The sequence below is a fragment of the Lygodium microphyllum genome, chromosome 20 (genome assembly GCF_053477565.2).
Source record: "Lygodium microphyllum isolate KBCC chromosome 20, Lygodium_microphyllum_v1.1.10, whole genome shotgun sequence".
In the NCBI taxonomy this organism is placed as follows: domain Eukaryota; kingdom Viridiplantae; phylum Streptophyta; class Polypodiopsida; order Schizaeales; family Lygodiaceae; genus Lygodium; species Lygodium microphyllum.
This window is the reverse complement of record NC_141154.1, coordinates 120,961,491-121,249,848: the sequence shown is the minus strand read 5'-3', so window position 1 is coordinate 121,249,848 and position 288,358 is coordinate 120,961,491. Positions and strand designations below refer to the sequence as shown.

The 288,358-nt window shown below is 40.4% G+C and overlaps 2 pseudogenes; one reads left to right on the top strand and one right to left on the bottom strand.

Moving 5' to 3' along the window:
• The first annotated feature begins 242,941 nt into the window (after positions 1-242,941).
• Positions 242,942-243,372, top strand: LOC148019324 (large ribosomal subunit protein eL28y pseudogene; annotated as a pseudogene).
• A 21,185-nt stretch (positions 243,373-264,557) lies between these two features.
• LOC148019323 (omega-6 fatty acid desaturase, chloroplastic pseudogene) lies at positions 264,558-265,274 on the bottom strand (annotated as a pseudogene).
• Between the last annotated feature and the right edge of the window lie 23,084 nt (positions 265,275-288,358).

Below are 288,358 nucleotides of genomic sequence, written 5' to 3'. Positions count from 1 at the left end.
CGGCTACTTGGGATGATGTATTCATGTATTTGGATGATGCCACATTGATGTTTGATGCTCCAGAATCACTTTGAGCTGTGATTTAGAGCTCGATTTATGATTTCACTATCATTTTTTATTTGCACATGACAGTCACTTGAGTTCACTAGTACCCATCACTTGAGTGATGCTTGTACGACCCGTTAGGGAATGATGTCTGTAGTGGATGCTTTTGGGTCTGGCTACAGGATGGCAGATGTTTTGGCTTCATCTTGACTTTCATCGAGTATTCCATTGAGCAGTTTGACATTTGGTTGGCTTATTCCATATGCAGTTTCGATGCTATCTGGCCTTGGTGCTTCGATGTATGGATCCTGATGTTTGGATTTTTTGTGGGTTCTTTGGTTGACTAGTGGACTTATTGATAGTGCTTGGGCTTTGCAGTCATTATGGCTTTTACGCTTCTCTGTTGCCTATCCTCTATGCCAGTTGGGTTGCTTTTGCCCATGTAGATCAGGGAGCAGATGCTATGTATGCTTGCCTGTCTATGCACATGATCTGTTATCATATACCTTACAGATCCGCTTATATGGATGTTATTGTACATGTACTTGGGCTTCTCTTGGAGCTTGACCATTGCAGGATCTTATGCCACTTATCGGTCTTGCATTGACTTGGATACTACTATGTGGTTTGATCTACTACAGAGTCATGCTTGCACATATGGTTATGGGTTGATTTCTTGGCTGAAATTGATATGCTCTTATGACAGATGTCTTGGCTTTTACACTGTTGTGGTTGGCTATGTCATGCAGTTACCTACGAGGCTTGTTCATGTGGGAGCTTCTGCATCTTTGCTTGATACATCTATGTTCCCTTTTCCATTACGAATGGATGAATCCTTGCAAGAAGCAGCATGCTTCTACCACTGATGCACTTGCAGACGGTTGTCTTGATGAGTAGGTTTCCTTTGTTGGGGCAGCCCTACACTCCTTGAGCTCTTCAGATGCTTCGGATAGTCCTACTGATGAGGCTTCATTTGCTTCATCTTCTTCTTCTCCTGCAGATGTATGCTTCCATTGTGGGAAGCTTGGGCATGTTAAAAAGAAATGTTTAAGATGGATTAGAGAGCAGTAGAGATAGAGACGGACTCGATATGAGCAGAGAGTTAGAAATACAACAGATGCAGTAGGTGATACCACTGCTACTAGTAGTGAGGTACATGTTACCCATGATGTTGTAGTTGAGCATGTACTCCTGTCATCTAGTTTCCCTACATCTTACTTGCTTAGTGATCAAGCCTATGCCTATGCCTATGCTTGGCTTTTGGATTGTTTGGCATCTCGTCATGTTACTCCTCATAGAGCATGGTTCTCTTCTTACAGGGAGGTTGATGGATGTATTGATCTGGGCCTTGAGCAGACTTATGCTATTGTTGGTACAAGGAACATACACCTAGCTTTGCCTAATGGGACTTCTCTTATGCTCAACGATGTTTTACATGTTCCCATGCTCAATAAGAGCCTGATTTTTGTCAGTCAGTTGCATGATGCAGGTTACTCTATTTCTCTTCAGGATAGGTCATGGAAGATCTATCATGGTTTCTTGGTTTTGGCAAGAGGTTCTCGAGTTGGTTCTCATTACCCAGTGCATGTCTCTCATGTGAGAGATTCTATGGTTGCAGTTATCCGGATACCACATGCATTGTTATGGCATTATTGCCTAGGCCATATGCACCATAAAGAGATGGAGATCTTGTCTCGTTCAGACTCATTGCTGCCTCCTATGTCACTATAGATCTTGACGCTTGCCATGATTGTACTCTTGGTCCTTGCAGAGCCCCCTTGGCTTATGGCGATCGTATGAGGCATGCTCCTCTAGATCTTGTCGATTGTGCAGTATATGGACCTATGCCTTCCTAGTCACTTGGTGGAGCTTCAAACTTTGTGACCTTTGTTGATCATGCTATCCATCATGTTTGGGCTTTTCCCTTGGTGCAGATTGAGGATGCTGCAGTTATGCTTGACAGGTTTATGGATTCTGCTGGTAGCAAGCCTAGGTGCTTGCAGATGGATTATGAGAGTCATGCTCTCTCTCCCAGCTTTTGGACCTCTTGTCAGCAATATGGCATTGATTTCTTGTGCCCACGGTATTATGGGATTTCTCAAGGCATGTGTCTGACCTTACAGGTAAAGGTTCTATGCTTACCACAGTTGGGTTGTCTTATGGCTTTTGGGCTGAGGCCCTTATGACAACGGTCTATTTGGTTAACAGGACGCTGTGCTTGACCTTGGATGGTATTACACCCCATGAGGCATGAAGTGGCATGCAACCCTCCTATGATTACTTGAGGATTTTTGGGTGCCAAGCATCTATACGTATGCCACATGAGCTTATGTCATGTAGATGTATGCTCCTTGGTTATGGAGATGGTGACTTTAAGGCCTACAGATTGTGGGATTTGGATGCCCAACAGGTCATACTCTGCCGTCATGCTGTCTTCTATGAGATGCAGACACCTCTTAGCCCTCTTGATGAGCATTCAGTACGCTTTATGGTTGATTTTATAGCAGCTACAGTGCCATTATAGCAAGTTGTTTATGCTGAAATGAGGCACTTATTGGCCCAGATGATGTAGCTATGCATAGCAGTCAGGGTCAGGATGTTGGTGGTCACTTGCTAGACCCCTTGCAAGCTCATGAGAGCCGTTTTCTTGTAGTTTTGCAGGCTAGACAGCCAGCCATATGTCAGTCTTCAGCTTCGCTGAGGCCACATGTAGTCTTGAGACCCCATTGGACGAGTGTCCGGGATGTTGGCCCTCTTTCAATGAATGACTCTGGAGAGTTTGACTGCTCTCCATTGTCTTATATGTGCCACACTGATGCTATGCACGACTCTGATGCTTTACAGCCGTGCATTGATGAGTTGTGCTTGCTTCATGAGAAGCATTCTTGGATTGCTCCGTTGTATGGAGCTGCGGGATCACTTATCTCTTGGATGTCATGGACTCGGGGATGCTTGACTCTTCTTCTGCAGAGGGTCACGACACTTCTTGCATGGCTCGCTTTTTGATTAGGCATTGGGTGAGATGTTATGATTTCTCACCTTGTCTTTTTTTTTCTTTTCTTTGTTTTCACTTCCTAGCCACATTGGCCTTTTAGTGGGAGGTTGATGGGGTAAAAGGCCTCTGGGCCTACCCGTGTATACTGTGACCGCCCATTCTTTATTTATATATAATATGATAGTGCAATAAGACTGTTAGTTCAATTGGAGAGCACCTACATTATGTGTGCTCTTTTCTCCCGCATCTTCCTCTTCTCCTTGTCCATTGCCATTGCATCCCCTTCAACCGGACGTACGAAACATGTGGTTTATGTGGGGGATAAGCGGAAAGTGTCTAATAACTTTTTGAGGGATGGTTTGCCCTTGCAAGTCCTGTCGATACTTGTGAGCACCACACTTTGGACATGTCTCCATAGTCTCTTATTCTCCTCTAAATAGTATGCAATCGTTGATGCATGCATGGATGCTGTTGTAGTCCATGTCAAGCTGTCGTAAAACATGTCGTGCATCATCACGAGACTCAGGCATGGTATTTTCAAATGGTAATATATGATATTTCAGTAACCTGAAAAAAATCATAAAACACCTTGAAAAAGCACAAATGTTTTTAATGATAGTGTGGAAAAGAAATCAACGAAGCGTACGTACAAGGTACCTGAATAACTTAGTCACACTCGCATCGCTCCACCCGTATTTTGCTTGCATACTTAGTAGTGCAAGTAGTGTCTTCAGGCGAGATACTCGGCACCCATCATATAATGGTATAGATGCTTCCTCTCTAAGTGGATCAGAAGTCTTGATATCCATGGGAATCAATGCATCGATCATTGCCTCCATCTCAAGCTCCAAGATTGTAGGTAGGTCTAGAAGACTCCTCTCTCTCTCATTTGTTTATCTCTCCTCTCCCTCTCTCATTTCCTTTTCTCTCTTTCTCTCCCTCTCTCATTTCCTCTCCCTCCCTCACCCTCACCCTCTCTTTCTCTTTCCCTATCAGGTTAATGTTTTTTCTCTCTTTTTCTCTCTCCTCCCCCTCCCCCTCCCTCATTCTCTCCCTCTCTTTCTCTCTTTTCCTATTACGTTTAATGTTTTTTCTCTCTCCTCTCCCTCTCTCATTTCCTTTTCTCTTTTCCTCTCCCTCTCTCATTTCCTCTCCTCCCTCACACTCTCCCTCTCTTTCTCTCTTTCCCTATTAGGTTTAATGTTTTTTCTCTATTTTTCTCTCTCCTCTCCTTTTCTCATTTTTTTCTCTCTCCTCTCCCTCTCTCATTTCCTTTTGCTCTCTTTCTCTCCCTCTCTCATTTCTTCTCTCTCCCTCAACCTCTCCCTCTCTTTCTCTCTTTCCCTATTATGTTTAATGTTTTTTCTCTCTCCTCTCCCTCTCTCATTTCCTTTTCTCTCTTTCTCTTCCTCTCTCATTTCCTCTCCCTCTCTTTCTCTCTTTCCCTATTATGTTTAATGTTTTTTCTCTCTTTTTTCTCTCTCCTCTCCCTCTCTCATTTCTTTTTCTCTCTACTCTCACTCTCTCATTTCCTCTCCCTTCCTCATTTCTTCTTTCTCCCTCACCCTCTCCCTCCCTTTCTCTCTTTCCGTATTATGTTTAATGTTTTTCTCTCTCCTCTCCCTCTCTCATTTCCTTTTCTCTCTTCCTCTCCCTCCCTATCCCTCTCCCTCTCTTTCTCTCTTTCCCTATTATGTTTAATGTTTTTTCCTTCCTCTCCCTCTCTCATTTCCTCTCCTTCCCTTTCTCTCTTTCCCTATTATGTTTAATGTTTTTTCTCTATTCCTCTCCCTCTCTCTTTCTCTATTATGTTGAATGTTTCCCTCTCTTTCCTCTCCCTCCTTCCTATCCCTCCCTCTCCTTCTCCCTCTCTTTCTCTTTCTCCCTTTCCCTATTATGTTTAATGTTTTTTCTCTCTTCCTCTCCCTCTCCCTCTCCCTCTCTTTCTCTCTTTCCCTATTATGTTTAATGTTTCCCTCTCTCCCTCTCCCTCTCCCTCCCTCTCCCTCTCTCATTTCCTCTCCCTCCCCCTCCCCCTCTCCCTCGCTCTCTCTTTCTCTCTCCCTCCCTCTCCCTCTCCCTCCCTTTCCCTCTCCCTCTCCCCCTCCCTCTTCCTCTCCCTCGCTCATTTCCTCTCCCTCTCTCAAAAAAACAAATAAGAGAGAGAGAGAAAACACAAAAGCATAGCAAGAATGGACAATGCACTCACCGTAAAGGCTCGAAAAAGGATTTGGCGGCTTCTCTTCTCCCTCCGTACATCTCCTCCTCTTCTTCACGAATGGCAGCGGTGGCAGTGAGAGCCTTCTTTCTCCCTCTTTCTCTCTTTCTCTCCCTCTCAAATGCAAGATGTTCACTTTCCGTCTCACTTTCTCTCTCTCTTTCGTGAATGCACGCAAAATAACGTGCTCGGGTTTTGGCCCGCATTTTTTTTGTCTGAGTACCGTCGCTGTTTGCGACGCTAATAGCGATGCAAATAGCGACGCCGCTATTTCTCATCGCAAAACGCCGTCGCTATACCCTCATATCCTTCTAGTGATATGTGTGGAAGCTCTATCAAAATCCATCAAGCTTTTTCTCTCTTCTCCATGATCACATAAAAGCTTTGCAAAAATCTATCAAGGTTTTTCCCTCTGATTTATAATTACATACCTTTTTCTCCCTCTTCCACAATTGTGCGGATGCTGTATCAAACAATGGCCTCTAAGAGACATTTTGAAGAAAAGGAGGTTGATGGAGCAAGGAAGACACTTTAGTGATAGACTTAGAGGATGCCATTGAGGCTATAGACAATATCATTTTAAGTCACCAGAATATTTATTTCATGTTTAGTTGAAGGAATGCTTTTCACCTAATCAGAGTTCTTCTAGCTACCCTTAAGCTCTTCATCTATCATATGTATGGATCTCCATCTAAGCTTCATAGTGGAAGGGCATGGGTGGATAGAGCCATCTTTGTATCTGTTCAATTGATAAGCAATCTTTGTATTTGGTACATGTTCTCTACTCCTCACTTAGATCTCACTCAGATTCTGTCCCCTGTGCCATATAATTTCTACATGGTACCAGAGCCTAGGGGGCTCTAAGGAGTAAAGAGTATGCGAGAGGCAAGGGCTTCAAGAGCGAAGAGGAGAAATATCATTTGTTGCATTAAGTAGCATTGCTAGCACATCAAGTAGTGCTGCTACTCTACCGGCAATTCAAACACTAAGAATTTATCCACTAACCTTTAATGAAGGCAAGTTAGATTGTACAAAATACACTTTATTGAAGTTTAAAATCACAACTATCCTTGATTCTTATGAGCTTTTGGAGATGGTGCTAGGGACTAACCAAGAATAACCACAACCCACCCCCCTCCCTCTGAACTATCAAATTCGAGTGTTATGATTGTTCCAAATGCAGATCATCTACAAGCTTGGAAATAAAGGAATGCACGTGTGTTGTGTGCCTTAGTTACGAGTTATGCGAAAGCAAATAAGGATTCAAAACTTGGATCAAGAATTTGCACGACTACATGGCTACCGTTGGGATATAAAAGACTACTAAGAAGCTAGATTGGAGGTGTCTTTAGATTTATCGACCAAATTTTGATGGATTTGTAACTACCCTAGACATTCAGGTGAGACCCTAAGCTTTGATGTTTGAGGGATTAGGTGCATTGCTAATGGAGAAGGAGTTACAACTTAGAGCTCGAGAAGGTAGCAGCAGTGAAGACGTTGCATTCTCCACCAATGTGAAAGGCAAAGGTGGTTCCTCTACCAATGGTAACAAAAAGAAGAAGGAAGATAAGAAAAAGTTTCAAGGAGAATGCTTCTATTGCAAGAAGAAAGGGCATGTAATTGCAGACTGTCGTGTCAAGAAGGCAATGAAAATAATGGCATCATGAAGACTAAAGGAAAGGAGATAGCCAATATGGCTATGAAGTAGAGTTGGAGCTATTCATGGCAACCAGTGAGGAAGTGTGTTCCTTGACATAAGAAAAATTTACCATTGACTTATAGATAATGGATAATGGAGCCTCTTTTCACATGACCAACAAGAAAGGTCTATATAGTTCTATGAAGCCTTTGCAAGAACCCATCATTGTGATGGTCGGGATGTTGGGGGTAAAGATGTTTGTGCTTAGCTGCCAGTGTATTACTACATTGATAGTATTCATATACTTGTACATTGCACATGGTGGGTGCCCATCATTGTCACTTCATTCTTTATTCTTTTAGTGACATTTAAATAAAGGGAGGCTGGTCACACATTGTGACTATTGGAGTTCCCATATCTTGTGTATATATCTCTCTCTTGCTCTTGCTCCTTCCATCATAGCCCTTGCTTCTGCTGTGCCCGCATGCTTCTACTCTAGGCTCACTCCCTTCAACTGGTATTAGATCCATGTTCTCAGAGAACTCAAGTTTGCAACTCGACATTACTTTAGTTTCCATTCAAATACCTATAGTTCACAGGTTTCATGGCAACCATGGCTTCAACTTGGAGAGGTAACCATTGATGCTCCTCTTCTTTTAGGCTTCTTGCACCTAAGTTAGGGTCTTCCTTAAAATTGTTTGAGCATTGTAGAGTGCCTTTGGAGCTTCATTGCAATTGGAAAACCTAGTAGCAATAGTGTGAATTGTTTTTTCTACTTCTGTCTACCTCTTGACCCTATTTGACATCTCCTCTAGCTCTTGTGAGATTTAGGTCACCTTAGCCTTCTTCCCCTAGCTCTCCAACATTAGCATTGTGCATCTTGGACATCCTTTGGAGCTTCCAATCTCATTTATTTTTGTGTATGAATAGTAGACCTATCGTAACAAATTTAAAATAGTACCTACTCAATGATTATGGCTCCCATATTGTTCTACTAATGCCCATTTGATGCTAGTACATTAGTGGATGATATGTCATTGAAGTGAAATGCTATTGGGATGATTTGAGCACATAGTAAAGAAGACATATAACCTGCGTGCAAGGAATTCTAAAAAAACCCCTATTTATAAAGCTTGTAAGATTAATATATCCCCTTATTTAAGCTTATAAGATATTTACATGTATGACTTTTTATGTATCCCCTTAATTCTTAAATGTAAGTCTTCATAGAACATATACTAACTTTCTTTTTTAAATTTGGAATTATCCTAAGCAATTAAAAGTATCAAAATGGTCATATCACAAAGTGATTTATGTAGTGGCACTTGGATACCATCGAAGTATGTGTCGTAATGTTTGTGAGTGCCTGTGCCCCCTTACCACATGAGGAGAGAGAGTAGGGGAATCAAACCCCTTTATACTTAAAGTGACTACACCAAGCTCTCTTTGGAAGAAGGGGAGTTTAATCTCTCTACCAAAACCATGGGAGAGTGCCAACTTCCCCCCTCCCACACTATGATTAATTCAATAACCCTACTATGTGAGGGTTTGGGGTCTTAACCTTACTTTTAAAGGTCTCTTGTATGCCATGGAGAAACCAATCTATGGAGAGAGGTGATCAAATGCATCCCCCCCTTCTTTTTTCCCTCTATCCCCTTCTTAAAGTTAAGTTCAATATAGGAAGTTAAGAGGGGTCTACCTCTAATGTATACTCTTAACTGTCCCCTTCCAAAAACCCCCCTCCCTTAGACTCACATGATACCATACAACATCAATTGTGAACACCTTGGGCCAAATTGGTAGCTAAGGGTTTCAAGTAGAAACATGGTATTGACTTTTCTCCTGTTGTCAAAATGATGACCCTATGCTTGATGCTAATATTGGTTGCTTAGCTAGATCTATACCTTTATTAGATGGATGTAAAGATGGATTTTCTACATGGAGACTTGCTTAATGAGATCTCCAAAAATTCCTTGAGCAATTTCATATGCAAGATGGTAAGCCTATTGGCTATCCTCTACCTTCTCATGTGAAGGTTATTTAGGCCGATTGTCCATAGTCAAATGAGCAAAAGGTAGAGATGGCCAAGTTTCCTTATGCATCTATCATGGATAGTTTGATGTATGCCATGATACTACTAGTCATCTTGACATAGCATTTGCAGTGGGAGTTATGACACACTATATGGATACACACCTAGCAAATGACATTGGGATGCTGTCAAGGGGGGCACAACAACTATGTGCATATGTTATGGTGGCTAGGATATAAGAGGCATGGGATATACTAACTCTAATTATGTAGGATATATAGATAGTAGAAGGTCCACCTCTGGATATGTCTTCACCTTTGCTAGAGGCATTATTTCTTGGATGCCCAGGGTGCAAAAGTCACAATCCTCTACTATCAAGGCCAAGTATGTTACAATCACTTAGGCTTGTAAGTCTAGGTATGTCTGGTGGTAGATATTGTAATACTGATGTGGTTCATGCACTACATTCAAATTTTATGAGTATTATCTAGTTAGCCAAGAATCTAGTCTTCCATGTGAAGACGAAACACATTGAGGTGCATTACCAATTCATCAAAGAGATCATTGAGGATAGGTTTGTTGACCTCGTCAAAATCTCAATTAACCAAGATCCTATAGATCTTCTCACGAAAAGTCCCTCAGCAGGGGAATAGTTTACCTTTCTTAGAAAGTTGATGGGCGTTGGATGAGATGACATCTTTCCTTATTCTATTGTACTTATGTACATTTGTACTTTGTCACTTTTTTTTTCTCATTCTCTCCTCATTAGGGACATATTCACCTTTAAGTGGGAGGTTGTTGGGGGTAAAGATACATGTGCCTAGCCACCCATGTATTACTAAACTTATAGTACCATCACACATGTTTATTGCAGGAGGCAGGTGTCCATTATTGTCACTTCATTATTTATTTTTTCAATGACGTTTGAATAAAGGGAAGGCCGGCCATAAATTGTAACTATTGGAGTTCCCACACACACACACACACACACACACACACACTCTCTCTCTCTCTCTCTCTCTCTCTCTCTCTCTCTCTCTCTCTCTCTCTACCATAGCTCTTGCTTCCGCTCGTATACTTTCACTCCAAGCTCACTCTCTCACGAGGAACTTTTAATCATTCCCTACATAGGAAAAAAAAGGAAATTTCCTAGTTAAAAACACACATAAGTAGGGGAAGTAAATAACAGGGAAAATGGATATGATTCCATATTTTCTCTAACTAAGAAATGTTCCATTTTCCCTGAATTTGCTTTCCCTACTTATGTGTATTTTTAACTAGGGAATTGATTGGGGATTCCTTATTTTTTCTTTCCTATGTGGGAAAATTTCCGTGGTTCTTATGTTTCCCTACATAGAAAAATATCCCTACATATGATACTTTTCCTATATAGGAAATTTCCTATGTGATTCTCATTTTTCTCTAACTTGAAAATATTATGTTTTTTCTAGTTTTCATATTCCTAGTTATGTGAATTTCTAATTAGGAAATTATATAGCAAATTTTCAACTAGAAATTTATATAGAGATTGTTTTACACAACAAGAGGCTTCACCCCATCAAGTTGGGAATATTGAAGCAAAAATGTTCTAGCTCTTATTGCACCTCCAAATGCATATGAGAGTTGAAAAATGCATACCCAAACCACAAAATAAATTGTGATTCTTGTCTCATTCCTCTTGTTCTAGAGTTGACAAGTAGTTGCTTTTCTCTAGTGATCTATAGTGGTAATCACCAACTATGTCATTTGGAGTAGCTTTAGGAGATTGCTGTTGACCTTTAAAATGGAAACATGCATGACATCTTGAATGTCTTCATCTTTTAATCTAGTTTTTTGCACTCATGGGCATACTTCATATCCATGTGCTCTAAGTAGAGTGCTCAATAAAGGGCATTCATAAAGGCTAGTTGTACTATAGTCTTATTGATTATGCGAACATCACTCAGAGAAACTTTGCTACAATGAATGGGCATACAATCTACATCACATGGGAAATACAAAAAAGAAAGAGAATGTATTGTTGCTAGGAGATTTCTATCATAATTTGTTATAGCTACAAAAATCAGTTCTTTAGTGCAACCAATGTCTCCAATAGAGGCCCATAGGTATTGCGTCTAGTCTTTCACCATATGTCTATTGGTCCTTCCATGAATCAAAGCCATCAAACACTAAGATCAAAGCCATCAAAGGCATACTCCTTATCTAGTCTTTATACAAGCTCCCTATGGAAAGTGACTCAGCTACATTAACAAATATGGCTTGTTGCAACAATTGTGTTTAAGGGCCTACCTCTTGTTACCTTTTGAGGAAATGGTCCTATACATCATTGGATCCTTTGCTTTGGCCTTTGTATATGAATCTCTACATTTGTGGCTTCTTGGCTTATAACCTTTGCAATTTTGTGCCCTTGTCTATAGCTCCAATATCTCCACAACCTTTCAAGACACAAAGAGACTTCCAAGGACAAAGTAAGATAGCAATATGTAATGATCCAACTAAAAACACAACAAGAGTAACATTTTTACTATTTCTTATTGTGCAAAAGGCAAGGTCAAACAAGATAGAAACATGGCAAATCTAGATACCACACTATAATGCACTATAGCCAAGGAACTTGGACAACATATAGATTGCATTGGGGATAGAACAGGTGCATCCGAGGAAAATAATCTAGTCTTCAACATGGTCAAAATAGATACTTTAATACTGTAAAAGATTGCACCTCTTGGAAATGCACTAATGCCCAGTGGTCTCCTTATTATAGTGCACTAAAGAAATTATTGTGAGACCTAGCTGAATCTCCCAGACTAGTGGTGTAAAGTCCTAAGCCATAATTAGTTACACTTCAAGCTAGCAACTCCCACATCATTATTTGCTATTAAAAAAGAATCAAGATGCTTGTTTTGTTCACTTGAAAGGAGAAAAAACCGGTGCTCATAAAGAGAATGTTGGCCCAACTCAAACATTGGCATTGTCAACCACCACAAAGCTCTTCCCTAGCATATATAGGAGGCCAACCGGCACAACCATGGGTATATTGAAATCCCCTTGGTCATGTTGAAAAAACAACTTGAGCAAGTAAATCTAGCATTGAAATATTATCCTATGCTATCATCAAGTGTGACACATGAAATGCAAGATACTCACATAGTTTCTCAAGGTTATATGATGCAGCAAACCTATGTGGTTTCATCTAGAAAATATATCCTTGTAACACACCCTCCTTTAAAGTTATTGTGTTACAAGAAGAGACAATAGTTTTAGGAAAGAGAGAAGGGAATAAAGGCAACCAGAAAGTGGAGGGAACATGACATCATTTTTTTGTGCGCTACCTACTTTTGGCTTCTGCAGGCTGATGTCATGAGATACATGTTAGATATGATCAATGCCCCACCCTCATTAGGTACTACCAATGATCCATGGTGCTCAAAATTGTAAGGCCCCCATTATGAGGAGAAGCCAAGTGTGAGCCCGGACATTGGTGGAGTCCTGACTTGTATATCAGATGAGGTCTATGTGACCGGATGGCAAAAAGGTGACCATTGTGGGTCTAATCTTTGGGTTAGACAGAGTGGTTAAGCTGGTAGCAACTCGAGGCACATTGCATTGAGTTGCGTAGTAAGGGAGTTAAAAGGGGCCCCTATTGTGGGGTCCGGGGGCCGCGGAAGCGGCCCCTGGCTGGGGGGTCCTAGGGGGACCAGCGGCCCCCCTGGCGGGGGTCTGGGGGTAGCGCCCCCGGCCCGATGGTAAAGGGAATATTCCCTGGCCGACTAGTGGAGGCTCATATGGTAGGTCGGTCAGCAGGCCGACCTAATGACCTTCGCGGGCTATAAAAGCTAAACCCCTTCGTAGCCATCTTACACTCATCTTTCACCCAGTCAGAGTTGTTGTTCCAGCTAGCCTTAAGCTCTTCACCTATCTTCTGTCTAGATCGCCATCTAAGCTTCATTTAGTGGAAGCGCACGGGTGGACAGAGCCATCTTTGTATCAGTTGTTTGGAGTTAAAGAATTTTATTGATTCTCCTCTTATCTGTTGTGTACTCTCTATCTCTTTCTCAGATTCTGTTCGCTGCGCCGTGTAATATTTTACAATACAATAGTCTTTATCCCTTAGCCTATTGTACATTTTGCCTTCTTGATACATACAAGCTACCAACTCCTTGCTACAACCATTCTTATCCTATTTTTGATAGTCATCTTCATCCACAAGTTCTATTATTTTATTTTTGCTCTATTGTCCACTCTATAGCATGTTGCCAACATTCTCATGGAGCTACCAATATTTTTAAAGCTAGAAACTGGGAACAATCATTAGTACATGTGCTTAAACATTACTTCTACTCTAAGATTTTACAAGATACTCAAAGAAACTTTAAAACTTGCTCTACTATTGTTCCACTCGCATATTGTTCATTTATTGCCTCAATTCCATTTCAAAAAGGATGTTGTCCATGGCCCTTTTTATTCAACACTCTCCTTGAATACATCTATGATAGTAGTTCTACATGCAACTGTGCTTGGATCCAATCAACCCATTGATCCTCCTTTCAAACCACCCTACCAATTCCATTCTTCACTGTTCTCCTCACCTAATGCAACCTCCAAACATAGAGGAATGGCCACCTCTATATCATCTACATCAACCCTCTCTTTCTAGTAGCCTTCTCTCATTATGGAGCCCCCCTTCTATAAGTTAGCCTATTGTACTTGCTTGAAACCAACCCTTCTTGCAACATCCAACCAATAAATATGGGCAGGTTTTTGTAGTAATGCCTCACCTAAATAGCTTACTTTCTCCACAATAAAAGTAAAACAGCTTATTCAAATGAAAATAAAAACATAATAGGTGTATGATGTAGATTTGAAGTAGCCGATCTCATTCTTGTAAGATGAACACCCTTTGGCGTAGTTGAAGCGGTCTTTGATGCCACATAGAATAATTGTAGCCAAAATCACTATGAATGCCATTCACATCTAGTACATAATCAAGACCCACTGTTTAGTATCAAGTGCTCCTGTTGATGAAAAGTGATCTATCTTTGTGCACATAATAGATAAACCTCAAACCTACTACCCAAATAGTTTCTAATAATGCACACTTCTCATGTTAATGGTAGATCTAAGGATGACAACAATCTTTAAAACCCATGGATCTTAAAGTGGTTTTTTCCCACAATTCTTATGTAGTGATGGATCTCATCATATTGACATTTTTAACCAAGTGTGTATCCTAATGCAACTCTATGATTTGAAAATATAGAAACATGATGTTTTAAAACCCATCATGTCATAAAATATTCTGAGAAGACATGAGTAGCATATTGCCTTATCTTTGTTGCTGCTCCCCTATTTTCAAATGACTATACCCATTATCAAGTCAAGTTTTGTGGGTATGGCTCTAGCAAATAAGTGATTGATGGCTCTAGCACTTTCTTTTGATGATACATCATGCTTCCTTGAGCACACAATACTCAATCATGATGTACTCCACCTCTTTGAGAAATTTCTTTGACAAGTAATGTCCATCCTCAATTAGACCACACTCTAAAAACGAACAACAGCTCCATTTACCTATTGTAGCTATCCATGGCATCTCTCTACCCCTCGTGTTTTCCATGACAACAACTTCCTCCTCCTCTCTGGAGCAGCACCTCTGGAGAAGCTAGAGTCATCCCCTTTCATCTCCCTCTCGCAAGCCTCCCCTTTAGTAGATTTCAAAACCAAGCCCTCTTGTCTACTCTTACAAACTTTCCTCCTTATTTATTCTCTTTTTACTTTCCACACTACATGCTACTTCACAAATCTTCCATGGTAGTGTGGAAAGTAAAAAGAGAATATATAAGGAGGAAAGTTGGAAAGAGTAGACAAGAGGGCTTGGTTTTGAAAGATTGCACTCTCTAGAGAAGATTTCACTCTCTAGAGAAAAAAGAACCCAAATTGCAACCATGGTAGCCTTGCTCAAATCATGAAGATGCCCTCAAGGAAGATATTGAACCATTAAAGCCATCTGTAATGGCATGCATCTAACTATCCTGAAGTTTTAGTGCATCGTGAAATTAAAACATTCTAATACTTGAAGTCTAATTGCTGCTGCAATACTTTGTGATCTTTGAAACTAGCAGTTACTTCGCCTTAGCCTCTTCTCCAAATACATTGGTGTTTACAATAGTTCCCTTAACAAACCTTGTGAACTTCTCTTGATGACACTCAAAAGAAGCATAAAAACAATGCACAAAAATGTCCATGCATATATTATAATTTCATCTTTTGTAAAAAAGATAACAAGTACATTGTTTCAAAATCACTAAAACACATACTTACATGAGGGGGCCACATCCAAATCTATCATAAATAAATGGTATACACAAAAGTGTTACGTGCATGCATTTGTGAAAGGTAGGAATACTCAAAATTAAAGGCTAAAGGTCTTATAATATCAAATGTATGAGAGTGGAATTTTGGTGCCGGGAATTGCTTAAAAATAGCTAAAAATTATGAATATCAAGGGAAAAATATCCAATGTCAAAGGCAGCGGCTCGATCTAGGACAATTTTAAGCGTCAAAGTGCTCTAAGGACGCCCGGGCAACACTTGCGAATTTTTACTAATTTTTCCATGCGCCTGTGCTGGTCAGTGGAGCTGTCAATCAGTGCGGGATGCCGAGACGAGCTCACAAAAATTTTCAGAATTGGATTCGGACACCGTATGCGAGAGAGGCCGGGAAAAGGGCCAAAAGGCCGGTCAAAATTGGGGAGGTGCCCAAAAAGGAGAAGGGAAGGGGTGCCTTTGTGAAGGGGCACCCCCCTTTCATTAAAAAAAAAAAGATTTAGGAGGGGGGCGGCGGCTGCATAGAGCCGTCGCGAAAAAAACACCCCCCTCCCCCCCCCGCCCCCTCCCCCTCAATGCAAGATTTTGTTGAAGAGCAAGCCATGAAACAAATCACAGCAGGCAATTACATGGATTCTCCGCTCCGTATCTCTCCGTCCCGCGCAAACAATGGCAGCCTGTAGAGAGAGAGAGAAAATCATTCTTTCTCTCTCCTCCCTCTCTCTCCTCTAAGGGGGGATTCATGTGGGAAGAGAAAGGAAGAAGAAAGAATGGTGGAGGCTTGTCCGGCATCGATCGGATCGCTTCACGGGCTGGAGATGGTGACGTGTGATCGTCATGAGCATGAAGTGCTGTTGATTTTCAGATTTGCAGCCATGGACATGAAACTCGAAACACGCAAATAAGCGGTAATTCAATTTTTTCAAAGGAAAATTGAGATTTCATGGCTTTTGATTGATAAAATGTTGTTCATGTGGGCTAAAAATTGTTTATGTTCCTGTTTTCCATGAATAATTGTTGATCATAATCAGAAAATCAGAAAAACATGCATCTTGTGGCCCAAAATAATACACTAAAATACGTAAAATATGGAAAATCAAGGGAAAATGATGGTTTTGAGCATAAAAATAGAAGAATAAATAGGAACACCAACTAAATTTTCATTTTTGTTGCAAGAAGGAACTAAGGGCCACAACCCATAACCTATTTTGAATTTTCATTGATTAAATAATGCAAAAAATAAGGGAAAATACAATGAAAATAGAGAAAAACTACAAAAAAATAGGGGAAAAATGCATTTTGGGTGCGGAAAAATAATGAAAATTAAGAACAATGTTCGTGAATGTTTGTGGGGACTGAAGCATGAGGGTTTGCCTCAGTTCAGCCCCACCTTCTTGTTCTAGAGTGTTTTTCTTGCTTTTCACACATAAAATGATGGCCAAATGTCTTATAAATCTATGCAACAATGCAACATTTGATCGATGGGAGGGTAGAGTGGTTAAAATGTGTCTAAATGTGGAGTAAAATGATGAAAACTTGTTGGTTTTTGTTTGCATGTCATATAGGTCGGTGAATAATTATAAAATAAGAGCCTAGTAGCACGAGGGTTTCCTCGGTGCTAGGTTCGTGCAACACCGCATAAGAACGGTAGTTGAAAATCATTAAAATGATGTTTTCCACATGTGCACAGTATTGATTTTATAATTTTTTGAGCACTTAGCATCCACAATATGCGTAAATCATGGAAATATTTAAAGGTATCAGAAATCCTGGATGCACAGCAATTGCTTCCATTAGGACCTTGACCCACGTTGAGTGAGAGACAGGACACCCTAAGCCATAGGCTAGGCATGGGGTCTAGGGGAAAGAGAAGTAAGGACAATGGTACATTCCTGTATACGATTAAATGGTACCTTGAGTGGATTTTTAGCAAAATGTTTATATGTTGAGCGACACACCGAGGGGCCAATCCCCAAGGTGTAGGAGAGTCGCAGAGGGGTGGCGGCACTCAGCCATTGGAGGACCCCTTATGTTTGTGCTTCGTGCCATTAGGCAATGTGTAAGGGATTCCCTCTGAGGAGTAGTGGGTGAGAGAAGAGTGGATTACAAACGATGTAATACAAACACAAGATATTTAGGAAGGCAATGTATGTGTCATCAATGCTCCTGGCCGTGAGGACGTGGGGTTGTTGAGCGCGTGAGATAGAGGTCCGGCTAGTGCACGAGCCAGTGCCAACCCGTTCTAGGTTCCATCATTGGTACATTTGCCGGGAGCCGCTTAAAAGTGGCGGTCTTGGAATCCTGGTTGTCTAGGGACCAACTAGTAGTTTATGCCAAAGGATACTGTGATTGATTCGTTATTTATCGATAAGCATCGCCTAGCAGAAATCCAAAAGCAAGAGAGAGACGAAAGAGCTAGGCGACATGCTGAAATTTTTAGGAGATATTCCCCTAAGCGTAGCGGTGCTGAACCCTTACGAGGGAGTGGATCTCTTGGTCTTGGTGCCACAAGCAGTAAGTTAGGAGAAGGTGGAAGCTCTAGTGCTCCCCTTTCTTCCATAAGCCAGTCTACATCAAGTGCGGGAGGTGTAACCCCACCGTCCCCTATTCCTAGTGTAAATCCAATCCTCGTCATGGCGCAGCCTATTGCAATTCCAGCAGGAACGACGGATTTTCCGGCTCTAGGTTACCCGTTACCCATTTTTAATGGGTTAGTTGAGGAAGATGCGGAACTCCACATTAGGGAGCTTCAAAAGCTGATGTTTAATTGTCGCATCCAAGAAGAAGGACATTTAATGATGTTCTTCAATATGACTCTCAAAGGAAGAGCCGCTATATGGTATCATGGTTTAGAAGCGGGAACCATATTGAATATTGATTTATTTTATGGAGCTTTTCGAAGGGAGTTTGCCCCTGAAAGGGGTGGGCAATATTGGTTGTGTGTACTCAACGTGACCCGCCAAGAACCACACGAGGATATTCGTGCTTATGCGAAGAAAATAAAAGAGGTTTTCCGTAAGTTGGACACCTCTATTCCTATCCCCGCAGCTGCCCAATTGCAATATTTCCTACATGGTTTGGACTTTAACATCCAATTGCAGTTGAGTAGTGTCCCCTTGGGGGATATAGATATTGCCATTACACGAGCACAAGAGGTGGAATCCCGACTACAAGCAGCCTATGCTTCTCGGGGTAATTCGAATATGGGTTTAGTATTGGGAAACAATATGGTGATGGCCAATGGTAGTAGTGGCCAAGGGATAGCGATGGCTAATCCTAATGGGAGAGGGAACATGATGCAGAATGTCCCTTTATTACCAGCTCCCCCTAGCATGTCGATGCCTACGGGCAGTCAAATGGCTCCAAATGGTGGAGGCCAGGCGGTCAATTCTAATACCATGCCTGTGGCTCAACACCCAGTGCCTAATCGAATTTTTAGGCCGATGGAACGACATGGTAATGACCAAGGGTATGAGTCAAGCGCTTCGAATGTTCTTGGCAAGGTTAGGGACATGATGAAGCATTATACCGACATGATTATGGAGCAGTATCGGCAAATAGCCGTTGATGTCAACTTCCTTAAAAAACAACAAAATTTGATAGGAAGTAGATACCTAGATGAGGGTGCACCTTCGAGGTTTAGCTGCAAATGGTGTGGTGGGCAGTACTATCCAAGAAATTGCCCAAATGTTAAGTGCGACATCTGTGGAAAATCCGGCCATTTAGCAGCTAGTTGCTGGAGTAAGATCAGTTCCCTCCAGCGTGGTAGTCGGTAACCAGGACCTGTTAATCATCGTGTGCAAGGAAATGATTCCCAACGAGAAGACAGGCCTAAACAAATACTTCAACGACCAAAGACTACAGTGAAGGAGCTACCCAGTGGTAGTGGGGTTAGTTTGATTGAGGCTGTACGCGTTAATGATGCTGAAACCTCTAATCTGTGAGTTGTTCTTACAAGAGGTCAAAAGGGTAGAGAAGCTGACAAGGATAAGCCTGTCGACGGAAACCCTAAACAAGGCGACAAAGGAACGCAAGTTTTGGATCCTGCCATGGAAGGGGGACCTTTGAAGCCCGTGGCAAGTAAAGCCGATAAGGAACCACCAAAGAAGAAGGTGAAAGTTAAGAAAGAGGCAATAAAGCCGGTTCAGCGACCTAAAGAGCGGATGGTTTGGCGTGAAAAGCGAACTCTATCGAAGTATCATGAATTCGATTTGGCGAGCTCTCTTTGCGAAGTCAAGCCGAATGTGAATCTTTTATAGCTTATTAAGCTTTCCCCAGGAGTATGCAAGGAATTTAGAAAGATCCTACGTACCAGGTATATCGTAGAACCTTTGGGTATTGCGCGAGTTGGTGATGACTAGTTCGAGCATGCTGAGAAGCATTGCCCAAGGGTTGTAGCCTATGTCGATGGGATATTAGTAGATTATGCCATTGTCAACACAGGATCATCTGTTAACATTATGAGTTCTGAACTGATGGAAAGGTTGGGTCTTGCGATCCAGAAAGATACCTCCACAATTCTCAGAATGGCAGATGATACTTTGAGGCAGCCGAAAGGCTGCATTACTAAGGTCCATGTCACTGTTGCAAATCTAGAATGCATGTTGGACTTTAGGGTGATTCGTTTTGCAGGCCGTCCAAGTTACCAAGTATTACTCGCACGACCTTGGATCTTGCAAGCAGACTGCTAAGTAGATATACCCGCCGGTCGACTAATATTCGGTAGAGGTGCCCAGCGTGTGGTGGTTGATGCTTATCCTGAGTCCCCGCAGAGTGAGAGAGCTCCTCTATCTTCTACAGAATTGGAGACATTAGAAGATTTATCTGCCAGTGAGACATCATTGACTGATGAGTCCAAAGAGGGATCCACCACGGAAGACATCTATCAGATCACTTTGAACGAGCCGATAGAGGGCCAAGATCGTATAATAGATGCAGATGTTATTGAGCTAGACCTTGGTACGCCTGATAATTCACGGCCAATCAAATTAGGTTCTATGCTCATCACAGCAGAAAGGGAGGACTATGTGGCCTTGATTCAGGAATTCCTTGATATCTTTGCCTGGAGTTATGATGAGCTGAGAGGCATTCCTTCTAGTCTTGATGTTCATACAATTCCGTTGAAAGAGGGCAGTCGTCCTGTACGACAGAAAGTAAGGCGTATGCCTTTCGAACTGAGGGACGGGCTGTTTGAAGAGTTACAGAAGCTTCGGAAAGCAGGTTTGATTTTTCCTATGCAACACACGGAATGGTGTTCGCCAGTTGTGATCAGAAAAAAGAAAAATAATCAAATTCGATTATGTGTAGACTTTAGGGAGTTGAATAAGCAGATAGTTAAGGACTACTACCCGTTGCCATTTATTGACCAGATTTTGGATCAATTAGCGGGTAGGGAAATATATTCGTTTATGGATTGCTTTGCAGGATATAACCAGATGGCAATTGCAGAAGAGGACAAGTTGAAAACAACTTTTATTACTGTATTTGGTACTTTTACGTACCATGTGATGGCCTTTGGTTTATGCAATGCGCCTGGTTCGTGGCAACGAACAGCAGATAAGACATTCGGTGACATATCCCCTGAAGAGTTGAAGGTATTTATTGATGACTTAGGGGCTGCCACCGTGAGAGGAAGGTAGTTGATCATTTTAAGAAAATGCTTTGAGCACTGTAGACAGTTTTGTATCGCCCTAAACCCATGGAAGTGTGTTTTTGGAGTACCTTATGGGCTATTGCTGGGTCATGTGGTCAGTTCGGTAGGAATTGTGACAGACCCCGAGAAGGTCAAAGTTATAGTTGCCATGGGTCCACCACGCACTCCGAAAGAAGTTCATAGCTTTCTGTCTTCGAATTGGTTATTACCATAGATTCATAAACGCCTTGGCAGAAAGAATGTTGCCGCTTACAAATTTATTGTCCTTTAGCTGTTTGTTTGTATGGGGTGACCCTTGTAAGGTAGCATTCGAGGATGTGAAACAAGAGCTAGCAAGAGCTCCTGTTTTAAAAGCACCTAAAAGAGGTGAGGTGTTCTATATATTCTCAGCAGCCACCATGTATAGTATCAACTGCTGCTATTTAGCCTAAATTTGGGAAGAGAAGTGGTATCGTCCGATAGCCTTTGCTAGTCGGAAATTGGGCATTTTAGAGATCAATTATACCTACATGGAGAAGTTGTGTCTAGCAATGGTCTTTGGGACCAAGAAATTCACACATTATATTCTCTATGAGAGAGTCGTTCTTTATACGAAGGCAGAGGGGCTTCGACTATTGATGAATAAGCTATAGCCGCCTGATCGTCTAGCGAAGTGGTTAATCACTTTGCAGGAATTTGATTATGAAATCCATAGTAAGCCACCAAGGTTGCAAGGCATCATGGAATGTCTTGTGGACTTTGGAGAGCCGAAAGAATATGTGGCTGAAGGTAGTGACATGGAGTTGTTATTTAAAATAGATACGGCATCTATTCCCTCATGGTATGCTGCAATAACGCATTATTTATCGACGGGAGAGGCGGGATCCGAATTATCTAAAGCTGAGAGAAGGAAAATTAGGCAGCAAGCGTTAAAGTTCGCCTTGATCGCAGGTACATCATATCGGCAAGGGGTTGATGACATCTATCGCCGATGTGTGATGCCTGACGAGGTGCCATTCATTTTGGAAGAGTGCCATGATTCTGCTTGCGGCGGCCATTTTGCTGGACGGCTTACAACACAAAAGGCTTTAAGAGCAGGTTATTGGTGGCCTGCCATCTTCCAGGATGCATTTGCGTATGTTAAGAGATGCGATATTTGTCAACGACATGATAGTCGAGAGAATAGGAAACGACCACTCACCCCTATTATGGCGATACTTCCATTTGAGAAGTGGGGAATAGACTTTGTGGGTCCGATTACTCCGTCGTCGACTGCGCAAAAGAGGTATATCATTGTAGCAACTGACTACTTCACAAAGTGGTCAGAAGCACGTGCAACAAGGAAAGATGATGCTAAAGAAACTACTAGTTTCCTTTTAGATCAGATAATATGCTGTTTTGGTCCGCCGAAAGAATTAGTGTCGGACCGCGAAACCCATTTCCTGAATAAGGTGATCAAAAGCTTGACAGAGACTTGGCAAATCAAGCATAACAAGACAAGCCCATATAACCCGCAAGCCAATGGGCAAGTTGAAAGCACCAACAAGCAGCTTGTGGGCATCCTGTCCAAAATTGTGTCAGAAAAGAAACGGGATTGGGATAAAAAGTTATACGTGGCAGTGTGGGCTTGTAATACGACCTTCAAACGAGCCACTGGCCATACCCCGTTCAAGTTAGTATATGGGGAGGAGTGTGTCTTGCCTTTAGAGATTGAGCTGTCGACTATTCGGTTTGCCATCAATCATTCTTTGAGTGATGAAGACGCACTTTTTGAGCGCTTGACGACACTGGCACATTTAGATGAGCTTAAGCTACAAAGATTATTGCACCAAGAAGTGGCGAAGCACCGAATGAAGCAGTTACACGACCTCAAAGCCAAGAAATACACCTTCAAGAAAGGACAGGTTGTTCTGTATTATGATGCACGACGTGAATTATTTCCAGGCAAGCCAGAGCCCAAATGGGACGGGCCCTATAGGATCGTTAGAATATGAAAGAATAAATCCACAGTCTTATTAGCTGACCTTGAGGGGATAGAATTTAAAAATAAGGTTAATCTTAATAAGATTAAACCTTATTATTTCTGATTGCACTAATACTATGTTTACCTTGTAGGTCTAGGCGAGATCGATCAAACATCTGCAAGGAAATCGTGATAGAGGTTGATGGGTCGTCTGATCCCTTATTTAGAACACCCATATTTAGAACAGAGGTATCATCAGGGAAAGCTCATTTGGTGGAGCAAAGGATACAAGGTGACTGAGCAAGAAGGCAGGACATTTATTTGGGAGATCAAGGTCTTTTGCCATCACTGCCTACAAATTTTGACGAGCATCCCTGTTGAATTCAATGATGATGGAGGGATGGAGCCTATAGTCCACCCATTGAATATGCTGAATTTTGATTACCATAATTACGAGTAGAGTTCCGGATGGTGGGATATGTAAACCCTTTATGGACGTACACCTTGTACTTTGATGGGGCGTCCAGGGGTACATGCAAAAAAGGAAGTGTAGGAGTTGTCATCCGAGACCCCCGACGATGCATTGTCATGAGGTTAGCTGCTTATCTCGGGGTGAATTTTACCAATAGTATGGTAGAATACAAAGCCTTGATTATGGGTTTGAATATTGCAAAGAAGGGTGGTATCCGTCAGTTATTGGTGAAAGGGGACTCTCAGTTGGTTTTAAATCAACTCAATGGGACGTACATGGTACGAAACCCCATCCTTTGCATGTACCATCATACTGCCATAGCCCTGCTAGACGAATTTGATAGTGTCTTTTCAGCTGATTCCACGAAATTGGAATCAGTTTACCGATTCATTGGCTAATTTTGTGTATGAAGAAGACCTCTTCTTTAATTGTGGCCCTTGTCCCGATATATCTATTGACGATGAGATAGGACCTGGTTGTTTGTGGGGTATGCTTTCTGAACATGCCCTCTTTGGCAGATGATGGTTGATCTGGGTGATGCAGAGGGTAGGCGAGACTCATCTGCCTTTATTATCTTGGACCCACAGACTGATTAGACAACATGTGATGCAAACACCTCTTGCGATATATGCAGGAGGGATGGGTCATAATTTAATATACCTAGTTTAGGGCTACGAGCCTCTATTCCCTTGGGAATTTATGCTTTGATGTCTATCATAGTTGTTTCCAGGAGGATGTTATGCGGTCATGTTTTATTTCATTAGGCCAAGAGGGCCATTTCCCTACCTAGTGCAGGTGCGATTAATCGGGTTTTTGTTTTAAGTGTTGTGCTGGACAGGTTTTGTGGTTCGTGGAATTTGGTGGAGCTTGGAGGAGCCTTTGCTACGATGGAAGCTTCTTGTGGTCAATCCAGGTGATACCTTTCCTTTACGAGTACCTTTCTTTCCTGTTATAGGTATATTTGTACTTGTTGAGGGGATATATTTTTGTTGGGGACCGGCAACCAAGGCATGAAGTCCCAGGTTTAGGCTAAGTATGTTTGAGGGAGGTCGAAGTAGTCGGTACCTCCTATTAGGGCATTGCCAGGCATTGAAAGACCTGTTTTAGAAGGACGTCCTAGTGACCCTGTTCTGCTAAGCTTGCTAGGCAGCCATTCTAGGAGTTCTTGTTAGTAGTGAGGCAGTTAGAGAAGCCTACCAGAAGATAATAATGATGATGCCAAGAAACCCTGAATATCCCAAAAGATGAATATAAATACGAAGGTGTGTAAAAAGGGGCTCTAACCACTATCAAAGAAAAGAAAAGGAATGAAAATGTATAAGCAGTTGATCATCGCCTTGCGAAGGCCTGGTAGGTTCCTGGGGACGAGTCAGACCCGGGGCCGATATCTTGTCTTCCTAGGGGTGGCTTCTTGCTGGAAAAGAAAAAAAAAACAAGGAAGGTTGGAGCGAAAATAAAAGTGAGCGTTAGAAAAGGATTAAGTGTCGCCTTGTGAGGGCTTGGTAGGTTCTTGGGTGCCGAGACAGGTCCTGAGGCCGATGCCCTGTTCTCCTTGGGTCACTACGCTCAGCTCCCTCCTTTTTACATGCCCAAGTATGTTAATAAAATAAAAACCCTAAAAGAAAAAATGTACTGAAAGAAAATACTTCTTGATTAGGCTATAGGAGTCCTCGCCTTGTAGGAGCTCCTAGTTGTGTTGTCTTTAGTTGGTAAGTAGTTCAGACTACCACTTAGGGCAACCTCTTTGATAGGGTTTTTTTAGTTTGGTTGTGTTGGAGCAGTTGGTTAGTGACTCGCTTCGGATCTTCTATTAGATGATGCTAGGCCTACTCCTTGTGGATGTCATGTCTTGGTTCTGTCAGAGGGTAGGGAGAGCATTGTGTTGTGTTTAGTATATATCTACTTTGTATTAGCTTGATGCTTCTTTGGTTGTTTATGTGCAAATATGTTCGTGGATTCGACGGGCTAAGTCGCCCTATCCCGTGGTCGCCAATGAGAGCGGAATTTTGGTGCTGGGAATTACTTAAAAATAGCTAAAATTTATGAATATCAAGGGAAAAATATCCAATGTCAAAGGCGGCGGCTCGACCTAGGACGATTTTAAGTGTCAAAGTGCTCTAAGGACGCCCGTGCAACACTTGTGGATTTTTAGTAATTTCTCCATGCGCCTGTGCCAGTTAGTGGAGCTGTTAGTCAGTGCGAGATGCCGAGACGAGCTCATAGAAATTTTCAGAACTGGATTCGGACACTGTATGCGAGAGAGGCGAGGAAAAGGGCCAAAAGGCCGGTCAAAATTGGGGAGGTGCCCAAAAAGGAGAAGGGAAGGGGTGCCTTTGTGAAGGGGCACCCCCCCTTCATTAAAAAAAAAACGATTTAGGAGGGGGGCGGCGGCTGCACAGAGCCGTCACGAAAAAAACGGCCCCCCCCTCAATGCAAGATTTTGTTGAAGAGCAAGCCATGAAACAAATCATAGCAGGCAATTACATGGATTCTCCGCTCTGTATCGCTTCGTCCCGCGCAGACAATGGCAGCCTGTAGAGAGAGAGAGAGAAAATCATTCTTTCTCTCTCCTCCCTCTCTCTCCTCTAAGGGGGAATTCATGTGGGAAGAGAAAGTAAGAAGAAAGAATGGTGGAGGCTTGTCCGCATCGATCGGATCGCTTCACGGGCTGGAGATGGTGACGTGTGATCGTCATGAGCATGAAGTGCTACTGATTTTCAGATTTGCAACCATGGACATGAAACCCGAAACACGCAAATAAGCGGTAATTCAATTTTTTCAAAGGAAATGATTTCATGGCTTTTGATTGATAAAATGTTGTTCATGTGGGCTAAAAATTGTTTATGTTGCTGTTTTCCATGAGTACTTGTTAATCATAATCAAAAAATCAGAACAACATGCATCTTGTGGCCCAAAATAATACACTAAAACACGTAAAATATGGAAAATCAAGGAAAAATGATGGTTTTGAGCATAAAAATGGAAGAATAAATAGGAACACCAACTAAATTTTCATTTTTGTTGCAAGAAGGAACTAAGGGCCATAGCCCATAACCTATTTTGAATTTTCAGTGATTAAATAATGCAGAAACTAAGGAAAATCGAGAAAAACTACAAAAAAATAGGGGAAAAATGCATTTTGGGTGCGGAAAATTAATGAAAATTAAGAACAATGTTTGTGAATGTTTGTAGGGACTGAAGCATGAGGGTTTGCCTCAGTTCAGCCCCACCTTCTTGTTCTAGTGTGTTTTTCTCGCTTTTTACACATAAAATGATGGCCAAATGCCTTATAAATCTATGCAACAATGCAACATTTGATCGATGGGAGGGTAGAGTGGTTAAAATGTGTCTAAATGTGGAGTAAAATGATGAAAACTTGCTGGTTTTTGTTTGCATGCCATATAGGTCGGTGAATAATTATAAAATAAGAGCCTAGTAGCACGAGGGTTTCCTTGGTGCTAGGTTCGTGCAACGCCGCATAAGAACGGTAGTTGAAAATCATTAAAATGATGTTTTCCACATGTGCACAGTATTGATTTTATAATTTTTTGAGCACTTAGCATCCACAATATGCGTAAATCATGGAAATATTTAAAGGTATCAGAAATCTTGGATGCTTATTGAGCGTATTTAAAGGTAAACACAAGATATTTAGGAAGGCAATGTATGTGTCATCAATGCTCCAGGCCACGAGGCCGTGGGGTTGTTGAGCGCGTGAGATAGAGGTCCAGCTAGTGCACGAGCTAGTGCCGGCCCGTTCCAGGTTCCATTAATGTATTAAAGTTTCAAAGAAATAATAAAAATACGAAGGGGTGTGCTTTTTGGGGAAGAGATGGGGTGGAGTGCACGAGTGGTTATGTGCCTCTTTCCCTTCCCTCTTTTCTCCAATCGCATATTCTCCTTTTTGGTGGTGCAAAAAGTTGTTCTCTCTCCTCTCTCCTCCGTCTTTTGTGTAGAAAGTCCTCTTTTCTCTTTTCTTCTTGCATAATGATTGAAGCTATGGATGAAGATGACAAATTGGTTCATTATTTAAGAAGAGATTTATGGTTTCTTTTCAATTTTTGAGATTAATGGCAAAGCCATACATATAGATTTTGTGTGCTTTGTCCCTGGTTTTGTGGTTTATTTTGTTCATGTGGGAGGGTTGCTGTCATTTTGGTGCGAAGCCGGGGAACAAAGCTGATCTCAAGTCTTGATTGAGGCTATTCATGGTACATGCTGCTAAAGCGAGAAGGTCAGAAGGATGCATTTTCAAGAGGTTGCAATTTGGTAAAGAAGAAAATGATGGTGGAGAAAGAAGACATCATGGGAAGATTTTTTTTTCTTCTTCTCCTCGGGCATATGTTTCATTTCATCTTGATTTGCAACATGTCCCTATTCCTCTTTCTTATCCTCACAAAAACAATCCAAGGAGGTATTGCATGTACAGAGGATATGCGTTGCAAAAAGAGGTTAGAGAGAAAGAGAAGAAGAACCAAAAGATCTATGGTGGTGAGGTATTTGTTTAGTGTTGAGAATTCATGGTGGAGCAATATCCATTTTTGGCGATCCATAAAAAGAGGACAACAAGATCTCGTATCTATGCTAGCACTTCTGGTTTCACAGGGGGAGAGGCCCTAGAGCATAATGGAAGAGAGAATAGGAAGCGAAACACAAAACTTTATGCCCGCCCCTCCTCCTAGAACGTCTCGCATCCCTCTCATACTACTAAAACCAATGCCCTGCTATAGCATGTCAGACCCACCCCCATCCTAAATGCAAATGACATCCAGAATCCTTAGTCGCAGTGAGAAGAAGAAAGGGTGAAGTGGATCATGTTTCTATGCAAGCTTTGAGAACAGGTGTTCACTCGCATGACATAGCCAGAGGTTCCACGATGAATGCTTGACAAATGACTGCAATCCAACACCATGTGCCCTCATTGTGAGGCACGACTCGATCTTTGTCAATGGCAGCATGTAGTCCACAAGGAATTTGTTGATATTGACAAAGAATATGTAAAGAAGAAGACGAAGAGAAAGAACGAGATGCTACGAAGGAGGGCTGCTTCATCATCAACTTGTCCTTCTCCCAAAAGTCATAAACCCTCTCCTTTTGTTAAACAAGTGCACCTGCATCGCACAAAAGCACCGTCTTTATCACCTCAATCCAATAGTTGAAGAAGAAGCAAAAGAAGAATCGTTTCTTCAGCAGTTGCACCCTGCTCTTCCATCTTTCGAACCTTGCAAGTCGCTATCCACCCTAGAAAGAAATTCTACCTCTTCGTCATTGGAAATATCCTCCTATCACACATGGATACTAAGTTTGATGGTTTCATCTCCTATCCCAAATGCAATAGCATTAATAGCAGGAGAAGAAATGAGAGGAAAACCAGCAAAGTGACGAACTTGACAAAGTAGAAAAAAGCAGATTGGTTATAGCGCTGCAATGGATAGCAGGAGTGCAAGCACTTGAGGAGTCAGTGCGAGAGGACAGGGTCATTGAGACGAGTTCAGTCACCATATGCTCAAGAGCATCAGGCTATGGAACCTCCTACAAGGAACAAATAAGAACAAGGCCGGTTCCCCCTGGTAGCTTGCTCTTCTCCACCGGCACCCCACTTATGTACCTCCCTATCCAACACATGCAAACATATCCCATAATATATTCTTTTTCCTCAACCCTAATGAAGCACAAAATACCCTAACCCTTAACTTTTAATGAAAAAAATAAATAACATATTTAATTTACTAAAACACCTTTAAAAGAAAAAACAAATGCCTTGTACTATTCTATATTGCCTCTCAAATGAATCTCTAAGCTCAAGCCCTTTGAGACCCCTTGAAAGTACCTCCATGTGCTTTCATAGTCCCTTCATCCCCCTCCCTTAGCCTTAGCAATACCACACTATCTCTCTCCACCATGGCACCATCTTCATCCTCCTCTATGGTGGCCTTTCCCTACTCTTCACCTCTCCATCCTTGCCAATATCTTCCTCCCCATTGCTATCTTTCTCTCCTTTAAGAGACACACATCATCTTCCCTTCCCTTTCTCCTATGACACCCTCTCAGACCTATCATCCTATTGTTAAGGGTCTCATAGCTTAAATAAATCTAATGTCATCTAACAACAACCTTTAACAACACAAAAGTTAAAGCCTCACTCAAGTTACACAACCTAAGACAAATAAGCTCTTGAAAGACACAAAAAACAAAACCCTAAAGGGAAATCATAAGGTTTAACAACTCTTAATATCTATCATTAGCATTCCTTTAGAAAAATAAATAAATAACTTTTTGCAAAGGTAAATCTCTAATGGGGTTTACTTCCTAGCTATCAATGCTAGTAAACCCCTACATCCGAAGATACATAGAGATGTGGCTACAATCAAATGCTAGTAAACCCCTACATCCGAAGATACATAAATATGTGGCTACAATCAAATGGTGTTCCCTCAAGTGCCTTTGGAGCTACATGATGGAGTTTTATTTCTTTCTCCATTGAAATGTAGGAGTTGTACTTGTGATTCCTTATTGAAGATACAACCCTATCTTTTGAGGACTATACAAGTTTTTCAGTGTGGGAGTATTTGAGGTAGGAGCTCCCTTACTCTGGTGGTCATAGATTTGGAGTCCCATACCCTACCATGGCTAAGCCTTGTGATCAAAGTTGTTTTACTTACAGTTTTGGAAGTTGTTTATGTTAGACAATGGTTCTTCTTTGACAAGGTTTGCGAGGACGCTTCACGTTTCAATGTGGGAGGAATATGATGACACTCAAAATAAGCATAAAAACAAGGCACAAAAATGTCCATGCATATATTATAATTTAATCTTTTGTAAAAAAGCAAAATCACTAAAATACACACTTACATGAGGGGGCCACATCCACATCTATCATAAATAAATGGTATACACAAAAGTATTACGTGCATACATTTGTGAAGGGTAGGAATACTCAAAATTAAAGGCTAAAGGTCTTATCATATCAAGTGTATCAAAGTTTCAAAGAAATAATAAAAATACGAAGGGGTGTGCTTTTTGGGGAAGAGGTGGGGTGGAGTGCACGAGTGGTTATGTGCCTCTTTCCCTTCCCTCTTTTCTCCAATCGCATATTCTCCTTTTTGGTGGTGCAAAAAGTTGTTCTCTCTCCTCTCTCTTCTGTCTTTTGTGTAGAAATTCCTCTTTTCCCTTTTTTTATTGCATAATCATTGAAGCTATGGATGAAGATGACAAATTGGTTCATTATAAAAAAAGAGATTTATGGTTTCTTTTCAGTTTTTGAGATTAATGGTAGAGCCATACACATAGATTTTTTGTGCTTTGTGTCCCTGGTTTTGTGATTGATTATGTTCGTGAGAGGGTTGCTGTCATCTCTTTAGACTTTGTTTTTGCAATCACGTGCTAATTCTAGGCTTGTCAATGTTGCAAGTCACCCTCTTCACACACCCCTTCTTCTTGTTGATCATATTGATATTGTTAACCCAACTACTCCTGAACAGCTCTCTTGCTGCTCTTCCAAAGTATCCAGCTCCTCATTGGTTTGTAAAACCCTTTAGAAGCTGCTATCCTTCTTTTGAAATGCACCCCTAACTCCTCCACACACTAGCCAACCTAAGCTACATCAATAGGCACTACTCTCTACTCATCAAAGTCAATGAACTCCATCCTCTTCACCAATCTATTGTTCAAACACATTAGAACAAACACTTCTAAGTGGCACAAACTATTCTAGGAAAAGTCTAACATGAATGGAACTTGCTGCCATCAATGGATCTGCACTTGCCTATTCCATGACCATCTGACCCTACTTGTTATACATTCATTCCACCATTCTAGTTTCAAGCTCTATTTGCAATATCACAGTTTTGAGATCCATCCCGAATTAGAAATAATGAGCTTACTCTAGCAAAAACCTCAAAATGCCCTTTGTATGTCACAACACCACTAAAAAATGCAAGCATTTTGTAAGGTAGGATTTGAAATAGCACCATTTACCAAATATATGCAGAGTGTCTAGGGCCTCTGGCTTGAGAATGGCTTGTCCACTCCAGCTGGCATACCCCCCTTTTTGCATACCCTCCTCCTTTCTTTCTTTGGCTTTGATATAAGGCTCTTTTAAAACCCCTATACACACATAAAGCCACCCATTAGGCACAAATAAACACATTCTACACATGCACAAACACAAAATAATCATAACCACACATATATAAATGCATTTTTATATCGACATACATTTCCACAATCCATACTAGTTCCTCATGCAAGTATGAGCATTCATACTACACAAACATGCCACAAGCAACTCACAAAAAAGAGGTTGTAAACACATAACATCACCTCATGATGATAATATTATCCCTCTCTTGTCCTGTTTAAAATGGAAAATAAACTTTTTTCACCCAATGCCCTTTGCTCACCATCTCTCAATGTATAATGTTGGAAGAACAAAACCCAAACCTTGCACTAAGGCCCATTGCATAGGCACCTACATGATTCTTATGCGTCCTAAGAAACAACATGCTTTTGCAATTTGGATACCAAATGCCTAGGAACTGATGCTTTGAAGAGAAATGCAAGCTGAAAATATGATCTACATATCAAAGCACCCATTGCCCATCTGCTACTCTTCAAGCTCTTACTAAAACCTTAGATCAGTCCCATGTGCTATTGTTTGCCCTAGACACATAATAGGTCTACCCCATGCTCAGAATGTGCTCTTCTTAGTAGTTTCATTTGTCATAGAAGTCATTGGAATGACTTTCTCATTAAGCAAGCATTTGATCTGGACTTCTTCAATTACTTCTCTAAGGATGAATGTTGAATAATGAGCACAATTTGCACTAAAGTAGTTGTTCATATATTGGAAGATGATGAGTGCTGAAGATATTGATGAGATCGGAAGCTTTGAGAAGGATTCGTAGAATAGGTTCACATGTTGACAAATGAAGACATTGTTGAGCTAGAGTATGTAGAATATGATGGCCTTTGAGGTGAACTGTTTACATATGGAATGCCTCTATTCCTATGAGAGTCTAGGTAATTGTGGAAGCCCCCTCTAGATCAATGGTGGAAGTTGCCTTTGGTTTAGAATCAGACTTGTTGTCTACTCACAATAGCTGTAAGCATAAAATTGCATGAACTACCTTTGGATTTTGTAGACTTTTAGAACTCTAATTCATTTATGTTCATTGAATCTAGATATGCACTCATGGTATCATGCAATAAATCCTTATTCAACCACGCTTCACATGTTCTGGAACTTTTCTTTTTTGGGGGGAACAATGTCATAATCCTCTAGGTCATATCATGCATCCTCCTTCATCTTCTTTGAATCAACTTTCTTAGCCTCAATATTAGAATGACCTCTATTGATTCCTCTACATAGTAGCCTCCATTTCACATGCTCTTGAACTTATCTTTTTTGGGGGAAACAATGTCATAATCCTCCAGGTCATATCATGCATCCTCCTTCATCTTCTTTGACTCAACTTTCTTAGCCTCAATATTAGAATGATCTCTTCCGATTCCTCTACATAGTAGCCTCCATTTCCTAGCATAACCATCTCACTTGTGTGGCTGCAATCAGTTGTTCTTTAGTGATGTGTCAGTATTCCACTCTTGCTAAGCAACAATAAGTGAATACCTTGACCTCATAGTACAACTCCAGGTATGCATAGGCCAGATTAGTAGCATTGAATGCCCTCTCTCTCTCTCTCTCTCTCTCTCTCTCAAAGTGCACATGCATAGTACAAGTCTGGTTCTCCCTCTTCGTCCTCCCCCCTCTCTCTCTCTCTCCCATTACCACTTGCTATTTTGGTGCCAAGTTGAAGTTTCCTAAACCTAGCCATTGAAATAATGTTCTTTTTACCAGTTACTTTTTCTAACCATAGAATGATGCATAGTAGAGTAGAAAACAAAGGTGCATCATCAATAGCATGTACTACACTAGATGTGTGTGTCGGTAGTAAAGCACCATCAATAGTATGTATTACAAATAGTCACTAATTTAGTAAAAAGTTTGAACATAGAATGTTTCAATTGATAGGTTAGAATGTAGGCTACCTTAATTGTGGGCTCAAGTAAGTTACTCATGAATATATATGTGCATCATGTGGGTTCAAAATAAGGTATTTTTAAAATACCATTTTTATACATTTTATACATACTTCTAGGTATATTATAAAGGGGTTATTTACAGGTTGAATAGAAAAGGGTTATCTTTTATCCAAGAAAATTTTATAGAGATAAGGATATTTATAAATAGGCCTTGAATGCACATGATGTAGAGAATATACATATAGTGACTTTCCCAAGATTGTGGGCTCAAAATACCAACCTCTTTCAAGAACCAAGAGCATGGGCACTAAATTGGGTTCATGAGGATAAAAATCTACATTGTGGCTCCAATAAGCATAAGGTTAGGGATCATCCCCAACATAATAAAAGGCCTCAAGATTTCAATGAAAATAAGAAACCCCTAGGTCTAACAACAATGGGTAACCCCTCAAAAGCGATCATGTAATCTCATTTAACAAGGAGGGCGAAAACTATTATATAGCTTCAAGATTTCAAACTAAGGAAAGGACCAATGGAGCAGTTCATTTCACCCAAGATAGACCCTCAAGAGGAAGGCCCAAATAGGTAACTTGTGTGAGGTTGGTGGTCAAAAGATTATTTCCATTGGACACTCTCACTCAAAAAGGAGAGATCCAAATCAACTCGAGCTTGTGCCCATAACTGGTAATTATCCATGCTCATGATTAGGTAGGTGCAAATGATTGTACCTATTGAAATGGAAAGTTTATCTAGCCATGATGATGCTAGAAAGAAAGTATTGTTTGATAGCTAGTGAAAGTTCCAAAGGAGTTGCTATGTGGACCAAGTTACAAATGTGTACATACATGGTAAATTCAAAAATGGGGCATTTTGATATTTCTACCAAGTAGACTTTGTTATAAACAAAATGTTCACAAAAGACTAAAATCAAGAGTTTAATAAATTGATACTCAAGGATACATAGTTTCAAGGTATCACAAAATCCAAAATATAAAAATATTTTCATGGCTTAATTGCTTGACTCATATTAAGCATATATGTAACTCATTAGAATTTATATCATAGCTTTGAGGTGCTAAAAAAGATATGTCTTTTTTGCAAAGCTATCACTGAATTGGGATGGGGTATGTTATGCTTTTGAGGGGCTTTCTAGATCTCATAGATCAATATCATCCTCCAACTCTACCTCTTCTATTCCATGAAGCAAGCAAGTATATACGTGCAAGGGGGTCAAAGCATTACACACACACACACACACACACACACACACACACACACACACACACACACACACACACACACACACACACACACACACACACACACACACACACACACACATGAAATGTTGTGCTATGTTATCATCAAGTGTGATACTTAAAATAGAATTGCAAGCTATTTGATGTAGTTGCAAAAGGGTTGAAATAAAGGGCTATTTCATTAGATCATACCAAGAATGTGCAAAGGAGGAGAAACTTGCTAGAGTAGATGTTCTTCACATACAGACACACATTTACACACAATCACAAAGAATGTGAGATTTGAGCCTACAGAATGGTGATTGAGGCTGAAAATTAGTACCTTTCCATTAAATATATAACATCCTTGAGGAATTCTTTCTAATTGGTACTTCTCAAGTGTATATTTGTTTCAGTTAAATTCATGAAGTTAGTTGCATGTTCTTAGGGATGGAGCCCCGAGAGGAACACCAAGGAAAAGGGAATTCTCTTGCAAGAAAATCTATCTTGTAACATCAACAAGCTTGTTTATCATGTTTCATATGATCACAATGAAGAAAAGAACACCAGGCACAACAAATCTTCATGCAGCATCATGTAAATCTCCCACGGTTTTTAATAGAATCAACCATATTCTTCAACATCCTCATAAAATCCATCAATATCACAAAGAAAGCAAAGAAGTACACCATCTTTGAATGGAAATACATCACATAGTATTCATCTTCAATATCTTCATAGTCTTTCTCTCAATTCTCTCATATACAATCACTCTGTTTTAGTAGAATTGGCTATCTCTGACTCTCTCTCACACACTCCATCAATAATACATCATATCCTCACTACAATCTCTCAAAATTACTCTCAATAATCACTCTTAGGTCGTGGATACCCCTCCCAAGAGGTATGTCTGATATGAAAGGTCACCAGAGCCACTACAGTGTCTCTTCACAGCTCACTACTGTCACTTCACTCTAGTCTTCTCTTGAGTCTTCAGCAGCTACTTCTTCCACTTCTTTCAGCTCTTTTGCACTTGTATTCACCTCTTTCCAAGGCTAGAAAACTTTCCCAAAATCACACATACATTCCACAGAACACTTACAGAACAATCTACAGAACAGTACCAGAACAGTTACAGTACAGAAACAGAACAGAAGCAGAAGCTCTACAGAAGCAGAACAGAAGCAGAAGCTCTACAGAAGACCTACAGAAGGTTACAGAAGGTCATCAGAACTTCATAACTCACTCTCAAACCATTTCAAAACTCTCACAAAACATTCACTAAGCTTTCACAATATCTCATTCTTCATCAATCAATACTCCTTCCCTCCTTACAGAAGACAATCAGAACAAAAACAGACCAAAACATAACAAAACAGAAGGTATACAGAACCATTCAGAACCTATCAGAACATCACAGAACCATCAACAAACATCATGATCTTCCAAAACACAATCAATATCATCCAAAACACTCTCAAACCACTTCCAAACCAATCAATCATCCCATAGAATCAACCATTCAGCTCTCAAAAACAACAAAAATCAGCCAAAAAACAAGTCATTTCAACACTCAACATATCCCCACACTTAATAAGGAAGCGTCCTCGCGACCCAGGAAAAAGGGAATACAAGTTCATAGAAAAGCTTCACTTTGATCTTCAATATCTTCTTACAAAGAATCCATCCACCACGACCCCATCTTATAACCTGTTTCTGATATAAAAATACAAAGAAAGGAAAACCCTTTATACATTAACACTTCTGATCAAACTAAAAATCACAACAAATTTATAAAGGATATAAGAGTTTGCTTCTTCTTCTTCTGCATCAGCTTCAACTCTCCAACCACGACCCCATCTCGACAAATCTCCAAAACATAGCTCGTACACAAGATCCAATAGGAAACCACCACGTTCGTTTGACATAAATGAACTCACAACACTAATACACAACACAACCATCTGAATGACTTCTTCAAAAAGAAGAGTTTGGCATTAAAAAGCTTGCACCATACATTGGAAAGGCATCAATGAAGATGATCCCTCTTAAAAGATTGATGTTGTCTGAATCGATCCATAGATAAGGATTCATCTACAAAGTTTTTAGGAGGATTTTGAAAAAATTGGAGACAGCACATCCTTTCCAACAGGACTAGGTATCTGCTAGGCAAACAGAGGGCATGAAAATACAGTATCTCCAACTGTTGAGAATCAATGCTAACATTGACATTCAGGCACAGTTTTGGGATAGGCTTTGAATCAGTATGAGAGTGCCTATGCATATACGCCAGATACCAAGCAAAGTGAGCAGTTAATCTCACTTAGGGATCTGCAGACTGTGAATATTGTTGGGCAAAATGAACATAGTTTTGATAAGCTTGACTTGAAACTGTCCATTCCCCTGGAATTATTGGCCAATTAATCTGCGGTCCCGTAAGGCAATCATCCGAACTCCATCCCCTTCTTCTGGAAATCTGAGTATCAAAACCGGCACAGTCACTAACCAACTGAGGTGGTTGAGATATGGAAGTGCTAGGAGAGGGTAATGGAATAAGAGAAAGTGGATGTAGGGAAGGATAGGAAAAATCATAAAAGGAAGAAAAGGTTAAAGAAGGAGTGGCAGAAATTTGTAAGGAATCACTAAGGAATGGTGTTAACTGATAAATAGGAAATGTGGAGGGTACATTTATGAGGGGTGAAGGACAGGGTGGAGAAGGGGAAAATACCCTATCCTCAATAAAGGAACAATAGGTGAAAATAGGAATTTGAGGGGAATTGGAAGGTTGGAAAAGAAGTGGTAAAATTACTGTGGAATTTGTTTGACAAAGGGAAAAATATAGAGCATAACGGTGAGCCAATTGTTGGTAATAAAGGAGGGTAGGAACAGAAGGTCCCAAGAGAGATCGTCTCTGATAGGCATCAAAGAAAGTAGCATCAAATGGATTATGTTTGGAAAGATAGGTTAAGAGATCCATCCTCAGTTGGTTAGTACTCTGTACAAAGGTAGGAGCTGTGTTTTGTCTTTGATTTAGGACCACTGACTCAATCATGGGATGCCACGAATTATCCTGACAATCAGCCATTTTGGAGGAATAACTCTGAAACATTTCGGCTATGCGCAACTCCAAATGATTGACATAGAGAACAGCCTGTAAGACCACATCCCCCACATACCATGCCAAATCTACTTCATCTGGAATTAACAAATCTCCTCGGAGATACATGTATGACATCAGCATGGTGTCTGGCGTGACAGAATCTTCAAAGAGCATTCTGACTACCTCTGTCAACAACTCAGCAGACCAAGCCCCACTCCAGCCATCCTCTGGAAAAGGTAAATCCATCGTGGAAAGCTTCATATAGAAGACCAGCTTCTGTAAATGGTAGTGGACAAAGAAAGAATGGTCAGGTAAGACATATTCCTGAAACTGTTCAAAGGTAGACCATAATAAGTCCATTCTGGACTGCAATCTTTCCACTTTGTCTTGGAATAAAGGGCACAAAGTAGCCTGTCTCTGTAATGCAGCCAAGTCCTGCTGTGAAAGAGAGGGAATTAATGGAACAGGAGGGCTTGGAGGAACAGAGCGGGACTTTGCAAGCTGATCTTGCAACTGCTGGATTTGGGAGGCTTGGTTGGCCACTGTGTCATTAGCCATTTGTAAAGCTGAAAGCTTGTCATCTAATTGAACTTGGAATTCTTTCGCTTCGGTGGACATCCGCTCCTTCTCTGCTGAAAGGCTAGTAACCTGTGACTGAGCCTCGAATAACTGGGTCTTCAATGAAGAAATCTCATCACTTTGGGTGGCAACCAGTTGGGTTTGCTGTTCCATTTGCTTGAATAGATCTGCTAGGGTATCCTTAGTAGAAGCTAATTCAGATGTTGCCTTATGCAACTGGTCTTTGGACTGCATGAGCTCCTCATAGAAAGATGCGTACAGCTGTTGAACACAGGCTGTCACTGACAACTCAATGGAACTTTGAATATCCTTGCAGAGGAAAGGAATGGCATCTCCTGAAACGAGACTGTTCAGGGAAGGAACTGAGATCTCCAAGGATCCTTCTCTATGTGCCCTGAATAGGTTATTGCAAGTGAGAAACCCAGGGAGGTCACTACCAGAAGTAGCAGGGATAGGCACTGAGGGAAGTACAACAGGGGCTTTGTCCACTACCCTCTTCAAGCGTTTGCGCTGGATGACCAGGGGAGGCGGAGAATCATCATCCTCAATGTCAATAGGTGCTGACTCTTCGGAAGGTGGAGGAGGAGGTACTGGATCTGATGGAGGAGGTGGAGGTACAGTCTTCTGTAAACCTGAATAGGTCAAGAAGGCTGACAAATAGGATCCATAGGTAACATTGGTAACATTACCCCTCGTGACTTTAACGAAATGCTGATCCATCTTAGTAAGGAGGTATGTGCTCCAATCAATGGCAACTCCTTTTAGCACCATCCTGGAAGCTGTGAAAAGCTCTTTGGACAAATAATGGGATGGCGTTTTGGCAGGCATGAACCTGTCCTGAAGGAACTGGCACATCGTCTTCCAGACGGGATCAGTAATCATAGAAAACGAAACTCCTGAAGAGTTTATCACTTTCTTAACATCAAGGACCTCCCGTGTCTGCTTCTGCAACAGTTTGAGAATCTCTTCATTAGAGAAGAGCTGTCGAGTGGTCACGAAAGGTTCCCCTTTGGAGGGTAAGGACAAAGCCTTCCCTAAGCCTCGAGATGTCAATGTCATAGACATGCCTTGGACTACTCCTGTCTTCTTGCTGTAAGAGGCCAGGAACTCATCACAGACGGACGGATCCTCTGGAAGTAATGGAAAAGGAGTGGCCACAAAAGCAGCAAGTCCTGCCTTCGTGAGGGGCTCAAAAGTAAGTAGGGACGAGTAATCCCTACTAACTAGTGGGACGTACTGGATAGGGGGAGGAGCATGAGAAGGCGCCATTCAGATGGTTACACACACACCACAAACACAGACAATCAAGGTGAATGCCTGCAAAGCAACAGACAAAAACCAAGGATAAGAGGATTACCAAATAAAACGTGACCCGACCTACTAACCCCAAGCAAACCACATCCTAGAAAAAATTTGACATGACCTCGAGACAAATGCGACCGAAAGCTTCATGCGATGCATCAAACAAACACCCTGAACCCCGTATCAGGCAATAAAAGAAAAAAAAAACTACATACCGTACCCGTAATCGTAACTAAGACAGGAAACCAAAACCATACCATATCCGACACATATCAATATGACATCTGTGATAGAACCAAGACTGGACCATCGAAAACATCACTAAGAACTGCGTATACCCATCCCACGAAACGTTTCATTAAAAAGGGAATTAAGTGCAGTGAGGGGGAATTTAATTTAATGAAGGGTTCATTTGAATCAATTATTAAAAATGGGTGAATTTTTATTAGGTGATAAACCTTAATAAGAAAACGGCGGTTCCTTATTATAAATTATTTTACCAATTATTAGGTTAAACCGGTGCTTTTATACGATTCCCGGACTTCGATTCCCGACTGGGTCTCTAAATGCACTTCATTGATTATAATTTAAGGTGATGTGGAGCGCTTTTTTGCCAGCGCGTGCTCATGTGACGGCTGGTTAATTTTAATTAAAAAGTAAAGTGCCTCTTTAGCGCACGTAGCGCGTGCTAAGTGAACGGCTGGTTGATTTTAATTAAAAAAAATGTGTGTTGAGCGCGAATGCGCGTGGAAATGGTGGGTGGATTAAAGGGTTTATTTTAACAATTAATTCGTGATTAAGGGGGAAAAATAAATAAATAAATAACAGAAAATAAATACCTGGCAGGGTGTGTATGAAATGCAGGAATGCGCACGGAAGAGTCCCAGGAGAGGAAAAGCAAAAAGCACTGATGAAACAACAAATAACACCTTAGCAGATGTGTTAATTTGATTTATGTTGGGTTTTTATTTTTATTTATTTAATTTGATTTTTAGTTGTGATTTTTTTATGTTGGAATAAATAAAAAATGAGCAAGGGAGGTGAGGGAAATTTTTTAGAATGTTTTTAGAAATTTTTAGAATTTTTTACAATTTTTAAATGATTTTTCCATATTTTTTGGCAATTTAGGGGTAATTTAGGAAAGATGGATTTTTCTAAAATTATAGGAAAGGCAATTCCTAGCAGACAAAGGTCCAAAAATTGGCAAAAGACAGAAGGAATTTTTAGAAATTTTTTTGAAATTTTTTTAATGAAAAAATGAAGGTTGTGATTAAGTAAGTCACATTGATCACATAAATCACATAAGTCACAAGTCACTTAAGTCCCTTAAGTCACGTAAGTTACTTAAGTTACTTAAGTTAGGTTAGTCATGTTAGTCAGGGAAATCAACCTAGGTTAGTTCTAACTAAGTCAGGTAAGTTAGTATTAACTAAGTCAGTTAGAATTAACTAGGGGAGTTAGGATTGAACTAGGTTAGTTACTAACTAGGTTAGTTACTAACTAGGTTAGTTGTAACTACCTGGGAGGGAGGTAGTGGAGGAGGTGGAGGTGGGAGGTGGAGGAGAAGGGGGAGAGGTGGCGTTGGCGTACGATGGAGGTCAGCGGCGACCAGGCGGGGCGACGGGCGCTGTCGGCGGCGACCAAGCGGGGCGGCGGGCGAGGGAAGAAGACTGCGGCGACGGGGGGCGCTGGACGGCGGCGACCAAGCGGGGCGGCGGGCGAGGGAAGAAGACTGCGGCGACGGCGACGGATTCGACGGCGACTGCGGCGGCGGGCCAGGTGGTGGCGGCGCACGATGGCGGTCGCTGCGGGCGGCGATGAAGGAGGGGGAGGGAGTCTGGGGCGGGAGGGGTGGAGGAGGCTGCTGGAGAAGGCGAGGGTGGGGGAAGAGCAGGAGGGCGGGGAGGAGCAGGGAGGAGGACGCAGGAGGAGTGGAGGACGCAGAAGGAGTGGAGAAGAAGTGGAGAGAGGAGAAGGCGTGGGGAGAGTGGAAGAAGGAAGGGAGAGGGAGGGAGAAGGAAGAGGAAGAAGAGGAGAGGGAGGTGGAGCAATGGAGGGAAAAGAAGGGGAAGGAGGAGTAGGAGGAGGGGGGAATGCAGGAGGAGGAGGGAGTGGGGGGAGAAAGGAGAAGCACTGCGGGGGGCAGGGAGAAGAGGCAAGAAGAGAGAGAGAAAGAACGCCCAGAGAGAGAGAGAGAGAGAGAAGAGAACGGGAGAAGAGAGAGAAGAGGACGGTTGGGGGAAAGGGGTGGGCAGTTGGGGGGGAAGAGGTGGGGGGGGGGCCCATGGGGGGGCCATGGGGTGGGGACAAAGGCGCGTACCCCCGTCCCGCGCTCATGCGCGGGGCGGGGTAAAAAAATTTGCCGTGACGGGATTGAAATGGCGCGGGGAAGACGGTACGGGTTTCGCGGACACGACTGGGGCGCGTGGAGACACGTTAAATCGAAAAAGGGCGCGTTCACGCGCAAAACGAGCGCAAGAAAAAACGGAAAAATAAAGAAAAATTAATAACTCCCAATCCGGATGTCAAAACGAAATAACGTAAAAACGAAAAGTGGGCAGGACGACAGGGGGGAAACAGGAAAAATACGGGACGGGGGTTCCGGGAGGGGTAAAGGGCGTTCACGTGCAAAAAACACAAAAAATAAACCAAAAACGCAATTAAAAATTAATATCGGAAGATCCGTGCATCGGAATGAGGTGCAGCAAAAAGGAAAACGGTGCAAAAAGATGTGCCCGACAATCCTATCCTATCAAAACAGAATTCCGACTGAAATAAGAGGCGTTCACATGGGGAAAACCCAAAAAACAAACCCGAAAATGGGATCGGAAATTAATATCGGACGAACCGTTTACCGGAATGACATGCAATAAGAAGGAAAAATGTCCGCAGGAAGGAGTGGCACAGGGTGATCACGTTAAAACGTCGTTCCGGCGGAAATAGGAGGGGTTCACATGTGAAAAACTCCAAAAATACTCCCGAAAAGTCATTTAAAAATTAATAAGTAAAAATCGAGAAGTCAAAAAAGGGTGGAGGAAAAGGGGAAAAGGTAAGGGAAGGCACAGTGGACACGGCTGTCAAATCAAATTGGAATTCCGATGCCAATAGGGCAAGTTCACATAGAAAAATGTCAAAAATACGCACGAAAAAGGCTTAAAAACCCGGAAAATTAATAACGGACAAACCGTGTATCAGAATGATGTGGAATAAAAAGAAAAAATGTCAGGGGAAAAGCGTTGGTCAGGGCTATGATGTCAGATCATGGTTTCGAAGCAAGAAAAGGGCGTTCACATGGAAAACCGTCTAAATTGCGTAAAATGCTTCAAAAATTAATAACTCAAAAACCGTGCACCGGAACAGGGGTAGGTAAAAAGGAAAAATGGTCCGTTCAAAGAGAGGAACAGGGCTATAAGGTTGGATTTGGATTTAAGTGAACGTAGGGTGCATTCACATGGAAAAACCTCAAAATCAGGGAATGAAGGAAAACTGCAAGGAAACAGCCCCAAGGGTGAGTGAAACATAACCGGGCGGGTGGGAAGGGACCCCAGGAGGGTAAAAGCAAGTCATGGTATACATGCATGAGCAAGATAAGGCATATGCAAATGGGTAGGCAATGTAGACGCGCAGGGACGCGTCCCCACACTTAAGACCTTAACGGATAGGGTTAACCGAGCATTAGGGACCCAGGACCATGCCACAGACCATCCACTAACTTCCCCACACTTAAAACATGACCATCACTAAGAAACAGAAGTTGTAGGGTTAGAAAAACTTGGCCCGTTTCGTCAAGAATCAAGGTTGAGTGTCAACGGCACGTCCAGTGTGGTTGTCGGCGCTGGAGGGACCAAGGCATCTTCTCGGCACACGTTCGTCATGGCAGGGACCACGCAGCAGCACCCAGGGAGGTAGCTGATGGAAGGAATCGCAAGAAATCCGTCGATGATGAGGGATATTGCACTCAACTCACAGTCACTTAAACGAAATGAAAGAACAGTCACTCGCCCCATGACTAATATCACACGAGAAAGAATGATTAAAACCCATAACTCATACCCGGTTGAGGAATCAACAAAGGGGGAAATGGTGCAGAAGGAGTATGCCAAGGTGCACAGTTGATGGTGCATTAGTGCGTCCAACCCATCTGGCATAAGTGCAAGGAGGAAGGCAAGGGAGCCTTATGGTGCAGTGCACAGAACAGGGTGATGTGTCTTGTGTTGATGGTAAAGACCCATCCCGTGGGTGCATAGGGAAACGGGAACATACCTGACTCCAAGTGTCGTAACGTCCCTCAATCTCACCTCTCGGTAATTGATTGAAGAAACTCCAGTCACACTCAACCCACCCTCTGTCTCACTCTCTGTTGATAGATACAGGAGGGCAGCCTTTTCCTGAAACCCATTGATGTAATCCTCACAATCACTTGTGCAAAGGGTGTATGCCTTGTGCGCAGTTGATGGTGCAACTGTGCATCCCGCCCTGTGCCGGCATACGGTGCAAGAAGGAAGGCCAGGGAGCCTTATGGTGCAGTGCACAGGGACAAATTGTGCTTTGTGCGTTGAGAGGCCCATCCCGTGCGTGCAACACTTCATTCATACTTCTCACCTCTTATTTGATTTGAAGGGAAAAGACTGGTCTCTCGCCCCACCCTCTGTCTCACTCTCTATTGATAGATAGAGAGGGCAACCATACTCACTTCCCCATCCGGTTAGGATGAAAGCTCACAGCACTTAAGGGGTTGTCGATGAAGATCGCGTCAGCAGCTGTGGAAGAGGCGTACCCAGGGAGGTAGCCATCAAATCGAATATTGTGGTGAATAGAACATGTCATCTGCTAGAGGACAATTAGTCACTTTGCAGAAAAATCCAGGACCCAGCGTACCAAGGGAGGCAGCTTCGGAATTGGATCCGAGGGATATCAATTAATGAATCCACTTTCTGGACTGCTGGGTGTTACCACCTTTTCCACAGCCAGCTTCTCGCCCAAGGGTGTTTATCACCTTTTCTTGGAACGAGGCCTGCTATGACAGGGAATTGCTTCCTTTTCTCTCATAACAGATTTGTTTTTTTGTTTTTTTCTTTTTCTTTTTCTTCTTTGTTTTTTTCTTTTTCTTCTTTTTTTTTTTCTATCCCCGAGGGTGTTTCCACCTTTTCTCGAAGAATAGGTCGGCATGACAGGGACCTAAGTCCTTTTCTCCCATGACCGATATATTTTGTTTTTTTCTTTTTTCTTTTTTTTTTTCAAAGTGAGCAAGGGAATGGTAGAAAGACCATGTGTCAGAACCATCCTCTGTACTGTCGCTGGTGGAAAATAGAAGATAAGAGATCATGGCTGAAAGGAGGTTTGGAGGGAACAGAGGGTTGCATCCACTTCAGCAGGAGTGATTGAAGAACGGCTATCAGAAGTAACATCATAAGAAGTACAATGCCGCGCCAACGAGGGAAAAGATCAAGTGTCCGTAATTGTCAAGATCCCCAAGGAGGAAAGTACTTCTTCAGGCGATATCCATTGATCAGAAAGGGATCATCAGAGGCATCAACGGTCTGCACTTGGACAGAACCATTAGGGTTGACGGCAAGTACCTTATAGGGGCCCATCCACCGCTGTTGGAGCTTGCCAGGAAACTTGCCAAATCGTGAATCATAGGCTAGGACCAAATCACCTTCTTTGAACTCCTTGTGCTTGATGAAGCTGTCATGGTAAACCTTACGTCGAGCTTGCGTGGCTTCCATGCACTGTAGAGCCATCCTACGAATTTCGTCCAAACATTCCAAGTGCAGGAGACGGCGTTGCAGTGAATCGTCATCCCCCAAACGCTCTTTGATAGCCACTCTCAAAGAGGGTAGTTCCAGTTCAACAGGAAAAACTGCTTCTGTACCATACACCAGCTGGAAAGGTGTCTGTCCCGTTGCTGCTTTATGGGAGGTTCTATACGCCCAGAGGGCCTCTGTAAGTCGATCATCCCAATCACAACGATGTGCAGCAATTGTTCTTGTCAGAATCGAGCAGAGGATGCGATTGGTGACTTCGACTTGGCCGTTAGCTCTGGGGTAATAAGGAGTGGACTTGCGATGGCGGATCTTATACAACTCTGTCAACTCGTCCATGACTTTGTTAAGGAAATGAGTGCCTCTGTCACTTACCAGCTCTAAGGGACTGCCAAAACGGGTGATGATATTCTCGTACATGAACAGGGCCACGCTGTTACCATCGTCCCGCTTTAGGGCTTTAGCTTCACACCACTTTGTGACATAATCTGTACATACGAGGATGTATCTGTTCTGTTTCCTTCTGGTAGGAGGGTCGATCGGACCTACGAAGTCGATGCCCCACTTCTCAAACGGCTTCAAGGGAAGGATAGGTTGCAGTGGCATGGCACTTGTCTTCGTGGGTTTCCCCATTCTTTGACAAGCATCACATCTTTTACAGTAATCATAGGAATCTTTGTGAATGGTAGGCCACCAATATCCTGCTAGCAGAGCCTTCCTGGCTGTAGCTTCTCCTGCAAAGTGACCTCCACATGGCTCGTCGTGGCAAGCCTTCAGAACAATCCCAATCTCATCCCCGGCAACACATCTTCGGAGCACTTCATCTTTGCCTTTCTTGTACAGTGCACCACCTAGCAAGGTGTATGGGGCTGATTCTAGCATGAGCTTCTTCCTTTCCCGACTAGAGATACCAGGAGGGTACTGTTGGGTTGCCAGCAGATTGGCAATGTCTGCATACCAGGGAGTTACAGTTTCTACCAAGAATAGGGAAGCATCAGGGAGGTCTGGATCATCTCGTTCCTCGTCTGCAGTTTGTGGGATACGCGACAGATGATCAGCCAGGACATGGGAACGACCAGGCTTAGTAATCACCTCAAAGTCGAACTCCTGGAATAAAAGGAGCCATCTCATCATTCGTCCTTTCACATCTGCTTTGTTCATCAAGAAGGACAGGGCCTCATGATCCACATAAAATTTAAAGTGGGTGGATAGGAGGTAATGGCGAAACTTCTCCAGGGCAAACACCATGGCCAAGCACTCCAGCTCTGTCACTGTATAGTTCCGTTCCCTATCAGTGACTTTTCGGCTTGCATAATAGATCGGTTGATCCAACTTTGAGGAGCCCTTTTGGCAGAGGACAGCACCTAAGCCTTCAATTGATGCATCAGTGTGTACGTGGAACTCTTTCGTCCAATCAGGAGGTTGCAGGATGGGTGCCTCTATCAGACACTGCTTCAGAGTGTGGAAGGCTTTGTCACATTCTTCTGTCCAAGTAAACTCTGCATCTTTCCTCAGAAGCTTGTGCAAGGAAGTTGCCTTTGTCGCAAAATGGGCTATGAACCTTCTGTAGTAACCCACATGGCCTAGGAATCCCCTCAACTGTTTGAGGTTGGTGGGTGCTGTCAGAGCTGCGATCTTTTCGATCTTTGCAGGGTCTGTTGATATCCCTTGTGCAGAGACAATGTGGCCCAACAGGACTCCAGAAGAGACCCCAAAGATGCATTTGTCGGGGTTGAGGGAAATCCCATACTCCCGGCATCGGTCAAAGCATTGTTCCAGGTGGTCCCAGTGTTCACTGATCAAACTATAGACACAGAAGTCATCCAAATATACCTCAATAAAGTCGTGCAGATGATTTTGAAATGCAGCCATCATGACGCGTTGGAAAGTAGCAGGGGCATTGCAGAGCCCAAATGGCATCACTCGGTAAGCGTAGGTCCCCCATTCTGTGGTGAAGGTTGTTTTGGACTGGTCTTCTTCTGCGATCTGGACTTGGTTGTATCCGCTAAATCCATCAAGAAGGGAATAAATCTCATGTCCTGCCACTGTGTCCAACAGTTGGTCTGTAAAAGGGATAGGAAAGTGATCCTTCTTCGTCTTGGAATTAAGCTTTCGGAAATCCACACATATGCGCAATTTGCCATTCTTCTTGGGTACAACCACGATGGGTGAAACCCATTCACTGTTTGCCACTGGATAAATGAACTCGGCTTCCAGAAGCTTCAGCAACTCCGCTTTCACCAATGTGGAATAATTCGGGTTCATTCGCCTTTGTCGTTGCCGTACTGGCTTGGCATCAGGATCCAAGTCAATATGATGCTGACATATTGTGGGATCAATCCCCTTTAGGTCTTTGTAAGACCATGCAAACACGTCCAAATTCTCTTTCAACAAATTGTACAAAGTTGACAACTCCTCTTCTGGGAGACTGCTACCCACCTTCAAGTGGCGTTCAGTGCCTTCTAAATCCACAAAGGTTAACTGCCTTTCACCTTCTACTTCACGGATGAAGGTCCCGCGGACTGCTTCTGGATACAGATCCGACTCCTTCAAGGGAGTGATGTCCTCTTCTGATGTCCCACTAGAACCAACTTCCTCTTTTGGTGGAGACTTAGGTTGCTCCTTAAGACGTTGGAATGGGATTAGAGCCGTTTCGGGTTTGGTTTCAAAATTAATTACCTCGTGGCTTGAAGATTCATCTTCTGATGATACATCCAGGAACGTCACATAACAGGGACCCTCTGATGCTTGTTGGGTTGATGGGACTGGTGCTTGTTGGCACGGTGCATCATCATCATCTTTCTTTGGCAAGGATGGGTTAGGACGGCAGGAGCCACACTTGAAAGACGGCTTGTTCTTCTTCATCCATTTCTTATAAAGGTTTTGCATATGAGAAGATCCATTTACCAGACCAAATGGTACCATCGCCATTCTGTCCCATAGCATGAGCTCATCGGCTTCTGATGCTTCTGGAACTTCTTCCCCAAATGTATCCTCTTCAGGTGGGATAGACCCCTCTGGCTCGCTTTCATCATTCTCTTCGTCCATATCATATTCATCCTCTTCTGTCTCTGTCTCTGCTTCTGCGTCTGCTTCTGCTTCTGCTTCTGTCTCTGTAGGAGCTCTGTAACAGAAGAACAGATTCTCTGGTTCCTCTCCTGCCGCTGTCTCTGCTTCTGCTTCTGCTTCTGCTGTGACCATGTAACAGGGAGAGCAGTACATCCATGCTTCTATCTCACTGTCAGAAGTGATTTCAGAAGACATTCCTAGTTCAGGCAAGAAGTATTCACCCATTGATAATGGCTTTGCATCTTTTGGAAGTCGGCTTACAGTATCCACTGTTAAAGAATGTGCCACTGTTTTCTTAGGAAGGATCTGTTTGACAGTATCTTCGTCTGCTGACGTTCCATCTGTAGCCTCGTTAGGGGAATCAGAAGATAATTCCAAGGAGGTGGAGCCATGTCCTTTTTGAGAACCATACAGTTTCAGCACCACTTTGTTGGGTCCTCGACCCAAGGTCAAAGTTCCTTTAAACCAATCCGTCCTTGCTCTGGCTTCAAAAAGCCATGGTCTGCCCAGTAACAGAGGAAAGGATGTACCATAAGAGTTTGGCTTCACCACCAGATAGGTTAGCCAATAATCTTTTCCAGCCACTGTAGTCTTCACATATGGAAGAATGCCCAAAGGCTTGATTCTACTCTGATCCGCCAGTCTGATGAGCCATTGGGTTGGTTGCACACCTTGTAGGCCTAGATCCTTCATCGTCACATCCGTCATAATGTTCACTGATGAACCACCATCAATCAGTGCATTTGCAATGAAGCAGCCTTCTATCCACACGCCAGTCTCTGGAGTACCCGGATCTAGGAAAGCATTAGCCACATCCACTTCTTTTACAGGCTCTGGAGCCTTGTTGGACTTTGTTGCTATTGAGGGAGCAATCCTTAAACCACGTCTTTTTGTCAGTATACTTTTGAATCTTTTCCGGCAACTGGGAGACAACATCAATAATTGTCGGAATGTGAGGTTTGGTTTAAAGGTATCTAGATCTCTAACCAGATCGTATTCCTTAATAGGATCCACTGGCTTCTCTAACCGGTTAGGAAATGGGGCAACACCCATTTTCATTTTCCCTCTTTCTTCCAACAGAGGCATTACAGAAACTTCTTCTACCACTTCTGGCACTTCCTCCTCTTCTGTATCCTGGACCTCTGGTCCTGTCTCTGTAACTGTCTCTGTAACTCTCTGTGGCTTTGTAGGGCTCTGTACGACACTGTTAGGCTCTGTTCTGTTCTGTTCTTCTGGTGGAAGACTGAACTTCACTGTTCTGGCAGGAGGGTTATTTTCTTTCTGGGTAGGTGGTTCCTTCTGCTTTGCACGCGTGATGGCAGCAACTTCCAATTCTACCAAATTGGAGGTAGGCTCTTGGGCCTTGGACGGACTATCAGTAGCACTGTTTTTCACTGGGGCTGGGCTTGGACAGTCTTTTGCAGTGTGGCCTTCTCCTTTGCATCGACTGCATAAGGGCTTGTAATCCACTGACCTTCGAGGATTTGGACAATTTGGTGAGATGTGGCCCTTTTCTCCGCATCTGTAACACTCCACTTCTGACCTCTGACCACCGCCAGACTGTCTTCCTCTGTAACTTTGAGAAGGAAATCTTCTGGGTCCGAAATTAGGACCAAACTCTCTAGGCTTGGGTCCAATATCTTGTGTTGTCATTTTGGATTCCAGCAAGTTAAATCTTGCGTCTTCTTCCTTTCTTCTCCTATCATGCATCTCTTTTAGGGAGCAAATGTCCTCTGTATGGTTCTTCCGCAAACAATAGGAACAGAAGGCTCCAGGGATAGTTGGTTTCCGTGTACATTCAGTGGCTAAATGGCCTGCTTGATGACACTTACCACACCAAGTATTTGACCGCATCACATCTCTTCCTGCTCATGCAACGTTGGATATGCTCGCTGTGTTCACTTTCAGCGTCTGTAGTTGCTCTGTAATCACATCCATCAACTCTTTTTTTATGTTTGCAACGGAGTTGGATAAATAATCCTTCAAGCTTTCTCCTCCAGACGTACTGACAGGAGGGTTTTGAGGAGTCTCTGTAATCACTGCATAAACGGGTTGGGCTGGTACAGAGGGGTCTCTGTTCTGGTTCTGATTCAGAGCTCCTGTTTGAACTGTTGGCTGTTGACTCCAGTTGGTAGGGTTCCACTGTTGCTGCTGATTTGGCATTGAGGAAATTGGTTGGGACCATGGTTGTTGTGGTGGTTGGGCCATCATTTGAGGCATGGATTGTGGCCACTGTGGATTTGGTGCACTGTACTGTGAGACCGGGGGCATCTGTTGGTATGGATAAGGAACAGTCCCTGGGACTGCATTTGGTGGGTACATCATTCCTGGCGCCAGAGGAGGTAAGACTCCTCTTCCTGTATTCATTGCTAATCTAGCTTCCACTTCATCGTACAGTCTTGCACCTTCTGTTGCAGCTTGCAGGGTGGCTGGTCTTTGTAGCTCCACAAACTTACGGACTTCTGGTTGTAATCCTCTGAGAAATACCCCCTTTTGAATGCCATCATCTAGATTATGGTTAGTCCATCTTTTCAGGATGGATTCCATTCGTGAGACATAGGCTTCCACTCTTTCTCCAGAGGACTGACTTAGGTTCATAAATTCCTCTCTCATCCGCTCTTCAAAACCTTCACGCCTGAATTTAGTGAGGAAGGCCAACTTCAGGTCGTCCCATGTGCCAAAAGTTCCTGCTGCTTGTCTCTCATACCACTGAAACGCCGCGCCCTTGAAAGTGGCGGGGAATATTGCTAACCAATGCTCAGGGGTTCTGGCATTGTTAGCCACACATGCTACCATAAACTCTGCTACATGAAGATCGGGGTCTTCATTGTACTCTCCCTTAAAAACTGGCAATGGGACTACATTCGCTGGTCTGTCATCAATATTTCCAGGACGGATCTGGCTTGGAAGTGGACCTCCAGCAGGAGGAGGAAGGGCTTGATGTGCCATTGGGACTTCTGTAAAGAGTTCCGCAAGGGCGTCAAAGGCGGCTTCTGCTGCGAGCTCGCTCTCGGCTCTGATTCTTGCTTTCTCTCTTCTCACGTACCTCTGGACTCGTTCTAACGCTTGCCTTTTTATTGCGTCATTCATCAGGGGGTTGGCTCCACTATGTTGTTAGTGCTCCACAGAGGGTTAACAGAAGGCTTCAGTCTCTGGAGGACTCTCTCGCCAACATTTCTTCTACTTCTTTCCTCTCAACGTCCCTAAATTCTGCTTTCATGCCACTGCACAGGGGAAGGTATTCGGTTCTGAAGGTGTCAAAATGCATACGTCTGAGCATGGTGGTGGTGCCATCATCATAGTAATGCCAGCTTCTGATGGTTTCAATAGTGTATGTTGTGAAAAACACTCTGTCTACCAACTTCCAGTGGGTTGCTAATTGAACAAACAGAAGATTATCAGTACACCAAGCATCCCATGTATCTTGCTGTTGAGCATCTACGAACAAATTCCAACTCTTTTCCTTCTTGTCTCTGTGAACCTCTACAGACCAAGACTCCTGTAGCTTCTTCACAATCTCCCACTTGATGATGTCTGGAAACTTTTCAATGAATGTCAAATCTTCCATGGATGGTCATTCTCTCTGTTTCTGCTCTTCAGTTTGTTCCCAAACAGTTTGCCACCAAGATGCAAGTTTCTGCTGCTTCAATAGGAAGAGGAAACTGTCCACTACATAGAGCATGCATCATGATGGTGATGTGTTTCCGCCATTGTGGGATGAACTTCTTGTGAAAAGTGGCTTTGATTATGAGGAATTCCAACTCTTCAGTGGAAGAAGGAACTTTACAAACATCCATTGAATTCTTCTCTTCTTGGCAATGCCATTTCCTTCATTTTCAGCCTCTTTTGGTGCTTGTTGATGGCAAGTTTCCCCGGCTGCGCACCAAAAACATGGAGCCCCGAGAGGAACACCAAGGAAAAGGGAATTCTCTTGCAAGAAAATCTATCTTGTAACATCAACAAGCTTGTTTATCATGTTTCATATGATCACAATGAAGAAAAGAACACCAGGCACAACAAATCTTCATGCAGCATCATGTAAATCTCCCACGGTTTTTAATAGAATCAACCATATTCTTCAACATCCTCATAAAATCCATCAATATCACAAATAAAGCAAAGAAGTACACCATCTTTGAATGGAAATACATCACATAGTATTCATCTTCAATATCTTCATAGTCTTTCTCTCAATTCTCTCATATACAATCACTCTGTTTTAGTAGAATTGGCTATCTCTGACTCTCTCTCACACACTCCATCAATAATACATCATATCCTCACTACAATCTCTCAAAATTACTCTCAATAATCACTCTTAGGTCGTGGATACCCCTCCCAAGAGGTATGTCTGATATGAAAGGTCACCAGAGCCACTACAGTGTCTCTTCACAGCTCACTACTGTCACTTCACTCTAGTCTTCTCTTGAGTCTTCAGCAGCTACTTCTTCCACTTCTTTCAGCTCTTTTGCACTTGTATTCACCTCTTTCCAAGGCTAGAAAACTTTCCCAAAATCACACATACATTCCACAGAACACTTACAGAACAATCTACAGAACAGTACCAGAACAGTTACAGTACAGAAACAGAACAGAAGCAGAAGCTCTACAGAAGTAGAACAGAAGCAGAAGCTCTACAGAAGACCTACAGAAGGTTACAGAAGGTCATCAGAACTTCATAACTCACTCTCAAACCATTTCAGAACTCTCACAAAACATTCACTAAGCTTTCACAATATCTCATTCTTCATCAATCAATACTCCTTCCCTCCTTACAGAAGACAATCAGAACAAAAACAGACCAAAACAGAACAAAACAGAAGGTATACAGAACCATTCAGAACCTATCAGAACATCACAGAACCATCAACAAACATCATGATCTTCCAAAACACAATCAATATCATCCAAAACACTCTCAAACCACTTCCAAACCAATCAATCATCCCATAGAATCAACCATTCAGCTCTCAAAAACAACAAAAATCAGCCAAAAAACAAGTCATTTCAACACTCAACAAGGGATGACTCATGAGTCTAGTCCTTACTATGATCAATAGCTTGGGGCTTGAATCTTCTTTGACATTATGTGTCCTTCCAAATGCTTCATATGGTTGAAATAGTCCTCTTGGAGCTTTGAGAATCTCTCACCTAGAACATCTTGAACATTTGTGGGCTACCACATGTACAAAGTTTTTTTCTTATCCCACACTTCATACTTGACGAGCCTTCTTTGTGTTGTTTTCGAGACATGTCTTATCTATATGCAAGACTTGAGCATATAGGGACTTGTTTTCTTATCCCATGCTTTATACTCAACAAGTCTTATGTGTGTTGTCTTTGAGGCACATCTTATCTATATGCTAGGCTTGAACATTCATGGTTCTAGCATCTTATTGGTTCCTTTGTCCCATTGTAATCACTTCTTACTATAGCATTTATTGAGAATTAAGAGGGGTGATTGTTAATTAAAACAAGTGCAACAAGCTTACATATGTGAGCAAAATGAAAAATTTTAACCTTACCAACATGAAATTCCACATATTTCTATAATTTTAATATGTTTCTTTGGAGACTAGTTATGTTGAAGCTTTTCAAAGGTACACTTAGTATGTTGATGCTTATTTTAGGACATATACCTTATGAGAAAGTGGATCATTTTCATCTCTTTTTGTAATGCACATGCATTAGAAATGTGTGAAAGAATATGCACAAATGGCACACTACAATTGGTTCCTAATTTCCATAAGCTTTGAGCTAGGTCACATGGTGCTCAACATTAAATTATTGATCAATGTAGTCACCTTTATAGGGCTTGGTTGTAAGATGCCTGCCCATCGGTTGTCTAGGCACGCTTTTAGCAGTCTATTGAGAAATGAATCTAAGCGTCGCTGCTTGGCACTCCCATGGAATATTTCGGGTTTTGTCGCCCAGGGTTTCCCGAATCTGCCTCGCAACAAAATGTTCATGGCCAAACCCACTAGAATCGACCTAAAATTTGGGGTCCTAGTGGCCAAGGTCTCCTAACATCATTCTAGCATCAGATCTTGGACATCCTACTTTACATAGAGATACCCAAGCCGAAGCAGACCCATGCCACACTTGGTTCAAAGAGAATGGGAAACGAGAGGGATGCACTGCTCAACCTCTCTACCCATATAGGGCATAGTCCCATTCCGGTCCCCTAAAACGGTATGAATCATGGTTCTAATCTAACAACTCCTAAGGGTTGTTGGGCATTGCTAAAACCTTGTGAGAAGCCTCCTAGTTCTCTAGGACAACCCTGCCGTAGGACAAACCCGTCGGGGGTCTACCCACCCACTTCCCTTGATAGTTTAGTTTTTTAATTAGTTCCTACCACATTTATGTGCGATACTTAAAATTAGCTTCATTAATTAAGCCTTTAAGGAAACAGGGTTCGTTCACATAACTTATAGCACAAACACAAAAAGAGAGCAAGCAATCTATTGAGAAACAAGTTCCTTAAATTATCTTCAAGTTAATCTTTGTCTCCCGCCCATACAGGAGAAATTATGTATCCCTTTTGTCCAATAGAAGGATCCCTTTGGCCTTGTAGAAGTAACTAGTCCAAATCTCATGGCACTACAAACTCAATCCTTTATCTAGAATAGGATCTCTCAACATGCCTAGATGTTGGGGGCCACAGAGGTCTTCAACTCCATTCTAGACCTAGCAACGGGTGTCCATAGCTCCAACTGACCCACAAGCTCTCTAGGAGCAACATCATTCCCGTGGTCGGCCTTTTCACCACTTGACCTTCAGCCCATGAATTGAGCAGTGCCCTTTTCGGGTTAATCTGCAGTGCGATCATGCAAGTAATCCACCCATGAAAAATATCATTTCTTAATTAAATCCTTTAAGAATCAAGCACAAACAAGGCATTCAGTCCTAATATCATTTTCCAAGAAAACATTCCTTTATTCCCATGGCGACTTGTCATCATAGACCCTTGCCATGTGTTTACCATAAATCACAAGCACTTGGAATAATAATCCAAACAACAAATAACAACCAGCTAAATGTAAAAGCATTTAGGATGTTGTTCAATCAACCAACAAAACCAATTGCATTCTTCCCAAACAATGCAAGAATAGTCGCGATAACATTTCCATCGCATATCTGCTCTCCCCCTTAGGATCAACGAGCGATTCTAAATCAAATTTACTTAACACTTGTATGCACAATTTTTAATGTCATGATTATGCCATTCATAACCCTTGACCAATTCTTCCTTGTAATTTCTCTATCAACGAATAAGCCACATGCAACTAGGTGTAATTAACTTTCCTTGATATATACACTTCACAAGCTCCATCTTACTAATATGTGAGATGAAATGATCTATACTTGTATATCATAGTATGGACCTAACGTATCTCATACGAGAATCAAAACAAGTATCTATTAATTTGGAAATACATTACTTATGACTGGTACCGCAGTTGGATTGATAGTGACGCATTCGCCCGAAGCTTCATTGTTGGATATGGGATTGCCATCCACACGTGACATTCTTTGCTTGGGGGCCATTGTCTGCAAGTAGACTCAAGGGATTAAGAAGGCGGAATAGATTCAAGATGGAAGAGCATACGAGAAGGTGGCTAAGTCAAGGTCGAGATAGAGGGAATTGAGCTAACTCTCTCTCTCTCTCTCTCTCTCTCTCTCTCTCTCTCTCTCTCTCAAGCTCTCTCTCACAATATCTTGGAGGGGTATCCTTCTCTGTACCTCTCTCTCGTAGCCTCTTGGGGTCTACTCATGCTCCTTGTGCCTCCCTATGCCATATTTATAGTGGATTAGAGAAGAGGGCTTGTGGCTAAGAAGTGGAGCTCTTTGTGGAGGGGGATCTTGGAAAGATCAGTGATCTGATGCTCAGATCATAAATCTGATGGTTCCATTGGCTCTGAAAGGGGGGGTAAAACCACAAGACACTTGATTATACAACTCTTAGTTCACTCCTTCTTCTTTTCTCTATTTCGAAGTGTTGTCTACTACCTGTAGATTGCGATCACGGTGCGCACAATTTCACAAATCCTCTCTTTTTTTTTTCCTTTTTATTAAATCTCCAATTTACTAAAACATCACTTGCCTTTTCTTTTTAAATAACATCCAATTCTAGAAATCTCCATATCTTTTTTTGGATAATATCTAAAATATCTAAAATATACTAGTTTTGCCCAAAATCTAATATTTTTGGATCATCCAAACTATACACATTAATACTAGTGATTAATATAGCTCATAAGTCTCGTTCACGTTGTAACTTATGTGAAAGGTGGCTTATGACTCTCGATCTTTTTTTCACATATTTTTAATTGAATAAAAATCCTTAATTATTAACATTAGTTAGTTTTTTACTTTAGTTAGTAATCTTACTAACTTATTAATTGACTAACTAACTTTCAAACTAACCAACTAACTTTTATTGTGTGAAAATTTTACATCCTCCTCCCCTTAGAGAAATCAAGATGTCTTCATCTCAAGAGAAACCAGGGGCATCATTATGGAACCTGTGGGTTATGGGCCCACCATGCTTTTGATGCACTACTATGATCACTCGTAGGCATGCGGTCTTTTGAAACAACCTATTGTATTTGATATATCCGAGTCTGATTACAAGAGAAAATTTATTGTAGTTACATCTCATGGATATCTTCTAGGTTTTTCCTAAGCACCTGGTATATTCTAGACCACTGGAGCTTGTACAACTTCATTTCTTGTAAGCTCAAGCTCAAGTTCTCTTCGACTTTTATTGGGACAATTGATGTAGTTATGTCCTATGTTGTGGCACTCGGAGCATCGGTGTTTAGGGTGCTTTGGACATTTCCTTTTGAAATGACCTAACTCCCTGCAATAGAAACATCACAGAACTTTTTCACTTGTGGTCACAAGATTCTTGGTTGTCCTTGGTAGGATTTTCTCCTTTAGACCAAATTGTCCTAGGATTCTTTTATCAGATTGGAGTGGTCCTTTATCTTGGAAACCACGTTCCCAAATTTTCCTCTTCTTAGATTTTCTCCTTTAGACCAAATTGCCACTAATGGACAATTGGCTTTGCTTGTAATACTAAAGAATACTTCCAAGATTCAACATTCTGGTAAGACCCAATCTATATTAGTTGAGAAGAAACAACTTAAGATAAATTCATTGCACGTTATAACTATTATTCCTTGCCAGAGTATCTCTAATCATTTGCAAGTTCTAGGCTCAAAATAGATGCAACTCATATTACTCATGTTAACTGTAATTACAAGAGTAAGGTTTATTCCAATACAAGTTGTATTTCATGCCGATAAAATTTCTTGGATTTCTAGTCATCCTGAAAAGGTGTTGTCGGTTCTAGGTCTTTGTCTTCATCTGATTCCTCTATATATCCGAAGACTGCACTTGTGTAGCTTTGTTTTCTTAGAGGTTTAATGTCTTTCGGACCTAAGTCAGGGCAGTCTACTTGGACATGCCCTAGCTCATTGCAATGGAAGCATTGATGGTAGAAACATCTCCTACGGATGTGCCCTATCTCTCCGCATGTGTGGCATCTCTTACCTAGATCTTGGGAATCATCTTTGCTACAATTTCCCAATTTAAGTTCTTAGACGATTAGATTTGCTCGGAGTAATGCATCTTGCAAGTCCGTTGGATGCATTGCTTCAAGACGGTGGTTCAAAGGAGTGTTTGGGCCATGGAAAATCTTGGATACTTGCTGCCAATATCCATTAGTGGCACATATTTTAGTAGGGTTATAAACCTTGAGTAGTAAGCTTCCAAGTTTAATTCCAGCTGCTTGAGCTTGAAAATTTCATTCATCCTTAAAGTCTGGTAGGTCGGCGGAAGGTATCGTCTGCGTACAGCATCTTTCAGCTGAACCCATGTGACAGCGGCTTCAAAAATACCTTGATCCTTGCACCATTGCTTCCACCATAACCGAGCCTGGCCAACTAACTTCAATTTGCCAATCATTGCTTGATTCATGGAGGCAGTTCCTGAAGCAGATAAATAATCATCCATTGACTCAATCCATATCTCCGCCTCTGGTGTGACGTCTATTCCTTCTCCATCAAACTTGGGTGTCATAATTTGCTTAAGAAGAAATTTCTTCTCTTGCATGTCAGCATTTGTGGGTGCAGGAGGTGCCTAGCAATCAAGTCATACCATTTAGGTTATTCTAGTTAGGATATGTCTATGACCATACACTAATCAATCATGCACATCATTACGAAGTTTGGCTCTGATACCAACTGTAAGGTGCCCACCCATCAGCTGTCTAGGCACACTTTTAGCGGTCTATTGAGAAGTGAATCTAAGCGTCACTGCTTGGCACTCCCATGGAATATTCAGGGTTTTATCACCTAGGGTTTTGCAAATCGCCTCACAACAGAAGCAATCTTAAAAGCTTTCCTTCAAAGCTCTTTTTTTTGGTTTTTTCAATTTTTATGCTATTCATGAGCTGTCCGGTGAAACGCGAAAATAAGGTACTTCAAGCAGGTTTCCTGGCTTAAATTCGCGTTTCACTGGACACAATGGACAACAAGTCCGGTGAAACGCGAAAAGAAGTAGCTGCAAGGAGGCACCTTGCTTGACACTCGCGTTTCACTAGACAGCTCGAGAAAAATTGAGCTGATACGAGAAAATGCCATGCAGCATAGATAACTCTTGTCTGGGACTCGCGTTTTGCTTTACATGTTGGAGAAGAAGTAACATATGTTTTTTTGGCAGATGGCTAGGACTAAGGCAACAGCAAGAAAAGAGAAGATTGATCCTAGGGATTTAGCATCAAAGATTCATCAGTCTTCAAAGCCTCAAAAGCTCTCTAGAAAATCAAAGCCAAGGAGAAGGTTTTCTCAAAATGTCAGGTGTCTAAGGGAGATTAGGAAGGTAGTAAATGCTCTTGACAATGCAATTCCAAAGTTGTCTTTTCAGAGGCTTTTCAGGAAAATTTGTGACAGATATAGTTTGGATAGTTTCAGATGGACAAGAACAGCTCTTAATTGTATACAAGAAGCCACAGAGGATTTTCTAATTGAGTTTTTCCAAGATGCCTACATTTGTGCTGCTCATGCTCATAAGCTCACACTCATGGACAAGGACATGGTAATTCTTAGGAGGCTAAGATATAGATTTTCAAAGGTCCTTGAGCCAATTCTCCTCACTGATATGAAAACATTTAATATCCTTAATGTGCCCCCAGCTAGAAGAAAGAAAGATGATTCTGGTGTCAGGGTTGAGGATGTCACCCATGAGAAGGATACAAGGCAACATGAAAAAGAGGAGAAGGCTAAAGAGGAACAAGCAGATAAATGGAGAGAGCATAGGAGGCAAAGGGTTTAAGAAAGGGAAATAGAGCAACTAGAGTCCTTTGAAAATGAGCTAGCCACCCTTCTTGAAGCAGCTAATCCAAAAGGATTCAGTGTGTTTTGTTTCTTACCTAGTGACTTAGGCAAAAGAACTGAGATTATCTCCTTTGATGCTACATGTGTTCAGATTCTTAAGGATAAAAGAAGAGAAGTAAATGACAGTCTTATTCTTACTGGCCTAAGGTATGTCCATCCATAATTACTTATACTTTTTGATATTTTTTTAGCAATAAGATTTTTCTTGTTTATACTCACTATTTCTATGCCTTTTCTAGGTGTATAATGCATGAGTTTCCTTTGGATATACAACAAAAAATTGAGGTTTTTGATCCATCTATCTCATTCTTTATGAGGAATGAGCTTGATGCAAGTTTTATTGAGCACTGGCTCAATTTGATTGACTTCGATACTTTGGAGCTGCTTATAATTCCATATAATGAAAAGTAAGTGATTCAATATTCTATTAGAGTTTTTGAGATTTTATCCTACTAATTTGTTGATATATGATTGCTTTTAGTTCTCATTGGAGCTTGATTGCAATAGACCTTGTGGATAAGTAATGCTTTTTAATCAACTCTATGAAAGGAAGCCATGGAAATGCTAAATTGTAAGTTATATTATCCAAGGGCTCCTTGATATTTCAATTCTTTTTTTTGTAAGTACTCTAAATTTCAACATATTTTATATATAGAGTTGCCAAAAGATTAATTGAAGAGCTAGAGAAAAGACCCCCTATGGCTGATTTGCTTGCAACAATGCAATATAGACAAGTTGCAGTAAGTTATTCATTAAAATAATTGAAACATGAGTTTATTCTATGAACTACCATTCGTCCTCTTTATAGTTTTACTTTGTGTTGGTGGTTGCAGTGTCCCCATCAAGATGATAGCCATTCTTGTGGCTGGAGGGTGATTGCAAATGCTAGAAGAATGGTTAACTTTGTTTATCTTAATGATGATAAACATGTAAAGGTAATATGAAAGATGCTAAACTTTAAGATAGATATTAATTGCAAATAGTCCATTGATGATAAAAATATAGTCTATTGTAAAAACAATAATGAACTAAAACTCTTTTTTCTATAAATGTGTGACAGTTTTCGAAGGATTGCTATACATCTGAGCATATTTGGTACATCAGAGCAAAGCTCTTGAAGTATATGATGGTCAATTGTATACAACCAACAACAGAGATTGGTGGGGATTTGCACCATGAAGGAGATGCGGTGCCTATAACCACAGAAGGCAAATCCACAACTTCAACACCTTCTATACCCAAGACATCAAAGAAAGGCAAAAGGACTCCTAGAAAGGATAGTTCTCCAAAAAAGAAATAGCTTTGCCATATCGCCTTGTAGGCCTTCAAATATAGAAATTTGCCCTTCAGTCCTTGTATATCTCATAGAGATGGCAGATAGACATTTGCTACAAAATTTGTACATGTATTTTATATTGATAGCAAAGATATCTTTTCTTGAATGTCATTGCAGTGTATTTTATTTTCTCTCCTTTTCGATATCTGCAAAAAATAAATTACAAATGTTTGTTAGTTAGAAAGTGAGATCTTGATATACATCTAAGTACATATAATATGATGTGAAAACTTACTCGTTTCTTGTCAAGTTGGAATACAAAGGAGCATGGTAGTTCAATGTCTTCATTTTGTAAATCCATCCTCACTTGATGTAGCGTACATGATTTTCTGATCTTTAAGATTGCAATAATATCCTCGTTGAACCAAATATCAAGATCCACAATAGGATCCTTGCTGAAATCATTAAGATTCTGGTCTAAAGCAACTAGACTACTACCAACAAAATGCCATCGACTATAGTAAAAGCTAAGGATAAAATTTTGAGTAGCAATCATATATTTACAAGCTATAGAGTCTTGATCTATCTTACATATAATTTTTCCTTCTGTCCTTGTATCCTTCATCAACAAATTATATGATATGATCATATGTTAGTCTCTTCACTGAAAGCATGGTTTTGTTATTCTTATCTCCATATTAGAGAAGAAATCAATAAATATATTAATAGGCATAAATAAAGTAACTTTGCTTAGCCTACTTGAGATATTAGATTTTAGTGCTTTCTAGATCTCAGAAAATATCTTACATCTATAGCCCTCACTAGTAGCTGGACTTGGCAAAGGCCACTCAAAGCTTGAAAAATCTAGCAAAGGAAGGAGTTTTATTGATCCCCATTGGCAATGCCGCATAGGAATAACATAAGAATGGTCATAAAAGAATATTCCATTCTCTGCAAGCTCTGTCTTCTTTCTACCTCTATACATTTCTTCTCCAATTGAACCATGTATAACATCAATAACATCAATAATAGATTCCACTGGTTGCCATTCCTCAAGATTAGAGGGATAGACATCTACAAGACAAACAAATATTATAATGGAAAAACCTAAACCATGTTTAAGAAATGAAAAACTTTAAGAATCAAATTCTTACAATTTGGTCTATGCATTGGAAGCTTTGAAGATCCAGGTTTCAAACATAGCTCTCTATGCATGAACACATGTTGCACTAGTACCTCTTTGATACTATTCTTATTTGCTCCAAGCTTAAAATCTCGAATTCTGCCCTTCCAAGCAGAGATAAACGAGCTCTCATGTCTTTGCCTTTTTCCACGTTTTGCTTGTTGCATGGTGATCCAACTACCTTTGCTAATGATAGTAGGAATCCATCTTCCATCAGTTTGGAATGAGTTAAACACTGATATGGATGTGATTTGGGAGCTTGACGCCTTGTTGAAGGTCGAATTTCTATATCCATGGTAGAAGAGAGAGATACATGCAGAGAGCGAGAGAGAGAAGAGAGAGAGAGGACTAGGCTATCATAACGGAGGGAAAAACAATAGAGGAATAAAAGAAAGGAGGGAAAAAACTGAGCGCCATGCTTTTCACCAATTTGAATTTCGATTACATCAGCCATTATCATTAATCTAGAAACATCATTAAATAAAAGTAGCCGAGACTCTATGCCATTAATGCAAAAGATGTCATAATCACGAATATAAGAGACTAAAAATACATAATAAAAATACAAATTCATAATATTATCATATTTATATATTTTTGTAAAATGATTTTTTAATTTTTTTTAAATAGAAGTTCCATTACGGAGGCTTTGCTCTTATTGGTCTAGAGCACTCTCTCTCCACATCCTAAAAGGCATTTTCGAGACCTCAAAACTCCCCTAATGAGACAGAGGCAGAAGATGAAACAGAGAACCTGTTCTTCTCTTACAGAGCTCCTATAAAGACAGAGACAGAGACAGAGACAGAAGCAGAGACAGAGATAGAGGCAGAGACAGAAGAGGATGGATATGATATGGACGAAGAAGGTTATGAAAGCGATACAGAAGAGTCTATTCCACCCGAAGAGAATACATATGAAGAAGAAATTCCAGAAGCATCAGAAGCAGACGAGCTCATGCTATGGGATAAAATGACGATGGTACCATTGGGTCTAGTAAATGGATCTTCTCATATGCAAAATCTTTATATGAAATGGATTAAGAAGAATAAGCCATCTTTCAGCAGTGGCTCTTGCCGCCCTCACCACCTTTGCCAAGAAAAGATGATGATGATGCACCGTGCCAACAAGCACCAGTCTCACAAACCCAACAGAAATCAGAGGGTCCCTGTTATGTGACATTCTTGGATGTGTCATCAGAAGATGAGGCTTCAATCCAAGAGGTAATTAATCGTGAAACCAAACCCGAAACGGCTCTAATCCCATTTCAACATCTCAAGGAGCAACCTCAGTCTTCACCAAAAGAAGAAGTTGATTCTAGTGGGACATCAGAAGAGGATACCACTCCCTTGAAGGAGTTGGAACTGTATCCAGAAGCAGTCCGCGGGACCTTCATCCATGAAGTAGAAGGTAAAAGGCAGTTAACTTTTGTGGATGCAGATGGCACTGAACGCACTTGAAGGTGGGTAGCAGCCTCCCAGAAGAGGAGTTGTCAACCTTGTATAACTTGTTGAAAGAAAATCTGGACGTATTTGTGTGGTCCTACAAAGACCTAAAGGGGATTGATCCCACAATATGTCAGCATCATATTGACTTGGAGCCTGATGCCAAGCCAGTACGGCAACGATAGAGGCGAATGAACCCGAATTATTCCACATTGGTGAAAGCAGAGCTGCTGAAGCTTCTGGAAGCCGAGTTCATTTATCCAGTGGCAAATAGTGAATGGGTCTCACCCATCGTGGTTGTACCCAAGAAGAATGGCAAATTGCGAATATGTGTTGACTTCCGAAAGCTCAATTCCAAGACGAAGAAGGATCACTTTCCTATCCCTTTCACAGACCAACTGTTGGACACAGTGGCAGGACATGAGCTTTATTCCCTTCTGGATGGATTCAGTGGATACAACCAAGTGCAGATAGTAGAAGAAGACCAATCCAAAACAACATTCACCACAGAATGGGGGACCTACGCTTACCGAGTGATGCCGTTTGGGCTCTGCAATGCCCCTGCTACTTTCCAACGGGTCATGATGGCCGCATTCCAAAATCATATGTACGACTTTATTGAGGTATATTTGGATGACTTCTGTGTCTATAGTTTGATCCGTGAACACTGGGGACACCTGGAACAATGCTTTGACCGATGCCGGGAATATGAGATTTCCCTCAACTCCAACAAATGCATCTTTGGGGTCTCTTCTGGAGTTCTATCGGGCCACATTGTCTCTGCACAAGGGATATCAACAGACCCTGCAAAGATCGAAAAGATTGCAGCTCTGACAGCACCCAACAACCTCAAACAGTTGAGGGGATTCCTAGGCCATGTGGGTTACTACAGAAGGTTCGTAGCCCATTTTGCAACAAAGGCAACCTCCTTGCATAAGCTTCTGAGGAAAGATGCAGAGTTTACTTGGACGGAAGAATGTGACAAAGCCTTCACCACTCTGAAGCAGTGTCTAATTGAGGCACCCATTCTGCAACCTCCTGATTGGACGAAGGAGTTCCATGTACACACTGATGCATCAATTGAAGGTTTAGGCGTAGTTCTCTGCCAGAAGGGTTCCTCAAAGCTGGATCAACCAATCTATTACGCAAGCCGAAAAGTCACTGATCGGGAACGGAACTATATAGTGACAGAGCTTGAGTGCTTGGCAATGGTGTTTGCCCTAGAAAAGTTTCGCCACTATCTACTATCTACCCACTTTAAGTTTTATGTGGATCATGAGGCCCTGTCCTTCCTGATGAACAAAGCGGATGTGAAAGGACGAATGATGAGATGGCTCCTTCTATTTTAGGAGTTCGACTTCGAGGTGATTACTAAACCTTGTTGTTCCCATATTCTGGCTGATCATCTGTCGCGTATCCCACAAACTGCAGACAAGGAGCAAGATGATCTAGACCTCCCTGATGCTTTCCTATTCCTGGTAGAAACTGTAATCCCTTGGTATGCAGACATTGCCAATCTGCTGGCAACCCAACAGTACCCTCCTGGTATCTCTAGTCGGGAGAGGAAGAAGCTTATGCTAGAATCAGCCCCCTACACCCTGCTAGGCGGTGCACTGTACAAGAAAGGCAAAGATGAAGTGCTCAGAAGATGTGTTGCAGGAGATGAGATTGGGATTGTTCTGAAGGCTTGCCATGACGAGCCATGTGGAGGTCACTTTGCAGGAGAAGCTACAGCCAAGAAGGCTCTGCTAGCAGGATACTGGTGGCCTACCATTCATAAGGATGCCTATGATTACTGTAAAAGATGTGATGCTTGTCAGCGAATGGGGAAACCCACCAAGACAAGTGCCATGCCACTGCAACCTATCCTTCCCCTAAAGCCATTTGAGAAGTGGGGAATCGACTTCGTAGGTCCAATCGATCCTCCTACCCGAAGGAAGCAGAACCGATACATCCTCGTATGTACGGATTATGTCACAAAGTAGTGTGAAGCTAAAGCCCTAAAGCGGGATGATGGTAACAGTGTGGCCCTGTTCATGTACGAGAATATCATCACCCGTTTTGGCAGTCCCTTAGAGCTAGTAAGTGACCGAGGTACTCATTTCCTTAACAAAGTCATGGTAGAGTTGACAGAGTTGTATAAGATCCGCCATCACAAATCCACTCCTTATTACCCCAGAGCCAACAGCCAAGTCAAAGTCACCAATCGCATCCTTTGCTTGATCCCGACAAGAACGATTGCCGCACATCGTCGTGATTGGGACGATCGACTTATAGAGGCCCTCTGGGCGTACAGAACCTCTCATAAAGCAGCAACAAGACAAACACCCTTCCAGCTGATGTATGGTACAGAATCTGTTTTCCCTGTTGAACTGGAATTACCCTCTTTGAGAGTGGCTATCAAAGAGCGTTTGGAGGACGATGATTCACTACAACGCCGTCTCCTGCACCTGTAATGTTTGGACGAAATTCACAGGATGGCTCTACAGTGCATGGAAGCCACGCAAGCTCGATGTAAGGCTTACCATGACAGCTTCATCAAGCACAAGGAGTTCAAAGAAGGTGATTTGGTCCTAGCTTATGATTCACGATTTGGCAGGTTTCCTGGCAAGCTCCAACAGCGGTGGATGGGCCCCTATAAGGTACTTGCCGTCAACCCTAATGGCTCTGTCCAAGTGCAGACCATTGATGCCTTTGATGATCCCTTTCTGATCAATGGATATCGCCTGAAGAAGTACTTCCCTCCTTGGGGATCCTGACAATCATGGTTACTTGATCCTTTCCCTAATTGGCGCGGCACTGTACTTCTTATGATGTTACTTCTAATAGCCGTTCTTCAGCCACTCCTAATGAGGCGGACACAACCCTCTGTCCCCTCAATCCCACCTTCCAGCCGTGATCTCTTATCCTCTATTTTCCACCAGCGACAGTGGCGAGGTGGGTTCTGACAAATGGTATTTCTACCATTCCCTTGCTTAATTCGAAAAAGAAAAAATATATATATATATCGGTCATGGGAGAAAAGGACTTAGGTCCCTGTCATGTCGACCTATTCTTCGAGAAAAGGTGGAAACACCCTCGAGAATAGGGGAAAACGGAAAAAAAAAACAAAAGAAGAAAAAAAAAGAGAAAAGAGAAAAAATTTGTTATGGGAGAAAAGGAAGCAATTCCCTGTCATAGCAGGCCTCGTTCCAAGAAAAGGTAGCAAACACCCTTGGGCGGGAAGCTGGCTATGGAAAAAATGGCAACCCCAGCAGTCCAGAAAGTGGATTCATCAATTGATATCCCCAGGATCCAATTCCAAAGCTGCCTCCCTTGGTACGCTGTGTCCTGGATCTCTTTGCAGAGTGTCTAACTGTCCTCTAGCAGACGACATGTCCTATCCAACACAATGTTCGATTTGATGGCTACCTCCCTGGGTACGCCTCTTCAGCAAAACTGATGACGCGATCTTCATCGACAAACAATCGAGTGACGTGAGCTTTCATCCTAACCGGATGGGGAAGTGAGTGTGGGTTGCCCTTGTAACTATCAACAGAGAGTGAGATAGAGGGTGGGTTGAGAGACCAGCCTTTTCCCTTGAAATCAAATGAGAGGTGAGTAGTGTGAATGAAGTGTTGCACGCACGGGATGGGCCTCTCAATGCACAAAGCACAAATTTGTTTCTGTGCACTGCACCATAAGGCTCCCTGGCCTTCCTTCTCGCACCGTATGCTAGCACAGGGCGGGATGCACAGTTGCACCATCGAATGCGCACAAGGCATACAACCCTTGCACAAGTGACTGTGAGGATTACATCAATGGGTTTCAAGAAAGGGCTGCCCTCCTGTATCTATCAACAGAGCGTGAGACAGAGGGTGGACTGAGTGTGACTAGAGTTTCTTCAATCAATTACCGAGAGGTGAGATTGAGGGACGTTACGACACTTGGAGTTAGGTATGTTCCCGTTTCCCTATGCACGCATGGGATGGGTCTCTGTCATCAACACAAGACACATCACCCTATTCTGTACACTGCACTCTAAGGCTCCCTTGCCTCCCTCCTTGCACTTATGCCAGACGGGTTGGATGCACTAATGCACCATCAACTGTGGACCTTAGCATACTCCCTCTGCACCATCCCCTTGTTGATTCCTAAACCGGGTACGATATATGGGTTTCAATCATTCTTCCTCGAGTGCTATTAGTCATGGGGCGAGTGACTGTTTTTTCATTCCATTTGAGTGATTGTGAGTTGAGTGTCATATCCCTCATCATCGACGAATTTCCTGTGATTCCTTCAACCAGCTACCTTCCTGGGTGCTGCCGCGTGGTCCCTACCATGAAGGACGTGTGTCGAGAAGATGCCTTGGTACCTCCAGTAGCCAACAACGATACAGGAAGTGACATCGACACTCAACCTTGATTCTTGACAAAATGGGCCAAGTTTTTCTAAACCTACAACTTCTGTTTCTCAGTGACTTTCATGTTTTAAGTGTGGGGACGTTAGTGGATGGTCTATGGCGTGGTCCTAGGTCCCTATTGCTCGGTTAACCCTATCTGTTAAGGTTTTAAGTGTGGGGACGCGTCTCTGCGCGTCTACATTGCATACCCTTCTGCATATGCCTCAACCTGCTAATGCCTCTATGCCATGCCTTGCTGTTACCCTAATGGGGTCCCTTCCCACCCAACCGTTCATTTTCCACCCACCCTTGGGGCTGCCCCTTGCAGTTTTCCTTCATTCCCTGATTCTATTGTCCTGCCATGTGAATGCACCCTAATTTCACCGAAGTCCAAATCCAACCTTATAGCCCTATTCCTCCCTCTAAAATGACAATTTTTCCTTTTTACCTACCCCTATTCTGGTGCACGGTTTTTGAGTTATTAATTTTTGAAGCATTTTGCGTAAATTGACCGATTTTCCATGTGAACGCGCTTTTCTTGCTTCGGACCGTGATCTGACATCATAGCCCTGACAACCACTTTCTCCTTGATATTTTTCCTTTTTACTCCGAGTCATTCCGATGCACGGTTTGTCGAGTATTAATTTTCCAGTTTTTTAAGACTTTTTCGTGTGTCTTTTTGACATTTTTCCATGTGAACCTGCCCTGTTTGCATCGGAATTCCAATTTGATTTGATAGCCGTGTTCCTGTGCCTTCCCCCACCTTTTTCCTTTTTTCTCCCCCCTATTCTGCCTTTTGAATTTTTTAATATTAATTTTTAAATGCATTTTCGGGTGTATTTTTGGTGTTTTTCGCATGTGAACCCCTCCTACTTCCACCGGAACTGTGGTTTAACATGACAACCCTGCGCCACTCCTTCCTGCGGAGATTTTTCCTTCTTATTGCATGTCATTCCGGCGAACAGTTCGTCCAATATTAATTTCCGATCCCATTTTCGGGTTTTTTTGGGTTTTTCCCATGTGAATGCATCTTATCTCAGTCGGAACTATGTTTTGATGTGATAGGATTGTCGGGCACATCTTTCTGCACATTTTTCCTTTTTCCTGCACCTCGTTCCGATGCAGGGATTTTTTGATATTAATTTTTAATTGCATTTTTTGACCCGTTTTTTGTGTTTTTTTGCACATGACCGTCCTTTACCCCCCCCGAATCTCGGTTGCATATTTTCATTGTCTTCCCCCTGCCGTCCTGCCCACTTTTTATTTTTACATCATTTCGTTTTGACGTCCGGATTGGGAGTTATTAATTTTTCTTTATTTTTATGTGTTTTTACGCACCCCGTCCCGCGCGTGAACGCGCCCTTTTTCAATTTTACATATGTTAACGCGCCCTGTTGCATCTGCGTGCCTCGTCCCTGTATCCGGGCACCCTTTCAATCCCGTCACGGCAAATTTTTTTACCCCCGCCCCATGCACGCGCGCGGGACGAGGGGGTGCGCCTCCTTTGAGGGCATCCTGCCCACTAACCCTCACCCCCATCCCCCTATGGGCACCCCCCATGGGCCCTGCCCTTCCCTATGCCCCCCCTTCCCATGGACCCCTGCCCATTTCCACCCCCATCCCCCTATGGGCACCCCCCATGGGCCCTGCCCTTCCCTATGCCCCCCCTTCCCATGGACCCCTGCCCATTTCCACCCCCATCCCCCTATGGGCACCCCCCCTGGGCCCTGCCCTTTCCCAACCTTCCCTATCCCTTTACCCTCCCCACCTTCTCTCTCCCCGACTCCTCCCTACCCTAACTGCCTTCCCTCCCTCTCTCCCTCTCCCACTCCTTCTGTGTGCCCCCCCCCCCCCCCCCCCCCCCCCCCTACCTCCATCTCCATCTCTCTCCATCTCCCTCCCTCCCTCCATCTCCTTCTCTCCCCTCCTCCTCTTCTCCTCCTTCTTTCCTCCTTCCTCTCCCTCTTGCCCTCGTTGCCCTGCAGCTCCTCCCCTCTCCTTCCCCTCCTTCCTCTCCTTCCTGCCCTCGTCGCCCCGCAGCACCCACAGCGCTCGCGCCTGCCTCGCCCTTAAGTCGCCCGACAGCCCGCGCCCGCCTCGCAGCGCCCACAGCGCTCGCGCCCGCCTCGCCCTCCAGTCGCCTCTGTGGCCTGGCCCGCCATCGCCCGCCTCGCCCCCCACGCCACCGTGCCGCCTGTGTGCCCGCCTTTTGTCGCCTTCCGCTTCTCCCCGCCACCTCCCGCCTTCACTTCCCGTTCAAACTCCCTTTTCCCTCCACCCCCCCACTAACCCCCCTTCCCACCCCCATAATCCACCCCCCCACTAACCCCCCTTCCCACCCCCATAATCTACCCCCCCACTAACCCCCCTTCACACCCTCACCCCCCTTCACACCCTCATAACCCACCCCACCTAAACCCCTATTCCCCCAGCTAACACACTTCAACACCCACCCCCCTACCCTTCTGTAAGCCCCTAGCAGCCCCGCAGCACCTGACCCCTCCTTAACCCCCCGTCACGCAGCAACTCGCAAACAACCCCATCCAAACCCCGATTTTCCCTCGAGACGTCGACACACGCGCAGGTGTGTACGCGCGAGTGCGTGATTGAGATTGCTTGTGCATGTTCGTGTGCGGGCTCGTGAGCAGGAGATCATTCGTCGGCAGCTGACACGCAGCTTCTTTCTGGGTATTTTCCCAAATTTTTAATTCACAAAACCGCAAACCCTTTTCAAATAAATTTAAAAGAAAACAAAAAACAAAAACATTAAAAAATACAAACAAATCATTAAAAAAGTACTTTAAATTCTGAAAAATTTACATAAAAATCTAGGAAACTTTCTTACTATTTCTGCAACCCATGGCTATATTTTTCTCAATTTATAAATTTTAGAAAAAATATTTTTGCCCATTTTAAAATTCCAAAATCTTTTAAAATACCCCACAAAATATGAAAAAAATTCATTAAAAATGCTAAAAAATTCTAAATTAATTTTTTGAAAATTTCTAACACTTCCATTAAAATTTTTATTTATTTTTGGCATATTTTTCTAAGCTGTCATAATCTTTCATTTCACACCTAAATTCCTTCACAATAAAAAACACAAATCAATAAAATAACAAAAAATCTTTTTTTATCCAACATGAACTAAACATCTCGAAAAAAAAATCCAGATATTTTTGGATTGAGGAGGGCGCATTCTTTGCATTTCCATACACCCACTACCAGGTATTTTTCCCTTTTATTTGTTATTTTTCAGCTCCCCCAAAACCCACGGTTAATATAACAATAAAAAACAAACAAGAAACAAAAACAAAATAAACAAATACTAAAAATAATGAACCCTGAACACCATCATGGCACGCGCATTCGTGCTAAACACACCATTTTTTTAATTAAAATAAATCCACCGTTCACTTAGCACGTGCTAAGTGTGCTAAAGAGGCACTTTAATAATTTTTAATTAAAATGAACCAGCTGTCACAAGAGCACGCGCTGGCAAAAAAACGCTCCACATCACCTTAATTTGTAATCAATGAACTTGCATTTAGAGACCCAGTCTAGGTATCGAAGTCCGGGATTCGAATTAAAGCACCGTTTTCACCTAATAATTGGTAATTCAATTTTTAAGAAAGAAACGCCGTTTTCTTGTTAAGGTTTATCACTTAATAAAACTTCACCCATTCTTAATAATTTATTAGGATAAACCCTTTATTAAATTAATTTCCCCCTCACTGCACTTAATTCCCCTTTTTAACGAACCCGTTTCGTGGGATGGGTATGCGCAGTCATTGGAGTTCTTTCCATAGTCACACACTGGTTTATCTACGATGTAGTCTTGATGTGTGTTGGTTGTGGTGATGTTTTGGTTTAGTGTCTTTGTTACGGTTAAGGGTACGGTGTGTAGTTTTTTCTTTTATTGCCTGATACGGGGTTCTGGGTGTTTGTATGATGCATTGCATGAAGCTTTCGGTCGCATATGTCTCAAGGTCATGTCGAATTTTTTCTAGGCTGTGGTTTGCTTGGGGTTAGTTGGTCGAGTCACGTTTTATTTTTTTGGTTGTTCTCTTATCCTTGGTTTTTTGTCTGTTGCTTTGCAGGCATTCTCCTTGATTGTCTGTGTTTGTGGTGTGTGTGTAACCATCTGAATGGCGCCTTCTCACGCTCCTCCTCCTATCCAGTATGTCCCATTAGTTAGTAGGGATTACTCTTCCCTACCCACTTTTGAGCCTCTCACGAAGGCGGGACTTGCTGCTTTTGTGGCTACTTCATTTCCATTTCTTCCCGAGGATCCGTCGTTATGTGATGAGTTTCTGGCCTCCTACAGCAAGAAGTCAGGACTAGTCCAGGGAATTTCTATGACTTTGATACCTCGCGGTCTAGGGAAGGCTATGTCTCTTCCCTCCAAAGGAGAACCTTTTGTTACCACTCGTCAACTTTTCTCTAATGAAGAGATTCTAAAGCTGTTACAAAAACATACAAGGAAAATGCTAGATGTTAAGAAGGTGATAAACTCTTCAGGAGTTTCCTTTTCTATGATCACTGATCCCGTATGGAAGATGGTCTGTCCGTTTCTCCAGGACAGGTTTATGCCTGCCAAAATGCCATCCCAGTACTTGTCCAAAGAGCTTTTCACAGCTTCCAGGATGGTGTTGAAAGGAGTTGCTATTGATTGGAGCACTTACCTCCTCACTAAAATGGATCAACATTTCGTCAAAGTCACCAGGGGTAATGCTACCAATGTCCTATATGTATTTACGAGGAGACTTGTTAATTCCAGATGAGGTGGATATGGCATGGTATGTGGGAGACGTGGTTCTACAAGCTGTTTTGTATGTCAACCATTTGGAGTTGCGCATAGCTGACATGTTTCAGAGTTACTCCTCCAAAGTGGCTAATTGTCATGATAATTCCTGGCATACCATGATTGATTTTGTGGTCCTGAATCAAAGACAGAACACAGCTCCTACCTATGCCCAGAGTACTAATCAACTGAGGATGGATCTCTTAGCCTATCTTTCAAAACATAATCCGTTTGATTCTACCTTCTTTGATGCCTATCATAGAAGATCTCTCTTAGGACCTTCTGTTCCTACCCTCCTATATTACCAACAAATGGCTCATCAATATAATCTATATCTTTCCCTTTGTCAATCTAATTCCACCACTATTTTACCCGTTCTTTTCCAACCTTCATCTTTCCCTCAAATTCCCATTTTTACATATTGTTCCTTTATTGAGGATAGAGTATTTTCCCCTTCTCCACCCTGTCCTTCTCCATCCATTCATGTACCTTTCACATTTCCTATTTATCAGTTAACACCCTTTTTAAGTGATTCCCTTCAAATTTCTGCCACTCCTTCTTTAAACTTTTCTTCCTTTTATGATTTTGCATATCCCTCACTTCATACACTTTTCCTTATTCCACTTCCCTCACCTAACACTTCTATATCTCAACCACCTCATTTGGTTAGTGACTATGACGGGTTTGATCATTAGATTTCTAGAAGAAGGGGATGGAGCTCGAATGATTCCCTTACAGGACCTCAGATCAATTGGCCAATAATTCCAGGAGAATGGATAGCTGCCAGTCAAGCTTATCAGAACTATATTCATTTTGCTCAGTAGTATTCACAGTCTGCAGATCCTTCAGTGAGATTAACTGCTCACTTTGCTTGGTACTTGGCGTATATGCATAGGCACTCTCATAATGATTCCAAGCCTATTCCAAAGTTGTGCATGAATGTCAATGTGAGCATTGATTCCCAGCAGTTGGATATATTGTATTTTCATGCCCTTTGTTTGCCTAGCAGATACCTGGTCCTGTTGGAAACGATGTGCTAGCTTCAGTTTTTTCAGAATCCTCCCAAAACATTTGTAGATGAATCCTTGTCTATGGATCGTTTCCGAAATCATCAATCTTTCAAGAGGGATCATCTTCATTGATACCTTTCCAATGTATGGTGGATGCTTTTTAATGAAAATCTCTCTTTTTAGAGGAGTCATTCAGATGGTTGTGTTATGTGTAGTGTTTGTGTTGTGAGTTAATGTAAAAAGAACGTAGTGGTTGCCTATTGGATTGGATTTTGTGTGTGAGCTACATTTTGGAGAATTGTGGTGATGAGGTTGTGGTTGGAGAGTTGAAGTTGATGCTGATGAAGAAGAAGAAAACTCTTATATCCTTTACAAGTATGTTGTGATTTTCTAGTTTGATAAGAAGTGTTAATGTATAAAGGGTTTTCCTTTCGTTGTATTTTTATATCAGATACAGGTGATAAGTTCAGGTCGTGGTGTGATGGACTATTTTTGAAGCGATATTGAATATCAAAGTTGCGATTTTAAATGAACTTGTATTCTCTTTTTCCTGGGTCGCAAGGATGCTTCCTTATTAAGTGTGGGGATATGTTGAGTGTTGAACTGATTTGTTTTTTGGCTGATTTTTGTTGTTTTTAAGAGCTGAATGGTTGATTTTATGAGATGATTGATTGGTTTGGAAGTGGTTTGAGAGTTTTTTGGATGATATTGATTGTGTTTTGGAAGTTCATGATGATGTTTATTAGTAGATATATGAGGTTTTGTGATATTCTGATAGGTTCTGATTGGTTCTGTATACCTTTTGTATAGCTTCTGTTTTGTTCTGTTTTGTTCTGATTGTCTTCTGTAAGGAGGGATGGAGTATTGATTGATGAAGATTGAGATCTTGTAAAAGCTTATTGAATAGTTTTTGAGAGTTTGGAATGGTTTGAGTATGAGTTATGAGGTTTTGATGACCTTCTGCAACCTTCTGTAGGTCTTCTGTAGAGCTTCTGTTTCTGTTCCGTTCTATACTGTAGCTGTTCTAGTACTGTTCTGTAGACTGTTCTGTATGCTTTTGTATGTGTTTTGTTGGATGAGAGTGTAGCTTGGGAAAGTTTTCTAGCCTTGGAAAGAGATGAATACAAGTGCAAAAGAGCTGAAAGAAGTGGAAGAAGTAGCTGTTGAAGACTCAAGTGAAGACTAGAGTAAAGTGACAATAGTGAGCTATGAAAGGACACTGTAGCGGCTCTGGTGACTCTTCATATCAAACATACCTCTTGGGAGGGGTATCCACGACCTAAGAGGGATTATTGAGAGTGATTTTGAGAGATTGTAGTGAGGATATGATGTATTATTGATTGAGAGAGAGAGAGAGAGAGAGAGTCAGAGATAGTCAATTCTACTAAAACAGAGTGATTGTATGTGAGAGATTGAGAGAGAAGACTATGAAGATATTGAAGATAAATATTGTGTGATGTATTTTTATTCAAAGATGGTGTATTCCTTTGCTTTCTTTGTTATATTGATGGATTTTGTGAAGATATTGAAGAATATGGTTGATTCTATCAAATCCGTGGGAGATCTACATGATGCTGCATGAAGATTTGTTGTGCATGGTGTTCTTTTCTTCATTGTGATCATATGAAACCTAATAAACAAGCTTGTTGATGTTACAAGATAGATTTTCTTGCAAGAGAATTCCCTTTTCCTTGGTGTTCCTCTTGGGGCTCCAGCACCAGGATGGAATTTCTCAAATGAAATAATCAAAAGTTATGTGCAAGGGCAACCTCTTTCCTTTTATATGGATCCCTAATTCTCTAAGGTTATTGTAAAATCTCTCAATAACTAATGCTAAATATTTCTTTATGACACTTGATATGGTTTACACTGCGAAGAAGTTCTACCATTACATGCTAACCATCCCCTTTACTTTACTTATAGACCAATAAGCTTTTTCTTATTCAGTAAAAAGCCATGTACCATAGGCCATAACACTAAATGTCTCCTAATACTCCTTGAATTGAACTTCAACATAGGCCATAACACTAGATGTCTCCTAATACTCCTTGAATTGAACTTCAACATGGTTATGAAATGGCATGAAGCATTCAACATAGCTTTTTCACTAACTCTATGAAATTAGGGTTAAGTATAAAATGTAGGAAATTAGCATTATGCACATCTTTAACACATCATTTTTTCCTCTCCTATGTTGAGGATCTCTCTTCCACCTCCTACCTTACATCACGGTGAATTCTCATGTCCACCTAGCATGATGGTGTATTCTCATGCAAGAGTTATGGCTTCTTCAAGTTCCTAAGTCATTTGTATGGTATCCTCTTTGATCTTTACCATATGGAGTCATAGTGCCATGTGCATTTCATCAATACATGGCATGGCTATGGTTTCATTATTTATTTCATGGTTGTGAATTATGATTCTTTATCATACTTAGTTAGTATTTTGCTAGAATTTATGGTTTAGTTTTGGTTAGAATCATGCTACATTTCAACGATATTGGAGCTTAACATTTAGAAGCACATCTAGAGCTAGTTTCAGTAAAAAAATGTCACATAGTTTGGTTACATCCACATTCTTGTAGTTAGTATGCATTCTATAGTTAACAATGGTTTTACAGATCTAGGTGAAAAGTGGTGGAAGGATGACATATTTGGAATCAAGTCACTATTTTCCAAGCAATTTTGAAGGCCATTTTAAAAAAATGGGGGCTACGTGACTTTGAGATAACCAATTTTAATGCTACTTTTTGAAGAGAGGCTTCTTTCTCCTCTTCTTCAAGATTGCTTCACCCTCCATGGATGAAAACAAATTCTATCTCTTGATCTCTTGATCCAAGGAATCAAAGATCATTACAATGACTCACTAGCCATCAACTGATTTTTGTCAAGCACCGCTTTGCAGAATATTATCCTTTGAGGAAACATCAATTATTGCAATTTGCATTACATTTTCACTAATGGTAAGCTCCATCTTTAGCAAGATATACATTCGTTACTCCATGCCTATATGTTAGAAACAACAAATGCCATTCTTCTTGATATGATGAAGCTTCCATGTTTCTTATATTAAGCATTTATCCTCTCCGCCGAAACCTAACGAAAGTAGGATAATAAACTTGAGAAAGTAGGATCATTTCTCCTCTCCCAAACCTTGATAAAGTTAGGACAACAAACCTAAGAAAGTAGGAGAACATACATAAAATCTGTTTGAAGATCTATTCTTCATCAAGCTCAATATCAAGGCATTTTTCCTTCAAATGGTAGCCCATTGGACATACATTTGAGCCCCTTTCTCTTGATTTGAGCATTCTGCTTCTATAAAACCTAAAAAGCTTTGAGAGAGCTCCAAGATTCTTAATGAAGTCTTTACTATTTGACTACAAGGCTTCTCATCAATACATCAAGTATTATTGAAGGAATCAATAAGAAGGACAGATAATTGAAGATCCATCTTTCAAGCATAGAACTTAGAATTTTGGGAAAAGTGTCAAATCAGCCCTTATCGATTGGTTACTCACTTTTCAAGTAGTGGCAACCCACTCCTTTAGTTAGAAGGAGTGGGTTGCCATCACTTTCAATTGCTCAATCATTATTCTTCTCATCTGTCGATACTTTCCATTGATTGTTAAGCACTTTCATATGGGTAAATGGCTAGTTTAAAACAAAAATCTACACTCTTTATTGAGATTTTGTATTTGAACAGTATTATAAAGTGGTCATTGTGCAATTTAGGGCTCAAAAATCACTATTTTTGAATATCATCCCTTACCATTTATTGACCTTTTGGAAGTTTTACCCACCTCTTTGTACCATCAATATCACTTTTAAGTAGTGTGATTTTTCTTTTAATGTTGCCATATCAACCTCTTGTGGTGCCAAACCACTTGGTAGTACTATTGGAATAATTTTTAGTGGGTCCTCCTTACTATTCATGGTGTATTAGTTTATAAGCAAAACATTTCTAAAGGATGTAGTTCTTAGAGGTGCTGAGTTCTTTTAATTGGTGATCTAGAAGTGACTATTGCTACTCATTACCAATAGTATTGTACTTGTATATTTATTGCACATTACACTTTATGTTAGATTCAAGGCATAGTATGCATATATCTAGATTTTTGAATATTTTTTTGAGTCTTTGAAACAATTCTTTGTCCAAAAATTGAGGGATTGCTACATGCGCTACTATATTATGTATATACGTATGATTTTTCTTAAAGAGGTTGTAAATCAATGATGGCCCTCTAAGAAGCCCCTAGATAAATAGGCAAGATGACTATATGTGAAGTCATTGTGTTAACTAAGATTGGAAGTGGAGTTGTACACTCTCTTTATCCCCAAATTATCACTACAAAAGATATTCTATCTTTCCCTTACGCAGTCCAACTATCAGCTCATCCAACAGTCCCCTTTAAGTTACTCGTCGCGGTCTTTCAAATACTCCTAATTAATCCTTATTTTGAACTACAACTCCTAACATATCAAACCCATTTTATTCAACATTTAAATCAGAGAAATAAATTATCCAAAAAATCCTAATTCACCATTAACATCTATTGATACTTAGTAAAACCACTAATATACACTAATCATTACTTCTTCCTCGAAAAATATTTTACAAAGGAAGTACTTGCAAATGGATTCCATTAGCAATGAAATTTTAACAACAAGCTCTGAATATAAAATAAACTATAGTCTCTTTTCATTCGTTTCACTACTTTTTTCATTATCAAGACTTATTAATTTTTTTATGTTTACTTTAATAATAATAATAATAATTTTTGAACTTAAAACATTAAACCCTCTTTACTAGATGTTTATCACAATTAATGCAACCCATACCCTATTTGGCATCAATAAAGTCTCTCATTTACTCTTAATATTCACTAATTACCTCCTAAAAATAACTAAAAATTGCAATTTTCAACCCTACAAATTATACATCTCTAATTCTAGAGATCCATTAAAGCTAAATATTGGTAAGAAGATCCATCATATTGTAATTCAACTCTAGTTTTATGTTTCATCCTTAATCCTTCACTAATACTATTAATTTTCTCTAATTATAGCTAAAAACTATCATTTTTATCACTAAAATGCTTATATCTCTTACTGGGTTCATCTATAGAAGGTAAGATTTCATCCCTAGGCTCATTTTTACTATGTTTCAATTCATTTTCCATTAGTACTACTCAAAATTCTGAATATTTCTTAATTATGGCCTAAAAATACAAATTTAAGCTGATTTTGCATCATTTTGTTATCATTTTAATCCATTTAATGCAAATTCAACTTCTTTTCACCCATTTGAAACCGAAAGATCATAAATTCAATGCATTCAATACTAAATCATTCAAACTATGCATTTTTCATTCAATCTTTAATAGAACTTGACATACTTGATTAATGAGAGAAAAGAAGATCTTTAGCCATATTTGATGATGCTACTACTTGCTTCTCCTCTCCCTTCATGCTAAAAATCTTCTAATATTCTAATATCTCACATTTTTCTCTAATATCCCCTAATTTTTTCTTAATCTTATTGAAAATTCTCTCTTCCTACACCCAAGAATGCTCTTCAAGAATGGAATGATGAGGAAGGAGATGAGAGAAGTGATTGTTTGCAGGTAAATGATACTAAAAATAAGGCCAAGTCTTGTAGCAAAATCATCAACACACTCATGCAATATGGTACCCTATTTGTTGAGTTTTTCTCTTTTCTTCCTCAACCCCCACTTCCCATGACATCCTCCTCCAACTTCTTGAATATTCTCTTTTCAAATTTTAAGGTTTTCTCACTTGAACAAGATCTTTTTGACACCCATTCACATCTCTAGACTTATTTTTGAACCCCCCCCCCCCCCCCCACACACACACACACACACAACTTCTCGATCCAAATTCTATGTATGCATCCTAAATCATACCCACATTTCTTCTTCCTCTAAAATATCTATGCTTTTCACTAAAAATCTTTCCTTGCATCCGCTTTCTATTACTTACTACTTTTTTGCTTCCTAAAATTTCCCATCTAAAATATCCCAACTATCGACTTCTAATTCCATACTAATGGTATTAATTTGAATTTCATAGACTAACTTAAAATGTGATGCTAATAGGACAATCCCCTTTGCTTCATCTTGAAACATCCAATTCCAAGTGCACAATTGCTTGACATCAATCCATAGTTGAGGTCCAAAGTGTTTGCTCCCATCCACTAACACGGTATCCCTTGCCTTATCTACAATAATGTGTTGAATATCCTCTGGCAATTCAAGGAAGAAGCATCATACAACAGCTTCATTATAATGGTTTATCAGAGTCTAGTTTGCTTAGGTCGATAATTCTTTTGCTTAATCTCAAAATAAGTAATTAAGTTGTGCAACAAAGTCGAATAGGTGTAAAGTTCTAATCCTAAGCTCTATAGCTTCTCTCCGTCTCTCATGGAAGACTCCTTGTATATTGGCACTCCTGCCATACTTGGCGATTATTTTTTATTTGGCCCCTTTCAAGATATTGAACTTTGGAAGAAGTTTGGTTTCAGGTAATCAAAAAATCTTATAGATCTTCCCTCCACGTTTTATTCCTTTTTAGTGTGTCATCTCTGCCTTAAAATTTATTTCATTTTAGTTCATGATTAAATTAATAAAGCAACTAAAACTACCCCCTCTTCTCCTTAATTAACATGGTTGCCCCTCCCAGCAAATGCATAAAAAATGATGGCCCCCTAAGAAGCCCCTAGATAAACAAGCAAGATGACTATATGTGAAGCCATTGTGCTATCTAAGGTTTGGAAGTGGAGTTATGTGCCCTCTTTATCCCCAGATTATCAATATAAAAGACATTATCTATTTTTCTCATGCAGTCCAACTATCATCTCACCCAACAATCCCCTTTAAGTTACTTGCAGTCTTTCAAATACTACTACTTAACCCTTATTTTGAACTACAACTCCTAACATATCAAATCCATTTTATTTAGCATTTATATCAAAGAAACAACTTATCTAAAAGTGTTAATTCACCATTAACCTCTACTAATACTTCAATAAACCACTAATATACACTAATTACTTTTGTTCTAAATAGTATTTTACAAAGAGAGTACTTGCAAATGGATTCCATTCACCATGAAATTTTAACAACAAACTTTGAAAATGAAATAAAATATAGTCTATTTTCATTTATTTCACTAATTCCTTCATTATCAAGACTTATTAAGTTTTTCTTTATTTTTACTTTAAAAATAGAAATATTCATAATAATTATTTATAAACTTAAAACCTTAAACTCTCTCAACTAGATACTCACCACAATAAATGAAGTGCATATCCCATTTGGCATCAGTAAATTTCCTCATTTACTCTTAATATTCATCAATTATCTCCTAAAAATACAAATAATTGTCATTTTTAATCTTAAAAATTATATATCTCTAGTTCTAAAGATCCACTAAAGCTAAGAATTGATAAGGAGATCCATCATATTGCAATTAAACTCTATTTTTATGTTTTACTCTTAATCATTTGTCAGAGAGAGAACTAGGGAGAGAGAAAGAGGAGAGAGAAAGACTGTAGAGGAGAGAGAAAGACTGCAAGAAGAGAGAGAAATAGAGTGACGAGGAGAGAGAAAGACAAGAAAGATGAAGAAGCCATGGAAGCTTAGAGCAAGAAGGGAGAGAAAGATTGTAAAATGTATTGATTTGTCCAAAAGATGTGAAAGATTACAACTTCTCTCCTTATATACCAGTGTCAATGTGACATGGCATATTATTAGCATTCTAAGTATTCCCAGCTTCTTACAATCCATCCCTTCCCAAAAGTTTTTGTCCTAAAAAACAAACCTAGAAAGAGCTAAAGAAAAGATGGATAGAACAGAGTACTACTCTGTTTTACAGCTTTACAGATAGGGAATGAGTGAAAAATTATCATTACAAGGGATGAATTTGAAGAACGGAAAGAGGACGCTGCTATATACATGATTTGAAGAACTTTAGAAGCCATTGGAGCCATAGAATCTTCAACAAATAGTTCCAAAAGAAAGTAGACAGCTTGTTGAAATAACAGTCCCTGCTGGACCAAATCTGCCATAACTTTTGATAGGAGTGTCCAAATGAGATGTACCACATATCAAAACGAATCTCTTGGAGATTACTTTAAGCTCATGTAGATAGCTCAATTCTGAAAATGAAGTACGACAAAAACTATTCTAAAACAATGTGTTGTCCTGAACCAGTCTGCACCAATACTAGCTCCATAAACAATAGGCTTCAACCACCAATGTATCCTTCAAGTATGGATACTCATCCAATATTGAATCAGGTCTCCAAGAAGCCTCTTCAGAGGGTAAACTTCTCCATTTAATCAAATATTCCACAATAGAACGTGATCGAAGCTTCTTTTCATGCTGACCTATAACAGCCTCTGGGATGTACTGAACGATACCATCTTCATCAATAGGTGGCAGCTCATCAACTAAATCCACTGGATCACCATAATAGGGCTTGAGCTGACTAACATGGAAGACATTATGAATCTTTGTAGAAGAGGGAAGCTCTAGTCTGTATGCCAAATCTCCAATCCGCTTAAGGATCTTGTAAGGGCCATAGAATCTGTGAGCAAGCTTATTACTGGATCCATCTTTCAATGTAGAGTACTTGGATTTGGGCACCTTCAACAAAACCAGCTCTCCTTCCTGGAACTCTAAAGGCCTCCTCTTCTCATCAGCATACATCTTCATCTGATCTTGAGCCTTCCTTAGATTCACCTTGCATTGCTAAAGAAGGGTCTGCATTCTTTCCAACTCTTCCTTCCCATGAGGATTAATCTTTTCGTTAAAAATGAATGTGGGTAGGGGCACCTTGTAACCATACAAAGCCTCAAAGGGTGAAACTCCTATGCTCGCATGAGTGGAACTATTATAAGCAAACTCAGCCAGGTGTAACCAAGAATCCCATGAGGTTTGGACATCATAGCAAAAATGGCGAAGATAAGTCTCCAACCATTTATTAACTCTCTCTGTCTGTCCATCAGTTTGGGGATGATAAGCTGTAGATGGAGCCAACTTGGTATCCATAGATGTAAATATCGCTTGCCAAAAGTTACTCATAAACTTTGAGTCCCTATCATGGACAATCACCTGCGGTAATCCATGTAATCTGAAAATATGCTCCATAAACTGGTTGGCCACCTGAGAAGCAGTAAACTGAATTTTTGTTGGGATAAAATGAGCTGCTTTAGTGAGTCTGTCAACCACCACATAAATACTATTCCACCCCTTCTTGGTAGTAGGTAAGCCAGTGATAAAGTCCATAGTAATATGAGTCCATTTACCCGTAGGAATAGGCAATGGCTGCAACAAACCTCTTGGCTTATGGGTGCTATCCTTATTTTGCTGACAAGGCATACACTTCATAACGAAGTCCTTGACATCTTTCCACAGTCCTTTCCAATAAAAGCTCTTGCTGATCCTGTCATAAGTCTTGAAAACTCCCAAGTGTCCAGCTAAAGGCGAAGAATGAAACTCCTCCATAATTTTTCGCTTGAAAGAAGAAGTAGAGGGAATAACAATCTTGCCCTTCCACCAAATAAGACCATTTTTAAGCTGGTAATGTGAGTTTTCTTCCATATGACCTTGCTGTAATTTCTGAAAGATTTGGTTGAATTCCTCATCTAAGAGATATGCCTCTTGTAGCTCTTCAATCCAATCACTATGCAATTCTGTCATGGCTGATACTTTGCAGGTCCACATACGAGAGAGAGAATCAACCACTATGTTATCTTTGCCCCTTGTATGAGTGATGTCAAAGTCATAATTTTGTAATGTTGCTACCCATCGTCGTTGCTTTGGAGTAAGATTTGACTGAGTAAGGAAATACTTGAGTACCCGATGATCACTATGCACTCTAAATCGGCTGCCATATAAGTAATGGTGCCATTTCTTGATTGCATGTAGAATAGCCAACATTTCCTGATCATAAACATTCATGGCCATCTCCTTATCAGTAAGCTTACGGCTTTCAAATGCAATTACTCCATGCTCCTGAAGCAAAACAGCCCCAATGCCACGGCCACTAGCATCACACTGTATAGTAAACACTTTAGAGAAATCCGGGCATACAAGAATAGGAGCAGAGGTAAGTAATTCCTTTAACTGGTTGAAGCTGCTATCTACAAGAGCATCCCAAAAGAAAGCCTCTTTCTTCAACCTGTCAGTTAAAGGGACTGCAATTGCCGCATAATGCTTTATAAATCTGCGATAGAATGAAGATAGACCAAGAAATCTTCTAAGAGAGGTAGTAGTAGTAGGCGTTGGCCAATCTTTTATGCATTGCACCTTCTTGGGATCAGCCTGTATTCCTTTTTCACTGACTATATGTCCCAAGTATTCCACTTCAGTCTGTATGAAAGAACACTTCTTCTCCTTAGCAAAAAGCCTATGATGTCTCAACACATCAAAAACCTTCCTCATATGCAACAAATGATCCTGAAAAGTCTTGCTGTAGATCAAAATGTCATCAAAGAACACTAAGACAAACTGAAAGAGGAAAGGTTGTAGAATCTTATTCATCAGGCTTTGAAAGGTAGCCGGAGCATTTGTAAGGCCGAATGGCATCACCAAGAAATGGTAGAGCCCACGATCAGTCCTAAAAGCAGTCTTGACCTCATCACCCTCTCTCATGCGAATCTGATGATACCCTGATCTCAAATCAATCTTCGTGAAGAATCGAGCCCCCTTAAGCTCATCAAGCAAATCATCTATCCTGGGTATAGGATACCTATTCTTCACTGTTATCTTATTAAGATCCCTGTAGTCAATGCACATTCTGAAAGATCCATCTTTCTTTTTGACTAATAGGACTGGGGATGCATACGGTGAAGAACTTGGTTCAATGAATCCCATTTCAAGAAGCTCTTTGATTTGCTTGGCTACTTCCTCTTGTTCACATTTTGATAGTCTGTAAGGTGGCTTATTGATTGTCTTTGAGTTGGGTTCCAAATCAATGGGGTGATCCACCGCTCTCTTAGGAGGCAATGAAGTAGGTACTTCAAATAAATCTCTATACTCCTCAAGAAGAGCTGTCAAGGCTGGATGGTTTGCTGAATTATTGGGTTGATCCTGTGTTTCTTTGTTCAAATGCAATACAAATATCTGTGAGCGCTTCTTGAACTCTTTCTTGAGTTGTTGAATGGTGATAAGCTGAAAATCAGATTTATTAGGGATTCCCTGTAAATGGATGAGCTGTCCATTGGAGAAAAACTCCATATATAACTGTGAGAACTCCATAGTAATCCTGCCTAAGGTCATCAACCAATCACAACCAAGTACAATATCTATAGGCCCCATTTCCAAAGTGATCAGGTTTACTTTAACTTCAAAATTTTCAGCCATCTGCAAAGAAACCTGTGGGCAAATTTGTGTGCTGATTTCCTCTTCACCATTAGCCACTTGTACTCTAATGGGCTGCTGTAAGTCGGTGGGAACACAATTCAACTTGTACATAATGGATTTATTGACAAAACTGTGGGTACTGCCACTATCTATCAGGATGAACACTGGCTTTCCACATATGCTTCCCTTCATATGAAGTGTATTAGGGTTCTTAGATCCCGTCCAAGCATCCATAGAGATAGAACAATTAGTGGCAGCAGGCAACTCATTACAAAATCCACCCGGATCAAATGGGATATCACCGCTTGGATCAAAAGGAAAAGAGTCAGATGGATCATAGAAGTATTCCTGTCCACCATCATCCTCGAAATCTTCATTTTCAGCATTGATTGTGACTGCATTAACTTCATCTATGTCATTTTCAAGGTCCTCAAGAACTAGCATACTCTGAATTTTTGGCTTGGCATTTTTGTATACACACTTTGAAGCATGATCAGGAGTATACTTTTCTCCACACTTGAAGCATAAGCCTTTGTCCTTTCTTTCCTTGTAAAGATCCATGGGAATATTTCTGGAATTTGTATTAGTTGAAGTAGACTTAGGCTTATTGTCACCTTGCTTAAATTCAACCTTTGGACTGTTTGCTGTCCTGAAATTGCTTTGAAGCCTAGAAGCATTAAATGGAGGATAAGTTGGTATCCGTAAGCTCCCACTAGGCATATGATTGCTGCCATAATTGTTACCAACTTGCCCTTGCTTTAAAACAGTCCTTGGCTGTCCATAACTTGGCTGAAATGAAGACTCTTTCCTATACTTCCTTCCAAAGCGCTCTGCAAGCTTAATAGCCTTGAAAAGTGAAGTAGGATTCTGCGCCATAACATCAGCTGACAAGGATGGTTCTAAACCATATATGAACTTGTGTAACTTGGCCTCATCACTGATGTTTTCCACATACATGGTCAAGTTGAGGAATTGGTTTGTATATTCTCTTACACTTAGGCTCCTTTGTTCCAAGCCATACCATCTTCGTTCTAACTTCTCTTTTTCAAGAGGTGAAACAAAGACTTCAGCCATAAGTGCCTTGAAAGCTTCCCAATTCTCAATAAGTACATTCTCTTTCTTGATATACCTCCACCAAGTGTGAGCAAATCCTTCTAAGTGGAGGGAGGCAAAATGTATCTTCATATCATCAGTTTTAGGAAATATGTCGAAATAAGACTCCATCTTAGAGGTCCATTCCTCTAATTCTGATGGTGAAGATGACTGGCCATTGAATTTGGACAAAACAATTTTGTCCTTGAATTCTCTATCATGGAATGGTTGCTATCCCAAAACTGGCTGATCGGAATTTCTAAGTACAGAACCCCTAAAATGAGGCTGAAATCTTCCAACAGGTGGTTGAGAATTACCATGTAATCTTCTTGTTGGTAAAGCACCCCTAGAATTCTGAGTATGCAGTCCAAAAGTTTGAGTATTGGCTCCATTCAAACTGCCCAAATAGTCATCATGCCTTTATGAAGCTTCTCCCACTTCATATTGACTATTTGGTATGCCTCTTCTTCCTATGATCCCATCTCCATAACCATTTTGGTTGGATGGCTGAAGTGGGATTGAGGGGTCACTGTTTGAACAAGCCTTCTCATTTGCTTCTTTTGATCCCTTTTGTGACTGCATGAGTTGAGAAAATTGTGCCATAAGTTGAGCATTAGATTCTACCAACTTATCAATGGAAGCATTGGTTCAGTTAGTTGATTCCATCATCTTCTCAACAGTAGACTTTGTTTGATCAAACGATAAAATCATATGCTCCATTGCCGACAATATAGTCTCATGACGTTCCTTATGTCTCAGTTCATGGGCACACAAAGCGTCATTGAGTATACTAATCTCTCCTTGTTGAGGCTCTTCAGGGTTCTCTTGAAGTGTGCTTTCCATCATAGAATCCTTGATTTACTGTGCATAGTCCTCATGGACCTTATTTTTGCCTTTATGTCCTGCTATACTAGTGCAGTCCTGCAGTACCCCCTGTGAGTAAAACGGCTATAACTTTGGCTAGAAAACTCCGATTGCAAATTTTTTTTGTGCGAATCGAAGCTTACAATGCCCTCTTCGAGATGAGCTATAGCACGCTATAACAAGTTTAGGACAGAAAATTCTGTAACTGAATTTCAGAGTCTGAACTGTCCAGTCCTGCACCCTGTTTAGACCTGTAAGTGCCCTGTTTTGACCCTGTAATGCAAGAAAGTAACCTCAAATGGCTACCAAACCCTGCAAAGGGGTATATAGGACCTGTGGGTACCTCTGTAGTACCTGCACCTGTGCTTCAGTATCAAAGGGTGTACCTGTATCCACCTATAAATACCCTATGGGTAACCTGAAAATGCCATGTTTTACCCTGTTTTAATCCAGTAGGTACTTGAGTCTTTGGAAAGTCTTCAATCTTCAATTCTCCACTCGTTGTACCTGTGTGAGGGATAAAACGGCAGGACGGGCTCCCTACACGGGCTCCAAATCACCGGAAGGTGGGCAAAGTCCCCCCCGGGTCAGTTGGTTGCACCCCTTCGGGATCTTCGATAGTGAGGGAGGGTCACCTCTCTTTTGTCCCACTATCTCCCCCGGCATCCACCTTTTTCCTCGGTGGGAATATCAACATGGCAGAGGCTAGTGTGCTAAGAAATCAGCATGATATGCAATTGAAAGAATATCCATTCAGCCTTTCATGAGATGCAATTGATTGAGATAAGAAAACTTGAGATGGGAGAAGGGTTTTACCTATGCAATTCAGTGACTCACTGATTGCTAGTACTTACCCTTTTACAATTTTCCAATTTAGATAAAAGAGAATCAACCAATCAATTGGATTAGAGTAAACAAAGGAATCAATCAATGTATTCAATCAATAAGATTCAAATGTTATGCTGAAATCTCAGATTGAGGCCTTTCATTCACTGATTGAAGCTAATATGCATTAGGCAAGCGTTGCATTCTTGAATAGATGAATTCAAGCAAAGGTTGGCTGAGAATTTGATGAAAATGTTCAATTCTTTAATCTCTCAGTCAAATGGCTTAAGCTCAGCAATTGGATTAATGAGAGAGATTAAAAATTGAAGACAAATACCTTGACATGGCTGAAAATAACTTGCCAAATGCTTGATAGGGCTCCCGGTTGTCCAATGTTAGCAAAATAATCCATGAGGCTTGCTTATCTGATGGTTGAGACCAATCTTGAAGCTTCAAATGCTTGAAATTAAAGCATTAAACCCGTTTCCCCCAAATTTTTGCTCCATAGAAGCTCTTGATCTTCAATCTTTAGCCATCCCATGCTTAATCCTTGCAATTTGTTGAAGAATCCTTGCTGAAATGATTCCACGGGCCAAAAGGATGAAGAATCTTCAAGAAATTGTCAAGAAATGGAAGCTTGGGCTGAAGCTTTCATGGCTGCCCATGGACTGTTCACCTAGGGTTCAAGAGAGCTGAGGAATCCATGAATGTGGCTGAGAATCTCACCATTTTGAGGATTTATGTTTGAAATAGATCAAGAGGATTTCCAGAGCTGAGGAGAAGCAAGTTTGAAGTAGGGCAAGGCTGGAATTAGCCCGAAAATTGCGCCGCAATTTTCGGGGCTGCTTCTGGCTCCATGGCAGTGAAAAGCTTGAGCAACCCTATGCTCATTCTAAAGGTCTTGAACTGAGGAATCATTTCCATGTGGTACTTGACCAAGAAACTCAGGGATAAGAGAGATATGAGCTGATCTTCAGGGCTGAATTTCCATGAAACCTGCAGGAAACTCCAGGAAAGGGGAAAAAGAAACCCCTCTTTTCAAAGTAACCACAGTTTGTTCTCAAACTAAGCCCGGTTAACCATCCTTTACCCTAGTTACCTCCATTTTTGCATAAAATTTGATGACGTCCAGCCATTTAAGCCTTTACCCGCCATATCTGACCTTGGATATCCCCAGATGTAGTCATTGCTAACTGTAGTTGTACTGCAGCACTCCACTAGTCACTGTCTTGTAGCATTTTTTGTCTGAAATTGATTTTGAAATAGGCAAATAAGAGTGAAAATGGAAGAAAATAATGGATCAAAGATTGAAGCTCTGATACCACTTGTCAGAGAGAGAACTAGGGAGAGAGAAAGAGGAGAGAGAAAGACTGCAGAGGAGAGAGAAAGACTGCAAGAAGAGAGAGAAATAGAGTGATGAGGAGAGAGAAAGACTAGAATTGGAGAGAAAAAGACAAGAAAGATGAAGAAGCCATGGAAGCTTAGAGCAAGAAGGGAGAGAAAGATTGTAAAATGTATTGATTTGTCCAAAAGATGTGAAAGATTACAACTTCTCTCCTTATATACCAGTGTCAATGTGACATGGCATATTATTAGCATTCTAAGTATTCCTAGCTTCTTACATCATTCTCTAATATTCTTAAGTTTTCTTAATTATGACAAAAAATTGTTATTTTTATCACTAAAATGCTTATATATCTTAATGGGTTCATCTCCAAAGGTAAAACTTCATGATCTCTAGGTTTATTTTATTGTAATTTTATTATGTTTCAATTCATTTTTCATTAATACTACTTAGAATTTTTAATATTCCTCAAATTTTCCCTAAAAATACAATTTTTAGCATGTTTTGCATCATTTTCTTATCATTTTAATCCATCTAATGTAAGAATTCAACTTCTTTTCATCCATTTGAAACTCAGAGATCATAAACTAAATGCATTCAATACCAAATCATTCAAACTATTCATTTTTCATCCAATCTTTAATAGAACTCAACATACCCAATTAATGAGAAAGGAAGATTTTTAGTTGTATTTGATGATGCTCACGCTTGCTCCTCCTTACCCTTTATGCTCAACAATCTCCAAGTATTCTAATCTCCCATGTTTTTCTCTAATATATCCTAATTCGTCCTTAATCTTACTGAAAATTCTCTCTCTCGACACCCAAGAATGCTATTCTAGAATGGAATGATGAGGAAGGACATGAGAGAAGTGATTCTACAATCAAATGATGTTGAAAATGAGACCAAGTGCTACAGCAAAATCATCAACATACTCATGCAATATGGTACCCTGTTTTTGTGTATTTTTCTCTCTTCTTGCTCAATGTCCCATGATATCCTCCCCCAACTTCTTGAATATCAAGTTTTCAAATTTTAAGGTTTGTTTAGTACTTGATTTAGATCTTTCTAGTATCCTTCCAAATATTTGGACTTATTTTTTACCTTGGCTATGGCTTCTTGACCCAAATTCTATGTATGCATGCTAAATTATATCCGCAGGACTTCCTATCTCTAAAATGTCAATGCTTTTTACTAAAAATCTTTTCTCGTATCCACTTTCTATCACTTACTACTTTTTTACTTCCTAAAATTGCCTATCTAAAATATCCCAACTCTCTACTTTTAACTTCATCTTAGCATGATCAAATACAACATTACGATCTTATTTGTATTAAGTTTTTATGAAAAATATTATGTATTACAGAGCAAAAGCTCTTCACTTTGCATGAAAAATAGTGTAAAAATAGCTCAAAATAAGCCGTTATCATTCCTCTAAGCTCACTAGTTTTAGTGAGCTCTTGGGAACTAATAAATAGGGAACTACTCCAGTTTTCAAGAACTGCTTCAATGGTGGCATCATCCATGAAAGCTTCAAAGCCAATGAGCCAATAATTGTGATGTGAAAAATAAATACCCTCCCTCTCCAAGCCGTGAGCATCCCCATGAGCACAGCTACAAGATTTACAAAAGCACACATAAAAGGCTAGTAGACACTAAAAAGATTAAAAAAATCGACTAGTGCTTGCGCTATAAAGTAAAAAAACAAAGTAAAGATATCATTTAAAGAGTTTGAAATAGGTGCAAACTAGCGGTCCCCTTACTCTCCCCACTAAAGTGCATAACTGAGTTTCACTCCATGTAGTATAATAACTAGGAAGCATTCTAGAGCCGCTAAGTAATAATAATCCCTCTAGGCAAGAAAATGCCACACTACTTTCCTACTAGAAATATTTCTTCTAAAATAGCATCACTAATAAGGTCCATGCCAAACAAAGACCCCAAACAAGGCAAGCTAATATTACAATATCAGATAGGGCTCCTAGGGTTTAGCTACTAATCCTCCATGTTCTACTAGAACAACCAGTCAATGGTCCCTAACTCCCAATTGTCTCAATTGACTTTTTTTTCATTCTTTCTGTCTTTTAGGTTCTTTTTTTTTTTTTTGAAGTCAAAAGAGTATATATATTTATTCTCCTTTTCCAAAAGGTCCCACCCCAAAGAGATACAAGGCATTGGATGTAAGGCACTTGTCAAGGAAATCCATGCAGCCTACCAGGACCTCAGAGACGATGGTTATCTTCTTTTGGTCCTTTTTTTTTCTTTCAATCCTTGTCTTTAGGGTGTTTGGTTTTTTCTTTCTTTCTTAGTTTGGAATAATTAATAGATAGACTCATTCGAACTTGATTTATTTAAATGTAGTTTAAGTCTCTGTTCATAAAGGAAGCAACTGAAGGCTAGGAATTCATCACTAAATTGAATGTTTAAAAATTTTAGCTCAATAGCTTCACTCAAGGAATCTAATCTAGCACATAATATTAGTCACTCTTCCTAGGGAAATGATAGCAAATATACCCACCAGCACAACATATCTCATCCATGCCACTACTAGTCAAAATTTCATGGAGAGAATCTTGTTGCCTAGCTACCCTACATCATTGAAAGAAGTGATAAAGAAAAGGAAATAGACTCTATTAAAGTCCTAATCAATCACCATATATAATGAAATTCACTAGGTCATGCACCCACACCACTCCCTTAGATCACTTCATAGTGCTAATATCCAATCCCATACTAGTGCAACTCGCTTATATACTTAATCTTTCATGTGTTTAGGTATTTCTAGTTTGGTTTCTTTCCATGAATTATCTATTCAAAAATGTTGAATCATTCCAACTAATTAATATTTTTTTCTTTTTTAAAGAAAGCATAGATATTGTTAAGTTAAGTAACGAAATAACATGTTCATAAAGGTGACATTGCAACTCCAAAGTATAGTTAAGATAAGAACATAGTGGCTTTTAGATTATAACAATCATCAAATGTGCACAGAACTCAACCACTAACCACTAAACTATTAACGGGTTAGATAAATAAAGAGTGAAACTCCCTTAGAAAACTGGCCACCTAGACAAACTTCCTTGTCATGAACTCATAGCACTGAAGGAATACCCCAATTCGCATGCAACAAACTAACTGGATACTAACTAAACTAAAGTACACTAAAACCTAAAATAAAAAAGCATAAAACAAGTTTTACTATTTTTAAAAAATAAAAGGGTTTGTTGCTTTTTTTAATTTTACTTTTGTTTTTATTTTTTTCTTGAAATAAGGTAGAATAAACACAAAAGAATCAAAGAAAATAAAAGATCTAAACCTAAATCCTCACACTCTCTAAGATCCTCTAATACAAATAATAAACATAACCCAAAACCATCAACACTATCAAAATCAAACTGATAAGCTAAACTACTATCTATAGGATGCTCTTGAATGGCCTCTAATACATGCACATCAGAGATCATAGATCCGCTATCACGTGCATCACTAGAATTATCCATCATCTTATGGAGTGGAGCATCAACTGCATCATGAACATAAGGTATCGGTACCATGGGTGAACATCCCAAAGAGCAGCCCACCATCGCATCCATGCACTGACAAATGTGGTCCCAATAAGAACAACTATAATCTAATTCAAGGTCTAAATATAAAAAAGTCTGATTGTAGACATCAACTTGATATCTTGCAAACTCTTGATGCTCTCTATCCATCTAGTACTGATGAATACCATGATTAGGGGTAAAAACACTAGCATAATCATGATGTTGATAAGTGTAACCAATAGCTTCCTACAGAACAATGGTACCACAGCATTGAAAATACATGTGACACTACCAATACAATAACTGAGTGTGTACATAAAGATACCTCTCACATGGTCGACAACTAAACTAGGGGTAATACTATAAACAAAAGATAGTCACAAAATGTACACCATAACACATCTCACCCCATGGAGCATACAAAAACCTATTGTGCATTTGAAATCGAGGAATATTATATGGTCTCGCATGTATAGGATCAAGACTATCGACATCAAGGCGAGGTCTGGGGGCATCCATTCATAGAATCTCCATACCTGCATCCCATGAAGAATCCCCCCTCGCCCAACAAAACAAAGCAAAACACCAAAATGAGCAAAAAAAACATTTGAATGATTTTATCTACACCATCTGACCCACACTTCCCAATCAAGTCACCAAAGGTTTCAAACGAAGACCATTAACTCAAAATGATTCATATATGGCTTCTAAGTCTTGAATATCCACTAAACCATCATCATAATCCTCTTTAACTTGAAATGGGCCTAAGCATTAGATATGAAGTCTCCCTGGAAATTTATAGTAATGACTATCATACAATAAAACTAAATCATTCTTTTGAAAGTCTTTAAGCTTCAAGCGTCTATCATGCCAGGCTTTTCGTCATTCATAATGTGCCTCTATATGTTGTAAAGTAAACATACGATCCTCCTCAAGACTAACAAACTTACACAAGCGATTAGTAAGAGATTCCCGCTCTCTAAGGTGATTAGATAATGCAATACACAAAGTAGGAACTTCTAATTCAATAGGAAATACAATTTTAGTCCCATAAACCAAACTAAAAGATGTGTTATTAGACATAACTTTGTAGGTGGTCCGACATGCCCAGAGTACCTCTACCAAGCCCTCATCCCGATCATGTCTATTCTCAGCTACTATTTTGGTTAAGATTGTTATCACAATATGATTAGTAACCTCCACAACACTACTGGATCAAGGATAATAAGGGATAGACTTTCAATGTCTAATTTTATGAAGATCCATCAATTCTGAAATTAAATTATTCAAAAAAAGAGATCCATAATCATTAACTAACTTTAGTGGATAGCCAAAGCAAGCAATAATATTCTCATAAAGAAATAGAGTGACATTCCTGCCCGATTAGTCTTAAGCACTTTCACTTCCACCCATTTAGTTACATAATCAATACATATCAAAATATATCTATTAGAACAATATTATATAGTGGATCAATTGGACCAATGAAATCTATACTCCACTTCTCAAAAGGTACAAGGGCTAATATGGGGGTTAATGGCATTGCAAAGTGTTTAGTTGGTCACCCAATATGTTGACATTTATCACACTTCACAATGTTCATATGCATCCTTGTATAATGTAAGCCACCACTAAGCAGCAAAAAACACTTTCCTTATTGTTAAATCTCATGCAAAATGGCAACCACAAGGTCCATCATGTAATGTAGTTAAGATTCATGGTACCTCTTCTTCATGAACACACCTTTGATAAATTTCCAAATGAGGAAGATACTTATATAGATAGCATGACATCAAAACATAAGATCATGACTACAATAAAATATGATGGCATTAATACTTAGTCATACTTGGAGGGTATTTAGATAGCATGACATCAAAACGTAAGATCGTGACTACAATAAAATATGATGGCATTAATACTTAGTCATACTTGGAGGGTATTTAGCCGTACTAAGAAAATTGGCAATATGTACAATATTACAATAGAAACTTCAAATAACTGAGCATCAGGTAAATCATCATCTACACCCTTCTATGTATCATCATCTCAGTAATTAGCCAAGACATATGCTCTGCAAGAACATGTGATCAACCGATACAAGTAATTACTTCAAAATCAAACTCTTGAAAAAGCATCATCCATCTCATAACTCAGCACTAAATTCAGGTTTATTTAAAAAGTACTTCAATGCTTTATGATCCACATAGAAGATAAACTTGTTGCCTAATAAATAAAGTCGAAATTTAGTAATGGCAAACACTATCAATAAGCACTCTTTCTTAGTTGTGGTATAATTTTTCTCTACATTACTTAAATTACGACTAGCGTAATAAATTGGATGATTGATATTCTTATCGTCGTTTGCCTGCTTGGCACAGAACAACTCCTAATGTATCCATAAAAGCATCAACATGAATATGAAACTCTTTATTCCAATAAAGTGAAACCAAAATTGATCCTTCCACTAATTTAATTTTTAGTTTCTCAAATGTAGCTTGGCATGCTGAATCTCAATCATAAGGTTGATTCTTCTTGAGTAAGGTGGTTAAAGGTGAAGCTACTACTACGAACGACTCGATAAAATGCTTGTAAAAATTTAGATGACCAATAAACCTCATAATTGCTTCAAATTTTGCAGTGCAGGTAAATCAACACATTTATGTACTTTTACCATTCCATTGCAATGACATCACTTGAAACTAAATGGCCTAATAATATGCCCCATGGAACTCCAAAAACACACTTCACTGGATTCCATTGTAGTTAAAGTAGCTTTGGATTGATCTTTAGGCTTAATGAGAATTTGATTATATCCCGTGAACCCATCCATAAAAGAGCATAATTGATGTCTTGCCACTTGATCTAACAATTGGTCAGAAAAGGGCAAAGGAAAATTATCTTTATGAGTGTGCTTATTCAGTATGTGATAATCCACACATATGCAAATTTTACTAAAGTTCTTCTTGGAAACAATGACTATAGGCAAAACCCAGTCATCATTGTATGTGACATGAAGATAAAACCCACATCTAACAACTTAGTAATTCAACATGCACTTTGTTTGCATAATTAGGATTTGTGTGCCATTGACGTTGGCGTATAGGTCTAACACTAGGTTTAATATTAATATAATGATGACACAGTTCAAGTTTCATGCCTTTTAAATATGTATAGCTCCAAGCAAACACATGAGAGTATTTCTTAAGAATATTCTATAATTTCTTCAAAGCAACACCTTGCAATTGACTATCCAATAATAGAAACTTATTGGGCGCCACTTCAAAATGTGTTGTTTCAATTTCAAAATTGCATACATAAGCTATTTGAACCCTATTAGGCTTAATCAATGGTATCTCAATAGATCTCATCAAGGGTACATGACTGATGCCAGGAGGCATATTCCACGGTGGATTTTGTGCCACGGTAGATTTCATAAACTTTTATTACCGGGGCTCATACACAAAGTGGATTCTTTGTGCGAGAAGTCGATGGGGACACCTATCCTTTTCGGGCGTTTTGTTAATTTTATGTATACATGGGTGATTCCATAGCGGGTGATTCCGTAAAATACATATTTAAATTAATAAACGTTTATGAGTTTAGAGTGCGCACTCGTGATAAATTAAGGTTAGGATTGATTTCTTACCAATTTATTTATGTAGCTGAAGACTGTTAGGTATTCATTTTTATTGGTTTAATTGTATTATTTTTCTAACAATTGTGAATGCTTCAGTTGATGTGTAGAGCGAGCAGCAGTGGGCAGTGGAAAGCATTGGAGGATAACGTGTATTCAAGTTATCGTCAATACTTTGATGGGCGCGTATCTTAGGCATGGCGCCTATATTTTGTCTCGCTTATTTATCAAAGCGCTTGATATTTATTTATTATTTTTGTATGCGCATGGGCGCACGATTTAAATACTTGTATTTTGTATTTGGGTACGCCTGACTTCTTGGGCACCCATTAGCTTTAATTCTTTATTGGCACAAAAGAAAACTCAAAAGCTAAAGCGTGCTATTTTGTAATTTGGGCTATTATTTGAGCTTGAAGATGAATAATATATGAAATACATGCTTCGTGGAGCGCTCACACAAGGCATGGGGGGAGATTGCACCCAATTGGTCTCTTGTTCATGTCGTGCAAGCTTTCTACATTGATTTGTGTGCAAAAAGTAGAGTTATTTTGTTCTTGGGGACCTTTTGATGCTCACTACGTGCACTTATGGCATCCGATCTGTGCACCAGTGGTATCAGAGCGAAGCTGAGATCGAGAGCTTCCAATCGGTTACCATCTTGCGCGAAGATGGAGCTCGTGGAATGATCGAGCTCTACAATCAATTTTGTCGCGAACGGTCGATACCAGTGTGTTCCTGGTAGTCAAGAACCCCCCTTTTGCACTCTCTGATCGCAAAGGATCGGCCTGTGTAGGCGGAGGACCACGTGGATACCTCCTACATCAAGTTGTCTTCAAACAGTAAGCTCCATAGCCAAAAAGCTTAAAAGCTGTATCTCAAAGTTTAATAAGCTTAATAGTAGAACCTGTTCACACTTGTAGACTTGCTGAACTAGTTTCAGCAAATACAGAAGGTCATACGCAGGCCATACGCAGATTATACGCCGTTTCTACGAAGATGGTTGTGACAACGAATACCGCAATTGCAAAGGACAAAGACCATAAAAGCCAAACAAAATATACAAGCCTTGTATACCCGCCTTTGAGCTACGCTCATCCCACTAATCAGATTTCAAGAGTGTGAGGTCTTTTGAATTTTATAGGATGACCGTTCCAAATATGGACGATCTTATGGGGCTGAAGGTGATCTACCCGAACCAACGATGGAGCAAAAGTTGGATTTGATTATGATGCAGCTTGAAGAAGAACGAAGAGCCCGACAAGCTTTGCAAGTTCAATTGGCCAATTTGCAACGATCTACCGCCGACCAAGATGGACCGCAGTCCGAAGATCTTATACGACGTACCATCGATGCGACACTTGAAGCCCAATCCATCCGCAAAGAAACAAAGATAAGTAAAAGAAACTTCAAATTTCGTACTTTCAATGGATCTTGAGATGGAAAGACTGTACTTGCTTTTATCAGTCAATTTGATGATTACTTCCATGAAGAAATATATGCTGAGAAAGAAAAAATTAAATGTGTCACTAACCATTTAGTTGATCGAGCATCCTTGTGGTGGACTGTGGTCCGCAAGAGCATTGATTGTCCCACTATATGAGAGACTTTCCGAAAGAAGTTTTTGCAGAATTTCTTACCTCCTCAGTTCCATGAAAAAGCCATCAAGCAATGGGATCTTCTACAGCAAAGAGATCGTGAACCTATTTCCCAATACACTGAACGTTTCTGGAATGCTCTACTGCAACTCCGAATGCTCAAAGATGTACTTGAAGCGACTCACAAACGCAAGTTTATGTCCGGCCTACTTGGACATTACTATGCGGAAGTCAATATGTTCAAGCCAACAACTCTTGAAGATGCAATTTCCTTGGCTCATGACACTGAAGACAAGATTTGTAGAAGAGACAAGTGACCACAACAATTTCCAACTAATGGTAACTATGGTTCCAAACAAATCAATTCAAATTTTCGAAGATTCAATCAAAGTCGTTTTCTTCCATCTTCATTCCGTAAATCTTGGACACAACCACCTACTTTGCCATCAAATACCAATCCAAACCCTAAGCCATCCTCATAGTCAAATCCCAATATTCCTAAGCTTCCTGCCATTACCAATAATGTATCTAAAGCCAAACCCATAGTTTGTTACAAATTCCATCAACCTGGACATCTAGCAGCCAATTGTCAATCGAAAAAGCCACCTGTCCATATCAATTATCTTGGCACAATAGAAGAAGAAGAATGTGAGAAAATGAGTGACTTTACGAAAGATGATGACGACATTGGTACTACTTCGGATACTTTGCCAGGTATGCCAACTCCCCATTCTTTGTTAACAATGAAATGTTTGTGCGTGGTAAAGAAAAGACTATTTTACATGATGATGGGAGCACACATGACTTTATTTTTGCAAAGTTAGTGAAAGAATTGAATTTATAAACTGTTTCTACAAATTATCGCATCAAAGCTGCATTCCTAGGCACAAGATATAATGGAGCACAAGAAGTGCATAATTTAGAAATTAAAATTGGTGAATATACTGAACGAAGAAATTTCCTAGTTGTACCTTTGCAATCTAGTGACATTATCTTAGGAATGCCTTGGCGTCATCAGTATAATCCTGACATAGATTATTCTATGCATTCAATTAAAATTTATTTTCAAGGAAAGTAAATCACATTGCATGGTATGCATGCTTATAATAATTTTTCACTACTTACTCATACGCAGGCTAAACGTGCATTACGTAAAAGTAGCAAATATTATTTAATATGGGTGAATGAAATTCAAGCTAAAGAAAAACAAATGCATCCTAGGCATACACAATTTCTTACCCAATTTCAAGATTGTTTTGCTACTGATTTACCACCTGGACTACCACCTTCATGTCCTGAAGATCACAAAATAGATCTAATTCTTGGTACACAACCACCATGTAAAGCACCATCTAGACATAACTAAATTGAACAGAAAGAAATTCAAAATCAAATAGAAGAATTGCATAACAAAGGATTAATTAGACCTAGTAGTTTTTCATTTAGTGCACATGTTTTATTAGTGAAAAGGAAGAATAATACTTATCACATGTGTATTGATTATCGTGCCCTAAATAAAATTATTGTTAAGAATAGATATCTGATTCCTAGGGTAGATGATGTTATGGATAAATTACAAGGATCTATCATATTCAATAAGATAGATCTTAAATCTGGTTATCATCAAGTAAGATTGGATAAATCTAATATATTCAAAACTGCATTTAGAACACAATTTGGACACTATGAATTTCTAGTTATGCCTTTCGGTCTAACTAATGCACTAGCTACATTTAGTCGAATGATGAATCGCATATTTTTGAAACATTAGTATTGTGTCATAGTATTCTTTGATGATATATTAGTATTCAGTAAAAATGAGAATGAGCATTATGAACATCTGTCTTTAGTTTTCAAGTTGTTAAAAGACAATCAATTATATGCTAATCTGAAAAAGAGTGAATTCTTCCAAACAGAAATTGAATATCTAGGACATATTGTTTCATCAAAAGGTATTAAAGTCGACCCTAAAAAGATAGACACAATTTTAAATTGGCCCATACCCAAAAATGTGCATGAGTTACGTTCTTTTCTAGGTCTTGCTAGTTTTTATAGAAAGTTTGTGCGGAAATTTTCATTACTTGGATTACCTTTGATTAAACTTTTAAAGAAGGGTATTGTTTATAACTGGACTTACAATCAACAAAAATCTTTTGATTTATTGAAACATGCTTTAACCCATGCTTGTGTATTACAACTACCTGATTTCAATAGACCATTCTTTTTAGTAGTGTAGTGGATCTGGAATAGGAGCTGTCCTTATGCAAGATAATCATCCCATAGCCTACTCTAGCTGTAAACTCAAACCATCTTAACTTAAATATTCTACCTATGATAAAGAATTGCTAGTTGTAGTACAAGCCTTATATCAATGGAAACATTATTTAATGGGATCTGAATTTATGATCAAAACTGACCAACAAAGCATTAGACATCTCCTTAGTCAACCCCAAATATTTGACCGACACATTAAATGGGCTGCTTTTATTCAAAGTTTTCATCCTCTTATACAATATCAACCAGGAAAAGAGAATGTTGTAGTCGACGCTTTAAGTAGAAGACCGACAATTCATAATATTTATGTGATATCATTTGATTCCCTTATCCCTATGAAAGATACTTATCATCAAGATCATACTTTTCAAGCTGATTGGAATAAATTAGTTGCAAATAATTGGATTCCTATTGATTCACTGTCTTACAATAATGGATTCATGTTTTATGAAAAAAGATTATGTGTGACTGTTCCATTTCGATAATTCGTTTTGCATGAAATTCATTGTCCTCCATATCAAGGTCATAGAGGAATTATATCTACTTTGCGTATATTGACTGAAGATTTTTATTGGCCACATATGGACACTGATGTATCTAACTTTGTATCTGAATGTTTAGTTTGTCAACGAGTTAAAAGATGTCACGGTAAACAATATGGTTTACTAATGCCATTATCTATTCCATCACGACAATGGAACAGATTTCAATGGATTTTATCACTGGTTTACCTAACACTAAAGCTAACCATGATATGATTTAGACTATTGTAGACAGGTTTAGCAAACAGGCATATTTCATTCCGTGCAAGAAAACTTTAACTGCATCTCAAGTTGCTCAATTATTTTTGAAAACTGTTTTCACTAATCATGGTTTACCAAAAGACATTATTTCTGATCGTGATTCTAGATTTTGTAATAATTTTTGGATTACTTTGTTTGCTAACTTAGGAACAAAGATTGATTTTTCATCTACATTTCATCCTGAAATAAATGGACAAACAGAAGCTATTAACAGTACTATTTTAGATCTTTTACGTGCTTACATCATTTCAAAACCACATCCATGGGATACACATCTACATTTACTTTAATTTGCATATAATAATACACCACATACAGCTACAAAGAAAGCACCATTTGAAGTTATTTATGGATATCGATTGCCTACACATGTTGCATCACTATCAAACAAAATTCAGACTTCTGATGATTTTGCTAACATACATGCCACTATTTTTTATGAAGTTAAAGATATGATTGCCAGCCCAGCAATCATATACAAAACAAGAAAATAAGAAAAGATAGGCTATGAATTTTAAAGTTGATGATTATGTTTGGTTACAAATAGAAAAACGTAGATTACAAAGTGTAGATAAACACCCAGTTGTGAAATTAGCACCTAGATTTTATGGCCCATTCAAGATCATACACAAAGTCAATGACAATGCATTTAAACTAAAACTACCACAACATTGGAAAATCCACAACACTTTCCATATCAGTTTATTACGACCCTTTAGAGGCCAATTACCTGTACACCCTGTCTATGAAAACCCACCTTTGCTAGATGATGAAACCAAAATTCTTGAGCCTGAAACTATTATAGATACTGACTTTATGACCACTAGAACTGGCCGTAGATATTCTAGATATTTGGTCAAGTTTAAAAACCATCCAGTTGAAGAGGCCCAATGGATGCATGCTAGAGACTTAAATACTTTCTCCACTCTATTAGCTCCACATTGAGCTAATAGCAATTGAGGACAATTGCTATCCCACTCCGGGGATATGATGCCAGGAGGCATATTCCACAGTGGATTCCGTGCCACGGTGGATTCGTGAGGTTTTACGGTGGATTTCGTAAACTTTTATTACAGGGGCTCATACACAAAGTGGATTCTTTGTGCGAGAAGTCGATGGGGACGCCTATCCTTTTCGGGCATTTTGTTATTAATTTTATGTGTACATGGGTGATTCCATAGCGGATGATTCCGCAAAATACATATTTAAATTAATAAATGTTTATGAGTTTAGAGTGCACACTTGTGATAAATTAAGGTTAGGATTGATTTCTAACCAATTTATTTATGTAGCTGAAGACTGTTAGGTATTCACTTTTGTCGGTTTAATTGTATTATTTTTCTAACAATTGTGAATGCTTCAGTTGATGTGTAGAGCGAGTAGCATTGGCAGTGGAAAGCATTGGAGGATAGCGTGTATTCAAGTTATCATCAATATTTTGATGGGCGCGATGTTAGGCATGGCGCCTATATTTTGTCACGCTTATTTATCAAAGCGCTTGATATTTATTTATTATTTTTGCATGCGCATGGGCGCACGATTTAAATACTTGTATTTTGTATTTGGGTACACCTGACTTCTTGGGCATCCATTAGCTTTAATTATTTATTGGCACAAAAGCAAACTCAAAAGCTAAAGCGTGCTATTTTGTAATTTGGGCTATTTTTTGAGCTTGAAGATGAATAATATGTGAAATACATGCTTTGTGGAGCGCTCACACAAGGTATGGGGGGAGATTGCACCCAATTGGTCTCTTGTTCATGTCGTGCAAGCTTTCTACATTGATTTGTGTGCAAAAAGTAGAGTTCTTTTGTTCTTGGGGACCTTCTAATGCTCACTACGCGCTTACGGCATCCGATCTATGCACCAATGATAGAGCCTATTATCTACTCTTGTACATTACCCATCATTAAATTTAGATGGTGAATCTTAAGATGGAGGTCTAAAGGACATCTGATACACAATTAATGCCTTGTAAGACTCCTCTAGTGGTGAAAACTCAATGATCTCAACTATGTAATGATCTAACACATCTTGCTTCCCCATTGATGCTTGTGAGTTCTTTAAACAATACATTATACATGTATATTTATTCTTACTTTGGTCATGCAAATTCTGGCAATAATGTTGTAGAATCTGATTATGACACACTCAAGACATTGTTGATCATGATAAGTCCACCTCCATTTCTTTTGCTGCAATTGAAGTATCAACAAGTGAATATTTTGCTTCTTCTTGTATACAACAACCTAAATAGTGAATAATCCTCTTAACCTTTGATGATGCCTTATTTTGGTGCGAAATTTCTCTTAAGTACAATGCTATGTATCTTTACATGTAATGCAAGTTGTAAATTGTTTTGGACATGTATTAGTCATATGCACTTGGCATAAGACATTGAAGAGGGTACTATGGACCTTAGTAGAAAAAGAGCTTTGTATTTTTCTTTTAATAAATAATAAAAAACAAGGAGTTTAGAGGGGTCGTATGAGAGGAGGTTGGAAGAGGTGGTTGCATTTCCTTTCTTCTTTATCTTGCTAATCACACGATTCTCTCTCTCTCTCTTGGTCTTTGCACAATTCTTGGTTTCCTCTGTTGTGCTTCATGTTTAATCTTATGAGAGGGAGAGAGTGAGGATGTAATGTCTATCTCAATTTTCTATGTGCATTTGGTTCATAGTTTAGATCTTGTGTGTAAGAGAAGGTTTAGGAGTGCTTTTTTTTCTGGTCTTTTGGGTCTACAAGAGTACTTGCAGCCTCCCTTACTCAAGTTTTGCGATGCTTGGAAGGTGATTATCAAGCTCTATGAAATTTTTTGGAGCCAGTGGTTTGTGTTGTGAGAGATGTGGTTTGACCCCATAACCATAAATTGTAAAGTCCATAATCTTTTTGGTAGGATGTGGTAAAATCTTTCTTATACCCCGCTCCTCACTTACTCATGTAGATAAGTTTTCCATCCTCGATCTTAAGGACACTTCCCATTTGGGATGATTTAGTCGACATAATTGATGATAGAGCCAAGGGACATTTGTAGCCCCCTACCCCTTATGAGTAGGTATCATGACTCTTCCATTTTTGAATGTTGATTTTGCCCCTGATTGCAAGGCACTAATTGTTGCATCCCTTATAGCTAATTGGTCCATCAATTGAAATTGTACTTGTTCCATGTTTCACTTCTCTTGTAATACCTACTCTACAAAATTCTTAGTCTAAATCACAATATCTTCTAAATGATTCATCTCTTTGCTATAATATAATTGTAAGGATTGAGCCAACTTCTAGTTCTTTAACACTTCATGCTCTGTAGTAGCTTTATCTATTTGTAGTTGAGTGATTTTATTCAATAGTGGTTGAATGAGATTGCTATCCTCTACAACCTCATCTCTTCGATTCTTCTTCTTGTGTAATGACTCAAGAATTAAACTCAAATAAGAAATCATGAGAATGATCATGCTCTTGTATTCCATTAATAGTTGAGCTTATACGCTCCCTCACTAGCTTCCAACATCAAGACTAGAAGTCTCCCATTTTTCTTCCACATTTTCCTCGTCCATAGAAACTTCTAGTAGATTGGATGGGGCACTATCAAAAGTAGTCAACCAATTAGCTATATCACTATCATTGTCATCTTTCAAAGAATAGTGCGCAAAATTCCTAAGGGTTTTGCAACATTCTTTTGGTGCACCATATTGATTGTTGTCTTATCCCCATTTAATGAGGCTCTAGGACACAAAGCCCTATATAATCAAGCATAATTTTGCTAAGTCTCTGAGCTCTCATTAAGTTCATCCTCTATTCTGGGGCCATTAGATTGATTCATATCTGTGCTCTCCTCCATGGGTTCATGCAAAAACTCACTGGCCACAACTCTCAATTGTGCCCAATCATGCTTGGGTCTATCGTTATAATACCTTTGTGCTAGCTTTGGTTGCACCGAGACTGCAACAAGTAAGGTCCTGCCGCCCAAAAGAATTGGGTAAGAAGTAGCTCCTTGAATAGGCCACACTATCAAAAAGTTAATGCTAAAGTCCAATCCTACTATCATAGTCGGAATTCAATGTAAGAGACCTAACGATGTCACTTTCCATTGATAAGCTAAACATAGAACAATACTTGTAATCTCCTTCTTGTCATACAACACTAATTTAAGAATTGTTTCTTATGTTATGAAATTCATGCCGCTTCGCCATCCAACTAATCCCCAAATATCATGTGCTTTCATCACTTCCATGTCTACAAGTTGAGCCTACAGATTGAATATCCACGATTCTTACAGATTGGACACCTTTATCCGGATTACTAACTTTTATATTTTGCGAGACATTCATAGGATTTATCCTTTAGCACTTCACCATACTAGTGTGTGATATATCTCTCTTCTACAAGTAGGATCAATTTCTAGTAATTGTCTCAAGTTAATAGACAAGTGTAAACTTTCTAGGACATTCCATACATTAGAAGACTTTTCTTTCTTCTTATCATTATCTTTAACTATTTTTTACGCTCTCAATCTTTGAGGAAACATCACCACTCCTTCCTTAATCTTTGAGGAATTTAGAGGAATGGGCAAAGTAGGCTGATCTTTTGAATTAGGTGGTGAATCTATCGTGTCTTTTTCTATATCATGATCTTCCAAATGTTTTGGTAAAGATCTCTCCTATTTCGAAGTTTCAAGTGTAGCACCATTAGGCTTAGTTAAACTTGGACCCTATTCCTTATCTAGAATAATTGTTGGGTTTGATTTCGAACGAGTGATTGCACCAATCATTATATCCGAGTTAAAAGTGACATGTTTTTTCTTAATTGGTCTTTCCTCCAAATCCTCTACAAGTTCTACTAGGTTTGTGGTCAAGTCAGTAGTGCCTTTACCCTTATCTTGGCTTTGTGAAGATGTACCTTTCCTTTCCATAAATAATGACCTTCATGACCACACTTGGCACATAAAGGAACATAATCCTTTCTTTTTTGCTCACTAGGAAAAAACCTAGCCACATGTCTAGGTTACTCACATCTCCAACAAACCACACTTTTTTTTGCATTATTATTATTTTTGAAATTAGGATTTCTATTGAGTGAATGTCTTTTTTCATTTCTAGAATATCCTCCCTGTTCTCCTTAATTTCTAGGCACTGGAGGTGTCCCTTGGGTGGTTGGCATACCTTTTGGCATAAATGGCATGTTAGGAGGTCCTATTAGATAAGTCACATTTTGACCATCCATGTAATTATAATTTGTTTGCATTTGGATTGCTTGTTGTCATAAATGAGTTTGCTTAACCCAACATTGATCCTTCATGGGATTGTTTCTCAAGCAATACCCGCAAATCAAAATTCTTGGCTGATCAAGAACCACTCTACTTTGGTGTGGGGCATTCTATTGCTAAATGCTCGAAACCATGGCATTTCCCACACCAGGTGTTGGACCTTGGTGGTGTGGGATTCCTTTGAAAAGATGCTTGATTTGATCATGTCGCACTAGCAGGATGGTAACATTATAGACTCCTCACACATTGGGATTTATTTCAACTAAAATCTCTTTCTTCATATCTACCAAAGATTTCACTATTAGCTTGGCCACCTTAAACTCATCTAGACTCCGTCCTATAGATGCAGTGACTATCGATATGGCAGTGGATATATTTAGAGCACCAGATACGGATTTAGTCTTGAATATGGCATTGATGATTGTGTCACACTTTCACTTGTCATATATGCAGCTTGAGGAGCTACTAGAGCTCCTACATATGGTGTGCCAGCTGCCATGAATGGCGACATGCTTGAGGGAACTAATCTAGAGTTATTGTATAACCTCTCCCTCCTCAACTACCCTAATTGCACTTTCTCCCATCATCGTGCTTCTGTCTTTGTGTCTACCAAATTAGTTGGTCCTTTAAAGCCTACATGTTCCCTCACAGTTTCTTGTAATTCCCAATAAATTTTCGTTTTTGCATATCCTCTAAAGGAGCATTTTGTCCCATCTTTCTAATTAAAGTTTCCATCTTTTTGATGTAATGTTCCACAGTTTCTCCAGGATTTTGTACTAAATAGTCAAACTCTAACCCTAAATGGTATTGAAGCCCTTACCTCCTAAACTTAGTTAAAAATGTATCTCTTAACAATGCATAGGTTGCCTGTATGCTTATTTAGAAAACTAGTCATAAATGGTGGTTCACACTAATGGTATTAAGTTGAATTTCATCGACTAATTGAAAATGTGATGGTAATAGGCTAATCCCCTTTGCTTCATCTTGAAACATCCAATTCCAAGTGCACCATTGCTCGACATCAACCCACAGTTGAGGTCCAAAGTGTTTGCCTCCATCCTAACTCAGTATCCCTTGCCTTATCTATGATAATGCGCTAAATATCATGTGGAAATTCAAGGAATAAGCCTTGGAAGAAAGATTCATTATAATTGCTTTATTAGAGTCTCATTTACTTAGGTCGATAATTCTTTTGCTTAATCTCAAAATAACTAATTAAGTCGTGCAACAAGGTCAAACATGTGTAAAGTTCTAATTCTAAGATCTATAGCTTCTCCCCATCTTTGAGTGAAGAATCCTTATATATTGCTCCTGCCATACTTGTGGTGGTTTATTATTTGGCCCCTTTCAGGATATTGAACTTTGGAAGAAGTTTGGTTTCAGGTAATTGAAAGATCTCATAGATCTTCCCTCCATGTTTTATTCCTTTCTAGTGTGTCATCTCTATCTTAAAATTTATTTAATTTCATTTTACAAAACCACCCTCTCTTCTCTTTAATCAACACACTTGCTCCTCTGAGCAAAGACACCAAAATGATGGCCCCCTAAGAAGCCCCTAGATAAACAAGCAAGATGATTATATGTGAAGTCATTATGTTAACTAAGGATTGGAAGTGAAGTTATATGCTCTCTTCTTTATCTCCAAATTATTTTTATAAAAGGGATTCTATCTTTCCCCTATGTTGTCCAACTATTAGCTGATGCAATAGTCCCCTTTAAGTTACTTGCGGTCTTTCAAATACTACTACTTAACCCTTATTTTTATCTACAAATCCTAACTCATCAAACCCATTTTATTAGACATTTAAATTAGAGAAAGCACATATATATAAAGTCTTAATTCACCATTAACCTTTGCTAATACTTTAGCAGAACCACTAATATACACTAATTGTTATTTTCTCCTTGAATAGCATTTTACAAAAGAAGTACTTGCAAATGGATTCCATTAGCCATGAAATTTTAAAAGCAAGCTTTGGACACAAAATAAACTATAGCCTTTTAAAAAAATTTCACTACTTCCTTCATTATCGAGAATTATTAAATTTTTCTTTATTTCTTCTCAAAAACATAGAAATATTCATAATGATTATTTCTAAACTTAAAATATTAAAACCTCTTAACAAACATTCTCCACAATTAATGCAGCCCATACCCCATTTGGCATTAATAAATTCCCTCATTTACTTTTAATATTCACTAATTACCTCTTAAATACACCCACAAACTACCATTTCCAATCCTAAATAGATATCTCTAATTCTAAAGATCCATTGAAGCTAAGAATTGATAAGGATATCCATCACAATGTAATTCAACTATTTTTTTAATGTTTCACCCTTAAATATTCCTAATTTTTTCAAAATATGGCAAAACTACAATTTTTATCACTATAATACTTATATCTCTTAATGAGTTCATCTCCAGAAGGTAAAAATTCATCCCAAGATTCATTTCATTGTGTTTTGACTTATTTCAATTTATTTTCTATTAATACAATTGAGAATTCTTAATATTCCTCAATTACAGTCTAAAAATACAAATTTTAGTATATTTTACATCATTTTAAAATCATTTTAATCCACCCAATGCAAGAATGTAACTCCTTTTCATCCATTTGAAACTCAAAGATCATAAATTGAATGTATTCAATACCAAATCATTTAATCTTTAATAGAACTTGACGTACTTGATTAATGGGAGAAAGGAAGAACTTGAGCCGTATTTGATGATCTTGGCGTTTGCTCCTTCTCTCCCTTCATGCTCAACAATCTTCAAGTCTTCTAATGTCCCACATTTTTCTCTAATATCTCTTAATTTTCCCTTAATCTAGCAGAAAATTCTCTCTTCTTATACCCAAGAATGCTCTTCAAGAATTGAATGATGAGAAAGGAGATGAGAGAAGTCATTGTCTGACCAAATGATGCTGAAAATGAGGCCAAGTGCTACAATAAAATCATTAATGCACTCATGTAATATGGTGCCTTGTTTTTGTGTGTTTTTCTCTCATCTTCCTCAACCCCCACTTCCCATGATATCCTCCTCCAACTTCTTGAATATCCTATTTTCAAGTTTTAAGGTTTTCCGACTTGAATCGGATCTTTCTAGCGCCCTTTCACATCTTTTGACTTAATTTTGACCTTGCCCCCAGCTACTCAATCTAAAATATATGTATGCATGCTAAATTATAGCCACATTTCTTCTTGTCTCTAAAATCTCCACTTTTTACTAAAAATCTTTCCCCGCATTCGCTTTCTATAACTTACTACTTTTTCACTCCCTAAATTTTCATGTCTAAAATGTCCCAACTCTTTACTTCTAACTCTACCTCAGCATGATCAAATAGGGCTTTACCATCTTATTTATATTAAGTTTATATGATAAATATTGTGTAATATAGAGCCAAAGCTCTTTAGTTTGCATGAAAAATAATGTATAAATAGCTCAAAATAAGTAGTTATCAATCACATATAGACTCAAAGTTTTGATATTCATGGTTCTTACTACACATGCAACTATTTTTAATGTAGTCTCAATGTAGTTGTCATGATGGAGTTTTCAAGAGTAGATGTCTTGCATCCAAGAATACAAGTAATAGTATTACTTTACTTTGGAGTCTATACCAGTCCTATCCCTTTTGATCATAGTTTTCATCTCCAAAAATACTTAATAGGGACATGCAATACATGCGATGTAAGTAAAATTCAGTTCTTTCGAAGACAAGATCTCAAGAAAACTAAGAAAATACCTATTATGGCCTTTCCAAATATACTGGGTAGTAGTGGTGGATCAAAAAATGAAGGAAAGAAGTGCACTATGAAAGATATTTTCCAAAAGAAAATGCTGCCTACAAAACTTCTACAAGTGTACTAAGACCACTTAGAGTAGTATGTCATTCATGATTTTATATTTAGGTGGAAAATATAACAATTCAAGGACTACATTTCTTTGTTTCTAGATGAGGTGGTGGCCTCTATCATAGACATTGCAGAGAGCTACTCCTTTTGAAAGAGGAAAATGAGATCTAGACTCCAATCAATGCATTGGTGTACTAAGCAAGTCACTATTTTTGTCATGATCACTTATTTTCACATCACATCAAATGGACTAAAGAAGTCAATTTATTGTAGAAGACAAACTACATGACACCTTATTTCTGTAGCATGCTTGTTGCTTAGATGCTCAAGATTTGAGAGATAAAGAGCTCAACTTCATGAAACATTGGGTTTGGTTAGATGGCACAACTTCACAATTTAAAGCAAAGTGACCACTTTACTTTGATGTTAGATATTGGGGTCTTACTAGAGTATATATATGTATATAGGGTTCTATATACTTATCAATAAGCTTATCTACCAGTAGTTAATATCTAATCTCTAGGCAGGAAAAAGTTAATGGATGTAAAAATGTGATCCTCATGTCATGTTTAGTGGATTAATGTTGGAGGATAAAATGATTTGATATTAGAATACGTGTATTTTTTGTATGTGGGATGAGAGAGAGAGAGAGAGAGAGAGAGAGAGAGAGAGAGAGAGAGAGAGAGAGAGAGAGAGAGAGAGAGAGAGAGAGAGAGAGAGAGAGAGAGAGAGAGAGAGAGAGATTTACATATAGAAGGGTATAATATAAAGGGGTTATTTACAGATTAAATAGAAAAGGGTTATGTTTTATTCAGAAAATAATAATAGATAAGGATATTTATAAAGAGGCCTTGAATGCACATGATGTAGAGGATATACGTATAGTAACTTCCCCGGAGAGAGTACAAGAGTGTGTGTGTGTGTGTGTGTGATATATATGTATATATATATATAAAAGAGCAAGGAAAAATTATGGGTATATGGATGGGCATATATGTTTGTATGTTCACAAGCATATAGGTTAAAAAGGGATCAAGGTCATGTAATAAGTGTGTGTGTGTGTGTGTGTGTGTGTGTGTGTGTGTGTGCATATCATATATATACTTGCATATCTAAGTAAGTGTGTGTGCGCATCGCACCCCATATGTGGGGGTAGAGCCACAATGTGGGGAGCAGGGCCTACCAAGTGGCCTTATTCCCCATTAAGAAGAAATGCATAATTTTCTCACAGTAAAAATGCATCAATATGTATAATATATGTTTCAATGAGTTGTGTCAATATGGGTCCATGTGTTTGAAAGATTTTATGGAGAATAAAATTTTTAGGGGTGAGAGAGAGATATACCCAATGGAAAATGTTGTGACATATTTTCTTCTATTCGTAGAGCCACCTCAAAGGCCATGTATTTCTATAAGTCTATAAAATATGAGAATAAAAATGGTGTTTGCTAGATAAGATAAAAAGTCCTAGAAATATAAGACATGAGAGCAAAGTTAGTACTCTAAACAAATCTGACAACCCTTCAAAACATTACTAGGATCTAGAAGACCCATAGCATCCGCAAGAACCAATTGGTTAATGCCGAGCTAGAATTTTAGGATCACTTATGTAAATATAACATTAACACCCCCAATAGCACAGACCCGAATCAAGGACCATATCTTTTGCAAAAACCATTTGGTTAGTGTAAAAGCTAGATTAGGAGTTTTATGTGTTAATATAATCTATTAGTTTTTCACTTATCTATATGACACTAAGCCATCAAGGGTTAGTAGAGATAGCGAGAGTGTGTGTGTTTGAGTAAGATTTCCTTGAATCAAAAGACTTGCATCATATATATTATTGTAAGATTAATAGATTACCTTAAATAAGTAATTTAACAAATCATATTACATTAAATAATCAATCCAATAGCAAGCAAATAAGAAACTAAATAATATATATACATTGTAATGAGAAAAATATCACCACATATTAAAAAAACAAATTATATAATTAAATAGTGATAAATATGAGTACAATAAAACATGTTATTAAAATTTGAAAGTAGAAATTCATAAAATTTTGAAGATATAATTAAGTAACTAAACCAACCACATCAAACAAAAAATTAGAAATAAATAAGAAGGATAAATCTAAAATATGAATCTAAAAGTTATTTGAAAATTATAATCTCACAAAGCTCCTAAAGGATAAATTACCATCGAAAAAACTATAAGTATACAAAATTTTTGTAATTAGTAGTCCCTAGGAGTAGCTTTTCTTGGCCTGAATGGGTGAAGGGTCCAACTATTCCCTACATTTGTAAAAAATATGACGATAAAGACCTTACTACCTGATGCTTATTTTGCAGGTGTCATGGGATTCAGTTGTCATCCCAATCATAACTACAAAGATGTTAGAAAAAACTAGACCTTAAGGACTTATTACCGATAAATGAAAAATCTTATTAACAATGTATTGCATGTAAAAGCTTGGCAACTAAGGATGCACCATCTACAATAGCTAAAATATAAAGATTGTAAATATACAGGGACCAAAGTAAACTATTCCTTGTATATACCTCGTAAGTAATTACCATAGCACAACCACAAAGTAACCCTCTATGTGTTTGTGTAAGTGTGTAAGTGTGTGATAATGATAGAGAAAGATATGTTCTCTTTGTGTGTGCTTGAGGGGTATACTTAAATCAAGCGATGGGACTGATTCAAACTTATTAAAGAACTTAGTAAGCATGAACATGATGTTTGCACAATTATGAAACAATCTTACAAGTGTGCATAAAGATTACTCACATCAACGTAGAACTTGAAGTGACAAAATCAAAGTAAAATTATAGTCTAATGATCCAAAATTACTTAAACATATTAATATATCTAGCAATATTTTACTAGTAATACTTATTACTTCATTTGAAAGCTAAGCAATGGATCCTTGTATGTATGTGTATGTGTACATGTCTGTGTGTGTGAGTGGGTGCACACACATGCTCAAGAACTTGATAAGTTAGAAACATGAGATATGAAAAATAGGCCACTCTTAGCAATGGCATTTTGAAATTACAAAGACCATGTTACACTAATATTTTCATAGCACAACAGTTTGTAGATTAAAAAAGCAAAAAAGTATGCAAGACATTCAATGATAATTTCATTAAAATACTTATCTGGCAACACTTTAATAGAGATAACCAATAGACACATATTCTATTATTGTCTTATAGATAAGTTTTAGTCATTTTTAGGTAATGCACCTAATCTAAAGTTAGTATGAAGTCACCAAAGAATCACCATATTTTGTTTATACTACAAGTGGCTCATGGTTGGTAACTAGATCATATAAGCTAACTTACCACACCATATTTGTGATTGAGGTATAGGCGAAGAAGAAATCCAACTAGGAGGGCTTGGTCAAAGGTGATGCAGAGCACATCAAAATGTAGAGAGGAGTTTCATTTCCCATAAGCTATTATAATATTAATCTATTAGGAAAGGTGATGCAAAGCACATCAAAGTGTAGAGAGGAATTTCATTTCCCATAAGCTATTATAATAGGAAGCTATTAGGGATATTAAATATACTTGTGGAACCAAGGCGTGTTTTAGCTGATGCAATCAAGGTAAATCTTAAGATGATCATTCAAAGCAAAAGAGGAAAATCAATAATTGAAGCACAAGAGCCCATACACTCAATCTTGCTGTAGTCATTGCAAGACAATCAAAGTATTTAAGGGTAGACCTTTGTAGAATTAACTATCACTCTCATAGTTTGCCGTGTCAATCTAAATTCATGACTTCAAACATCCACAATAACCCTACATACTAAAGATCCATGTTGGGATTCATGAAGGACTGAGTACCATGTTTAATCAATATGCGAGGAGTCCACATTATAAAACATGTAAGACACCACGTTGGTAGGTGAATTGGGTAGTCAGCCTCTAACAACCCCCAAGACAACACCATAGGAAAAAGACTGAGGATCTCACCTCAACAAAATCCATGAGACAGCACCACTGAACGCATGATCCAAAATTCATGATCACTCACTCCTCACTAAGACTTCAACTCAACAACTTAAGCAGTTCAGACCTTTAAGATCAGATTTACCATTTTCAGAGAGAATCTGATGCTGAAACAACCTTGGCATAGATTCTGACAACACGAGCTTTCAGATTCACACAACTCCTATTTTTCAGGGATGGCAACCCCACGTAGCAAACTGTCCCACAAAGCATGGTTGCCAAAAGCAGTGCAAAACTAGATGTAGACCTTCTCTGTTCTTCTTTTCTCAGAGCACACACAAATACAATCCAAATACATAGGTAACCAAAGCTTTATACAGTAAAATTTCATGCCAATTCAATGGCTACAAGCATTTCACTATCGTAGACCTTCCATTACTACCTCAAAACAGAGCTTCACTGATATAGCAATGGAAAATCATGATGACTTTCATGGGAAACCAAGCTGGTGACGCAGATGCTGCTAAATTCACCTGTTTCCTCATGGAGCACAAAAAATGCCTCATAGAGCATTACACAGAACAATTCATAACTTTCTAACTAGACCTTGGTTCACTAAGTTTTAAAAAGAAAAGTTGTAGCTCTCTTTCCAATCTATAACTCTTTAGAACAATTGAGAGTTAAATTCCTTGATTTGCTGCCTTGAAACATCTTTGCACAGTCTCCAGTCCTAAATTCCTGCATGCTTTATACAACAAACACAACTATTCTGTTCCAAAAGCACAAACTTGCAAATGGAAAGGCACATTCTTTGACTTCAGATTGCCATTTCAACATACCAGCAGATACATCTCAGCATATCTTGCATTGATGAAGAGTTGCAGGAGCTTCAAACTTTATGAACACTGATCCATTATTTTCTTGGCTGCAAATCCTTTCAGATTTCCACTAACTCGAACCTGTGAATTCAACACTTACTCATAATACATATTTGGTGCCTCATACCCAGTTTTAGATGTAGAGGCCCTTTACTTCTATTCTTCTCTACTGATGGGAAGCCTCATGCAACAACTAACAAACATCACTCTCATCATGAAGAAGAACAACCCTATGTTGTCTTTCACTCATATCCATACACCAAAACTAATATGCAAACTCTCTACGCCCCACAAAGCAGTAGAAGAAAACAAGACAAAAGGAAGACTCTTATTACCATTATTTGAAAACTGAGAACTCGTATTAGCCCGTTGACTTTAGCAACCCTGCCATCATGCTCCACGGCTCCAATTACTTCAGCTTCACGGTCTCTTTCTTATGAAAATTTGTTCTTCTTCTTTTGAGCTTCAGATTTCTCCCTTCTTCAGCCTGCAAGATTCTTCTTTTCCTTCCCTCCCTCCCTTTCCCCCCTCTCTCTCTCTCTCTCTCTCTCTCTCTCTCTCTCTCTCTCTCTCTCTCTCTCTCTCTCTCTCTCTCATGCTTGTTGTGTTATGTCGAACACTTTTCTTCTCTTCTTTTTCCAAAAACACTACTCATGTTTTTACCTTTTTCCTTATTTTACTAAGCTGTCCCTTGCTTCCCCTTAATTGTTAGATGGCAAATATGCCCCTTTCCACGTTAAATTCCACTCGCGGACTTAAAATCGGAAACAAGAACACATTTTCTTCTCTTCCTACATGAAGCACGTGTCTCAAAACTGAAATATCACAACCATGTGTCGAACGTGCATGGTACCACTTGGGATCTCCATTTATCAATCCGACTCTCACTATGGGTAAGTGTTAGAAAGATTAAAAAATGATATTTGCATGTGTTACCCCATTTGACTTCACGTAGCATCATGTCCCTAGTCGCTAATTTTCACTCACCATGATTAGGCACCCCCTGGTTTGGAACACTGAGTGTGAACAAACCTTTATTAAAAGCTTCAAAAACATTTGACAAATACAAACTCCTTTTCCTGAAAATGTACTTCATATAGCATTGCACAAAACAGCTTATAACTTTCTAACCAGACCTCAACTCGCCAAGCTTTAAAAAGAAAATTTGTATCTCTCTTTGCAATCTATAACTCTTAAGAATAACTCAGAGTTAAATTCCTTGATTTGCTACCCTGAAACAACTTTGCATAGTTTGCAGTCTTAAATTCCTGCATGCAGTCTACTTTAGACATCGACCTTCTAGAGACCATAATTCTCACATTCTTGCTCACCAACACCAAAGTTGACAAAGATCTTTAGTAAGTGACAAAGCACACTTTGAATATGTTGTCTATATTTACAACCATCTGATCAACACCAGATTTCAAAAAATTGAATCTGCCCAAATGGTAAACTGGAAGCAACCTACTTTATGTATAGTATGTACATTACCTACATCCTCTTTATTTACAAGATTCTACAGATATATTTCTTTAGAAGGAACCCATTGATTCTACTATTGTGAATAGTCCCATCTAAATCTTGTAGCAAGTAAGTTCCATTTTCAAACTTGTGCTTGATGAGGAAAGGTCCTTCCCATCTAACTCGAAACTTGGTTTGAAAAGTAGAGTCCAAGCTACTGCCATATCTCATAACGAGCATTCCCTCTGCAATATTCTTCTTCTTCAGCTATATATTAAACCATTCTCTTCTCTTCACATTTCATTTTTCATAACAATTCATTGCTTGTTGCCTATCCAATTGTAGGGTATGCAAGTTTAGTCCTCTGTCAACTCCCAATTCTGCTTGATCTAAGTGATGCTTTCTTACAAACTCCATCGTAGGGAACATGACATTCATAGGTAATAAAGCATCTCGACCATATACTGTAATGAAAACCAGGAACTTGAAGATAAGAGGATAATGTGCACAATAAGAGATAGAGATAGATTCAATATAGAAAAGATAGTGAACTGCAGTTAAGCATTTCATTGCTAGTGGTTGTATATATACAAGGTACATTAAATGAGGTAGGTGAGCCTTATCTCTAAATATCTAAGATATTGACAAAGTGGATATCTATGAGATCTTTTTGTCCACATACTAACTTGTCCTTATCTTATCCAAATTTTATCCTTATCCACAACTTTATCTTAACATCGGTTCTCAAAAGGATTCCATATGCATCTGTAGAGAAATAAAAAAGGATTACATTCAATTCATCAATTCAACTAAATGTTTTCCCATCCCGATCAGATCATGCAAAGGATTTGCATGGCAAATTTGTGCCTCAAGTGAGGAATTGATTTGGTGAGGAAATCAACAACATTGTCACATGATGGTACATATTGAAGGATGATATGGGAACTTTAAACTAATTCTCCTACAAAATGATATCTCATATCAATATGGTGGAGTTTAATGCTCAATTTTGGTCCTTGAATGACAGAGATTGATGCTTTATTGTCGGTGAAGATTGAAATTTGATGAGGCTAATACTCAAAACTGATGTCTTCCAAGAGTTTCTTCATATAAATTATTTTCTAGGCTCCCATGCTGCATGCCACATATTCGGCTTCAGGCAGTAGAAAGTGCAATGAAGTATTGCTGTTTGGTACTCCAAGAGATGAGACCTCCTGCTAAAGTAATGATAAAACCAGTGAGAGATTTTCGGGTAGCAAGATCACCACCCCAATTTGCATCTGAATAGGCTCGTAAGAGAAAATCATTACTGTCTTTTGTAAAACAAATTTCCACATTTGATGTTGCTTTTAGATATCGCAAGACCCATTTGAGCTGCTTCCAATGTTCATAAGTGGGTTTATGCATGGCCTTGGAGAGAATGTGTCGCATAAGATAAATCTGAGTGGGTACAAGTAATTAGATATCACAGATATCCAAGTGCTTCCATGTAAGGAATGGTCTCCATTTCACAAGCCTGATCAGTTGAAAGAGAATGGGAGGAGGATGGATTCAGTTGTAGATTTTGGGCAAGTGGAGTGACCATGGATTACATTTTAGCATGGAATAATGGGAGAGAATAGACATAATGTAGGTATATTGATGCATTTTGATGGATGTGGTTGATTGTTCAATTTAAATGCCAAGACAGTAATGCATAGGACCATAGTCTGTTATAGCAAACTGTGAAGATATGATAGATTTGTCTTTGGACATTGCATGAGGAGTGTTGGCAAGAATAGGAATGTCATCAACATAGAGACCTAAGATAATGACAATGTTGCCTTGAAGAAGAGTATAAGTGTTGTGATCTATTTCTAGCCTTCGAAAGCCATGGTGTAGTAAGTGAGAATGAATATGAGTGTACCACTCCCTAGGTGCCTGTTTTAGACCATAAAGAGCTTTATGCAGTAGGAAAACGTGTGTAGGATGTTTGGGATTAACAAAGTTTGGTGGCTGAGACATATAGATTTTTTCTTCTAAGCGACCATGCAAGAAGGTAGTCTTAACATCAATGTGATGAAGAATTAATTTAAAATGAGCTGCCATGAAGAGTAATACCCGTAAAGAGGACAAAGAAAGTACAGGGGAGAGAATGTACTTCCATAATGGAGGCCTTCAATTTCTTCAAAACCACGAGCCACAAGTCGAGCTTTGTACTTGTCAATGGAGCCATTTGGTTTGAGCTTTTTGCGAAGTACCCATTTGCAGCTTATTGCACATTCTCTAGGAGGAAGGGGTACCAATTTCCAAGTGTTATTGTGAAGTAGAGCTTTGTATTCTTCAAGCATTGTAGCTTGCCATTGAGAGGCTTCAGTACTTTGAAGTGCTTGAGTAATAGTAGGACAAATTGGAGCTTCAGGAATAGTGATTGGAGGTGAGTCTCGAGCTTGGCCAAGAGCAATGTTGGCTTGAAGATGAAGATCATGTTAGTTCTTGAAGCACGGAGTTGATTGTGATTATACCTCTTCAATGTTAGAGTCACATGTACTGAATAGAGTAATCGACATTGATGAAGAAGCTGGAGATGGAGGCTATAGACTCGTAACAATGAGAGCCATAGGAGAAGTATTGCTTGATGTCGACAACATTGCAGCTATGCAAGCAGACCTTTGAGGTTTGTGTTCATTAGTGGATGGAGCTAAGTTGGGAGTAGAGGCATGGAGAGGAGGAAAGTGTTCATGAGGAAATGAGGTTTGTTGAATGGAAACTTGACCTTTATATAGATGTTCTTGGGAATTTTAAATTGTGGATGACTGAGAGTATCAGATTGAGATCTGATTTTGGCAATGATAGAAGCTTGTTGGCTTGCCAAAGGATTGTTGGAGTGGACTGATTACACAAAATGCTATTGTTTGTATTGTAATGATGGCACCTACTACCTATCGTCTAGTGGCCTGGGACTGTTCAAGGCGTCGTGTAGTGAAGACATCATATGTGGATCCTTTAGCTTGTACTGCTACATGGTGCCATTTGTAGGTGTATTATTTGCCAGCTATGTGTCGTGGAGCATTTGCTGCTATGTGGTGTCGTGTGCAAACGTTTTTGTGGTGCCGTCAACAACTGTGAATTGCGCTGATTGATAGCCTGTAACCTTTATTGTTGATTGAATGCTTGTAAACTTTATTGTTTTTTAAGGTTTAATTAAGGCTCTAAACTTTGAATGCCTTGTAGATAAGGGGTGTTCACATGTGTTAAGAGAAATGCATCTTGTATGAGAAGTATAGGCCGATGAAGGAGGTGAAGAGTGATTGTGACTAGAACTAGACGAAGAGGATTTTGTCGAAGTGAAGTTTGGATTTATATGAGGCATATCTAATGTCGGGGATTCTGCGATGACTGGAATAAGTGTGAGAGATGGGCATGTTGTGGTGTTAGATGGAATAAGATTATCTTCATAAAAGATGGCACTGCGGCCATAAATAAAGACTTTATTAGTTGGATCATAGAAGCGATAGGCCTTGTGACCATGTGGCTCTCCATATCCTGTAAAGATCAGTTGTGTTAGGAGAAAACTTGGATTTATGATCTTGATTGATAAGAAATGCAATTCATCCAAAGACTTTAAGATGTGATAAGTTAGGAGAGTGACCAAACCAAAACCTGTAAGGAGTGTTATTTTGTAGGGAGTTGGAATACAACCTGTGTTGAAGATATGTTGTTGTAGCAATTGCTTCCTCCCAGTAGTCTTTTCCCAGACGAGCTAGTGATAGCATAGTTCTTGTAGCATTGAGTAGTGTACGATTCTTTCTTTTGGCAACTCCATTTTGTTGTGGGTGATGTGGTATGGTAAGCTCATGTTGAATGCCAAAGGCCTTGCAATAATCTTCGAATTCATTTGAAGTATATTCTCCTCCGTTGTCGGTACGAAGTCCTCCATGAGGAACTGAGTTACATCCTCTTTCTTGCAATTCCTTGTAGCCTTAGCTACATGCCATTTGGTCATATAATCAATTGCAATAATGATGTAAGACTTTCTTGTTTTTGTACTGAGCAAAGGTCTAATAAAATCCAAACCCCACTTCTCAAATGGTCCATAGGCAATAATGGCTTTAGTAGGTTTTGGAATTAATACCCTTTTTGCATATGACTAGCAAGCATGACAACTTTTACTCCAGTGAGCAACATCAGCACTTAGACTAGGCCAAGTAAGTCTTGCTAGCATAATTTTCCTTTTGGTAAGCTCAAAACCAAAATGACCACCACATGACAGGAAGATAAACAAGCAGGAATCTCAGAACTATCCATCACCCTTCTTAGTACATTATCAATCCCCTTCATGTACAACTGATCATTTATGAGCACATATGCTTTGGCCTTTCTAAAAATGGCATACCTTTTATATTTATCAATTAATGAATTTAACCCCCCAATTTTTAGAAATTCTTCAATCAAGTGAAGGCTCTCCCTACCCTCATATCTAGGATTATCCACCCTCATTGTTGCAATATACTGGGAAAGAGCATTTACAACCAATTCATGAGCTCTACGGTTGTTCTCCCTACCAATATGCCAAATTTCAAATTTTTGCAGCTGCCTCACGAGGCCTTTGATCTTAAATAGCTAGTCCTTCAAAATATCTTTATTGGCTTTCCAAACATTTTGAACCTGTCTGACCACCAACATAGCATCTGCTTTTGCAACTATCTTCATGTATCCCAGCTGAATACACTGTTTTAGGCTAGCATATAAACTCACATATTCAGCTTCATTGTTACTTTGTATCCATTTACTTTCTTGAATTCCAGAAAAGGCTTCTCGATTTTCACCATCCATAATGACAAAATCAATCCTCCCTTTTTCATCACTCTTCTATAATTGCCATTAAAAAACAAGGTAGCCTCTTTATCCTTCATCTCCTCATGAATTTGCGAATGCAAAATCAGTTTCCGTCTTATAACAGTTGCAGTTTCAATAGGTTATTTATAAGTCAATATATCAGCTAAGCTAGCTCTTACAATATCCTCCTTCAAACATGTAAATTCAAATTCTTGCAAAGCCAATAGCCACTTAGTAACACTTGGAGCATTTTCAGTAGATCGCAAAACATGTGGAAGCAACTGGGAACCAGTAAGTACTACAAATGGTTTTTGAATCAAGTATGATTTCCATCTTTTAACTGCATATACGAGCTTTCACACCAATAATTCTTCTTCTATCCAAACTTTTTCAATCGCTCCAATGGATCGGCTTATATAAAACACCGGCCTCATATAAGACATCCCTTTTTCCTTCTGCATTAAAATCGCTCCCATTGCATTTTTCCCAACATTGATACTAATGAAGAAAGGTTCATCCCAGTTTGGAGACATAAGAATTGGCAAAGTGCTTAACTTCTCTTTAAGTTGCAAGAATGCATCCTCTTCTACTTGCATCCAAACTAAAGGATCCCTTTAAGTTGCTTTCTGTAAAGGATATACATATTCAGTCAACATATGGAATGACCTTGATAGGTACCTCAACTTTGAACAAAGCTCATCATTTCTTTTACAGTTTTTGGAGAATCCATAAGAAGTAATGCCTCAACTTTACTAGGATCAGGTGAAATACCATTAGTAGACACTTCATGACCCAAGAGTATCACTCTAGTTCTTGCTATCTTACATTTATCAGGGTTCAACTGACTACCATCCTCATCAAGTCTGCAAAAAACTTCATCAAGTTTTTTAGAGTGTAATGCCTTTGAGCTGTACACACAAAAGTCATCCATAAACACCCGCAAATATTTCCCAATGAAAGGGGCAAATGCCCGACTAACCCATCTTGAAAACTTGTTGTATGCATTCATTAGGCCAAAAGGCATCACTCTATAACAGAAGCATCCCCATGGGGTAATGAACATTGTTTTCTTCTTATCTTCTTCCACTATTTTGATTTGGAAATATCTAGAGTATCCATCGTACACACTTAAAATTCATGACCAATCATTTGATCCAAGATCTCATCTTGAAATGGAAGAGGATAGTAGTCCCTCTTGGTAGCTGCATTAAGAGGCTTAAAATCAACGCATACTCTCCACTTTCCATTCTTCTTTAGTCTAATTACAACAGGAGACACCCACTTTGCATCATCAACAAGATAGATAAATTCAACATCAAGCAACTTCTGAATTTCAGGTTTAAGTATATTTTCCTGAATTGTACCAAGTCTCCTAAGTTTTTGAGCCACTAGTTTACACCCTTCTTTCAATTTGATATGGTGCACACCCAGGAGGTCCACTAGGGTTTATCGTATGGTACCACGTGAATGTAAGGGGGGGGGGGGTAGTTAAGGAAAGGAAGGTACATTTTATAAGGTAAGGTCCCATAAATAGGGGGTAGATAAGGGGTATTTTCATATATTTCTTGCACACAGGTGACTTCTCCTTATTACTACTAGTGAATCCCCCATGGGTGGACAATGCTATTAGTACCCCTCAATTGGTGATATTTTGTAGCAAACAGTTTCAGGTATTTCTAAAAATAGCTTGATATTCATCCCTTTCACCATTAGTCAAGCCATTTCTCAGCATATTCATAAGCTTAGGTAGTCCAACATTCATTTCAGGTTGCTGATCACATGTCCTGTATGAAGTCTGTACTTCTTGCAACAATATTTACAACATTTTTCTCTCTTTTTGAACCCTAGATTGACAACCCAAAGAGTTCAACATCCCTCGAGAGTAGGTTAGCTTCCCATTCTCTATGTTTCTCATTAAGACTGGAATTTTCTGAATCACTACTTTCATCATCTCCAATATCACTTTCATGTCCATTTTGAATGACAGACCTTGTTTTCATGTCAAAGATCACCCTCTTATGAGTTGGCTTCTCTAGATAGAGTTCCAAATGACCTCTATACTAGTCTTGTCTAGATCTCATACCAATCAACCACGATCGTCCCAAAATGAGAGAATATGCCCCAAGTTTTGCGAGCATAACATGGAAATCCAAACATGCTCTTTGGCCTCCAATGTTAATCTCCAAGTTCTCAATGACTCCCAGACATTTCACTTTTGAGCTATTTGCCATTTTAACCTTAAACAGTGGCTTCCCTGCCATTTTAAGATGCATTTGCAGCATTGCTTCTTCAGTGATTACACAAACTTGTGCACCACCATCAACATAAACTTGATCAATTTTCTTTCTGTGTATCCATGCATCCATGATCGGTATATTGTCTTTCACATCTGATAGGTATACCACTCCAACATGCCTAATTTGGGTTTTCCCTTTCCTGATGCTAACCAAACCATGCCATTGCCTCCTCAAAGATGAGTTCATCTACAGTAGCTGACCATATGCAACATCAGCCTTTTTACCTTTTAAATTCTCCAGCAAACAGGTTGTAAGGAACTTGATTGACTTCCAAAGAAAAGTCCCCCATTTGAATCTTCGTTCGTTGTCTAGCTTTCTTGCTAGTTTCTGGATCGTCTGCAACCCCGTTTTCCCTTTTTAATCCTTGTTGCCCTTTGAGTTTTAGTTTTAGTATCCCTCTCTCTACCTTTCTTGTTAGCAAAAACATCTGCATTTTCCCCATCATCAAACATGCTACTTTCGATCAAATTCATACCCGATGAGCCTTCATTAGGTCTTCTTTCCAACTGTTGCCTAGCTGGTTTAAGTGGCCTTTGTTCCTATTGAGGTCTAGCATCTTGCCTAGCATCCCTTATGGCATGGGATACATCTCCCCTCTTGTTCTTCTTGGATAAGGGAAATCAGGAGCAATATGACCTCTCTCCCTGCAATTAAAGCATTCAAAGTTTTCCCATCTATTTCTTGGAGGTCCTCTAAATCTAGGTTGCATTTGAGGCTACCTTGCTTGCAATAGGCTCATATTCAAATTCAGATTTGCCAATTGTCCCTGCAATTTATTAATCACATCATCATCAGGTTTTCTATGACCTTGTTGAGTTCCATTCTCCGCTCTTTCAAATGCCCCATGAAGATTCATAGCTTGCTATCCTGCATTTCCCTCAACATTTTCAATTTGCTTAGGCCGTCAAAATGCATGCACAACAATACCTCTTGATTGATCCGACCTTTGTTGTATTTTCCTTTGCTTTTCTTTGGCTATTTTGACTGCATCTTCATATGTATCAAGGTCTTTGATCAAAATCTTTTCTCTAATTTTAGGTTTGAGCAATGAAACAAACTTGTCCTTTTTCAAGAACATCATGGGAGATTGCTCCATATTCTGTGCAATTTCTATCCACTTTGCTTCAAATCTTGCTAGAAGTTTAGACACTTCCTCATTTTCCCTGAAACACCCTTTCCAAAGATTTCCATAAACTCTTAGGAGTTTGCTTAGTTGCAAACCTTGTAAGGAACTCATTTTTTACTTCATTCCAATTTTCCCTTGTCTCTTCATTCAGCAAGTTCCACCATAATCTTGCAGAACCTTCAAGCAACATGTTGATCATTCGAAGCTTATCTGCATCAGTGTCCTTTCGTTCTTGGTAAGCCATCCACTCCAATCTCTTGATAAACTGATTAGCATCCTCATTTTCAGTACCAAAGAAGTGTTCATATCCAAAAGCTGCCATGCTTGAGTTTGTGTACAGGTTGGTTTCCAAACCTTACACTTCCCAACTGATAAGATCAGCACAAGAGATCTTCAATACAAGAGATCCTCGGTGGGGGCACCAATATATGGTAGGTGAATTGGGTAGTCAGCCTCTAACAACCCCCAAGACAACACAATAGGATAAAGACTGAGGATCTCACCTCAACAAAACCCACAAGACAACACCACTAAACGCATGATCCAAAATTCATGATCACTCACTTCTTACTGAGACTTCAACTCAACAACTTAATCATTTCAAACCTTCAAGATCAGAATTACCATTTTCAGAGAGAATTTGATGCTGAAAGAGCCATGGCATAGACTCTGACAACACGAGCTTTCAGATTCATGCAACTATTTTTTAGGAATGGCAACTCCACGTAGCAAACTGCCCCACAAAGCATGGTTGCCTCAAACAGTGAAAAACCAATTGTAGACCTTCTCTGTTCTTCTTTTCTCCGAGCACACATAGATACAATCCAAATACACAGGTAACTAAAGCTTTATACGTCAAATTTTCATGCCAATTCAATGGCTACAAGCATTTCAACATTGTAGACCTTCCATTATTGCCTCAAAGCAGAGCTTGCATTGATATAGCAATAGAAAATCATGATGAATTTCATGGGAAACCAAGCTAGTGACGTAGATGTTGCTAAATTCACTTGTTTTCTCATGGAGCACAAAAATTGCCTCATAGAGCATTACACAGAATAGTTCATAACTTTCTAACCAGACCTTGGATCACTGAGCTTTAAAAAGAAAAGTTGTAGCTCTCTTTCCAATCTATAACTCTTCAGAACAACTCAGAGTTAAATTCCTTGATCTGCTAACCTGAAACAACTCTGCATAGTCTCTAGTCCTAAATTCATGCATGCTCTATACAGCAAACACAACTACTCTATTCCAAAAGCACAAACTTGCAAATGGAAAGGCACATTCTTTGACTTTACATTGTTCATTTCAGCATACCAGTAGATACATCTCAACATATGTTACATTGATGAAGAGTTGTGGGAGCTTCAAACTTTATGAACTCTAATCCATTATTTTCTTGGCTGCAAATCCTTTCAGATTTCCACTAACTCAAACTCATGCATTCAACACTTGCTTATAATACATATTCCCTGCCCCTCATACCCAATTTCAGATGTAGAGGCCCTTTACTTTTATTCTTCTTTGCTGATGGGAAGCCTCATGCAACAACTAACAAACATCACTCTCATCATGAAGAAGAACATCCTCTGTTGTCTTTCACTCATATCCATACACCAAAATTGATCTAGAAACTCTCTGCCCCACAAAGTAGTAGAAGAAAACAAGACAAAAGGAAGACTCTTATTACCATTATCTAAAAACTAAGAACTCGCATAAGCCCACTGACTTCAATAGCCCTACCATCATGCTCCATGGCTCCAATTACTTCAGCTTCACAGTCTCTTTCTTCTGTCAATTTGTTCTTTTTCTTTTGAGCTTTAGATTTCTCCCTTCTTTAGAGTGCAAGATTCTTCTTCTCCCTCCCTCTCTCTCTCTCTCTCTCTCTCTCTCTCTCTCTCTCTCTCTCTCTCTCTCTCTCTCTCTCTCTCTCTCTCTCTCTCTCTCTCTCTCTCTCTCTCTCTCTCTCTCTCTCTCTCTCTCACGCTTGTTGTGTTGCGTCAAACACTTTTCTTCTCTTCTTTTTCCAAATAAAACTACTCATGTTTTTGCAAATTTTCCTTATTTTACTAAGCTGCCCCTTCCTTCCCCTTAATCGTTAGATGGCAAACATGCCCCTTGCCACGTAAAATTCCACTTGGGGACTCAAAATTGGAAACGAGAACACATTTTCTTCTCTTCCTGCATGAAGTGTGTGTCTCACATATCACAACCACGTGTCGAACATGCATGGTACCACTTGGGATCTCCATTTATCAATTTGACTTCTACTACAAGTAAGTGTTAGAAAGACAAAAAAATGATATTTGCATGTGTTACCCTATTTGACTTCACGTAGCATCATGTCCCTGGTCGCTCATTTTCACTCACCAATGTGAGTTCAAAAGAAAGGGTATCACATTTAATAAATTCTACAAGATCCTATTTACAAAAGGGGTTTTCAAATTACAATTTGAAAAAAATCTATAAGTTTAGTAACATAAAAATGATCATTTTAAGGCCTTCTAGCATGTAAGAAATGGTATTTCCTAATAATCTCTGAACACATGTTATATAGATGATTTCTTATAAGTGAAATCCTCGGGAATCAATCTGGCATTACAAACAAAGGATAGTTTAAACATGTATTTTAATGTTTCCTGCACACTAATCATAGACTCATAATATTTTCACTTGTATGCCCATTTGTAGCACATTAGCATGGCTATTATTGTTACAATTTGATTGATACAAGAACATGCCATAAAGACTATAAGGATTTCCTAGATATGGTCTTTAGCATGCAATGTGATGGTTGAGAATAAGCTATTGCATATATTTAATGTAATGTATGGATGATCACACGCCATACAGCTCATCATAATCACCCTATCAGCACTTGTGTGTGTGTGTGTGTGTGTGTGTGCGCGCGCGCGCGACATATACCGGGTTGTGAGATATTAGGACATGCTATGCCATAGCGCAGAAAAAGGCTTGAGAAGGCCATCATATATGGGCAGTTGGTAAGGGGACTATCCCCATATCTTTTAAATAATAACAATGGGATTCAAGCAGACCACAATCGTAGTCTTGAGTCATCATCATTGATACACACATACTGAGATGGCACCGCTATCACATCAATCTATGTCTGTAGAACCCCTATCTTATAAAGGAGATTGAGGGAGAGATACCAAACTAGATCATCAAAGAAGACCAAGGGAGAGATACTAAACTGGTCATCTCGTATGTGAGGCTTGTCGAAGCCTTGTTCTAAATTGGATGTTTGCAAATGTTGCCCCATAATCAGTGGCAATAATCCAATTCCATATTGTGAAGCTCAACATATGCATGCACTGCCAATACAGTAACTTGATTGCACTTTCTGCAAGTTCAAAATCAATGAGATGCATAATCTTGATTATTAAACTCTCAAGCATATGTTCATCATTAGTGAGAGTTCGATGCTGAGCACGAAGACTTTGAATTTGAATCATGAGTTATGATCATCATCAACCATTATTCCTTCATTTATTGTACTAGAGAGCTCGATCATAGTGTGAATGCTATGGATGCATACACACAATACACAATAGCACATAGTGTGAATGCTATGAAAACCTTGGTTTGAAAATAGGTTTTAACCGACAAGCATGATTTCATCTCAAATGAGCTAAGCTAGAGTTCTATATTATGCTGATTAATAATATCATCTACGAGTAGTGTATATCTAATCTCTAGGTAGGAAAAAGGTGAATGCATGTGACCCTAACGCCATGTTTAAGTGGATTAGTATTGAAGGATAAGATGAACTGATATTGAGATATGTGTGTATTTTTTGCATGTAGGACCCTAAAGCCACAGAGAGAGAGAGAGAGAGAGAGAGAGAAAGAAAGAAAGAAAGAAAGTTATATTAACATCTTCTAAAGACCAAAACTGGCCTATGAGACAAACTGTGATACAACTGATGAGGTCCAGCTATCCAAAATAAAAGTGCTGAATGAAAAGCTAAAAACTGGAAATTGAAAATACGGTGCTGTGAGTGTGATAAGTGTCGTATATGTGTATGTGCGTATGTAGCTCTGGTACTCCAGATAATGGCTACAAAAGGGGAACAAATGTCGGCTGTGATAGGGGAACAACTGTCGGCTGTGATAAAGTGGTGCGATGTGTATATGTAACAGATGCAAGGAGATATACTATCCTGGGATGTAGTAGCAGTTGTCGAAGTCGCTAATAGCAAGTGATCCCTCCTCGATGCAGGATGTGGTACATCGGTAGTGGAGAAAGAGCAAACTGGAGATCTGAGATCCAATGTGTCGAGTGTCATCGGATCTCAGTCTGCTGTCGATGTAGATCAAGAATCCTCTGGATCCCCTGTCGGTGTGGCTGTGGGGTTCAAAACCCCCGGATCCTCGTGCGACGTCGGGTACGCTGGTCCTCAGCCTGCTGTAGTGTGAGCCCGGAGGTCTAGCTGGAGGCTGGTATAGTAGCTCTCACTCTGTCTGTCTGAAAGAACTGTGTAATAGTCGTCTGGGTGGGCCCCTCTCTGACTAGGACCCGTTGTGTGCTCTGCTCTCTGATGTGCCATGCCTCTCCCAGAAAACGGCCAAATGATCTCTGATCTATATCAGTCATACATCCCTGAAGTGAGCTGCTCAATGTGTATCTAGATCTCAACTCTGAGTATGCCGGGCATCTGAGAACAAAATGCTCCTCACTCTCCACCTCTGATCTGCAAAGGGGCATATCCTCTCCTCCCATGGGATGCCACTGGCTCTGCCACTCTCAATCATAAGCTAATGTGATGATACCCTGAGCTGTCCAATAAGAACTCTCAATTGATGTGGCATATAGATCTGCATATATCTCAGAATCTCTATGAATCCCTGCTCTGATATGCTCAAGAACTGTGTATAATAATGTGCCATCTTCGATGGCAGTGGCTGTGCAGGGCTGACCCATGTCCTCTGTATATAAATATGCCATATCTCCTGTCTGATGACTCTGTTCCTCTCACAGAGAGAGAGAGAGAGAGAGAGAGAGAGAGAGAGAGAGAGAGAGAGAGAGAGAGAGAGAGAGAGAGAGAGAGAGAGAGTATAAGTGTGTGTGATGCAATGTCTAGAAAAGAACAATGAAAAATTATGGGCATATGCATGGGTCCATATATTTGTATGTTCATAAGCATATAGGTTAAAAAGGGATCAAGGTCATGTACCAAGTCTGTGTGTGTGTGCATAAGATAAGTATGTAGGGATAGAGCATGTACAAGTAGAATGCGTGTGTGTATGTATGAATGTGTGTGTGTGTGTGTGTGTGTGTGTGTGCATAAGATAAGTATGTAGGGATAGAGCATGTACAAGTAGAATGCGTGTGTGTATGTATGAATGTGTGTATGTGTGTGTGTGTGTGTGAGTGATTTGCAGTTGGGCCTATGCATGTAATGAATGAAAATCTTCTCCTACCACTTAGTTTGTGCACATAAGTATGTATATATATGTGGGTAAACATATACATGTGCATGATGAACGGACTGTCCAATTGGCAACTCGAAATGTGCATGCCATCAGGTTGATGCATAATCCTTTTCTATCGATCATTGTGTGTATGCATATGTGCACTTGTTGTGAAAGGCTGCAGAAGCCTAGCTTGCCGTGTTGTATTCTTTTTTGTGATAATGGTAGAGAACAGTGGAAATCCCATTATTGAGAAGCTTGACAGGGAATAACTACCCTTCATGAAAGTTCCGTGTGACAAACTTCCTTATTGGAAAGGGCCTTTATGAGTTTGTTTTAGGTGAAGAAAAGGAGCTAGAGCTGGGTATCCCTTCGACTGTAGATAAATTAAAGGCATGGAAAGAGGGGAATGCAAAAGACAAAAATGTGATGTACTGGCTATCTGCAGTCATTGATAATACTATGTTGGGACATATCAAGAATGCAAAAACTTCACATGTAGCTTGGATAATTTTTGAGAACATGTTTTCAGTAAATACAAAGGCACGAAAGATTCAACTCAAGCAAGAGTTGAATACATTGAAGAAAGAATACCATATTGGAGAATATGGAAATTTTCCATAAGTTTGGGACATGTGGTCAAATCTTTGGATTTGTCATAACTTGAATATTATAACTCCAAATCGAGCACTCTATAGCTCAATAGATTCCATTTTTCAAGCGCTTTCCAATGATAGGTCACATCATATGGTTTTGAGAAACTTATGGGCATGTTATCCAGGTGCCAACTTTTTTGTATTCAAAAAATGGGAATTGGGAGATTCCCAAACTCACTCATATTGTGTTAAAGGGAAAATATATGTCAATGAGTATGTGTTGAAGGTGAGGAGCATTGCAGATGCTTTAGCAGCGATTGATGCAATGCCTGATGATGATGATTTGGTTTCATCCACTTTGAGTGGACTCAATAATGAGAAGGCATGGAAATCATTTGTTACTTTAGTATACGTACCAAAGCCATTTCTAGATTTTGATGAGTTGGCCTCTCTCATGATTACTGAAGAGATTAATATGCAGGGTGACTCGTCTAAAAGAAATGGTGAACAAGTCCAAGCATTTTACTCAAGTTCAGGAAGGGGATGTGATAGATCCTCTTCGAGAGGCTGTGGTATAGGACGTGCTGGCGATAACCAACAAAAGAGATTCAATCACCAATTTGGTGAAATGCAGGTTTCAGGAGGCCGAGGAAACTTTAGAGGCAGGGGAGCTCTAGAGAAAGAGGTGGATGGCAGAATAAAGGTTCTAGAAATTCTCCTACTATTTGCAATTATTGTGGCAAGACATGTCATATTGCAGCCCATTGTTATGCTAAGAAGGATGATATTCATAGTGGTAAATTGCAGCAATGAAACTATGCATCGTCTTCATGACAGATGAAGAAAAAAATGAGGACTTATTTGTTATGCAGCATATGATGAATGTAGTTCTAGGAAAGGGGACACATGATGATGTATGGTATGTCGATTCAGGTGCATCTAATCATATGACTAGTCATGTTGAATGGTTTGGAGAGATGTAGGACTTACAAAATCTAGATTATGTGCAGATGGGTGATGATTCATGCCACCCAATTTCACATATTGGAAAGGTTCCCTTGTCCTTGCATGATGGACAAACAAAGAGTCTGATAGATGTATTATATGTGCTATCAATCACAAAGAATCTAGTGTCTGTTGGCCAAATGGTAGAGTAGGGATTGCAAGTCCGATTCAATGCAAAAGGTTGTTTTTTAGAAGACTTTAATGATAAGTGCAGGTTGGTCACAAAAGGAAGTAGAGTTGGCAGCATGTTCACTTTAGATGTTGGAATTCTTGCAATGGATGCTGCTATGCATGCTAAAGGAAAAGGAGTAGTTGCAGATATTGAAATATGGCATAAATGTATTGGACATGCAAATGTGCAAAGGTTGAAATTAATGCAGTCCAGAGAATTGGTTACAGGGTTTCCTTCTTTCAGAGTTGCAGAATTGCATAAATTTTGTGAAACATGACAGTTTGGTAAGTAGGCAAGACAATTCTTCTCGCATGATAGAGAAGTGAGTAGAAATATACTTGATGTAGTGCATACGGATGTTTGGGGGCCTACATAGAATGTATCTCTTGGTGTGGTAGCAAATACTATGAAGGAAAAGAGTGATGTATTTGAGCACTTCAAATCTTTCCAGGCAGTTGTTGAAACAGAAACATGCTGGAAAGTGAAGTGCTTGAGATCGAATGGAGGGGGGGAATACCTCTTTAATGAGTTTAGTGGCTTCTTGAGGATTCATGGGATAAAAAGGCAATTTACTTGCAGGTATACCCCATAGCAAAATGGGGTTACAAAAATAAAAAATAGGCATATTGTAGAAGCTGCACGTGCATTAATGGCTAAAGAGAATATGCCAAAACGTTTTTGGTTTGAAGCTATCCATACTACTGTCTATATTATGAACAAAACCCCCACAGCTGTAGTTCATGGGATGACTCTCGAAGAATTCTTTATTGGCAAGAAGCCCGATGTATCACACTTGCAGATATTTGGCTGTGTTGCATATGTTCATATGCCAAATGAGTTGTGGAAGAAGCTTGATCCAAAGGCTAAAAAATGTATTTTTATTGGATACTCTTTAGAGCAAAAAAGGGTATCATTGTTATAACCCTGTCACTGGTGAGTTCAGAGTGAGCAGGGACGTTATTTTTTATGAGATGAGTAGTTGGTATGCACATGCTGGTGATGTATTAGATGATGATAATGACCATGATAGCAGGGAATCCAGTGTTCCATGCTAGGACAAAACACATTGAGATGCACTACCACTTTGTGAGAGAGAAGGTAATTATAGGAGAGATTGACTTGGTATATGTCAGCACAGAGGATCAGATAGCTGACATTTTCACAAAGGCATTGGATGCAGAGAAGCTTCAAATTTTTCAAAGCTTACTTGGAGTTGCAAATATAGAGTTGAGCTTGAGGGGGAGTGTTGAGATGGCAAGCTCAACACGTGTGGACATTGATAATGGACCGCCTGGCTAGATGGGTCTACACTTCTACACTTAGCACATTCGTGGTCATTATGATACTCACATGGACACTGACTTATCACTTATTATATTTAGTTTGTTACACCTACCTCTACATGTGGCAAAGATATAGTGCCAACCAATTAGTGTAGTCTGTTATGCATTATTTGATTTAGTATGCCACTTTCCTTTATGTTGTATCTTATCTATACTTTGTGTACATTGTATAGTGTGTGGAAGAAGAAGAAGAAATTAGCAAGAAAATGTTTAGGCCTCCATCTCTCTTATTGTATTCTTGAGTGAGCTTCCTCTTATGTATACAGTGTGTGTTGGCACAGCAGCTCAAGCAAGTCCTCCCACCACACGATTCTTTACAAATATTGGTCATATCTATGATGCTTGTTAGTTTGGTAAATAGTCAAGGTTGCCATTTGTTAGGCATGTAAGAAATAGCACGCAATCGTTGTAGTTAGTTCACTTTGATGTGTGGGGGCCAACCCATAATGCATCTATGGAAAGCTCCAGGTACTATGTGACATTCATTGATGACTTTAGTCACTATACTTGTATTTATATACTAAAAATAAAGGATGAGGTTTTTGTTGTTTTTTAGCAGTTTAAAAAGCAGGTTGAAAAGGAATTTGATTATTACATCTCTTGCTTGAGATCTGATAGTGGTGGGGAGTATGTGTCAAATGAGTTTGATAGTTTTTAATCTAAAAATGGCATATATAGGTAGCTTACATGCACCTACACTCCACAACAGAATGGGGTAGTTGAATGAAATAACATGGTATTGATGGAAGTTGGGAAATGATGAATGAGAGCAGTATGCCGCTCTATTATTGAGTTGAGGTTGTTATGATAGCCATGTATATCTTGAACAAGTCTCCCACTACAAGTATTCATGAGATGATACCATTTGAGAAGTTGTATGGCTACAAGCTTGATGTCAGTCACATGAACGTATTTGGATGTCTTGCTTATGTGCACATATCTGATGAGAAAAGGAAAAAGCTGGATTTGAAAGCACATAAGTGTGTCTTTATTGGATATTCACAAGAGAACAAGGCATACAAATGTTATGATTCCTCTACTTGGGATACATTAGTGAGCAGGGATGTCATCTTTGATGAGATGGCCTCTTGGTATGCATCACCGGCTACAGTATAATCATATATGCCTTCTAAACATATTTCTACAGTTGATTCACAATAGAGTACCACAGTGATAGGCCCTAGTGGTACGATGGTATCTCCATGGATAGCGAGATTGAAGAGTTGTGGCTCACCGTCCATTGACACCACTATGTTAGTGAGGGGGAGATATGATGTGGTAGACAACAAAGGAAAAGAAAAAGTCATTGATGATACATATGGTGTGATGACACTTGGTAGGATGACTTCAAGTTATGACTCAACTGCTAACAATCTAGACAGTGAGTTTGGTATTCCGACAATGTATATACCTAGTACTAGGTAGAACAGGTACATTTTGCCTCATGAGAGGGAAATGGAGTAGTGCACCTCAGCTTAGATGATCGCAGAGAGTTAGGTACCCTATGGATAGGCTGACTTATAGTGGTTACTCTGCAAAGCATTTTGGTTATGTGACAAAGGTGACAGAGGTCAAAGAGCATGCCACATTTGCTGAAGCAGTGATGGATAAAAATTGGTGCACAGGTTGGATGAGGAGATAGATGCTCTAGCTAAAAATAGTACTTGGGATCTTGTAGAAGGAAAGAAGACCATTGGCTGCAAATGGGCCTATAAGATTAAATACAAGTCGGATGGCAGTGTAGAAAGGTACAAAGCCAAGCTGGTTGCTAAAGGATTTGCTCAACAGTATGGGTTAGACTATGAGGAAACATTTAGCCCTCTTGCTAACATGGCAACCATACGAATAGTGATCAGACTGGCTGCTGTTAAAGGATGAAAATTGCAGCAGATGGATGTGAAAAATGCTTTCCTCAATGGTGACTTGGAAGAGGATGTTTATATGGAGTAGCTTGAAGGGTATGTACACCTTGCTTTTTAGCATTATGTATGCAAACTAAAAAAAGCATTGTATGGGCTGAGGTAGGCTTTGAGAGCCTGGTATACAAGGATCAATAGTTACTTGCAAGGTTTGGGATTTACTATTGGCAAGGTTGATCACAGTCTGTTTACGAAAAAGACAGAAAAAAGCTTGGTAGTGTTGGTCATCTATGTTGACGACTTGATAATCACAGGTGATGATGGCTTTGGGATATAGCATGTTATGAAAATACTGAAATCTGAATTTGACATGAAAAACTTAGGTGAACTGAAGTAGTTCTTGGGTTTTGAGGTGATCAAAGCTGAAAATGGTTTATGACCGATGCAAAAACACTATGCCATGGAAATGCTGAAGAAATATGGCATGGCTGAAGGTAAACCACTAGATACACCTCTTGATCAAAATGTCAAGTTGGATATTAGCACACTGGTGCTGAAATTGATGATGTGACTATGTATAGGCAGATGGTTGGAAGCTTGATCTACTTGACCATCAGAAGCCTGATTTGAGTGATGTAGTTGGGCTCATAAGTCAGTTCATGAAGAAGCCTAGGAAGCCACACCTAGATGTTGTTAGACGGATTATGTGGTATTGAAAAGTCCATTGTAGATCATTGGTTTTTCTATGAGAAGGATAAGATCCTGAAACTCATTGGTTAAATAGATGTGGATTGGGAAGGATACTCATATGATCGTAGATCTACAAGTGGTTATGACTTTGGATTTGGAAGTGGAATGATTAACTACAACAGTAAGAAGTAGCCAACGGTTGCATTGTCTGGCACTAAGGCGGCGGCAGAGTACAGGGGTGTTGCATTGATAGCATGTGAGATTGCATGGCTGCTCAAGATTATGGCTGATTTGGACATATACAAGTGGATGCTCCAGTGACCTTGTTATGCGACAATCTCAGTATTGTACTCTTGGCAACAAATCTAGTTTCATTACAAGGATATGAGGGTATAGCAATGCCCATTAGCGATGAGAAATAACAACGTCGTTATTTGCATTGCTATTAGCGACGCAAATAGAAACGGTACCTAGAGGAAAAAAACGCGGGTCGAAACCCGAGCGCATCATTTTTCACGCATTCACGAAAGAGAGAGCAAAAGGGAGAGCAAGCTTCTTGCTGAGAGGGAGAGAAAGAGAGAACGAAGGAGAAAGAAGGCTTCTCACCGCCACCGCCACCACCGCCATCGCCGCCACGAAGAAGAGGAGAAGGTGTATGGAGGGCGAAGAGGAGCCGCTATCGCGAAGTGGAGCCACCAAACCCTTCTTCAAGCCTTTACAGTGAGTGCATTGTCCATTCTTGCTTTGCTTTTGTATTTTCTCTCTCTCTTTTACTTGTTTTTGGTATAATTCGTGTGTATTGAGACAGGGAGAGGAAATGAGAGAGAAAGAGAGGGAGAGGGAGAGGAAATGAGGTATAATTTGTGTGTATTGAGAGAGGGAGAGGAAATGAGAGAGAAAGAGAGGGAGAGGGAGAGGGAGGGAGAGGAAATGAGAGAGGCACTACAAGGGAATGGGGCAATAGCGACGCCGATTAGCGACGGCGGATATCGGCGTCGCTATAGGCGTCACTATTGGCGTCGCAATTGGCGTCGCTATATGCATCGCTACACCAATAGCGACGCCGTAGGGAAAAAAAGCGCGGCCGAAACCAGAACGCCGTTTTCATTTTCTTTTCTTCGCCTTTTGAGAGCGAGAGCGAGGAAGAGAGCGAGGGAGTGAGCCAAGGCTTTGTGAGAGAAGAGGAGGAAGAGACTTGCTGCCGCCACCGTCGCCGCCACCGCCACCGCCGTTGTTTGCGAAGGAGAGGAGGAGCCCTCGTTGCAAAGAGAAGCCGCCCACGCTCGCCATATCTCATTGGTGAGTCTCCCTCTCTCTTTCTTTTACTTGTTAAAGGTTTAAATCATTCTCTTTTGTTTGTTTAGGAGAGGAAATGAAAGAGAAGGAGAGGGAGAGGGAGAGAGAGGGAGAGAAAGAGAGGGAGAGGGAGAGGGAGAGGGAGAGAAAGAGAGGGAGAGTGCATTCTCTCTCTCTCTCTCTCCCTTTAGCTTGTTTAATGTTTAAATTACTTTCTTTTTTGCTTGTTTAGGAGAGGAAACGAGAGAGTAAGAGAGAAAGAGAGGGAGAGGGAGAGGGAGAGGGAAAGAAAGAAAAAGAGAAAGAAAGAGAAATAGAAATAGAGGGAGAGGGAGAGGGAGGGGGAGGAAATAGGAGAGGGAGAGAAAGAGAAAGAGAGGGAGAAGGAGGGAGAGTGCATTCTCTCTCTCCCTCCCTCTCCCTTTTGCTTGTTTAATGTTTGAATCACTTTATTTTTTGCTTGTTTAGGAGAGGAAATGAGAGAGAAAGAGAGTGAGAGGGAGAGGAAGGGGAAGGAAATAAGAGAGGGATAGAAAGAGAAAGAGAGGGAGAGTGCATTGTATCTCTCCCTCTCCCTTTTGCTTGGAGGATGTTTAAATCACTTTATTTTTTGCTTGTTTAGGAAATGAGAGAGAAAGAGAGATAGAGAGGGAGAGGGAGAAAAAGAGAAAGAGAGGGAGAGGGAAAGGGAGAGGGAGGGGGAGGGGAAGGAAATGAGAGAGGGAGAGAAAGAGGGAGGGGGAGGGAGAGGGAGCGAGGGAGAGGGAGAGGGAGAGGGAGAAAGTGGGAGGGAGAGGGAGAGGGAGGGGGAGGGAGGAAATGAGAGAGGGAGAGAAAGAGAACGAGAGGGAGAGGGAGAGGGTGAGAGAAAGAGAGGAAGAGAGGGAGAGGGAGAGAAAGAGAGGGAGAGGGAAGGGAAGGAAATTTAAGATAATATACGTATTGATAATGGTATGCAATGTGCTTTGCATACGGCCACGTACTTCATCAAAATGAACCCAAAATTATTGTTATAGAAGAAGAAACCCTTAAATTGAGTATAGGATAATTTCTCTCAGGTCTTATGACTATGAGTAGAATTGATTGAAATAAATTTTATTACTATAGTTATAAAATTTCATAGATGGCGCGCATTAATTTTAAAATGGATTACTTATACTCAAAGCCGAGATATAACAAAAAATTATCTACCGGGACAAACAAATCGTTGAGCATGATACAAGGCCGAGATATAACATCGGAAAATCTCTCGACTACTATATACAATGCAAGGTTTATGGTCAACTTGCAACTTGACGTACATCTCCATAAAGCTATCCATTTAAGCCTCGTTTGCTGTAATGTAGATAAGATGGCAAACGAAGAAGGTCCTATTGTTCAAGACCGCGAGTCTTATCTTAATCAACGTGTCCCATGTCCTTGCTCTCAATGCAAGTTGGCAATTAGACGAAAACGCCGATTGTCTATAGAACATGTACGACGATTTGGCGAGTTTCAATCTGAGATCATTAATCAGGCGATTGCAGATTTTCAGCAAATGGTAATTTGAAGTTAGCATTTTTCATGCATTGTACTCTCAAGCTAATTGAAAACCATACACAATAAGATTGGGCCTTGTTAGCAAATTTTGTATCCAGGGGGGTGATGTTTCGACCCAAGGGGGAGTGCACCCTTTGCGGCCAATTTGAAGAGTTCGTGGACGTGCGATGGATGGATTGCAGGAGCCAATCGACCACTCGTAAGGCCCATCTATACCGTCAATGCCAGAGGAGACAGACAACCTTCCCGACTTGCCTACAATCTTGGAGCCTAAGATGGAGGCAATGATCGATGCATTGATTCCCATGGATGTTGAGACATCTGACCCGCTTAGAGAGGAAGCATCCATACCATTATATGATGGGTACTGAGTATCTCGGTTGAAGACATTGCTTGCACTCTTAAGTGTGCAAGCAAAATACGGTTGGAGCGATACGAGTGTGACTGAGTTATTCAGGTACCTTGCACACAGACTTCATTGTTTTTAAAAAAAAACAGTATTATTGCAAACATGGATGGATTTTTCAAGGTGTTTTATGATTTTTTTAGGTTATTGAAATATCATATATTGCCACCTGCAAACACCATGCCTGAGTCTCGTGATGATGCACGACATGTTTTACGGAAGCTTGGCATGGACTACAATAACATCCATGCATGTATCAACGACTGCATATTGTTTCGAGATGAATACGAGACTATGGAGACATGTCCAAAGTGTGGTGCTCACAGGTATCGATAGGACTTGCAAGGGGCAGACCATCCCTCAAAAAGTCCTCAGACACTTTCCGCTCATCCCCCGCATAAACCACATGTTTCGCATGTCTGCCATGGCAAGCTTGACAACGTGGCATGTGCAGAATAGGTCCACGGATGGAGTGCAACGAATATCAGCAGATTCGTGCGCATGGAGCCACATTGACTCTACCTTCCCAGGCTTTGCGCGAGAGCCAAGGAATCTTCGGCTCGGTCTCGCCATGGATGGTGTGAACCCATTCGGTCTGCGCTTGACTTCTTACATTGTGTGGCCTATAGTACTTGTCAACTACAACATTCCTCCATGGCTTTCTACGAAGAAAGGACATCTCATCCTTAGCTTGCTCGTCCCAGGCCGCTACAAAGTAAAAAATATGGACGTGGATCTTCGTCCATTAGTCGATGAGCTTAAGATTTTGTGGGAGGAGGGGGTCACAGTGCAAGATATGAGTAGGTGCGATGGTCGGCAGTCAGCCAACATTCGAGCCATTCTCATGTGGACGATGCATGACTTTCCGGGATTGGGAGAGTGCTCAGGTGAGCAGACCTTTGTTCTCGCCGGTAATATCTATATTTTATTTCATTCAATCAAGTATTCACTAGGTCATGGATCGCCTTGCAGGTCTCGTTACTGTCAAGAATCGCGTGATGGAGGGGATTGCTCAAGATGCTGCACCGAACACACACAGAATGCACAAGGAGAAGCTCACTCAAGAGACAAGAAGAGAGATGGAGGCCAAAACGTTTTCTTGCTGATTTCTTCTTCTTCTTCCACACACTTCACAAATGTACACAAAGTATAGATAAGATACAAGATAAAAGAAAAGTGGCCTACTAAGTCAAACAATGCATAACCGACTACACTAGTCGACTGGCGCTATAACTATGCCAGCTGTAAATAGGTGTAACAACCTGAATATAATAAGTAGTGAGTCAGTGGCCATGTGAGAGTCATAATGACCACCGACGTGCTAAGTGTAGACGTGTGGATCCATCTAACCAGGCGGTCCATCATCAATGTCCACATGTGTTGAGCTTGTCATCTCAACACTCCCCCTCAAGCTCAACTACATCTCTGCAACTCCAAGTAAGCTTCGAAACATTTGAAGCTTCTCTGTACCCAATGCCTTCGTGAAGATGTCAGCTATCTGATCCTGTGTGCTGACATACACCAAGTCAATCTCACCTGCTAGTACCTTCTCTCTCACAAAGTGGTAGTGTACCTCAATATGTTTTGTCCTGGCATGGAACACAGGGTTTCTAGCCAACTGTATACTGCTCATGTTGTCACAATAAATGACAACTGGACCTTCCACCTGCACATCCAAATCAGTCAATAACTTTTGCAGCCATACTACCTCACATGCTGCAACAGCAGCACCTCTATACTCAGCCTCTGTACTCGACAAAGCAACTGTAGATTGCTTTTTGTTGCTCCAAGCAACTGCTGCACTACCAAGAGAGAATATGTATCTGCTGGTAGATCTTCTATCCGACATACTACCAGCCCAATCTGCATCTATGTATCCAAACACATGTACGTCTCTACCTGCCTCATAGAAAAGTCCATAATGTAATGTGGACTTGACATATCTCAATATGCGTCTCACTGCATCCAAGTGTGGTTTTCTAGGTACTTGCATAAATTGACTCACAAGACCAACAACGTAGCTCAAGTCTGGCCTTGTAATAGTCATGTAAATCAAACTCCCCACTATCCTCCTGAACATGGTAGGGTCTTCTATCTCATCCCCAACATCAGCACTCAGCTTTAAATTCTGCTCCAACGGGACTGAAAGCGGTTTGCATGCTGTCATACCATACTTGGACAACATATCCAAGCCATACTGTCTTTGGGACAGCCGTATACCATCATCACATCTGACCACCTCAATGCCAAGGAAGTACCTTAGCTCACCTAGATCCTTCATCTCAAACTTCATCTTCAAACAACCCTTGACTTCAGCAATCCCACTATCACTATCACCTGTAATAATCAAGTCATCCACATAGATGACTATGATGACCAAACCTGCATCTCCTTTTCTCACATAAAGTGAGTGATCAGCATCAGAAACATAAAAACCAATATTGACAAGATACTCTCTAATCTTGTCAGACCATGCTCTAGGTGCTTGCTTGAGCCCATAGAGTGCCTTCTTCAATCTGCACACATACGTGGGATGCTCTAAATCTTCATAACCTGCTGGCTGATCCATATATACTTCTTCCTGCAAATCACCATGCAAGAAGGCATTCTTTACATCCATTTGCTACAACCTCCAACCTTTGGCTACTGCCAAAGCAATCACACATCTGACAGTTGCCATCCTAGCAACTGGACTGAAGGTTTCATCATAATTTATGCCATATGTCTGGGCATAGCCTTTTGCAACCAGCCTAGCTTTGTACCTGCTAATAGAACCATCTGCATTGTGCTTAATCTTATAAACCCACTTACATCCAATAGCTTTCTTTCCCTTTGGCAATGATACTAGATCCCAAGTCTTATTAGCCTCTAATGCAGCCATCTCCTCATCCATTGCTGCATCCCAATGAGCATGACCAACAGCCTCCTCAAAACATGTAGGCTCAACATCCTCAACTAGTTTCACCATATAAGCATAATGGTGAGCTGCATAACCTTCAAAACCAAATCTTTTAACAGGGTATCTCACCCTGCTAGACCTGCGTACCACTGGATCACTCAATGGAGTCTTTGCATCAGCCCGTGCTCTCTGCACACCTGGAGTTCTCACTGAAGGAATGCCAAGCTCATCATCTAAGCTCTCTAAGCCACTAGAGTCTCCATCAAGAACTGCATCAATGCCTTCTGACACTTTATTCTTTCCTTTGTCTTTACCTGTAGTGCTACTAGATGCACCTGAAGATGTAGAGGTACTCCTTAGTCTCCCAGACCAAGGACTACTAGATGATGTCTCTGGTCCACTAAGAGTCCGTGATTCTTGCTTTTCAGCCTGCACATGAGTGTCATGATCATCATCAACATCCAATGGATCACCACTAGATGCATACCAGCTGCTCATTTCATCAAAGATGACATCCCTGCTCACTCTGAACTTACATGTGACAGGGTTGTAACAACGATACCCTTTCTGCTCTAAAGAGTATCCAATAAAGACACACTTTTCAGCCTTTGGATCCAGTTTCTTCCGCAACTCATCTGGCACATGAATATACGCAATGCAGCCAAATACTTTCAAGTGTGAAACATCAGGCTTCTTACCTGTAAAACATTCTTCGGGGGTCATACCATGAACTGCAGCTGTGGGAGTTCTGTTCATAATATAAATAGCAGTATGAATAGCCTCAGACCAAAAATGCTTAGGCATATTCTTTTCAGCCATCAAGGCGCGTGCAACTTCTGCAATATGCTTGTTTTTCCTTTCTGCAACCCCATTTTGCTGTGGGGTATACCTGCATGTGAATTATCTCTTTATCCCATGAGACTTCAGAAAATCACTGAACTCATTTGAGAGGTACTCTCCCCCTCCATCTGACCTCAGGCACTTTACTTTCAAGCCTATTTCTCTTTCAACTGCAGCCTTGAAAGTTCTAAAGTGCTCAAACGCTTCACTCTTTTCCTTCATAAAATATACCCACAGCTTTCTAGAACAATCATCAATGAATGTGACAAAGTATGAACTGCCTCCAAGAGATACATTTTGTGTAGGCCCCCAAATGTCTGTATGTACAACATCAAGAATATTTCTGCTTACATCTCTATCATGTGAAAAAGGTTGCCTTGCCTGCTTACCAAACTGACATGCTTCACATACCTTCTGAAATTCTGCAGCTCTAAATGTAGGCAAACCTGTAACCAACCCTTTGGACTGCATTAGTTTCAGCCTTTGTACATTTGCATGTCCAATGCGTTTGTGCCAAATTTCAATGTCTGCAACAACACCTTTTCCTTTGGTATACATAGCAGCATTCATAGTAGGAATTCCGGCATCTAGAGTGAACATACGTCCAACTCTACTTCCCTTTACTACCAACTTGCACTTGTCATTGAAGACTTCTACAAAGCAGCCCTTTGCATTAAATCTGACTTGCAGTCCTTGCTCTACCATTTGACCGATTGACACCAAATTCTTTGTAATAGATGGCACATATAATACATCTGAAAGACTCTTTGTCTTACCATCATGCAAGGACAAGGAAACTTTTCCAATGTGTGAAATTGGGTGGCATGAGTCATCACCCGTCTGCACATAACCTGCATTATGCAAATCTTGCATCTCTCCAAACCATTCTGCATGGCTGGTCATATGATTGGATGCACCTGAATCGACATACCAAACATCTTCATGTGTTCCCTTTCCTGTAACAGCATTCAGCATATGCTGCATAACAAACAAACGTTCATTTTTGTCTTCATTCTGTCGTGAAGACGATGCATAGTTTCCTTGCTGCAACTTACCACTCCGAATATCATCTTTCTTGGCATAACATTGGGCTGCAATATGACCTGTTTTGCCACAGTAGTGGCACACAATACCAGAGTTGTTAGAACCTCTGTTCTGCCATCCACCTCTTCCTCTAAAGCTCCCCCTGCCTCTAAAGTTACCACGACCTCCTGAAACCTGCATATCGCCAAATTGTTGATTCAATCTATTTTGCTGGTTATCACTACCATGTCCTGTACCACGGCCTCTTGAAGAGAACCTACCACATCCCCTTCCTGAACTGGAGTAGAAAGCCTGGACCTTTTCACCACTTCTTTCAGATGTCTCACTCTGCATGTTGATTTCTTCAGTGATCATTAGAGAGACCAACTCATCAAAATCTGGAAATGGCTTTCTGACATATACGGAAGTTACAAAAGACTTCCAAGCCTTTTCATTGTTAAGTCCACCCAAGGTAGACGACACCAAATCATCATCATCGGGCATTGCATCAATCGCTGCCAATGCATCTGCAATGCTCCTTACCTTCAATGCATATTCATTGATAGACATCTTCCCTTTCTTCAATGTATTCAACTCTTGCTTGAGTTGAATCTTTCGTGCCTTTGTATTTACAGAAAACATACTTTCAAGTATGGTCCAAGCTGCATATGCATTCTCTGCATTTCTAATGTGTCCCAACATATTATTGTCAATTACTGCAGACAACCAATACATGACCTTCTTGTCTTTTGCATTCCATTCCTTTTGTGCATTTATCTCTTCTGTAGTTGGAGGATCACTCACCTCTGGCTCCTTTTCTTCACCTGAAACGAACTCGTAGAGACCTTTTCCAATAAGAAAGTTCGTGACACGGAACTTCCATGAAGGGTAGTTGTTCTTGTCAAGCTTCTCAATGATGGGGCTTCCACTGTTCTCTGCCATTATCACAAGAATAATACCAAACAGCAAGCAAATCTTCTGCAATCCTCGACCTGTAGTGCACAGCAATACACTAGATAGCCTTTTTCACTGTCTGCTCAACAATACATGCAATCTGCAACCTGTTTGCAGATAAACCTCGTGTTTACTCACTGGTGAACACCTTTAATTTTACAGATCTGAAATATGTAACCTGCGCACTCACTGTCGGTCGATACAGCTGAAGTCACAGTGTACCCTGAAATTGCTGTCCGCAACTTGCGGCTCTAAAACGGGCCCTGAAACGGCCTCAAATGCCCAAAATAACTGCAGAATATACAGTGCTCTTCGCGCACACCAAATCTCACTGCAATCTGAGATTTTTGCTCTGCCCTGCTTCCGGTGCCTCCATAGGCACTATCCAAGAGAAAGAGTGGAAGGATGAGAGAGCTTCTTACCCGTGACTTGCTTGCTCGAACCTTGCTTCTTCCCCTTTGCTTCAACCTTCAAAATCAGCCTCTCTCAGTGGTGTGGCTCTGATACCATGTCAAGAATCGCGTGATGGAGGGGATTGCTCAAGATGCTGCGCCGAACACACACAGAATGCACAAGGAGAAGCTCACTCAAGAGACAAGAAGAGAGATGGAGGCCAAAACGTTTTCTTGCTGATTTCTTCTTCTTCTTCCACACACTTCACAAATGTACACAAAGTATAGATAAGGTACAAGATAAAAGGAAAGTGGCCTACTAAGTCAAACAATGCATAACCGACTACACTAGTCGACTGGCGCTATAACTATGCCAGCTGTAAATAGGTGTAACAACCTGAATATAATAAGTAGTGAGTCAGTGGCCATGTGAGAGTCATAATGACCACCGACGTGCTAAGTGTAGATGTGTGGACCCATCTAACCAGGCGGTCCATCATCAATGTCCACATGTGTTGAGCTTGTCATCTCAACAGTTACCTCAGGTTATCATGCATGTCCATTGTGTGGGCCACAGTTAGACTCCCGAAGGTCACGAACCATGAAGAAGATGGTATATCAAGGACACGTCGCTTTCTTGCCGGAGGATCATGAACTGAGGGAAGGTTTTCTTGGACGACCTCCAGCACGTATGAACGCTGCAAGCTGGTACGAGCTGAAAATGGTAAACCCGGAATCACATCCAAATGGAATGCAACGGTTCTCAGTTTTCTACGAGTTGCCATATTGGACCCACTTACAGGTCAACCATGCATATTTTCAAAAATGTGGGGAGCTTGCTATGGGACCACATCACAGGAAAGAGAGACACTATAGGGTCACGAATGGATTTAAAGGAGGTAGGTAAGATGGAGGCGCTTTGGCCGCAGTCGAGTGCTGAAGGGGTAGTGCAGCTTCCTCGCGCTCCCTGGGTTTTGTCTACCAAAGAAGAGCGCATTGTGAAGCAAGTAATCAAGTCTATCCGCACTCCAACGGGTATGATGCGTTCTCTCAGGTCTGCATTTTCTAAAGATGACCAAATGTCTGGGCTAAAATCCCATGATTGGCATAAGATATGTCAGGTTTGTGAACAGAATGGATTTTAATTAGCGTGGAAATTTTGAAATTTGAAAACTGACCATTATTCTTACTGCTTTCTCATTTGTGGCAGTTTGTCCTACCGATCGCGATCGTGGGATGCCTAACTCCAGAAATTCGCGGGGCCATTTACAAGCTGTCGACTTTGGTGCAATGGATCTCATAGAAAGAGATTAAGACGTCCTCTATTGAATCCGCAAGGTGTGGAGCAATTGAGACGGTCTGTCTCTTTGAGAAATACCTGTCCACTAGCATGCTCACGATACAAGTTCACCTTCTTGTGCATCTTGTGGATGAAGTGGAGATTGCTGGACCTGTCCATATGCGATGGATGTTCTTCTTGGAGAGCTTCATGAAAACCCTGAAAGGCTTTGTGCGACAATGAGCTCGTCCGTAAGGTAGCATGGCGGAAGGTTGGTTGGTGTCAGAGGTGTTAGTGCATATCTCACAATGGCTACCAACGGTGGAACCAGACAATGAAATGCTATGAACGCTGAAGGACGATGACAGGCTGACTGGAGATGTGGTGGTTGGAAATGGGGTAGAAAAAAGAATGGATGCCTCAATGGAAGAGAAGGTGAATCGCTTTTGTATGTTGCACCATGCCTCCATGGAGACGTGGCTCGCCAAGTACCAGATTGCAAGGCAAGATTGAGAGGAAGCGCGAGCTGAATTCCGACACAGTACGTGTCACCGACCGATTCGATATCCCGAAGGCATGGAGGAGATGCCACGGTTTATGTCAACACGATGGTTGCATGGAGCCTTGACCGCAGCATCCAACGAAGGGACAGAGGTCTCAATGGAGGAGTGGGAGTTCTCGAGGGGATGTAGTCCAAAGGTAATGAGGGGTTTAGAATGTGTCGTATCTAAATTTGCTTGCTACATCTAATTTGAGTGTTTCAATGTGCAGTACAAAATATATAGTGCAGCGTGGTCACACGGACGGCATTTTCAGGTGGAGCGTATTGACAAAATGCGCTCCACAATGGACTGTGGTGTCATGGCAAGGTTTGAGCAAGAGAGTCGACGACGAGCAACGGATCCGAACACGGTTGTGGATGAGATGGAGTATTTTGGGAATTTGCAAAGTATTATTACGGTGGATTACCGTAGCTTCGCCATGATAATATTCGATGTGCAGTGGTTCAAAGTGGTACTTGGAGGAGCTGGCGCAACAGTTCGATGAGGTCCATCTGGATTTCTCGAAATAGATTCCGAAAAAAAATGGATGGATTTGCGTGACACCTTTGTGTTGCCGGCCCATTGTGAATAGGTACAACTAGTCATTTACTTGCTAATTGTAATACGACATGGTTTATGTCACAATGGTTTGAAGATGGTTTGTAAGTGTTTGTGAACAGGTAATCTTCTATCCAAATCCCCGACAACCTCGATGGTGGTATGTTATATCTTCAACTCCTCGAGGTGTGAGAGTATACGATCAAAGCGATGTTCCATGCATAGATGAAGAAAATATGCAAATAGAGGGATCGAAATTACAAGGGGTGGAGGCCACCGCAAGCTTGGAGCCCGCATCGGCTAACAATGATGGAAATACAGAAGTCGTAGAATTTTTTGAAAACGAGGCAGACTCGTTCTTTTGTGGTGACATGTCTATCGACCTTCCAGTGTATGCAGAGTTGTGTCAGGAGATTAACATGGGACCATAGAATACTTCATTCTTGGAGAATTGTATTACTCAATTCGTTGTTTAGATCTTCCATAAAGGTAGATAAGATATGCATTTTAAGAGGGATTTTTCAAAAATGATTTATATTAATGTGCTTTGTATAGTTTAAATTGATTATTCTAACATTATTTTTTATATGTGCAGGTATCGACATTTTCAGGATGAGTCGAGGGATGAGCGATGAGGAGTTTCAGGAGATGATGGCACGTATGTCTCCAGATCAGCTCGCGAGATTCGGAGAGATGGCAGATCAGGAGCTGTCTCGTTCTTCGTCAGGGCGCTCTGCTAGATCAACTTCAGCGCGATCAGATGCTTCAGCTTCGAGCAGACGATCTCGACGCTCGCGACTTGGGCCAGAGGGAGGGACTGCGACTGCAGGAGGATCAGGGGGGTGCTACTGTGGAGACACGGACGTGGTGTCTCCGTCTCATCGTTCAACTGGAGCTCAGTCACCTCCAAGATTTGTCACACCTGTGGGGACTTCCACTCCAGTTACTCCGGCTTTTGCACAGCCGTCGGCAGATGTCACGCCTTTTGGTGGCACTCCTTTTGGTGGCACCCCCTCTGGTGGCACCCTTTTGAGTGGCACTCCGGGAGAGGGTACCCCCGTCGGTACACCGGATGTTCAAGGGTCTCCTGGATATGCTCAGGAGCGTGGACGGAGATGGGAGAGGGCCCATACAAGGCACACTCCTAGGGATTATGGATACCTAGTGGATGGCAAGTCAGGAGCCATCATCATGAATGATGAGGGGAGGAGGGTGATGGCTCGCATGAGGGAGTTGTGCCAACAAGTTTTTCGGCACAACGTCCTGGATCATTGGAGGAACATACGGGAGGGGAGCAAGGAGTACATAGTAGCATCCTTGCACGAGGAGTTCCCGGTGCCAGCCGCAGTGGATAGATTCTCTACGGGCTGGGTGATGGATTGCATGCGTGCATACATGTCACATAGACGATCCGACCCACGCAAGACAATCAAGAGTGGGGCTCCAAAGCCCGAGTGGTTAGATGCAGACGACTGGCGCCGACTGAGGGAGGAGGCTACAAATTCGCCAGGACGTTGGAGTCAACAGCGGGAGGCGGTGAGGGCACGAATCGAGGCCGGATCGGTACATCATCTTGGGAGTGGCGGCCACAGGACATATTTGGAGGACTTTGTAAGTTTCTCTTTTTTTTTGCTTATTTGTTTTTTGAGATATTCTTTGTACTGACAATCATATTTCTAACAGTTAGCATTTTGTTTTCTTTGCAGCACTCCATTACAAATCGCGATCCGCAAGGCCTTGAGACTCGATATGCAGAGAGGCACGGTCTCAGATCATTGATCGACTGATTGTATAGATGCGGCGGCCCAGTAAGTCACTCATCTTTCTTGTCCATAGTTACCATGAGATATTTGAATGCATTATTGTATGGTGGATTGATATGTTGCTTCTTTTTCTGCAGAATCCGTTTGATGCTCCTTTACAGCGGGAAGAGCTTTCGGGGGATGAGGATTTGTAGCTCGCCCTTGGATCCTTAGAGCTCACATACCTTTAGTTTTTAGTCGCCCGATCTATGTAGACATTTTCTATGTATTAGTGATATTGTTTTATGATTGTACCAATCACATTTTATGCGATATCATGTATTTATTTCATCTATCAGTTTTATGATTTCAGTATACATTCTTTTTGTTTGCAAACACTTTGTATGCAGCAGTGCAGAAACTATTTTGTATGGCTCTCATACATCACACAGTGCTATATGTGGTAGGGCAGCTTGCTGCCCTGCCACAACATTTTTTTTCTCTGTTACCGTCGCTATTTGCGTCGCAAATTTACTGCACGCGTCGCTATTGTCGTCGCTATCAGTGTCGCAAATTGTCTGTAACCGTCGCTATATGCGTTGCTATATACGTCGCAAATGGGACGCATATAGCGACGATTCTATGGCATCGTCAATAATGACGCTTTTTGCGACAACGGGGGCAAATTTTGTTGTTTGTATTTTCGTCGCTTTAAACGTCGCTATAAGGTCTATATCTTGTAGTGAGGGAGAGGGAGAGGGAGAGGAAAGGAGGGAGAGAGAAAGAGAGAGAGAGGGAGAGAGAGGGGGAGGGAGAGAAAATGAGAGAGGGAGAGGGAGTTTTCTCTCTCTCTTTTACTTGTTTTTGGTATAATTCGTGTGTATTGAGAGAGGGAGAGGAAATGAGAGAGAAAGAGAGGGAGAGGGAGAGGGAGAGGGAGGGAGAGGAAATGAGGGAGGGAGGAAATGGGAGAGGGAGGGAGAGGAAATGAGAGAGGGAGGAAATGGTAAAGGAAGAGGGAGGGAGAGGGAGAGGAGGGAGAGAGAAAGAGAGGGGGAGGGAGAAGAAATGAGAGAGGGAGAGGGAGACATTAAACACAATAGGGAAATGAGAGAGGGAGAGGGAGAGGGAGGAAGAGGAAAACATTGAAAGAGAGAAAGAGAGGGAAGGGAGAGGGAGGGAGAGAGAAAGAGAGGGGGAGGGAGAGGGAGAGGAAAAGAGAGAAAAAACATTAAACATAATAGGGAAAGAGAGAAAGAGAGGGAGAGGGTGAGGGAGGGAGAAGAAATGAGAGAGGGAGAGGAGAGAGAAAAAAATGAGAAAAGGAGAGGAGAGAGAAAATATGTTAAACATAATAGGGAAAGAGAGAAAGAGAGGGTGAGGGTGAGGGTGAGGGAGGGAGAGGAAATGAGAGAGGGAGAGGAAGAGAGAAAAGGAAATGAGAGAGGGAAAAGAGAGAGAAAAAGAGAGAAAAAACATTAAACATAATAGAGGAAGAGAGAAAGAGAGCGAGAGGGTGAGGAAGGGAGAGGAAATGAGAGAGGGAGAGGAAGAGAGCAAAAGGAAATGAGAGAGGGAGAGGAGAGAGAAAAAGAGATAAAAAATATTAAACCTAATAGGGAAAGAGAAAGAGAGGGTGAGGGTGAGGGAGGTAGAGGAAATGAGAGAGGGAGAGAAAGAGAGAAAAAAATGAGAGAAAGAGAGAAAAAAAATCAGAGAGGATAAAAATGAGAGAAAGAGAGAAAAAAATGAGAGAAAGAGAGAAAAAAAATCAGAGAGGATAAAAATGAGAGAAAGAGAGAAAAAAAATGAGAGAGGGAGAGGAGAGAGAAAAAGAGTGAAAAAGAGAGAAAAAACATTAAATCTGATAGGTAAAGAGAGAAAGAGAGGGTGAGGGTGAGGGAGTGAGCATATACAAGAGAGGGAGAGAAGGAGAGAAAAGGAAATGAGAGAGGGAGAGGAGAGAGAAAAAGAGAGAACAAACCCATATACCTAATAGGGAAAGAGAGAAAGAGAGGGAGAGGGTGAGGGAGGGAGAGGAAATGAGAGAGGGAGAGAAAGAGAGAAAATGAAATGAGCGAAGGAGAGGAGAGAGAAAAAAATGAGAGAGAGAGAGAGGAGAGAGAAAAAGAGAGAGAAAACATTAAACCTAATAGGGAAAGAGAGAAAGAGAGGGAGAGGGTGAGGCAGGGAGAGGAAATGAGAGAGGGAGAGGAAGAGAGAAAAGGAAATGAGAGAGGGGGAGGAGAGAGAAAAACACTAAACTTAATAGGGAAAGAGAGAAAGAGAGGGAGAGGGTGAGGGAGGGAGAGGAAATGAGAGAGGGAGAGAAAGAGAGAAAAGGAAATGAGAGAGGGAGAGTAGAGAGAAAAAATTGAGAGAGGGAGAGGAGAGAGAAAAAGAGAGAAAAAACATTAAACTTGATAGGGAAAGAGAGAAAGAGAGGGTGAGGGTGAGGGAGGGAGAGGAAGAGTGAAAAGGAAATTAATTGTTGTTATTTGTTGTAGTAGTAGTAGTAGTAATAGTTTTTTTTCTTTTCTTGTTTATTATTGTTTAGTTTTCTTGTTTTTTGTTATAGTAGTAGTAGTAGTTGTTGTTGTTGTTGTTTTTTTTCTAAATCTTCTTCTTCTTTTCTTGTTTATTATAGTGGTCGTAGTCGTGGTAGTGGTAGTGGTAGTGGTAGTGGTAGTGGTAGTGGTAGTGGTAGTGGTAGTGGTAGTGGTAGTGGTAGTGGTAGTGGTAGATGTGGTGGTCGTAGTTGTGGTAGTGGTAGTGGTAGTGGTAGTAGTAGTGGTAGTGGTAGTGGTAGTGGTAGTGGTAGTGGTAGTGGTAGTGGTAGTGGTAGTGGTAGTGGTAGTGGTAGTGGTGGTCATGGTCGTCATAGTCATAGTAGTAGTCGTGGTGGTCGTGGTCGTGGTCGTAGTCATAGTCGTAGTCGTAGTTGTAGTCGTGGTTGTGGTTGTGGTCATGGTCATGGTCGTGGTCGTGGTCGGGGTCATGGACATAGTCGTGGTCATGGTCATGATCATGGACGTAGTCTGTTGAGAATCAACAATCACACTCAAACAGCCTCTTTGTATGGAGTCTCAGGGTCAAGGATATGCAGGCTAACTTATCCCATATGCACAATGGTGCCTACTGCAGTTTCCTACTTTCCTATAAAGCATTGTACTTGCTTCCTTTCTTAATGCAATGATAGTACTCTTTTCTTTTTAGTGAAGTGTCAATGTCATTGTCCACATACACAAGATTGTGTTTATGAGTCCAAGTCTCAATCTTGGAACCTAATTCACTTGTGTAACAAACAGTGTCCTTGTCTTCTCCATCATGAGTCCACACTTCTCATTTCATCCTCCATAGCTTCCGGTTTTGCCATGCTCTAGATCCTGCATTTCTCACATGGTATCAGAGCCCAGTTGGGCATGGCATTGCTTGTCTAGCCTCTCTTGATTCCTTTCAACCTCAGTCTAGCTCAATATCAACTCATGACTTCATCTCCCAACTCTACTCTCACTGAAGCTTCCATGGCAGCCATAGCCAGCAGCACCCTGTCAGATTGAGCTGCTTATATCTCACTCCACAGGTCAAATCTCTTGGAGCTTCCTTCTAAAAAAGTATTCCCCAACTCACAAAGCTTCCCTGTATCACATCAATCCAGGACATTGGACCATCTGGAGCTTAGCATTGTGAAAATCCTCAATCTCTACTCTGTGTCTGCCATAGCCAGACAGGACCTACCTTACTTGGAGCTTCCATAACTCTTCAACCAGGCCATTTCAGCCCACGATTTCTTCTAGGGAGTTGTTTCTCTGCTCAAGGCGATTCATCCTGGCACAAAAATCGACTACGTTACTACGCCCTGGCTCCAGCATTGCGGAAATTGTGGAATCCTGTCAAAACTGCACCTGCTTCTGTTCGACGTGTCTACGTGCTTCATACAGGCCACAATCTTGACGATTATGATAGGGCTTTGGTAGGCCATGAAGTCAGCTTCCTAGGCATATAAAATTTTTTGAAAATGATCCACTGTAGCTCCTGCAATCAGCAAAAAACCAGGCCCCTATCTCAGAAACCCTAATTCCACCATAGCCAAAGCTTCAAAATTCTGACATTTTTCACTGTTTCTCTCACTGAAGTTATCAACAGTGATTTTAATCACTGAGCAATACTCTCTGAAGTTCATTAAAGTACTGTCACTCAGATCTAAAGGTATCATCATCAAATCAAGAAGGGAAAGATCACTTGGATTTTAAAAGAGTAAAAGACTTTTACAGATTTGGTATTCATTGACACTCAGTTAGTGTTTTTTAGCACTTGTGTCTCTCAACCAATTCTTCTGTTGCTCAAATCTAATAAGTCTGAAGTTGATTTGCTACTGTTCCCGTAAGTCTAACATGGGCAAAGACTCTCCAAATGCTCGATTCAAAGGAGTCGGGTTCCACACTTGGCAAACCCGCATCAAGCTCATCCTGATGAAGAAGGGTCTCTGGGCCATCACAAATGGCAAAGAGAAGAAACCTCGGGACACGGACCTTGCAACTACTTGGCAAAAGAATGATGATAGAGCACAGGCCATTATCAAACTGGAGCTAGATGACAGTTATATCCATCATGTGGATAACTGTGAGACCTCACAGGATACATAGAAAAGACTTGACACCCTGTTCGGTGCACAATCTAAATCATCAAAGTATGGTCTCCTAATTGAGTTCTTCAGGCTTGAAATGAAGTCCAGCACATCACTTGCCACACATCTCAATTACATGGAAGGACTCCTAACCCAACTTGCAGGAATCAACATTAAAATGGATGAAGATGTTTGCATCGGTGTTCTACTTAAGAGTTTGCCTCCTGAATATAATAATGTATCAACAACTTTAATCAACATGCCAAATCCTGAACTTGTTGATATCCAGGCATCACTGTTAGAAGAAGAAAAGAAGCTAAAAACTAAAGAAGAACCAAGTACCTCTAGAGATGAGCATGCATTATATGTTGGCAACAGGTACAAAGGCAAGAAGGATCAGCCCTTCTGTTACTTCTGCAAAAGGACCGGACACACCGAGAAGTTCTGCCACGCAAGAAAGAGATCCCAAAAGGCCTATCTAGTCGTAGTCAAAGAAGAAGAAGAAAATGGAGCAAAGGAAGAAGAAGATGAAGATGAAGACCACCAGGATCGGAAGGACAAGACTCATCAGTCCTTGTACTCTCATAATTCTGATAGACTGTTTTAAAAGCTTTGTACTTCCTTGCCCTAATGCTTCCTGCCATAAGCTTTGTAAACTTCTTATGTAACTTGGCATTACAGTCCCTGTACACTTTGTGAGGCCCCTGTTACAGCCTCTGGATGTCCACCATGTTTATGGTACCCACACTTAGCTTTTTTGTGATAGCCTCTAGTGTTTTGCCATGTCTGTGGTATGCCCACACTTTGCAGGTGGTTCTCATTACAGCCTCTACACACTTTGTGCCTTTTCTAGTTGTGATTGAGGAGGGGTGTTGAGAATCAGCAATCACACTCAAACAGCCTCTTTGTATGGAGTCTCAGGGTCAAGGATATGCAGGCTAACTTATCCCATATGCACAATGGTGCCTACTGCAGTTTCCTACTTTCCTATAAAGCATTGTACTTGCTTCCTTTCTTAGTGCAATGATAGTACTCTTTTCTTTTCAGTGAAGTGTCAATGTCATTGTCCACATACACAAGATTGTGTTTATGAGTCCAAGTCTCAATCTTGGAACCTAATTCACTTGTGTAACAAACAGTGTCCTTGTCTTCTCCATTATGAGTCCACACTTCTCATTTCATCCTCCATAGCTTCCGGTTTTGCCATGCTCTGGATCCCGCATTTCTCACATAGTCGTGGTCGTGGTCGTGGTCATAGTTGTGGTCGTGGTCGTGGTCATAGTCATCGTCGTCGTCATCGTCATAGTCGTAGTTGTAATCATGGTCATGGTTGTGGTCGTGGCCGTGGTCGTGATCATGGTCATGGTCATAGTCGTAGTCATAGTCGTGATCGTGGTCTTCATCATAGTCATAGCCGTGATCATTAAAGAAAATAAGAGAGGGGGAGGAAGAGAAGAAGGAAGAAGGAACGAGAGAGAGGGAATAAACATACAACATAATAAAGAAAGAGAAAAAGAGAGAGAGATGGAAAGAGAGGAGATAATAAATGGATAAAAAACAAAGAGAGAGTGGTGGTGAGGTCAGGTGCAACACCATGAGATGGGAAACACACCGACATATATATGTTAATCTATGGGTGGGTGGTTGGAGACTTTGCATATGTTAATTTTTGCTGAGTTACAAGAGAAGAAATCCCTTCTCAAACAATTTAAGAAAGAAAAAAAGAATGATAACAAAAACAAATTGTTTGTCGTAACACAGACAAAATGGAAAACAATGAAGGTCTTGTTGTTCAAGATCGTGAGGCATATCTTAATTAGCATGTTCCATGTTCTTGCTCTCAATGCAAGCTGGCAATTAGATGAAAATATTGATTGTCTATAGAACACGTACGACGCTTATGAGTTTCAATTTGAGATCATTGATCAGGCGAACTTGGATTTTCAGCAAACGGTAAGAAAAGTTAATATCAATCATGCATTGTACTTGCAAGCTAATTGAATACCATATACAAGAAGATTGGGTGTGGCAGGAAAATTTTCTATCCAAGGAGGTGACATCGTATCCCAAGGAGGAGTGCACCCTTTGCGGCCAATTAGAAGAGTTCGTGGGCGTACGATGGATGGAGTGCTTGAGCCAATCCACCACTTGGAAGGTACTACCCAATCTATACCGTTAATACCAGAGGAGAATGTTCGAGACCTACCTACAATCTTGGAGCCTGAGATGGAGGCAATGATCGATGCATTGATTCCCATGGATGTCGAGACTTTTGATCCACTTAAAGAGGAAGCATCCATACCATTGTATGATGGGTGCCAAGTATCTCGCCTGAAGACACTGCTTGCACTCCTAAGTGTGCAAGCAAAATACGGGTGGAGCGATGCGAGTGTGATTGAGTTGTTCAAGTACCTTGTACGTATGCTTCGTTGATTTCTTTTCGGCACTATCATTAAAAACATTTGTGCTTTTTCAAGGTATTTTATGATTTTTTTCAGGTTACTGAAATATCATATATTACCACCTACAAATACCATGTCTGAGTCTCGTGATGATGCACGACATGTTTTACAAAAGCTTGGCATGGACTACAATAGCATCCATGCATGTATCAACGATTGCATATTGTTTCGAGGAGAATACGAGACAATGGAGACATGTCTAAAGTGTGATGCTCACAGGTATCGACAGGACTTACAAGGACAAACCATCCCTCAAAAAGTTCTTAGACACTTTCCGCTTATCCCCCGCATAAACCACATGTTTTATACATTGGACATGACGAGCTTGACAACGTGGGATGCACAGAATAGGTCCACAGATGGAGTTCAATGAATATCAGTGGATTCATGTGTATGGAGCCACATTGACTCTACCTTCCCACCGAGAGCCAAGGAATCTTCAGCTCGGTCTTGCAATGGATGGTGTGAACCCATTCGGTCTTGTGCTCAACTTCTCACAGTGTGTGGCCTATATAGTTCTTGTCAACTACAATATCCCTCCGTGGATTTCTACGAAGAAAGGACATCTCATCCTTAGCTTACTCGTCCCCATCCACTACAAAGTCAAAAATATGGATATGTATATTTGTCCATTAGTCGATGAGCTTAAGATTTTGTGGGAGGAGGGGGTCACCGTGCAAGATATGAGCATGCGTGATGGTCGACGGTCTGCCAATATTCGAGCCATTCTCATGTGGACGATGCATGACTTTCCAGGATTCGAAGAGTGCTCAGGTAAATAGGCTTCCATTCTCGTTGGTAATATCTATATTTTATCTCGTTCAAGTTTGTATTCACTGGATAGAGGTATTGGAACAGGTCTGGTTACCTTAGGTTATCATGCATGTCCATTGTGCAGGCCAAGTTAGACTCCCGAAGGTCACAAACCATGAAGAAGATAGTATATCAAGGACACGCCACTTTCTTGCCAGAGGGTCATGAACTCAGAGAAGGTTTTCTTGGACGACCTCCAACACGTATGAATGCCACAAGCTAGTACGAGCTGAAAATGGTCCACGTGGAGTCACATCCAAACGGAATATGACGATTCTCAGTTTTCTACGAGTTGCCATATTGGACCCACTTATAGATCAACCACTTGTTGGATCCCATGTATATTTTCAAGAATGTGGACAGCTTTCTATGGGACCACATCACAGGAAAGAGAGACACTATAGGGGCACGAATGGATTTGAAGAAGGTAGGCAAGATGGAGGCTCTTTGCCCATAGTCGAGTGCTGATGGTCGTGTGCAGCTATCTCGCGCTCCTTGGGTTTTGTCCACTAAAGAAGAGCGCATTATGAAGCAAGTAGTCAAGCTGACGGGTATGATGCATTCTCTCAGGTATGCATTTTCTAAAGACAACCAATTATCAGGGCTAAAATCCCATGACTAGCATAAGATATGTCAGGTTTGTACTACGAATGGATTGTAATTGGCATGTGTATTTTGCTATTTGGAGTGTAGCCATTGTTCATAATGCTTTCTCATTTGTGGCAGTTTGTACTACCGATCGTGATCACAGGATGCCTTACTCCAGAAATACACAGGGCCATTTACAGGTTGTCGACTTTGGTACAATGGATCTCACAGAAGGAGATTAAGACGTCCTCTATTGAATCCGCGAGGCGGGGAGCAGTGGAGACGGTGTATCTCTTTGAGAAATACCTGCCTACCAGCATACTCACGATACAAATCCACCTTCTTGTGCATCTTGTAGATGAAGTGGAGATTGTTGGATCTATCCATATGCGATGGATGTTCTTCTTGGAGCACTTCATGAAAACCCTGAAAGGATTTGTGCGACAGTGAGCTCGGCCAGAAGGTAGCATGGCTGAAGATTGGTTGGTGTCTGAGGCGCTAGTGCATATTTCACAATGGCTACCAACAACGGTGGGTCCTGAAAATAAAATGCTATGGTTGCTGAAGAACGATGATAGACTGATCGGAGATGTGGTGGTTGGAAATGGGGTAGAAAAAATAATGGATGTTGCAATGGAGGAGAAGGTGAATTGCTTTTGTATGTTGCACCATGCCTCTATGGAGATGTGGCTCGCCAGGTATACCAGATCGCTAGGCAAGATCGAGAGGAAGCACGATCTGAATTTTGACATAGTACATGCCATCGACTGATTCGATATCTCGAGGGTATGGAGGAGATGCCGTGGTTCATGTCAACGTGATGGTTGCATGGAGCTTTGACCGCATCGTCTCGCGAAAGGACGGAGGTCTCAATGGAGGAGTGGGAATTCTCGAGGGGATGTAGTCCAAAGGTGATGACATGTTTAGGATTTGTCCTATCTATATTTTATATGCGACAACTAATTTGAGTGTTTCAATGTACAGTACTAGAAGATGGAGAGTTTCTCCTCTCCGGTCCCTCACCCTCACACACTCACTCCCTCACACTCTCACACTCCCTCTCTCAAGCACAAGCTCAGGAAATCAAGAAGAAGAAGAAGAAGAGAGTCACTTTTGGCCACATACAAGAATGAGCTTCTCATTCACTTTTCAACTTTATATACAAAACCCTAAATCCCTTTTGGGCAGTCATCCCCTTATCCCCTTTTTTACATGGCCGGTCGTGGCCTGCTGCCTCATCCGACGCATCTACATGTCACCAAGATCAAGTCCACCTATAGCTATCATTTTTAGGTGTCCCAAGTAGAACTTGGGCCATATAGGGAACCAAGTTGTTCCTAGGAGCATAAAGGATGAACTAGCCAGAGACCCCCTGGCATCCTAACCACCTCCTAATTAATGCGATCCCTGCTGGGAGACCTGATGCTAGGAGGCATATTCCACGGTGGATTCCGTGAGGTTTTACGGTGGATTCTGTAAACTTGGATGATCGGGGCTCATACACAAAGAGGATTCTTTGTGTGAGAAGTTGATGGGGACGCCTGTCCTTTTCGGGCATTTCATTAATTTAGTGTGTACATGGGTGATTCCATAGCGGGTGATTCCGCAAAATGCATATTAAATTAATAAACGTTTATGAGTTTAGAGTGCACACTCGTAATAAATTAAGGTTAGGATTTATTTCTAACCAGTTGATTTATTTTTGTAGCTGAAGACTGCTAGATATTCACTTTTGTTGGTTTAATTGTATTATTTTACTAACGATTGTGAATGCTTCAGTTGATGTGTAGAGATAGCAGCAGTGGCGGAGGAAAGGATTGGAGTTTAGCGAGTATTCGACATATGGATTATATTTTGATAGGCGCCACACCTATATTTTGTCATGTCTATTGAGACATCGATTATTTATTATTATTTTGCACGCGCCTATGCGCACGGATATGTTATTTCTATTTGGACATTGAGATTGGGTGTGCCAGATTCCATGGGCAGTGTCCATTAGCTTTATTTCCTATTTTTGTAGAAAGCAAACTCAAAAGCTAAAAGCTTGTCATATTTTTGTAAATTGGGCTATTATTGAGCATGAAGATGGAAATATACATAAAATACATGCTTTGTGAAGCGCTCACACAAGGCATGGGGGGAGATTGAACCCAATTGGTCTCTTGCTTCTTGTCGTTCATGCTTTTACATTGTTTTTTGTGCAAAAAGATAGAGTTCATTGTTCTTGGGGACCTTTCGGGATTCACTACGTGAGTATACTGCGACCGATCTGCGCACCAAGACCTCTCGCCATCCGAGTCGGTCCACGCTTCCGCTGCGGTAAAAATATCCCCTCTTGGTATGGGGATTCAATACCTATCCTTGGGGGAGGTATAAGGCTCTTCAATTTATATATGTTCCAATACTTAATTCAATTAGGATCTAATCTAGAAAATCACAAATAAGATTGATGTCTTTAAGCAGTTATGACTTCAATCAATCATGCAACTTTCAAGTGATAATTAATCTAGTAGCAATCGATACTTGAATCTCACATAATGAACTATTTCCCTTGGAATTTAACTAATGTGAGAAAGCAGAGTTGTAGCATTGGAATGTGTGCACAAGAGGAAGGAGAGAGCTCAAAGTACAAGAACAATATCTTGTTTACTAATTTGCTTACTAGTACAACTTGGGTACACTCTCCCACACTTGATAGTGACCCATAAGCTATTTATATAGCCTCTGCCAAGCTAGGGTTAGGGTTTCCCCTGCCCCTAAGGCTATTCACACCCATCTTCCCTTATACGCCCTTGCTTATAGTGGGTTCCTATGCCTATCTTCTAACACCCCCCTCAATGCTAGGGTGGCATTGGATTACAAGGCATGTAAGATGTCCCCCCCCCCCCCCCCCCCCTTAAACAATTGGGATGCCTTTATAAATCAGGCTACAAGAGTGTTTTTAGGTAGATGGTTTAAAGGCTCAAAAAATTTGATGTTCACATGAATTGGAGGCATAATTGGCCACCAGTTCTTTGAGTACATCAGGAGTGTTGGGGTATTTACTAGTGATATGCCATGTCTTCTTACATTTGTTACATTTCATTTTCTCGGGATACTTCTTCCAACAGTTGTTTACAAGATGTCCTTTTTTCTTATAGAAAGAACATCTAGTGAGAACTGTATGTACCAATACTTGATCACGGGAGGTTGAAGATGCCTAAGTGTTGCTGCCTTCTTTGTGGTTCCTCTTTTCTTCATCCAAATAGGATTAGATGGTACTTGCCAATGTAGGATCTGGAATGTTGGTTAGAGTGGTTACAAGAGTAGGAAACACCTGTTTTACAACTTTTAGGAGAATAACAATAACATCTTCATCATGTATTGGAGCTTGTACTGAGACAAGCTATGCCATAAGTCCTTTCATGTGAGAGACGAATTTTCCCAAGTCTTCTCTTGATCGATATTCCAAGCTAAAAAATTCAATTTTAAGGAAGATTTTAGTATTTTTACCAGTGGCTCCATAGAGCTTTTCAAGCTCATCTCATTTTTATTTAGCAGTATTTAGTTGATTAACATGATGAATCAATGACTCATCTAAGTGTAACATAATGATTGCCTAGGCACGTTGGTTATCCTCTATATCAACTAGATTTGCAGAGTTGACAGCTTTAGTGCCTTGAATGAGAGGCCAATACCCTCTCTCCATCATCTTGTACTTGATAAGTACCTGCCATGGGTGGAAATCTTTGCCATCAAATTTTTTAATTTGAGGACGGACATCAGCATATGTTGTGGCCATTGGGAAGGTCTTACCACTTGCTAGAACAAGGGTAGTGTCTAGTCCCTTACAAGTTTGCCACTAAATGTGGAAGCAATTCAAAGTTGTAATGAGGGGAAAGGCTGAAAATCATACATATGTAATATTTCAAAATATGACTTTGGTGGTCCTTTCTTAGGAGCAATCTTCTTCTGAGGTTTAATGGTCTTTTTAGGCTTCAATGATTTGAACCTAGTATGAGACCTTCACATAATAATGTAATGGACATCCAATAGGCTTCATGTCCTACATGAAAAAACACTCAAGGACTTTATGAATGTGCTCCCTCTGTGAAAGGTAGAGTAGTCCCTAATGCATGTCTCACTTAATGCACATACCAAGAATGTGAGAGGCCTATCCTAAATCCTTTATCTCAAAGCTCTTCTTCAACTGAGATTTAAGAGCATCTAAATCCATCATGACTTTTCCCTGCTATCAGCATATCATCCACATAAAGTACCAAAATAAGCAATGAGCCATCACAAGTTTTCTTCATGTAAAGACATGGATCCATAGCCCTCTTGATATAGCCCTGTGAGTGCATAAAGGCATCAAACTTGTGATACCACTCCCTACGTGCTTACTTCAAGCCATAAAGACTTTTCTTCAATCTCCACGCTAGGGGGTCCTTGCCAGGTTCTGCAAAGCCCTTAGGCTGCTCCATGTATATCTCATCATGCAAATCCCCTTGCAAGAATACAATCTTGACATCCATTTGATACATGTCCAAGTCAAGCTATGTGACTAAGGCCAAAACCAAGAGTACGGTGGTCATCTTGACCATAGGAGAAAATACTTCATCAAAGTCAACTCCATTGTCCTGTTTAAAACCCTCAGCAAAAAGTATTGCCTTATAAGCCGACTTGGGGTTTCCAAGGGTACTTTTTAGCTTGTACACCCATTTGCATGGCAAAGTTTTCTTTCCCTTAGGCAATGCAACCAAATCCCAAGTCATATTCTTATGCAACTAGTCCATCTCAAACTGCATAGCCCTCTCCCAGGAGTGATTGTCACCACTACGCATAGCCTCATCATAGGTGAGAGGCTCTCTTGCATCTATAACTAAGACATAATGCGTTGAGGGCTCAAATCTATCAAGGGGACATCTATCTCTAGTAGACCATCTCACTGTAGGCTTTGTTGCATTTCTAACATCCTGTCCAACACCCTGGCCATGTGTACCAACTATTGCTATGGGCTTTCCAACTGGCTATGCAAGAGCACGTGGCTCCTCTTGGAATATAACCTACATATCTCTACCACCTTCTCAGGTTGCCTATGCATCTTATCTTTATGGAAGACTACATCATGGTTCATATGACTTTTCACGCCTATAGATCTAGAGGCAGTAACCCATCTCACCTGCATCTCCATAGCCAAGGGAAATGCATTTGACACTCTTAGAATCTAGCTTACTACACTTGTCCTTGGGCACATGGCAATATGTCTCACATCCAAAGACACGTAGATTTGCATAAGTCATAGTTTTTCCCAGTCCATACCTCCTCTGCAACCTAGAAATCCAAACCACTGGAAGGTGATCTATTTATGATATCACAGATGTACTGACTGCCTCATCCCAAAAGCTTTATGGTAGGCCTGCATGGCTAAGCATACTGCATACATGCTTCTGGATGGTTCTATTTATTTTCTCAGCCAAACCATTCTGGGGTGGGGTATAGGGGGTTGTCAATTGATGCTTAATATCCCTTCCATCATATAGTTGGTCAAAGGCATGTGACACATATTCTTCTCCATTGTTAGTTGTAAGGCATTTCAGCCTATGCCCAGTCTGGTTTTCAACCAATATAATCCATCTCTGAAGCACAGCCAAGACATCTGACTTAAGCTTAATAGGATAAGCCTAGACTTTACATGAAAAATCATCAATAAACATCACAAAACACTTTGCACCACCCCATAGATTGATAGAGCATGGGCCCACAGACATCCGAATGTACCCATTCCAGGGGCTCACTCATGTGTGTCCTACCAAACTTCTTATGCGTATTCCTAGTCTATCTGCCATAAAGACAATGCTCACATGAATCAAAACGTGCATAGTCAAGAGGCGGTAAGTACTGCAAACTAGAAAGCTTTTTCATTCCCTTCGAAGACATATTGCCCAAACGGGCATGCCAAAGAGATATATGTGGGATGGAACCCACTGAAAAACATGCTCAACAGAGAGGACCCATCAACTACAAGAGGATAGAGGGTGCCAGTCTTAGTACCTCTAGTAAGCATAAGTATGCCACATGTGATCTTTGAGGGAGAATCCCCAAAAGAGACATGAAACCCAACATAATCAAGTTGCCCTACAGACATAAGACTGCACGTAAGTGCATGTACATGATGTACATCTTGTAAGAAAAAAGTACTACCAGTAGAGAATTGTAGTCGTACATTCCCAATGCAACAATAGCAAGTGACCTATCATCACCCAAGCGAACTGAACCAGAGACAATGCAGTAGGAGTGGAACCACTCACAGCATGGTGTAACATGAAATGAAGCACCAGAATCCAAAAGCCTTCATTGAGCATACATAGAGTGAACCTTGGTCAATGGCATAGCATCACAAGAACTAGTTGCAAGTATGTACTCCCCATTGGAGTCCCGAGTCTGCATGACAGTTATCTCCTCAATTTTCACACTGGATTTCATAGGTACCATGCTGAGATCAGAGGACTTTTCCTATACTTTTTATTTCCCCTTCTCTTTGTGCTTCTCATTGCACAACTCATGACACTATGTGCATGTATGACTCTTCTTGCTGCAATGATGACATGTCACATTAGCATTTCTCCCACGAGATTTGCTACGCCACTTACCACGCAACTTAGACCTAGACTTTTGTGAGTCTCTGCCATGTCCATTTCCATAGTCTTTATTTCCATTACCATCTCTACCTCTAACAGTCAAAGCATGTGGCACACAAGAGGCATCCAAGTTCTTACAGTTGATATCTTCTTACAGAAGAGCACTCTCTATATCAGGCAAGTTCAAAATAATAGCAAGAGTACATAAGGCAGTGCGGAATACATCCCATGATCACTCAGAGTCCCAAGAAAAAACAATGGAGTAATCTCATCATTGAAACTAATGCCATGCGAAGTCAAGTTCTTGAGAATAGCATGGAACTAGCTCAAATGAGCAAACATTATCATATTCTCCTTCATGCACATGTCCATAAGTTGCTTCAGGCAATATATGTGACTTACTGGACTTTTCTTGTCATAGAGGTTATTGATCTTATCCCAAAGTTTCCAAGCACTCTGTGCTTCCTCAACCACATTGTAATGCACTTGTTCAGTGAGAGATAAGATGAGGGTGGACTTACATAACTCATCAAGTTCCATCCATTTGCCATCAATCATGGTTTTAGGCTACTCTCCATGCAACCTTAGTGGTTTTATATGCAATTTCTACACCAATACTTGCCAAAATTGGCTCTTTCAATAGGCATAATTCGTACCATCAAGATTAGTGATGTTGAAGATAGCATTGTCAGTGGAAGAAGATATCATATTGCAAGCTGAAATAGTGCAAAAAATTCAAAAACTGCTTGTTGTTTTCTGTTGTAAATAACTAAAATACCACCAATACCAAGGCAAAATGACCACAAACTAATAGTTAATGATGTTGCCCACCAAATACCATCAAAAGTACATAAATCAAGATGATTCAACATGAAAATTCCATGTTAGTCCATACATAAATACTTGTTGTAATAAATTATAGCCAAGTACAATGAGAGCAAATTGCAGGCAAAATGAATACACCAAGTCAACCACTGACTTTCAAAGCATAACCGGCATCAAGTGGGCATAAATGAGCAAGTGACAATCGTATGGACATCAAGAAAACACCCAAGCATGCCAAATGAATCCGTCAATAAGCCGGCACACCCCCTGTGTAATAGGGCAAAGTGTGCATAACATTGGCAAGACCTGACACAAATAGGTGTATGCTCAGGGAATGCAAAGCCCAAATTAGTCCAAGTACATTTGTGAGGACCACGGCATATCAACCATGCAACATCCAATTGAAGATCCCAATCTCAAGTGTTTGAATGCTCAAGTAGCATAGATAGCCTGCTCAATGTTTGTCAAGCATCCAAAGATGCTCCCATTGGCACAAAAGCTGTAAGTGTCAAGCAAGAAAGCTCAAACAAAGCATGTAGTACAACACCATTGACAAGTGTCCAAGATCAAGCATCAATGAGACATCTCGAGCATATAGGCTCCGTAGTATCCATACATAGTATCCATAGACATCAAATACATCCAAACTATAATCTTGGAAAGCCAAGGAATAGCCAAAGTAAGCTCCAAGAAATCAAATGTCAAGGCCAAGTAAGTCACAGTAGTAATTAACTCCAAGATATTGAAACTAGCATGTATAGAGATGGCATAAGCCAAGCATGTCAAGACCGGTCAGACATAAGCAAAGTGCATGCCATAAGTACATCAAAGATGGAGATCCAAATGATATGCAAAGTGTACTCAAGTTCAACCAATGATCCGAAGCAAATCCAAGCTCTATGTCGATCCCCTAGAGTCACTACATCAATGTATACATCCAAGACATAGCCCAAATCCAATAGGCATATCCAAACATAAGCAAATGAGCTTCAGCCTTGAATATTCCAACAGCAAATAAATGTCCAAAACTGAGCAAATAGTGGCTCAATCCAAGCTCAAAACCATTGGCAAACCATAGGCATACTTTTCCATGTGTATAGGCACCAACCTAGCATAATCGGGCATCAAATGACCATGTAGCATAAGAATAAAATGTAATGACACTAGGTTGCGCTATTTTGGGCTTCTTATGGAATGTGTAAAATAGTCAATTATTGAGAAAATTCAGCCCCAAAAGCATCTCACATCATAGGCATACATTTCCCTGGCATTCAAGACCCAACCGGGCAACCAATGTCAATGCCAAAGTAGTCTATACATAAAATGCTTATGTAGCACTGCTATGGTGTTCGTGTAAATTGTGTATAATAGTTCCAAACTTGAATTAAATCACAAAAATACTCAATGAAAAGGCTTAGGATCAAATGCCAAGCATAAACCAAGTGTATAATGCTCAAATGAGGCTACCAATGACTAGGATGAGCTGCCATGTTGGCACAAATTCAAGCTAACTATATGGGGTTGCTACTCACATTTTTGTGCTAGTTAGGGTAGTAGAAAGCTCAAGAGGGTGCCAAAGAAGGCACACAACAAGCCTAATGTGCCCTGCGGCAAAGGCCTATGTCAAGATATGGAGCTAGCAAGATACAATGGTGTTGCCCCCTTCTTCTTCTCAGACCTATAGACTTGTAACCAGCATGAAATCCTAAAGAAGATGAATGAATAGCTTTGTTGGAATGCCATGAGGGTTCCCAAAGGGGTCGGGAAGGTGCTCGTCAAGAAGCCAGGGAGTAACGTGAGCTCGAGAGAGTCAGCTATGGCTATCGGGAAGGAGACCCAATGAATGTAGGTAATCAATAGGAAGATGAGTGTAGGTAATCAATAGAAAGCTAAAGGAGTCATGAACCAAGCTTGAGGAGTCATAAATCCACGCTCTGATACTCGCTGAAAGGTGAGAAGGATCGAAGCTTTCTTGGAAAAGCTATGGCGGGAGAGCAAGATCAAGAAAGAGAGAGAGACACACACAAAATGGAAACTCCAATAGTCACAATGTTTGACCGAGCCTTCCTTTATTCAAACTGTCACTAAAAGAATAAAGAATAAAGTGATCGTGATGGGTGTCCGCCACTTGCAGTGTGCAGTGGCGGGTACTGTCAATGTAGTAATACATGGGTGGCTAGGCGGAGGCGTCTTTACCCCCAACAGATGTAGGCCTTGCGGATGGTTCTTCTTTCCTTGTGGAGAGCAATACTTCTCTTTCTCTAGTATACATAATAGGGACGAGAGTAGAGGTATGACTTCTAACCGGATTGATAGAATAGGATAAAGTTCTTTAGTGTCTTCTCTTCTCGAATTAGAGTAGAAGAGCATGAGACACCTTCTGTGTATCCCCTTCCTTGGGTTGAATGGAATGATGTCTCTTCGTCTTGTGGAATAGAGTTTTCTCCTTCTCGATCAGTGTCTCATCCTTGTCAAGATTTCTCTTGTTCTCCCTTGCTAGTCATCCCCAATCCCTCAATTTATAGTTTTGCAAGGGGATAAAAGAGAGGACGCTTGCTTTTTTAGCATTTCTCGATGAGATCATTGATGATAAAGAGAGAATTCTTTCTTTTAGTGCTTTTGATGACGTCAAAGAGAAAGCTCCATTTTTGTAGTGTGAATATAAAAATTTACAAATTTATGGGTGAGCATTGCATGGCGCATCATCGCGTGACCATTACGAATCTATGGGTGAGCACTGTGTGGCACGTCGTCGGGCGGCCATCACTCTAAGGCTTACGACTTAAGGCAATGACCAAGGCATAGACCTTGGCATCTTGGCCTTGGCATACTTGGCAATAGGCTACGAAGGCTTTGTTAGCACCATTGGCTACGTGTGAGAAGCTCCCACTAGCTTGTAGGAAAAACTCCTTGGGAGGTCACCCATTCTGATAGTGCTTAACTACCAAGTGACTATCCACTAGGCTAATTCTTTTTGTTGTTCTATACTACAAACATAGTTTTAATAAGCTAGTCTTGGGAGGGTCTTCCAATTCTTTCATTCATGACATTGCATATAATATATCATTAATAATAATAATTATATTCATAATGAGAGTCAGTTTCATAATTAGAGCTAGTATATATTTTTTAAATGTGTAACATAAATCAATTTTCTTTGGAATGTATACACACATTAAAATAAACTAAGTAATGGGGACATTACATCCCTATTGTAACAAACATTTAAAAACTATCATAGATTTTTTAAAAATAAATATTAGTTTAGTGCTATTTTGCAATGTACTCACTTGTAAGTGAAATAGTATCTTAAAACTCAATATCTTCTGCATTATCTTGATTAATTTGACATCATTAAGATAAATAAATAAAACCAATCTTTTGAAATTTCCAATTATCCTCGAAGAACAAGATTGAATATCATCTTTATTAGGGATCTACAAATAACAAAACAAAGCAAAATAAAACAACTTATTTATGGTAGTTTATGGAATCAAGTATCTTGATGTGTTTGATAAAAATCTTATCACAACTTGTGTATACTCCATTTGTGTAAGTACATTAGAAGGAATAGGAGGATGTTTTTGTAGAAATTTAATTAGTATTTTTGTAGCTCTATATAAAAAATAAAAAAAATATAAAGTACTTACGTGATAGATAAAGGTTCAAATGATCAGGGAACCTTTAAAAAACTCAACTTAATTTTTAGCATTTTCATGTACTCCTTTCAAAGAATTGATTAAAAAACACTACTTATCTACGCAATCTATGGCAATCATGCTCTAATAAGATCTAAAAATAATCATAGGTAAATAATTTAGTATGATAAAATCTTTTGAAAGTAGAAGAACTACCAAACAACTTATTTTTTATGATATAGAATCATAACAAACTCCAAGGTATCCAAATCAATTCTACTAAGCCAATGGTCAAATGCATTTTCTTCAACCTCACTTAGCCTCATGTAGTGGGAGAGTGAAGTATCAAGAATCTCAACATTTTTCTATATGTCAAAAGGGCGTTCATGTATCATATACCTAGTAAAAGAACTAAAATAGTGAGTCTATGGTAAAAAACTATTCATATAAAAATATCTTTCTTATGAACAAATAAATTTAGATATATTTATATGCCAATCTAGCAAGAATGATGGAGTCATTTACTTCTCTCCTCTTATCCTTAAGGATTTGCATACATTTTGAGTCCAAAAACAATATCATTTCTCTTACCTACATCACCAAGTAAGAAGCAATATAAACTAAAACCTGCTAGATTGACCCTCTCAAGCATGTCAAAAAGCTCATCATCTAGAGGTCTTAGTTTCTTTGCTTCTTTTTCTTCTACTTTCTTTCTTTTATGCTCCCTCCATTTCTCCACTTATTCCTTTGTAGGCCTTTTCTCCTTCTCATGTCATTTTGTGTCTCTCTCATATGTGACATTCTCAACTTTAGGACTTGTGTTCTCCTTCTTTTCTTGTATGGTGGCACATAAAGAATATTATAAGTCTTTTCATTTGTAAGAGATCCTTACCCATAAGTGTCACTCTACATCCTTACCCATAAGATCCTTACCCATAAGTGTCTCCTAGATGCAAAATTCAACAATAATCTTAGGATTGACCTTCTACTTTCTTGTATTAGCCTTTTTTTTCTAGGCATACCTCAACAAAACCAACTACAGCAATATGATAAGAAAATAGGTTATTAACCAAAAGTTAAAAAACAATGTATAAAACACAAAAATCATTGAATCCAACACTATGAAATATTATATATCATGTTTCAATTGACAAATAACAAAAACTAAACACAAAACATATGAAGCACAAAAATAGATAGGTGAAACAATGAACCCCACCACAAAATTCTTGTTTCACATGACACAGCCCAAACTATGCACGAGTGACTTGGATTATGATTTCTTTTTCATCAAAGTTAGTGATCCAAAAGAAAATGTACAAAATGTAAAAACATATAGGTGAAATAATAAACCCCACCATTAAATTCGTGTTTCACGTCATAGAGCCCAAACTACAAACAAGTGACTCAAAGTGCAAATTTTTCCCCATCAAAGATAGTGATCCGAAAGAAAACATATGAAACATGAGTCTGTACAATTGAATTAAAAAGTAAAAACATCTCTTGCATGTCATACGACATTAGAATGTGAATTAACTGGTGATTACTAAAGATTTTACTTTGAATTATGAATTCCTTCCAATAGAGGTTGTTGATCTTGCTATATTTCATTAGCCTATCATATTCCAAATGAGGTTATCTTGCAATGGAAAGATAAAAATGATTCTATATTGGAGGGATTGCATTTAAATCTTCACGTAGCATTATAATTATTAATTAACATAGTACTTAGTGAAATGTACTAATCACTTTTTCTAGGCCTAAGAAGAGTTCTCACGTACTAAAAATAGCTTTAAAAATAGCACAAAAGTAAGCACCTCCTTTTCGAGTGAGAGTTGTCCTTTTCAGCAAAAAATTTGAGAATAATGACTCTATGATTAATTTTTTTTTATGATTCTTTTAAAAGCAAAATCTCACAGTCATCAACCATATTCACTCGCAATCTCTTCTATCTCCATCAAACTAAAGCTAGACTCTCTTCTACTTTTCATGGCAAAGGTAACCATAAACAACCAAATCAAACATTGTAATAAAACAACTAAATTTCACTCTCATAACAAGTAGAATGTAAATTTTTTACCTCTACATGCCACTTTGTCAATTATTATTGAATTTTATCCCATTTATAGATATGTCAAAGTATATGTGTCACATGAAATGCAAACTTAGTAGTAGTGACCACTACAACTTATAAAATCATGTTTCTTACATCAAACATTTGGATCCTAATAATAAATTTGATTTTAGTCCATGTGATTGCAGAATATAAGAGTTTTCATTTGCTAAGCTATGGCTATATGAAATGAAAATTCAGTTGTATTGCTATTTGACGCCTACTACTTAACTCATGTTTCATATGTCAATGATTAGGTTTTTGGCATATAATCTAGTTATTCAAAAAAATTTACTAGCTAGGGGTATGATTTCATAATTTTTATTTTTGCAATGTTTAGGAATGCCAAAGAGAAAGATATTCCTTGATGGAATGGAGCAAGAGGAGCTTGAGGATAATTATGATGACATGCTTTTTTATTTCTTGCAAAAGATAGGAAGCTCGTCTAAATTTGCTCAATGTCTCTTTTCATTTGCAAGAAGCGTTGAGAGATCTTGATGATAAGCTTAGAAAGTACAGAGTTCTATTCTAGACATACACAATCTCTCTTAATTGATAATTATATCCATTTTAATGATGTGATCCAAGAAACAAATGCTCACAAGACAACTTTGATTACAAGATATTATCTTATTGACAAAGATTTTAGAAGGTGTGAAACAAATTGCCTTTTCATAGGGATCAACAGTAGTGCCTTTTGATTCACAAAGACATATGTTTTCTTGTGTTTCTCCAATATATGGAGGATTCTTCTTCAGAGAAAGGGAAAGAGAGAAATGATAAAGATGTTGCTTATATGGATAAGGAGGTTGAAGGGAAGGTAGAGATGTTTCAAGAGGATGTTGAGAAATAGTTGGTGTGCAAGGTTTTGATCCTGCTATGTTCAAGAGTCAGAATACTACAAAGATAGAAGAAGAGGAGATGGAATTGAGTACAAATATTGAAGAAGGCTCCTTGGATTTTATCTCTGCATTTCCTACCCACCTTATCAACATAAAAAGATATGTATTACTCAATGACATTCAATATCTTTACTATCTCAGAGAATATTGCTGCTTGGCCATCCTAACTGTTGGAATGCATGGATTTGAGCATAGCTATGGTAACATAGAGTGAACTCATGAAGTCATAGAGTTGAAGATAAAATGTCACACAAGTGAGTTAGGTTCCAAGATTCAGACTTGGACTCATAAACACAATCTTGTGTGGTTGGATAATGACTCAAACACAATTGAAAGGACAAAACTACCGTCGTATTTCATTGAAAATGAGAGGCAAGTACAATCTTTATAGCTTGAGGATAGGTGGTATTTTGGTGCTTTGTGCATTTGGGATTTTGGATAGCCTGCATATCCTTTACCTAGACTACTCCTCAAAGAGGCTATACTAGGTGTGATTTCCTAATCTCAACACCCCTCCTCAATCACAACCTGAAAGGCACAAAGTGTGCAAAGGCTTTAGTGAGTCACCACCTGTAAAGTGTGGACACACCACAAACATGGTAAACTCCAGAGGCTGTCGTAGAAAAATGCTAAGTGTGGGTACCAAATGCATGGCGGACATCCAGAGGCTGTCACAAGGGCCTCACAAAGTATATAGATGCTATAATGCCTAATTACATGAGGTATTTACAAAGCTTATGATAGAAGCATTAGGGCAAGATTATACAAGGCTTCAAAAAAGTCTATCAAAAAATTGGGAATAGAAGGACTATTGAGACTTTTCCTTTGGCTCTTGGTTATCTTCTACTTCTTTTACAACTGTAAGATAGGCCTTTTGAGACCTTTTTTTGGCATGATAGAACTTCTCAGTGTGTTTGATCCTTTTGCATAAGTTATAAAATAGCTAGTCCTTTCTTCCTTTGTTCCTTTACTAACATACAACATTTGTTCTTCTTTAGAAGTAATTGATTCTCCTTTATTCTTGATCTTTTTTTCTTCTTCCAATAGAGAGGCCTTAATGTCAATTAGTTTGGGATTTGGCATGTTAATTAAGGTGGTTGAAACATTATCATAATCAGAAGGCAAAATTTTTAGCAAAACACCAATGCAAATATCTTCATCCATTTTGAGATTTATCCCTACAAGCTAGGGTAGGAGACTTTCCATGTAGTTCAAACGAGATACTAGGGATGTATTAGGCTTCATATCAAGTCGAAAGAATTCAATCAATAAATCATACTTTGAGGACTTAGACTATGCACCAAACAATGTATCTAATCTATCCTTAGTGTCATGGGACGCGTCACAAGCATCTACACAATGGATGTAGCACTCATCCAACTCCAATTTGATGATGGCCTATGCTTTGTCATCATTCTTCTGCCAAGTAATTGCAAGAGTTGCATCTCGAGGCTTCTTTTCTTGTCCATTGGTAATGGCCCATAAGACCTTCTTCATCAAGATGAGTTTGATGGGGTTTGCCAAGTGTGAAACCTGACTCCTTTGAATCAACATGTTGGTGAATCTTTCTCCATGTTGGAGAAGCAAATCAGCACTAGAACTTTTAGATTTAAGAAATAGAAGAGTCGATCTTGAGTGTGCTAACAAGCACAAGTGCCAAAAAGCACTAGGTTAGTGTCAAGATATACTAGCTATGAAGGACTAGATGCTAAGCTTGATGATGATTCTTTGATACTTGTCTTGTAACTTGAATCCCCTCCTTGCTAGTTTGATGCCTAAATGATTTTTGGAAATAGAGGTTAGAGTGGCAAGAACTCCAGTAGGTGTAATTGAAGTGTTTTATGAGCTTGAAGAAACTTGGCTATGACTGTCATTTAGGGTTTCAAGACAGGGGCCTGATTTTTCACTTATCCCAGCTCACAGAGGTAGCCATTTTGAAAACCCTATAAGTGGGAGAGAGCTTAGGTGTAGATCTTCCAAAGCCCTATGGTCTTGGTGGGAATCACACTACATGGAGAGAGAATGACTATACGGATGGAATCAGGCATGCAGATCAGGTAGCGTCTTCGAATTCATGCAATGCTGAGTGGCTGGGAGGACAATCTCCCATTATAATGTGCTAGGAATGAGTGCAGGGAGTTCAAGAATGTTTTGCCAGAAGAGATCTTGGAGAGATATGGCCTCTATGTGGAGATCCAACTCCTCCAAGTCAAGTTGGTGTTGTTGTTTCCACAAACACAGTTATGGAAGTGACTCTCAAGGGAGGCAATGCTAAATCTATAGTTGCCCAATGCCAATGATTGAGCTATGAGGGAGGAGATTTGGAAGCAAAGAAACATTTTTCTAGAAGGAATTTTAGAGAGATTTGGCCTATGGAGAGATATGAGAGCTTCAAGCTGACATGGTGCTGCTGACTATGGATGCCATGGAAGCTTCATTGAAGGTAGAGATGCAATTGAAGTTGGAGATGGGGTCCAACACTCAAACTGAGTTGAGCAGAGATGGAGAGAAGCTAAGCCATGCTCACCATGGCTCTGATACCATGTTGGAATGCATAGATCTGAGCATAGCTATGGTGGCTTGAAGAGATAGAGTGGACTCATGAAGACATAGAGTTGAAGATAAAATATCACATAAGTGAATTAGGTTTCAAGATTGAGACTTGGACTTATAAACACAATCTTGTGTGGTTGGATAATGACTTAGACACTTGATTGAAAGGACAAAAATACCATCATATTTCATTGAAAATGAGAGGCAAGTACAATGCTTTCTAACTTGAGGATATCCTGCATATCCTTTATCCAGACTGCTTCTCAAAGAGGCTGTACTAGATGTGATTGCCTAAATCTCAACACTAGTAGCATGGGGTCTGGTTGATAAGGATTTCATAAGTTAAGAACCATACCCACTAGCTACTCTAGATATTGAGGGAGAGAATTTTCAAGATAGCTCCATGGCCTTGCACACATATATCAATGAGATTGTGGAATATGAGAAGAATAAGCTACCCATAGAAGAGTACTTAGAGGTACAAAAGATGCTTGGCATTGAGGGCATGGGGTATGAAGACACACTAAAGTAGCCATCAGAGGAGAAGCCAAAGAACTCAATAAATCTCTATGATGAGATCCTTCTTGAAGATGATGAAAATCCAAAGGTGCTAAAGATATTTTCAAGATCTTCATGCAAACCAACTGCACATAAAACTTGCTCGATCTTTGTTATAGTATAGTTTCTAGCTAATAAGAGTTTTAGCTTTCAAGAAAACTCTATATAAGATGATTTTCAATTATTCTATAGATTGTATATGAAGTCCACATATATGAGCATTGGCCAAAGGAATATCTAAAATTATCTTGAATTTTGGGTCTTTGATATGCCTAGAGGGGGCTCTATTCCAATTTCTTGAGCTCAATTGTGTAGTTTGGGATATGTAATATAGGCGAGGATATCTAGAGTTTGCTCCTTTAGACACATGGAAATCACTAGCTATGTGCCATTTGACTTTATAATTTTTAAATCCCTCGATAAACAACTATTCTCCTACTTGTTGGCTCTTAATCACACCAAATGTTGAATTTTTATGGAAAACCCAATACGATATATCAAAATCCTCTATGTCTACTTCAAAAGCTCCTAACCACCAGATATTGTGTTCAAATTGAATACTAATTAACAATGAATCATTACAACGAATTTATAAAAGTGCTCTATTCATCAAAGTAATGGAGAACCTTTCTAATTTTATACAATTTAAAATCTCACTTTCATCAAGTTTAATCACAAACATGGTTACTCCTTATGCCTCCTCTTCTAAAGATAAATCATAGAATCTGATAATCAAACATTGCACAATAGGCAAATTAAGAAAAATATTATTAATTTCATTGTAAAAAACATCTTTCTCCTTACTTCCAAAGTTGGTCTTGATATGGAAAGGCTCACCCAAAACTTCCATTACCTTACCATTGACTCTTTATCTAATAGTCTTCACCATAGATGGCTTGAGAAGTAAAATATTTCATATCTTACATGTTTCATATTTGATTGCATTAGCTAGAAAAATACAAATACTATCCAAAGTCTTTTGCACTAGCTAAGAATCCAAAGAATGATGCCTAATAAAAGAATCCAAGCAATGTATCTTTTAATTACTTTTTTGAATTTTTTCTTCTAAAGAATATCCTTTGGCATTTGGGGGGGGGGGGGGGGGGTTTGTAACGTGTCCACCTGTTCTCGTTGGACACGTCTTAGTAGCCCATCGGGAAGAGAGTCGAGAAAGCGCCACCCGGCACTCCCAACAGTGGTCGTTTGTTTGGCCAGCTACTAAGATGTGAATCCATCTCTCCGAATGCATCCAGCATTCAATCCGAGATCGATTGCGACTTGGAAAGATCCCCAAGGGTTTGTTTGTTTACCCTTTTATCCTTGGGTTAGGGTTTATACCCTGTCAACCCAAATTAGCAAACACCTTAGGTTCCTTAAGTTAAGATAGTAAATCCTAGCGACCTCGTCGCCCTAACTTGGTTGGTCAATTTCTTGCTAGGCAATACATAACTTCCCTAACTTGGCAAATTAGCCCAAAGAAGGGTAATGTAGCAGGATGTCTACTCATCCTCTTGCAATTTAGACTTGCACTAGAACCTGCCAAACTTGTCCCAAGGAGTGGAAAATCTATCTTGCAATTCAACACAAAGCCATGCGACGATGCAACTTGTTGTACGAGACAAGTGTCACACCTAACTTGTGGGATCATTTCTCCCATCAAATGGCATTTCTTGGTCAAGAAATGCACTTGATCAAGATGTAGGGTTTGGGATGTCCTCTTGATTTAACCCAACCCTAACCACACTAGGTCAACAACGCTTGGCCCTAGGGTTCCTAAACTCAATCAGAAGTCTAGTATTAGGCCAATTTGCCCTAGGGTAAAAACCCTAGATCGTTATTGTATGGGCGACTAACTAATCCCTAACATTCCATGAATGTGGGTAGGACCTTTGGGTTTGAAAGTCTTGACTTGGCCTCCCAAGTGCGATACTAGGCAGAATTTTTAGCGTACTAAACTCTACCTAGCACATTGAGGTAATCACCATTGAGTTACACCACTGCAAGTGAATTACCTATTCAAACTAATTGTCTTGACAAGAAGGGATCATTCCTTAAGATGTTAATACTTTTTCCCTAAAAAGATGTAAATAATCCCAAAATGCAACATTCCATGTGAGTATGCGAACCATAGACTTTACTCTCTTTGCTACTATAAGGATTGCAATAACCCTTTTCTTTTCCTTGCCTAAATCATAGTGATTGACGATTTAGACTAACTCGTATAGAAATCTATGTTGAGTTTCAACGAGAACTATTCCTATAAACCCTTTGTCCAATGCATTGAATTCATGATTTAACATGAAATGCATCTTTTTCCAAAACATCTTCGATAAAAGAAACTCATGAATATCACGAGACCATTAATGATTTTAATTTGTCCTTCGATACTTAACGAACCTAGAATGCAATTAACATTGCATGCAATATGCATGGTACATAAATCTCTTCCATGTAATGCAATTACTTGGACAACATTTTTATGGACGTCGATGATTATTTCCTACGAATCACATCTAGGGAATCATTGCCTAAATGCATTAAGTGCTTGTTATTTCTTGCGAGGAAGACAAGGATGCATTAAAAAAATTTCATCTTTTTAATCTATGCAATATGCGTTTAGGATTGTCACTTTGGAAATGCACGCAAAGAGCAACATGCAACTAAACTCGTAAGACGAATGAGTAATTTGCATTCATAACTTTCCCATGAAAATTAAACGTGCCCAATGCATTCCTTTTATGCGGAATTAAACTTCTAAAAAACCTGGGCATGAGGACTCGCAACGATGTCCACGTGTAAACTTGGGTTGAAGACTCCCGCATGAGCACCTCTCACCATTTTCTTGGGAGCCATTGACGAGTTGAATTCTGGTTCAGCAACTCCTCTTTGACTCTTTCGCGTATCGAATCCCTTTCTGCCCTGGAACTTCTATTCTGCATGGGACATGGCCCTTACAGAATGTGATTTTAGGCTAACCCGCAATGGTGAGGTGAACAAGGCTTATAGAAGAATTGTTTTAGAAGCTTCTTTGCTTCTAAGGTACAGGGATGACGTGAGAGGAGGACGTGGGAAGGGGGGAAGATGAAGATGAAGATGATGATTATGAAGGCGATGATGATGGCGATGGAGTGGGCGGCAGCAGCGCAGTTGCAGGCAGATTGCATGGCGGAATGGCGACGGCCTGGGTAGCATGGTACGGCAGCAACAGCACTCATCCTCCCTTCTCTCTCCTCGTGCCTCTCCCCCAAGCTCTAGGGGGGAGGTCTTATAGGTAGAGGGGGGGGGGGGGGGGGAGATAGCCACCCCCGTGGCATACTTGCATGCCCTCTCTCTCCCCCATGCTCTCCACCTCACAAGGAGTTCTCACACTCCCTCTCACACTCCTCTCCCCTGCCATGCATCGGCTGAGGGGAGGGGGTAAATAAATAAAAAAATTTGCCTTAATATTAACCATTATCCATTTTTCCCTTTTTCCAAGAAGGGTGTTCTCATGTGGCTTGCGAGTTTTAGCCTCGGCCTTATTTGCACAACACGGTTGGGATTTATTAACGTGTGCGCGGGGTAAGAATTTAACTACCAACATTTTACGATATGGGAGATCACTTTTGGGTGCCTTATTGCGCGGGGTGTGTGGGGTTTAAGGTTGACTTAATATTTCGAGTGGAAATATTACAGGGGTAAAGGCATTTGTGCCCAGCCACCTATGTATTACTATATTGATAGTATCTACATGAATGTACACTATAGGTGAAGGGTGCCCATCACTATCACTTCATTCTTTATTCTTTCAATGACATTTAAATAAAGGGAAGGCTAATCTTGCATTAAGACTATTGAAGATCCCATATCTTGTGTTTCTCTCTCTTTCTCTTGCTCCTTTCACTATAGATCTTGCTTCCACTCGTGTGATTCCACTCCAAGCTCACTCTCTTTAATTGGTATTAGAACCAACCATTCAAGGAGCTTCTTCATCCTTTACTTTAGCTTGGATTCAAATCTCCAACTCAAGGTTTCATAGCAGCCAATGTTTCTTTGTCTCAAGGTATGCCTTGAGTCTTTCCTTTTTCCAACTTGTTACAACTTGCTCCACGCTTGTTGAGAAGCTTCCCAAGGCTTAGCTAAGCCTTGTCAAAGTACTTATTAAGCTGAGAAGCAGTCATTTTATCCATTTTGTGTGGACATAGAGCATCTGATAGAAGTCGTGGGGACAGTTTTTGTAGCTTGATAGTACTATCCTATTTTGGCCATAACTTTTGTATACGGTATCTGATTTAGGCATTTTGTAGCTAGAAATGAAGAGCAATGAGAGCTACAAATTTGGAAACTCATATACTTGATTCTTTATAGTTTTCTAGGTTTTGTTTCACATAGAACATAATTATTCTAGTTTGGACAACAAATAGTAAATTTCATCATGCATATTTGATGCTTCAAGGATGCTATTTTGGTGCAAATGGTATGATTATGCCTTTGGACTAATTTGAGCACACATTTGGATGAGTTTTCTCATTGATTTCATTGCTATAATAATAGGTTTGAATGTCATTTATCGAGGAAAAACATATGTCTCTTATCATTTGATACTTCTTGCGCTTGATATTGATGCTCGAATGTTAGTTTGACACTTGCAGATGCTCGATACATATCTTGGAATTCTTTTGGGCTTAGATTGAGCTTGGATTGGCTCAATTTTAGCATTTCACTATTGTTCATAGTAGAGAGTAAGTACTTGTCTAATAAAGATTATGCTCATTATGCTTTGAAGCTACTTGAGTACCACGCATTGGATGTACCGACACTTTGGTTGTCAAGTGTGCCCATGAATATGTTTATGACATGATCCTAAGCTAAGATTGGAGCTTGGATGCTTTGACAATGGCTATCACTCTTGTCCTCGGATGCTACTTAGATACTATAGTCAAAGTCTTGTAGAGTACTTGGGTTCAATGCTTTTGGATGTATGTTCAATGTATCTTAGATGTCTGGATGTCATTCGCATGGTTTTTTGAGCTTGCTTGCTCATTTGGCATTATGTACTAAGCCCAATTGGCACTTGAATGTAGTTTAGAGCATTTGGATTATGTAGTTGAGCTTGATCTTATTAGGTGAGATTAGTGGGACTCATTGTGATATGTACATGCTCTCTTGATATTTATTGGATGCAGTTACCCTATTATGTGCTGATTTTGATCTCTTGGCTTGGACTTGGTACTTATATCTATCAAGGTGTTGTCAGTTACCCTATTTATTGGATGCAATTACCCTATCATGGGCTAATTCGATCTCTTGGCTTGGACTTGGTACTTATATCTATCAAGGTGTTGTCAGTTATCCTATTTATTGGATGTAGTTACCCTATCATGGGCTGATTTGATCTCTTGTCTTGGACTTGATACTTATATCTATCAAGGTGTTGTCAATGGTATTTATATGCTTTTGGGTTATGTATTGAGCTTTTCTCAATGGGTTATGCATATGATAGTTCTCTTGATTTTCCTTTGAGACCCAAATATGGCATGTTTTAGTGCAAAAATTGTAGGTTAGACCACTCAAAAATGGAGGTACAAGACCCCAAAACATTGTGGTTGAGGATTGGGATAAATTGGATGAGCTATATGCAAGTCCACTAGCACTTTATTACTCTTAAAGCACATTCACTATAATGTATGTTGTAACTAGAAATTAGATCGCACATGAGCTTTGAACACATATTAGGAATCTTAATGACAAGAAGAGTCTTGCATCTCAAATGTATTGGCTAAAACAATTGATGGACCTTCATATGAAGAAAGGGACTTCTATGTTTACACACTTGAATGAGTTGCACTCCATTAGTCATTTATCTTTAAAAGAGATTGAGTTCGAGGATACTTTGCACTCTTTATTTCTACTTGGTACTTTACCTGACTCATGGCACTTTTCATATGGCTCTCTATGCTAGGGATGGGATAAAATTGCAAGATGTTGACAGTGCCCTCTTGATAGAAGAGGTAAAAAGAAAGAATGATACATCACCTCAATGTATTTCATCTTTGCATGGAAGACCGATTCTTGGCTAACTAAATAGGACTCATAGAATCCGAATGCAGTGTAGAGATACCATCAATACCAAGGCCATGAACCAAACAGCCTTACCATATGGCCTCCTTGCAAGCCTCAGTGGTGGCTGCAACATACTCAGCCTCAGTGGTGGAAAGTGTCATACACTTCTGCACCCTGGGTATCCAAGAGAGAGCATCTCGAGCATAGGTGAACACATAGCTAGAGGTGGACTTCCTACTATCTACATGTCCTGCATAATCAAAGTCAATATACCCCACGACTCTTGTATCCTAGCTGCCATAGCATATACACATATCTACAGTACCCTTCAGGTACCTCATGATACCCTTCACGACATCCCAATGCTTCTTGCCAGGTGTAGCCATATAGCATCCCATAACACCAATTGCAAATGCAATATCTAGACGAGAGTGGATATCATGGCATAAATAAGACTGCCCACTATGAATGCATAGGGAATCTTGGCCATCTTGGCCCTCTGCTCATCTATCTGTGGACAATTGGCTTGTAATACCTTCACATAAGAAGGCAATGGACATCCAATAGGCTTCACATCTTGCATGCAAAAGGGCTCAAGGACTTTATGAGTGTACTCCCTCTGTAACAAGTAGAAGAGTCCGTGATTCATGTCGCGTCTAATGCACATACCAAGTATGTGAGAGGCCTATCCCAGATCCTTCATCTCAAAGCTGTTCTTGTGCTGAACCTTAAGAGCATTTAGCTCATCATGAGCTTTCCCTGTTAATAGCATGTCATCCACATAGAGTACCAAAATAAGCAAAGATACATCACATGCCTTCTTTGTGTACAAGCACGGATCCATAGCACTACGGTTGTAGCCCTGTGACTGCATAAAAGCATTCAACTTATGGTACCATTCCCTAGGGGCTTGCTTCAAGCCATAAAGACTTTTCTTCAACCTGCACACTAGGTGCTCCCTACCAAGCTCGTCATGCAAGTCCCCATGTAAGAAAGCCATCTTGATAACCATCTGGTACAAGTCCAAGTCAATATATGAAACCAAAGCCAAGACTAAGCGCATGGTGTTCAATGCTTAAAACCCTTTGCTACCAATCTAGCCTTGTATGCTGGCTTGGGGTGTCCAGGGGTACTTTTCAGCTTGTACACCCACTTGCATGATATAGACTTCTTGCCAAGGGGCAAGGAAAAAAAATTCCAAGTCATATTCTTATGCAAGGAGTCCATTTGAGACTGCATAGCCCTCTCCCAGGAGTGATTGTCACCCCTGCACATAGCCTCATCATAGGTGAGAGGCACTCATGTATCTGTAACCAAGACATAGTGCATGGAGGGCTCAAATATATCACGTGGGCCTCTAACTCTAGTAGAATGCCGCAATGCAAGCTCTGTTGCCTACCCAATATTCTATCCAACACCCTGGCCATGAGTACCTACAGCTATTGAAGGCTGTCCAGTTGGCTGTACAGGAGCTCCTGTCTCCTCCTGAAATATAATCTTGCATATCTCCACTATCTTCTTAGGCTGCCTATGCATCTTGTCTTCATGGAAGACTACATCATGAGTGCCTATCGTTGCTGCAAGCTGTCCAACTGGTTGTATGGGAGCTTGTGGCTCCTCCTGAAATATAACCATGCGTATCTCCACTATCTTCTCAGGCTGCCTATGCATCTTGTCTTCATGGAAGACTACATCATGGTTGCAGATGGATTTCCGTGCCTACGGATCCCATAGATGGTAACCCATCTCTCCTGCATCTCCATAGCCAAGGAATATGCATTTAACACTCTTAGGATCCAGCTTGTTACACTTGTCCTTGGGCACATGGCAAAATGCATCACATCCAAAGACACATAAATGAACATAAGAGGGAGGCTTTCATGTCCATACCTCCTCTACAACCTAGAAATCAATGGCACTGTAGGGCGAACTATGAATGATATGAACAAAAGTTGTAACTGCCTCAGCCCAAAAGTGTTGGGGTAGGCCTGCATGGCTAAGCATACTGTGAAACCTTTCCTAGATGGTCCTATTCATCCGCTCAACCATACAATTCTAGGGAGGGGTGTAAGGGGCGGTCAATTGATGAATACCCCTCTCATCACATAAATGCTTGAAATCGTGATACATATTCACCCCCATTATTTGTCCTAAGGTATTTCAGCTTATGCTTAGACTGGTTTTGTGCAAGCAAACCATCTCTGAAAAACTACCAAGGCATCAGACTTTTACTTTATGGGATAAGCCCATACCTTACGTGAAAAATCATCTATGAAGGTAACAAGATACTTCTCACCACCCAAAGACTGATAGAGTATGGGCCCACAGACATCAAAGTATACCAAAGCCAAGGGCTCATTCATGCGTGACATACTAGACTTCTTATGTGTAGACCTAGTGTGCCTGCCGTAAAGACAATGATCACAAGAATCAAAATGAGAATAGTCAAGGGGCGGTTAGCACTACAAACCATAAAGATTTTTCATTCCTTTAACAGACATATGTCCCAAACGGGCATGCCAAAGAGATACATGAGGTAAAGATCCCACAGACAAAGCATGATCAACTGTAAATCTAGAAACAACTAAGGGGTAGAGGCTACCAGCCTTAGCACCTCTCGCAAGCACAAGCTTGCCCCACGAGTAATCTTCCATGTAGTCTCCAACAGATACATGATATCCTGCATCATCAAGTTGTCGGAGCATATATGAGACTATGTGTCAATGTAGGTACATGATGTACATCGTGCATAACAAAACTATTACCAAAAGGAAACTGCAACCTAACATCACCAATACCGACAATCTCAAGAGACCTGTCATCACCCAAGCACACAAAACCAAAAACAAAATGGTATGAATGTAACCACTCTTGGTAAGGTGTCACATGAAAGGACACACCTGAGTCCAAGAGCCACCATTGTGCATACATAGAGTGTATCTCTATCATTTGCAAAGCACTAGATGAAGCTGCTGCAAGGATATAATCCCCATCACTATCCTTGGGATGCATAACATTGATCTCTTCAATTTTAACACTTGACTTAGCAGGTACTTTGGTGTGATCATAAAACTTTTCTTGCACTTTCTCTTTCCCCTTGTCTTTGGCCTTATGTGGCATTTCTTCCCACAATGATGACAAGGTAGATTTGCATTTCTCCCATGAGACTTACTGCGTGACTTGCCATGCGACTTGGATCAAGATTTCTGTGAATCCCATCCATGGCCATTACCATGGTCATTCTTTGCATTTCCATCATGTCGGCCTCTAACTATCAAAGTATAAGACACAGAGAGGCATCCGGATTCTTATGGTTTATCTCTTTCTACAGAAGAGAGCTCTCAACATCAGATAACTTCAGAGTAGTGGCAAAAGCACATAAGGCAGTGTGGAATACATCCCAAGACTCATTTAGAGTTCTAATCAAGAACAATGAAGTGACATCCTCTTTGAAATCAATTCCCTACAAAACCAAGTTCTTAAGAATAGCATGAAACTAGCTTAGATGAGCTCACATGGTCACATTCTCTTTCATGCGGAGATCCATAAGCTGTTTCAGCCAATACATTTGACTTGCAGGACTTTGCTTGTCATAGAGGTTGTTGATCTTATCCCAAAGTTGCCAAGCACTTTGTGCTTTCTCAACCACATTGTAATGCACCTGTTCAGTAAGAGAAGATGAGGGTGGACTTGCATATCTCATCAAGCTCCATCCATTTGTCATTAATCATAGTTTTAGGCTGTTCCCCACTCAACCTTAGTGGCTTTATCTGCAATTTCTGCACCAATACCTGCCAAACTTGGCTCTTCCAATAGGCATAATTCATACCATCAAGCTTAATGATATTGAAGATAGCATTGTCAGTGGAAGAAGATGCCATACTGCAAGTTGAAATAGTGAAGACAGTTCACAACAACTGCTTGTTGTAAACTACAGAAAATAACAAAAAAACCACCAAAACCAAGGTAAAATGGCAAGAAACGAGTATTTAATGATGCTACCTACCAAGTACCATCAAAAGTACATCAAACCGGGATGATTTAGCATGAAAAATACATGACAGTCTAGAGATATATGCTTGATGTAATTTATGATAACAATGTATAATGAGAGATGAAAGTAGGCAAAACCCAATATTCAAAGTCAATCACTTACTGTCAATGCAAAACCAACATCAAGTGGGCATCGAAAAGCATGTAACAATCACACTGACATGAGCCAACACCCAAGCATGTCAGATAAAGTCCATCAGTAAAGTCGGTACACCCCCCAATCAATAGGGCAAAATGTACATACCACTACTAAGACCTGACACAAGTCAGTATTTGCTCAATGAATACAAAACTGAATCAGCCCAAGTACATCTACATGGACCAAGGCATATCAACCATACATCATCCACGAGGAGATCCCGGTCTCAAAGATCCAAAAGCTCAATATGCATAACCCACACTACTCAATGTTTGATAAGCATGACAACACCTAAAAACATGCCATTTATTGCAACAATTTTTTGGCAAAACTGTATACAATTGACACCTTATTACTAAATTTTTACATGAATTCAATGCAGATGCGGTGTTCGTTGTGTTGTCTTTGGAAACCGTGTCCTTGCAGTCTGGCCAAGAAATGTCGGTACAAAATTCAATCTTTTGGTCTGTGTACAACCACAAGAAACTCTTATATCTCATTTGCAAGGCATAGGCTATGGAGACCAAGGCTTAGAGACTGTAGGACTTTGCAGAATGAAGTCCTTTGAGCTTATGCAATCCATATTCTTAGAGTCACTAGAAATCGTGTTATTCATGGCAGATTATGTAGTTTTAGGTTATGGTTTAGGTCATGGAGGGCAGTTATAACGACTCACAATGCCAACATCGAATGATTACAAACACAGTTTATTTCAACTGAAGATGAATGCCACTGCATCAATGCAATCAAGGAGTAGTGCATAAGAAAATGCAATAGAGAGTTGAAAGTTCTAATCAGCTATAATGAATCCAATGCCAACATGAAATCATTACAAACACAGGATCTTATACCCGATGAGAATGCAGCAAAGGTGAATCACTTCAAGCCTATAATGGGATTTCTCCATTTTGTACTTGTGCGAGATCCACTTCAAAGACCTTCCCTTGATGCAGTTATCTTGCAATTGGAACAGCTACAATTGAAATTGGGACTTTGCCTTAGGGGGTTGTGTGTTGGGGGAGAGTAAAAAAAAACCTTAATAGGTAAAAACTTTAATGGAAGGAACTTTTTAAAAAAAAGAAAAAAAAAACAAAATGAATGTCATGGGAGGGAGGACCGTTACGGACATGTCGTGGAGAATGGAGGGGGCGCCAAGAAGAGAAGGGGAAGAGAGGGTGAAAATTTCAGGAAATGAGGGAGAGAGAGACGGGATGATCGTGCTGAAGTGGCTTACAGAAACTTGATAACGGGTCTGATAGATGGCTACGATGAGCACGATGATTTGATCCGAGGTTGATGATGGTCGTCGTGAGTCTCTGATCGTCAGCGAAAGGATACTCTTGGCTATGAGAGACAGAGAGAGAGAGAGAGAGAGATGGCAAAGAGTAATAAGAGCAGCAGTGCGAGTAGTAATGCGGCACCATCAGAAGAGAGCGAGGCATTGCAATGCAGGCCCTTTGCTTTCCTGTTGGGGCTGACCTTCACCATCCTCGCCGTCGTCTTGTCCATCGTCAGAACCATCATCTGGATTGTCGAGACCATTTGAATGTTATAAGAAATGTCTTGTGCTCTGATAGACTTTCTCCCTCTGGTTGTGCGCTAGACAGATGTTAGAGGAAGAGAGAGGCTGATAGACACATTCTCCATGGAGAGAGAGAGGACCAAGGAGATCGAAGGCGAAGGTGATTGGAGGCAGTTGCCAGGAAAAAGAAGAGGGGGAGCAGGAACGTCATCAATTCGCATGGAAGAGAGAGGGAGATTACCACCAGCAAACTGCCTCGTCTTTGTTTCTTGCATGCAAAGTTTCTTACTCGTCGACTTCTTGAAGCTTACGTTATTTTGAGGGGCGGTTCCTCATTGACAGTTCATGAGGGTTGGACTCTGTCTCAATCTGGTCAAGGAGGGAGAGGGAATGCTTGTTGGCGCTGCTATCCCCTCTGCTACATTTTTTTTGTGAGAAGGGTGAGGAGGCGCCTCTTTCAAAGATGCCATGGCCTGAACCTGAGAGAAAGACAGAGGGAATGATATCATCTCGCTAATTGTCACCATGCTTTTTAGCATCATTTTTTTTCTTTGTGATTAATGTCGCTATCCTTGAGCCTTAACCATCTTATTATCAACCATTAATCTCCTCATTTCTCCTCTTCAATTCGCCATCCCTCCTCACTCCTTCATCTCACGAAATATGTGGTGACAACATTTGAGTTATTGCATGGATAATAGCAGCCCTTTTCTATCAATATGTGATTAAAAGAAGGATAATTAACCACTCTTCTTAAAAAAACTGGGTGAAGAAGAGGATCTTGTGGACAGATCATGGAGATATTGAATTCGTCTCTACCTTCTTCATAAGTCGTTGCTTCCTTAACCAAAAGCCAATCAACTCTTGATTAAGAGTTTAATCTTCAATTTAAGAAAAAAAAGTCATTCCCATTGCCATGGAGCAATAGTCACGCGAGGGTCGGCAAGAGAGTAAAAAGAATTGATAAGCTCACGGTTGGAACGACTGGCGGGATACAAGACTCTTCTTGGTTGGACTGCGAGAGGACACACTCTTCAAAGACAACACAACGACCCACGGGATTTACAAGTACATGCCTACACTGCTTATTTAAAATGAATGATATATTATAAGTAAATGTTTAGTTTAGTGTTTTTAGAAAATGCTTTGAAACTTGTTTTTCTATGTTGAATGGTTGTTTGCATTTATGTGGACCTATTTTCACTTATTAAAAATAGGAAATAGTCGGAAAAGCTAAAATAAATGACTTAAATGATACAAATACATTTTTATAAAATGACTGATTGAAAATTTATAAGTTCTGATATTTTTCCTATAAAGCTTATGAGTCAGGGGATTTACTGAATTTCTATCAAGATTTTTAAAGATGTTTTGTTATAATTAAAAATTAGAAAAGAGTTATATTTAGGAAAAAGCATAGTTTTCCTTTACGTAAAATGTGTTATTTATTGATATAAACTATGGATTCTTAGTGAAGTATTGGAAACAAAATCTTTGATTTGTTAGTGCATTTATGCTGTAAGGGTTAAATAAAAGAAATAATGATTTAATAATATTTTACTTAAGAAATGCTCGTATAAAGATATGGTGTTTTGGTTTTGAAAGGAGAGATTATATGCGGTGTGAACATTTATGAAACATGGGAAATTACCAATAAAAAGTTTGACAACACTTTATAATAATTTATAATGTTAGGTTGCAGTTATAAAATTTAGTTTAAATTAAAACCAAAATAAAATCAAATAATTTAATGATTGGATGGCATGGGAAAAAAAAAAGTCTCAGCATCTATATTAAATTTTTACATGTTATTCATTTTACAACCAATTTCTTGAATATACGGAGTGGAGGGCTACTAGGACTCATTGATAAATTAAAGGGTGCTATGGGAATTTAAAATAAATTATGAATGTGGACATGTGAGAGTATGGAAGAACTTGTTTTATTCTGATTGATGTTTAATAATAGAAAAGAAGGAAAGGATGTTATATTAGCAAAATGAATTAAGTACTTAAAAACTAATAAGCAACGACGAAATTTATATACGGAGTGGGAAATGTCTACCAAGGGAGATTAAAATTTAGGGGTTTATGGTACTTCAGAAAATTTGATTTGAATGTTTGTTTAAAATTAAACAAATAAAAAGAATTAATTTTAATCAGGTGGAGAGAAACATAAAAAGGAATTTTAAATGGAGAAATACAAATAGATCTAAGAGATCTATATTCCTGAAACAACCTTTCCAAAGTCAAACATTAAAAACATTTCCTGGATAAACCGCCACTAGCATGGCAGGAGAACATTATGAGGAGCTGCCTCTGAGAGATGAGGAGAAACCATAGTTATCTTAGGTTTAGCAATTTAGTGCCCAGTATAATTTACTGAAGTTTAGAATCTTTGCAGTTGGACTACTACAAACAACGTTGTAGATTTTAGGGAAGGCTAAGTCGAGTCAAATTAAAACAATTAGTACAATAATCACTTGTTTAGTGCAACAACTCTTAGGAGTTGGCTTGTTAACCTGGGTAAAAGTGACTTGGTCTTTGGCCAGTCATTTTTGGTGCGTCTGCTGGGAGCCAAGTGCGCTCGAACGAGTGATAAATCTTCCGAGGGTATTTTAGATCCTAAGTGTTATTTATGAGTGAATACGCAGTCTCTTTTCTAAGGGACTATTTTCCTAATTTGCCCCAGGAGTGCCAAAGAAAAGTGCTAGACTGGGCGAGAGATACAGAGTTAGTAGAGGGAGGCACATATTTTGGGCCACAATTAACTGTGGACGTTGAACAATTATCCTCTTGGAGCTGGGGTTATAACGACTGTGCGCAAACCATAGTTCTACTAGCGACACACTTTGGGTTAATAGACGCGGTAGAGATAAATACAATCAGTGTATCGTACCACTTTGATTGGTATCACCGCACAGCTTATCGGACGTTTAGAAGAGTAGTGTGGGATGATGTGTTGCCTTGGATACGTGTATCCAGAGGTTTAAGAATTTCTTTCGACACGAAAGACGTTAGAGAGGTTGCTGAAATTCTAGGTTTAATCCCCGAGCAAGAAGAAAAGTTACCTTTTGGGGAGATAGACCCAGAGCTGCCGACTATTTTGAACCTTCTAAGTGTGCATACAAGCGACAACCTAATTTTATAGCTTCAAATAGAACGAGCGTAATTTTGGAGTATGACAGTAACAGCTAGTTTTGTACTCGTGGATGAATTCAGAAGAGAGACGGAAGCAGCAAAACGAAGCTAGGGATCAGCGAGTTAGAGAACGAGCAATGCGACAAGAGGCTTGGCTATTAGAAAGGCTAGAGAGGGTCAACGCATTGCTGAATTTGGGAGTAGACGCTGTGTCTAACTCAACGGTAGAACCTCTTCAGCCTAACTTATCAACTGGTAGAACACCATTGAAAGAAAGTGAAGCAGCTTCATATCAAAGGGATCAAGTTGCCTCCAGTACTAGCAGTGTCACTGGGGAAAGAGGTAGGAAAATTAGGGAAACTAGGGAGAGTGAAGCTAATGCTACGGTTGGGAGTATTGAACTGCTCTTTGACTGGGATTTAGAGTCAAATTTCGGATTGCGTCAATTATTTAAGGAACCTCAGGAACCTCCGTGGTTTGATACTATCAACGATTTAGAGTTATGGCTACTATTTAGAGAAACAATGGCTCGCAACCCAGTTAGATTAGCTGATTTCACGCAATTCGGGGGATTATGGGACGAAGATCCCGATGCCCATTCGCAAAGATTTGAGGTGACTTGCGTCGCCAATGAGATAATAGATGACGACCAAAAGCTTCATATCTTCCCTGCAACATTAAAAGATGAAGCAGCGAAATGGTATGGGAATTTAGATGCTCAACATAAAGGGACCTATGATGCCTTATCAAGAGCTTTTCTAGAAAAATTTAGACGACAAGGTTTTCAAGATAGATTGGCTCTTCAACTGGATTATCTGTCCCAAGGAGCAACTGAAAGTGTTGAACATTATATTGAGCGCATGGAGACGATCATTCGTAAGATGAATCCTGCTCCTGACGATCCCACGCAAAAACATAAGTTTATTGATGGACTTAATCCTGAAGTTCATCAGCATGTTAGTTTACAACGACCAGCTACGTTGGCAGATGCTAAAACACATGCTAGATGGTGGGAAGAAGTGCAGCTTAGTCAACAACGACGAAGAGATCTATTCAAAGAATCTCGGACAGAATATCCAAGCACTTCAAGTGGGGTACCTAAGAACGTGTCTTATGTGACCGTTCCTTTAAATCCCTCGGTAACCGCAAGCTCAAACATGTCGAGTGTACCTCTAAATCCGTACACTTCAATTCCAGCCTATATGATGCAGACAGGAATGCCTTCTATGCCGCAATCTCAATCTCCTCTGGATGAAGCAAAAGTAGCAGATATTATTGCGAAATCTCTAGGAAAATTAAAGGAGGAAATTATGACTGCAGTACAAGCGCCTTTGAAGGAAATTTATTCGATAACGACACAAGGATCTAGTGCTCAACAATCGTCGGGAAATTCGACTTCAAACCCACCTCGATCTAATATCTGGTGTGGTAAGTGTCATGGTTACGGCCATGTGGCTACAGAGTGTCCGACGCCTTCAAGGTTAATGCCCGATCATCCACCGTTTTGCTCTTTTTGCCACAAGACTGGTCATTTAGATACAAATTGTTGGCATAAATTAGGTCAAGAGCAACAACAAGCTCGTTCAATGCAAACGAATTACAATTACATGGATCGTAATAATAGGACTTATGAGATTGGACCACCCAATCAACCTTTTAGGCCACGAGGATTGCCCACCCAGGGTAGACCCCCAGTGCCTCGAAACAATTACAACAGTGATGGCAATCGAGGGAGAAATTCTCCTTTTAGAAGAAATAATGGAAATTTTCGTAATCCAATGGGACAAGGTGGTCAACAAAGACCTAGGGGACCAGTAATTTGTTATCGATGCCAACAAGAAGGTCACATAGCCACATATTGTCCAAATGCGCGTAAAAATCAAGACTATACTCCTCTTTGCAGGAGGTGCAGTGGTGAAGGACACTATGAAGAGAATTGTCCTAAGCGAGAGGATAATAAAATGTCTGACAAAGGGAAACAAACCTCTAACGAACCTTCAACGTCTGCTGCAAATTTAGTTGAAGTAGAAACAATAAGGAAAGATATTGGAGTTAAATCAAAATTTATACCTCGCAAGGTGACCTTTAGGGCTGACCCTATGATTGGTGTTATTACTCGGGCACAAAAGCAACAACAGAAGGAGCAAGGTTTAGAGGAAGAGAGTTCACAACTAAACGGAGCAGTGAAGGATAAGTCTAAGGACATAGATCCTAATATAGAATTACCTGAATCGGATTCTCCGCAGCATTCCTCTGACCATCCATTATTACCTGTGCCTTTAGTAAATCCTAAGATTCAAGTGGGAGTAGCTCCTTTTCCCGAAAGATTGGTTCCTCCTAAGGAAGGGAGTAAAGATTATGTAGAATCCGTAAATAAGACCTATGATCTTTGGGCTGCATTAGAAGAAATATCATTGACTATTAACCTTCGGCAATTGCTAGAAATAGCGCCTGTTTGTCGGAAACAACTTTACCATAAATTAGTTCGGCGTCGAAGGAAGAGGATTGAGATAAATGCTTCTAAAGTCCGTGAAAATTCTTCCAAAGGAAAAACAACTAAGGATGTAAAAATAGTAGATTTATTTGTGGACCCAGGAGCTCCAGTTATCGATACTACTATTAATGGCCACTTGCTACATGAAGTGCAGTTAGATGGTGACTCAGCAGTTAATTTGATGACAGAACAAGCTATGCAAGAATTAGGGTTGAAGGATCTAGAACCTACTCATATTGTTTTACGTGTGGCTGATCAAAGGAAAGTAACTCCTTTGGGGTTACTGCGAAATGTGAGATCTGTAGTAGCTGGATTAGAATTTCATGTGAACTATTTGATCGTTCGTTCGCAAACAAATATTTCATCGTATTCTGTCCTGTTGGGAAGACCTTGGTTATACCAAGCAAGATGCATTCAGGACTGGTATAAAGGTTCAATTGTGATTGGTCCTAGAGACGATAGGGTTAAGATACAAGTTATTTCAAAAGGATTTTTGAAAGATTCAGGAGATGAAGCAGTTAGTGAAATGGATGAGAAATCCAACAGTGAGTTTTATGATTCAGAAATGGAGAGGACTGATCATGAAGGGCCTTATGCCTGGTTATTTAAAACACCACACCCAGTAGGAGCAGAGAAAGTGGAGGTCAATATAGTACATCAGCCTCACAAGGTAGAACAGACGGGTATTGGTGAATATGCTGTAGCGTTTTCATCTGACAATGATTCGGATAGCGATATTACTCAGTGGTTATCCACATCCGAAGATACAACCCTCGACTGCTTAATGCTTTCAGTAGAGAAAGCAGAATATCTTGATGATTCGCTTGAAACATGTTTTCAATTATCTACAAATCAAGAAGGAAATGATCAAGAAGATGTATTTTCTGCTTACAACAGGTCGGAAGTGATTTCTATGGATGAATTAGAGGAGGAAGAAATGCCTGAGTTAATGATATCTGATGTGGCTGACATTTCAATAACCTCTTTAGAAGGTATGGGAGAAGATGATGTTACTGATAATCATAATAGTATGCTTGAGAGTAGGATTTTAGAAGCTCTTCCTTATGGGGAAAATGCTTTACCCTTTGGATTTGGACAATTGCCAGATAGAGCTAAAAGGATTTATTGCTACCAGCTAGAAGCGAAGGAAAGAGAGAGGAGAAGTAGGCATAGGTGCAAACCCTTACAAAGACCACTATCTCGTGAGGATGAGGATGATTCAGCTTCGGCTTTTAACAGGTTTTCACAGACTTCTTGTGAACATCATGATAATTACGCTAGGATTATTAGAGAATTGGAAGAGGCATTGGAAGTAGAGCGTGAGGCAACCTTGACTGCTGTAAATGAAGCAATGAAGAAGATTACTGAGTTGCAAAAGGAAAAGGCAGAGTTTCAGTTTAGAGAAAGGCGATATCTAGATGAAATCTCGTTTTTAGAATTTTATTTAGAAGAAGAAATCTAAATTCAGTAGGGGTGAGTTACAGATGGACCAAGTGTTATCTATGGATATAAATTATTGGGAAGAACATGAAGACACTGATAGGTTTTTGGAAAAAAATAAATCTAAGAATACTTTTGAACCAGAGACTCAAGAGAAAAACCCTACAAATGTTCCCTGGTTGTGTCATTCTTTTAGGCGTTCGACCGGAATTGCACAGAAGATTTATCGCTGTTCTAGGGGACCGATAATTGGTTATCAACGAGTCCAATCTGAACCTACTAAGGTTAAATTGCACAATATGCAAGTGGTGGTGTTGCCTCATCCAAAAGAAAGAGTAATGGATTTTACTATTTATGGGGATGGGCAAGAGCCACAACTTAGATGGTTTGAACCTGCAGCACCTAAGAATTTTGTGGAACTGAAACAAGTTATACATTATTTGGGCTGTCGAATTCAGGGCGAGGAGGATGAGAATCTACATTCATTAATTCTCAAGCTTAAAGATAATCAATGGTTTTGGAGTTTAGATGATTAGGAATGTCTAGAAAAGAATAACGACATTTTACGTCGATATCGCCGTAGGTTACATGCTCAATATCCATGTACTTCAGAGCAGATACCTAGCGTAATTGGCTCTGTAAGAACTTCATTTACCATGAAAGCTCGTAAAAATGTAAATGTCAATAATGGCGATTTAGATAAATATGGGAAGAGATATACTGAAAAATCCCTTCTTGAGTTGGTAAATGTTTAAGGAGTAGAAGTTGATGGTGCTACGCAAGATAACCTGGCTATTATTCCTTATAGGGCTTTACCCTTAGTAAATTCTGTGAATGTGGGAGAAGAAGCACCAGAATCAAGTACTAAGAATAACCTGCTTGGAAATGTATTGATGCAGATATCCGAAGATGTGCCCACAATTAAGCCACGAAGAATAGACTCTCTATTTATTGAAGAGCCTGAAGTTGAAGTAGTTAAGCTTAAAATGGCAGAAGGAAAATATTTAAATTTAGGAGATCAATTGGAATCGCCACACCGGGAAAGATTCGAAGAAGTCTTACGATTGCATGTTGACGCTTTTGCTTGGTCATATAGGGACCTTAAGGGTATCAAAGCTGAATTATGTCAGCATTTTATTGATCTGGAACCAGGCACAAAACCTGTATGTCAACGTCAACGACGAACGAACCCTGTGTATGCAGAGTTAGTGAAAGCTGAAATTACTAAGCTTTTAGATGCTGGATTCATTTATCCTGTTGCATACAGTGAATGGGTATCTCCTATTGTGGTAGTACCCAAGAAGAATAGTAAGAAGATTTGCATTTGTGTCGATTATAGAAAGCTGAATAGCAAAACACGTAAAGATCATTTTCCTTTGCCATTTACTGATCAGGTACTTGATAAGGTTGCTGGTCATGAGCTGTATTCTTTCATGGATGGATTTAGCGGTTACAACCAAGTACTAATTCATCCTGAAGATCAATCCAAAACTACATTTACTACTGAATGGGGTACATTTGCTTATAGAGTAATGCCTTTTGGTTTGTGCAATGCACCCGCAACATTCCAGAGAGTTATGATTGCAGCTTATCAAGATTTTCTACGTCAATGGATGGAAGTTTTCTTAGATGACTTTTGTGTCTATGGTACGGCAAAAGAAATGCCTGAGCTACTAATGCAAGTATTTGAACGTAGTGATGAAGTAGGTATATCCTTGAATCCTGATAAATGTGTTTTTGGAGTACCAAAAGGAACCTTATTGGGGCATATCGTTTCTAAAGAAGGTATTGCCATGGATCCAGCTAAAATTATTAAGATTTCTGCACTTCCACCTCCAACAAATCTTAAGCAATTGCGTGGATTTTTAGGACATCTAAATTATTATCGGAGATTTATTTCCGATTTTGCAAAGGTGGCATCACCTTTGACAAATCTACTACGAAAGGATACTCCTTTTATTTGGGATGGTGTTTGCCAGAAAGCATTTGAATTTCTCAAACATAAGTTAATTGAAGGACCAGTACTCGCACCCCCAGATTGGACAAAAGAATTCCATATTCATGCTGATGCATCTGTGTATGCTGTAGGAGCTGTTTTGTGTCAAGCAGATGATAATAAGGTGGATCATCCAATTTATTATGTGAGTCGAAATTTAAGTGATGCAGAAAGGAATTATACCACCACTGAGAAAGAATGCCTATCAATGGTATTTGCGGTGGAGAAATTTCGTCATTATTTATTAGGGAATAAGTTTACTATATATGTTGATCATGAGGCATTAAAGTATTTGCTTAATAAAGCAGAACTTTCAGGACGCGTGATTCGTTGGATGTTGTTATTCCAAGAGTTTGATTTTCAAATAGTTACTCGTCCTGGTAGAGCTCATGTGCTAGCAGATCATCTATCACGATTATTAACATCAGACAAGGAGGAAGGTGTGGAAGATGATTTGCCGGATGCATCACTTTTTACTGTGGAGACACAAGTTCCATGGTATGCTGATATTGCGAATTTTCTTAGTACTGCTCGATATCCACCTAGTGCCGATAAGCGCAGGAAACGTCAGATATTAATGCAATCATGCTCCTATGGATTATTAGGGGGTTACCTTTATAAATTTTTTCCACGCGAAGGTATCTATCGACGTTGTGTAAGGGAAGATGAAGTACCAGTGGTTCTTAAGGCATTGCATGATGAGCCGTGTGGTGGCCATTTTGCCGGTGAATTGACTGCAAGAAAAGTTCTATTAGCTGGTTATTGGTGGCCTATTCTATTTAAAGATACTTATTATTATTGTCGCAAATGCGATGTATGTCAAAGGACTGGTCGTCCTTCTAAGAGTTTTGCTACGCCTTTGACACCTATATTAGCATTAGCACCTTTTGAGAAATGGGGAATTGATTTTGTAGGCCCAATTGATCCGCCTACTAGATATCGATCGAATCGTTATATCTTAGTCTGTACTGACTATATTACGAAGTGGGTGGAAGCGAAAGCGCTTAAAACGGATAAAGCCATTGATGTAGCTAAGTTTATGTATGAGAATATTATTACGCGTTTTGGTTGCCCACTGGAATTAGTAAGTGACCGAGGTTCCCATTTCTTGAATGGTCTTATTAGCGAGTTAATGGAAATCTATAAAATTAAACATCGCAAATCAACACCTTATTATCCCAGAGCTAACGGTCAGGTTGAAGTAACCAATCGCATTATATGTGGGATTTTAACTAAAACGGTTGCTTCCCACAGGCGAGATTGGGATGAACGTTTATATGAAGCGTTATGGGCCTATAGAACTACTTATAAGGTGACAGTGCAAAATACACCCTTCAATTTAGTTTATGGCACTAATGCTATATTTCCTATTGAGCAAGAGTTGCCTACTTTACGAGTAGCTCTATCATTACGACTAGGTGAGGTTGAATCTTTGAAACAATGGATTTTACAATTGGTAAAGTTGGATGAGGAAAGATTATTAGCCCTGCAAAGTCTAGAAGCAATGCAAAAACGTCGTAAAGCATGGCACGACCAGAATATTAAAGTACGGGAGTTTAAAGAAGGCGATTTAGTTTTACTTTATGACATTCGTTATTATAAATTTCCTGGGAAGCTTAAAATTCGTTGGTTGGGACCTTTTAAGGTAATTAATGTTTATGATAATGGTTCTCTTGATGTGCAGGATATTAATGCTGAAAATGAGATATTTAGGGTTAATGGCCTGCGCCTTAAACATTTTGTGACTTAGGCTAGCTAGGTATAGTTAGGTTAGTAGTTAAAATAATATTTTGTCTAATCCACCCTTGGATGTCTTTTCTTTCTTGGGGGGTTTTTTTTTAAATGGGATGCAGGTATGGCCTTTTTGTGGATGGATGCGCTTTACCCTCGTATTGATGCCGATAGTACTGATCCTGTTCATGCTGGACCTTACGATATTCCGCGTTTTCAGACGCATGACAGGTTTTTATATGCACCGAGAGGGGAGGCCTGTTGTGGTTCTTCCTTTGTGATTATTTTTTGTTTACAGTATCATCCACCTTTTGGTTGTAGGTCTTGTCAGCGGCATTTATTTGTGCGTGCTCAGCTCTTGTGTTGGCAGTGTCGCACATACTTTCGACGCTATGGTACCACTGCCATGCAGGAAATGATTGGTTATACCTACCAGCATCATGATTATAATAGTGTTTTTTCTCCTGAGCGCGGCGCTGGTCAGTCTAGGGTAGGCCGAGAGCAAGCAGAATTTGCGAGATATCGTTCCACTGTCTACCGTCTTACTCCATCTTACCATGATTTGCAGACTAGTGTTCCCTGCCCATGTTGGGATTATATTTGTTGGTACATGGATGCGACCGAGGGGCATTCCTTAGATGCTTTACCAGTGGCCCCTATGCCCTACTATGATGATGCAGCTTCGGCTTCGCTCCATGATGTGATGGAGGTTCTTAGCAATGCACCTGATAGCGGATCTGTGACTTCTGATATGTCTACGTTAGAGGCTATTCTTGAGCATCCTATAGATGATAGTTTAGTTAATAGGTTTGACTTAGATGGAGTTGATGATTTCGGATTAGGATTATTGTTTTCACTAGAAGATCTCAGAGACTTTGAAGATTTTAGTCTAGATACTTTGTTTTCTTAGTCTTTTATGTTTTTTCTTTTATTCTACATTTAAAAAAAAAACAAAAACAAAAAAACAAACAAACAAACATATATATAGCGTTTAAAAAAAAAAACATACAATGCTTTGAGTTATTGATATCCTGTAGGTTTTCATGCACTTTAGTTTTGTTTTCCACGTAGTTAGGTAGTTAGTTGCACGCACGGTCAGGATATTCCTTTCAGTGCTGGAGTTTGGGATATTTAAGATAGTAAGATGGACAGTTCTATATGTAAGAATGGTTATTAAGTGGAGAAATATACTGCTTCTTAAACAACCAAGCAGTGGAAGCGTTACGACAGTCTAGTTGATCGCGATTGTGACATGAGTATTTGACAATTCTTTTGTACCAGGAAAAAGTTTTATTATTTGTCTAACCCTTTAACTTTGTACTGGCTAGTGTATGTTTCATGTGCAGATTTGACTATGATTTTGCGTTACACACTGTTGTATGTTTCTGTTGCTGATTCTTGGAGTTGCAATATCCACGAACATACAAGGTTGTTTCATACCTAACTTTTTATTTCATATTCATTTTGAAAAAATACATGAATAAAAAATTGATGGAATGAAATTAGAGATGTCGAAGAAAAAAAAGAAGGAAAAAACACTTAAGTAAATTACAGAGGAATTATAAATAGATATTTTAAACAAATATGAATGATATATATACACAATTCTCTATATGAAGTCCACTCACAAGGGATGGGACTTAGCATTAGGGAGTGATTTAAAAAAAAGGGGGTGACATGTGTGCATAACATAGTGAATTTCATTGTATGGGTGTCCGATTAGGAATCCTATAGAGTTTTCCACTACCTTTTGGTCGCTTTTCTAGCGATAAGTGGGATAGCTGAATAACAAGGTTCTCTCCACGAAATTTTGACTAGGAGTAGCGTGGAAGAAAGATGCTGAGCTGGTGAGTATTCTTTGCTTATCATTTGCCTAGGCAGAGTGACTAGTATTATGCGTTAGATTAGATTCCTCGAGCAAAGTTGTTGAGCTGAAATGTTTGACCGTTCAATTAAGTGATGTCTTCTTAGCTTCTTAGTTGATTCTTTTTTAAAAAAAACAACAAAACAATCCTTAAATTAAATCCAAATATTAAAAGTTCGGAAGAGTCTATATATTTATTCTTTTAAAGAAAGAAAGTAAGGAAAGAAAGAAAGAAAAGAAAAAAAAAACACCCTGAGACTCCAGGGTTTGAAAAAAAAAAACAACCAAAAGAAGATAACCATCGCCTCTGAGGTCCTGGTAGGCTGTAGGGATTTCCTTGACGGGTGCCCTGCGTCCGATGCCTTGTATCTCTTTGGGGTGGGACCTTTTGGGAAAGAGAATCAATGTATATACTCTTTTGACATTTAAAAAAAACCATTAAACATAAACTTAAAAGAAAAGCCTTGGACACTTAGCAGTTACGAACCATTGGCTGGTTGTTCTAGTAGAACATGAATGGTTAGCAGCTAAACCCTAGGAGTCCTATTTAGTGTTGTAGTATTAGTTTACCTTGTTTGGGTTCTTTGTTAAGTAATGACCTTATCAGTGATGCTATTTCAGAAGCAATATTTTTAGTAGGATAGTAGTGTGGCAATTTATTGCCTAGAGGGATTATTGTTGTTTAGCGGCTCTAGACAGTTTCCTAGTTGGTATATTCTATGCAATGGATGAAGCTCTGTTATGCATTTCAGTGTGGAGAGTGAGTAAGGGAGAATGTTAGTTTGCACAAGTTTTTACATCTTTTCATTGAAACATTTATATTGTTTGCATTTTAATATGACACAAATAAGTATTGTTTTTTCTACTTTTCCAGTGTCTACTAGTTGTCCATGTGCGGTTTTGCAGATCTTGTAGCTATGCTCGCGAGGACGCTTCGCAATTAAGTGGAGGAGAGTATATTTTTCTTTCAAAGTTGCGTAGCAGTGCTCATGGTAGCAATGTTCATGATGCTGAATGTTCGTGATGTAGCTGTGCTCGCGAGGACGCTTCGCATTTCAGTGGGGGAGAATGACAACACCTAAAAACATGCCATTTATTGCAACAATTTTTTGGCAAAACTGTATACAATTGACACCTTATTACTAAATTTTTACATGAATTCAATGCAGATGCGGTGTTCGTTGTGTTGTCTTTGGAAACCGTGTCCTTGCAGTCTGGCCAAGAAATGTCGGTACAAAATTCAATCTTTTGGTCTGTGTACAACCACAAGAAACTCTTATATCTCATTTGCAAGGCATAGGCTATGGAGACCAAGGCTTAGAGACTGTAGGACTTTGCAGAATGAAGTCCTTTGAGCTTATGCAATCCATATTCTTAGAGTCACTAGAAATCGTGTTATTCATGGCAGATTATGTAGTTTTAGGTTATGGTTTAGGTCATGGAGGGCAGTTATAATGACTCACAATGCCAACATCGAATGATTACAAACACAGTTTATTTCAACTAAAGATGAATGCCACTGCATCAATGCAATCAAGGAGTAGTGCATAAGAAAATGCAATAGAGAGCTGAAAGTTCTAATCAGCTATAATGAATCCAATGCCAACATGAAATCATTACAAACACAGGATCTTATACCCGATGAGAATGCAGCAAAGGTGAATCACTTCAAGCCTATAATGGGATTTCTCCATTTTGTACTTGTGCGAGATCCACTTCAAAGACCTTCCCTTGATGCAGTTATCTTGCAATTGGAACAGCTACAATTGAAATTGGGACTTTGCCTTAGGGGGTTGTGTGTTGGGGGAGAGTAAAAAAAAACCTTAATAGGTAAAAACTTTAATGGAAGGAACTTTTTAAAAAAAAGAAAAAAAAAACAAAATGAATGTCATGGGAGGGAGGACCGTTACGGACATGTCGTGGAGAATGGAGGGGGCGCCAAGAAGAGAAGGGGAAGAGAGGGTGAAAATTTTAGGAAATGAGGGAGAGAGAGACGGGATGATCGTGCTGAAGTGGCTTACAGAAACTTGATAACGGGTCTGATAGATGGCTACGATGAGCACGATGATGAGCACGATGATTTGATCCGAGGTTGATGATGGTCGTCGTGAGTCTCTGATCGTCAGCGAAAGGATACTCTTGGCTATGAGAGACAGAGAGAGAGAGAGAGAGAGAGATGGCAAAGAGTAATAAGAGCAGCAGTGCGAGTAGTAATGCGGCACCATCAGAAGAGAGCGAGGCGTTGCAATGCAGGCCCTTTGCTTTCCTGTTGGGGCTGACCTTCACCATCCTCGCCGTCGTCTTGTCCATCGTCAAAACCATCATCTGGATTGTCGAGACCATTTGAATGTTATAAGAAATGTCTTGTGCTCTGATAGACTTTCTCCCTCTGGCTGTGCGCTAAACAGATGTTAGAGGAAGAGAGAGGCTGATAGACACATTCTCCATGGAGAGAGAGAGGACCAAGGAGATCGAAGGCGAAGGTGATTGGAGGCAGTTGCCAGGAAAAAGAAGAGGGGGAGCAGGAACGTCATCAATTCGCATGGAAGAGAGAGGGAGAATACCACCAGCAAACTGCCTCGTCTTTGTTTCTTGCATGCAAAGTTTCTTACTCGTCGACTTCTTGAAGCTTACGTTATTTTGAGGGGCGGTTCCTCATTGACAGTTCATGAGGGTTGGACTCCGTCTCAATCTGGTCAAGGAGGGAGAGGGAATGCTTGTTGGCGCTGCTATCCCCTCTGCTACATTTTTTTTGTGAGAAGGGTGAGGAGGCGCCTCTTTCAAAGATGCCATGGCCTGAACCTGAGAGAAAGACAGAGGGAATGATATCATCTCGCTAATTGTCACCATGCTTTTCAGCATCATTTTTTTTCTTTGTGATTAATGTCGCTATCCTTGAGCCTTAACCATCTTATTATCAACCATTAATCTCCTCATTTCTCCTCTTCAATTCGCCATCCCTCCTCACTCCTTCATCTCACGAAATATGTGGTGACAACATTTGAGTTATTGCATGGATAATAGCAGCCCTTTTCTATCAATATGTGATTAAAAGAAGGATAATTAACCACTCTTCTTAAAAAAACTGGGTGAAGAAGAGGATCTTGTGGACAGATCATGGAGATATTGAATTCGTCTCTACCTTCTTCATAAGTCGTTGCTTCCTTAACCAAAAGCCAATCAACTCTTGATTAAGAGTTTAATCTTCAATTTAAGAAAAAAAAGTCATTCCCATTGCCATGGAGCAATAGTCACGCGAGGGTCGGCAAGAGAGTAAAAAGAATTGATAAGCTCACGGTTGGAACGACTGGCGGGATACAAGACTCTTCTTGGTTGGACTGCGAGAGGACACACTCTTCAAAGACAACACAACGACCCACGGGATTTACAAGTACATGCCTACACTGCTTATTTAAAATGAATGATATATTATAAGTAAATGTTTAGTTTAGTATTTTTAGAAAATGCTTTGAAACTTGTTTTTCTATGTTGAATGGTTGTTTGCATTTATGTGGACCTATTTTCACTTATTAAAAATAGAAAATAGTCAGAAAAGCTAAAATAAATGACTTAAATGATACAAATACATTTTTATAAAATGATTGATTGAAAATTTATAAGTTCTGATATTTTTCCTATAAAGCTTATGAGTCAGGGGATTTACTGAATTTCTATCAAGATTTTTAAAGATGTTTTGTTATAATTAAAAATTAGAAAAGAGTTATATTTAGGAAAAAGCATAGTTTTCCTTTACGTAAAATGTGTTATTTATTGATATAAACTATGGATTCTTAGTGAAGTATTGGAAACAAAATCTTTGATTTGTTAGTGCATTTATGCTGTAAGGGTTAAAGAAAAGAAATAATGATTTAATAATATTTTACTTAAGAAATGCTCGTATAAAGTTTTGTTATAATTAAAAATTAGAAAAGAGTTATATTTAGGAAAAAGCATAGTTTTCCTTTACGTAAAATGTGTTATTTATTGATATAAACTATGGATTCTTAGTGAAGTATTGGAAACAAAATCTTTGATTTGTTAGTGCATTTATGCTGTAAGGGTTAAAGAAAAGAAATAATGATTTAATAATATTTTACTTAAGAAATGCTCGTATAAAGATATGGTGTTTTGGTTTTGAAAGGAGAGATTATATGCGGTGTGAACATTTATGAAACATGGGAAATTACCAATAAAAAGTTTGACAACACTTTATAATAATTTATAATGTTAGGTTGCAGTTATAAAATTTAGTTTAAATTAAAACCAAAATAAAATCAAATAATTTAATGATTGGATGGCATGGGAAAAAAAAAAGTCTCAGCATCTATATTAAATTTTTACATGTTATTCATTTTACAACCAATTTCTTGAATATACGGAGTGGAGGGCTACTAGGACTCATTGATAAATTAAAGGGTGCTATGGGAATTTAAAATAAATTATGAATGTGGACATGTGAGAGTATGGAAGAACTTGTTTTATTCTGATTGATGTTTAATAATAGAAAAGAAGGAAAGGATGTTATATTAGCAAAATGAATTAAGTACTTAAAAACTAATAAGCAACGACGAAATTTATATACGGAGTGGGAAATGTCTACCAAGGGAGATTAAAATTTAGGGGTTTATGGTACTTCAGAAAATTTGATTTGAATGTTTGTTTAAAATTAAACAAATAAAAAGAATTAATTTTAATCAGGTGGAGAGAAACATAAAAAGGAATTTTAAATGGAGATATACAAATAGATCTAAGAGATCTATATTCCTGAAACAACCTTTCCAAAGTCAAACATTAAAAACATTTCCTGGATAAACCGCCACTAGCATGGCAGGAGAACATTATGAGGAGCTGCCTCTGAGAGATGAGGAGAAACCATAGTTATCTTAGGTTTAGCAATTTAGTGCCCAGTATAATTTACTGAAGTTTAGAATCTTTGCAGTTGGACTACTACAAACAACGTTGTAGATTTTAGGGAAGGCTAAGTCGAGTCAAATTAAAACAATTAGTACAATAATCACTTGTTTAGTGCAACAACTCTTAGGAGTTGGCTTGTTAACCTGGGTAAAAGTTACTTGGTCTTTGGCCAGTCAAAGCATACAAAGATGCTCCCACTGGCACAAAAGCCATAAGTTTCAAGCAAATAAGCTCAAACAAAGCGTGTAAGATCACCAGTGATGGAGTATCCAAGATCATACATCAGTAAGACATCTAGAGCATATGAGCGATCAAGTATCCAATGATAGCATCCAATGTCATGAAGAAAATCCCAATCAATCTTTGACGAGCCAAAACAAGACCAAAATAAGCTTGAGAATATCCAAATTCAAGCCCAAATGAAGCTCTAGCAGCATTCAAGTCCAAACAATGTAACTAGCATGTGTAAGCATCAAGCATGTACTAATGGGTTATACATACACCATAGATATAACCTCTGTCATATAGCATGCTGGTGTAGACCAATGTCAAGTAAATGCCAACCAATATGGAGCTCAAACAAGGCTCAAAATAAATTCCAAAACCATCCAAATCATTTGCCAACCTTCATTTGCATCCCAATAATCATATGAAACACCGGAAAGAAGCACTCGTGAGACCAATAGGCAAAACATAAAGTTACTAAAGAAGCTTCATCCCTGGAGTGTATAGTAGTGATTTACTTTGTGAAACTGATTATTTCAGCCCATAAATAAGCTCCAAATGATGGACAATCAATAGGCATACATTCCCCTAACATTCGGGGACTATTCGAGATAACCAGGAATCAAATCTTAATGCCAACCAAGCATAAACATAAAGTGCTAATGTAATTCTGTTTGTGGCTGCCTGTGGACTATGGAAAATAGTCCTAGACTAAGGTAAATCAATTCACAAATCAATGTCAATGATAACCACCAATGCCAAGCATCAACGGGGTGTTTCCAAGTGCCAAATGAAGTGTGTTCAAGCTGCCAATGAGTGCCAAGGGAGGGTTGAAGTAAAAAACGAATTTCTTTTGCAAGTCTTCAAGCTGTCCCAAACTAATTTGGGCCTATGGAAGGGCTAGGCAAAGTCAAGGAAAGGTTGGGGGAGTAGTCAAGGACCCACAGGAGCTCCCTCTTGAAGGGCAAAGTCATCGGTAGAGTGTAGGCATCACAAGAAGCAAGAGGACATGCTATCCTGCTTCACAAAACTTGTGGACTGAGGTAAAATAACAAAAGAGAGATCTAATACCTCTAAAGGAATGCCCTGAGGGTGCCCAAATGGGTTGGGTAGATGCTCGGGAAGTCAAGGAGTGATCGGAGCTCAAAGGAGTCGGATATGGCTGCCAAGAGGATTCGAATGAATGTTGAAGGAGTCACGGATCAGGTGAGAAGGATCGAATCTTGCATGGGAGAGCTATGGTGGGAGAGCAAGAGAAAATGTGGGAACTCCAACAGCCACAATGTGTGACCGGCCTTCCCTTTATTCATCTATCACTAAAAGAATAAAGAATAAAGTGACGGTGACAGGTGCTCACTGCCTACAATATGCAGGCACAGGTACTGCCATTGTAGTAATACACATGCGGCTAGGCAGAGGTGCCTTAACCCCCAACAAGATCTATATGCACTAGCCTGATAGCTTTAAGGAAAAAGGCAGGGAACATCTAGTGTGCAAGTTGAGAAAGGACCCTTATGGCCATGATAAGTAATCACCTAAAGAATGGTACCAAAATTTTGATGATATTATGCATTCATAGGGACCCTTATGGCCTTGATAAGTAAGGACCCTTATGGCCTTGATAAGTAAGCATCTAAAGAATGGTACCAAAATTTTGATGATATTATGCATTCATAGGGATATAGCCATAGTGTTATGGATCCATTTTTATACATAAGGAAGGCTTGTGATGGTAGCCTTATGATTTTTGTACTCTATATGGACAACATGCTTATTGCTAGGAGGACTCATGAGATGAGCTGGATGCCTTGAAAACTCAATTGAAGAAGAGCTTTGAGATAAAGGACATGGGAGATGCCTTGCACGCATATTCTTGGGATATACATCATGCAGGATCGCTCTAAGGGGCTCCTTTATCTATCACAAAAGGAGTATACCTAGAAGGTCCTTGAGCAATTTCATATGCGGGATGGTAAGCCTTGGCTATCCTCTACCTTTTCATGTGGAGGTTAGTCATGTCGATTGTCTACAATTAGATGAGTAGAAGGCCGAGATGGCCAAGATCCCCTATGTATCCATTGTGGGTAGTTTGATATATACTATGATAGCCATTCGTCTTGACATAGCATTTGTAATGGAACTTGTGGTAGGCTATATGGCTATAGTTGGCAGATGGCATTGGGATGCCATCAAGGGTATCATGAGCTACTTGAAGGGCATAGCAGGCATGTGCATATGTTATCATAGAACACCATATTGGGGAATATGGGAATTTCCCATAAGTTTGGGACATGTGGTCAAATCTTTGGATTTGTCATAACTTGAACACTATAACTCCAAATTGAGCACTCTATAGCTCAATAGATTCCATTTTTCAAGTGCTTTCCAATGATAGGTCACATCATATGGTTTTGAGAAACTTATGGGCATGTTATCTAGATGCCACCTTTTTAGTATTCAAAAAATGGGAATTGGGAGATTCCCAAACTCACTAATATTGTGTTATAGCTAGTATATAAGAGTTGTGGAGTATACCGACTCTAATTATGCAGGACATGTAGACAATAGGAAGTGCACCTCTGGCTATGTCTTCATCTTTGCTACATGTGCTATTTCTTGGATGTCCAAGATGCAAAAATGCACGGTCCTTCTATTACCAAGACTAAGTATGTTATAGACACTGAGGCTTACAAGTAGGACATTGATATTATTGATGTGGTCCCTACATTGCATTCACATTCTATGAGTACTATCCAGTTAAGAATTCTATCTTCCATGTGAAGACGAAACGCATTGAGGTGCATTATCACTTCATGAGAGAGGTCCTTTTGAGGATAGGTCAGTTAACCTTGTCAAGATCTGAATTGACCAAAATTTTATAAATCTACTCATGAAAAGTCTCTTAACATAGAATTTTTCCTTCCTTAGGAAGTTGATGGGTGTTGGATGAGATAACATCTTTCCTCATCCTTTTGTATGTACATTTGTATTTTGTAACTTTTTTCTTGTTTTCTCCTCACTAGAGGCACATTTTCCTTTAAATGGAAGGTTCTTATGAGTAAATGTGCATGTGCCTAACTGCTTGTATATTATTATACTCACAATATCCACACACATGTACACTTCATTATCACTTCATTTTCTTCATTCTTTTAGTGACATTTGAATAAAGGAAAGCCAATCACACATTTTGACTGTTGGAGTTCCCACATCTTGTGCCTCTCTCTCTCTTGATCTTGCTCCTTCCACCATAGCTCTTGTTTCTACTTGCATGTTTCCACTCTGAGCTCACTCCCTTCATGGCATTGGTGAGGGCAAGAGATGAAATAAAATTGAGATACCTTTGAAGCATCTCTCTCAGTTACATTTGGTTGAAGAAGAGACCTAAAAAAGTTCGATATCATAACTTATATACTATTAGAAGCAAAGTTATACTCAATATTTCATAAGTTAAAAAAAATATATTACTACTTGGATTCTTTTATTGTAACAACCTCCTTCTCATTTAAGATGCTCAATATTCTTGAGAGATCTTTGTTGATTTTGAAGGCCTTAAAACTAGTTTTTTTTTAAAAGCATACTTTGATGTATTTCTCCAATGCACGATTCTTATGTTGCCATTCCTGTAGTTTTTGCAATAACTCATCTCTATGTTTTGTTAACAAGTGATTCTCCAATTTAAGAACATCCTTCTTTGCAATAAGATTAAATGTATAGCCCAAAAATCCATTATAACCATCGCCAATAAACCACATTATTGAAGAGATATTATAAAAAGGAGTACTATTTTTTATAGGATCTTTGGGATATAACCTTCCATTCAACCAAAGGTCAAGATTTTTTTTCCATTCAAATTGAAATACATATTTTATGGACTCTCAAATATTGTTTTTTTATAAATTTGGTTCATACTCACATTCTAGCTCAATGTGAAGATGAAAGAGTACTCTTTTAGCATTATTATAAGGATCATTGGATGATTAATCCATAGCTAAAGATGCCATTTGTAATTCTAAATAAGAATATTGTGTGAATTCAAAAAAGTCAAAGAATAAGTAACCAACAAGGTGAAGAAGAAGGAAAAGGGAGAATGAGGATGGAGGGAGGTAACGAGATGTCCAAAAAAAATGAATTGAATATTCACTTTTACTTCTATCAAGACAAGGTAAAATATTTATTAAATCAATCATCATAATCTTTATGGGAGCCTACATTTCTAGGTTTGATATAAGCCATAAGAATATTACAACAATGATCTTTTGATACTTTTAGATATATTTATTTATCAAAATATAAATTTTAAATCTATTTTTTAATTTCTTAAAATATTTTCTCTCTCTAAGATCTCTTATAGGGTATTTTGAGACCTCAAATCTCCCCAAATGCTTCTTTGGATAATCAAGTATGTCCTTGGTTTTGGCTCGAATGTTGGCTTTTATTGAGGTCTAGATGGATGGCTTATGCAATACTTGACTAACTCTCTTTTTTATCTTAGTTTTAGTTGGGTGCTACTAACATGGCACCTACCATTTACTTGTGTTGAACTTTTAAGATGCATTGAAAAAATGATGACTTCATGTCTCTTTGAGATGTGAAAATATTTTATGGATCAACATTATTTCCTTTTTTGGAGCTCTCGAGAGAACACGAAAAGGAAATAGGGATCTTACTATAAGAAAATCCATCTTATATTCATCAACAAGCTTATTTTCATCCTCTATGTGACCACAATAGGAAAAAAAACACCAAGCACAACAAATATTTACATTACATCATAAAAATAATTTCCCACAGCTTTTTCCTTAACAAAATTGATCACATTCTTTATATTCTTCTTTATGAGTTTGTTTTAGGTAAAGAAAAGGAACCAAAGGAGCTAAGTATCCTTGCGACTACATAAAGGTGTGGAAAGAATGGAATGCAAAATACAAAACTATGATATATTAACTATCTGCAATCATCAATAATACTATGTTGGGATATATCCATAATGCAAAAACTTCACATGTAGCTTGGAAAATTTTTGCAAACATATTTTTAGTAAATACAAAGACACGAAAGATTCAACTCAAGAAATAGTTGAATAGAAAGGAAAAATGTCTATCAATGAGTATGTTTTGAAGGTGAGGAGTGTTGCATATGCTTTACCAGTGATTGATGCAATGCTTGATGATGATGATTTGGTTTCATCTACTTTGGGAGGCATTAATAATGAGAAAGCTTAGTAATCATTTGTCACTTCTGTATATGTACGAAAGCCATTTCTAGATTTTGATGAGTTGGTCTCTCTCATGATTGATGAAAATATCAATATGCAAGGTGACTCATTTGAAATAAACGTGAACAAGTCCAAGCATTTTACTCAAGTTCAGGAAGGGGACATGGTACTTCCTGTTTGAGAGGCCCTAGTATAGAAAGTGCTGGTGGTAACTAGCAAAATATCTTAAATCAGCAATTTGGTGAAATGCGGGTTTTAGGAGATTGTGGAAACTTTAGAGGCAAGGGGAGCTCTAGAGGAAAAGGTGGATGGTAGAACAAAGGTTTGGGAATTCTACTATTGTTTGACATTATTGTGAAAAAACAAGTCATATTGCACCCCATTGTTATGTTAAGAAGGGTGATATCTACACTGGTAAATTGCAACAAGGAAACTTTGCATCGTCTTCACAACAGAATGAAGACAAAATGAGTGTCTATTTGTTATGTAGCACATGTCAAGATTGTGGGAGAGAAGGAAGGAGTCTCACTTGTAGCTTTCTTGCTTGCACAATGGGGGAATACACACAGAGGTGGAGGCTGAAAATAGTTTTCCTCTTCTTAGTTGTGTAAGCCAAAAAGAACTCTCTTACAAAGAAATAGAAGAACCCTATATGGGTCTCAAAACCAAACTCAACTAACTAAGGTGGCATACTAACTGAGCCACAAACTAGAGTAGATAAGGATAGCTATCATGTAGCTATTATTCATCGGCGGTGTACCAACTGCGTCTGCAACTGACAAGTCGGTGACATAAGTACTCAACGGTCACCCTGGCGTATCACGAGTGGAGCTCGATATCTCAACACTCCCCCTCGATCTCAATCCCAATTCCTGCACACCAAGCAGGTCTCTGAACTTGCGCAGCTTCTCTGCGCCCAATGCCTTCGTGAATATGTCAGCTACCTGATCCTATGTGCTGACATAAACTAGATCAATAGGACCTAGTAAAACCCTCTCCCGCACATAGTGATAATGCACCTCAATGTGCTTTGTTCTAGCATGATAGACTGGGTTATTTGCCAAATGTATACTGCTCATGTTGTCACAATAAATGACAACCGGCCCATCTGTAGGCTGATGCATATCATAAAGTAGCTTATGCAACCAAGCTACCTCACATGCAGCCATTGCTGCACCCTTGTACTCGGCCTCTGTGCTCGACAAGGCAACTGTAGGCTATTTCTTGCTGCTCCAAGTGACTGCAGCACTCCCGAAAGAGAACACATATCCACTGGTAGATCGTCTATCAGAAATGCTACCAGCCCAATCAGCATCAGTGTATCCATGCAACTGTATCTGAACCCCAGTCTCATAAAATAGTCCATACTGCAATGTGGACTTCACATACCTGAGTATGCTTCTAGCCGCATCCAAATGCGGTTTCCTTGGAGCCTGCATAAACTGACTTACCAATCCAACAGCATAGCTCAAATCTGGCCTGGTAATAGTCATATAAATCAAACTTCCTACTATGCGTCTGTACATAGTAGGGTCTTCCAGAAGCTCACCTACATCTGCGCTCAGCTTCACATTCTGCTCCAAAGGAACTGAAATAGGCTTACAGCCTGTCATCCCATATTTGGACAGCATGTCCAATCCATACTACCTCTGCAAGAGCTGTATCCCACTTGGTGATCTAATCACCTCAATGCCCAAGAAATAACGCAGCTCTCCCAAATCCTTCATCTCAAACTTCTGCTTCAATAGCATTTTCACATGAAGGATATCTTCATCACTATCACCTGTCATAATCAAATCATCAACATAAATGACAAATAGCATAATACCTTTATCTGTTTTTCTCACATAAAGTGAGAAATCTGCCTTGGAAATTTGAAAGCCAATAGTGACAAGATACTGTCCTATCTTGTCAGACCATGCTCTAGGTGCTTGCTTCAAGCCATACAAGGCTTTCTTCAACCTGTAAACAAACTCAGGATGAACGTGATGCACATAACCTGGTGGCTGCTCCATATAGACCTCTTCTTGCAAGTCACCATGCAAGAAGGCATTCTTTACATCCATTTGATGTAAAGACCATTCCTTTGATGCAGCCCATAGCAATGACTGCTCTTACGGTTGCCATCCTTGCAACCGGACTGAATGTTTCTTCATAGTCAATGCCATATGTTTGTGCATACCCCTTGACTACTAATCTTGCCTTGTATCTGTTCACAGAACCATCTGCATTGTGCTTCACTTTATAAACCCACTTACAGCCAATTGCATTCTTACCTTTAGGCAAAGGTACCAATTCCCATGTAGCATTTGCTTCCAAGGCATCCATTTCTTCATCCATGGCTTTCTCCCATTTTTCTTTTCCCATGGCTTGCTCAAAAGAAGTGGGTTCTGGTTCATGTATCACTTTGACCATATATGCATAGTGAATGGCTGTAAATCCATCATATTTCAGCCTATCCATAGGATACCTAGCTCTCGTAGACCTGCGCAAAGTAGGTTCACTCCCAGGTGCTCTCAAAACATCCCTGGTTTTTCTTACTCCAGGTGTAACAATAGAAGGAATGCCCAACTCATCATCAATGCTCAATTCTGAGCCACTAGATTCACCATCCACATAAGAGTGACCTGCATTCACATCAAACATGGGCTGATCAACCTTCTCTTTTCCTTTTCGTGATACCTGCATACCACTATCTGCATTGCTTTGAGAAGATTCTCCTAATCTCAATCTACCTGTCCATGGTGAAGAATGTGAACCACTACTAGAGGGTGCTCCAAGTCCACTAATATTTTGTGTCTGCTACTGTGAATCCTGTGCAACATTACCATTTTGTGCATCTACATCATCAATCACATTTACTGGTTTATACCAGCTACTCATCTCATAAAAAACAACATCTCTGCTCACTGTAAACTTACGAGTAGAAGGGTTATAGCATCTATACCCTTTTTGCTGCAAAGAGTAACCAATAAAGATGCACTTCTCAGCTTTTGGATCCAACTTGGATCTCAACTCATCTGGCACATGTACATAGGCAATGCAACCAAAAATTTTCAAATGAGAAATATCTGGTTTCCTACCAGTATACCTCTTCTCTGGAGTCACCCCATGTATTGCTGCAGTGGGAGTCCTGTTCATTATATAGACTGCTATAGCAACTGCTTCAGCCCAATAAAAATCTGGCAGGTCTTTTTCATTGAGTATGGCACGAGATACCTCTCCAATATGCTTGTTTTTCCTTTCTACAATTCCATTTTGTTGTGGGGTATGACTGCATGAATATTGCTGCTTTATGCCATGCTCCTGCAGGAACCTTGCAAACTCATTTGAGAGGTACTCTCCCCCTCCATCTGACCTTAGGCATTTTATTTGCAGGCCTGTTTCTTTTTCAACCATAGCCTTAAGAGTTTTGAAATGCCCAAAAACTTCACTTTTCTTTTTCATAAAATACACCCAAACTTTTCTGCTATAGTCATCAATAAAACTGACAAAATAATGACAGCCTCCAAGAGATGCAGCTTTAGTAGTCCACACATCAGAGTGGATTAATTCCAATGGCTTTTTACTCTCTTGAACATCTCTAGGAAATGGTTTCCTTGCCTGTTTTCCAAACTGACAGGCTTCACATACCTTATGCATTTCTGCAACCTTGAATTTAGGCAATCCTGCAACAATGTTTTGGGCCTGCATTGATTTAAGTCGCTGTACATTAACATGACCAATGTGTTTATGCCAGATATCAATATCTGCAACTACACCGCGGTCCCATGTGCAAACATTGCTGCACTCAATTCAGGCATGTCTGCATCCAATGTAAACATTCTGCCCTTCTTCTTTCCTTTTGCTATCAAGCGACCTTTATTTTTCATATCCTCAACAAAGCATCCATGAGGATTAAATCTGACCTGCAAGCCCTGCTCAACCATTTGACCAACAGAAACCAGATTCTTGGTGATATTTGGGACATGAAATACATCGGACAGGTATTTCTTTTTCCCATCCTGCATAGACAAGGGAATTTTTCCAATCTGCACAATAGGATGTGCACTATCATCACCAGTCTCCACAAATCCTGGTTTTTCCATTTTCCTTGCATCCTCCATCCATTCTGCATGACCTGTCATGTGGTTTGATGCACCTGAGTCAACATACCATACATCATTGCTTTCTTCTGCACTTGTCACAGAATTGTTCATGTGCTGTACCATGAACAAATGCTCATTTCTGTCATCACCCTGTCTACTAGAAGATACATAATTTCCTTGTTGCAGTTTTCCATTCATGATGTCATTCTGCTTTTTATAGCAGTCTTTAGCCATATGACCCATTTTACCACAGTAGTAGCATTCAACGTTACTGTTTGCATTTTGACGTATTTGCCATCCACCACGACCTCTTTGGCTCCCCCTGCCTCTAGAGTTACCACGTCCTCCTCCATAGGACTGGTTTTCTTGAGTTTGCTGCATATTCTGATTTCTACCACGGCCTCCAAATCGGCCTCCTCTACCTCTGCCTCTACCTCTTCCAGCATTTGAGTAGAAGACAGCTTCTTTTGAAGTTCCTCCTGAAGAAGATGCACCACCATTTCTCTGCTCCTCAGAAATTAGAAGAGCAATCAACTCCTCAAAATCAGGAAATCTTTCACGAACAGAAATGGATGTTCGAAACTGTGCATAATCCTTTCCTAGACCATTCAAGGTCACAGAAACTAAATCATCATCTTCCACTGGCGACCCAATGGAAGCAAGTGCATCTGCAATCTTCTTCACCTTCATGTGGTAGTCATTGATGCTCATATTTTCTCTTTGCACATTATGCAACTCTTGCTTGAGCTGCATTTTCCTGGCTTGAGTATTTGTACTATACATTTTTGACAAAGTATCCCGTGCCTCCTTTGGCGTACTTGCATCCTGAATATGCACAATCATAGAGTCTGAAATACTGATAGACAGCCAGTACATAACTTTCCTGGCTCTCTCATGCCATGCTTTAAATGCCTGCATTTACTGTTGATTGGGAACATCAGGAAGAACTGGTTCTTCTTCATTTCCTGCAACAAATTCCCAATATCCTTTTCCCATAAGGAAATTCGTCATTCTAAACTTCCATGCTTGGAAGTTGTTCTTGTCAAGCTTTTCAGTGACAATCTGTGAGAGAGAATAAGATGCCATTACAAAATACTGCAAAAAACACAGCTTCACCCTCACAAGGGCAAATCTGCAAAACTGGCGAAAGTGGTATTTGACCACACAGTCACTTTCTAGTGACGATTTTGCATCAACAGGCAACAGGGATGATTCTGTAACTCCCAATGTCTCTGCACACAAGCATACGATGCAATCTCTGTGGTAACTTTTCACCGACCTGTAGAACAGTGGTCGCACAGCATAAAACAGGGCCTTTTCCTGAGTGCGTGCAGAAAACTTCCGCCTTCAAAACAGGCCCCGAAATGGCCTCAAATTTAAAAAAAAGGGTCGCCAAGGGCTAAAGCCCTAGCCCACAGCATATACTGCCCTCTTGCTTCACCGCGAAGGGCGTCTCAACCTGAGACAATGCACTCCTGCAATTTCCGGCTGTGCTACCTACAGAGATCTGCTCCCAAAACAGAAAATGAAAGCAACACTGCTCCTCTTACCAGAACACCGCGAGCTTGGCTTGCTTTCTTGAGCTCCTTATCACGAACAAGGCTCTGATACCATGTCAAGATTGTGGGAGAGAAGGAAGGAGTCTCACTTGTAGCTTTCTTGCTTGCACAATGGGGGAATACACACAGAGGTGGAGGCTGAAAACAGTTTTCCTCTTCTTAGTTGTGTAAGCCAAAAAGAACTCTCTTACAAAGAAATAGAAGAACCCTATATGGGTCTCAAAACCAAACTCAACTAACTAAGGTGGCATACTAACTGAGCCACGAACTAGAGTAGATAAGGATAGCTATCATGTAGCTATTATTCATCGGCGGTGTACCAATCGCATCTGCAACTGACAAGTCGCTGACATAAGTACTCAATGGTCACCCTGGCGTATCACGAGTGGAGCTCGATATCTCAACAGCACATATGATGAATGTTGTTACATGAAAAATGATTGATTATATATGGTAAATTGATTCAGGTACATCTAATCATATGACCAGTCATATGATGAATGTTGTTACAGGAAAAAGGATTGATTATATATGGTATATTGATTTAGGTACATCTAATCATATGACCAATCATATGGTATATTGATTCAGGTACATCTAATCATATGACCAGTCATATTGAATGGTTTAGAGGGATGTAGAACTTACAAAATCCAAATTATGTGCAGACAAGTGGTGATTCATGCCACCCAATTTCGCACATTGGAAAGGCTCCCTTGTCCTTGGATGATGGCCAAACAAAGAGTGTGTTAAATATATTACATGTCCCATCAATCACAAAGAATTTAGTGTTTATTAGTGGAGCAAGGGTAGTAGATTTGATTTAATGCAAAAGGTTGTTTTGTAGAAGACTTTAATGATAAGTGTAGGTTGGTCACAAAGGAAGTAGAGTTGGCTGCATGTTCACTTTAAATGCTAAAATAGTTTGGAAAATTTCATATACTTTGAGAATTTTATAGGATGTTCAATATTTGGTCACATGGTCAAATTGTTATTGTCTTTCTTAAAGGTGAAACTTTTTCTAGATACTATATAGATGATAGTACCAAGTTCCATATTCAAAAAATGGATTAAATTTTAGCCACATGGTCAAATATTTATTTCTAATTTGAGAGTGGAACTTGGGGGATTTCTGAATTCTCTAATATAGTGTTATAAAGAAAAAGGAGTGATTGCAGACATTGAAATATGACATAAACGTATTGCACATGCAAACTTGCAAAGGATGAAATTAATGCAATCTAGAGGATTGGTTATAGGGTCACCTACTTTTAGAGTTGTAGAATTTCATAAAGTGTGTGAAGCATGATAGTTTGGTAAGCAAGAAAGACAACCCTTTTTACATGACAAAGACGTGAGTAGAAATATACTTGATATTGTACATACAGATATTTGAGAGGCTACACAAAATGTATCTCTTGGTGGCAATAAATACTTTGTCACATTTATTGATGATTGTTCAAGAAAGCTATGGGTACACTTTATGAAGGAAAAGACTGATGTATTTGAGCACTTCAAATCTTTCAAGGTGGCTATTGAAACAAAAATAGGCTTGAAAGTTAACTGCTTGAGATCATATGGAGGGGGAGAGTACCTCTCTAATGAGTTTAGTGGATTCTTTAGATCTGATGGGATAAATAGTCACTTTACTTATAGGTATACCCCATAGAAAAATGGGGTTGCAAAAATAAAAAATAGATATATTGCAAAAGTTGCACGGGCATTGATGGGGACTGAAAAGAATAGGTATATTGCAGAAGTTACATGGGCATTGATGGCTAAAAAGAATATGCCAAAACATTTTGGTCTGAAGCTATCATACTACTGTCTATATTATGAATAGAACTCCCATAGCTATAGTCCATGGGATGGCCCCTTGAAGAATGCTTTACATGCAAGAAGCCTGATGTGTCACACTTAAAAGTATTTGGTTGTATTGCATGTGTTCATATTTCAGATGAGCTACAAAAGAAGCTTGATCTAAAGGCTAAATAATGTATTTTTATTGGATACTCTTTAGATCAGAAAGAGTATCATTGTTATAACCTTGACAAAAGGTGAGTTCATAGTGAGCATGGATGTTATGTTTATGAGATGACTAGTTGGTATGCATCTACTAGTGATGTATTAGATGATGATAATGATCATGATAGCTATATGCAAAAAGAAAAGCAAGAATCATGGAGTCTTAGTGGACCAAAAACATCATCTAGTACTATATCTATAGTTAGCCCTTGGACTAGGAGACTAAGGAGTGACCCCACATCTTCAGATGGATCTACAAGTGTTGCAAGTAAAGACAAAGGAAATAAGAAAGTGTTGGATGGTAACGATGTATTTACTAATCATTTGGGATTCGATGGAGATTCTAGTGGTTCAAAGAGTTTGGATGATGAGCTTGGTATTCCTTTAGTCTCAAGACACCAGGTATACAAAGAGCACATAGTAATGTAAAATCCTCACATTGATGAGTGATCCAATGGTACCCAGGTCTAGCAGGATCACATACACTATTAAAAGATTTGGTTTTGAAGGTGATGAAACTCACCATTATGCTTGTATGGTAAAGTTAGTTGAGGATATTGAGCCCACTTGTTTTGAGGATGTTGTTGGTCATGCTCATTGGGATGCAGTAATGGATACGGAGATGACAGCATTAGAAGCCAATAAGACAGGATTTGCCACCATTTGCTAAGGGAAAGAAAGCTATTGTTTGTAAGTGGGTTTACAAAGTTGAGCACCAATACCACCTATTGTAAGCCTATAAAAGGCACTCATCCCCACACTCATTTAGTCAGTCATTATCATTCAATTGTACTTGCATTAAACTTGGATAATATTAGTCGTTCTTCTTTGTCAATGCTTCTGCCTCATTATGATTGTCTATTTGCTCATCAGTGATCCTCCATAGCATACATTCTCAATATTTTAACAATTATCGGCTTTTATATTTCTAATGATGCTCATTCACTTTATGTGAGAAAGAGAGATGCATGTTTGGTCATCATAGTCATCTATGTGGATGACTTGAAAAGAGTTAAGGCCTTTTTTGAGAGCCATTACATGATGTGCATCATGAAGAGTGAATAGGCTACCTGAATCAAAATAGGACATCACGAATACCAACTATCTCCAATGCCTAGTCATTACCCAAATGGACAAATCCATTCATACTATGATAGGAGTGAAACTACTCTCTATGGGGACTCACATGAAAGAAAGTCTCTTAATCTATCAACTAAAACTAAGTATGTCTTGACAAAGTATCCATTAGCTACAAAGCATCCAAGGAAGAGGTTGCCAAGATAAGATCATTAGATATATTAGGCTATACTGCATTAATCTCCTCAATCTTGACACTAGACTTGCCAGGCACAATGCTACAATCATTATTTTTTTCCTACACATTACTTTTTCCCTTGCGCTTTTCTTTGTGCGTTTTATGGCACTGTGGCCAGCGTTTTATGGCACTGTGGGCAAATATGACCTACTTATCCACAATAATAATAAGACCAAACTTATAGCCATGGTACTTATTGCGTGATTGTCCAATGTCCTAGACTGAGACTTTTGAGAGTCTCTACTATGGCCATTTCTATCTTGTTAGGCTCTCACAGTCAATGCATGTGACATACAAAAAGCATCTACATTCTTTCTCTTCACCTCTTTTGTGAAGAGGGCACTCTCAATATGTAACGTGTCTGAACCTTAACACCTTTTAGTAGTCCATTGGGAGTTTGATCTAAAAGACGCTCCCTAGCACTCCCACGGAATGTCACAAGATTTGTCAGTTAGCGACTTCTGAGTCTGCTTTGCAACAAAACGTTTCAGCAAGCCCTAGTATGATATCCGTGAATATTTCTAGGTTTCTGATGGTCAAGTCATTCTACAGCCTTCTAGCATCAATCTATTTTGTGCAGAGCAACTAAACCGAGGCAGACTCATATCCCACTTTGTAACATGTCCCCCTTGTCCACTTGTAGGACACGTCTTAGCAGCCCATTGGGAAGAGAGTCTAGAAAGCGCCGCCCGGCACTCATAAGGAATGTCACATGGTTTGCGATCTAGGTCTCCCCAAGTCTGCCATGAAGCGGAAGCACCTAGCTGTTCCCACTTAGGATCGACCTGAATTAGGGTTTTCCTAATAGTCAAGTTCCTAGGAGGTAGCTAGCGTCGAGCCCTAGACGAACTACTTGTGCAAAAACATCAGGGTTGAAGCGGATTTATACTGCACTTGGTTCAAGGAGAATGGGAAATGAGAGGGATGCAAAGCTCGACCTCTCTGCCCTTAAGGCATAGTCCAATTCCATTCCCCTAAAACAGCGTAAATCGGGACTCTGCCTCTATAGATTCTAGGTCATTGTTACCTTGTTGTCAATTTCCTTTGAGAAAAGTTCCCGTCCAACCGGGACCACCCTTCCATAGGACGGACCCAAAATCACGAGCATTCCAGTGGTCGTTTGTATGGCCAACTGCTAAGGTGTGATTCCTTCTCCCCGAACGCTTCCAACATTCAATCCTGGATCAATCTCAACTTGGCGAGATCCCACGGGTTTCGTAAGCTAAGTTGCTTGTTTACCCTTTTTCCTTGGGTTAAGGTTTATACCCTGTTGACCCAAATTGTCTCTACCTTAGGTTTCCTTAGATAATAAATCTTGGGCAACCTCGTCGCCCTAACTTGGTTGGTCAATAGCTTTCTTGGCAATTCATCACTACCCTGGCCTGGCAAATCGATCCCAAGGAAGAGTGTTGTAGTAGGATGACTACTCAACTTCTAGAAAATTAGACTTGTAATTAGAACTCGCCAAACTTGGTGTAAGGAGTAGCAATACTATTTTGTGATTTAGACACAAAAGCATATGATGTTGCAGCTTGTAGCACAAGAAAGCTGTTGGTATCTGACTTGTGGGAAATATTTTTCTCATCACACGGTATTCCTTGATGAAGAATACCTTTGGTCAAGATGTAGGGCTTGGGAGTCTTATTAACCCAATCCAAAACCTTGACCCTACTAGGCTAATAGTCGTTTTGGCCCTAGGGTCCCTAAATTCCTTGCGGAGACCTAGCATTTGGCCAACTGATCCTTAGGGTGAGAACCCTAAATCATTCTTGCACGGGTGATTAGATAGTCTTAACATTTCGAGAATGTGGGTAAGACCTTTGAGATCGGAAATATTAGATCGGCATCCTAAGTGCGATACTAGGCAGAATTGTAACATAACTTAAGTCATATGCTAACTATTTACGCCTTTATGAATCCCATGTGAGTTACACAATTACATGAGATTTACCTAATTGATCTAGTTGTCTTACGATTAGAGCTGATCTTTCCCTTAGAGATGTAAATATTTTGCCTAAAAGATATAAATAACTGCAAGATGTATGAGATGCGTCATTCCATGCGAATATGCAAATTCAAGACCATAGACCTTTTGCCTTTATGTAGCTATAGGATCTATAGTGATCTTTCTTTTCCTTGCCCTATGCGATATTGATCGACATTCAGAGCTATTCTTATAAACCCTATGTTTTATGCATTGAATTCAAGCTTTAATATGAAGATGCATCCTTTCCCAAATTCAAACTTTGATAAAAGAACTCCATGCACGGGTGTATCATTCTTTCATGATTAGATGCCATGAATCCATCATAGATTTAATCCTTCCTTTAGCACTTAACCCAACCTAGAGTGTAACTATCATCGCATGCGATTTGCAAAGTACATAAATCCTTTCCATGAATTGCAACTATTTGGACATCATTTAATGGCCGTCTATGATCATCTTATACACGAGTCACAACCAGGAATTTATTACATAAGTGCATTATGTGTTTATGCTCTATCCTTTTCGTGATGCAACAAGGACACCTTTGCACAATTTCAACTTATAACTTATGCATCATACGTTCCAAAATGCGACTACCCTTGACCATGGGAGTGCAAGCAAATGCAAGTACTCATCATGCACCAAACTTTGTAAATCAAACAAGTATATAAATTCTCCAATGCATTTATGCTTCCCTATGTGAATTAAAACAAGCTTTATGCAACCTTTCCGTGGAAATATTATTCGGAACCTGGGCATTTAATACCCGGGCATTGTCCACTCTTGTACTTTGGGTGGAAGCTCCCACGTGCTCTCCTCTCGACTTTTGCTTAGGAGCCATTTACGCAATGGATTTTGTCTCAGCAACTCTCCCTTGGTCCCCTTTTTTGATTTCTGAAATTGCCTTCAATCCGGGATCTCCTTTGCAGCACGGGAAATAGGCCTTGGGGAACACGGATTAAAAATCCGGGAGGCACGGGTAAACAAGGCCTAGAGAAGCTTCAATAGAAGCTTCTCAAACTTCTGGACATAGGGAGATGACATGGAGAAGATGATTGGAGATGATGATGATGGTGAAGATGACGATGAGGGAGATGACGACGACGACGATGATGATGATGATGAAGATGATGGGGGCAGCGGCAGTAGCCTAGTGGCGTGGCACTATGGCGGTGGCAAGCAGCTCCATGATTCCCCCTCAAGCTTTGGGGGGGTGGGGGGGTTTATATGGGGTGAAGGAGGGGGGGTGGCCACACAAGTGGCAGGGTGCATGCCCTCCTCCCCATGCCCCTCCACAACTCAAGCTCCACACATACTCCCTCTCCCCGCCATGCAACGGCTGAAGGGGAGGGAGTTTAATTTTTTTACCAAATAATTCATTATCCTTTTTCCCGTGAAGGGGTGTTCCCATGGTGGTCTACGGTTTCAAGCCACAGCTTCCTATACACGACGCGGGGCTGGTGTTTGCTAATGCGTGAGAGTGGAACACCTAACCCAAGGTTTTTCTCTTGCGGAAGGTTACTTTGAATCTCTTTTACGCGAGATCTAGGGTCTTCAATATTTCGTTGTAGAAATATTACACACTTGGTTCAAAGAGAATGGGAAACGAGATGGATGCATCACTCAACCTCTCTACCCATAGGGTGAAGTCCCATTCCGGTCCCCTAAAACAATATGAGCCAGGGTTCTACCCTACATTAACTATGGTCAATATGTCATCATGATTTGGATGTTGAGAAGCCTCCCAGTTCTCTGGGACCATCCTGTCGTAGGATGATCCATCGGGGTTCCATCCACTTGCTTCCCTTGATAGCTTTAGTTTTCTACTTACCTAAGGGCACATTCATGGTAACACATTCAAGCAGCTTCCTTAGTTAACCCGTTAGTCACATGTTCCTTTACATAATTTATGCACTAACACAAAAACAATTCAGAAAATTTTTATGAAAAGTATACTCTATCTTAAAATTTCAATTGAGATACAAATCCCATCCATAGGACAATTCCCACAATCCGTAAGGATGCGTCTTCTTATCCTCCAAGTTTCCACCCTTGCACTTGTAATAGGGCCTGGAGAATCTATCTCGAGTCATGTAGTCCGTTTGAGTAGGACTCGGAGGCAAGGAATTTGTAGCTAGAGCCCCCTAGCATCCAAGCATCCTCCTATAATCAAACTAATTAGTGAAAAGACCTCTCTTGGCAGGTTCGGTCCATATTCCCATCATGGTTATTCAAAACCCCCTTGGATAGGGTTGGCGGCTAGCTGGGGATGGCTTGGGGTACCCTCCAAGAATTTAACCTAATTCATTATACAAGATTCTTATGAGAGATTTGGTCTAACAATCCTTTCACAAACAGTGCTCCTGAAACTTACAAGCAGAAACAATAATGTGGGTTGGTGCTCAAAAACACATACTAAGGGGGAGCTCCTTTCTGAATGCTTACATAGAAGCAAAGTTAGAGATAGAAGTAGAGACGAAGATAGATACAAAATTAGAGCCATTGGTAGAAGCGAAAATAGAACATACAATAGAAGTCTATTTTTCTCCTATAAAGTCACTCTACTGAGCCAGCAGAGCCAGTGTTTGAAGAGGACAGTAATGAAAGTCAAGATGAAGACAATGAAAGTGAAATGGATGAAGCTAAATCTATTCAATTTCAAGAGGATACTAACGAGAAGGAATTCCCAAAAGCTTTGAAAGATGAAGCTCACCTGCTATTGGATAGAATGACTCTAGTACCCTTCGGACTAGTAAATGAATCACATCATATGCAAGACCTCCGTAAGAAATAGATTAAGTAGATCAAGCCTTTGTTTAGAAGTGGCTCTTATTGCCCTCCTTTACCCTTCTCAAGAAAGGATAATGATGATGCACCTTGGTAACAAACACTAGTCCTATAGCCCAAGCGGAACTCAAATGGTTCTTGTTATGTGATGTTCTTGGAGGCATCCTCGGAAGATGATTCGTCGAGTTAAGAGATAATGTATTTTATCATAAAATATGAAACATCCATGATACCATTTCAACATCCCAAATAGCCAACCAAGTCCCCATGGAAAGAAGAAATCACTTCCAACAGAGCATCAGATGAGGATGCCACTCCCTTGAAGGAGTCACATCTGTACCCTTGAAGTGGGACCTTCATATCTGCAAGGTGGAGGGTGAAAAGCAATTAAATTTGTGGATACAAATGGTACTGAATGTCACTTGAAGGTGGATACCAGTCTTTGAGAAGAGGTGTTATTGGTCTTCCATGACCTACTGAAGGAGAATGTGGATGTGTTTGCATGGTCCTATAAAGATCTAAAGGGGATTGATCCCACGATGTGTCCACATCACATCAACCTAGAACCAGATGCCAAACCCATGAGACAACAATAGAGACGCATGAATCCAAATTACTTAGCCTTGGTGAAAACCAAGTTGTTGAAGCTCCTTGAAGCTAAGTTTATCTATCTATTGGCCAACAGTAAGTAAGTTTATCTATCTAGTGGCCAACAGTAAGTAAGTTTTGCCCATCATGGTAATGCTTAAGAAGAATGGAAAGCTACGACTATGTGCGGACTTTCACAAGCTAAACTTCAAGACAATGAAGGATCATTTTTATGTTCCTTTCACAAAACAATTGTTAGACATAATGGTAGGACATGAGCTCTATTCCCTACTGGATGGATTTAGTGTGGATAAAATCAAGTCCACATATCAAAAGAAGAACAATCCAAAACAACCTTCACAATAGAATGGGGAATCTATGCTTACAGAGTGATGTTGTTTGGGCTCTGTAAATGCCCCTACTATCTTCCAAAGAGTGATGATGGCCACCTTCCAAAATCACCTGCATAAAATCATTGAGGTATATCTGGATGACTTCTATGTTTACAACCTAATTCTTGAGCATTGGGGACACCTAGAGTAGTGCTTTGATAGATGCTAAGAGTATGGGATCTCCTCAACCTCGACAAATGCAAATTTGGAGTATCTTTAGGAGTTCTTTTGGGCCACATTATCTCTGCATAAGGGATAGCAATAGACCTGAGAACATTATAGCTCTAATTGCACCAACCAACGTCAAATAATTGAGGGGATCTCTTAGCTTCAATACCCTAAAGCAATGTTTGATTGAAGCACCTATCTTGCAAACCTCTTGATTGGAGGAAGGAATCCCATGTGCATACTAATGTATCTGTAGAAAACCATATATTCACGAATTTGGGAATTCATTGGGATGATTGACTTATAGAGGCCCTCTAGGCATATAAAACTTCCCATAAGGCTACTACTATAGGACATACACCTTTTTAGTTGGTATAAGTCATAGAAGCCATCTTCACTATCGATTTAGAGTTACCCTCTTTGCATGTGAAATCGAGCACTTGAGAGATAACGAGTCACTCCATTGCCACCTTCTACACTTGGAATGTTTGGACAAAATACGATGGATGGCCTTACAGTGTATAGAAATCACACAGGCTCAACAAAATGCTTACAATGATAGCTTCATCAAGTACAAAGAATTCAAGGAAGGTGACCTTATCCTCACTTACGATTTGGCTTTGGCAAGGTTCCAAGAAAGATCCAACAATGTTGGATGGGTCCCTACAAGATACTTGTTCCTCCTAATGGCTTTGTCCAAGTCTAGGCCATTGACATCTCTAAAGATCCCTTCTCAATCAATGGCTATTTCCTAAAGAAGTACTTTCCTCCTTGGGGATCCTGACAATCACAGTTGGTAGTCACTCTCCCACTAAGACGTCATTCACTCTTGTCTTTGATGTTTACGGATAGCCTCCATTTTGATCGTGTTGAGGTAGATGATGCCTTCTATTCTCTCAGTTCCACCTCATGCACCTACTCTACTACCTTCTCATCTAACCATGTAGAGGTGGTATGGTAAGTAATGTTCTAGCCCTGTAAAAAAACTATAAATACAAAAATAAGAAAAAAAAACTAATTGTGAGAGAAAATAAAGAAATCTCTTATCATAATAGGTCTCGGTCCAAGAAATCTCCTATCATAATAGGTCTCGGTCCAAGAAAATGTGGCAAACATCCTTGGGTGGGAAGCTAAAGGCAGTAACACCCCATAGTCCAAATCACCTGATTCCTCAATCAAACTTCCAAGATCCAGTTCGAAAGTTGCCTCTCTTAGTACGTTACATCCTGTGACTCTCTACCAAGCATCTGACCCCTCCAGTAGACATAACAAGTTATTGAATGGTCCACTATCCCCTGGGTATGCCTCTTCATCAACAGACATTGTTTGGCATCATTGACAAGTCCAAGCCGATCTTCATCGACAACCCCTTGAGTGATGTGAGCTTACATCCTAATCAGATGGGGATGTGAGTGTGGATTGTCTTTTGAATCTTTAAATCGTGTTAGATAGAGGGTGGGGTGAGTGACCTGTCTTTGTCTTTTAAATACAAATGAGAGATAAGATGTGTGAATGGAGTGTTTCAAGCATAGGTTGATCCTCTCAATGCACAAAGCATGATCTGTTCCTATGCATCATAGCAATACAAGGCACATCATGGCAGTATAAGGCTCATTGGCCTTCCTTCTTGCATGGTATGCTAGCACATGGTGGGATGCATTACCGGACCATCAATTGTGCACTGTCGAAGGGTTTTGGAAAGCAAAGTCGCAACCACAGAGGACTTTGAATAATTTCAGGATAGAAGATCAATCAAGCAAGAACAGGCTATCCAAGATAATATGACCATTCTCTAAACTTCAATATATCTACCAATACATTCGTACAGTTTGCTCTCCTCGTCCAAGTTGTATATGAACTTTTTCTTCAATCCAATCTGGTTTATTTGAATAACCAGGCCTTACATAAGGGAAGAGACAGTCCTGGCATGGCAGTTTGCACAGATTTAGACACTGTTACATCACAACTATATTCCATCTCCCTCTTAAAGCACGCGAATATTCATGCAAAAAGACTTAGCTCTTGCTTCATATAGTTGATCTTTTGCAGTTGAAACACCAGAGTGCCAACTCTCTCAACAAGCACAATGGAATATACTGAGTCTCATAAACACTACATGCCAAAGTCAGTTCGAAAAGTCGTAGCTGGTTGAATATTATGATCAGGGTAGCCAGTCCAGCAACAATAGGACAAACACAAGAGAAGAGACTCTAAACATCCAAATTGTTTTAGATAGTTGATTCTCTCTGTTGAAACAGTGGACCCACTCTCTCAACAAGTACTGTGAAATATAAAGTTCCAGAAAGACCGTACCACAAATTGGGCTCAAATAATTGGAGTCACTGAAAATTATGGTGAGGGAAGCTGATCCAGAAATCAGCGGATACACGGGCATGCAGTAAAGGGTCTCTCTGGTCAGCCTCCTCTCCATCTAGCACAAGGGCAACAATGTTTGTACGCATAAGACTTCACTTAGCTTGAATGGGACTAAGAGCTGATGGACCTTGTTTAAGCTGTGCCTTCTGCATCCAACCTGGTTCTGGCCCAATTAGCACACGCTCCTGTCGAAGTAGGGAATTCAGTATTATTGATTTGCCAACATTAGGGCGGCCAGCTATTGCTAGCTGCATTGCCAAAGGACCTCCAGATTCACCCTCAGAATTCAGTTCTTAGGCAGCATTTATGTCTTCTTGGGCTTTTATAAGCAAAGGCTTTAACCCTTCATAAAGATCTCTCAGGCTTTCTCTTGTTTCAGCAGAGAGCGCAACAGCTTCACCAAATCCTAAGGTAAAAGATTCACCAAGTGTGGCCAGAAGTCTGTCAATACTGTCTGCATGTATTCCTTCAGCTTTATTCATAATCAAAACGACTGGAATGGGCACATTTTGTTTGCGTAGCGATTTTCCAACTTTCAAGTCTAATGGCTGTATCCCAGCCCTTCCATCAATAAGAAGCATAGCAAGGTGACATCTAGACAAAGCACTTGATGTAATCCCAGCTGTCCTCGCAAGAACACTTTCAGGATCCTCTTCTGTTTCCAAGCCGGCAGTATCACAAACTACAAAGCGCAAGTCTCCAATCTTTGCAACTCCATCACGAACATCACGAGTCACATGCCCATCTGGAGTGTCATAAACTAATGCTTCCCTTCTCCTTGTCAGCCTTCTTCTGCCGTCTTTGCCATCACTCTAGGCATTATCCGAGAAGCTGGTCAAACACCGAAACGTCCTCCAGCGTTGAAACGTCAATTGTCATCTCAACGACAGCCATCCAGATGGAGCACATGAAAATATTTGCAAATTTCAGTGACAGAGTAACTGTGCTCGGTAAGGTCGATCACAAAGCTTCGATTTTAGATGCTTCAATTGTCTCCTCGAAGTTCCAGAAAACCAGTCCAACAGTCCCAGAGAAAAACGAATTCAGCCGTCCTGAGTACCTACAATTTGCAGCCATAATCATCTCCTTTCGCCTTCTGATTCCTCTTCCAAAAATGTCGTATGCCAGATCCATAAATCCTGGAAAAATCCCCCAAACTCGATTCAAAAACACAAAAGCTCCTCTTTTCCCCCCAAAGCGCTCTCCTTTTCCCTAAAGCACGGCTCCCCTGTCCCAGAAAAGATTGACCCAAATATGTTCGTTGATGATATTGACATATTGGCACGAACTTTATTTGTAGGTCCATCTCGTGTAGCCTGCAACGAGGCACGCTTAAGCAGCAATCTGAATTGCTTCCACCAACCAATATGATTGACAGGTGCAATAGGGACTTTTATAATCTCGATGGAATGAGACAAATCTACTCCATTTTTCCCCTGTAAATTGAGCTCATAACTCGCATGTGACTTCTGCCTAAATGCTTGAAGTAAATTATCCAGGCGTATGCGAGTGGACGTTTCATTTTCAGGCGAGATGTAGTCTATAGAAATGAGGTCTGCAAAGAATTCAACTGGATTTACATGCTGTGGGCATGGGTACCCAAGTTTAGTAAAGTAGGACAAGGCATGATCCTGGGCAGGGCCAGCATAAACAAGTGACCCTTCAGCTAGCAGTACAAGGTCATCAAATTTTGCATAAATTGAACCTCGAGGTTGATGTATTGATCAGACAACGGTATGCCCATCCTTGGCTAGGTTTTATAAGGTTTCCATTACCCTTTCTGCCTATTGTAGACTCATCAGCAAATATTACTGAAGGGCTAGCAATTAACTCACAAGTAATTGACAGCCTCTTTTTCTCTCCTCCACTTATTCCACGCACTTTCGCGTCACCTACATGACTATCTGAAGAAGACCCATTCGGTCTTGTATGGATGTCTGCAATAGCCCCATCCTCCATGCTCTCTACTTCTAAAATGCTGCCACATTTACCATAGATACTAATAAGTGTGTTATTAACAAAAGCATCCGAAGTGAAGCCCTTCATGTGAGCATCTATACTCATACGCAGAGAATAAATGTAATCACAACAACTAAGTATGCATAAAGTATTAAATTGCACACACAACTTTCGAGTGGTTTTCACACCTCGAATGCGCAGCGATACGACATCCACCCCCTCTAATCCTGCGCAACCTCCGGATGGGCCAACTACCCATGATCGTTATCATCAAGATCCACAAACAGATCAATCTCTTCATTATGCATTTCCGGTAGATCAACAAGATTATCTGTCATATCATCTGTCTCTTCCATTGAAGTTTCTTGTCGTTGCTCTTCTCTTGAAAATTCTTCCAATGCATAATCCTCATCATCTCTTTTCTTGAAAATCTTGATTCTTTTTCCAGCAATAGGTACTCTAAGCACTGTCCCATCCAATTCTGTCAGCTCATATGTTGCATTATCAAAGACATGTCTGACTATGTATGGCCCAAACCATCTTTTCACCATCTTCCGAAGTGCAGTATGCTGATTTTCAAGACTGCTATCAAACACCAATACCCAATCTCCCTCTTCTATTGCTCTTGGCCGTAAGCGATGCCTACTGTCAAACATATCCTTATTCCTTAGTCTAGCAACCTTTAGCCTGTCAATAGCTAGCTGAATATCCTCAGGTCTCCTCTCCAACTGTTGAATCCGAAGAGCTAAGAGCTCCTCTCTCGTCAAATCCTCATGCCAAGGTAAAACTGACCAAGTCAAAGCACAAGTCTCAATCGGCATAACAGGTTTCTGACCATACATCAACTCTGTAGGCATATATCCTGTGGTAACACTATGAGTCGTACGATCAGCCCATAAAGCAAATGGTAGAAGTCTTGGCCATTCTCCAGTCCGTCCTCTGCATGCTTTGGCTAATGCTTTCACTATCGGCGGATGCCCTCTTTCACTCTTTCCATTTCCCTCTGGATTGTATGCTGTGGTTAGAGCCAATTTGATTCCTAGCTGAGAGAAAAACTCCCTAGCTTCATCTACATCCAATTCACCACGATCCGCAGTGATCTTACCCACACAACCATACCTGCAGAAAATTTCCTCCAATAAGAACTTACACACTGCACTAGTGGTCTTCGTTCTCAAAGATCTGCCCTCAACATGATTGGTAAGATCCTCTCTAGCCAAAACAATGTATCTCATCTGCCATAAACCCATAGGCATGGTAACCAAATCAACTACCCACTTATAATGAATGCATAGCGGATAGGTCGGATGGAGCTCATCTCGATGACGCACTACTGAATACATCTGGCAGTCTCTGCAAGTCTCAACAAAGTGAGAAACATCTCTGTACATTCCTTTCCACCAATATTTCTCCTTGATTTTCTCATAAGTAGCCCATACTCCTCTATGACCAGCCCAAGGACTCTCATGAAACTCCCTCATCACCTGTAACTGTGTCTCTCTATCGCAGACAACCCGCAAAGGTAATCCGCCTCTTTTCTTCGGATGCTTCCAAAGAAATCCGTCCTTGAGATAATAACCATAAGCTTTCCTTTTGATCTTCTTGAACTCTTCATCTGTCCATGCATCTCTTTTGCTTAGTGTACTAAGGTACCTACCAATCTGCAACCAATCTCCAACATAGAGTTCTTCTGTGAAAGCCACAATATCATAGACATGACAAACATGATCAACCATAGTGGCTAAAATTTCTGCATCATCTTCTTCTGCAAGTAGAGTCTCCTCATCATCATATCTGGCTCTAGACAACATATCTGCCACTGGATTATCCTTCCCTGCTATGTGTTTAAATTCCGGATTTAATGACTTGATGTATGCAATCCATCTCAACATGGCTATATCCGGAGTAGAGCAACTCGCGATCATACCAATCAATGGCAAGCAATCTGTCTCTACCACAACTGAAGCTCCAATAAAGTACTCCTTGTCACATTTGAGAGCCGTGACAATCCCCAATAACTCCCTCTTGATTTGCGGATATCTCCTCTGTCTCTCATTTAGGACTTTCGCCCCAAACCGAATAGCATACCTATTTCCATCTGCATCATCTTGACCCACAGCCCAACCTATGCCAATTGGACTAGTGTCAACTGTCAATACAATAGGCCTATCACAGTTATAATCCACTTTCCTGAGAGTAGGAGCATTCTACAATAACTTCTTCAATTTCTGCATGGCTTTAGTGTGGCTCTCATCCCAATAGAATTTCTGCCCCTTTCGAAGCAGCTGATACAAACAATCTGCTATGTGTGCAAAATGAGGTATCCAAATCATATAAAACACACAAGCACCAATGAATCTCTGTACCTCTGAAGTAGTAGAACAATACTCTGCAATCTTGCCTATAGCATTCACCTTATCAGGTGAGGGTTTCCTGCCATAATATCCACACATATGCCCAACAATGACAACCTCATTCACTCCAAAAACAGATTTTTGCCCTGAAAGTGTCAAGTTCACTTCTTCTAGCCTGGCCAAAATCTTCTCACATGCTGAAATATGATCAACCACAAAGTATCTGCATCCCTGCTCATTTAGGCTCTCATTCTTCTCTTCTTCTGCACACCCCTTAATGGGCACATCATCTAAGAAAGGCATAGTAAGCTGAGGTATATAATCACGAAGGACCTTATGCATGGCATTCATCATATGCGCAACAGAATTAGTGGCACCTTGAGGCAAGGTACACATCCTGACAAGCCCAATAGGAGTTCTCATGGTGGTTATGTCCCTACTTTCCAAAGCCAGCTGAAACTGATCATATCCTGAATACAAATCACCCAAAGAATAGATGGCACGTCCAGCAAATGCCTCTGCAAACTCATCCACAACTGGACCTATACCAACATTCCTGATAGTAACTCTGTTCACTGGCTGCATGTCCTGAATAAATCGGAGAGTACCATTCTTCTTTGGAACTGTAAACCACCTGTTTGAGTATGGTGCAGATGAAGGCTCAAGGATTCCCATCTTGATTTTTTCATTCAATAAATCAATTAACTTTGGCAAGTGTGCTTTAGGAACTGGAATAGGTTGGAGATTCCATGGGATATGAGGAATAGTAAAAATGACCATAGGAGCAACAATATCAGGATTCACACATCCAATCTCATGTGGGACAAAAGCAAATCCCCTTCCATGACGCTCAAGCATCTCCTAAAAGCATTGCTTCTCCATGGGTAACAAGAAATCACCATTTCCAATTTTCAATTGAGCAAGAGTCTCTGCTGAAAATTTATGACCAATATGCTCCGGATTCCTCAAAATTTGCTGTTTAGCAGCCCTCTCTATTTGCTGATCACTGTCAGGTGGAAGCGGTACAGCAACCGGCTTCACCTTCTTATCCACAGTTTTGTATTTCGTGTCAACCCTGGCTTCTTTATGCTCTTCTGCATTACATAAACCTTGCTGTAAATCAGAAATTCTGCACTCCAATGGCTGAATATTCTCAGCCCTCTGCTCTATGGACTACATAGAAACAGCCCCAAACTCTGAATGCTGAAATATTTCAGCAGTAAACTCTGTTGGCTGAAAATTTTCAGCCCTCTGTCTCTCTGAAAGCTGATCATAACCAGCTGGAAACTCTGTTTGCTGAATTTCTTCAGCACTCAACACTCTTTGCTGAGTTACCTCAGCCTCTGACTCAATCTGTGACATAAAATCTGCAATTTCATGAAACATGTCCAGGGACTGCACTAATACATTACCATGACAATTCAGCATATCAGTTTTCAGCATATCTTCCATCTCTGTCATCGTATCTGCACAAATTACACTGTCATACATCCCATCTATGTGCTCATCATCCTCCAAAATTCCTGCATTTTTCAAATTTTTCTCCTTCCTGCATATATACTGCCTGGTAGCTCTAGGCAACCTAGAAGTCTTCTGATAGCTCATCGAACTGTTTGTTGAAATCCCAACATAACCGGAGGAGAAAACACTACTGCTGCTAGGAGGCAAGAACTCCAATCTCCTTACCTCTGTACCACCGTCGTCTCGCGAAACGGGGGTACCTAATGAAAACCCGAATCCCTCACAGTGGGCAAGGGTGCATCTCTGAGAGTATCTCTGTTTCTAACATGGTTCACACATACAGTCATAAACTGAACTGCTCTCATACCATCTTTACTGCGAATCCGTGCATAAGCAGATCCATCATCCATGACCTTTGTTTCCATGCGCATCTCTGTAATGAATGGCTGTCCAAGAATTATGGGATACGAGCATGAATCCTGCACAAAGAAATGAAAATCCTCCTCTACATCACCAATAGAAACCCTGACACTAGGACAAGCAGCATACAAATCACCTGCAGTGTTATTGGCGGCTCTCATATGCCACCCATGCTCTACATCCATAGGCCATCTGTTACTCTCATAAACTCCACGAACTATGAGATTAATCTCTGAACCATGATCAACCAATGCAACATAAGGCACCTGTTTCTCTCCAATCTTTACCATCGTCTCTGTAGTTGCCCTAGCCCAATGGCTCCGCGAAAAGTGACTACGCGGTATCAAAATAGGCTCATCAATTTCAGCATAATGCATAGGCTGAACCCTCTTCTCTACCTGCGGCAAAATAGAAGCATTATCAACCATAACCTCATCATCATCCTCATCCAACTCTCCAATCAAAACTCCCTGTGTATCAGTGGTAGCCAATGCATGTCTTTTCCTCTTCAAGACCTCCTGAAACTGATCCTGAAACTCTCTTTTTGAGATGCCCAAAATCTCAGAAATAGTGAAAGTCACCTCACTGCCAAGTATCTTATCATTAAAGATTTTCTTCATGTCTGTAGATGTCTCAATATCGGACATCAATCTGAATCCTGGCTGCTTTCTCTCTCTAGGCTCTTGCCTCTTTTCTCTCTTTTGAGCATCCTCCATCTGTCGATCTGGCCCTGGTCTTGAAGACGGTCCTGCAGTAGATGGAGTAACAAACTCACCCCCTCTAGTCTTCTTAGTTGTACTTGGATTTTCTTCATCCCTCTTACGCTTCTCCTCAACAAATACATCTGCACCATGAGATTTAGCCAAATAAGCATAAATAGAATACCTGTCAACAGGCGAGTCCCAACCTGTCTCTGATCTTATGCTAGAGCCTGCACTAGTCAAAACAGTTTGCTAAATTTTCCCCTTGTTTGCAGTCTCCATAGCATAAGTCCATAGTGCGGACTGAGTCTCTGATCCCTTCTCAATTTGTACTCCATATGCAGAAGCATCACCTCTAGCTGTCACATAAGAAGTACGCGCAGCCATGTCCTCCACTAACTTCTTCATTCCACCTTTACCAAAGTTGGTAGCAAGTGGAGCTCCTGTCTCAGTCAACCAAATCTTACCATCTTGCCCCCAATATATCAAATTCTGCCTCCTTGCATCCTGGAAAGAGTCACAATCCCTGGAATGCTGATGCTCCGTACTATCACACCAAATACATCTCCGATCTCTCCTAGGTGCATTAGAAGCACTCCTAGGTGCAGTAGGAGAACTAGAAGAAGTAGTAGGCACAGTTGAAGCAAACTGCTCCTTCAACTTTCCCACTAACTCCGCTTTGACTGACTCAAGTGTCAAATCTGTGATGCCTTTGATTATGTCATCAATAGAGGTAGGCACCGATGGAGCGGATGGTTTTGGAGCAGAAGGTGTAGGCATCGGTTGTGGAACAGGAGGAATAGGTGGAGTAGAAACAGTAGGCACTGGCATAGGCCAAGAAACTGGCTGAGGAGGAGAAGAAATAACAGGGATAGAAGTAGGCATAGGAGCAGATGATGGTGTAGGTGTCATGGAACCATTCTGTAGGCGAGTCTTCCATATCCTCCTCTTGGTCAAAGTCGAGACTGCATCCTGAGCATCCTGCTAATCAGTTTTAAGACCCATAGGCTTTGTGCGATCTTCAAGAAGCTCACCCAATTCTTCTTGAAGAGCAGGATCTGCAGCTTGCAAGAAAAGCTCAACTTTTTCAACATCCAATGCTCTTTGTTCAATAGCATCAAGCTAACTATACCTCTCTTCAAATTCTCGAATCAACTCCGAAGCAGCAAGACCTTTGTTTGGCATGTAGACCCACTCTCGGAATGACCGCCGAGTAGCCATACCAAAGTCCTCAAGGAAGTATTCTTCTTTTAGGGCCTTCTTAAAATCTTGCCAATGTGTATTTTGAATAAAAAGATCAGTCACTTTTGTCCTCAAAGCAGGTGTGACAAGACGAAGGAAGTACTTACTCATAAGTCCAGCAGGAACTCCAAAAAACCCCATCTTAATCTCATATGTCTCCAAATATGCTGAAACATTACACCCGTCAAATAGCTTCTTCTCACTCTCAACTGCTTCAATAGCCTTAGTCGCACTGTTTGCATTCTCCTGCTCTGAATAGAGTTGCCTTTGCTGAGACAACTGCTGTTGATGCAATTGTTGTTGCTGCTGCATATACATTTGTGTTTGCTGATTTTGGAGCTGCATATACATGGACATATTCTCTAAAATCTGCTTTAGATCCTCTGTTGAAGTACTTGACGCAGCAGACATTGATGGAGCTGAAGTAGACGCAGCTGGAGCTGTAGAGGAAGCTGAAATAGATGCTGAAGTATCTCCCATCCTGAAATTTCTGCGACGCTTTCACGTTGGGTTCACCAAAGATGTCGAAGGGTTTTGGAAAGCAAAGTCGCAACCACAGAGGACTTTGAATAATTTCAGGATAGAAGATCAATCAAGCAAGAACAGGCTATCCAAGATAATATGACAATTATCTAAACTTCAATATATCTACCAATACATTCGTACAGTTTGCTCTCCTCATCCAAGTTGTATATGAACTTTTTCTTCAATCCAATCTGGTTTATTTGAATAACCAGGCCTTACATAAGGGAAGAGACAGTCCTGGCATGGCAGTTTGCACAAATTTAGACACTGTTACATCACAACTATATTCCATCTCCCTCTTAAAGCACGCGAATATTCATGCAAAAAGACTTAGCTCTTGCTTCATATAGTTGATCTTTTGCAGTTGAAACACCAGAGTGCCAACTCTCTCAACAAGCACAATGGAATATAATGAGTCTCATAAACACTACATGCCAAAGTCAGTTCGAAAAGTCGTAGCTGGTTGAATATTATGATCAGGGTAGCCAGTCCAGCAACAATAGGACAAACACAAGAGAAGAGACTCTAAACATCCAAATTGTTTTAGATAGTTGATTCTCTCTGTTGAAACAGTGGACCCACTCTCTCAACAAGTACTGTGAAATATAAAGTTCCAGAAAGACCGTACCACAAATTGGGCTCAAATAATTGGAGTCACTGAAAATTATGGTGAGGGAAGCTGATCCAGAAATCAGAGGATACACGGGCATGCAGTAAAGGGTCTCTCTGGTCAGCCTCCTCTCCATCTAGCACAAGGGCAACAATGTTTGTACGCATAAGACTTCACTTAGCTTGAATGGCACTAAGAGCTGATGGACCTTGTTTAAGCTGTGCCTTCTGCATCCAACCTGGTTCTGGCCCAGTTAGCACACGCTCCTGTCGAAGTAGGGAATTCAGTATTGTTGATTTGCCAACATTAGGGCGGCCAGCTATTGCTAGCTGCATTGCCAAAGGACCTCCAGATTCACCCTCAGAATTCAGTTCTTAGGCAGCATTTATGTCTTCTTGGGCTTTTATAAGCAAAGGCTTTAACCCTTCATAAAGATCTGTCAAGCTTTCTCTTGTTTCAGCAGAGAGCGCAACAGCTTCACCAAATCCTAAAGTAAAAGATTCACCAAGTGTGGCCAGAAGTCTGTCAATACTGTCTGCATGTATTCCTTCAGCTTTATTCATAATCAAAACGACTGGAATAGGCACATTTTGTTTGCGTAGCGATTTTCCAACTTTCAAGTCTAATGGCTATATCCCAGCCCTTCCATCAATAAGAAGCATAGCAAGGTGACATCTAGACAAAGCACTTGATGTAATCCCAGCTGTCCTCGCAAGAACACTTTCAGGATCCTCTTCTGTTTCCAAGCCGGCAGTATCACAAACTACAAAGCGCAAGTCTCCAATCTTTGCAACTCCATCACGAACATCACGAGTCACATGCCCATCTGGAGTGTCATAAACTAATGCTTCCCTCCTCCTTGTCAGCCTTCTTCTGCCGTCTTTGCCATCACTCTAGGCATTATCCGAGAAGCTGGTCAAACATCGAAACGTCCTCCAGGGTTGAAACGTCAATTGTCATCTCAACGACAGCCATCCAGATGGAGCACATGAAAATATTTGCAAATTTCAGTGACAGAGTAACTGTGCTCGGTAAGGTCGATCACAAAGCTTCGATTTTTGATGCTTCAATTGTCTCCTCGAAGTTCCAGAAAACCAGTAGAGCAGTCCCAGAGAAAAACGAATTCAGCCGTCCTGAGTACCTACAATTTGCAGCCATAATCATCTCCTTTCGCCTTCTGATTCCTCTTCCAAAAATGTCGTATGCCAGATCCATAAATCTTGGAAAAATCCCCCAAACTCGATTCAAAAACACAAAAGCTCCTCTTTTCCCCCCAAAGCGCGGCTCCTTTTCCCTAAAGCACGGCTCCCCTGTCCCAGAAAAGATTGACCCAAATATGTTCGCTGATGATATTGACATATTGGCACGAACTTTATTTGTAGGTCCATCTCGTGTAGCCTGCAACCAGGCACGCTTAAGCAGCAATCTGAATTGCTTCCACCAACCAATACGATTGACAAGTGCAATAGGGACTTTTATAATCTCGGTGGAATGAGACAAATCTACTCCATTTTCCCCCTGTAAATTGAGCTCATAACTCGCATGTGACTTCTTCCTAAATGCTTGAAGTAAATTATCCAGGCGTATGCGAGTGGACGTTTCATTTTCAAGCGAGCTGTAGTCTATAGAAATGAGGTCTGCAAAGAATTCAGCTGGATTTACATGCTGTGGGCATGGGTACCCAAGTTCAGTAAAGTAGGACAAGGCATGATCCTGGGCAGGGCCAGCATAAACAAGTGACCCTTCAGCTAGCAGTACAAGGTCATCAAATTTTGCATAAATTGAACCTCGAGGTTGATGTATTGATCAGACAACGATATGCCCATCCTTGGCTAGGTTTTATAAGGTTTCCATTACCCTTTCTGCATGTTGTAGGTTCATCAGCAAATATTACTGAAGGGCTGGCAATTAACTCACAAGCAATTGACAGCCTGTTTTTCTCTCCTCCACTTATTCCACGCACTTTCGCGTCACCTACATGACTATCTGAAGAAGACCCATTCTGTCTTGTATGGATGTCTGCAACAGCCCCATCCTCCATGCTCTCTACTTCTAAAATGCTGCCACATTTACCATAGATACTAATAAGTGTGTTATTAACAAAAGCATCTGAAGTGAAGCCCTTCATGTGAGCATCTATACTCATACGCAGAGAATAAATGTAATCACAACAACTAAGTATGCATAAAGTATTAAATCGCACACACAACTTTCGAGTGGTTTTCACACCTCGAATGCGCAGCAATACGACAGCGCAAGGCATAAAACTTTCGCACAAGTGGTAGTGAGGATTAAATCAATGGGTGTCAAGAATCGAGTTGTCCTCTTATATTCATCAACAGAGTGTGAGACAAAGGGGGGACTCAACATGACTTATTTTTCCTTTCATCCACCATTGAGAAGTGAGATTTGAGGGACGTTACAACACGAGCACCAAGTATGTTTTCATTTTCCTTATGCACAAATGGGATGGGGCTTTGCCATCACCATAGGATATGTCACTCTGTTTTGTGCACTACATTACAAGGCTCCCTGGCCTACCTTTTTGCAAATGGGTTGGAATGCACTAATGCACCATTAATTGTGCACATTGGCATACTTTCTCTACATAATTCTCCTTTTCAACTTATCAATCGGGTGTGAGATATGGATTCTCCATCCTTCCCCTCTAGGTGATGTGAGCATCATGGGGTGAGGGACTGATTTATCCTTCTCACATGAGCGCTTGTGAGTTGAGTGCTATATTATTCAACATCAGCTTAACCAATTCTTCATCAACAATGTTACCTCCGTAGGTGTTGTTGCATAGCCCTTGCCATGCTCGACGAGTGTTGTGGTGCACTGTGGTCCCTCTTGCAGATGACTTCAACTCCACGTGTCAAGAATCGCATGGTGGGGGAAGTTGCTCAAGATTATTGAAGTTCAGAGAGAAAGAGAAGGAGACAAAGGCATAGGCACCAGGGCAGCAGACATGCTCCCTGTTAGTTCATTCTCCATTATCCACATACAGTCACACACAAGTCAACTGTATGTACCACACACAAAAAGATCAACTGACCTAGATCTAATCATGGTTAAGTCAGTGTGACTTAACCTTATTCACTAAGGTAAACAAAATGAGCTTGAGTCTCAACACTCCCCCTCAAGCTCAAGTAGGATACTTGACTCCAAGTAACTCTCTGAAATACACAAACTTATCTTTACCCAATGACTTGGTAAAGATATCTGCAACTTGGTCTTCTGTCCTCACATGGACCAAATCAATGTCACCTGCAATCACTTTTTCCCTGATGAAGTGATAGTGTACCTCAATGTGCTTAGTCCTAGCATGATAGACAGGATTACTGGCTAGGAGTACACTACTCATGTTGTCACAATAGAGTGTGACAGGCCTGACTTCCTGCATGCCCAAATCATCAAGAAGCTTCATGAGCCATGCTGCCTCACATGCAGCTAGTGCAGCACCTCTATACTCTGCCTCAGTACTAGAGAGTGCAACTGTAGGTTGCTTCTTACTGCTCCAGCTGACCATACTACTACCAATGTAACATCCATCTCTATTGAATCTAACTTGTAGATTTTGTTCAGTCATTTGTCCCACAAAAAGCAAGTTTTTGGTTATGGAGGGTCATGCAATACATCATAAAGACTCTTTCTCCTGTCACCATGCATCATCAAGGGAACAGTACCTGTATGCATAATGTCATGTTGCATATCATCCCCTGTGCAAACATATCCATGAGCACCTTCTACCAATGTGTCAAACCACTCTCCATGAGGAGTCATGTGGTTAGATGCCCTTGAGTCTATATACCATACATCATCGGCTTTGTCGTGTACAGGCAACCCTTTCTTCACATGTTGCATTGCAAACAACCTATCATCCTCCTGCATACCACTAGAAGAAGCATAATTACCATGTTGCTTCCCTCTTGCTCTCTGATCATTTTGCTTTTTGTAGCAATCCTTAGCTACATGCCCGTATTTGCCACAATAATGGCAATCCTTATTTGCATTTGATTGCTGTCCATAACTCATTTGAGGCTGCTGCCAAGTGCCTCTTCCTCTAGGTGAATAACCTCCTCTTCCACGAGCATTTGAGGCACCTCTATTTGCTTGAGGCTGCCTATTTTGCCATCCAGTAGCTTGCTGTCCATGGGCTGTATATGCATTTCCAGCACCTCTTCCTCGAAAATTTGATCTTCCTCTTCCACCTCTACCCCTTTGATTTGAGTAGAAGACATTGTCCCTACTGTTTTCAGACCCACTGGAACTTGTATTAAGTCCAAGTTTCACTTCTTCATGCAAAAGAAGTGCTACAAGTTCATCAAAGTCAGGCTGCTCCTAACGCACTGAAATGGAAGTATCAAACTGCTTATATTCCTGTCCAAGTCCATGAAGGGTAGTAGCTACCAAATCATCATCCTCAACTTCAGCTCCAATTGATCCTAGTTGTTCTGCAATGGATCTGATCTCACTGACATAGTCCTCAATAGACCTTCCATTCCTGGATATGTGGCTGAATTTTTGCTTCAGTTGTGTCTTTCTTGCATGAGTAACATGCCCATAATTCTTCATCAATAAGTCCCAAGCAGCTTTTGGGGAAGTACAATTTGCAATTTGCATAGCCTTTGTGTCTGACACACATAGTGACAACCAATGCAAGACCTTGCTGGCCTTTTCCAACCAAGTCCTGTGTGCCTTCAACTGATCTTGTGTTGGAGGTCTATCTTCCGGTAGCTTGGGCTCATCTTCAAGACCTGTGACTAGATCCCAATATCCTCTTCCAATCAAAAAATTAGACATCCTGAATTTCCATAGAACGAAATTGTTATAGTCCAGCTTCTCACCAACTATCTGAGTGATAGTATCCTTCTCTCCTGTGTTTGCCATTTTAAAGCCTTAAGTTTTGCAAAACCAGTCAATTTTCCAAAAAATGCCAGCAGGCAATATACTTCAATAACTTGTAGTGCAACCAGTTTTCAATGTAAAAATGCATGTGCTTCTGTTTCCATTCAACTGCAGTTACAATGCATCAACAACTTTGCATAAGAGAACATCAAGTATAGATATTAAAATTTCACTTGATACATTCACTGTTGCTGCAGAATTTGTCTCCAACAAGGCTCTTACATGCATCAGCAATGGGTCTGTAGCCATTGCACCTGCAGATATTACCCACTGTGGCAGATTTGCAAGTATCCGTATTTAAAGTGCCAGACTGAGCACTGTTCAGCCAAGCATACATGACATGTATATTTCAAGTGTGCACTGAGAACCATGAGAAAAACTGCAATTCTTTCTTGCTCTGCATTCTTCTCTGAGTTCCTGTGCTCTTTCTTCCCTTCTCCCCAGAATGCAGAACGTGGAAGCTCTAGCTTCACAGATCTTTAACGGCCTTCCGTGAGAACGGTGCCCTTTGGGCTTACCAGTTTACCCTTTAGAGTTGCTTACAGTTTTGCTGGTCATGGACCAAGTGAAACAAATCAAGGTCATACATGATAAGTCTATCTGGGTTACCTGTCCTGGTCCAAGGGAGGTGATCGAGCATGCTGTGTTATTAAATATGCCATTTCTGCAGGGTGACCAAGAAGCATGCACCCTGCAATCTCTGAGAAGCCCTGCTCTGTCAATGGAAAGAGGAGCCCATGCAGTAAAATTTGCATTTATTTGAGCAATAAGGGCCCTTGCCGGTGACGATGGCCTGGACGAAGAAGCCGAACATGGAGAACATGAATTCTTCTTCACTTCTGCTACTACTTTTTGCATCAAGCTCTGCCTTCATTGCACATTCTTGGGCACGAAGAAGCCACCCCCTGGCTTGCCATGACCCAAACAGAGTATGTTCAGCCTACCTCTACTACTTGCTAGCCTCCAATGAATCAAAGGCAGATGTTGCAAGCCTCTTCAATGTTGGGCCACAAGACTTGATCACAGATCCATTTAACAGAGGCCCTAACGGACAGGGCCTGTACATCCGGGTGAACTGCTCTTGCTTGGCTTCTAGCTACCGGGCCAATGCATCATATAACGCAACAACAGGCACCACTGTGGCGTCCATCATCAGGGACGAATATGCCAGACTCGCATGGGCAAGGAACTTCTCAGCCACGGTACCTGTTGGAACCTCTGTGCCCATTTCGCTCCTCTGTGGCTGCTTGGACAACACCTGAGAGTATGGGTCCTTGCTTAGCTATGTCGCACAACCCCAAGATAAGCTCTCAAAGCTCTCCGCTCATTTCAATTCATCCATTGAATCCATTGTGCCTGTCAACAACATCACAAATGAGAATCTGCTTCTCGTTGGCCAGGTCTACTACTTCCCTATTACCTGGCAAGCCAGCAGGAGCGGCAGAAGCCTCAGGAGCAGCCGATCGGGGAAAGCCAACTGCAACCAAGATGTCTACCGTGTCCCCCGATCTGCTCTGGAAGCTCGTCAAGAAGAACAACAAGTTCCTTGTGAAGAGGAACGGAAACTCCAATGCTTCTGTGCAGTTCACTAGCGAACCAAATAACCTTTATAATCTGAATAGCTTCAAGTATTCAGGGCTTGCAAACAAGAAGACTGTGTCTATCAGAGGAGCTGGGGACCTTTCTGTAGAGCTTGCTACAACAAAGACCAGGAGGACTAACAAGCCCAAGGATTTTGTCAACCGGTCCCTTCTGAAAAGAGATTTCCATCGCATGGCCACTGTTGTTATGAATCAGGTGTCTGAGAATGGTTATCGTCCAGACCTTAAGAATGCTGCCTTAGCTAGGCTAAGCTCTGATACCATATTGAAGTTCAGAGAGAAAGAGAAGGAGACAAAGGCATAGGCACCAGGGCAGCAGACATGCTCCCTGTTAGTTCATTCTCCATTATCCACATACAGTCACACACAAGTCAACTGTATGTACCACACACAAAAAGATCAACTGACCTAGATCTAATCATGGTTAAGTCAGTGTGACTTAACCTTATTCACTAAGGTAAACAAAATGAGCTTGAGTCTCAACAAAGATGCTGCGTCGAACACACACAGAATGCACAAGGAGAAGCTCACTCAAGAGACATGAAGAGAGATGGAGGCCAAAACGTTTTCTTGCTGGTTTCTTCTTCTTCTTTCACACTCTTTACAATGTACAAAAAGTATAGATAAGATGCAACATAAAGGAAAGTGGCCTACTAAGTAAATTAATGCATAACCGATTACACTAGTCAACTGGCGCTATAACTATGCCAGCTGTAAATAGGTGTAACAACTTGAATATACTAAGTAATGAGTTAGTGGCCATGTGTGAGTCATAATGACCACCGACGTGCTAAGTGTAGACGTGTGGACCCATCTAACCAGGCGGTCCATCATCAATGTCCGCATGTGTTGAGCTTGTTATCTCAACACTCCCCCTCAAGCTCAACTGCATCTCTGCAACTCCAAGTAAGCTTCAAAACGTTTGAAGCTTCTCTATACCCAATGCCTGCGTGAAGATGTCAGCTATCTGATCCTTTGTGCTGACATACACCAAGTCAATCTCACCTGCTAGTACCTTCTCTCTCACAAAGTGGTAGTGTACCTCAATATGTTTTGTCCTAGCATGGAACACAGGGTTTCTAGCCAACTGTATACTGCTCATATTGTCACAATAAATGACAACTGGACCTTCCACCTGCACATCCAAATCAGCCAATAACTTTTGCAGCCATACTACCTCACATGCTGCAACAGCAGCACCTCTATACTCAGCCTCTGTACTTGACAAAGCAACTGTAGATTGCTTTTTGCTGCTCCAAGCAACTGCTGCACTACCAAGAGAGAACATGTATCCGCTGGTAGATCTTCTATCAGACATACTACCAGCCCAATCTGCATCTGTGTATCCAAACACCTGTACATCTGTACATGTCTCATAGAAAAGTCCATAATGTAATGTGGACTTCACATATCTCAATATGCGTCTAACTGCATCCAAATGTGGCTTTCTAGATACTTGCATAAACTGACTCGCAAGACCAACAGCGTAGCTCAAGTCTAGCCTTGTAATGGTCATGTAGATCAAACTGCCCACTATCCTCCTGAACATAGTAGGGTCTTCTATCTCATCCCCAACATCAGCACTCAACTTTACATTCTGCTCCAATGGGACTAAAAGTGGTTTGCATGCTGTCATACCATACTTGGACAACATATCCAAGCCATACTGTCTTTGGGATAGCCATATACCATCATCGCATCTAATCACCTCAATGCCAAGGAAGTATCTTAGCTCACCTAAATCCTTCATCTCAAACTTCTTCTTCAAAGAATCCTTGACTTCAGCAATCCCACTATCACTATCACCTGTAATAATCAAGTCATCCACATAGATGACTATGATGACCAAACCTGCATCTCCCTTTCTCACATAAAATGAGTGATCAGCATCAGAAACATAAAAGCCAATATTGACAAGATACTCTTGGATCTTGTCAGACCATGCTCTAGGTGCTTGCTTGAGCCCATAGAGCGCCTCCTTCAACCTACACACATACGTGGGATTTCTCTAAATCTTCATAACCTGCTAGCTGATCCATATGCACTTTTTTTTGCAAATCACCATGCAAGAAGGCATTCTTCACATCCATTTGCTGCAACCTCCAACCTTTGGCTGCTACTAAAGCAATCACACATCTGACAGTTGCCATCCTAGCAACTGGACTGAAGGTTTCACAATAATCTATGCCATATGTCTGGGCATAGCCTTTTGCAACCAACCTAGCTTTGTACCTACTAATAGAATCATCTGCATTGTGCTTAATCTTATAAACCCATTTACATCCAATGGATTTCTTACCCTTCGGCAATGATACTAGATCCCAAGTCTTATTGGCCTCTAATGCAGCCATCTCCTCATCCATTGCTGCATCCCAATGAGCATGACCAACAGCCTCCTCAAAACATGTGGGCTCAATATCCTCAACTAGTTTCACCATATAAGCATAATGGTGAGCTGCATAACCTTCAAAACCAAATCTTTTAATAGGGTATCTGACCCTACTAGATCTGCGTGTCACTGGATCACTCAATGGAGTCTTTGCATTAACACATGCTCTCTACACACCTGGAATCCTCACTGAAGGAATGCCAAGCTCATCATCTAAGCTCTCTGAGCCACTGGAATCTCCATTAAGAACTGCATCAATGCCTTCTGACACTTTATTCTTTCCTTTGTCTTTACCTGTAGTGCTACTAGATGCACCTGAAGATGTAGAGGCACTCCTTAGTCTCCCAGACCAAGGACTACTAGATGATGTCTCTGGTCCACTAAGAGTCTGTGATTCTTGCTTTTCACCCTGCACATGAGTGTCATGATCATCATCATCATCCAATGCATCACCACTAGATGCATACCAACTGCTCATTTCATCAAAGATGACATCCCTGCTCACTCTGAACTTACACGTGGTAGGGTTATAACAGCGATACCCTTTCTGTTCTAAAGAGTATCCAATAAAGACACACTTTTCAGCCTTTGGATCCAGTTTCTTTCGCAACTCATCTGGCACATGAACATACGCAATGCAGCCAAACACTTTCAAGTGTGAAACATCAGGCTTCTTACCTGTAAAACATTCTTCGGGGGTCATACCATGAACTGCAGCTGTGGGAGTTCTGTTCATAATATAAACAGCAGTATGAACAACCTCAGACCAAAAATGCTTAGGCATATTCTTTTCAGCCACCATCAAGGCACGTGCAACTTCTGCAATATGCCTGTTTTTCCTTTCTGCAACCCCATTTTGCTGTGGGGTATACCTACATGTGAACTGTCTTTTTATCCCATGAGACCTCAGAAAATCACTGATCTCATTTGAGAGATACTCTCCCCCTCCATCTGACCTCAAGCACTTTACTTTCAAGCATGTTTCTCTTTCAACTGTAGCCTTGAAGGTTCTAAAGTGCTCAAACGCTTCACTCTTTTCCTTCATAAAATATACCCACAGCTTTCTAGAACAATCATTAATGAATGTGACAAAGTATGAACTGCATCCAAGAGATACATTTTGTGTAGGCCCCCAAATGTCCGTATGCACAACGTCAAGGATATTTCTGCTTACATCACTGTCATGTGAAAAGGGTTGTCTTGCCTGCTTACCAAATTGACATGCTTCGCATACCTTATGAAATTTTGCAACTTTAAATGTAGGCAAACCTGTAACCAACCCTTTGGATTGCATTAATTTCAGCCTTTGTACATTTTCATGTCCAATGCCTTTGTGCCAAATTTCAATGTTTGCAACAACACCTTTTCCTTTGGCATACATAGCAGCATTCATAGTAGGAATTCCAGCATCCAGAGTAAACATACGTCCAACTCTACTTCCCTTTGCTACCAACCTACACTTGTCATTGAAGTCTTCTACAAAGCAGCCCTTTGCATTAAATCTGGCTTGCAGCCCTTGCTCTACCATTTGACCGATTGACACCAAGTTCTTTGTAATAGATGGCACATGTAATACATCTGAAAGACTTTTTGTCTTACCATCATGCAAGGACAAGGGAACTTTTCCAATGTGTGAAATTGGGTGGCATGAGTCATCACCCGTCTGCACATAACCTGCATTCTGCAAATCTTGCATCTCTCCAAACCATTCTGCATGACTGGTCATATGATTGGATGCACGTGAATCAACATACCAAACATCTTCATGTGTTCCCTTTCCTGTAACAGCATTCAGCATATGCTGCATAACGAACAAACGTTCATTTTTGTCTTCATTCTGTCATGAAGACGATGCATAGTTTCCTTGCTGCAACTTACCACTGCAGATATCATCTTTCTTAGCATAACATTGGGCTGCAATATGACCTATTTTGCCACAGTAGTGGCACACAATACCAAAGTTATTAGAACCTCTGTTCTACCATCCACCTCTTCCTCTAAAGCTCCCCCTGACTCTAAAGTTACCACGACCTCCTGAAACCTACATATCGCCAAATTGCTGATTCAATCTGTTTTGCTAGTTGTCACTACCACGTCCTGTACCACGGCCTCTTGAAGAGAACCTGCCACGTCCCCTTCCTGAACTGGAGTAGAAAGCCTGGACCTGTTCACCACTTCTTTCAGATATCTCACTCTGCATGTTGATTTCTTCAGTGACCATTAGAGAGACCAACTCATCGAAATCTAGGAATGGCTTTCTAACATATACATAAGTTACAAAAGACTTCCAAACCTTTTCATTGTTAAGTCCACCCAAGGTTGACGACACCAAAACATCTTCATTGGGCATTGCATCAGTCGTTGCCAATGCATATGCAATGCTCCTTACCTTCAATGCATACTCATTGATAGACATCTTCCCTTTCTTCAATGTATTCAACTCTTGCTTGAGTTGAATCTTTCGTGCCTTTGTATTTACAGAAAACATACTTTCAAGTATGGTCCAAGCTGCATATGCATTCTCTGCATTTCTAATGTGTCCTAGTATATTATTGTCAATTACTATAGAAAACCAATACATGACCTTCTTGTCTTTTGCATTCCATTCCTTTCGTGCCTTTGTCTCTTCTGCATTTGGAGGATCACTCACCTCTGGCTCCTTTTCTTCACCTGAAACAAACTCGTAGAGGCCTTTTCCAATAAGGAAGTTTGTGACACGAAACTTCCATGATGGGTAGTTGTTATTGTCAAGCTTCTCAATGATGGGGCTTCCACTGTTCTCTGCCATTATCACAAAATTAATACCAACAGCAAGCAAATCTTTGGCAACCCTTGACCTGTAGTGCACAGCAATACACCAGACAGCCTTTTTCACTGTCTGCTCAACAATACATGCAATCTGCAACCTGTTTGCAGATAAACCTTATGTTTACTCACTCGTAAACACCTTTGAACTTACAGATCTAAAATCTGTAACCTATGCACCCACGTTCGGTCAATACAGTCGAAGTCACAATGTACCCTGAAACTGTTGTCCGCAACCTTGCAGCTCTAAAACGGGCCCTGAAACGGCCTCAGATACCCAAAATAACAGCGGAAAAACCCTAAAGGGCTTATTTGCAAAATACACAGCGCTCTTTGCGCACACCAAATCTCACTGCAATCTAAGATTTTTGCTCTGCCCTACTTCCAGTGCCTCCACAGGCACTATCCAAGAGAAGGAGTGGAAGAATGGGAGAGATTCTTACACGTGGCTTGCTTGCTCGAACCTTGCTTCTTCTCCTTCACTTCAGCCTTCAAAATCAGCCTCTCTGAGTGGCGTGGCTCTGATACCATGTCAAGAATCGCGTGGTGGGGGAATTTGCTCTAGACGCTGTGCCGAACACACACAAAATGCACACGGAGAAGCTCACTCAAGAGACATGAAGAGAGATGGAGGCCAAAACGTTTTCTTTCTAGTTTCTTCTTCTTCTTTCACACTCTTTACAATGTACACAAAGTATAGATAAGATGCAATATAAAGGAAAGTGGCCTACTAAGTCAAACAATGCATAACCGATTACACTAGTCGACTGGCGCGATTAAGGCAAAGATTTCTGAGTTCTTTTGTAAAGCCTTGAAATGTGGAATCAATGTGACCCATCTATGGATCTATTTTTTGCATGCCACATTGTCAAGCTCACCATGCTTGATGTGTAAAACATGTGATGGATGTGTGATATAAGTGAAAAGTATATAAGAACCTTCTAAGGGATGGTTTTCTCTTATAGGTCTTGTCGATACCTATGAGCATCGCACTTCTGACATGTTTTCATAGACTCATATTCTCTTCAAAAGAGTACACAATCATTGACCCATATATGAATGCTGTTATAATCCATACCCATCTTCTATAACACTTATCAAACATCACAAGACTTAACCATCATGTCTCTAGATGGCATTATGTGACATTTTAGTAGCCTAGAAAAAGCCCACACACCTCCAATAAATAAAAAATATTTCTTATTTATGTATTAAAGATAAAGGACTATAGTATGTATTTGAATAACTCCATTACACTTACATCGCTCCATCTATACTTGTCTTGTATACCTAAGAACACAAGGATCATCCTTAAGTGAGAGGCCCAATACCCATCACATAATGGTATGTATACCTCCTCTCTCAATGGATTACATGACTTGAAATCCATAGGTAGTAATACATCAATCATTGCCTCCATCTTAAGCTCCAAGATTTGAGAAAGGTTTGGAAGGTCTCCAATATGTTTTGGTTTCAAGGATGCATTGGATGGAGTGCCCTCCAATGGGTTTATCAGCTCCAATGCTCCTTCCATTATACACCCATGAACTCTTGTTATGGGTTGCAATAGATATATTACTTGGGATGGAACATTACCTCTCTATGGATAATTTTTAATGTATTTAATATTATTGAAATTTATTTCAATTAGAGTTTGATTGCGAAGCATGATTGTACACACTTTTCTCACTATTGACTCAAAGTTCAAGATTGCTTAATCAATTATTTACACAATTGAAGCATGCCAAAGCGTTGCACATTGTCTATAGAAAAGTGATGTTTACCTCAAATTGCAAGCTTGCATTGAGTGCAAGGACATGGGACATGCTCATTGAGATATGCCTCTCGATCTCTGATGTCGCAGCCCTCATCAATTTCTTCTATGTCATGGTGGACAATACACTTCTCTCTCTCAATTCATTTCTCCCTCTCTTTCTCCCTCTCCCTTCCTCTGTATCTCCATGTCCCTCCATCTCCATTTCTCTCTCTATATCTCTCTCCTTTACCACCTCCCTCTCTATCTCTATTTCTCTTGCTCATTCTCCCTCTTTATTTTTCTCTCTCCCTTTTTAGTCTCTCTTTATTTATCTCTATCTTTCTCTCTCTTTATTTTTATCTCCCCTGCCTAGCATTCTCTCTCTCTCTCTCTCTCTCTCTCTCTCTCTCTCTCTCTCTCTCTCTCTCTCTCTCTCTCTCTCTCTCTCTCTCTCTCTCTCTCTCTCTCTCTCTATTTCCCTTGTTGAGATAGTCAAGCTCACCTACCCACCTACCACTATCAAGCATGATAGCTATGTGTGTAGCTATATGTTAACTGCAAACAGAAGGGTAATGTTAACCGCAGTACAAGAAAAAGAGGAAAAAGTGAAAATTTGCAAGTCGGGATCTAAAAGAGGTGGCCCAAAAGGGAATCAAATACAATGGAAGAAGTAGGAAGGAAAATGGCCGAAAGCGCAAGGGTGATCTCAAAAGCTAAGGCAAAGGCAAAAGTGCACTTTTAAATGCAATGCGTCCCCCCAAACCTTCTTGTAAAAGAGCGCCAGGCTCCCTCCTGTGCAAATTGTAAAAGTAGATGGGCGGTAGAAAGGAAGCTAGGAAGATCGGAGGACAATCAAGGCCTAGGCCATGGCCATGTAAAAAAGGGGACAAGGGGATGACCGCCCAAAAGAGATTTAGGATTTTGTATATCAAGTTCAAAAGTAAATGAGGAGCTCATTCTTTGGTGTATAGCAAAGTGGACTCATTTTCTTCTCTTCTTCTCTCCTTCTTGCTTGCTTGTGTGTGATTGTTGAGAGAGGGAGCATGAGAGTGTGAGGGAGTGAGTGTTTGAGGGTGAGGGATCAAGGAGAAGAAGCTCTCCAGCATCTCCTCTCTTCTTCTCTTCTCTTATCTCGTGCATGGCTATGGAGGATGGAGCTTAGAGGTGGAGGATTGAGGTTGCTTGAGCTCACATCACAAATTTTGAAGCTACAAGAGTGCTTGTGGGAGGAGGCAACTCGTTTGGGCATCAAGGTAAGCTCACTACAACCCCAATAGGATCAAATGTGCGTTCCTTATGTGAGAGATAGCCATAGGTGTTTACATGAAATGCTTGAAAGAATAAGTAGTTCGTGGGTCTTGGTGGTTGAGGGTGAGCTCCACCTCTACATTTTGGTTCCGTTGCCGAGATAAGTGGATTCAAGCTTGAGCACTTGCACATCTCAAATTGAGCGATGCAGTAAGGGTTCCATCCCCAAACCAGAGCATGAGATAGGTAGGAGGTTTTGGGTTTTTCATATTGGCAACAAGTAAGCATTATTGGTTTTTGATGATTAGGCAAGTAGAAGGAATCATTTCATTATTTTACTTTTGATTTTTTTTGCATTTAGAGGAGGTTAGGACCAAGAAATGGAGGGAAAAAACTTTAGGGCTTCTGCTGTTGAACAGGCCCAAACAGGGCACAAACAGGGAGAAAAATGAAAAAATTGAGTGCTTGGAGGTGTTAGAATCACACAAGGAGTGATCAGCTAGATGAAGGTTGAGTCCTCCAAGGGTTTAAGACCCTAAGAGGCAAGGAAGACCTCATTTTTAGGTTCTACAGTAGAAAGAGAGAGAGAGAGAGAGCTTGAGAGCTTACGTAGGACTTGGTACTTCCAGTGAATCAATCGAAGGACACAGGAGTTTATTGCTTGGATCAAGTGTGTAGAAACCTTTATATGCATCTAATCTTTGATTTTGGTGAAGCTTGCCATTGTGCATGTCCAAAAATAATTGGCATGAAGAGATTTTTATTGTTGATGTTTGCATGCCAACGGAATCGGACAGAGGTGCCCGATTCCTAGAATCAAATGCTTGGATGCCCTACATTTTTCCAATTCTGAGAATTGTATAGCTCAGATGCCCTACATCTATCTAATTCCGAGAATCAGACGGCTGATACCAACTTGACCAATCCGATCGGACCCAGCAAATTGGACTCGGATACTTAAACACCCTAGACTCGGACACCCCAATAATCGGACCACTATCACACGTCCGATCTTGAGGATCGAGCACTTGCACCTGTGACCTTGTCTGATTTTGAAAATCAAAATCTCGGACCACCTTGTCCGATCCCTACAATCGGACATTCCACAATCGAACAATCTCAAAATTAGATAGAGGAAATCTTAGACACTTGTCAAATTGAACATTCGATTCCTAAAATCAAACGCTACAAAATTGGACTCTGTAGAATCAGAGAAGATCTTGACACATCAAAATTGACAAATTTAGCACGTCTGGGGTGACAAAGAGTACCACCGGCAAGATGAGAATTCACCGAAAGCCTTATAGGCAATTTTGACCCTAGAAATTGTATACAAACGGCCAAGCACAATGTTGACGCTCATATTAGCATATTCGACACATTAGAGCTATAGGCAACCAACAGACCCCATTTGACCCTGAGCAAGATGAATGACGTAGCACAGACTCTAGAGACCAAAGGAAGCAGCCAATAACTAAGCGTAAATCCCTTTTCGACCAAGTATGTAGACGAGCATGTGAAAGCTACAAGTCACTTCGTATTCTCACTCATATTATTTTCCAACACTTGAAGTGCACCTAAGAAAATTTGAAAGCCTGATTTCACATGGTGCACGGAAAAGGTCATGTGTACACACATACCAAGTGAGTGTAAGTTGAGGACTATTTGTAAATAATAAGGAACTCACTCATACTTAACAATCTAAATGAACCCACTAGTAGGAGAAGACCTTGAAATGTAGTTGAGTGAACAAGAATCCCAAGTGTAGGACCAAGCAAGGACCAACACCATTGGAGGAGTAGATCTGTCTGACTTGATCAATCTCATCAACAACCTAGTGGAGCATGAGACCGTAAATATGGTAGAGTCAGGCACTAACCATGGATGTGACAAAGAGCTTGACTTAGGTGGTTTCCCGATAGAAATCTAGCGGCTAGTCGCCAATTACAATCTACAAACCGGGACAAACCACCATGATAGGATGTCTAAGGATATCATAGTGGACCTCAAGGAGGAGAGGAGACTAGTATAGGAATATTTGCAGGGCATAGTGGCCTACAATCAGGGAATAGCAAGTCCTAGAAGCTTGCGACAAAACATAGAAATGTGGGAGATTTACTGAGTGCTAGCCCTAGCAAGCAGAAATAAGATAGGACGTAATGCAGTAAGGAAAAGAGTGTTGGAAGGCAATCTCACGTTGAGCGAGCTTCTTACAAAGTGACTACTAGACAAATCGTCAACAAAACAGAGCATAGTTGCAATGGCAACCTTGTTGCTTGCAGGATTAGGGGTTAACTAGGGCTCTAAGAGCAAATCAAGAATCCATGTTGTTGCTAAGAAACTAGACAAGTACCAGCCAAATGATGACCTATATAGCTTCATAGAGTACTTTGAGCAAGTATGCAAGACCAATGGCCTCATTGATCTTATTCAATGCTTGCAAGCTTTTGGTCTATGCTTAGGAGATAAGGGTAGGACTTGGTACATGAGTCTGGATGCTGATGAACAGACTGACTCAACAACCTCAAGAGTCTCTTCATTAAGAGATTCTCTCAACCTGGGTACTCCGATAACCTTCTGGTGCGGTTGATGAACGTCAAGTAGAAAGACAAGGAGAACATAAGAGATTACGTCATCCACATTCAAAGTCTCTTCAAGAGAGGATCCCAACTAGTGAGCGAACTATCGAAAGAGTGGTCTCCATAGCTTTCATCAATGGGATACAAAGCGAGGAACTCTACGACATCTTGGCAAGCAATTCAAGCTTGCAACAAGATGTACTAGCTAGGGTCTTTGACAAGGCAATTAGAGTAGATGACCAGCTCAAAGAGAGAAGATCCAAGAGTTTGACTCGAGAGAAGACTAGCGCTAGAAACTTTGAGAGATTTTCAACGTTAAGTGAAAGATCAAGCCCAAATACTTAGGATAAAGGAAAGGGCACGGATGGAAGTTAGGAGCTAGCGGAGATGAAGATGGAACTAGCCAAATTACAAGAAATGATGAGATGGAAAACACGCCCTCACGTCATCCAATACATGTATTGTGGCAAAAAATAATTGCCAGTCGAGTGTTAGGACCTGAGGTCCAGACCTTGCGCCAATTGTGGTAGGTTCAGTCATGATGCCCTGCATTACAGGCTACTAAGGAGACTCCCGTACTCACATCCATATGGATAGTCTTACCTAGCAAATAGGCTACAAAACGTTTTCAAAAGGGAAGCCCCATTGGCTCTCCCTGCACCTAATGACGCCAAACTGTTCATTCCTAGGATGGAGATAAACCCCACATGCATACCTAGACCACCTGGACTCTACGTAACCCTTCCACCAAGTGATGCTTCATTCCACTATGTGGAGGAGCCGAAATGATGAAGAGCCTTATGTGCACCCCTACATGTCATATGACAAAGAGGACAATGCAATCCTTATGGATTACCGACCTATACCGGTGATGGCATTAGGTAGAGATAGAGGCAGAGGCTTTGGAGGGAAGACCCAAGAACCAATCTCATGTTGGACCTGTGGACATCCATGATATATCTCATGATGTTGCCCCGAATGGGAGTAGACTAATTGGGAAAAGGTCAATATTAAGTGCCCAGAGTGTGGAATCGCTCACTATTTATGCAGAATGCCCTAGATAAAGGCCACTATACCATTGAGGTTGTTTAGAGTTGAGACATTTAATGGAGAGAACACGCCCATCCCATTGCATGTCATGACCTACGCATAGACAAAGCAAAGGCTCGCATATCACTACCTACTAAAAACTAAGAGTGCCACAATGTTGTGTGATGAAAAAAAGGTGATAGACACAGAAGCAGAAATGTCAGCTCCAAGGACGGGTGAGAAGGGGAATGCAAAGTTTAGGGAGTACCCCAACCCAAAGTGCCAACTCGAGGCCATCGAAAAGGTCAAGGAGTGGGTAAAAGAAGCCCAGGAGCACTTGAAGGATGCTGAGCTCATATTGGAGGATGAGATCAATGATCTCTCAAGCATAAGCATGGTACCCTCACCTCCATGACCAAAGTCGAGAGACACGGCTATCCCACAAACAATGCCACTTAAACAAAGCTTACACATGTCAGGCCAGCAAACTAGTCAGGGCCATTGGCCAAGAAATGTAGAGTAAGGAGAGAGGCAAGCAGTCACTGACCTCCTCACCATACTAGTGACCAACCCAATGACTCTAAGCCTAGGAGATATGCTTAGATAGCATTCAATGCTATGGCACGAGCTCAAGCAGTGGGGTGAAGGACCAATGGAGCAAGGGACAGCTAATCTACACGATCATTATGCAGTAATTTAGATACCCAGTGTGACGCTACACTTAGTGACAAATTCCTTACACGTTAATGATTTTTGGGAAGGCACCGAAATGCATGCAGTATTACCGATCCTAGCCCTAGGAAACACCACACGAAAGGGAATTGTGGATACATGAGTAGGAGTTAGCATGCTGAGCTACGCAGTATTCCATGACTGGGATAACCCGCCTATTGAGAATGCTAGGTTCAATGTCACCCTAGCCAAAGGAAAAAAAGTGCGGCCATTTGGAGTATTAAAGAACTTGCCATTAAAGATCGGAGGGATCCAATTCCCTGTTGATTTTATTGTCATGAAGGGAGTGGACTATGACATCTTGTTAGATCGCCAGCCCTCAATGCACAATGCATGGGTCATAGAAGACTGGGGCAATGGTCTAGTCTTCTTAGATAATCAAACGGAGGCAGTAAGAGTAGAGATGGACACATGGAAGACCACACTAGTTGACCTAGACGCCATCTCCACCATGCCGAAAGGTGATGCGCAAATTAGAAAACCTTATGAGTCATTAACCAAATATATCCCCTGTCTCGAGGATAAGCAAGATTGGATGAATATTCTTGCCACGATAGATTTTCCATTCTCAGATAGTGAGGATTACAAGCAAGTTGCTAATACAATAGATGAGCTTAGAGATACACCCTCAGTGCCAGTCTGCATAATGGCCAAAAGCTCACATCATAGACAACCCAATCCTGTCAAGGTACAAGTCGCCACCATCCACACAGAAGTTGAAGATGAAGATGAGGAAGTGGTGGCACCAGCCTACCTATCCTTATTAGTGAGACTGACTAGAAGGCACACTCTTTGATGCACTCGTTGACAAGGGAGCTGACTCTAACACGATCATTGGACTCTCATTGGCCAACCCCAACTGTAGCCTACGGACACTAAGCTCAATCCATTTGGAGGATGGTCCTACTCATTGCTAGTAAAATGAAAAATAACGATCTCTATCAAGATTGAAATCCTACTTGTGATCTTCTATGTGATACCTAACACTAAGACGGCTGGTAAGGAATCACTGCTTGGATGCGCATTCAAGAAACAAGCACACTGTGCATTCACCTTGCCATCGGCAATGTTAGGATAGTAACAGCTTTCAACAACAAGGGTATCTTAGCTCCATCACAACCTAGCAAGCCATCGATAGAGCAACCTTCTACTACCGAGCCTAAGAAGGGAGATTGCAAACCTCAATCCCAGCAAATTGCAAAAGTCAAAACCGAGGCCCAAGAGCTCAATTGGATGCCTAAGCACAAAGGCCCACCTCCTAGAGCTAGGCACACACAACCTTGCAACGCAAAATAATCACGCCCGATAACTAGGAGGCCACAGAGAATAGGAGGTGATATAGGCGATGATGAATGGTCAAGCCATGATGGGTCCCCAAAACCTTATTGCAAGCGCAACGCTACTACAAGGGTAACACCTAGATTTGGGTACCTAAAGCCAAGATGGCCAAGGACACTACTCCAACAACACCCCCAAACTTACATGCACCACGCCATGCGACAAAAATGGCACCAATGCCATAAACAACTGCAACCACAAAAGACATAGAGCCTCAAATGCAGAGGCTAGTAGAAAAGACTAAACAAGTCTATCGACCAGAGCCGGGGAACCCTACTACTCACACTATACCTCAACCCTGTCTTAGTGGTGCCCCTTTAACCTCACTAGAATCTAGTAGCATGGCAACCTTGAACCCAATCAAGCCCATCACACAAGAAGCCCAACCACACTCTCAGGAGCAACCAACGCCACAATCGTCAGCTACCAAATCATCTAGTTTAGTCAAACCTTACCTGCCAACAAGTCTTAAGCTGTTCTATGAATGACAATCAATCCTCACTTTGGCCAAAGACCTAGCTGATAACAGAGGAGATGGCCTGATCTCCTACATCAAGTGCTTTGATGCTACATTCACCCTACTCGCTAAGAGCTATGAGTGTTTGGACCTAGGCCTACTTGATCCATCCTTACCATCGGATGTTTGCTCCGTGCTGTGCACTTAGGAGGAATATGAATTCATGATGGTAAAAAACCCCATGGTCACAGAGGAATTGATCGCCAATGCCAAAATATCTCGAGACCAAGCCCTTAAACAACGACTGATCACCTCCTAAAGCAAGAGCACAGTTATTGCCACAAGTCAAAAGTTGAACGCAAGCTTTGCAGGCTAGTTGATAATGACTCACCTTTCTTGAGGAAGTGGTATGCTCTCCAACTCTAGTGGGAACAAGAAGGCTGCCCAATCATGACCAATGCTTAGCAATGACATGCCATTAAGACCTCCGAGTATGATCCCACTTATGTAGCTCCAACTTCCTATAGGGTGTTGACCACCATCCGTAACCGACCCTAGAAGAGCACAATGTAACCCACCCACATTTAGACTGAATTCTGACTGAGGAAGAGTTAGACATCGTTAGCAATATCAACTCCGGTGACTTCCTCATGGATGTTCTCACCTACATCACTCAGGTCAGAATCTACCCTTTTGATATGAACCACTATGCCAATCTAGAATATAATCCCAAATTCTATGATTAGCTTATGCAAAAGTAAAGGACCACAAGCCAACGTTGAGTACCCTTAACCTCTCAAACCTTAATGCTAGGAAGGATTCTGGTATAATGTGAAACCAAGCCTGTAAACCAGTAAGGTGAATGAAATCCTTGGATAAAACATGTGTTAATGTCCAAGGGAAAAAAGGAGCAGATAAAGATCAACTCATGGTGTGATTGAGGAGTAAGTCGTAAGGTTTTTGAATGAATGGAATGCTTGAAGAAAAAATGCTATTTCTGTATTTAAGCATGTTATTCTTCCCAATAAAGCATAAGAAATTTCTACTCACCTTTCTGTAAGAAATTACCTTAAGCACACTAATGGTGAACTATGGCATTATGACAGGTACCCACTATGGCAAGTTAAGATAAAAGCAGCAAAATTCCATTCTCAAAAGGGGAACAAGTGAAGTATGGCCTCTCATTGGAGAGACGAGGGCTTATAATCAATTCAAATTCAGGTATATCCTAAATCTAGAAGACATCATCATGGAAGAACCAGTGATCTAGTAACTGGTGAAGCAGTGCAAGCTGCAGAAGTACATGGAGAAGGTGGGCCAAGCCATCGATTATGAGAACTATGCTGAGTTCCTACAAACTTTCAATGGAAACTGGGGCACTATCATAGTGCACCTAGAAAATGAAGTCTGCCAAGTACAAGAGTTAAGCCTTGAGCTCATACAGAAAGTATTGGGCCTACCAAACAAAGTAAAAAAACAACCAAAATGGGATGTGTATGACATGGTAGGGATGGACAAACGTGATGGTCCACACCAACAATGGCATGAGCCTAGCCGAGATCCCCCGACCCTGATGTTCAAATCCATGCCAAAATGGTGCATGCTCTGTTCTCCAGTCACTGGTATAATGCATTGATGAACAGAATCAACGTACCAATACTAGAGAGCATTGCTGCCTAGTCCTTTGACAAGGTAAACCTCAATGTCTTCGTGATGAATAAGAAGATAGAGATGTCGAAAAAGCATTGGCCACTGGTGGAAGACCTACAAGGGGAGAGTCCCTAACCTCTAAAGCCAGGAAATCATCATCCTCAAATGCCTCCACCATTGGATTTAGAAGAATCTTGACAGCCATCATAAGAGAGGCACTAAGGAAAGCACAAGACGATGAGGTAGTCATGGTGGGTTGCTGGACAAATCCCCTCCACACCAAGGACAAGAGCAGTCCAGTGAAAGGACCGTGAGTGAGAAAAAAGGACAGCAAGAAGCACAATCTAGCCAAGCAAGGGCCAAGAAGTCAAAGAAAGAGACTTCGCAGAAGAAGGTCTAAGGAGAGAGGGGGAATAAGGAGAAGACAGACCTACATAGAGCACAAACTGAGTCCAAAAGCACAAAAGAACGATGAAAGAATAAAGAAAGGGATGAGGAAAAGAGAATAAATGAAGAATCCAAAAGAGCCGAGGAAGAGAGAAAGAAAAGAGCTGAGGAAGAGAAAAAGAAAAGAGCTGAGGAGGAAGAGGCAAAGATTAGGAAGAAGGAGGAAGACGACATAGATCTCATTATCCACCTCTAAGTAGAGCAACTTTGAAGACAAGAAGAGTTGGTGGCCATGAGACCACCCCGACAAGAAGGTCCAAGCACGAGCTCCTAAACACCCAAAAACCTACCGCCCCCAGTGATTGAGGGAAAGGGTAAGGGTTTGATCAACCCTATCTCACTTGTCCTACTACCTGCCACCCCACTCATCACTGTATGCACCCAAGACTCTACCACAGTAGATGCTAGCAATCTTGTGGCATGGGTGCAGTTTCTTGTCAACAAAGAGGAAACGCAATGTGCGAGTGCAGGAACCCCTCTGATGGGAGCAAGAAGACAGGTAGTTGTAGATGCGGAATATAGATGGGACCTTAAATGGCCGAAGATAAAGGCATCTACAACCACTTTTCCTTCTCTACACTGTTGTTGTCCACAACCTACGATGCCTACATGCAGGAAGATAGAGGTATCTACAACCACTTTTCCTTCTCTACACTATTGTTGTCCACAACCTACAATGCCTAGGTGCAAGAACTCCTATCATAGTAGTTGGAACGGGAAAAAGAAGATAAGAACATAGCCATAGTTGAGCTCGAGGATGAAAGGGAGATGATGACAACCTCTCAGTTAGAGAGAACCCGTCAAGTGGCCATCTATCAAAGAGAGATCAAGGAGCTACAAGAGAAGCTCGAGACCAAAGGAGGAGAAGACAAGAGACATGGTAGGTAAAACTCACTGGTGGAAACACACAGCCTCATAAGCCTACAACACAATTTTGATGAGCTGGTGGCACTGTAGAAGGATCTGCAAAAAGAAAATGACAAAATCCGAGATGATGCATAGTAGCTAGCAGTAGTAGAAGAAGATAGAAGCCGAGGGCACCAAAAGCATATAGCAAATCTTTAACAAAGTCTACTCTCAGAGCTTGAAGAACAATAGTGCTTGGAATGAGAAATCGAAGAACAGGAGAAGAGGCTAAGTGCATTATCCTATAGGGACAATGAAAGCCTAGAAGAAATGAAGAAAAAAGAATATGAATGTGTGAACAAGAGCGAAGAGAAAATGAGCGCCTAGCCCTTGCAGAAGGCAATAAGGTGCTAGCAAAGAGTAGGCAGAGACCGCATAGGTGACCTTGGAATCCCAACAACGCGCCTTCCTCTACACTCTCTTGGATGCCACACATTCTGAGGAAGAGGAGGCAATTGAGTCCTTAAGGAAAAAGCTAGCGATCAGCCGCAGGGCCCTACGACATGGGCTACACATCAAACACAAATTGCCAGGGCCACAGAAGTAGAGCCACCAGAGCATAGGGGAGATGAGAGGCCAAGGTGATTGAAGATGCAAGGCCAATTTTTGAAAGGGGACAGCAAGCCGGGGCTCCTTAGTGGGAGGTTTTACAACTAGGAGGCCACTCACCATCCCTCTTTTTGACCTCAACCATTAGCAAGGATATATGTGCAATGACTAGACCAATGTGTGACCAAAAAAAACAAACTCCACATATCACAGTCACTGCACCTAGGGGTCCTCCAGTTAGGCATGTCCAGTGGCTTCGGTCAGCTGACTCTCGTCCCTAATCCCCTAGCCCATTTTCATTCCCCACTTCATGCTTAGGGCGGACTTCCAAACCTGTCTCCCTAAGCCGTGCACCACACCTCTAGCGATGCACAAACTGGGTCCTCCTTAAGTGTGGGACTACACCTAGGATTTCAACCCAACTCCCAGTTACACTCCCATGAGCATTATGTACTACATAGTAAGGTAGAGACACCCCTAGGTAGTGCAGCTTCTTTTCTTTTCAAGTAAAAAACCAATGCAGCAACCCACCAACTTTGGAGACCCCATCATCCATGCAATATACTCTTGGCCCCCAACACTTCAACCAGTTGATTAGTTTCTTCCAAAGACCAATTCCTTTGCAACCACATTGTCATCTTACACTACCAATGTCACTATGCAACCAAAACGAAGTAGAGGAAAACCAAGGAAGCCCAAGTCAAAAATTGAATGAAGCAGCTCATTCTGCCCACGCCGGAAAACATGCAGGAGATGAAAACCTCGAAAATAACATGGAAGATCTTCAACTATTTTGGAAAGGTTCTCTCAAGGATGAGGGAGAGCTTCTGAAGGGTCTCACAAGGAAAATGCGAGGTGCAATGTAATTCGTTTTATAAAAATAATGGGTTTTCTTATATGCAAGTAGTAAAGCCTGCACGAACATAGGTGAAGGGATAAGGCAACTTGAAGTGAATAAGGAATAGCCATGTTTAGCTCGTGTCCTCACAACCTTGGAGGGCGTAGGGAAACATCTGTCCAACACTATTGTCAATTTAAAAAAAACGGATCCGCCCACACTATTCTCATCCAACATGATCTTCAATTTCAAGGGACAGATCCACTCAAGGTGAGTATCATGGAATGGCCCGCCCCAACTTTATCTTCAATTTCAAAGGACAAATCCCCCTACCATTAGTGTCAACAAGGACCATGCCCAACACCATATTCAATTTTAAGGACCGATCCACTTGACACCATCCCCCACAAGGGCTTGCCTACAAACTCAAAAAAGCCATCTGGCTACACCCATCCCACCTTCCAATTACTAACCATCAATGCCATAGGACTAGCACTAGTCTAGGAGGGGGGTAATGTTAAATGCAGCATAAGGCTAATGTTAACCATAGCATAAGAAAAAGCAAAAAAAGTGAAAAATCGCAAGTCGGGACCTAAAAGAGGAGGCCATGAAGGGAACCAGATACAACGGAAGAAGCAGGAAGGGAAACGATCAAAAGTGCAAGGGCGGTCTCAAAAGCTAAGGCAAAGGAAAAAGTGCACTTTTAAATGCGAGATGCCCCCAAAACATCTTGTAAAAGAGTGCTAGGGTCCCTCCTGTGCAAATTGTAAAAGTAGATAGATGGTAGGAAGGAAGCTAGGAAGATAGGAGGACAATGAGAAAAAGGGCCTACCGACCATGGAAAAAAGGGCCTAGGCCATGGCTGGCCATGTAAAAATGGGGATAAGGGGATGACCATCCAAAAGGGATTTAGGGATTTGTATATAAAGTTGAAAAGTGAATTAGGAGCTCATTCTATGGTGTGTGCAAAAGTGGACTTGTCTTCTTCTTGCTTGTGTGTGCTTGAGATAGGGAGTGTGAGAGTGTGAGGGAGTGATTGTGTGAGGGTGAGGGATCAAGGAGAAGATGTTCTTCATCATCTCTATCAAGAATCGCGTGGTGGGGGGACTTGCTCAAGATGATGCGCCAAACACACACATAATGCACAAGGAGAAGCTCATTCAAGAGACAAGAAGAGAGATGGAGGCCAAAACGTTTTCTTGCTGGTTTCTTCTTCTTCTTCCACACTCTTTACAATGTACACAAAGTATAGATAAGATACAACATAAAGGAAAGTGGCCTACTAAGTCAAACAATGCATAACCCACTACACTAATCGACTGGCGTTATAACTATGCCAGCTGTAAACAGGTGTAACAACCTAAATATAATAAGTAATGAGTCAATGGCCGTGTGAGAGTCATAATGACCACCGACGTGCTAAGTGTAGACATGCGGACCCATCTAACCAGGCGGTCCATCATTAATGTCCGCATGTTGAGCTTGTCATCTCAACACTCCCCCTCAAGCTCAACTGCATCTCTGCAACTCCAAGTAAGCTTCGAAACTTTTGAAGCTTCTCTATACCCAATGCCTTCGTGAAGATGTCAGCTATCTGATCCTGTGTGTTGACATATACCAATTCAATCTCACCTGCTAGTACCTTCTCTATCACAAAGTGGTAGTGTACCTCAATATGTTTTGTCCTGGCATGGAACATAGGGTTCCTAGCCAATTGTATACTGCTCATGTTCTCACAATAAATGACAATTGGACCTTCCACCTGCACATCTAAATCATCCAATTAACTTTTACAGCCATACTACCTCACATGCTGCAACAGCAACTCCTCTATACTCAACCTCTGTACTTGACAAAGCAACTGTAGATTGCTTTTTACTGCTCCAAGTAACTACTGCACTACCAAGAGAGAACATGTATATGCTGGTAGATCTTGTATTAGACATACTACCAGCCCAATCTGCATCTGTGTATCCAAACACCTATACATCTGTACCTGCCTCATAGAAAATTCCATAATGTAATGTGGACTTCACATATCTCAATATGTGTCTGACTGCATCCAAATGTGGCTTTCTAGGTACTTACATAAACTGACTCACAAGACCAACAACGTAGTTCAAGTCAGGCCTTGTAATGGTCATGTAGATAAAACTCCCCACTATCCTCCTGAACATAGTAGGGTCTTCTATCTCATCCCCAACATCAGCACTCAACTTTACATTCTGCTCCAATAGGACTGAAAGTGGTTTGCATGCTGTCATACCATACTTGGACAACATATCCAAAGCCATACTGTCTTTGGGACACCCATATACCATCATCACCTCTGATCACCTCAATGCCAAGGAAGTATCTTAGCTCACCTAAATCCTTCATCTCAAACTTCTTCTTCAGAAATTCCTTGAATTCAGCAATCCCACTATCACTATCACCTGTAATAATCAAGTCATCCACATGCATCTCCCTTTCTCACATAAAGTGAGTGATCAGCATCAGAAACATGAAATCCAATATTGACAAGATATTCTCTGATCTTGTCAGTGTTGAGAAATAAGCCAAAGTCTAAGGCATAGTCTAAGCCTTATCATATTGTTGTATGTAAAGTGTCCTTAAGTTTGGGGTGTCTATCTTTTGAGGATACCATTTTAGTGGGTGGACTGTTTGGAGATATGGTTGGAGAATAATGGAGGAGAAGTTGACTTGAGATCCCAAAAAAAAGAACTGTGCTTGTTTCATCTTAGTCTCCCTCTACTTTCAGTTTTTTCATTTGGTATCAGAGCAAATTGTAACCATTTTTGGAAAACCATCATACTCCTCTCTGACAACTGGATGCCAGGCTGTGTCTTCTACGAGCATGTTCATCTTTGCATGATGCCGGTCATGCTTGAAGCGCCAGGGTTCATACGGGTAGATCAATGGCAAAAATGCTACAGTCCCCACAATGTCTTCAAGTACTTTATTGTTTGAAATGGATTTGTGTGCACAGTCATGTCCTATGACAAAAAAAAACCCAGTGATTGCTGTCCCAATCCATGCCCAAGCCAAAGGAAGAAGATACCAAGGAGCTTTTTCTGTCATTAATAGACCAGCAGAATAGGCAACAACTGATAGAGCTATAGTCCTCAATGTGATGCCCTGTGGAACTGGCTCTGCGGAACTGACAGAGCTATAGTCCTCAATGTGATCCATCACGTTCTTCAATGTGATGCCCTGCGGAACTGGCTCACCAATTTGCATGAACCCATACTCTTCTGGAAGCTTCTTTCTGTAATCTGGGTCACTCAGGGATGGTGCAATTGGTGCTGCAACTGCTGATATGGAGTTCAGCTTTTTTCTCACAGAAGCAATTCTGGGCATATTCAATCCTTCAACTTGGAATCGATTGCCACTCAACTTGGCAACACGTTTATTTTTGTGAAGGGACATGCCACCCTTGGAGCAGGGCCTCAGCAAGTCTTTCATACAAGGTCTGCTAGTCATCGTATTCAATGAGAAGTTTGCAATGACATCACAGGAGACACGGTGTGATGTTTGCCTCAGTAATTATCAAGAGAATGAGAAGCTATTGTAATTACTAGTTTGTAAACGAAGAGGTGGATCCACCAATTCATCTATATATCAGGATGCGAATAGAATGGTTCTGCTGTTAGGAGCAGATGAAAATAGGATGTGAGAGGAAAGATTCCTGTGAGTGAAGCACAGGAAGGACATCTTGCTACAATGCTGAGTTTATCAATTGGTGCAAGCAGCAGTGGCAATGCAGTATCATCTGAAAGCGCAACACCACATGAAAGTCAGCATGCAATCAATATGGAAAGAAGTTAAAATCGGTGCATGGTGTTTGGCTCATGAGGTCCTTTGTTAAGATTTTTACTAGTACACATTGTAGCCAATGCTGGTCCCAAGAGTGAGAGAAGAAGTGAATATGTGTTGCGAACGGGGCAATATGCTCCAGGCTTGTTCCATGCACCTGTTGTTGGTAGATGTGAGGATAGCAAGGCCATTGATGTAGACAAAAAAGGATTCAGGGCTTGCCACGAAGTTACTGGCATACATCAGAGAGTGACACTTAGACACACACACATTGCAGGTGCATCATTTGATTGTAATTGTTATGGTTTACATCAAGCAAGAGCTGACCTAATTGTTTTGGAGGCCTAGAAGGCCGGTTTTATGCCATTTTTGGGTGTCATTTTGGAGGCTTAAAATTTTGCCAAAAATTTTCATAAAAACTTTTCTAGCTTTAGCTTGATTAGTACTTCATTCTTAACACAAAAAACTGCAAAAAAATAGCAAGGAAATTGGTCAATTTTAAGCCTATATTTTGATGCTTTTTGGGTAATATAGACATCATGTGGAATCCGATTTGGATGGTTCTTGCTCGGAACTGAATGTATGACATGTTGGCATCATGGATGGATGTATATGATAGTTTTTGGACACATGTATGACAGTCATATTGCTGATCACCATTTCTGGACAAATTGTATTGTTGTTTTCTTCTGGATTTGCAGCAGTCATAATGTCTGACACGGCACAGATCACTCAGATCGTGGGGGAAAAAATTGACCAAAGACAACTATAGTGTTTGGTCCTACAGGATGGAGAATTTTTTGATGGGTAGAGGTCTATGGGATCTCATAGCAGGTGATGATGAATGTCCAGAAGTTCCCGAACATCCAACTGAAGATCAAAAGAAAGTGTACAAGGATTGGACTAGGAAGAACAGGAAGGTTTTGCATTGGATCTCCATATGTATTTCAGAAACATTGATTCCTCATATAAAAAAGGCAAGCACTTGTAAGGAGGCATGGGAAATCATAGAAAAGATGTATGGAACATGTATAGAGGCTCGCAAGATACAACTTAAGCAGAGATTACATGATACATGGAGAGGCAATCGCAGTATCAGTGACTATGTGGCAGAAATCAAGTAAATTTCAGAAGACCTTGCATCCATTAATGCACCTGTTGATGATGATGATTTAGTATCAGTGACACTAAATGGGCTTGGACCAGCTTTTAAATATTTGGATACCTCTATTTCTGTTAGGGGAGGCTCTATGCCTGACTTTGAGAAGCTTATTGGATTGCTACTTTACAAAAGAAATCAAGTTGGGATTGAATGCATCTAGTACTGGCAAAAATGCAGGTGGAGATAGTGTTTTCTATCACGAGAAAGGTTGTGGCAGCTCATCTAGAGCTAGAGGCTCTTCACTTGGGCGTAGTAATTATGGTTTTGCTCGTGGAAGAGGCAACTTTGGTCGTGGTGACTTCATGCATAGAGGCAGGGGAGTTCTTTCCCTAAAGGTAGAGGATGGTCTAGTCCTTCTTCACAAAGAGATGGCACTTGTCATTACTGTGGGCAGATTGGTCACTTTGAGAGGGATTGTTATTAGAAACAGAATGCCATGTCTAGGGGTCGTGGAAGGACCCAATATGGCCACTATGTAGGCACTTATGGTGGTGCAGGTTATGGACCTAGAGGTGGATCATCTAGAGGTCACCTATTTGCTATGGAGCATGTGCTTGGGAGCATGACTCATCCTCCTCATGAGAATGACTGGTTTTTGGATTCAGGAGCTACAAACCACATGACTCATCATGCTGAGTGGTTTGATAGCAAGGAGCAAGTGAAGAATGATGAATATGTTGCCACCACTGGTGATGATACTTTACACAAAATTACTCATATTGGTAGTGTGCCACTTGTTACTAAAGATGGGATTGAGAACAAGCTTGGTGATGTACTTTATGTGCCCACAATAACTAAGAACCTAGCATCGGATCAAGGATTGCAAGTGAGATTCAATAAGTTTGGATGTTTCATTGAAGAGTTCCATAATGGGAGAACTGGCAGGGTGATTGCTCATGGTAGAAAGAAAGGGAGATTGTTTGCTTTGGATGCAGGTACTCCAGTGATTAAAACTCTATGTATATTGAGAGAGGACATGGGCAAGATAAGGATGTGGAATTATGGCATAGACGGATTGGTCATGTTAATTTGCAAAGATTGAAGCAAATGCAATCAAAACAGATAGTCTGTGGTCTACTGCATTTAGGATATGTGAATTTTGATCATGTATTGGAGGCTTGTCAATTTGGCAAGCAGTCCAGATTGCCATTTCCAAAGAGGGGGAGAATAAGCAGCTATCCTTTGGAAATAATACACTCAGATATTTGGGGCCCATGTGAGAATGTTTCCATGAGCGGAAAATGTAGATTCTATATCACTTTCATTGATAATTTCAGTAGGATGACTTGGGTGTACTTTATGCAGCATAAAAGTGAAGCATTTGAAAAGTTCTTGGAATTTAAATCTATGGCTGAAAAGCAGTTTGGATGCTACATAAAATGTTTGAGGTCAGATAATGGTGGAGAGTACATATCATATGAGTTTTGTGACTTCTTGAGAGATCATGGTATCAAAAGGCAATTGACATGCAGGTATACACCTCAGCAAAATGGTGTGGCTGAAAGGAAGAATCGGATAATTGCAGAGGTTGCAAGGGCAATGATGAACCAAATGAACATGCCATTGTCATATTGGGCAGAAGCAGTGCATACTGCAGTTCACATTATGAATAGAACACCTACAGCCTTGATTCATAATATGTCACCATATGAGAGAATGTATGGCATGAAACCCACTGTTGCATACTTTAGAGTCTTTGGATGTGTCTGTTATGTTCATGTTCCGGATGATTTGAGAAAGAAGATGGAACCTAAGGCTGTAAAATGCATTTTCCTTGGATATCTTGATGAGAAAAAGGGATACAAATGCTATGATCCGGTGAGTAAGGAAGTATACATAAGCAGGGATGTCAAATTCAGTGAATATGAATCATGGTACAAGCCCAAAATTACAGTGGATGTTGATTCCTATGAAAGAAATGATGATAATGGCTATGGAAGGAAAATTTCAGCAAATAGCAAGGCTGAAAATCAGCATGTGGAAGATGCTTCAGGACCTCAAGAGAATGTGGAAAGCAGTGGCAGCTATAGTCCATGGAGTAGTAGATTGAGAAATGCACAAATGAGTGCAGAAGTTGAAAAAAGTAAGAGACCAATGACTAAAAGTTCAGAAGATGAATCTATAGATGACGAGTATGGCATTCCGCATGTTAAAACACCTAGCACTAGAAGTGCAGGAAAGTATGTGGCACCACATGCTAGATTAGATGAGACACACGGTAGTGCACCTCAATTGAGAAGGTCAGAAAGGGTAAGGTATCTAGTTGATAGATTGACTTATAATGGGTTCATGAAGATGCATTATACATACATGGTTTCTTATGTACAACATGTGGAACCTACTTGCTTTGAAGAAGCAATAGAGAGCAAAGAGTGGAGACAAGCAATGGATGATGAGATGAATGCACTAAGGAAAAAAAAGACTTGGGATTTGGTGAAACTACCTTATGGCAAGAAGTCCATTGGATGTAAATGGGTTTACAAGGTCAAATGTAAGTCGGATGGTTCTCTTGAAAGGTATAAAGCAAGGCTAGTTGCAAAAGGATATGCACAAACTTATGGTTTGGACTATGAAGAAACATTCAGTCCAGTAGCTAAAATGACGACAGTGAGATCGGTAATTGCTTTGCCTTCTATCTATGGTTGGAGGCTTTATCAAATGGATGTGAAAAATGCATTTTTGAATGGCAACTTAGAAGAGGAAGTGTACATGGATTAACCAGAGGGCTATGTGGATCCAAAATACCCACATTATGTATGCAGGTTGAAGAAGGCTTTATATGGACTGAAGCAAGCACCAAGAGCATGGTGTGATAGAATCAGCAAATTCTTATGCAGTATGGGATTTCAGCAGAGCAAAGCTGATTATTCACTTTATGTGAGGCATACACAAGATGGTATGGTTGTTGTGGTCATCTATGTTGATGATCTCATTATTACAAGTACACTTGAGAAGAAGATTACTGAAGTCAAGCATGGGTTACATAAAGAGTTTGATATAAAGGATCTTGGTTTGTTGAGATACTTCTTGGGTATTGAGGTTATTGACACACCTCATGGTATATGGCTGATACAAAGGCAATATGCATTGGAGATGTTGGAAAAATATGGCATGACAGGATGCGAACCGGTTGATATACCATTGGATCAAAATGCTAAGTTGATGATGGATCTTATGTTGAGGATGTTACTATGTTCAGAAAGATGGTTGGTAGTCTTATCTACTTGACCATTACAAGACCAGACTTGAGTTACGCTGTTGGATTGATAAGTCAATTTATGCAGAAACCATGCAAATCACATTTGGATGTAGTAAGAAGAGTTCTTAGATATGTGAAGAAGATAGCTAGATTTGGGTTGTTTTATGAAAAAGGAATCAAGCCTACATTGTTTGGATACTCAGATGCAGACTGGGCAGGTAGCTCTATAGATAGAAGATCTACTAGTGGCTATGCATTCTCATTTGGATCAGCCATGGTAAGTTGGAGTAGTAAGAAGCAACCTACAGTTGCTCTATTAAGCACTAAAGCAGAATATAGAGGCATTGCATTGGCAGCATGTGAGCAGACATGGCTGAGATTGATCCTATATGACATGGGGATAGAGATTGATGGTGGAGTCATTATGTATTGTGACAATGTTAGTAGCATTATGTTGGCAAAGAGCCCAGTCTACCATGCAAGGACAAAACACATAGAAGTGCACTATCATTTCATTAGAGAAAAAGTCATTGATGGAGAGATTGACTTGGTCCATGTGAAGACCAATGACCAAGTTGCTGATATCTTTACCAAATCATTAGGTAAAGATAAGTTTGAGTACTTCAAGAGTGCACTTAGAGTCTTAAGTGTGAAAGCTCATTCTGAGCTTGAGGGGGAGTGTTGAGAAATAAGCCAAAGTCTAACGCATAGTCTAAGCCTTATCATATTGTTGTATGTAAAGTGTCCTTAAGTTTGAGGTATCTATCTTTTGAGGATACCATTTTAATGGGTGGACTGTTTGGAGATATGGTTGGAGAATAATGGAGGGGAAGTTGACTTGAGATCCAAAAAAAAAAAAACTATGCTTGTTTCATCTTAATCTCCCTCTACTTGCAGTTTTGTCAGTCAGACCATGCTCTAGGTACTTGCTTGAGCACATAGAGCGCCTTCTTCAACCTACACACATACATGGGATGCTCTAAATCTTCATAACCTGCTGGCTGATCCATATACACTTCTTCCTGCAAATCACCATGCAAGAAGGTATTCTTCACATCCATTTGCTGCAACCTCCAATCTTTGGCTGCTGCCAAAGCAATCACACATCTGACAGTTGCCATCCTAGCAACTGGACTGAAGGCTTCTTCATAATCTATGCCATAAGTCTAGGCATAGCCTTTTGCAACCAGCCTAGCTTTGTACCTACTAATAGAACCATCTGCATTGTGCTTAATCTTATAAACCCACTTACATCCAATAGCTTTCTTGCCCTTCGGCAATGATACTAGATCCCAAGTCTTATTGGCCTCTAATGCAGCCATCTCCTCATCCATTGCTGCATCCCAATGAGTATGACCAACAGCATCCTCAAAACAAGTGGGCTCAATATCCTCAACTAGTTTCACCATATAAGCATAATGGTGAGCTGCATAACCTTCAAAACCAAATCTTTTAATAGGATATCTGACCCTGCTAGATCTGCGTACCACCGGATCACTCAATGGAGCCTTTACATTACTATGAGCTCTATTTACACCTGGTGTCCTGACAGAAGGAATACCAAGCTCTCTGAGCCACTCGAGTCTCCATCAAGAATTGCATCAATGTCATCTAACACTTTATTCTTTCCTTTGTCTTTACCTGTAGTGCTACTAAATACACCTGAAGATGTAGAGATACTCCTTAGTCTCCCAGACCAAGGACTACCAGATGATGTCTCTCGTCCACTAAGAGTCCGTGATTCTTGCTTTTCAGCCTGCACATGGGTATCATGATCATCATCATCTTCCAATGCATCACCACTAGATGCATACCAACTGCTCATTTCATCAAAGATGACATCCCTACTCACTCTGAACTTACATGTGACAGGGTTATAACAATGATACCCTTTCTCCTCTAAAGAGTATCCAATAAAGACACATTTTTCTGCCTTTGGATCAAGCTTCTTCCGTAGCTCATCTGGTACATGAACATATGCAATACAACCAAATACCTTCGAGTGCGATACATCAGGCTTCTTGCCAGTAAAGCATTCTTCAGGAGTCATCCCATGAACTGCAGTTGTGGGAGTTCTATTCATAATATAAACAGCAGTATGAACAAGCTCAGACCAAAAATGCTTAGGCATATTCTTTTTATCCATCAAGGCATGTGCAACTTCTGCAATATGCCTGTTTTTCCTTTCTGCAACCCCATTTTGCTCTTGGGTATACCTGCATGTGAACTGTCTCTTTATCCCATGAGACCTTAGAAAATCATTGAACTCATTCGAGAGGTACTCTCCCCCTCTATCTAACCTCAAGCACTTTACTTTCAAGCCTGTTTCTCTTTCAACTGCAGCCTTGAAAGTTCTAAAGTGCTCAAACGCTTTACTCTTTTCCTTCATAAAAAATACCCACAACTTTCTAGAACAATCATCAATGAATGTGACAAAGTATGAACTGCCTCCAAGAGATACATTTTGTGTAGGCCCCCAAATGTTTGTATGCACGACATCAAGGATATTTCTGCTTACATCTCTGTCATATGAAAAGAGTTGTCTTGCCTTCTTACCAAACTGACATGCTTCGCATACCTTATGAAATTCTACAACTCTAAATGTAGGCAAACCTGTAACCAACCCTTTGGACTGCATTAATTTCAGCCTTTATACATTTGCATGTCCAATGCGTTTGTGCCAAATTTCAATATCTGCAACACCTTTTCCTTTAGCATACATAGCAACATTCATAGTAGGAATTCCAGCATCCAAAGTAAACATACATCCAACTCTACTTCCCTTTGCAACCAACCTACACTTGTCATTGAAGTCTTCTACAAAGTAGCCCTTTGCATTAAATCTGACTTGCAGCCCTTGCTCTACCATCTGACCGACTGACACCAAGTTCTTTGTAATAGATGGCACATGTAATACATATGAAAGACTCTTTGTCTTACCATCATGCAAGGACAAGGGAACTTTTCCAATGTGTGAAATTGGGTGGCATGAATCATCACCCATTTGCACATAACCTGCATTTTGCAAATCCTGCATCTCTCCAAACCATTCTGCATGGCTAGTCATATGATTGGATGCACCTAAATCAATATACCAAACATAATCATGTGTTCCCTTTCCTGTAATAGCATTCAGCATATGATGCATAACAAACAGACGTTCATTTTTGTCTTCATTCTGTCGTGAAGACGATGCATAGTTTCCTTGCTGCAACTTACCACTGCGAATATCATCTTTCTTAGCATAACATTGGGCTGTAATATGACCTGTTTTGCCACAGCAGTGACACACAATACCAGAGTTGTTAGAACCTCTGTTCTGCTATCCACCTCTTCCTCTAAAGCTCCCCCTACCTCTAAAGTTACCACGACCTCCTGAAACCTACATATCGCCAAATTGCTGATTCAATCTGTTTTGTTGGTTGTCACTACCACGTCCTGTACCACGGCCTCTTGAAGAGAACCTGCCACGTCCCCTTCCTGAACTGGAGTAGAAAGCTTGAATCTATTCACCACTTCTTTCAAATGTCTCACTCTGCATATTGATCTCTTCACTGATCATAAGGGAGACCAACTCACCGAAATCTAGAAATGGCTTTCTGACATATACGGAAGTTACAAAAGACTTCCAAGCCTTTTCATTGTTAAGTCCACCCAAGGTAGATGACACCGAATCATCATCATCGGGCATTTCATCAATCGCTGCCAAGACATCTACAATGCTCCTTACCTTCAGTGCATACTCATTGATAGACATCTTCCCTTTCTTCAATGTATTAAACTCTTTCTTGAGTTGAATCTTGCGTGCCTTTGTATTTATGAAAAACATACTTTCAAGTCCAAGCTGCATATGAATTCTCTGCATTTCTAATATGTCCCAGCATATTATTGTCAATTATTGCAGACAGCCAATACATGACCTTTTTGTCTTTTGCATTCCATTCCTTCCGTGCCTTTGTCTCTTCTGCAGTTGGAGGATCACTCACCTCCAGCTCCTTTTCTTCACCTGACACAAACTCGCACAGGCCTTTTCCAATAAGGAAGTTTGTGACACGGAACTTCCATGAAGGGTAGTTGTTCTTGTCGTGCTTCTCAATGATGGGGCTTCCATTGTTCTCTGCTATTATCACAAAACTAATACCAAACATCAAGCAAATCTTCTGCAACCCTCGACCTGTAGTCCACAGCAATACACCAGACAATCTTTTTCAATGTCTGCTACACAATACATGCAATCTGCCAACCAGTTTGTAGATAAACCTTGTGTTTATTTGCTTGTAAACACCTTTGAACTTACAAATCTGAAATCTGTAACCTATGCACCTGTATACGGCAAACACTACTGAAATTGCAGGGTATCTCGAACTATTGTCCGCAACCTTGCGGCTCTAAAACGGGGCCTAAAATGACCTTGGATGGCCAAAATAGCAGTGGCATAGCCCTAAAGGGCTTATCTGCAGAATATATAGTGTTGTTCTCGCACACCAAATCTCACTGCAATCTGATATTTTTTCTCTGTTGTGCTTCTGGTGCCTCCACAAGCACTGTCCAAGAGAAAGAGTGGAAGAATGGGAGAGCTTCTTACCCGTGGCTTGCTTGCTAGAACCTTGCTTCTTCTCCTTCACTTCAGCCTTCGAAATCAGCCTCTCTTAGTGGCGCAGCTCTGATACCATGTCAAGAATCGCGTGGTGGGGGGACTTGCTTAAGATGCTGCGCCGAACACACACAGAATGAACAAGGAGAAGCTCACTCAAGAGACAAGAAGAGAGATGGAGGCCAAAACGTTTTCTTGTTGGTTTCTTCTTCTTCTTTCACACTCTTTACAATGTACACAAAGTATAGATAAGATACAACATAAAGGAAAGTGGCCTACTAAGTCAAACAATGCATAACCGACTACACTAGTCGACTGGCGCTATAACTATGCCAGTTGTAAATAGGTGTAACAACCTGAATATAATAAGTAATGAGTCAGTGGCCATCTGAGAGTCATAATGACCACCGACGTGCTAAGTGTGTGGACCCATCTAACTAAGCGGTCCATCATTAATGTCCGCATGTGTTGAGCTTGTCATCTCAACAACCTCCTCTCTTCTTATCTTCTCTTCTCTTCTCTTGTCTCACGCGCGGCTAGTACTTAACTTAACCATAGTTAGTTAGTGGTTAATTCCTTTGATCACTTAGATCTAGTTCATGTATTGAGTTAGTCAGTTAGTATATGTGATGAATAATATGAATAATCTAACAAAGGGTTGTTTTCTCTCAATTGCCCCTATCTCTCTCTCATATTTCTACATGTTATCAGAGCCATGAACCCCCATGACCCCATGAAGCAATGAAAGCTTGAGAAGCCTAGAAGCTTGGTAGAGAGTGGGAGCTAGAGTACAGAGTTGGAAGCTAGATTTGAAATCTTTAAAATAGAGTAATGATAGCCATGGTGTATAGTTCAAGTGATATATATTAGAGAGATATGAGTCCTATCTATGTAAGAGCCTATTGAGGCTTAGTTTTTGGGATATTTAGCATGTATTCAAGCTCTTGAAATGAGCATTCTGATCAAAGAAGAGAAGCAACTGAAAATGTGTGAATGCTAAAAACTGCATTTGTTTTCAAGCAGCAAGAAATGGGCAACATTAAGCACCAAAACAAGCATTGATTTCTTTATCATCACAAACATTAGATTTGCAGCATCAACACCTTGGTTGAGCATCCCTATTGAGGCTTGACATTTAGCAAGTGTTTTAATCATTGGAAGAGGGTATTCAACACTAATTGTGCTCAGTTATAGCAAGTAACCAACAACATTAAATCTGGAGCAAATCAGTGTGAGATTGTACTTGTGTAGGCAACAACATTGCTAACAAGTCAAGCTTCCTTTTGGTCTACATTGAGTAGATGATTCACTTGTTGGCTTGGCATTGAATATGCCTTCAACCTCATGTATTTGGGCATGAACAAGAGCCTAAATTTCAAGTATTACAATGCATTTATAGATCTAAAATACTCTATATAAGCTGTCTTGAATATTGATAGTCCACAGTTTGATGGCCTATATGGACATCATGGCAATAGATTTTGACATCTTGGTTGTATAGTTTGGAAAGGTTCGAAGCTATGACCTACAGTTCAAGACTATACTCTGCAAATGAAGACTGAAAAAACGTCTAGAATAGAATTTATCTCATTGTTTTAACTCACTGGGCCATGTGTCAAAGATATTTCATGCTAAAACACTACTACATGAATGTAGGGCCAACACTGGATATATGTGAGCATTAAATGCAAAGATATGGACTATCTTTCTACTGGTATTGCAGTTGACTACTGGTTATTACAAAAAAGTACATTGACCCCTCTACCCGTAGGCAAAAAAGGCGATTATTTTTCCTAAGAATTTTTAGACTTTTATTTTTCTCAAAGGAGAATTATATCATCCTTTTGGTTACTCCATGACCTAGGGCTTGTGTTTTACTTTGTCATGTTGGTAAAGTGAATTGGTTTGAATATCCTAGGTTTTAATAGCTACATACTCAATTTAATAAATTTTAATGAAATATATATGTAATTTAATAATTCAACTTAATTAATAATGGTAACATTTTTCTCTAAAAATGGTACTTCTAATCAACAATTTTAATCACCTACTTTAATTATCTTAGTTTACTTTATATGGTTCATAAATGTCAAGAAAAATCAATTCTCTATGTTTATGTGATTATAAATAATAAGAAAATAATTCTCTATATTTATGAATTTGGAATATTGAAGAAATATTCTTAATGCAATTTTCACTTTCTTCTTATAGCTAAAGGAAATATTCTTGATGTGATTTTTTGATTCTTAATTCTTACTAAAATTTGTTGTGGATTTTTCTGATGATTCTCTTTGAATAAGAATTTAACAAATTAATTTCTTTGATGCATTTCATTTATATTGAGCTACAGAGAGCTTATTCAATGCATTGCAATATCATAAAATTTATCCTAGCTTTCGGAATTTAGAACCCTAAAATAATAATCCCTACTTATTGTAAAATTTATTTCCTATTGAATTTCCATTTTTATTAAGCTTTAACTTCTTCATCGAATGTTGAAACTCTTTTATTTATGTTCATATTCATGTATTAATAAATGATCATTAATCTATGAAAGAATCTCGTTTTGTGTTGCGTGCAACAATGTGTTATCCACATTCGTAATCGTACTCAAAACTCTTCTGCTCCATGCTCCAGAATATCATCTCTTCAAGGCCATCATGAGTAGGAATTCTGCGTATGCTGTAATATTTCCACACGAAATATTGAAGAATTTTGACCACTACACGCCCCGCACAAAAGTAGTGCTAAGTCATCTCTCGCAATGGAATAATGTCAGTGGCTAAGTCCTTACCCCGCGCGCGTGATGATAAACCCCAACCCCGTTGTGCAAATAAGGCCAAGGCTAAAACCCGCAAGCCACATGGGAACACCCTTTTTGGAAAAGGCAAATGGATAATGGTTAAAGTTATGGAAAAAAAAATTATTATAAACCCCTCCCCCTCAGCCGATGCATAGCAGGGGAGAGGAATGTGAGAGGGAGTGAGTTAAGTGGGGTTGAGAGGAGTTGGGGGAGGGGATCCTGCCTCCCTCCACGTGTGTGGATCTCCCCTCCCCCTTACACTCTATATGAATCCCCCCCTGGAGCTTGGAGGGGGAGAGAAGAGAGAGAGAAGGTGCTGTCGTGTAGCCCACCATCACCGCCCTGCTGCAAAAATGCCACGCCGTCCGCCAGGCTACCGCCTTCATCGCCTCGACCACCATCATCATCATTATTATCATCGCCGTCGTCATCCCTCTCCTTACCACTCCATTATCACGTCTTTTTTTTCCACGTTTCTGACAGAGAAGCATTAGAAGCTTCCTTGGAAGCTTCTAATCTTCAGCCTCCATAGGCTTGGTTCCCCCGTGCTTTCCCAGAAAACTTAAATCCAAGCCTCCAAGGCCCCTGATCCTGTGCAGGAGAGGGAGATCGCGGACACTGAGTCTTCAGGACGATGCGCGAGTAACCCAAGGGGAGCTACTACGAAAAAAAAATGCAGTGCATAAGTGGCCCCAAAGTTAAAGACGAGAGGTGCACACGCGGGAGCCTCCAACCCAAGTCTACACGAGGACATGCCTACGAGTCCTCATGCCCAGGTTCCAATTGTATCTCTTGCATGAAAGGAATGTGTTAAGCACGATGGTTTTTAGAAAAATTTAAATGCATTCATCCATTCGTTTTACAAAGTTTAGTGCATGCCGATTAATTGAAATTGCTTGCACTCCCGTCAACAAAGGTAGTTGCAATTTTCCTGATTGATGATGCATAAATTAGAAGATGACATCGTGCTAGGAAGGATAGAGTTTATGTCGCATGTTGCACGTATGATTTAAATTCATGAACGTGATTTGTATAAAGGTTAATCTTAGATGCCATTGAATATTGTCCAAAGAATTGCATTGCATGAAAAGGAAACCATGAACTTACCTCTTGCATGTGAGGATGCTTGCATTTTTAAGTCGGGTTGAGTGCCGCTGAATGGATTAAGTCAACAATAGTCTTATGACATTCGTCATGCATGAACTTCTTTATCGAAGTTGTTTTAGAAAAAGATGCATTTTATATTAAATCATGAACTCAATGCATTGGACAACGGGTTTATAGGTATAGCTCTTGTTAAAACTCAACGTAGGTTTCTATACGAGTTAGTCCTTAATTGTCATTCATTAAAGCTTGGTTTCATTGCATCATTATAGTTTTAGGCAAGGAAAAAGAAATGATCATTGAAATCTTTTAGCTGCATAGAAAGAAAAGTCTATGAATCGCATATTTGTATGGGATGTTATGTTTTGCAATTATTTACATCTCTTAGGAAAAGGATTTGCATCTCTTCTAAGGAAAGATCACCTCTAGTCGCAAGACCATTAGATCGATTAGGTAATTCGCTTGCAATAGTGTAACTCAAACGATGGTTACCTCAATGCACTAGGTAGAGTTTAGTACACTAAAAATTCTACCTAATATCGCACTTGGGACTGCAAGTCGACTTTCGAACCCAAAGGTCCTACCCACATTCATGCAATGTTAGGGTTAATTGGACGCCCATACAATAACGATCGAGGGTTTTACCCTAGGGTAAATTGGCCAAATACTAGATTTCCATTTGAAATTAGAAACCCTAGGGCCAAACGTTATCGGCCTAGTAAGGTTAGGGTTGGGTTGGGTCAAGAGGACATACCAAACCCTACATCTTGACCAAATGTATTTCTTGACCAAGGAATGTCGTTTGATGGGAGAAATGATCCCACAAGTTAGGTGCGACACTTGTCTCGTACAACAAGTTGCAACATCACATGGCTTTGTGTTTAAGTCACAAAGATAGATTTGCCACTCTTTAGAATAAGGGTTGGTAGGATCTAAGTACAAGTTAATTTGCAAGAGGATGAGTAGTCATCTTATTACATCTCCCTTCGGTGAGGCTGAGTTGCCAAGATAGGGTAACTATAAATTGCCTAGCAAGAAATTGACCAATCAAGTTAGGGTGACAAGGTTGCCCAGGATTTATTGTCTTAGTTTAAGGAACCTAAGGTGTTTGTTGATTTGGGTTAATAGGGTATAAATCCTAACCCAAGGATAAAAGGGTAAACAAACAATAAAACCCTTGGGAATCTTGCCAAGTCGCAATTGATCCCGGATCGAATGCTGGATGCGTTCGGAGAAGAGGATTCACACCTTAGCAGTTGGCCAAACAAATGACCACTAGATTAATTTGTGTTTGTACAATTAGGGGCACTGTTTGTACTTCTTTGCTCAATGAACTAAAGATGGAAAAATAATTCAAACTTCGGGTTGAAGGCCTGGAGGGAGAGGCAGCTTCAGTTACCCCCGATTGTTTGCCTAACCCTATCGAAGGCGGTTGTTAACCATGCCGGGTACATGGACCGAACCTATTGGGAGAGGTCTCTGGGTGTGTGGTACGTGGGGCAGGAGAACACTTGGGTGCCAGGGGGGGCTCTGGCCGTAAATCCCTTGCCTTCGGGTCCTACACAAGAGGCCGACGTGACTCAACATTGGATCTCGAGGCCCGCATACTAGTCTATGGACGGAAACTTGGATTAGTAATCCCTGAGGATTGATGGATTGCCTTCGGGCGGATTATGGATTGTGCGGATTATAGATTAGCCTTTAGGCTGGATTATATGATGTATTCCAAAGACCGATAAATAAGATCAATTGTTGAAAAAGAACTTGTTTGACATTTTTTTTCTATGTTAGTGCTTAAGTTACGTGAAGGAACCGGTGATTAATTGGCTAATTAAGGAAGCTATTTTTCCTTGTCAAACTAAATGTGGTAGGTAATTAGACAAATAAAGCAACCCTGAGGAAAGTGCGGTGGATGTGACCATGGGTCCTTCCTATGGAAGGGTGGTCCCGGTCGGCCGTAAACTATTCTCGAATAAATTGACAGCAAGGAATGATGACTTAGAATCTAGAGTACTAGAGTCCCAATTTATGCTGTTTTAGGGGAACGGAATGGGACTATGCCTTATGGGCAAAGAGGTCGAGCTTTGCATCCCTCTCGTTTCCCATTCTCCTTGAACCAAGTGCAGCATGAATCCGCTTCGACCCTGATGTTTTTGCGTAAAGTAGTTCGCTTGGGTTCACTCTAGCTGTTGTTCTAGGAATTTGACCACTAGGAAAACCCTAATTCAGGTCGGTCCCAAGTGGGAACGGTCGGAATGCTTCCACTTCATGGAAAACTCGGGAAGACCTAGATTGCAAACCCCGTGACATTCTGTGGGAGTGCTCGGCGGCGCTTTTTGGACTCTCTTCCCGATGGGCTGCTAAGACGTGTCCTACAAGTGAACAGGTGGACACATTACAGTTGGTATCAGAGTGAACCAACGAAGAACTAATATTTACAAGAAAAATTAATGAGGAGAAGTAGAGAAAATGTTGTTGTTAAGAACATTTCCTTACTTACTTATCAATGCTGACTTGCAGAGTCACGAAGCATGGAACCGATTCTTGGTGTTTCAGGTTATATTTATGACTGGAATGCATGCTTCGAATTATCGATGGAGGATCAATATGATGAATATCCTAGACCGCATTTACAATCCTTCACCCCTATACGTGGAACGGAGATGGATGGGTGATTCAAGAATTTATTACATAGTTGCCCACCAATTTGCGTACCTTCAAACCAACTTAAAGAGAATCAAGTAGTTGGAGGACCTAAAGATCGTGAAGCTATTCATCTTTGTTGAGGCTCATGCAAACACAACCCTACATGTCGGTGGTCGAAAGGTTAAGCAGAACAAGTGTATGTATGAGGAAGTGACTCGAGTAATCCCTGCCGAGAGAATCAAGGTGTTGGGATGTTATGAGAAGAACAGGTATCAAAGGAAAGGATACCCTAATCTTCCAATGACCTATCGATTCTTGAAAATCCATGACCCCAATCCATACTATTACTCAGTTCTCGTAGCTCAATGTAACACAATCTTATTCTCCCCGAATTAATGTATCGGCTTGCTCTACCATCCCAAGAATAATTGTACTCAAAAGGGCTATGCCCATATGAATGAAATAGACTTTTTTTTAATCAATGACTGTCTTGACTATTGGTAAAGAAGTTAAGTGATTAGGTCACTTGGCTGAAAGCTAAACTGGGCATGTTAATGTAATATGAGAAACGCTTAGCAAGTTTTTAATGTAAAGAATTTCAATGCCCAAGCACAACCTCAAGTGCAGATTCCTAGTCTGACCCCTACATCAAGTACGGCCGTGATTCAGGAGAAGAAGTTTCTTCTCAAGAAAATCAAGCCACCAGAATTTGATGGCAAGGGAAGGACCGTCCAAACTGATGTCGAGATTTGGATCGAATCCATGGAGGATTACTTTGAAACAGTAGGTACTACACCCGCTAACCAAGCGATGCTTGTCAAATTGAAGCTTACCGACGAAGCAAGACTTTGGTGGAAGTAATGGTGCAGAGACCAAGGGATCTCAGAAGGGTTAGTTACTTGGGAGAAGCTGAAAGGAGCTGTGCAAGGAAGATATCTACCACCTGCCTACCGCACGTAGAAGATGAATGAGTTCTATGAGCTAAAGTAGCTTGGTCTATCTCTTGATGCATACTATTCAAAGTTCGTCTCTCTTTTGAAGTATGTGCCACAAATGGATATGACACAACATGTGTCAAAGCTTTGTGCTGGATTAAACCCACCCATAAACACCCGCCTCGAATCAATGCGCCCGACAGACCTTCAGGATGCGCTCTTCGAGCTACGCCCATAATACAGGAGGTGCAGACTCGGCCAAGAAATAACAAGACTTGGTCTCACAAGGATCAGAACAAAGGAGTGTATTGGTCCCAGGCAAAGAGAGCGCAAGGCCAAAATCAGGGACAAAGGAAGAGAGCTAGGGCAAATGCTGCCAACAATTTCATTCCTACCCAAGGTAATGGCTGCAATCTCCGTTGCTTCCATTGCAACGAGCCCGGTCATTTCAAAAGGCAATGTCCCAAGCTTGGCAGAGGACAACGTCAAGGACCATCCCAAGGAACCATCTATGGCCAAGGAGAACAACGTCAAGGACCATCCCAAGGAACCATCTATGGCCAAGGAGCTGCCGTCAGGGCCAGAGGAAGGACCACCAGTGTTGCCAACAAGGAGAAGTGCGATGAAGAGGATCCAACCATGGAAGCTGACTTTGAGAGGGCAACTGTTCATGCCGCTCTTCACAAGAAAGGCCCGAATCGCCAATTCTCGGTGATTCAAACTCCATCGGACTATTAAGGTAAAAGCTTCAAAACCTTGATTGATTATGGTAGTATGCATTCCTTTATCTCACCAGTGTGTGCAAGAAGATTAGGAATAGCCATAAAAGATGCACCCATCTTGCTTGTGGAATTAGCAAATGGTCGTGAGGTCACTTATACCAGGCAAACTGCTAAGGTGGAATTCCTACTGGGAGGAAAGTCGACTTTGATCAGATTTAGGGATATGAACCTAGGTATCCATGAGTGTTTGCTTGGAATGGATTGCCTTAAACCGATTGATGCCCACATTTACTGTGGAAAGGGCCAAGTTCCTTTCAAAACTCTGAAGGGAAATTGGTCGCAACTCAAGGAGAGGCTGGAAAGCCAAAAATTCAACTAGCCAAAGCATCTTGGATAATAAAAGGAGTTAGAAAGGGGCTACCTTACTATTGATTAAGCTAAATAAGCTAGATCAAAATCAAGAGTCTAGTGAAGAACCTTCATGGCTAAAGGAGTATGCAGACGTATTTCCTGAAGAGCTGATAGAACTTCTGCCTCAAAGGGAAGTTGATCATGAAATCAAGCTAGCGCTAGGAGTTGCACCAATTGCAAAGAGACCATATAGAATGTCCATCCTGGAAGCGATTGAGTTGAAGGAGCAACTCAAGCAACTATTAGACCAAGGCTACATCTGTCCTAGCAATTCACCATGGGGAGCTCCAGTGCTATTCTAGAAGAAGAAGGATGGAACGCTTCGGCTATGTATTGACTATAGAGGGTTGAATCAATCAACCATTAAGAACAAATATCCCATTCCAAGAATAGATGACTTCTTGACCGTCTTCAAGGTGCGAAGATCTTCTCCAAGATTGATATCAGGTCTAGATATTATCAGATAAGGATCAAGGAAGAAGATATCCCAAAGACGGCATTCAGCACAAGCTATGGACACTTTGAATTCCTAGTCATGTCATTCGGACTGACAAATTCTCCTGTTACCTTCAACAGACTAATGCAGGATATCTTTAGGCCATATCTTGATGACTTCGTACTCATCTTCTTTGACGATACCTTAGTCTACTCCAAACAGGAAGAAGATCATGAACCCCAGCTTCGCATTGTCCTTGAGACAATGAGGCCACACAAGCTTTATGCCAAGAAGAAGAAGTGTGCATTTTTCAAGCGACAAATTGAATATCTGGGATTCATTGTATCAGCGAAAGGAATTTTGGTAGATCCGGCCAAGGTCAGAGACGTTCTGGAATGGCCAACACCAACAACTGTCAAAGAAATACATAGTTTTCTTGGATTGACAGGATGGTATAGGGTCTTTATCAAAAACTATGCCTTGATTGCAGCGCCTCTGATGGATCTACTGAAGAAGCAAACATCAATTGTATGGTCACCTACTAAACAATCTAGCTTTGATAAACTAAAGAAAAGCTTGGTATCAACACCTATCCTGAAACTTCTGGACCTTGGTAAGGAGTTTGAAGTAATAACTAATGCTAGCACACTTGCCTTAGGGTGTGTGCTTATGCAAGAAGGTCATCCTGTAGCATACTCTTCAAGGAAATTGAAGAGTCATGAAAGGAACTATGCTACCCACAATCTGGAGCTATTAGCTGTCATCCATGCTCTCAAGGTTTGGAGACACTACTTGCTAGGTAATAAGTTTACCCTAGTAACGAATCATAAAGTTCTCAAATGGATCTTTACCCAAAATGAGCTCAACATGAGGCAATGTCAATGGATTGAAGTGCTAGAGGAATATGATTTTGAAATCAAATACCGGCCTAGGAGAATGTAGTTGTTGATGCACTCAATCGCAAGGCATTTCTGAATTCTCTTATTTTACAAGATCCATCAACAGCAAGATCTTTAGCCACAAAGGTATCCATGCCAAACAATCCAATACTTGAGCTAGCTAAAGAGGAGGCATGCCATGATCCAACCTATCAGAAATTGCTAAGGGAGATCCCCATCAAGGATCAGGACCCGAAGCTACAGGCAAAGTATCTAGAATTCTCTATCAATAATGGACTTGTCTACTATAGAACGAGATTATGTATACCGGTTAGCCAATCACTGAAGTAGAAGATACTTTGGGAAGCCCATGACTCCCCTTTTTCAAGACATCCTAGCTATGCCAAGACCCTCAATGCAGTCAGAAAGAGCTATTATTGGGAGAGGCTTAAAGGTAACGTTCTCAAATATGTCACTGAGTGTTTGTCTTATCAATGCATTAAGGCTGAACATGTCAAAATGCCAGGGAAATTGTAACCACTTGACATTCCTCAAATGAAATGGGAATTCATCAGCATGGACTTTATTGTTGGCCTGCCCCAAGTTCAGGGAGGATACAACTCCATTATGGTTGTGGTGGATATGCTCACCAAGGTTACACATCTTATTCCTGTCAAGACAAATTACAAAGCCTCAGACATTGCGAGGTTGTTTTTCAAGGAAATATTCAAACTACATGGGTTACCCAGAAGAATCATTAGTGATCGTGACACTCTCTTCACATCACACTTTTGGAGGGCTATCTTCGAAGCCATTGGGACTCAACTCTATTTCAGTAGAACTTACCATCCCCAAACCGCTGGTCAAACGAAGCAAGTCAACCAAGTCATTGAGAATATGCTAAGAGCATATTGTTGTTGCGAACCCAAAAAGTGGATTCAATATTTGCCACTGGTTGAGTTTCCCTACAATGCTTCCTACTAACAAAGCATTTAGATGACCCCTTTTCAAGCATTGTATGGACATGATTGTCGAAGTCCTTTAAACTTCTCGGATCCAACCTTAAGGGTTGAAGCTTCAAAATAGATGCTGGAAGATATGGATGACCAAATCAAGTCAATAAGATAGGACATCCAAGCCACCAAAGATAGACAAAAGGCTTACGCGGATTTGAAACGTCAAGACAGATCCTTCGCTGAAGGAGATATGGTCCTCATTTGTGTACACCCAAAGAAGAGTTCCCTATCCTTAGGTGAATACAAGAAGCTAAGTCCAAGGTATTGTGGACCCTACAAGATTCTCAAGTGCCTAGGGCCTAATGCTTACAGACTTCAACTCCCCAAGAACCTAAAAGTTCATAATGTGTTCCATATATCAGCCTACTGAAGAAGTATGTACCTGACCCTAGTCATGTGCTTGATGATCAACAAGTTGTAATGCCTAGCCAAGGAGTCCTTGAGCTACGGCCTAACAGGATCTTAGATGTTAGGGAGAGACATTTGAGATTCAGAACCTTGAGAGAATACCTTGTCTAGTGGAAAGATTATCCCGAGGAGGATGCCACTTGGATGGATGAAAGTACTCTCAACCAGCAATACCCCCAGTTCTTCTCGAGATGAGGACATCTTGATTCCTCTAAGGGGGAGAGAATGTAATATTTTCACACAAAATATTAAAGAATTTTGACCACTACATGCCCCACGCAAAAGTAGTGCTAAGTTATTTCCCACAATGGAATAATGTCAGTGGCTAAATCCTTACCCCGCGCACGCGATAATAAACCCCAACCACATTGTGCAAATAAGGCCAAGGCTAAAACCCGCAAGCCACACGGGAACACACTTTTCGGAAAAGGCAAATGGATAATGGTTAAAATTATGTCAAATTTTTTTATTATAAACCCCTCCCCCTCAATCGATGCATAGCAGGGGAGAGGAGTGTGAGAGGGAGTGAGTTAAGTGGGGTTGAGAGGAGTTGGGGGAGGGGATCATGCCTCCCTCCACGTGTGTGGATCTCCCCCCCCCTTACACTCTATATGAACCCCCCTAGAGCTTGGAGGGGGAGAGAAGAGAGAGAGAAGATGCTGCCATGTAGCCCGCCATCGCCGCCCTGCTACAAAAATGCCACGCCATCCGCCGGGCCGCCGCCTTCATCGCCTCGACCACCATCATCATCATTATTATCATCGTCGTCGTCATCCCTCTCCTTCCCACTCCATCATCACGTCTTTTTTTCCACGATTCTGATAGAGAAATATTAGAAGCTTCCTTGGAATATTCTAATCTTAAGCCTCCATAGGCTTGGTTCCCCCATGCTTTCCCAGAAAACTTAAATCCAAGCCTCCAAGGAGAGGGAGATCGTCAATTAATTGAAATTGCTTGCACTCCTGTCAACAAAGGTAGTTGCAATTTTCCTGATTGACGATGCATAAATTAGAAGATGACATTGTGCTAGGAAGGACAGAGTTTATGTCGCATGTTGCACATATGATTTAAATTCATGAACGTGATTTGTATAATGGTTAATCTTAGACGCCATTAAATATTGTCTAAATAATTGCATTGCATGAAAAGGAAACCATGAACTTACTTGTTGCATGCGAGGATGCTTGCATTTTAAAGTTGGGTTGAGTGCTGCTGAACGGATTAAGTCAACAATAGTCTTATGACATTCATCATGCATGAACTTCTTTATTGAAGTTGTTTTAGAAAAAGATGCATTTTATATTAAATCATGAATTCAATGCATTGGACAAAGGGTTTATAGGTATAGCTCTTGTTAAAACTCAACGTAGGTTTCTATACGAGTTAGTCCTTAATTGTCATTCATTAAAGCTTAGTTTCGTTGCATCATTATAGTTTTAGGCAAGGGAAAAGAAATGATCATTGAAATCTTTTAGCTGCATAGAAGGAAAAGTCTATGCATCGCATATTTGTATGGGATGTTATGTTTTGCAATTATTTACATCTCTTAGGAAAAGGATTTGCATCTCTTCTAAGGAAAGATCACCTCTAGTTGCAAGACCATTAGATCGATTAGGTAATTCGCTTGCAATAGTGTAACTCAAACGATGGTTACCTCAATGTGCTAGGTAGAGTTTAGTACACTAAAAATTCTACCTAATATCGCACTTGGGATGCCAAGTCAAGACTTTCAAACCCAAAGGTCCTACCCACATTCACACAATGTTAGGGTTAATTGGACGCCCATACAATAATGATCTAGGGTTTTACCCTAGGGTAAATTGGCCAAATACTAGACTTCCATTTGAAATTAGAAACCCTAGGGCCAAATGTTATCGGCCTAGTAAGGTTAGGGTTGGGTTGGGTTAAGAGGACATCCCAAACCCTACATCTTGACCAAATGTATTTCTTGACTAAGGAATGTTGTTTGATGGAAGAAATGATCCCACAAGTTAGGTGCGACACTTGTCTCATACAACAAGTTGCAATGTCGCATGGCTTTGTGTTTAAGTCACAAAGATAGATTTGCCACTCTTTAGAACAAGGGTTGGTAGGATCTAAGTACAAGTTAATTTGCAAGAGGATGAGTAGTCATCCTGTTACATATCCCTTCGGTGAGGCTGAGTTGCCAAGATAGGGTAACTATGAATTGCCTCACAAGAAATTGACCAATCAAGTTAGGGCGACAAGGTTGCCTAGGATTTACTATCTTAGTTTAAGGAACATAAGGTGTTGGTTAATTTGGGTTGATAGGATATAAACCCTAACCCAAGGATGAAAGGGTAAACAAACAACAAAACCCTTGGGAATCTTGCCAAGTCGCAATTGATCCCGGATCGAATGCTGGATGCGTTCAGAGAAGAGGATTCACACCTTAGCAGTTGGCCAAACAGATGAC